The sequence below is a fragment of the Temnothorax americanus genome, unplaced genomic scaffold (assembly GCF_048541705.1).
Source record: "Temnothorax americanus isolate GAGA-0224 unplaced genomic scaffold, ASM4854170v1 Scaffold8, whole genome shotgun sequence".
In the NCBI taxonomy this organism is placed as follows: Eukaryota; Metazoa; Arthropoda; class Insecta; order Hymenoptera; family Formicidae; genus Temnothorax; species Temnothorax americanus.
This window is the reverse complement of record NW_027509802.1, coordinates 690-229,726: the sequence shown is the minus strand read 5'-3', so window position 1 is coordinate 229,726 and position 229,037 is coordinate 690. Positions and strand designations below refer to the sequence as shown.

The window sequence follows — 229,037 nt, the reverse complement described above, 5'->3', positions numbered from 1 at the left end:
TATCGCTGCAGCATTCTTATCGTTCCAATTACCTCGAATAATCGGCATTGGTATTGAGTGTTATATTTACACCTAGTGCTGTAAAATTCCACGTTTCCAAATACACACACACACACACGCACAAATGTGCAATCTTCGTGCCAAAAAATGTGTATTATTAACCATACATTTTAATATTTAATTTAATATAGCGAGCACATAAAATATTTATCTTGAGATTTTAGAATAAGTCAACTGTTGGTCCAAATCGAAGTCGCAAACTTTAGAATAAAAGATTGGATTCTTGACATTTCTTTTACTTTTCTCATACACAAAACATAACTGTGCCTTTGTATGTTTCTTTTCAATTTTTCTTCTATTACTCCATTAATATTTAAAGAGACTGTAAAAATGTAAATAAACATGCAAGTAATTAGTTTAAAGTTCTTTTATATCACACGTGCGTGGAAAGTGGCCCATATATTACGCGCGTGTTTTTTGTGCGACAAATAGCCACGTCCACACACGAGAAATTTTTCACTCGAAACAGTGCGGTAATATCTCATTCCCGCACAGTCTCATTCCCGCACAACTTATTCCCCAATCATTCTGTATGTCTTCCTTGCACAATGCTAGCCAATAGGCAATAGGAACAGGGAATAGAAATCAGAAATCATGTATAAATGCAGAATAAACAGTGACACAGGCAATAGACACAGAGTTTCCGTCACGTTGGAAATTCTGTGCCTATTACCAACCAATCATAGCATTCGAATTTTTTAGGTTATTTCCTGTTCCTATTTCCTGTTGCCTGGCATTGGGCTTTTTTCCACTAGAGTTCTTTTATTTTTCTCACATCTTCTTAACGACATCTCGCGGCGCGCGGAAACACTCCGCGATTTACCACACAGCGATACTCAGGGTGCCATTACATGGAGCGCGGAAACGCGGAAACGCGGAAGCGCGGAACAGAATAGTAACTAGATTCCGCGTTTCCGCGAGTTGAGTCCCGCACGTTTGAACGGAAAAGCGGAATCCGCTATTATCGTGTATGTATGTATGTATGGCTGCGTTTCGATATTCACTGCCAGTACTTAACGCAGCCTATGTATGTACCCTGGCTTGCATATAAGATATACTTCATAATAACCATCAACATGATGTTTGGATCTATAATATTATACTGCCACTTTTATTAAATAATAAAGTAATCGAAGAGTATGTGTAAAAGCTTTTTTTTTCAATGTGATTAAACAGCTCCGAAATTTGATTGAGTATACTGTATCCGCGTTGACAACGGATTTTGACGCGTTCGTTCCGCGAGTTTGTTTCTCCTTATATTACATGGAGCACAATTTGCGCGGAAAAGCGGAACAGTATAGTGACAAATAGACATTTGTATTCATTTCTTAAAATTGTGTTCACTTAATTCATTGCAATTTTTATTAATATGCTTATCTTTTCAGCTTATCTATTGAATACAAGCATTTTAATCGATAAATACCGTTAAAAATTAATATTTTATAATTCTCCGTTCCGCTTTTCCGCTCAAAATATGCTCCATGTAATATTAAGGCATTCAAAACAGACGGAACGGATCGACGGAAATCTAGTAAATTTTGTCTTCCGCGCTTCCGCGTTTCCGCGTTTCCGCGCTCCATGTAATGGCACCCTCAGACTCAGACATAACCTTCCATTCGTTCAACGTGTGCGGACGCTATATGGCTATATACTTATAACCCAAAGGCAGGGTTGAAGGCGCTTCTGTCCCTAACCAAAGAGACAAATAAAAAAAAAAAAAAAAAAAACGTGCACGGACCAGTTCGGACGTGTTTTGTCCGGAGGGAAAAATTTTTTTAAGTGTAACGATTGTTGCTGTCTGGCATTGATCCGCACTCAGACTTTAAGTGATTTAGTGATTTCCATTTGGACTTTGCCGCGCTAGCGGTGATTCAGAATTTGATAATCAAACAGAGGAATATCTGGCCGTATTGTCCGCCGTTGGGCGGCAAGAGCCAAAAATTTAAGAAGAAGGAGAAGAAGACATAACCTTCCCAAATAACTGAAACGTACATAGTAGTCATTATTGTGAACATACACAGTAAAGTAAAAAAAAAAAATAAAAAAGAATTCGCAACAAGTTACTAAGAAAAAATCAAAAATGAGTGGCAAAAACGTCATACCAGACGACATATCAGAAACCGATAGCGACGACCATAGCGACGACCAACCAACACCTCCAGAGATAGCACGAATTGCAAAAAACACGATAGAAAATCGCTTACCTTCAAAATCCATAGAAAAATATACAAATACATATAAAAAGTTTATGCAGTGGACAATTACTAAAGAAAAGAAACCATTCTCGGAAAACACAATATTAACGTATCTCACAGAATTATCAAAAACACATAAGCCATCCACCTTATGGGCAACTTACTCAATGCTCAAAACGACTCTAAATATCAACAACAATATTAATATTACTGAATATGGTAGACTCATTCCATTCCTGAAGAGACAGTCACAAGGATATACCCCAAAAAAATCAAAAGTATTAACATCGGAACAAATTCAAAAATTTCTCGACGAAGCTGACGACCAAAAATATTTATTTATAAAGGTAATGTATCAAATACAAACGTAAACTTTTACATTAATAAAAAATTTTATACAATGTGTACATGTATATTAAATTATTTACAGGTTGCTATGATATTTGGAATTTGTGGTGCATGCAGAAGAGTGGAACTAACCAATATGAAAGTTAACGACATCGAAGACAAAGAAACTATCTTGATCGTTAAAATTTCAACTACAAAAAATTACAGATCGAGATCTTTTATCATCACCGATGAATTCTACACTATATCTAAAAAATATATAAATTTGAGACCAAAAAACAGCCAAACCTCGAGATTTTTTCTAAATTATCAAAATGGAAAGTGCACCAACCAACCAGTTGGAATCAACAAATTCGGAAAGATTCCAACAATTATCGCGTCATATCTAAAATTAGCAAGTCCTCATTCTTATACCGGCCACACCTTTCGTCGCACTGGTCGCACGCTGCTAGCAGACTCTGGAGCGGACGTAACAACGTTAAAACGACACGGTGGCTCGAAATCCAATACAGTTGCCGAAGCATACGAGGACTCCGTCAATAACAAAAATTTTTTTTTTGTGGAGTGCGGAGTGGACGCACGAGCCGAAGGCGAGTGAAATCACCGCACGCGTGTCCAATTTTCAACTTTTAACCAATTTATATCACGCGTGCAGTCTCTTGCGGGAATGAGATATTACCGCACTGTTTCGAGTGGAAGTGGCTATTTGTCGCACAAAAAACACGCGCGTAATGGGCCACTTTCCACGCACGTGCGATATAAATTTCAACTATTCCGATTACACTATGGCTGCGGTCCACTCGACGCTACAAATACTTCGGAGCGTTCTTCTTCTCTTTCTGTCTTCATTGAAAGAAAAGAGAAGAGGAATGCTTTGAAGCATCTGTATATAGCGTCAAGTGGACCGCAGCCTATGACAAAGCATGTATCTAGATAAAAGATAAGCGCGAATAAGTCACTTATAAACCCCTCTTACAGAAGCCGCTGAAGCACAATTCAATGTCAGTTGTCAGTCGGTAGTCAGTCAGGACACGTCATTCACAGCCAGCAGGATGTCTTATGGCGCAATAAACCCGGGCATTCGCGATTATGCGAGGGAAAAGAATGTAAGTAAAGAAGAAATGGTCTCGCTCTCATTCCAAGTCTATTCGATCCTAGCATCGATCGTAGTAAATTTAAACAACGATGAGAATTCACTTAATTCATTCCTTATTTATTGTATCCCATGTAACATTAATAATAACGTGTCCACACACACGAACGCATGTAAACGTTATATCCCAGACAACACCGTGTCCAAAATCGGGACATAAAACGTCTTTTAGAGGGATGTTGTTTGTCGCTTTAATACTGGGTATAATCAGTACAGGGTGTGCGCCTGAAAAGAATCTGCGTGTTTTTTATTTTTTTGAGACAAAAATATTTTTGGAGACGGAACAGTGGAGTTTGAATGAAATTCGAGTTGCGTTACACGGGGATTGTTCTAAATGAGTTAAGTGAGTTTATGATTACTCTAGGCTATTATCGTCGATCTACGAAGCGACACGCTCACGAAGCCAACCGCGGCGATGAGGAAAGCTATGTTTGAGGCGGAAGTAGGGGATGACGTCTTCGAGGAAGATCCTACGGTAAAAGGTAGCAAAAGAAAAATTCGATTTTAAACCGAAAACATTGTGAAATATGAATGCTACTCATATCTAAAACTGTTTTTCTCTCAAAATCAATTTTATTTTCTTATAAAAATTATCTTTCTGCCAAATCACGACTTGTTGGATAATGTGTCCTACAATTTTAACAATCCCCTCTTATATTTATTAGCTGAGGCCTAAACGATTGTTTATTTAAATTTTTTAGAATTACAAAAAATGGCTGCGACTTTGCTTGGAAAGGAAGATGCACTTTTTGTTAGCTCTGGTACAATGGGAAACTTGATCGCTGGTAAGATTCTAAAAACGATCTCTGTAGGTATACGTCTCGCATCTTAACTTTTAAAATTCATTAAAAAGGACGAAATTTATTTTCATTCATTTAATGATCGAATTATGAAAGTTACGGGGAAGAATCTCTTAATACCGTTAATTAAAAAATTGACCTCTATTTATCGGGATTCTGAATGGAGTCTGTGTCACGTTAGAAAAGTGAAGATCGATTTTCTCGATTTTTTTCAAACGCATTTAAAGAAAATGTTATGCTTTCTTTCCTTCCTTTTCAGTTATGAATCATTGTGATGTGCGTGGCAGCGAAATCTACTGTGGAAACGAGTCGCATGTGTTTCTTCATGAACAGGGTGGTGCAGCGCAAATAGCCGGTGCGAGCATTTGTCCTCTGTTTAACTACGACGACGGTACGTTCGATCTGAAGAGCCTCGAGAGTGCGATTCGCGTGGACCGACTACACGAACCGATCTCAAAGCTGGTCATAGTGGAGAATACGATAAACGGAAAAGCCGTTCCTCAGTCATGGGTCGAGAAGTTGGCGATGGTGGCGAAGAAGCACAATCTTAAGATGCATTTGGACGGGGCACGACTGTGGAATGCCTCGGCCGCGTCGAAGATCTCGGCGAAGGATCTAGCCGCTCCGTTCGACTCGGTCACTTTTTGCTTGAGCAAAGGATTGGGCGCTCCCGTGGGGTCTGTGCTCTGCGGAAGCAAGAGCTTTATCGCTAACGCGAGGAGAAGGCGCAAGGTGCTGGGTGGTGCTATGCGACAGGTCGGCGTGATCGCTGCGGCCGGGCTCGTCGCCCTGGAACAGACAGTGCCACGACTGGTAGAAGATCACAGAAAAGCATTTATTATCGCGGAGGCGATCGATCAATTGGATACCAAGATATTCAGCGTAGACCTGAAAACCACGCACACCAATATGATATTCATAAACGTGAATACCGACAGCGGAGTTTCCGCCGAGACTTTCATGAAGAGGCTCCATCAAGTGAATGATTTCAATGACGATGATAAGATCATAATCAGATGCCTGGCTCTCACGGAAAGATTGGTCAGAATGGTTCTCCATTATGATATCGATGATTCGATGGTAGCTGCCGCTATTCGTAAATTAAGATACGTTATCAAGGAATTGGATCCCCAAGTAAAGATTGAAATTCTAAATTAAAAGATTAAGATTATTGTAGCATCAAATATTATCTTAATTAAATATTATCTGTATATGCTGAAACACATGTATATATTTAAATAAAGTATTTTTAATAACTAAACTGACATTAATAATAGCAATACATACTTCTTTAAAAATTTGATAAAAATGTAAAGTTACGAGATACATATGAAACCGATGAAAATCCGCTGTAAGAGATAGAATTCAGATTTTTCTTTTGTTGTATTGTTATGTATATTATAATAAAGTTGTATAATAGCTTGAGTAAATACTAAATCGTTATATCTTGAAACATAGGTCCCTCAATTAAATTCTTGTGTAACGTGTATACCTAATTAACCTAATTATCTTAATTTCTATTAGTTACATCAAGGAGTATCCGAGTAATGAAGTTCCATAAAATCAAGTATCGTATATTGAAATCTTCTCATTTATTTCCTTTATAATACTCCTCCACAAAAATTGTAAAAGCGTCAACCAATGATTAACGATGGATGTACTCAGCTGTCCTGGCTATTAACTTTGAAACGCGTCATTAACTGGCTCATCGTCGTCCTCATCTTCCTCGCCCTCGCTCTCGAAGGTATTGTCAGGAATATCGTACAATCGAATCATAGGCTTGTTTGGATCCTTCATTATCAAGTACTTGCCATCCTTCTGCTTCATGCAAATGTCGATGATGCATCTTAGAATGCCCCACGCATTATCCATGTTCAGATTTATCTGCGTCGCAAACTCATTCGGTTTGTACTGCTGTGTACCAAGAATCACGTGCTTGCTCGAGTCTCGCACAATAGCTCGCGACACGTAGCCGAATTTCAGCTGATCCGAACCGGCTAGTAGCGCCTGAACCGTCCATTTGGCAAGTTTACAGGCGTTATTGCGCAATTCGTTCGCCAAAACCGCACCGCGCTGCGTGTCCAGCTTTTGACGCCACTCGACTCCATTAGCCAGTTTCGAGTCCCACTCGTTCAATGCCTTGATCGTCAGGAATTGATTCTCGTTGTTCGGGCCTTGCATCACGGCGTCATGCTCGCATCGGGCGACAAGTACTATACCATTGTTGAGATCCCACTTGCGATAACGGTAAGCCACACTGGCCACGTCGCTCTCTTCCTCCTCTCCGATAAACGGATTGCCCTCCTCGAACTTGTATCGCGGTTCATTTGACTTGAGCACCTGCTGCGAGAAATTGTGATTGATGAAAGTCGCCTCAAGGGCCAAGTTTCTCGGCGAATTCAGCGAGTTGCCGTCGTCCTGCGGCGGCTCGACGCTGGTCTCGTTCACGGTCAAAAGATCGAACTCGGTGTTGTCACGTTTGTCGAAGAACAGCTTATCGCCAATCTTCTCAATCACGATGTCCCACGAATAATTGCTGCGCGTGCAACACATGATGGTGGCCAAGATCGCGTCAGTGGCATATACATTGCCCTCGGTCTTGGACAATTTACGAATTATCGGATCGTCGGTGGTCGTGACCGTGTGGAAAATGCGATCGATTCTCTGCAGCGGCTTCTCGCTCTTTACGTTCACGCGATCGTACGTCTTGTCGTAATACTCGAGCGAGCCGCAGCACAATATATCCTCGCCGTCTTTCACACCGGGTAACGAAAGCTTGGCCAGTCGAGGAAAGTCCATTTCCTCGATCGTCGTCCAGTCAGGTCGAACCGTCACGGAAGCGTCTCGAATCTTGATAGGCGGCTGATTCTTGTGATTACGCAGACCTTGCTGCCTACCCCAGCGCTTCGTTTGTCCCTTACGCTCTCGTTCTCGCAACTTGAGCTTCCCTAGCTGCTGCATCTGGCTCATCGCGCCACGCTGGCCACCGCGACCGCGCATATTGCGCTGATTGTGACGGAACCGACCGCGTTGGTATGGCGGCTTCTGCACGCGGGTGGTGTCCACCAAGTGGAAGGTGGTTTCATCTTCGTCGTGATAGTACGCATATTGACTGCCTGAACCAAACTGCGATGTATATTTGTCTAGAAAAATAGCAATTTATTAGTTATATATGTAACTATAAATGTATCAATGAGTTAAATTTTCCACGTGTAATATAAAAAATATGCTGAAAATATGCTTAAAAAAATCTTCCAATGTTTGAGTACTTTATATATCTAGTTTTCTTTTAAAATATAATTTTTTAAATGTAGTGTTCTAAAAATTACATGCCAATAAAACAAATGTGATTACTTAATAGCAAAGATAAATATAGCACCCAAAATATATGACTAATGACAATTAATCTATTCCATTTGCGACAGCGTTTTGAATATTAGTTTAAAAGACCAGATTACAAATTATATCAAAATGTCATTATTCAATCACATACGTATTTCGAATATAATATTAAAAAATCCATTTCCATATAAAATATAATAAAATAATTACATATAAATCAGAATTCGAAACAGAAAGAAAGCTCAAGCATTTGACATGTACACCTGTTAAACGTCGCTCCAGATTCAGTCTCAGACTTTACGCAGACCGAAGCCTGTCGTCCTCAATTAAAGGCGACATACGTAACGCGAAAGTGCCAACGAGATACCCAGCGGAGTCCCCGTGGCCCGGGTCTCTCGATCTTTGAGGTTAAACACACGTGAACGGTCGACGAAGCGAGATACGTACTTGGGAACTTTTTGTCCTGGAAGGCCGGCGTAGTCCAATCCGAGATCTACGGGAGAAAACGATAAAGCGAGAGATGAGCATGTTTCTTTTTTTTTTTTTTTTTCCAGAACGTGAGTAAAGGAAAAGCGAGTGAGCCTCGCCACGACGCTCACCTTGCCCAATCTGTCGCCCTTCGAAAATGGCTGGTAAGGGATGTCCTTAAATTGATCCGGCAGCTCGCACGGGCCCCAGCCGTCCGGATTGTGCTGGATCGCTGGCGCTTGAAAGTGCGCCGCCACCTCCTCCTTCTGGACCGTCTGGGGATCGTCCAGCACCACCACGTCTGCGTCCGTCATCCTGATGCCCGGTTGGATTTAGCACGCATCGATTCAGCGCGACGTCACTCGCGGCACCGACTGCGACTGACTCCACCGCCGGAAATCCTGCCCGCGCCATCTTGCCCGGCCGCAGTGCTGTCAACAGTTTCCCCCGTGCGGCGTGCAAGAAGGAACGGAAGAAAATATCCAGATCGCGCGAGGGCGACTGGCTTATCGGCATTCGGCAATTAGCACTTATATCAAATATATTCGGAAACAAAGAAAAAAATAAAATACAGAAAAAGCAATTAAAATAAACGAAGCTGTTATTTTGCTTCTAATAAAAATAAAAATATACATACTTGTATAAAAATTTGTTTTTATGTATACACCGCGATAATAAATTTAGATTATTATTATTTCTTATTGTTACACATTGCCTGATTCTTCACTTTTTTTTATATATTTTGCATCTGTCAATCATTATTCATTACAAAATTTATTCGGAGCTGTGCGTCGTGCGTCTTTATTGATATCTAGTTCGTGGGATTCCTTTACGTCACTTTGGGTTCTTTTCCTCCAGCGATTGTCTTGCGAAGATAATTCGGAGTTGTGCGTGGTACAGGTGATAAACATAAAAGTAAATAGATTAATTATTTATTTACACGCGTAACATGTAATATTTTTTAACCGTTACCGTCGTCGATTCATTTATAAATGGACGAACGTATGCTTGATTCGTCTTAACCTATTCCGAGTCGGTCTAGCCAACAAATATTATTGCATTAATTACGTAAGAGACGTCTGAAAGGCGATTAATTCATCTTAACAAAATTCAACGCGATATAAAAAAAAAATTCATGATTTAGAATTCGTGATTATCTTGATGTGTATAATCGAGAGGTTACTTGGAGATAATTCATGCCTGTCGTGCAAGAAAGAAAAGCTATTTGTTGACAACAAAAGACATAGAATTGGAATTCTCGCCTAAAATTGTACTTGATTTTTTTTTTTTTTAATTTCTTTTTCAGTCAACCATGCTGAGGTCGCGTCTCGTTAGTGTGCCGAAAGCTGTTAAACGTAGCATCAGTACCAACGTTCCTGCTTTGCAGAAAGCTACCGATCCCATACAGCAGCTATTCCTCGACAAACTCCGGGAATACACGTCAAAAAGCGTGTAAGTACACTTCTCCAGCTTCCAGGAATTCTAATGAGAAATATCTGCAAAGGATATTATTTTGTAAGGATCAAAACCATTTGGTATCAGTGGTATCTTTGATTGTAGCTTGTGCAGTGTATGAATATGTATAATGTATATACATAGATACATGTTTATGATATACATCTCTTATCTTACATAAATTTTATTACACTAATAAATATTTTTATTTTCATTCTTAAAACGAAATAAGAATATATCTAATTGTAAGTTTTTAATGAGGGAAAAGCTGAAAAAGCTGCTTTACTTACATTTATTAATTGTATTTGCATCAAATTGTGATACTATTGTGTTTAATTAATTGGAATAAATTTCATTTTGTTTGGATATGCTTGTCTCTGGTTAAACAAAGTTTGAAGAGAGTTAAAGATAATAGCATTTTGGATAACGATGAAATCAATAATCAGATGAAATTAATAAGTTAGATTTATGAAATATGTGCTATAACTCGTGCTTCTATTTTTGTAATTGTATATTATATTAGGAGATTGATTAAAATAAAGAGAATATTAAATATGATATTTACGAGAAATTTCTTTCAATTTTAAGAGGCGGGAAATTAGTTGATCCCAGCCCGGAGATTACGAAAGAACGGGACTCCGAATTGGAAAAACTTCAAGAGGTATATGGTGGCGGTACAGGAGTAGATATGACACAATTTCCTCAGTTCAAATTTGAAGGTACGTTACTTTTACTCATGTATTCTATACAGATATTTGTTATTTTTATATTCAAAAGTTATTATAAATTTTGCATTCGTGCAAATACATGCGTATAGGTAAAACGATTTAACGAACGTATGCCGTACTTTGTTTTAGATCCACCTGTGGACTCTGGTGTTAAAAAGTAAACACATATGTCGATATGTATCATAGAACATTCATGTATTGTTGAACTATTAAATATTAAGTAATTCATCTTAAAAATACATATATGCTATTAAATTATTTTAATCTTTTTTTATCAACCTCGTTAATCCAAAACAGTTGAAAAAATTAATTAATCTCGATATAAATTATCATGCAAGAGAAGGCAATTCTTAATTTAATTACTAACTCGTAAAGAGTTTCGTGTTGTCTACTATCTCTGCTAAAATATTCATTTTACATTTGGTGGCTATAGATTTACATATATTTACATATGTTGTGACTTCGTCCCGCGATATTAAATTATCGTAATCGCCTGAACAAGAACATAACACGTTCATGTTTTCTCGCTTGATCTCCTTACACTTCCGACATTGTAGATCTTGCAACACGTAACCCATACTTTTGCGATTCAATTTGTCGATCAAAGAAAATTCTATTTCTGTATTGTCATACGACGTATCACAGATAGGGCATTTCCACATGTGCCTATAATAATAATAATGATGATGTAAAGCATATATTATCTTCGACTTAATATTCACATTATTCGCGTATTTAACGTACCTGCTATTTTCAATTGTGTAATATTGATCTTTACAGAGATCAATATCTCTTGTATGATTGCATGCTTTGCATATAACTTCTGGTAGAATAAGAGAAATACACGGCTCTTTCCACTCGACATTGTCGCCATAGCTGCCGACTCCGATCAGTCGTAACAGATTTGACTTTAAGTCATGAACCTCGTGTTCTACTTCTTTGTCCAGAGATAAAACCTGAAATTTTCAGAGATACGCAAGAGTTTAATATCTCGAAGCTATTTTTTACATGTTTATAAAGCACATAATGATAATATATTACCTTGCATACTGCTTTGATTAATTCAAGCGCAGGATTGATCTTTATACTTTCTTTTCCACCCATATCCAGATTAGGATATTCCTCGAGAGTCAATGTCTTTTCCGGCAAATTCCGATGTATTTTTTGGGCTATTCTGTAAATAATACACACGTTAGGGCCATTAAAACTACTGACCTCCCATATCGATAAAATATCAATTTTAAATTCATTTTACTCTATATAAAAGCTTTATATTAATTTTAAAAACTACGTAATATATGTATAAATAAATATACTTGAACAATCTTTGAGACATTTCTCCCGATATCAATTTTTTCGCAAACTCGGCTGTATTTTCCAATGCACCTAGACCAAGTGGTGCTGTAAAAGATTGACTCTGGCTGTGTCTTCTTCTCGGCCTTGCAGTGTTATTGGCTTCGTTCTCAGTCATACATTGATACACTACGTTTATATATCCTGCTACTACAGCGTTAAAACTCGCTTGACATCCTGCTTCCTTAGGCAGGCATTCCATCAAACTCCAATTCATCATTATTTGAGGCTGAGTAAAAATAATTCAATCGGTATAAAAATATCGTCAAGTAAGAACCATCGGTGTAATTTCTAAAAATATCTATAAAAGAGGTTTTTTTTTTACCGCGTCATCGTCATCATTTTCAGTATTCTCATCTTCCGCGTCATCTCTAGATAGCTGCCCTTTAATGCCAGCATGATTGTGCTGTCGCGCGATAAACCAAATATATAATTAAATTAACGTTACACAAAACAGTATTAATGTTATTTCACGAATCAAATAAATGACGAATCAGCGTACCAAGTCAAGCCATATTAGATATTCCCAACATTGGTCAAACGTAATTTCAATACTGTGAAACAGCTCTTTGTTTCGTATAGTTTGAACAACAAATTCTATATAGCCTAAAGCATCGTTCACAGATCTTTTCTTCGTGCACACGATAATCTTGTTGAAGTTTGCAAAGACTATAATACAACCTAACGTTTTGAACTCTGCTATTAACTGTATATACAACTTCTTCATATAAGTGTGTAGAGTACGACGTAGAGCAGGATCGTAAAGCAAGGCAGTTGGAGACCTCAGCCACCTGGAATCATACGAATATGTACATGCATTTTTATATAACGGTAATATGTAATTAAGTAATATAATTGATAACAAATAACAGTATAACAAATAGTAATAACGTACCGATAGAAGTGGATCAGCTGATAGTCCGCGAATACATTTTTATATACGGATACCTCGAGCAACCATGCGTTTACCATGCTTCGTAATGTTTTAAACGCTGGATTGCACAGAGTGATTTCATCGTAGCTGGGAATAACTGTCGCGGAATCACCACCAACTGCCATGTCCTGTTGAATAATCCCAACTTATGTAATCATATCATTATCAATTCGGATAAATTAAGTTGTTGCAAATAAGTTTTTGAAAGGTACTATCGTTAATTAATTTAGATATAAGCATTTTTTAAAAACCAAGTTTTAGTTAGTATATAAAGACTGACCTGAACGGATGGACGCTGCTGAGCGTGAAACGCCACAAACGCGCTGGTTCCGTCTATATCGTGAATATGATGGTATTGTAACAATGCATTAACCGCCAGACTTTCTACATCCAATTGGACGCAAACGCTGGAATATGTGCCCGGATTGTTCGCAGCGCAGCTCGAACTCTCCTCGAAGTCCGTCAGTAGCCTGTTATCGTCGTTCTCGCTGCCGCCTAAGTCGGGTTTCTCCGTAGGCGAGCACCACAGGACAAAATTGTTCCTGTGCAAATGTCTGGCGTAGAATAAATCCGCGCCGAAGAGCGTGGGATCCGCGGGTACGTTGCCGATAGGAGCGTGAAAGAATCGGCATTGTTCCGCGATTAATTCGATGATCTGTTGACTCTTCAGGTAGTGTCTGATCATCATTTTCGCGCCCGTCTTCTGCCATTCTAACGTGCTGTACAGATTCTCAACATCACGCACGTGCGTGCTGACGAGAGGGAAGTCATTGAGAAGCGGCATTTCGGTAGTTAAAACCGTTCTGTCGAGAGCGGTTTGATTAATAATAATCGTTGCTCCGTGGGCTTCGTTTTTATATGTCGTCAAGGCTGCCTGCAATGTACGGCACACCTGTTGGAAGTTCGTTTCAACTTGCACGACGAATTGCATAGTTATAGGCAACCTATTTATCTTGTCTTCGCCATTTTTCTCCAATGTTGCTTTACGTTCCTGCGTGTACAATGTACTCATGTTCGGCAGTTGATTGGAAGCGACTGAATCTAAGACGAATATATGACCTCTCTTGCTGGCGCTTAAGAATAAGCCCCACAGTGCTCTTTGACGGTTCGAACTCCAATGATGATAGAGAAATATGTAGTTGATCGATCCGGTTTGCTTGAGGTAAGGTTGAAAGGCGATGCTCTTGAATTCCAATTGATCCAGAGTGAAGGTATCGGCTCCGTCTACCATTTTCCGCGCGGCACGCGGGTCGACTATACACACGCATCCCAATTGCAATATAGCCCGAAATTCTAATGACATTTGCGTCTCATAGATTCCTTCAATTTCTGGTTTACTCAAGTCCTCCAGGAGTTCCCGGCTGTGCTCTTGAAACAGAAATTCTGGTAGAGAATATTGATACAAGTTGTACACCGGTCGAGAGCGTGGTAAAGATTTGAAGCTCTTCTTCCAGAGCTCATTAGGTCCTGGATCGGGCCTTGCTTTGCGGGTGTTCACGTAAAATATACGAGGTACTACGAGACGCACTTGATGCAATTGCGTGTCAACCAGTATCCACAATCGAAACATGCCGGGTTCACCCGTTTCTGACAGCTGAATGATTTGCCACGGAGTTTCCAATAATTTCCTTTGAGCGCGTCTCAAAAAGCCGGTCATGGTAGACGTATTCGTATTTCGTATAACCCCCCAGGCGATTCTATCATTTTCGTCGGTCTTACTCCTCTTCCGTCGATGCTGATGCCTCTGTTGAGCCTGGAAGGCCCACTTTTTTTTATGAAACTCCAACCATTTAAGCAACTCTTTTCTCGTTGTTCCCTTGGGAGGAGGCGAACCCAAAGCTTCTTTCCAACTTCTGGCTCTGATTGTCTCATCCTCATCTAAATGCTGCCTTTTCCTCTTGTTAACAACCGAAATTGGAGTATTGAAGCTAGTAGACGGTCCTGCGAGATCTTCAATATCGCGGGGTTCTTCGGTGTTGTTCGTATGAGAAGTGTCCTTAGCTACAACACAAAATATATCTGTGATCTTTTTCTGACGATGGGATGTATTCTTCTCCGACACTTTCTTATGTAACCAAGGTGGATGCTGTACTCGTGGAACTGGATTCGGTAAGCCTTGCATCGCCGCTGGTATGGTGATAATTTTTTGAATAGCACTCCCGAGTCGCTCAATGTAATAATTCCAGTCCAAAATATCTCTTATATCATCGCTGTACAAAGTGGGGTCCTTCAACCACTTCTTCAAGTAATGTCTTCGCACAGCCGGTTCCGACTGAAAGATAGCCAACGGTATCGCGCGCTCGGTAACTGGCGCGCTTTGCGGTTTATTCGCTATAATATATCTGCAAGCTAAACCTGCATCTTTAACCATCTCGTCGCCCAAGAATTCAGCTAATCTTTTAGCCGTAGAAATGGACGTGGACTTCTGTGCACCGTAATCTTCCAATTTACGCGACATGGATTTGTTCTCGGATATGAGTTCGAACAATTCGGAATCGGGCATATTCGCACACTTGCTATATAATAAATCCAGCCAATAATCTGCGTCCTTCGCAACCGAAGCGTAACATTCGTCTAATGTGTTTCCTTTTAAGAAGGATTCAAAAACAGAGGCTTGAAAAATTTTTATCAGTTGCAATTCACCCCTTCTCTTTACTTCAAAGCCTTTTAGTTCGGCTAGTGAACCATCGAAATTAAAAACTGCGTATCGTTTCTTCAATTTCTTTCCTTCTTCTTTAGCAGCGGGTAATACCATCGCTAAATATGGTCCGTCAACTTCAAAAAATATCGAATTTTCACTTCTGATTTCATACGTTAAATTATCTTTATCCACAAGATCATGATAAACCTCGTTAGTAAATTTATCCTGTGAAAATTCAAAAAATAGAGTAATCAAAAGAAAGGAAAACATGTGTTTTTCTTTATTCATTCATACATACCTTCACCATAAAATTGAGAACCGCATTCGGATACGAGATCGTAAATTTCGACTTCTTTTCATGAGTAGTGTGAACTATAATAGAGTCTGGAAAAGACGCAGGTAATATGCACCATATACCATCGGTATCCAGTTCCAATGGGCGACCAATCTGTTCTATAATTTCTCTAGCTTTCATGATAATATGAGCACCTGTGTAACATACGATGCCACCCATTTCCATGCTGTGCCATCGTGCCCTGTAATTTTAAAATAAACAATAAAAAAAAACTAGGACTTTTTAAAAAATAATTTAAGAAGGGTATAAATAAAAATACTAAAAACATGATAAAAGTGTTGTACCTTAAATATCACTTAATATAATTTTCTATTTTAACACTTACCCTTTTCTCATAACGTAGCCGTAGAAAGAATTGAGAATACATTTGTGAGCAAGCTGAAGAGAATCGTACAAAACTTCTCTATTCTTAGCGGATTTTATGTCAGCTGCATCTCCTTTCGCGATTGCTGCTGCTACTTGCTGTTTAGCAACTTTAGTTAATGCTTTATATTCGTATCTTCTATCTCTAAACGCTCTCACAGTGTCTACGTAAAATGAATTCTCCTTCTGACAAATCGTTTGTGTTCTCTCTTCCATTCTGGTAATTTTGACCTTTTTGTAAGCCTTTTTGCAATACTCGGTAAGCCTGTTTTTTTGAAACGTAGCTTGCTCTTTCGTGGTCAATTCGTGAAAAGCTCTCTTGGAGCCACCAGGAAATTGTGGTGGAAATCTTTCAGTTTCTAGTTGTTGCTTTATTCTTTGATATTCACCCAAACTTGCAGCCACTAAAATTTGTTAATCATAAACGATAATTACAGTACAAGTCGAGAAGAAAGTAACCAGCTTGATAATATAGAGATAAACTTGCGATAGTATTTTCTATTTAAACTTACAATATTCGCCTCTCCACATCCATTTCATTTTTCTCTGGCAAAGAGCGTCAGGTTTGTTATAATCGCATACCGCGCAATCTATTTCATTTACTATCGCAGAAGGTTGCAATCTATTGGTTAAAATTATATTGGGATACATAGCGCCTACGTCTAAGTGATAAATTACGGGATTTTCTAATCTCAAAGGTTGGTCTTTAAGTTCCTTCAATTTTCCCTTAACTTCATCTACTATTTCATTAAAATTCGTAACCATATCGATCGATACTTTTTCTTCTTCTTGTATCGTGTGTTTCAAGGCATTTTCTACACCATTAATTAATTCGTCTACGGCGCTCGGAACAATTTTAAAACGACAAGGAATGTCAGCTCTAAAAACACCCGATTCTAAAGCTTCCACGTGTCCGCCCACATACGTTTCTTGATCTAGTAAATGACCATCCTTTGTCAGTTTATTTAGTTCGGTTTCTTGTTTGTTAGGAAATATAATATTAGCTTGGAAAGCTTGTACCATGAGAAGTGATTCGCACAGTGTACCAGATCCTTTTCTGAGTACCTAGAAATAAACGAAATAAAAAAAAAAGTAGATTGTTTAAAGAAATGCGTACGTACGTCAACTAATGTGCGCAATACAATATTTTTCTCACTTCATCAGGTTCCATAGGAATAATAGTGCATAATGCAAATATAAAGGGATGAATATATTTGTGATAAAGATAAAACGTTGCCACAGCATCAGAGACAGAATAATTCGCGAGTACTTCAGGTTCTTCCGACGCTAATCTGCACATCTCTTCTGGATCAAGTTCCACTGGATCATATCTCAACTTAGCTTTAGCAACGGCTTTCAAGTTTTGAGAACCCACTGGGAGATAAGAATCACGTCTAACCCAGCTAAGAAATATTTTGCGATAAGAATATTCGCAGGATTACATTGTTAAATAACTCACAGACTATTTACCATAAGCAATCCATGTGCATAGCAGCTCTACTGACGTAAACACCTTCGCGATTTTTAGAGAAACCAATTTTCTCTTTCATATCCATATTATGTACAGCTGCTCGAGCTTCAACAAACGGCCAGTCGAAGAAATCACCGTTATACGTTACAAATATATGCGGCTTTATTTCGTTAATATGATCGAAAAATTTCACTATAACTGCTTTTTCATTAGGCTCGTTGAATATCGTGAAAGGACCCTCGAATTCCGGTTTTGGTGTATATTCGAAATCTCGTATGTCGGCAGAGACTAATTCTCTATTCGTTATTAAGTATCCCTAAGAAAATGAAACATATCGAATGTAAACTCTCTTTAGAAGGCGATACAACGAAATATAATTTATGCAAAGCTGAATAGCGTAAGCATTATTTATGTAAAATACCTGTCCATCTATCATATATGATATCATCATAATCTGATCGAAACTGGCATCTGGAAACTTCAATGGCATCTTTGTAGTTTCAATATCATACGCTAATACAATAGGTTCAGGCGGTTCAATCATGTCTTCCTTTCGCGTGATTATAGGTGGTTCGCTTCCTCTGCTTTTTACAGAATACCACATTCCACAGAAGATGTTGGCGTCTATGGATACTCGGACATGATGAGGTACGTCATATTCCCTAAAAATTGATATTTCAAAATAAGTGTCATATAAATCAAAAAATGCTAAAGAAATCAAGAAATAACGAAGAAAATAAATATTAATACAGGAAGAAAGAAAAATTTGGAAAGAAAATGTATACAATTACCTAATATCAAGAATATTATCCATGTGATCTAAAGTTTGTCTACCGCTATCCTGTTCGTTCGGTTGCAAAGTAGTTGCCAGCATGTCTGTGTAGTAAGTATTACTTTTCTCTCGCTCTTTGTTAACTCTAACAACGCGCATAATGTCGCGCTTGACTTTTATTAAATCGACAGTATTTGCGAAGGAAAGTTTCAGGTATTTTTGTCTCAAACCAATCAAGTGATTAGGCTAAAAAATTTAAAAAAAAAAATAAATAAAATAAATAAAAAGTCACAAGAAAAAATAATCTTTCCAAACATTTTTGTAACGTAAAATATATTATTAACGGCTAATTGTATGCCGATTAGAAGCCCATCTTACCAAGTCAAGATCTTCCTTGTAAACGGTCTCGATTTTTGTCAAAATTCCCATGTACTTCTTGGACAAAAATGTCGACACTTCTTTAAACGTATCTTTACGACATAAAACGTAAAAGTATGGCGAAAATGGCAACGACGCTTTAAATCTGGTGGCATCTTCCTCAATAAAGTAATAATCCACGCCGCTCAACAGACGCTTGTCATCCTCTACGATCTCCGTCTACGCAGAAACATCAGGATCTTGTTACTTAATTGCGTTTAAGAGATCGTAGATACCTTTGTTTCTTCAGTTTTCCTTACCGCATGCATGTTAAGCAAGAATCCTATTCTTTCCTTCGAGTCGGCGACGCGACGGAACCCATATACACCGTCGATTCTGATATCCTCCTTGATCTCGAGCAATCTCTTCAGTGCATTTTCCCTGAAATATTGATCATTTAGAAAAAGAAACAAATGTACACAGCAACGACAGCAAGCATTCAAAATCATCATACCCCGGCGCACTGGTCTCTCGATTCGAATATCTTCTGTTGAACGCGTTAGGCGGATGGGCAGCTCCGGTATTTTGCAAAGTTTCCATTTCGAAGATCAGCAACAAAGCGATATTTCGTCGATTTTTTTTTTTTTGTCTTTTGTTCCTCTTTGGTTAAGAACGTAGGCGCCTTTGTACACACGCGCTAGTTAAATGTCAACAGTCAAGTAACAATATCGAGAAAATCTTCAAAGCAACAAACAAGCGCGTCAAACGCACAGACCGTCATTGTCTACCCGTAGTGCCTGTTGCACGTTGCACGTGGCACAGCTGATCGTCCGATCGAAGCCCGCCTTTTTCAGTAAATACGCTACAGCACCCAGCACCGCCATTGATGAAAATATGAAAAGTCGTCTTCTGATTGGCGGATCGAAGTTCTACGTCGCGCTGCCGGTAGATAGAGATCAGGCAAAAGCGACTAATTAGAGATAATTTTAACGATTTTTTCTCGCGCGCTAAAAGCTTTTGCTCGCCACGATCGATATCTACCCCCTTTCGAGGATTAAGTGTACGAAGCGTACTCTCGCTTCGCGTCCGAGTGCAGAAGGCGCGAGCGAGACGATTGGTTCGCGTCTCTGACCGACCGTTTCAAAAATCAATTTGGCGCCTCGATAATTTTACAGTGATGGAAGATGGAATGGAGTCGTGACTGGCAGTGTTGCCAGACGTACGACTATAGTCGTACCGGAACGACTATTTCATGTTTTCCACGACGTACGACCGTAAGGGGGTGTCGTACGCCATTTTGTACTGCTATTTAATCATGTACAACTATTTATACTACTATTGCATGCATCTATGCGGTATTTTCAGAAAATAGCGGCTAAGTAGCAATTTAATGTGATTAGCTGGATCTAAAGATAAGAACCAATCACATTTGACTGCTCCTAGATGCACCTAGAGAGGCTCTCTATATGCACCTACTGGGTGCATTATTCTGATTGGCTGTCGCATTGTTTCGCTATTGACGAGTCTGGCGACGAGATGTTTATACTTTATGAACGCATTGTAAAGTGCGGTTATTTGGCGCTAAATGCTAAATGTGCAGAATGTGCTTCGATTAAACGAATGCAATTATTTTGTAACGGATTGCATAAGTTGTATTACGTACGTGGCAATCAGCCCGGCGCTGAGCTTTTACGTGGTTTGAGGCTGACTTGAACGAGGTGCGAGTGAATTTGTAGCGGCCACGTTCTGACACTTGGATGTGGATACAGTTATATACGCAATACGCATTGTGTCGTGTAATAGTTATAATCATATAGATTAGGGGGTTTTTTCACAAGTTCCTCGGATGAGGAGGTATAGGTGCCTTATACACTCATATAGATTAGTATTTACAGGTTAATTTTATAAATATGATGGTAAGTTAAAGTTATTTTTAACATAAATGGTTTCTTCCAATTAAGTTGACAATTTTGATTAATTGATAACGTTTGTAAGTTTTAGAACCAATTAAGACATACGTGTTGTCTCAGCTGTCTGTGTGAGTTATAAGATAAGAGCAAGTTAGATGCTATTCTACCATTCTATATATGCTTTATTTTCGTTATACTTGTAATTCTTTGTTGCAAATAATGACAGGAAAATATTTTATTGATTTTATATAAATAAATTAAATAATACATGAACTCATTAATATTTTCTCTCTATTTGGTTCATTGATATAAACTTTAAAATAAAATTTATTGTAATTAAATATTATTGTTCGATTTTTTCTTTAAAAACTATGTATCTATACTTTTACATACTTATATTTATGTACAATTAGTGTGTCAAAAATTAAAACATGCAAATTTATAAATATAATAGATTAATTTAAAAATGCAAATAAAAATATTACTTATTATTACAGAGAGAGTTCAGTGATACTAGTGATGCAGATGATCCTTCACCAATACATGATGCACCTGCACAAAATAAAAGGTATATGCTTGATTCTAATGAAAAGTTAAGTAAATATTTTTTAACAAATTAATGTTAATAATTTTATACATGCTATTTGATATTATAGGCACATATCTGACATATCAAATTGCCACAATAAAGGTAAAAGAAAATGGGAGGAAAACATTGAGGAACATACAAGGTGTGTAAAAAAAATAGTATTTATAAATATTATGAATTTTTATTCGAGATTTTTTAATCCCGATCTATAATATAGGTATAATAAGCTTTAAGCTCTGTTATCATCTCGCCTATCTGGCTTTGGACTTTGGACATGACGAGATCTATGGCTGTCAGGATGCTTGTCTTTCATCCAATCTTAAAATACTTTCAGTCTCTTAAATTTTCTAGACCAAATAAGCCACAATCCTGTAATATCTCTTTTATTATATTGAAGAGATCTCTTTTTCCGATCTTCTTTCATCTCGCTGTAGTTTTGGCCACGTCGCTTCGTATCTCCAATGGCTTCTTTCTTCTTCTTCTCTTCCTCTTTTTCTTCTTTCTCTTCTTCTCTTTCTTTATCCTAAAGCCACAACCTTTTGGTTGTGTTTCTTTCAGCGCATGCTTATCATCAAGCGCGTAATCTTCTTTTTTGCTTTTACCTTTAATCCTTTTTCTTGTAAATCATTATAATACTATAATATACAAAGCAAATTTCAAAGTAAATACTTTGCAAAGATAGTAGCCGATATCTTGATCGTATCATTTTTTCTCTTGTCATTACTTGTTTGGAAAATATTCAGCTTTAACATATAAATTTAAAGCAATCGATTGAAAAAGATTCCATATATCCTTCATCAAATATTATCCATGTTTGCCTTTGTACCTCTTTGCACTTCTCTGCTATTGTTTAACAAAATTCATTTCTGTCCAATCTATGCTATGTTAAAATGTTTAATTTATTTCATTTCGCTTTATATTCTATTAAATATTTGATGTATTTTTTGCTTTTGTTCTTTTGTGCTTCAAATTCAAGAAATCTTTGTGCAACTTAACTTCTAGCAATAATCTCGTTGTATGTACTTATTTCCCTGTAAATCATTTTTTGTTATCCTTACAACTTTGATAATAATGCATTTCTAAACAAGATTGGCAAATTATGCGCACCATGTTTGATATAAAGACAAAAACGTCGAACTCTTAAGGAATCGAAGAAATCGGCTCTTCGTCATTTCGCTGTCTTTTTTACAATTTTTTAAACTGGATAAAAATCAATTTCCTTTCTCACCGCCTTGGAAGAGAACTCACGCTCGTCCCTCTTATTTTCACTCTTTCATCTCTCCTTATCTTCTGCTTCATCAACCGTGCAATCCGTACATTTCATCTGTTTCTGTCCTTAACGGCTTTCGTCGTTTACTTCATTTGCTTTTTCTTCCGACTTTCTTACCGGCCATCCGAACATAAGGCCGAGGCCTCTCACCACTCCTCCGAAGATATTCATCATAGGTGTAATAAGCTTTAATATGTCGATAGACCGACAAACCAGTAGATTTATAATAAAATCCAACGTCGAACCAAAAAGACGAGAGTCCAGTAGTAGTTCAAAAGAGCTTCTCGAGAAGATGTTGATGAACGTATCTCTTTTATTATATTGAAGGAATCTCTTGCTGTAGTTTTGGCCACGTCGCTTCGTATCTCCAATGGCTTCTTTCTTCTTCTTCTCCTCTTTTTCTCTTTTCTCTTCTTCTCTTTCTTCATCCTAAAGCCCTTTTAGTTGTGTTTCTTTCAGCGCATGCTTATCATCAAACGCGTAATCTTCGTAAAATGTAATTATTATATTATTTTTTAACTCTTATGCTATTAATTCTGATATTGATTACAGTGGATCAAAAAATAAAAATAAAAATAAACTATTAAAAATAAAACACCGAAAGCAAAAATTTACAAAAAAATGGGTTTCTGATCCAGAATTGAGTGCTTGGTTAAGTCATGATCAGAACAATGAATATAGAGCAAAATGCATATATTGCAACTATTCAATGAGTTCAGATATAATGGTTATTAAACGACATGCGAAAAGTATAAAACATAAAGAGAAAATGCAAGATGCAACAGTGAAACAACAGTCTATTTCACGCTTTACCAATAAAAACCAATCTACATCTAAGGCTACTACGTCAGTTGAAATAAAATTGGTTGGATTTTTAACGGAACATAATCTGTCATACCGTTTGACTGATTATTTTGTAGATTTTTTGAAAGATATTTGTCCTGATTATCCAGTAATACAAAAAATTGCCATGAAAAGGACAAAGGCAACTAATATTGCAGTACATGTTATTGGTGCTTCTCATAAGGAGAAACTGGCTGAGATATTAAGAAACAATAAATTTAGTCTTCTTACAGATGAATCAACTGACATATCTTGCATTAAAACTGCTTGTGTAGTAGTGAGATATAATGATACTAATAAGAAAAAAATTGTCAGTGAATTTTGGGAGCTATATAAAATTTATGATTCAAGCAATGCTGACAAAGGTGCAACAGCAGAAAATTTATTCAACGGCATAATAAAGTGTCTTGAAAAGTATTTAATACCTCTTTCAAATATAATTGGATTTGCTGCAGATGGATGCAGTACAATGATGGGTCAACATAATTCTGTAGCTAGTAGATTTAAAGAAAAATGTCCTAATATATTTATTTTAAAATGTGTATGTCATTCGGCTGCTTTATGCGCAAGTGAAGCTTGCAAAACTCTTCCCAGATCAATTGAAGATTTGGCAAGAAATATATATAATTTCTTTAAATTAAGTGCAAAAAGGCAATGTCAATTTCGCCAATTTCAAGAATTTGCTAATGTAGCACCACATAAGATATTACATCCATCTCAAACACGCTGGCTCTCTTTAATAATGGTTATAGAACGCATTATTGAACAATGGGAAGCTTTGAGATTGTTCTTCATCGATAGATGGATTATTGAACGATTACAAGCCGCAGAACAAATTTCTAATGAACTTAACAATCCAGTATCAAAATTATATTTTTTCTTCCTTGAGTGGATCTTACCAAAGTTTACGGATTTCAATCGTTTCTTTCAAACTGATTCGGTGGTCGTCACTGAACTTCATGACAAAATAATAAATATGTATCAGGAAATTCTTCTGTGCTATATGAAGAGAGATTACGTTATGAAAACTGCACTTGCTGATATCAATCCTTGTAAGGAAGATGAATTCATCCCATCTTCACAAATATATCTTGGTGTTAAAGTACTTCAAGCCATGAACGATAAAAATAATGTTATTCAACAAAACGAGAAAAAGGATTTTTTTAGGCGTTGCAGAGAATTTCTAAAGGTATTCTTTATATATCCTTTTATATAATATTTTTTTTATTTAACTTCAGCATATTTGCCATATTTGCCAATAAATCCATGAAGTGGTCTCTTCAAACCTCCTTACTTATATCTGCCTCCTTTTAAGTTTTCTTCTTCCTCTTTCTATTTATAAATCTCCAAACTTCCGTAGCATTTTTTAAACTCTTCAGTTCCACTTCTCCCTTCTCTCTGTTTCCTTTCTGCTAACTCCTTCGGATCAACTTTCTTCTTTCCTCCAGATATTTCTATCTTCCTGCCTTACCCCTCCTCCACCTCCTTTTTCTTTCTTGAGCATTGCCTGTCCCACCAAACCTTGTGTCCTAACTCATACTTCTTCGTAACCAGCTTCTTTCTTATCATTGCCTCCTGGATTATACCTTTGAGTTTATTCCATTTTTTCTCTATTCACTCTATTGTACTCTGTCCATCCTCACTCCATATAATGCTTTCCGTGTTTGCCTTATAACTTCTAATTGCATCTCCATCTCAGCAGATTTTGCATTTCGTAACTTCTCTTTCTTCTACCTCTTCATTCTCCTTTTCTTCTTTTCTTCTTCTTTCATCTATCTTCACTGTCAGGGGCATGTGGTCCGAATCCACCCTGTCCCCTACCTTAAATTCTTTCACTTTTACTATACGTTTATTCGAGCGCCACTTCTGCAGCAACCTACGACAATTCACTCGTTTACGCGAAGCAAATTATCGTAAATTACTACAAAATCCAGTTTATGCGGAGGAATTATTGTAAATTACCACAGAACAACGCTTGCGCAAACATAGTATTTGTCTCTCTCTCTCTTTCTCTCTCTCTCTTTCTCTCTCTCTCTCTCTCTCTAACGCACCTTCGCTATAAAATACAATATATCCTTTTATGTATTATTTTATATATGAACAAATGTTGTATATTTATTTTTATCTCTATTATCGATTTTATTGCATTTTATGTTTGTAATGCTTTTAGATATCAGCACAGCAAATATCAAATCGCTATGATATGCAAAATCCTGTTTTGCAAAAACTGAAGGCGTTGCATCCAAAAAATGCTTTATCTCTATCATATCGAGATACAACTCCAACACTTCTTAATTTAATGAAAGTAATTCCAAGAGTTTTGAGTTGCAATGACAGTAATAATATGATGCAAAAAATAGATGACCAATGGCGTCGTCTTCCATTTTCCACTGCCTTTTTACCCAAGAATCTTGATAAAACACACGTGGACAAATTTTGGAATGAGATTTTGGATAATAAAAATGCTGCGGGAAAGTCTGAATTTCATGAATTGGCTACATTTGCTCTTGATATTCTATGTTTGCCACATTCAAATGCAGATTGTGAAAGAATTTTTAGTCGGGTAAATATTTAAAAAAATAAAATAGATAATTTTAAATATATAATTTCAATACTTTTTATTGTGTAATAAATATACGCAATTATTTAATTTTTATTTTAATTTACAGGTCAATTTAATGAAAACAAAATTTAGAAATAAATTGAAAATTGAAACAGTCAACGGAACATTATTAGCAAAAGAGTGCGTGAAGCGATCACAAGGAGAAAACTCTAGAGGCTCTGTAGCAGCCGCATTTCAGCCAACAGATAAGATGTTCCAAAAAATGACATCAAACGTTTTATATAAAAAAAAAAGGCAAGAAAACGAGCAAATAGAACAAGAAGACAGCGAAACAGAAATTATTTTTTAAAAATATTTTAATAAACAATAATTACAAATATATGCATATATAATTATCGCAATAATAAATATATCGCAGAAATGTAAAAATTAGTGTTTAGTTCTTTCGTTTAATATATATATTTTGCATAACTTTTTATTAAAGAATTTATTAGAAAATCAATAGATTGCATCGATGTTCTGATATGTACTGCCTCCTATCCTATCCCCCAATACTGAATAACTGAATATCTATAGTATATGCAACGTATGCATGAATTATAGATTTTCAGTACGACTATTTATACTACTATTTGTCATGTTGGTACGATATAAGTACTACTATTATAGATTTTCAGCACGACTATTTGTACTACTATTTTATCATGTTGGTACGACATAAATACTACTATTTTTTTGGATTGGTACTACATTTCTTTTTCTGGGTCTGGCAACACTGGTGACTGGTCGTGAGTCGTGGCGGATTCGGAGTCGCGTCCGGATCGTCCCGGTGTTTCTCGCCGTCGCGATGGTCATCCGACATCGTCGCGTTGCACGCGGCGCCGATCTGACGATCGAGCCGCCTCCGGGTCGTCCGGCAAAATCGGCCACCCCGTCGAGGGACGAGGACTCGGTCGTCTTCTCTGCCGAGACGATGCCGATCGACGCGCGAGCATCCCCAGGTACGTACAACATGTACGATTTTGTAATTATTTGCGTCGATGTTATGTCGTATGATTTGTCGCCCAAATATTTTCGACGCGCTGAAAACTTTATTGGATTCGATTATAATTAAAGCAAATGGCGGCGCCTTTTCGCGGCTTCGTGTCCGGCCAAAATACAAGATCTTTCTCGAAGTATGAGAAAATTCTTCGATTGTTCTTTATATCATATATTTTAATTATGAGACACAATTTTAAATTTTTTTTAAATATAATGTATTAAATTCCACACGCACACACACACATTTCCGATTAATTATTATTATTATTATTATTACGGAGATAATAAAGCGCTATCAAATTTTCGTAGTTCAATGAAACTCGGAGATAATTCAAGTTCTCATTGTTCTCAATCAATTTTATCGACTGTCGATACAATTTTTTTTATCGCGTTGATATAAAGAATGCAAAAATTCAGCGCAGTGCGGTATGAATTTCACGACGTATATTACGCAGATACTTTAATGCATTTACAACGCAAGAATATTATACATTGCCGTAAAACTACATTCTCTTTTCACATAATAAGATTAATATATCATATACTACGAGAGCTAGAGATATATCATTTAGAATTCCAAAGTATCATTGCACGGCGCTACATCGATTTTTCTCGACTGATTACTTTACCGACGTCTGGAAATTACTGTAATGCCAAATACACTTTCAATCCAAAATAAATTGCTCTAATTTACAATTGCATCGTTCAAATATCATAAACGAATTTGCGCGTTCAATAATAGATGGCAGAAAGGGCAGAAATGTCTCTTCGTTCAATTTTTCCGCGGTTCGTCCGTTTCCGCGAACGTTCGTGGCGTCGGCGGCGATCGACGGCGCCATTTGCCGAGGCGCGGCGGAAACTGCCGAGAGTGCCGAGCCGCCGACCGCCGAGTCACGTGACGCCGTGATACGTTCGTTCGCAAGCCGTTGGCCGCCACACCGCCACACCGCCGCCGGCCGAAATTACGACGCCAAGTTAGTAGCGCGCTTAGTTTCATTCATGAACGTTAGGAACGCGCGGCCATAATACCCTCCTGTAATCTGTGTATCGCGTATACACCGCGTCGCTCGTTGCGTTAGTGCCGCTGCCGATGTGCGTGCGTCTCGCCGTCGTCGTCGTCGTACGCGTGATTCCCGCTTCGCCTCGCGTTTTTGCATGGTGCTACCCGTGTGCGACCGTACCACCGGCTGGAAGTTATCAACGATAGACCCGCGGGACACCAGCTAGCGACGAGACAGGTGCGTGCGAGAGAAAATGCGACGATTCTCGGCCAAGCGAGCGGAGCGGCGCAAGTCGCCGGCGCTGTTCTTCGCCGGACCGGTCGGCTCTCTCTCTCTCTCTCTCTCTCTCTCTCTCTCTCTCTCTCTCTCTCTCTCTCTCTCTCTCTCTCTCTCTCTCTCGCTCGCTCGCTCGCTCTCGCCCTCTCGTCGGCCCTGTGTGTCATTGGCGATGTTGGCGATCCGTTTGGAGCAACGTCCGTGACGTTTATCTTCGCGTCCGTGTTCGGCCCCGCTTATGAATGGATCATAAAGAATGGAATTCCTCGGCCGCCGGCGCGGCGCGGTCGAGTTTTAAAACTCGAGCGCTCCGATTAGAGCTAGTTTCAGAGCGATTATTTATGCGAGTGCGCGCCGACTTCGCCTCGGAGCCTTCGTTCCGCGAATATCGCGCGTAAATGTAACATTTTTCTTTTTTGCGATCGAAGTAGATCGCGCGCGGGTGGTTTCGCGATTTGGCGGAGCGTCGTCGAATTCGGAACGCATTCTCGCATCGCGGTACCTCGCATCGGGATTCTAAAAATAAGAGCGCCTTCCCACAATCCCCCTTTCCGTTTTTAAATATTCGTCGCGGTTATGCGCGTGGATTACAATACGCAGGGAAAATACCTAGAAAGTGTATGAGGAATACGCGGTAGAAAATGGAAATTTATCGTTTTATTAGATTCGTTACTCCGAATTGGATACCAATTGGTACCTAATTGGTATTATCAGAAACATTTTATTAATCACACTTTTCGCGTTAAAAAGAAGATACGCGTAGCTCAAATCGTTAAGAAATATATACTTAAAAAATGTAAAAAGCGTAAAAACCGTTAGATTTGTTATTCCGAGTTGATATCCAAAAATTGTCTTTAATTACACTTCTCTTGTATTGAAAAGAAAATGCACGTAGCTCGAATTGTGAAGGAAAATATTAAAATAAAATTTAAAATCATAGAAACCGAGACAATTTAATTTTGGCGAGCTGTTTTTCCCGCAGACGCAGTCTATATGTGAAATTATCGAGAAATCGATGATTGTTATAAATAACTGTCGTTATAAGGCTGCTCTATCCCTGATTTTCAGGATATTAATCTTACGTTAAGAATAGAAGAAAAATCGAACGGTGTATTCGGTTATCGTTGGTTCGTGAAAAATAGTAAAAAAAAATAAAACAAAACTTTATTTCTCAGGCGATACGTGTCATGTTTGTGTTACCTCGCGAAAAGGTTTATTTCGCCGATTTCGCGAGCCTCGTGACCATACGAAGTCGAAAAAAAAAAACAATCTCACGCTGAAATAGCCTTATCGCGAAATAACAATGAAACCGACTTTGATAACGGGAAGGCAGGCAATATGTCGCCCGCTGCGTAGCGAGGTTATATCATTAATATAAATGGTCAATTTAGAATATAGCTAAAGGCCAATTAGAGACGAGACAAACTTTTTGCCATTAGGCTCGAGAGGCCACGCGACATATAAATCGTGATAGTGAACGTAAATCGACCGCGATTTGAAATCTTTAGCAAAAGATCTGTTTTACTTCGGCTCTCTCTCACGCCCATGCGCGAATTCACTGTCAATATATTTCATAAGTCAACTTTGCAGCCATCGGGTAAATTCAATTGGGGTTCGATTGATTCTTCGGCCTTTTCGAGATTCTAAAAGTTTACTTTAGTTATTGCGATATATAGTTATCATGAATATATACATAAATATATATTTATCGCTATTTGGAAGTCCTTTTATCGCCGGTAATAAAGATGATTTGAAATAATGTAAAGTCTCGTAAAAGAAGATAAAAGAGGAATGTGCATTGTGCATCGGACGGAGGTTTTTTGCAGGATTTCTCGGGTCTCGAGATCACGGTGCGGCAACGTCGCGACTTGTCTTCTTTCATCTCACCATTCCTGTCTCACTTTCTCTCTTCTTTCTCTTCGTCTTCTTCACGTTTCCTTCCTTTTCCTTACAGTTTTCGTTTGCCGAGACGACGACGACGACGACGACGGACGGTGACAAAGAAGGAGAACGGTTCGTAAAAAGTGACATGAAGACGCGACGCTTGACTGACCCGAAACGGGAGCGATGTTCTTCGATAAAGGGCCGACCTGAGAGTTCGACCTTTTCCACAATGAATCTGAAAATGTCCAAATATCGATGTTTAACCTCTTCGGGAATGCAGACAGGTAGATTCAGACAAATAGATGCGATACAGCGATTTGCGATAATTCGACGAATAATTTTATAGAAATACGAAGCTGAAATTGACAAGCCGTTTTAGAGAATTTTTATAGGATATCTTATGTGTAACGAGAGAACTTTTCGAATAAAAACATGGTATAGGCTGGTAAAATCGAAATTTTCAATATTGACTTATGAACGTTTGGCTCGTCGAAGTTAAATTTGGACCGCGGAAGGGGCTAATTTGCGAATGGATGATAGACTACTTGCGATCCATCTAAAATCAAAAGGATGATTCATAATTTTCCTCTGGGCTGTCAAAGATGTTGAGTTTGGCATACGGGTGCGTACGCGCCAGATGTAACGTGAAAGGTTCGTCTGCCCGCATGTGGAAACCCAGTAACAGCCCCTTAAAAGATATTACGTTGCTCTCAATAAGATTGAGACGATAGACGCTCCACTTTTGCGACGGGCGGGCTACTTTGGGCACGTATTAATACAGTTCGCGTTATTTGAGCGTTCGAGGATATTGCGCCGTTAATGTTAGAACGCAATAACGTTGTCATATTCTAGAACGCACCAGCAATAATTTGATTGATAATGAATCGAACTAAATAAAAAACGCTTTCAAACGATGATAGGTATATACTTGTAAATGTAATAGCGATCGCACAAAGTGAATTTCTACGATCTAGAAAAAAAACCGAAATATCAATTAAATACCATTTAAATTTATCTGGCAGCTATAGAGTTGGCTTAGAAAATATTGACAATAAATGCCAAGCACCGTGATAAGAATTATTTAAATATTACGCGAAACATTTGTTTGATTGTAAAATTAGAATAATATATATAAGAATATATATTATATATTTATAAATATTAATAAATAGAAGCAAACGAAGTTTTGATATCAAATATTATAAAAAGTAAGAAAATTGTTAAAATAAATCAGTTATTTAGTGCTATTTTAACCATATATACATATATACAATTGAATGAAATACACACACATACATACACGGTCTATTTGAACTGCTTATACATATATTTTCTCGTGACCAAAAGTTTTAAGTATTGTAACGAATGTACCGTTATGCAGTAGCACGCAGACACAATGGACCATTAGCACCCTTCCGCATCGAGAACGAATAGACTGAGACAAAACGCCATTTTACCCTCTTTATCGAGTGATCTTTTCTCCTAACTTTTTCACCTGTTGGGGGTTTCGTCGAAGAGCAGGTAGACACAAGAATAAAAGACATTTCTATACCTGCCTTAGAAGAAAAAAATACCTATGAAAATTTACACTTTAGACCGTCCAACCATTAGACATTGCATCTAGAATCGTTTTCAAAGTTTTAATAAAAAATAAAATACGCGATTCTTTCAAAAATGTATCGAACTTGCCGAAACAGCTTGTTTGCTTACTGGTTTTGAATCCGCCTGCAACCAGTTATCTATCTGGGCACTTGATTCTCTTGATAACTGGCAAATATAATCGAATAGATCGACGATAACGCACACAAGTAGAGAAAGCAGACAAGTAAAATAAAATTCCGCAATAATATTATGTGAAAGTTAATGTCGAGTTTATCTGACAATGAGTTGTATGCGATTCAAAGATACAAAGTTTATGTATAATTTATATAATAAATATTGTGTTATTATATATGATTATAAAAATAATAAATTTATACGATACGGTGGCTCGAATTCAAGATATCAATAACGAAATAAGCAGCTTGTTTGAAAGCGTTATTGCAATAATTGACTGCTCTGATTAATCAAAATGACGTATCGTGTGACGTTCCATTTCATTAATATGCGATAGTGTTATCAGCTATCTTGAATTCATTCGGGCGATCTATTTTAGAACTTAGAAATGGCGGGGACCCCCATTGATACTTCGGTGTGATATTGTACGGCACTTTTTCCCTTTTTTTTTGTTCGCTATTCGCGATAAACAGTTTCTGGGAATACATGATATTATCTTTCGCTATGTCGCAGATAAATATCTGGATGATAATGAAATATATCCCTCCAACACACAAATTGTACCAAGTCTACTGCGTTTAAAAACACGCTATCGTAACAAACATGGCCGTACGTGCAATTGGAGAATTTCGAAGCTAATCTTGACTTTCTCGCGATAACCCGGAACATTTGCTTGGATATTCACGACATTCACGTCGCGGGGTGCCAGATACGATTTATCATTCTTTAAATCTCGGCTTAAGAGAACTCGCTACGTCTCATTTCTAAAGTTATGATTTCATCGAAGGGTGCGTTATCTTTGTGTAATAAAATTATCAATCACTGTCGCGCGATAATTACGGATCAAGATAATTATATGAGAGATCAAAAAATAAGCTAATCCACTTTAATTAGTTTTCTTTATCGCCGTCGAATTTCGCGGCAGGGGTGCCGATAATTCGCGAGATAACTTCTATCGGTCTGTGTGCAATTATTTTATATTTAGTCGAGTGCATATCACTGTACGGTGCATGAGCTGCTGAGAGTGTCGCGCATTAATCACGCTTACCATTTGCATAAGTCTTAAATAATAGAGCGCATCTATAGTCTTCAAATTAATTTTTTTTTTTTTTTGGAGCAGTATTCGCTGTAAGCCATATATAGCAAACGGTATATTACATTATTGTACAGCAAAATGAAGCTTACGAACAATGGTAGCGTATAATATTATCAAGTGTCAATTATATTAAACAATATCTTCGAAGTGTAAGTAAGCGTACCTGCGAGCCGTATCATTTTTTGGTACGAGTGATAAGCTAGATTGATAATCTAGAGTGTAGATAGAAATTATCGATGTCGCGCAAAAATCCCCTTTAAGGAATCCCCGTGTTTTATCGTCCGTATATTTTGGAACTTCTTGTAGACGCGCATTTGAGCTGCGTGTAAAGGGTCGTGAGAGTCGAGGTAGCCAACAGTTTTCCGTCTACCATCTGGCGGCTGGGGTTCCAGCCGGAGTAACCTGATCTTCGTCGCGACGGATTCGAATACCTCTTGCGCCTCGCGTCGCCCCATTCGAAACTGAACAATAAGCCTCCTTCCAATTAATATACTTCCAATTAGTTTAACTTCTTCATTAGATCGCTTGAAATAATATTGCAGATCGATTGAAATCTCTATTACACAATAAGTTCATTTAATTGGTAAAAATGGATTATCGCTTCACGCAGAAGTTTTTGAAGTGTCTTCGTGTTTCAAGGAATAGATAAAAGCTTTTCGCACTTAATTTTATGTAAGTATTATAGATTAAAGGAGTGTTTAAAGAATTCGTAAAAGTTTAAAGATTTTAGAAATTTAAAATCGGTTAAATTTTTACAACTACACTTTGTTTAATATATAAACGAAGAAACGTAATTGTTGCATCATGCTGTCTGCAATTTTAAAAATTTTTTGCACTAATCTTAATTGTTGAATAATATGCTATTTGATAGTGGTAATTTTTCGAAATTAAAAAAGAAATCGGTTTACAGATTATTTAAGAATTAGTCGTCAAAGTTAAAATTAAAACTCCTAGAACATTTTAGTGTATTAGCGGACAAATTGTGTAAGGCGAAGTGATAATATAATATACTGATTGTTAAAATACTCGCTTCATTTATATCATCACGGTTCGTTCTTTGCCGGACGGTATCGACCGCGTACCTAAAAGCGAACTATTTAGCGGTTGATAAATAAATGTATCCCGCGAACCAGAATATCATGCCAAGCCGGCGAAGTCGGTATAAAATTATAATTGGGACGTCGTGTCATGTGATCCGGGCAAAGAACCACGCAAGCCCGAAAATTTAATCCATGTTTCTCCTTGCGTGCGTTCGTTCACGCGATTATTTGCATGGATAATATTTGCATATCGGTGCTTGTTTTGCCGTCGTATATACCTTGTGATTAAGTAATTAATAAGTAATTTTCTTTACAGCCAAGATGGACATGGAATCGATGGACCTGTACGACTACGAGGAGGAACAGGACTTCTATGAAGAAAGTCCTGGAACCAGAAAGAGCGGCTATCCCATCGACCACAGATCTATAAAGGTAAGTTGATACTTTAACTAATGATATACGCAACACAGTATAAGTAGGAAATGTATCATATTTTGTGTTTTAAAACAAACAATTGCACATCCAAAAATTGCATAAACCAAGAAAGTATCTCCTGATATCGATTTTTATGCCGATTTCTCAAATATCAACAATAATAATATACGATTATCTGCAGTTTGCATTATTCGGGCCTTGTATTAAATAAAATTAATTACAATTATACGAAATTACGTACGCGTAAGGTGTACAAGTTATAATTATTCTAAATTATTACGTTAGTAAATTATATATAGGTTAACACATCTTAACATGTTCGTTTTGAATCGGAGATTCGCAACAGCTTATGAGAGATCATCTGTAAAGGTTAATTCTATATAAGAAAGACATTAAAACTGTTGAATAATTGTCCAAGCAATGGCAACATTGGCAACCGCGTGAGACGCGCCGCGGATATTCCTCGCTCTCGACGACGTTGGCAAGCGGAGAGCGCGTTGGCCGAGCCGGTGATTGTGCGAGTGCCACTAACAATTCGTTCCTTGTCGCTCTCCGCCTTCGTTTTATGAATGAACGTAGAACCGGCACTCGGTTCCCCTCCCGCGCGTTCTTCTCCTCGCTATATATTCCCCCACGCGCCTTCAGCCTTCATCTCTCTGTCACCGATTGACCCTCGTCCGTCTCGCCTCTGCCCTCTGCCTCCGTTATTTCTCTCTCTTTCTCTCTTTCTCTTTCTCTTTCTCTTTCTTCTCTTCTCTTCTCTTCTCTGTACCTCCTCCTCTTTTCTCTCCGACTTTCTGACCATCGCATCGCTCAGCGAAGCCGAACGCGTCTGGTCGCCGCTGATTCGTATGTACGTTGTGCGGCAGTGAACAACAGTCGCGTCGAGACCAGAGATTCTTGATGGTTTCTTCAATCGAGATACTGACTCTTCGAGAAGTTTGTGGCGCTCTGTAAAACGTAGCGTTTGCTGTAACTATTTGCGACTTTTTGAGATTGTTTTCTTACAACTTTATAAATATAAAATCTATCAATGAGCAAAGTTTTTTATATGGAAAATCGGAAAAAAGTACTCTAAAATTTAATTTTTTAATATTTTTAAATTTACCGAGATCTATCGGATAGATCTGTAAATAATGGATCCGAAAAATAATAGAAATAATAATGTATATCTCTCCATCTTATAGGTTTTGTTTTTAATATCTTGCAAGTTAAAGCGCGTACGATAAAGATTTTACTTTTCGATTTTTCTTTATCTTTTGATCAATTTATTTTTTGATGCACTTTTGAACACTACATTATATTAAGATTTTTTACAACGATAATCTAATAATAAAGTCTGACATTCGGTAAATGTTAAGTGTAATATATAAAAACATATTAGTAGTGTTTTATGTTTTCTATGTTTTACCAGTTGCAATTACATGAATTTTATTGTGAAATATGTCGACTAATTTTTTATGCATGCTACAATATTTTGATTCTTAACGCGATGACGCTGAAATATAACAAATACTCTGTTGAATTTTAGACGAAAAAATCAATATCAAATAACTTGATTTACGTGACCAAGATAGAAAGCAGAAAATATATTCTGCACATTTATTATACGAAATTCGTAGCGGTTAGAATTGTTTATTTTGGACGATATTTTTCAAAAGTTTATACAAAAGCCCGCTTTGAGTGGCGCTTGTATTATTACAAATATTGAAATTAACTGTTTTAAGTCACTTTTTGCTTTTTAGAGATTGAGTCGAATCAATTGAAGTTTATTTAACCAACAGTTAACTTTGACCAATATTTGCAAAAACAAATATTTGTAGGTGAAGTAAAATTATTTCGCGCGATCGCTGAACAAAGAGAAAGAAGAATGGCGAGCGTTGTTGTTCCGAAAAATGTTCGAATGGACCACGCGACTTGAATCGTTCGATCGTAGAAACGGATAAATCCTGCACGCGTACACCAGTTGAGAGAAACGAGACTTGGAGTGGCGTCGTGCGCGGGAGGAAATGCGACGCATAGGGGAGGAGAAAGGGAAACCTAAGCCGCCAGAAATAGCATCCCTTCCCGCATCGTGCAGCCAGACCTTCTGCATGCGCCTCTGGTCGTTCTAGTCGCATGCACCGTTGGTCGCCTTGCCTACGTCATACATTTGCCTGCCGCACCACGGCGATGCGGCAACTTTCGTTCTTGGGGTTTTTTTCCCCCCTTATCTTCCATGTGACGGCAAAAGCGGCAAAGTAACGTAGTTCCCAGTCGCGTCACTTTGAATCCTCTCTCTTGCTGCTACGCTTTATACTGGGATTTCACTTTTATTCCATATACAGGGAACGATGAGAGGCATGACTGATCCAATTTCCCCTATTTTGCGACGCGTCTCGCGTATTTTTACATTTTCCCCCCATGTATTAAACACCGAGCGCTATTATTGCATCGTCTTTCATCATTCGTTATAATATTTTTGTTACATGCTACCCACGTGGCTCATGCGCCTTGCAGCTAGTGCATTCGCGTCCCACGCCTTCCATTCTTGGCTTTCTATATCTTCTTTGCTTTCTGTGTGCGTAGCGACAAAGAGATATAAAGGGACAATGTAATTTTAGTTCTATTTAACGCATTATTTATAAAACGCTGCGACGCAGCACGCCACTCCTTCGACCATAGTTAACTCCTTATCCTACTTTTCGCTCCTCCTCTGTTTTGACAGAGTCATGGAATTCCTCGCTGTAAGTCGCCTCGGCGACTTTTTTACACTCGACTTTCATCTATGCGTGTGTCATTTTACGCTTTCACCTTCGAAAATCCGTATTTTCTCGGATCATCGCAACACGGGACACGAAAAGTGACGTTAAACATATTATTGATTATATAATCCGATATAATTAATATACGTTTCAGGCGGCGCCCGAAATTATCACTACTTTTTCTTTTAATTTAGTTCGGTTTTAATTTTATATTTTTCTCGTTGCGCAATCTTTTACAACGCTTGAAGTAGACAGAGTAGACTGTTACGATTGTTTTAATGACGGGTTACTTAACTGATTTAACGACTGAAAACTCAGCCATCGATCTCGAATTAAGTGTGGGCGCGGTTCATCCGCTTCCTTCGTTGCATGCACGACATATTTCTACCAATATTATGCATTCTCGACTCTTTATACAAAGTCCAAACGCAAACGTATCCATTTATAAACGTATTTTATATCGCATATCAATTATTTGAACGTATAATCTAATTGCCGAACATATTTTCTATTATTTGATTCGCGAGGTTTATGTAAAATTTATCTACATTTCCTATCGCAGTTTACATTGCCTGCAAATATCGAATTATCGACAAGGATTATTAGAGAACGCTGTAAAATATAATATAATATTGCATGCAATAATATAGAAACCACTGTCACAATCCGATGCAGATACAATTCATTTCATAATTTAAACGCATATAATTCGATTATCAGAAATTTTATACATAAATCCCGCCTTCTCGAAACGAAAATATTCGTCAGGTCTCATAAGTAATGCAATCACGGTTTTATGAACAATGCAATTATTATTTTTTAATAATAATTTAAATTTTTAACTTACGGCGACGATATAGGTATTACAAGCGACAGAAACGCTGTGGCATTGATTTTTCCGATAAGCTAATAATGTGAGTCGTGAATGGGCTGTTCTCTAATTTAATTTCGCTTGCATTCGAGGTGGATATAATCGTAGCAACGTCTGACTGATTAATTAATCAGTGTAATCGATAAGGTATCCAGGCCGGCAAATCCAACAAGAATAAACCTGCTTTTCGTAATGTCGTAACAAGCGTCGTTGTTTTCTATTTTGCATTTTTAATTTGAAGTGATATTATTATGCAATTTATATGAGTCTCTCGCGAAGCGATAATATTTATATCTGTTACACATCGCCAATAAGCTTAACGTATTATGTAATCTTTTTTTTCCATCTCACGTTATCAAAATTTCTCATAAAATAGTCCGTAAGTTCTATGAAAAAAAAATCCAGATACATATCAATTAAAAATCACTAATTGTAAAATCTAAGCGAGACTCCGCTCTTTCGTAATTCTCCATGTTTATATAAAAAAAAAAAATAAAAAAAGAAACAGAATTGCTCAAGTTTCAATGAAATTCAACTAATCCAATTAAGAAACCATTTTATAATTCCATAAATGAACCAAAAATATGTAATATTCAATTATTCGATTTCATGCGATAGATGAACAGTTCCAATAATTGATATAATCACGTGATGGAAAATCTACCAGCTGAACGTGCGCTGTCGTTTTCTCTCGAATATGTCGCGCACATTGGCAACCGTTGTCTTATTTTTACATGCGACATCCCGAAATAATAAAAGAACATCAATACCGCCACGTGTCGGACGAAAGTCTCTCGTACCTGGCTTTCCGCGTCGCGTGAGGTCCCTTTGCCTTTCCTTCTGCCTCGGGGTAGTTACCTGATCGGCTACGCGCGCACTTTGCACGTTGACTCACTCGCCGAACGCATTCTCGACATTGTCCATAGGTTCAATTTCCATATGATCGCCATTAAACGCACCTGTTCATGCGGCGTTCATTAACGAACGGAGGTTCGTTAACGGCTTCGTTAGTCAATTATTATATCGGCGCGACGACGCGATCTAAGATAAAACGTCACCGTAAAAGCCTTTCGCTACATTGTCGTCTCGTTACGTTCATAAATATTACGTATAACGAACGTGCGATATCCTTGCTGCGATATGTGAAATGTATTAGGTCAAATTACGTTGTTCGCGCTTTTCGATTAAACACCTGTTTGCGATATAGACGCGTCGCACACGTACGTGACGTAGGCATTAGCATATAGCATAAATTACGCATTCATATGACGAGCAATATTAGCATTCCAGCCGTGACATCAAATCGATATTAAATTTATGTACTATATACGTATCAATCGGGATTATTACCATCCGCTTCGACGAAATACGAGTTCGAATAAAGAGAAAAACACTTACCACCCAGATAAATCACGTATCTCGGAAAAAAACTGAAAAATCTGCATTTCCTAATACATTATGCGTATTGATCTGTTTTTATGTGTGTCTTTCTCTATTTCTTTTCATTTTATTTTATCGGGCATCTTACTAAAAGCGAAATCGTCGACAAACAACTTGCATGGCACTTTACGTCTGATGCCGATGTAAAATTTATCTTATCGCTCGGCGACTTGAAACGTCGCGCGTGCATGAGACGCGGATGACGTATGCGCTAAAATGATGTTTGATACTTCATTCATCGATAGAATTTGCTGCTGAAATATTACCGTACGTGTGGTCCGCTTACCTAGAATGCCGAGCACAGAGAAACTTTTGATCTCTCCGTAACGAAAATGTTTGCGAAAGGAATATTTGTTGGATATGAAACACGATAATTCTCTGTCATATACATGCCCCGTACTTATCATACCATTTTTATCGACAATTTCAAAGGAAAAAAAATTACCAAATGTTGCGCATATCAAAATGTAAATTGTTTGTTTTTAAAGGTATTTTATTTCATTTTATATTTTTCAGTTTTATTACGCTCTTTAATTCGTAATATTCTTTTATCACGGAATGAAAAATAATATTTATTAAGTATCGTGGAATTTGTTTTAAAAGAGCGTGGAATTTTTAGAGATATGAATCACGACGAATTTTTTCTCGGCGATAAAAATGCCGAAATATATTCCCACGATATCGGATGCCTCACGCCCCACCAATCAATATATCTGTTTTTTTAACTCACTTTGTTATGCAAGCGAAATGTTATACAGATTGTATCAAAGCTTTATCACGTATTCGCAAACAGTTTACATCCGTTGGGTCTGATGGGAATTAAAAATCTTTAACGGACGCGCGATTGTTATATAAAACTACGTAAAGTTCACGCGCTTGTGAAGGAAAAAAAAACGAATTGCAATCGCAAATTGATAATGCTACTCTTGAATGAATTCACTTTTCCAATCGCGTGTTCGATGAACGTAACTTATTATCTCGCGATATTCTCGGATCTGTCGGCGCACTGCGCACGCTGATTTGTTCTTCCTTCTCGCCGGTCGCTGCGTGGCTCGAATAGATTTACATGTCTGAAAAGACTATTATTGAGAGCACGCCTGAAATTTTATTTTTGCCGCGGCGAAAAACAATCGTGCTCTTGAAATTCCGTGATAACGGACCGCGACCTCCCTCGCAAACGTTATTGATTCGCTCTCTCTCTCTCTCTCTCTCTCTCTCTCTCTCTCTCTCTCTCTCTCTCTCTCTCTCTCTCTCTCTCTCTCTCTCTCTCTCTCTCTCTCTCTCTCTCTTTCTCTCTTTCTCTCTCTCTCTCTCTCTCTCGCCGGTATTTCTTATCTCGTAACGACGTGATATTTATACCGCGCGATTATGGCAAAGGTTGCATCGTATCTAATATACGGAATTAACAAATAAAGTCTCGAGTGCGAAAGTTCGCAAGTTCCGTTATCGATCTGTAATGATTTAATTGCACTGCGAGACATGGTAGGATCTATTAAAATTCACGATGACCGATACTCCTCGAGATAAAAATTTGCGTGAAGATTCGCAAGGAAGGTCGCGGTCAATGCTGGGTGGAGAAATAGCACGATTGCGAATTGTACACACATTAGCATTCGGCCATTTTGTCGTAGATAACCGTCTCGACTTGACTCGCTCGGTCGCATCGGAGAGATACCATCGTTATAAACGGCTCGCTCGTCAACGGTTGACTCGGTCACGCACTATTGCCTCGCGATGAATAGATCTCCATTCAGCGTCGAATACTGACGACGAAAGAGGAAGAGATAGGCAAATAGATACATAAATGTAGAAAGAGAGAAGAAGCCGAGAACGCGAAGGAAAGGCGCGGAATAGAACGTGACGGGATTCAAGATCTCCAACGGCTTTCTATTTATCTATATACACGTGTTGTGTGCTCGTTACCACTGATAACCCAACGAATAATTATCGTGCGGTATACAGAGGGATCGTTGTACGAGCTCGAACTTAATCATGCACTACTCGGATCGTTCTTCTTCCTCATCGAAACTGTATTATTTGTCTGAGTCTAAATCATAGCGCAATATAAGAAAGAGAGTGATTATTATGTGCGTATAAAATAATTTTACATTTATAAAATTATACATATATCAATTAATATGTATGATGTATAAATTATATATTAATATACACATACCTATATTATAATATAGGTATATTATATTTAAAAAATTATAAAAAAGGGAAATCTCCTACTCTCTCTATCGCTCGTTTTAATTGCCTTATCAATTTTTTTTAAATTATAGCTAGAACAGAACATTGCCAATACGGCAAAAACTAGAGAACTTTTAGACATGTTCTATTTATTTAACAATCTCGATAACATTATCCAGGTTTTTTTTATCGAGAGATTATTTTTTAATCGTTCAGTAACTAAAAGAATAATCAAGTTTAATATATGTCAATAGGCTCATACAATAAAATTTTATAATCAAGTTTAAGTTAATTTAAATTTCTTCCGTACGAATCACGTTCATTGATTCCTCGTACTACTATAGATCACGCGCCTTACACGCTGTTGCGTCATTTCATCGCGACATTTCATTCAACTTAGAGTCTTTCATACGAAGGTCAAGCGAGTCGTGACTATCGCCGGCACGAGCACTCTCTCTCTCTCCATTCTTTTTCCGCTCCAAGCTGCGTCCCCCTCCGCCCTTTTATTCCTTTCTTCCTCAACGAATAACGCATGCACGCTGCTTCCTCCTCCTTCAGCGACCAACCGGTTATCTGTCTAATTTGCTTCTCTTTATTTTTCAACATACAAACCCCTCTTTTCCAAACTTTTCATGAACTTTGTTCTTTTCATCGAACCATCGAAACTGATCGAAACTTACTTAGTGTGCTCTGGACGATTTCAGATGAAGATGCTACAATTAAAACGCTAAACAAATATGTGGCAAAAACATACCACTGCATTTTATACTGTCAAAAACTACGCAACTTATATATCGGCAAAGTTTTTTACATAGATAAGGGCGGGCGTGTCAGCGCGAGTTAAACGATACGTATATATTTTCATTTATTAGCGCGACATTCGAAGCATGGGCAGCTTCCTGGGAGCCAACGGCATCACCGATGGTAGCGGTATGTTGACGGTGATGGCGAAGTTATTGAAGCAAGAGATGACCTCCGACGTCGAAGAAGAAGATCTGGTGCCGGCTCTCCCTGGCAGAGTCACTTCGATGCGGAAGGTGCCTTCCCTGTCGGACCTCTCTGATCCGGAAAGCTCCTTGGGTGAGTCCTTCCAATCCTAATGTTTGTCTTTATACCTGAATGCATAAAAATATCGTCGTTAATTAAATTCGCCGCTTTGCGTCGTCTCGGTACATTCCCATGCAGGTGCAGGGCTTTTCCGCGGCAATTTCGCTTCTCTGTCTATCTTTCCCATTCATCTCCCTTTTTCTGACGACGCCCGAACGAATTTGGGTTCGCACGTCACGAGTTTGCTTTTCAACCTTCTTCCCATTCGTCCCACAAGTGGGACTATACCGCGCGGTGTTTGTTAAATTTAATAAGTTTGCTCTGGAATGGTCACAGAACTGACCGAGCGCAATTATTATTACGGAGAAATAAAAAATTCAAAAGATCTGAACTTCGTCGTACGATTAATGAGATGTGCTTCGATTTTAGCTTCACAATGCATATTTAAAATATCTATAAAATGTCAGCAAAATAAAATTCAAATGTTTTATTTATTTATATATCTTTTATGAGAATTTTTATATAAATCTTCTGCATTTGAGAGGTGTGTGGCAGTGTCATTGATTTACCATTAACATACAGAGGCACGAGGCAAAAAGATAGGGGCATACAGGGCGGGACCTTTTGGTAAGTCAGGGCACGTAATTTAACGAGCTTCAATCATCCGGTGTTGATTTGGCTGTGGGGGATAAATAGAAAATATATATACCTTGTACTCGTATGCTCATGACGACGTTTACACGACGACACGGATTCCTTCCCGTGTTGATAAAAAAATATTCACTGAATTTCAATAAAGAACTGCTTTTTCTGAATATTTAAATATTGAACAGATTCAAGAAAACATTTTTTCGAACTTTCACAATAATCCAACGACTGTAGTTCTAATAAGTTAGTGCACATTTTTTCATCTTGCTAATATAGCACCATATGCCAATTGCGTGAGAAAATTTCACGAGACTGCCCAGACAGCGTTAATAATCGTCCAGTTTAATATTCCCATTAAGTGGCCATTCGCGGGCGTGGAATGATTTTATCAAGTTTAAAAGTCACTGTCATGTTTAAAAGTCTATTTTTCATTGGAAAGAAGTTCGCAGCATATAGACACATTCTATATATTCTTCAATTAGAAACCGCTCGCTTATAGATTCGGGAACATCAAGTATTACGAAAAGTTTCTTACATTCTTTTATTTATTTATTTTGTGTAAAGATACCGATGCGTTTCTCGGAATGATAAAAGGGACAAAGTGATAACGCGAAGAATAGTGAAATCAGCTCTTTCGTTGCCCCTTGAAATACGATCGCGATACTGACCACGTTCCGATATAGTGTTGCGTTAACGTCAGATCCAGACACTTAAAGGTACACTTACATCCGATGACGCTTGCATAATACGAGCACTATAGCTGCGCGCGAGCCGCACTCACACGTATATGATTTGTTCAATTAGATCGCGCGAGAGTATCGTGCCTCTTGCACGATATCAAACACAAGAGCCGACGGATATTTACTATAATTCTGATACGCGAAATTTTTCTAAACGACGCTATTTTACTAGTTTAAGTATTGTCACATATATCAATTTAAAACAAAACATTTCTCTCTTCGACAACCGAAAGATTAATGCAGTAGTACGACTTCTTTTGTTACGCTCTATTACGCGCAAAAAATTAAATTAGAATTGCATGAACAAATAAAGATAAGTTTCAGGAAAAAAAACACGGAAATATTTCTCCTGAAAAAATTAGTATTTTATTCAAGATTTTATCTTTTTATTTCGCTTCTTCGTCATTCTAACGTCTCACGAGTAGCTCGCGAGTAATCGGAGTAATTAACTCGATAACGGGGCAGGAAAGTGGGTTTTGTCACGCTGAAAATCGGAATTTTCTAGGACGAATGTATATAGCGTCGAGAGTGGCAGTGCGAGTCATCCTTGTTACTCGCGGCTCGTCGTGCGCGATCAAAATGTAGCGAGAATTTACGAATTGGATAATCAGCAGCATCCTCATTAAAGCCCCCCCACTGAACGCCCCCGCGCCTTCCATTCTCTTTCGGACGCGTGTACGAGGCTATACGCGTATACGCATCGGACGCGTCGCATCGCCCCCACCCACTTAGCCGCTCTTATCCGACTTCGAGGGGCATTTTTCAGCGATCTGTGCTTTTTCTCTAAACTTGCGCAATATCGACCTATGAATCATTCCTATAAATATATTGATTTACTACCCGAGAAGCAGATAGATAATAAACTATGTTCTCTAAACAGTTGCACGATCTATATCGAGCAGCATTAATATTAATTGATAATTGTTTATGCTTATCAGCGTTACGAATCGATAGTTATAACATTTGTAGATGAAAAGAGAAACAACGAACTATTTACAGCAAAAAGAAAGGAAAAGTCGCATTTAAATAACTTGAGAACGTTCTGTTGAATTATTCAATGTTCTTTATTTTTTAAGAGTTAATAAGTATCAGTTTTACAACTAAAAAGAATATTGAAAATTTTCTGTCGAAGCACATAATATTTAAATCGTGTTTAAATCTGTACTTATATATAAAATCTCCCTCTATTTTTTGTCTGAATAAAAATATTACAAATTATCTTTTCATATAATTTTTTTATTAAATTTTATCTCGTTAAAAAACAATCTCCAATCATATATATATATATATATATATATATATAACTTCAGTTTAATTTAAATGTATATTACATAAAGTTAAATCTATCTTTAAAGAGTCTTAAAAACATCTTTAGATCTTATTCAGTATTACATTTGCGCTATTCAGTGCGCAGAAAACGGTGTAAAGATTCTTTTATCTTAATCTTTTCTCGTCTACTATTTTAAATCTATATTTAACGGAGATTGATGTTGTTTAATAATTACAAGCCGTTTAGAAACGTGTCTATAAAGTGAAAACGTATCCCACGCAATTAGCAATTAGAACGTAAGCAATACCACAGATAGGAGCGTGGGATATCAATCGGACAGTATACGCTGTATGCCGTAATAACGACCGTGTAATAACGCAACTTAAGCGCGTGTAATTAACCGGCCGATTTATCGCGTGTGTCATTTAACTTTCGGCGGGCGTGAATCACCCGCGCGATTCCGTTTATTACCGTATTGAATCTACGCGACGATACGCGCGCAAATAATTAATTGAACGGTTGCAATCGCTCGAAATGAATTCGTTGCTACTCGTCGGTCAACAATCAATATTTGATCTGTATCTCACGCGCGTTAATTTGCCTAATTTTAGACTACTTGTACACTTGGCAGCCGGTGCCACGAGACCGCATGTTATGTCGCGAATGGCTAATGACTTTAAGTATTAGTTCAATACGTATTTAACTCATGACGTAATGTCTACTCCGTGATTAAGGCTTATTAAAATAAATCACGCGATTCTTTGTATTTGCGATACTTACATAAAATGTATTTATTATTCAAGATTTACAAAAATTTTTTTACATCTGACAGCAATTAAGAGAAATATGATATACATATTTTCAAAATTGCTTTTATCAATTATTATGACAAATGTTACTATATGGAGATATAATTATATTTTTATCAATTCATTATGTGATATTAGAAAAAAAATATAATACAACCTTATTCAAATATCTTAACCACGATATTGTTCTTTGAATTTTCCATTATTTATGCGAGCATAATCTTTCCGCTTGCTTTTTTTTTCATAACAACACTATTGTCAAACGATCGAACGTTCGATCTTCGTTTACGAGACGCTGCCATCGATGGCAGTCGGTGCACAGAATGTTTTATGCAAATAGCCATTGTCTATCCTGACATTGACGCGATGGCGACAGATTTGTTATGCGCTTCTTATATGTCCGTTGTCGTTGCACACCGTAGAACGTAACGCATCCGTGTCGCGAATGTAACACCGTGATAAATTCGGCTCTCGCTCCCTCGCGTGCTCGTAAAGAAATGTTGTCTCATAAATATAAATTCGAATGGCAAATACCGTGCGCGAGACGGGCCAAAGAACTTCGCGGAAAGTTTAGTCACCGCACTGACATTGTCATTAACAATACTTTAAGTATACGCTATGGTTATAGTATGGTATAGTCTGACCAATAGCGATAAATATCTCATACATTTTTTATTTATATATTTTTAAAATTATTTGTTGCGCGGAGATGATTACAAACTTTTGTTTCTTTATTGAAAATCAGTGAATATTTTTTTATCAACACGGGAAGGAATCCGTGTCGTCGTGTAAACGTCGTCATGAGTACGAGTACAAGGTATATATTTCCTATTTATTCCCACAGCCGAATCAACACCGGATGATTGAAGCTCGTTAAATTACGTGCCCTGACTTACCAAAAGGTCCCGCCCTGTATGCCCCCTATCTTTTTGCCTCGTGCCTCTGTATGTAATCGTAAATCAATGACACTGCCACACATCTCTCAAATGCAGAAGATTTATATGAATTCTTATACAAGATATATGAATAAATAAAACGTTTGAATTTTATTTTGCTGACATTTTATAGATATTTTAAATATGCATTGTGAAGCTAAAATCGAAGCACATCTCATAAATCGTATACGACGAAGTTCAGATCTTTTGAATTTTTTATTTCCCCGTAATAATAATTGCTCGGTCAGTTCTGTGATCATTCTAGAGCAAGCTTATTAAATTTAACGAACACCGCGCGGTATAGTCCCACTTGTGGTGGGGCGAATGGGAAGAAGGTTGAAAAGCAAACTCGTGCGAACCCAAATTCGTTCGGGCGTCGTCAGAAAAAGGAAGATGAATGAGAAAGATAGACAGAGAAGCGAAATTGTCGCGGAGAAGCCCTGCACCTGCATGGGAATGTACCGAGACGACGCAAAGCGGCGAATGGAGGTGTGGGCTCTCCGAAAGGACGGAGAGGAGAGGAAAGTCGCAGGCCGGCTAGACGGTACATTAGGTGTCATAAATGCCATCACAAATTACTGATAATTTCTAAAAAAAAAAAAAAAAAAAATAACGAGATATATTACATCTAAACATATTATATAAAGTTTGTCTGTAGCAGAATTCAAAATAAATGCACGCTATATTTATTTCCTTATTTAATTCATTCAGTATGAAAAACATTAAATTATGTTACATACTTTGAGATAAAATAAAATAATTCTTTACTCATTCTTCAATCGTTTGTTTTCGTTTAAAATGTAGCATGCGCTTCAGGCACCGGCTGTCAGTTATCGTTGCCGTTTTGTCACATTTGTCTTCATCACTTCGTCACTTTATTTGAAGATGTAACGCCGTGGTGAAGCTCGATGAAATGTCCGGTACGCAAGAGAGGCATTTATGACGCCTAGTGTACATCGCGCGAAACGCGTAACCGCAGCTGTGCGTGCGGTCGAGCTCCTCATCTCCCTCCCGCTACATCCTTCATCTTCCCTCCGCGTTCGCTTTGCTTACCTACCTATCCGAGACCAGACGCAGATACGGTTCTCACGTCCTCGATCGTCGGCGACGGCGATTTGCAGTTTGAAACAAACCCTCCCCGCGGTACGCGTGCATGGCCTCGCTGAACCTGTCGAGCGCTGCCCGCCCGGTCCTGGCCTTTCTTCTTTCTTCGGCAGATGCTGCGCCCTCGAAGACGCGATTTCGAGAGTGGTCGGTCGGTCGGTCGGTCGGTTCTCATCTCGAGGAAAAAGAATCGAGGCGAACCGCATGTTTTCCCGAATATAATTTTTGGCCGGTATACGCCTTAATTTTGTTGGTGAAACGACACTTGAACATATATGTACGTAGAGCCATCTAAACATTTAATTTGATTAATTTTATTATACAATATTCAGGATATTATATATTTTTTGCTATCTATATACGCGTTCATCCTTACTTGCAAGAGCTATTTATATATATTTATGTATATAAATTTTCAATATTTTTATTATTTAATTAACCGCCGTTATGGCATTTTTAATACTAGACGTTTACGTACATATTGAGCGTTATTATAAATGAACAAAAAGCCGTTCGAGTAATTTAGAAAAATATATTATAATTACTTTTTTCACTTGTTTAACTTGTCTCCGCGAAGACTTTCAAGGACTTATGACGCATTAAAACTTTATTATGTCTTCACTTCTTTCGTTTCTACTGCTTGCGTAAAATTAACCGGTTAAATATTGATTGAGCCAATAAACGCTGCCTGGAGGGGAAAGAAGTGACAAAAATAATAGCTATCGAAACGAGATCTCATCTATTTCTCTTCTCGCAGCTCGCTCGATATTGTCCGCGTTTGTTTGCACAAATCGATGTTGACCTCACGATTGAAATGACTTGCGTTAGGTCCGTTTTATCTCTTCTCCGACCGATACTGATGTATATTGATCTTAGTGTCGCCTCTCTTTCAAAGAAAATATCAATGATACTTCGCGCGTTTCGAGTTAACAGAGAGAAAGATATCGCATAGATAATAATGTCTATTCATATAATTCTAAAACTGTGTGTACTTTAATTGTAAAACTCAAAAACATATTTTATCTGTCATTATACGTCTATTTATTATTTTTGCGGGACGAACGAGATCAATCGATTCGAAAAATTTCCCGGTTTAACTCGTTCGCTACGTCGTTATCTCTTTTTGCGATTAACAAATTTGTCTGACAAGATTAATGCGCAGATTACATTTTGAGATTAAAAAAAAAAAAAAAAACAAGACAATTACTTCAACATGAAAACGAACTTGGCGTAAAAAGATTTTTAACGCGAGTTAAAAAAACGTCGACAGTTTTTTTTTAGCTTTATCTCGAAAACACAGCTTGTAATTGCGTTGAAACTGTTTTGCTGGGTGTTGTATCGAGCGAGATTAAAGATAGCATCGCTGGTGAAGAATGAAACGCTGCCATTGACGCTCCGCGTTAATAAAGGGAGGTCTGGTCGGGGATATAAATAAAAAATGAGCTTTAGCTTTCGCTATTTTGCTCCATCTATCTCAAGCACGTATATGCGTCTGGTTTCTTGTTATTAAATTAGATTGCGTCTTGCTTCTACATCCTCAAATGTTTATTGCATTATTGCTCGCAAAAATGGCGTGTGTGGGAGTATAATATATATGATGCATAAATGTGTGGAAGTACATTAGTTCAGGTTTGAGCAAACCTAGCTAAACCCAAATGACCGCGCGGATCAGTATATTCTGTTATCCCTGCGGGAAAATCGGGTTGGCACCTCCAGCAAGCAGGTGTCTACCTCTGCTGGTTTGCTCACCGGATGTCTTTGGTGCGGCTTCCATACGTTAGTCATAGGTAGAGCCACAGATTCGCTTACGTGATCTGTCCGCCGTGGATAAAGTAGATCCCTGAGAACGTTCGCTCTACCGGGTGTGCTTGTTTAAAATCGCGATATGGAACAATTGTTTCAGAGATACAAATTCGAGCCAAATATTTCTTATCTTAACAACAGACCACTCGCGATATAACTTTCTCGATATTTTGATATTTTTTTTTATATTAAACATTGATTATGCCATTTTTCGTCACAAATTAAAATCCTCTATTTTAGGATCGCACGATAAAGTAACGTTCGTTTTTTAATTTTTATATTTGAAGTTTAATCCTCGAAGAACTACTCGATTTTCAACAATTTTATATTTCGGAAGTTCTTAAGAGTTTTTCATTTTTGCTGACAAAAATGGGCTCTAGATTCCATAGAAAGTTAACATTAGCGTCTACTTTCAATTCCGAAGCACACTATATATCTCTAGAAATTATACATGCTGTGTAATTAAAAATTTAATCCAAATTGTCGAAACCTTTATTATCGATCGAAAAAGATTGTATGATTATATATATGGATAACAGAAGACATTTTCCATGACTCGAAAAAAAAGCATCCGCTCGCGCGCGCGCGCGTCGGGGGAAGGGTAGCGAGGCGGCAGGGAGAGGGACAGAGCAGAGAGGGCAATGGATAGCAACAGGTTGTGTGACGTCACGAGGCGCCACGCGACTCCGCTTCATTCACGAGAAGCCAGAAGAGCGAAAGAGGGTGGACCAGGAACTCATAACCGGCGATTGCTTTTGCCTTTCCTGTTTTCTCACATGATTCGACAAGCCGGTTTATCTCGATCGACGCGGCCGCGCGGCACTCAGCTCGATCTGGCACTGGCAATTATTGGCCCGTAACGGTTCGTGCCCCGAAGCCCGGCAGCGAGGCTACGGAAATGGGCTCCCAATTCCGAATTGATGCGGATAAATTAATGTTCCGCCCGAACGCGTTGCGTTGTCGCGGATATTATTAAGTATCGGACTTTTAGGTATAGGTGAAACTTTTACTTACGCCGCGCTTCTCGTGGCCCAAACGAACATTACGCGCACGACTATCAGCTGATTATCAATTAAAATAAAGGTAGAAATTTACGTATTTTCGTTCGTACACTCACATTTTTTTAACTCCATGTCAATTTAATGTTAAAAGTTTAACAAGTCTAAAGGTGCAAAGTTTCGCATTGACGCTAATAATATCAAAACGAGAGTGTTATCGCTCGTTTGATCGACTTCGTGGTTATATATCTTTCAACGTTATTGTCTATATTCTTTCTAGACGAATATAATTTGTCATATTTGTTTATGTGAATCTCATGTTCATACAGATATTTTATAAACGACATTTGCTTTTTATTTATGTCGTAAATATACAAGATACATATATCTTATATATATTAACCCGCGCGACACTTGTCCGATCGAAAGCTGCTCGTTAGTGTCGTCAGTTCATTTTCAGTCAACGCGACATTTTATCTTCTCGCTACACGTTTCACTCTTTTCTTTCTCTCTCTTTCTCTCTCTCTCTCTCTCTCTCCTACAAAATCAATACTTATTTATATCGAGCGAGCGAACGCCAATTTCGCTCGTCCAGCTTCTTTCTTTTCACCGTGACCGGCATCGATCCCCCACCCGATTCGCGTTGACCCAGGGTTCTTCAACCCCGCGACATCGCGCATGTAGCCGACATTCGAATTCGAGTCTATCCGTTCACCGCGGCGGCGCGGCGCGGCGCGGCGCGGAGCGCGTCCCGTCCCTCTCGCCACGGCGAGCAGAAAGACGGCGAGCGAAGGATGAAAGACGACGGCGAGGCAAGGTGAACGCGGCGCGAGTACCCCACCACGGAGCGAGTAGCCACGCGAGTTCATTCATGAGATCGTGGGAACGTGCCTCACGGTGGGTCCGTTCTACCCCGTCCTCCCTCTCCCACCCTCCCTCCCTCCCTCCCCCTTTCCCCATCCTCCTCCCGGCACATGTTAGCCGGTCGGTTTATCTTTTCTTGTCCCGTCTCCCTCCGTCTCGCTCCGTCCCTCGCGCTCCCGCGGCGGCTCCTTCTTCCTCGCGTCTAGCACCTGTTTCTACCTCCTCCCTCTCCGAACCCCTCCCCGAGCCCCCGCTCTCTCGCTCCCGCAATTCCTCACCCTAGGCATCTCCTCTTCTTACTCTCTTTTCCCTAATCATTCCTCCTTCTTGTTGTGCCGCATGCACTCATTTCTCTGCACTTAACTTCCCTCTCGCTCCTTCCGCTCTCTTCCATTCCTCCGCTATAATTCCACCTCGTACTTGTTGTTTATCCGCCTATCTTTTTATAATTTCTATTCTTAATAATTCCTCGTCCACCGATTACGTCTGTTTCGTTGTCAAAAAATCCCTCGTTTCTTCCCATAGCTTTCTCTTTACTCCTCCGGGCAACATTGTGCCATGTGCTTGCGTCCGTGTCTCTCTCACCTGTTCTTTATTCAAGTATAACGTATTTTTTTTTCGCGATCGGTACCGATATCTCTCTCGCACCACCTTTGTCAGCCATTCTCCCTTTCTCCACCATCTGCTCGTCTCCCTCTACGAGTCTGTTCCGCACGTTGCTTCGTTTTACCTGCTCGCGGCCACTCGCCTGATCGCCCCTCTCTCTCTCCGACCCTTTCCCGGGATCTACGTTCGGTACAGTGGCTGCTACAAGCTTTGTCATTTTATCGACGAAAAAAATCGACAGAGAGAGCGAGAGAGAGAGAGAGAGAGCATGTTTGTCCGGATGGAGAACACTGGTCAGCCCGCGCTCGCGCTGACTTGAAAAATGTTTTCATAAGCTATGTAAATCTCCCGATGACATGTTTTTCCGACTCCTGAATTAGTATTGGAGAGATATAGATAGAGGAAATAAAACGAACGTAAATTTTTTATAAACGCGCGACACGTTATGTGACTTTAATATTTCTCACTTTTAACGATCGTATTTTATCTCAGAAGACTAAACAAGATCAGACGCGTGTAACGTGCTGGGAAATCTGTATACGGAAATCGAATCGAATTGTGGGAAAGAAATTTCCGTCTCCGGAGAGTATACGGTGGTTGGGCACAAGATCTATTGTTTCCTGCCGACTAGACGGGGGAATTAATAGAGGAAAATGAAATAAGGAGTTCGCAAGTTTTTAATTTAACATATTTCCGTCTCTCCTTTCAAACGCTGCATACATTTTGCTAAGAAAATGCGTGTAAATTTGAATTTTTTCTAAATAAGTATAGCTACCTAATCGAGCTATCAAACTGTGTTATATTTTTTTATATTCCTTATATTATTCTATCTTATTCCCATAATTCTTGAATCTATATACAACTCGCGAGGAGTTGTATAATTTACATTTTTTATATTAATTAATCAAAAACGCTCTAAAGAGTACGCTCTCGACGCAACATAATGAAAAATTTCTTCTTCTGTGAGGTGCTATAACGTTTCTATACATCATTGAATGATGCAAGAAGTGTTATCGCGCTATGTCGAAAATTTTTTATCGCAGTGCGAGATATACTTAAATTGTTCAGATGTTACTTCTTGCTCCTCTGATAAATAAAAAATAAGAAATAACGCTTCCAGAGATTGTCGAAGGAACTTTCATGGTCTACTGTACCCGACGACCTCTGCGTGGCCGGCAGCCGGCGGAGACATAATTGCGGCTCGTAATCATGCTGCCGAGCCCGAGGGTATTCCTCGTCCCCCCTCTTTCACCCTCGTAGCTCGTTCCCACTTCGTCTTCCTTTCGTTTCGTCGTACCCTCTCGTCTTTCTCACTCTCGCGCGCTCTTCCCCCTTATCTTCACTTTGCGTTTCTCCAGTTCGAAACGAGTAAAATGTAATAACGTTACGTCCGCGGAAGTTAAAGGCCCGAGTAGGAAGCCCGAAAGGGAAGAGATTTGATAGACATCGAGTGGAACCCCCCGGAGCAACGATGGGGATTCTAAGGACCCGTTCCGTTCCGAACGAAGCAAACGCAGAAAGCGGGATGATGTAAAAATACGCAAAAGGAGTCTTATTCCTATCAAAAATATAATTGATATTATATGATTAATTGAAAAGACCAAGTTTTTAGTTAACATTTAGTTGCTATCAGAAAGAATCGCAATTGCATTGCCATTGTGCGATAATAAGATTATCTTGAAAACAACGAGAATAATAGTAACGTGTCATTATTGTCAGATTAGTTTCGTAATCGCGAGAGACACGGGATCGTGAAGGAGATCGACGAGGGAACTTTACGTTTGATCACTATTGTTTTACATTCGTATGGCCATTCCGTAATAACAGCACGTTTCGCAAATATGCTCGGTAGCTGCTATACCGCTTAGATACAGCTATATTATCGCGAGAAACACGTCAGGCTATAGAACGAGGTACGGAAGGTGGACGAACGTAAGCCGGACTACGCGCGTTCGGTGCGCGTATCACACGCGCTATTACCCCTAGAAGATACGGCTCGCCGCGCGCCGACCGTTTTACGACCGAACGTTTATTCGCCATTTCGAGCCTCTTAACGTCCGCCGCGGAATATCGAGCTTAATATATCGAGACGCGAACCGCGTTCGCCTCTCTCCCGCCTCGTCCCTTTTCCACCACGCCCTTTTCTCGGATTATACGTATTTGCGAGTAACTAATACATCGAGAGAGTCGAGACGAGAGAGTTGCGCGAGAAGTATTGAAAGGTCGCTCTATGATTCGGCACGAAAGAAATATGCCGATAGCGATTGGATCGCGTCCTTGTTGCGGATTAATTTCCCGCAAACGGAAATATACGTTTGCCGGAGATTAAATTAGCACCGGTCTATAACGATCGTATACGATCTGCAACGATCTTAATCAGATATATATATTTTATAATTACATCTTTAGACCGCTTAATCTTTTTCGTTTTTCAAAGGAACGGCTAATCATCTTGGAGTGTTAGTATACACATAGATGGCTAATATTTGTTTTACTCTTAGAGATGTGAGCGTACATGAATAAGATTGCAATTTACAGTAACAATTTAATTCACAGAAGAAAAATCATCGTACGCGATGATATATTTCTTTTAAAATTGAAATTTTATTGAAAATGAAATATTTTTCGGGATACACACACTATGCACCTTAAATATTTTTTACTTTTTATTTTGATTCTAACATATATTTATATACATATTTATTGTATCATGAAAGAAATATAAAATCTTAAATGAATTGTATCTTTCTCTTAAAAAAAAATTCTCTTGAAAGTTGCGTGGAGTAATGTACCATATCTCATTAAAAAACAAAAAATGTAAGTGCTATTAACGAGTTAATGCGCGAAAAGTTTTGATTGGAACCGTTCGAATCTTGTCTCTCGGAAAAGTATAAAGGGAGACTCTTACGACCGGGTGTAGCCGATTAGGGATGCTATTAAATATACGCGCGCGGTTGCAACAGGTACACGACCTGAAACGGGCAACAGCCGGCCGATGTTATTGCTCTCGGGAAGACGGTAGCCGGGGTAATTGATTATCTTGCGCCCTTTATACGTTACGAGCTTGCCCTACCTCTTAAATCCAGCCTGCGCGATCTAAGAGATGCGCTCTCCTCTCGCCGCGCATTTTCTATACCCGCAAATTATACGGCGGAATCGACGTTAGTTTCAAGGGGAAAAAAGAGTTAAACCGAACGAAAGTGGTCTACTCCACCGAGATGGGGGATACGCGGTATATGCAAAGGAGAAACACTGTAAAAATGGATGAAGGCATTCATAAAAAATAATTTACATCGCCTATCCTTCATTATATTCGCGGTATTATTATTTCTAATAGCAATACGATTTGTATTAAATTATTATTATTATAACTTAGTAATCTATCCTCGTAATTGCGCCGCATGAATTCTACAACAGAGTGAAATATGAAAAATTGCAAAAGAATATATATATATATATATATATATATATATATATATATATATCCATGTCTGTTTCTTCGCTAAAGTCTAAACTAAGTCGTATCCATTTTGTAACATATTAGCAATTTGCGCGTTTAAATATCAAAGAGATACCATCAAAAATACCAACAAAGTTATGCAGGTATTTAGCACCCTTCGCGATTTTATTTCATGCTTAATCTGATATGCCGCAGAGTGCAATTTATATAATCGTTGCGTATATCAAAATCAAAATAATGAAAATATATTTTGAAATGTATGATAATAATAAAATCAACAAAATTTGCATATTGTATATATATCCTATTGAATGTTCATGTAACATGAAAAACGAGTCTCGGACGCGAAAGGGAGTTCGGGATAAAATATAAATCGATTAAATCGCTAATTCTCAGGCACGGAGGTCTCGCGTTGCTGCGGTAGATTCCAAACAAGGCTGCGCAATAAATTACGAATTAATTACAGCGCGACTTATGACGCATCTTTCAATTTCGAGCGAGAGAGAGAGAGAGAGAGAGAGAGAGAGAGAGAGCTCGACTTCGTGCGGCTGAAGCGTGATGCAGGCGCGTGCACTTCCGATGCGGCGAGGCCTGTCTTCTCAATTTTATGTGGCGTATCTGGCCTTATAGAATCCTCCTCTTTCCGTCGACGTATTACGGTTAAGCTGCCGCGGTAACTCTCCTCGGAGGCCGCTCGCCTCTGTTCGACCGCGGCTTCTGGTCTCCCGCGAGAGAGATTACAGAGATAATGGGGCCTGAGTAGCTGCAACGCGTTGCTCGGTCCCCGCTCCTAACAAATTGCTGGGTTCATTCATCCTATCTCGACGATATATACAGGAAAAAACTAGCCGCGCTATAGCTATACTCACGCGGCGGTACACGCGTGTAACTTCGTCCTTTCTCGCGTGGCTAATCGTTACGGAATACTACCTTCCCGTCTCCGCCGTCCGAGAATCCGCGTCGGCTATCGACGACGGATACTGGAAACGCGCACTTCCCACGCGTCGTTCAGCACGCAATAATAGGAAATTTCCCTAGGCCTTCGAACGAAATTCTTCTATTTGACGATTTATTTAACCGCTGAAAAAACGGTCATCTCTCCCGGAAAAGGGAAATTTCTCGTTTCCCGTGTATCGTGTGAATTTGCAAGAGGTTCTGGATTATCGCACGCGCATTAATCGCAGATAATTATATATTTTATATATTCTTGAAAGATATACACATATGCCACGTCAATAATTCTAAACAAGCACAGGGGTTACAAATCTTTATTCTTTGATTATTTAGAGCATTAGTTATCTCATTCGTATAAGACTGTTTTGTTGAAAATTATCACACTTTGTATTAACATTTTAAGCGCTATATATATTCACGTTTTGTGCTATATGCGTTCGTAGCTCATTGGGAAGTGTGATTCACGTTCTTCAAGAGGCGATAATTTCCATATTATCCAGTGACTAATACGCGTTTAAAGGCAACCGAGATTTTTCTTTCTTAAACCCGTTCTGTCTCCGCGGAGATTCTGATCTATCGATTGTATCTGCTCGCGTAGAATTAATTTTTACTTGGAATCCGCTCTACATTTCTTATAATAACAACTATATTTTCTCTTACTGATTTTTTGCAATTACGCGGTAATTCTCAAGGTATTTTTAGAGACACGTTAATACCTCCACACACCTCGTTCAATCCGTTTTATCGCCTCTGCAAAATCTCACTTAAGTAAATATTTATTCGAGCGATGTATATTTTCGCAAATTTAAAATTATTTGCGATTGGTTTTTAATATTGACGATTGTGTACGCAAATATACATAGCATTATCTCTCGAGCAGTCTCTGGTCAGACCCTCTCTGCCTGTGTCCAGCTAATTCAGAGAATCTTCGAATACTCCTGTCACGTAATACGTTAAAATAGATAGCGATCTATCGAATGAATTTCGCGATCGTCATATATCATGACGAGACTTTAACGCCATGCAAGTTATATCAGCGCCATTCGCTGAATAAATTATCTATACTTTTAGTAGCTAAATCTGAACTCGTTGCGGCAGCTTTTTACGTGACCGGTTTAATCAATGTAGCTCTTTTTCATTACGATCGAGTCGAACTATCGAAGCGTGCGTCGAACGTTCGATAAGAGAAGCGCGTGGGCACAGGACCTGATACACCAGCGCGCGGAAAGAAGCGTCGAGTCGACATACTCTTTGACGTGCTTGTCGATCCCATAAATCGATAGCGACGTCGCTACATGATTTGCATGAATTAATAAACAGGGTGTGCCCCATAACCACCGTACGATGTTTTATAATAGCGTATATTCTGGAGATTTAATTAAAATCGAAAAATTAAATTCGATTTATAAATACACTAGCATGCCCCGCGGCTTCGCTCGCGACCTCATATGCATGGCTCTCATACGCGTAGCTTTTGCTATATTGCTATTTAGTCTCTACTCAAATAGAATAAATACCGGGTCACAAAATAACATCACAGGAAGGTCAATTATTTCCCCATCGTCACTCCATGCCTTCCAACCCTCTATTTTCTATTCTAACAATAAGTTCCTTGTTGCACTCGTATAAGCCTCAAAACATAGTTAATTACAATCATGCGTATTAATCGTCACAGTATTAGAGTAACCGCCCCGTACTTTGCACGACGACTGATATTAGTCATACTCGAGACGCACACATTTTTATGACAGAATCTCATCGAAATGCGATAACAATGCGAAAAAATACGAAGTTCTATGATTCACTTGACATATAATTCGCATATTATTTCGCGTTTTTAATTCGAAAATGACGATTAAAACGAACGATATACATTCGAATCTGTCATTTAAAAAATCCATTATTGTCAACGTGTAGATACGTAAATATAGCGATAATGTTATAATATTTTATGATTTCCACCTTTTATAGTTTTGATATTTTTCTCACTTAAGTAAGACATAATATAAATCGTAAAAAATATTTATAAAATATTTATTTCAATAAAAATAGTCGATTAATTTACATGATTAATTACAATAAATATTGTTGGTCGAATTAATCGTTTACGAACAATAATCGCGTTTCGATGTATAATTCGGCGACACATGCGAAGCGGCACGCGCCGTAATTTGACGACTCATGTCTCACCGGGCGAATGACAATACAGCGCACTTGGCGACCTTATACCTAAATACGCGACATTCGACAACGCTCGGTTTTACCAAGCAAACATCAAAGCCATACTCGTTATAAATCATTTAACGGTATCTTTACGAAATAATTGTACCGAATACTTGTATTTAGTATTCCGTTATTTGTATATCTTAATTTATTTTCGCGATAAGTGAGCTATATGTGTGTTATAGTACATTCATACATAACAAAAATGATAATTTTACAATCAAATTGACATTTTTAGAAGACTTTGCAAAGATTACTTTCTTTCGTTTAGTTAATTATATTATTATAAATTAATACGCCTCGGTGACTACTTTATAAGTAGCAGCAGGCTTCCATACTTGGATTGATAAAACCATCTCATCGGTCCCCTCTCGATTTCCTTAATCTCGGTTTTGTTACCGCATCCGACTAAAATATGGCGTACTCATGCTTCGTTTTTTCGCGATTATGCGAGGATTTAGCCGCTAGTTTACGTTGGGTCTCTAAGAAAGATCCATGCATTGATATGAAACGTCTTTTCATTACGAGACTTTGCAAAAGTAATAAGTCTACTTTCGCGTATCGCACGTTTGTTCCATGTTGTTTATTACATATTTATTATATATTGTCGTTTAAAAAATATACACCGCGTGAGGATGATACTTAAAGACAGTATGTACGAAATAAAAAATACACCGAATATATGAGAAAATAATATTTAGTGCTGATAAAAACGTGCATGGTGTATAAAGATCGTCCGAATTGCGAATAGAGATATATGAGCGATAAGGATAAGGTGAGTGTCATTTTACAAAAATACTTAGAGTTGGATATATTCGGAAAATTCGATAATCCTTTATGCTTTATTGTTATCGCTGCTATATCATTATTATTATACTATATAGTCATTATCGACGTGTCGTTTTACAAAAGAATTTGGTAATCTGCAGTTGTCGATCGGATTTCAAAGTGATCGAAATTTTTTCAGATAGATATTTTTAGTTGTGTTACTTTTGAAATGCTTTGTCACGTAAATCGCTCTTTCATATCAATGCATCGAGCGATGATTTTTGCACAAATCTCGCGCGGTGTCGTCCGAACAATAGCCGATGTTGACTCGCGTCTCGCGTGCCGGTATCGATGCTAGAGTTCGGACGGATATGCGACATCTTACGTAACAGATGCGGTTTCGCGGTGATCGTCCTAGCAGCTGATGCGTAGGAGTGGCCGAGTGAACCAGTTGACAGCGCTGAACTACCGTCCATCCGTTTTCTCATCTCTTTGCTCCCGCTTCGCAACGTTTTCGCTCTATCCCTTCTCGGCCAGGTTCTTCTTCCACGAGGCTTGCTCGCCACACGACCGGCACGCACCAGTTAGCCATCGCATGCATTGAACCAGCAGCTATCTTCGTCTTTTCCTGTTCCACTGCAATATCTGTCTTCTGCTATCTAAACTTCTTTGCTAAAGCATTTTTTTATTTTTTATTTACGATGAATGCTAAAACTATCCATCACAGATTAGAGTCGTGGATAAAAAATCATGCTGTAAATAAATTCTCTTTTATATATGCTTATCAAGTGAAAACTAATAACAATTCTGCATTTTGTATATACGTTTTATCTATATTTTATTTCTAATCTAGAAATATATAAACATAATATAGTATAAACGCTTCATAGCTTTGAAAAACTGCAGAGACTTAGCTGAAGTCTCACCGCGCGAAAAAGAAACAGATAACGATACTTTCAAATAGAAATCGAAGTTGTGTTCTATATTCAGGAAATGTAATATCTTGCTATTACCATTTCAAATAATGGCGAAACTGCATGCGAGAGCAAGTTGATGCGTGCTGATGTGACGTTAATCTAAATTTTTTCTTACAAATTTTATTATCTGCGATTTACTACGCAATAGTGACCACTGCAAGTAATAATAATTACGGGGTGATTCATTTGCGTGTAGCTCATTAGTCTTGAATTTTTTCACTGAATGCCATCCTCACTCATTAAGTCGTACATGATTGCTGATACTCAAGAGATATATCTGTCACTTATGTAGTTCTTCCGCGATGAAAGCCGTGTTTCTTTCACCATTTTCTTGCTCGTCCGACGATCGGTACCACATCGGTCGGGTCTTACACCGTCCATAGACCAGTTCCTACGCTGTTTTTTTCTTCCCTTCATCTTCCTCCCCTGTTCTTCCTCGCGCCTCACTCCGCTTTCCTCTTTCTTGTCTCGCCGAGTAGCGCCTTACCTCTAGGCGCAGGGATGAGTTTTCGTTAAGGACGCGCTCGGCACAACGTCGTTAGTCTCAGATTAGCGTTTTCCTTAGCATTATATATTTATCCGTTAGATCATCTTTGGTGCGTAACTGTTACTTATAATGGAACGTGCGTGAAACATAGCATTAGCGAGCAGCCATTTCGCGTTGCCGTTACACGAATAATATAGACATATATCATTATGCGGTAGCCGATGAAGTATGAATTCATAATTCGGAATTTATCTCCGTCGTACGTTTAACGCGAGAGGCGCGCATATGCAAATTATGGAATAAATGAATTAAACACCGCGAACATTTCTCACCCCGCGCGAATATTCTGAGCTGGACACGCGCATATACAAATGGCATTATGGTAGCGGTTAATTTGAATCGTCGCGAGAAACACGGGTTTCCCAGTTAGAGATGAATTTGTTACAAGCCCGTGTCGTTACACCATCGATTCTCCGAGAGAAGTATCCCGGCCCCCTGCGCTCCGACTTCGAGCATGTCGTGGTGGTGCGCGAGCTCGCGCGTTGATCAGCGCTACATCGTTAAACAAATAAAATAATGAAATATAATTGATTCCGCCGAGAAGACATCGCCTCGGACGCATTGCAGAAGGCGAACAGGTTTCCGCCGCGTATAAGTAGTGTAAGATCATCGTGCGCGGCGCGAGGGAAACGAGACGCTCCTAGAGAACGCTGTTGGTACACCTCGAAAGAAGAAGAAGATGCATCAACGGCGGCAAACGAGTTTTCGCGGCGATCCGTTTGCGGTAATCGCCGATGCAAATAATTGTACTTACCGCGCCGAGTTATCCGACCATTCTAATATCGCGCATCGCTGATACCACTTCAAAGTTCATTATCAGTTATGAAGATCTTACACCGCTTTCGTCTCATTTATTCCGTAATTCGCGACAAAAGCGGCGACGCCAGGTTTTTGATGTATCTATTTATTTTTGTTGCAAATAGCGCGACTAATAACTTCCCTTCTGCGATGGAAAGTATGACACGGCTTTGATCTTTTCTGGAAATCCGCAGTTTCAGCTCGAAACGGTTCATTTGACAGATGAATATATAATATCGATGCATTACTAATTGCGGAACTCGTGAATTATCAACGCTTATAATTGTAGTAGCGGAAAAATGTCTGCGTAATTGAGTTCGACCGCAAAAATGCATAAAATCTTTGAATCTACTTTGATTTGATGAAAATAACATCGAAATTGCAAATTAAAAGTAATCGGAGTAAAAATAATCGGATATACATACTTCGCATCTCACGTATACATTATAAATATATGTTCATTAATTATACGTTTATCAGCCTGTATAGGGAATATGTTATCGAAGCGATTTGCTCCCATGTTACCTGCTCTCTGGTAGCTCGCGAGTTTAAGGTAAAATCGAACGGTGGAAGCAGAAGAAGAGCGCAGCAGGAGAGCCGGGATGCCGCACGCGAGCAAGGTGGGGAGAAGAGCCACGCGATCGAGATTTATTTATAAGTCGGCGAGCTCGAGTTCGCTCCTACATTCTCCCGCTTCCTCCCGGCTCCACCTGCTCACAATCTCTTCCAACGTTTCTCTCTTTCTCTACGTGACTCCTCGCTGTTGCGATACCCGCCGGTGCTGTCGGCCGTAGCGTAAGATCAGACAACGAGAATTTCTTCATCCTTGTATTATACGGAGTATTTCTCTCTCTCTCTCGTTTTTTTACAGTTAAACATTCGCTAAAAGAACTTGCGTGCGCATTTGATTAACGTTTGTTGAAATATATTATTATGGTCATGTTACGGCCGTGTTCAAACAGATTTAGATTGTCGTTATTATTTTAAGCTTCTTACACGTAAAACACTACATATCGTGAGCTGTAGAACAGGATTTCGTTTTCACGCCATTCAGTGCTAGCCCTGAATATATCGATTTGAAAAATTGTGTGCTTACGTATTGCTTGCGTCAAGATCCTGAGACCAATTGCGAAAGTGAAAAGTTGCAGGGTGGGAAATAGCGAAGTGGGTTTGCTGTCGAGAATGTTGTTGATCTTTTTCACAGCCAGCAGCACGCATACAGCAATGTGACTCAGCATTCGGTAATTGCATGCCCTTGACAAGAAGAATGCAGCCTGCATTCGGAATTGCAAGTGTTAAGATTTAACATAGCGTAAAGATGTATGCGATATCTGGTGTAAAAAAATATATACATTGTATTACTGTGTCAGATGAATTCAAAAACTGAATGCCATTTCCCAGAAAATGCGTAATCTTTCTCACCACCTAGCTGTTTATTATTTCTATTCTTTACTACCTAAATGATAATTAATACGTGCATCAAAATGCACTTTATAGGTAGCCTTCTCAACGTTATGCTCTGTTTTAATGACATAACTATAACTATCGGTATGTTAAACATTTTACAAAATAGAATTATTCAATTATTCAGTAATATAATTTTATTCTTTTGCAATTTTTTTCAATATATATTCTTATAACATTTGCATGGTTGAAAAAGGAATACAATTTTGTTTATCTAGATCCTCGAGCATCTATATCGCGCTCATATACGCGCAACAGGTTTTTCTCCTTCTGGATTTAATTTTGCCGGATCTTATCGTTAACGAGAACGTGAGTGGAAGATAATGGGCGGTTAATTAAACACGAAATAAACGTTAAGACAGCGTCTATTTACGATGTACGTCGGCGTACGAGGTGCGTGCCGGCGCGCTTGAGCGGAGCAGATGCGTGCGCGCGGCCGCGGCGAACGGTCGCGTGTCTGCCTTCCCTATATACGTCTGGCCGCGACTCGATTTCGCGAAAAGCTAATTAAAAGTCGAGGATCGGTGAGCTAAGTACTTTCGGTACTTCGGTTCTCATCAACGATTCGTCACTCCGCTCAGGCGATTATTCTCGTTCCCTTTGCTAGGTAATTAGGGTGGAGCGAAAGGAGATGCCTCGCAAAATCGGCCAGTCGACAGTCGGCCGGCGTTTCTCAAGATTGTGTGTGAAAGATCATTCGCCTTTTAATCAGCTCGTTTACCATTAAAAATGATTTAAAAAAAAGGTCGTATATACGGTTTATTTCCACGTAAATTCGAAATACCGCGATGTGAAGAATATTAACAATATTTTACGCGCCAAATTTGAAGAGTCGAAGGCGTACCAAAAAAGAATTCATATAAGATAATTTAAAATACGCGAACTTGAAATACACGCAACATAGAAAAAAATACATCATTTACAATTACATTTATATGTGCAATTTGAAGTAATGCGAATCTGAGAATTCTTATATAATGAGTTTATATTAAATGACCAATTTTATAATTTTTTTTGTCGGCGATATATTTCTTGTTCTATACATCAATATCATTGTAATAAGGAAGAGTATAAGGTAAGGGAGAAATAAGAATAATCGTGCGTTAAGAGAGAATAACTTGAGGGCCCTGGACTCTTAGTCTATGCGAAATTTACGTAAATCGCAACTGCGTAATAGGGATTATTGCGCTATGTACTCGCGAACGATGCTACGAGAAGGTATCTAGAAGCGCGCGCACAACGGGCAGGTAGAAGCACTCATGGAACAGGTTCGAAGTTACTCGGGAACTGGTCAAGCAGCGAATAGGAACAACAAGAGATATTATCCGATTGTACGGCCGATTGCCGGCAGGCGTGTGTAACGGTATACCGATCGTGTCACCGATTCGAGCTTTTAAGATTTGGCGTTTTGCACACGCGTATCGCTGAATTCAGCCGAGATTATTTCGCGATTAAAATAAAGATCTTAGCGTCATTTTTTTTATATTAAAGGCGTGCTAGACATATTCCGAGTAACTTGTGCGCAATATCTGGAAAGACCAGTCCACGTTTCCAAATAGACAAAAAAAAATAGAAATCATACGTTGCACTTTAGAAATGTAAACGTTGGAAGATCCGTAATCGATTTCTTATTTTTAAGGTAGAAATCTTTCATCTTCAAGGTGGAATCTCGATCTTTATCCTCAATCTTCTTCCAAGCGTTCTTCCAACTGTATACAACTTATAAAGCGTACGATTTATGTATACCGTCAGAAAACTTGACTTAAAATTGAACGGTCGCGATTTGTGCCGCCACGCGCGAAAATTCGAGCTGCAAGCGTGGTAGTCCGGGTTCCGCGGCATGTCCATTTAAAACGCGCGGACAAGTGCGATGCGAAATGCGATTGCGCATCATCGTCTGCCCCACTAACGTCGTCAGTTTGCGCAATGCTCCGTCAAACGGGTTGGCCGGGATGAGGTCATGGCTGCCGTCGCTTGGCAGCCCATAGTGGCATCAGTGCAGCGCGGAGATGGATGACGCGGTGCGCGGGTTATGCTGATGGAAAACTCCTCATCTCGCTTCCTCCCCTTCGGCGACGGCCGCGTTTTCCTCTTGCTCGCTCTTGCATGAGCGCGCGACCGCCGCCGCCGCCGCCGCCGGTGTCGGTGTCGGTGAATCGACGCGTGGGTGCAGGTTGGAGGCAGATAAGATACGGGAGGAGTCTCGTTTGTCCAATCCTCGATGGCTCTCCTCTCCTCTCGTTTCGTTGCCTCTTCGCGAGGATTTGGCGGTCGGGAGGAAGAGGGATCCGGCGCGTCTCGCGCATTGGATCGCGGTGGATAACTTTATCGCTTCGTGTTTTCCATCATGGCACTCGTTATCCGAGTATAATATACAGGTCCCAACTACGTGTGAAAGATGTCATTATTTTCGCGTTGTCTTCGAGCATCCTAGATCTTCATGCCTGTTTAGATTACTATATGAACTATAGAAAAATCCCAAGCAATCTAAGCGCATTTAAATGGCATCGTAAAGATATAAATATCTAAAAGACATCTCCAGGATCAATACCTTTAAGATGTTTGTATCGTTCGAGTTTTTCTGTTAAGACATCCATGCGATAAAATAATTTTATCTACTAAATTTGTATTATAGGTAAAAGACAATATACTATATAATTTGAGATATTTACTTTAGCACTCGGGTAATTTTATTTCTCACATGAACTCATTTCGGAGATCCTGTAAGTTCGTGCTGCCACCTGACGAATTTGATCTGAGAAATTATAGCTTCTTCAAGGTCTCTCGTGGTCGGTATTTTGGAATATTTTCCTGCAAATTGCCGCCCGCGACTGCAGGCTCGTGCAATTCCGCCATCGCGAATCCTCCAATTCCGGGTCCATGAATCTCTTAATTATATATAATTAGATTTCATACTTCAAACTCAAGGTTAGTCAACTCATTACGCGTTGTGAGTTTTTAATTAATTCATTTTTAAATTCTTATTTGTTTGCTTCTTTCATTTTTCTGCAAGGATGTAAGAAATTATTCTCGAAGATATTAATATATAGAACGACTTAATATTAAACATAAAACAGTCGGCGTCAACGACGAACAATTTGTCATTTTTATCGCGAGTTGTATCGATTAATTAATCCCATATGTATTCAATATACTGGCGTATGAACGCGAGATTGTTGCGCCTATTTTTTTGCATGTATTTCACGCAATACTCAATGATCGCGGCGTGGTGGCGAACAACGAGCGGCGTTGCGGCACGAGGGGACCAGTGACGTCACCCTGTCACGCCTCGGCGGGCACCTGTTCCGCCATTAACATTAGCCTGGGTGTTATCTACGAGTATAGACCCGAAGGGAACGCACTTTCGACCGAACACGAGAAGGCAATTGTCTTCGGCCGCTGGACACGGCTATCCTAGAGAGAGAGAAAGAAAGAGAGAGAGAGAGAGAGAGAGAGAGAGAGAGAGAGAGAGAGAGAGAGAGAGACATTTCGGCATATGCCGCTGCAGGCTCGGTCCGCCTTCGTCACGCTTCGTTTAATCCTGGCGTGCCTTTGTTCCTCCTGTATCAGAACAAACGCCAATTATTTTTTGGCCTTAACTCCACGGCTTTGGCTACTCGGTAGTCTCGTTCCATTTTTGTACGCTGCTCTTAATTTTGACGTTCTTAATGACGTATTTGCTGACCACTTTGGCAGCGGTTGCGCTCCCAGTTTCCTCTCGACTTCGTCTCCGCGTAGTGCTAAAGAAATATTATTAAATTTTTTTTTTATATATTTAGGACAGAGAAAAGAGAGCTCTGAGTATTCGGTTATTCAGCAGCGAGGTGGCACGTTGTATTCAATTTGATGAAGTCGTCATAGAAATGCGTATAGAACGCGAGCGCTTTCGTTCCACCATCTCGAGCTTGTTTCAATAACAATACGACCGGTATGTTAATTGCCGTATGTAATTAATGTCCGAGTGTGCAGGGGCACCGCGTTTCGGCGCCCCCTTTCTCCGGAATCCACATCGGGGCGATCCATTATTGAAAAGGCGCGGCGTGTGTGAGAAATTGGAAGGAAACGCCGAGACACACACCGGGACACGTGGTTACAGGTGTTCAAACGATGCACGCGGGAATGTGTCACAGGTGCCCGTTCACCCGACTTCTTTATTATCGTTTCGCATCGTAAATGGCTATTATCGGCCTGGGAGGGTAGTTTAGAGAAAGTCGAGGGTAAGCGGTCTTTCTTTTCACGCGCGCGTATTAAACTTTAACCGTTCTGTTGCCGGCTATGTCGTTTGCGTTCACAAAATGCAGGCTCGCACACATTAAATTTAATAGATGCGTTTAAAAAACGTGAGGAGAGTATTGATTACACAAAATAGCAGGAATTTCTTATATAGGACAGTTAAAAGATCCTCTGTTCTCCTACATTTTCCTCTATATTTATTTCTAAATCTCATTAATGAAAGACAAAAAATCAATCAATTTTTTAAAAGATTAAAAAAACTTATGGGCGTTTTTTTTCGCAAAAATTAATAAAGAATCGAAGTTTCTTGCAAAAATTATATCTCGTTCGCAAGACGGATGCCCTAATATAATACATGGCGGGCATATAAACCTGCATAGCAACTCGAGGGAATAGCATTGTTCGGCAAAGCAATCGTCGAGAGAGAAACCACCACCGTGACAGAATTACCTCTAATAAAAGCGAATTCGTAACGCAATAATTCGTTTCTTATTCCGTGAAAATTAATTATCTACCTGGTTTACCCCGCACGTCCAGCGCGCCATACCGATATTATAGAATTCGCACGCGAAAAAACAGTAGCCGCGTCAATATCAGGCATAGCGCGAATTAATAGTCACATTGTTCTCACATCAATTGAAACACGCTTAAGCGTGTTTGATTCTTAGATACATCTACAAATCGATACACCCTAGTTTAGTTGCCACGATAAGTTTACACGCGTCGAAATTACTTTCTTGTATCAAGAGAATTAAAAAAAATATATCTAATTTTTTAAATCAATTTCTACATTTTTTTAAACGATAAATCCAAAAAATGCGATCCAAGACTGCGTTGTCCGTATTTCATTTTCCGGTTGAAAGATCCTCGAGATTGAAAGGTATTTGTGAAATTACGTCGCAGGGCGACGCGATGAGAACCCTTGTAGCAGTTTTAGCGGCGACGGCGACGGGCCGGTCTGTCGAGCGTTCGGACAAAAACCGGCGTGGGAGCGAGTGCACGCAGGCTCCCACGAGTGTGCATTGTGCGTGATACACATCTATACGTCATTTACCTACCCACCTACCTGCTCGCTTAACCGACTACCTTCATTTTTCACCGGCCAATGCGCTAACCGTGCGCGATATTCGCCCAGACCTGTGCTCTAATTGACCACCATCCGTGAAAAATCAGACAAGTCAAAACAGCCGAGCCCTGAGAACCGTAACTTGGAAGTTTTACAAGTGTTTGTTCTCTAGCATATCGCGACGTGCGCGTGTATATGTAACAAATGTACGAAATTAACCCGCTTGATAATTTTTTGTCAAGCACGATCGTATGGTAAATATGACGGTAGAAGACATCGTCCTCGTTTTCTTAAAATAAGGAAAATATTGTCAATTGTACGAAGTACAGTGATGTCGGACATCTTTGAAGGCAAAATATGACAGAGATTGATAAAATAAAAGATTTACACGCGCGCTACGTGCATGTGAATACGTTACTTAAGAATTAAAAATCTTGTTGCGAACTCTCTAAATTTCTCGGAGTGGAAATTCGGCCGATAGCGTGAGATTTCACTCTTTTTGGAGTGAGATCTCACTCCAAAAGAGTGAAAAATCTCACTCTATCGGCCGAATTTCCGCTCCGAAAAATTTAGAGAGAATGTACATACATATATACACGAGTTTCCATCCTCGCGTGAAACTCGCTAAAAAAATTCCTCGACTGTTTTCAGCAATTTAATTAACGACAATTCGATCGTATTACCGTTCCCTGACAATCGTGTTTTTTTTTTTGCGAGACGTACGCAGAGCGGAGCGCTCGGTCCATTCGCGTATGATATCGGTAGAGCGTGATAAAGCACCGAAGGGATGAAAGCGAGGACTAATGATAGCTCCGGGCTACGCGCGCGCGGTAATCGCCTCTCTGCTGATTTCGAAGTGGCTGCGTCGTGGCGACGAGTCTTCTGAAGGCTTATTTGCCACGATTTAATTAATTGCCCTTCGGCTTAATCCGGTCGTCGTCGCTCCTCGCGCCGCAGGGAAGCTAATCCCTCGCGCGTCTGATATTTCGAATATCCGTTCTCTCGTGTGATTCGACGTCGCGCGACATTCGAGCGATATCAGTAAAAATATCCTGTGTAAAACGAGGAATTAATCATAAATACGAAGTGTATCTAAAAATATCACGGCTTGAAATAGTCATTTTATGTGAATATCGGGTTTAGAAAATTTCTAATTTCTCAATTATAAACATGAAATATATTCATGAATACATTTTAAATCACGTGTCGCGGACATCGATCTTGCGACGATTTAATCACTACTTTAAACAACGTATATACAAACGTGTTTCATGATAGATCCTCTTAACTGTCTCTCTAACATTGGCGCGCTAATATACTGTCTGTCGTTTACAATTTGTGCCGCGTCGATCGGTCAAGTACCTTTTTCCACATATCCGACATATATCTTATATATTAATCTAACGGAAACTTACAACACACATTATAGCTGAAAAGAGCTAATACATTTAGCGCTTGTATACAGCGACGTGGATCTGAGGGGGAAAAAGCAAGCGGCGGTGAATGAAATCACGTATGTGGTTGCTCAACGTATGTTCGCGCATAAAACCGGAATTCTCAGATAAGACCGAGATATTTAAGAATGTACGAAGCTAATGGCAATTTACATGTATGCGAGCGTTTTTCTATTCAACGAGCATTGCCAAGTAGTAAGACGGAAACGGGGCCCTGATTTCAATGTGTCGGACGTTTATACAGAACCGCATTAAATTGATTGTTGATAAAAAGAAAGATATCGCGTCATTTCGGTTACCGTAAAATTTCTCTCTTTTATAATTTCGCGCGGTTAAAATTCTCATTAATACATTATTTAAATAACTTTTTATTACTACATTAATTGTAATACAAAATTAGGTGTAAATATAACTCGATTGCGCAAGAAAAATTTACATTAATTCACGGTAAAAATATTAAACGAGGAAGCAAGCGATAAGTATATGACGCAGATAGGTACTTAAACAATTGCGGGCCGCAGAAGTTAAGATTCCGAAAAAATTCTGCACACGGCGCACAAGGGAAGGAGTAGACGCGCAATCGCGCGAGATAACGGGCGAATAAATGTAAATGATTTCTACGTCGCGGGAATACCCGATGATCGTTAATTAAGCCGCGCGAGGAGGAGTTTCTCTCACGAGGTGGGCGAGCAGAATGGCGCCTGCACATGCAGGAGGGGAAGAAGACAATGCCGGATAAACGCGGCGTGGGTACGTTGCATCGCGCTAGCGCGCGAGAACGCACGTGTTCCCTACGTGGGTCATCTCGACGGAGGCCGCACGCACCAATACGGGCAAGCGTCCCTTGTGTTTTCTCTGCTCCCATTCCGAGAATGAATCTGAATAATCCACTTGTCGTCGCAAATAAAAATTTGTTCTTGAAATTTTTTTTTATTTTAATAGAAAAATTCTAAATAAAAAAAAAATAAAATAAAAATAAAAATAAATTAAATAAAAATTTTAATAGAAAAATTCTAATCGAAAAACACAATGTCGATATAATTTGCAAGATTGTCTCTCGGATATATATAGAATTTCTAAAATATTCAGAAGAATCTTATTAACGCCAAAGTGCGCGAGAGATAAAAATTGCTTGAAAAGAAATCGGGGGCTTTTATTTCTTGGGGCCGCAGTCACTTCTGCTTTTGACGAAGATGCATCGGGAGAGAGAGACTTGTCGTGCTTTTGACCCGAACGCGACGGACAGAGTGCGTGCGTTAAGAGCATTTTAGCGCGGTCCGAGTCCCATTTCCAATTCCAAGGCTGCGCGCTGGATTACGCGCGCGTTTCGACTATATTACTCGCGGCTACTCTACTCGCTCGGCTCGGCCCTGCTCTCGGCCTCTGTCGAGTTACGATCCGACTCGTCGCACTCCGTCAGGTGCACCGAAGCGTAGTTCCACCTCTCGCCGCCGCCGCTGCCCTCTTCGTGCACGTCGCACGATGTTGACCTCTGTGCTTCGAAAACGATCCAACGCGCGCCGCGCGCAACGTGTGTTCCACGCTTGCTCTACGCCGCCGCGACACATACGTCTCGTTAACGTAATCCGGCGCGGTGACGAAACGCGCCTCGAGAACGGTCGCCGAAATTAGACGACGACGGCTAACTGCCAGCAATCGCGTTACTCTCACGGATTGCCGGTTGCCGCCACTCGTTTCGCGCGGAAATTGTCGGAGATCCCAAAAGCGCGACGAGCGATGAGGTTCGAGTATTTCTGGAACCCAAACTCCCCCCCGCAATCGCGTTAATGTAGAATTTTAACAAAAGGATTTGTGGGGTAAAAAGAATTCACTATTCATCGAACGATTCATTAAATAAAACAATGTATTTGCGTAAATATAAGGTTGTGGGATAGAACTATTACGACACTTCTATACAATTTTCGCAGCTAATTTTATTTTCTGTCAGAAGTTTCAAGCATATATCACGCACCAAACACATGATATGTCCCTCCCTTGATAAATCTATCCTATGGAATATTATATAAAGATTCCTCTGTCTATTTTATATATAAACGCGTATCACTGTCAATCACTTAGAATTTGATCCCTTTGATTCGTCTTGTTATTTCTTCGAAATAATAACAAATTGAGTGAAAATGTCGATAGCGTAAAGTAGCCATCAGGCTTCTTCAACGATGGAATTTTCAGCGGTGATATATACGAGGTACGCCACATATTATCTCTTCGGTCGGTTCCTGCACTTTGAAATCGCTGTACCCGCACGAAAGCACAATACGATCTGCTGCGTTCTTAGAGATAAAAGCTTACGTTCTTATATTATTTTATGCTGCCATTCTTACAAGATGCAGGATAAACGCACGAAATAAGAGCGGAGTACTTTTACAGCCTGCTCGCAAAGACAACAAAATTTTAAGCGCATGCAAACGTGCCTGAGACGCTCAACTTTTAATTAAAATATAAAATTTATTAAGACACGAATTTAATCACCATGAAGATTAAACTTCTGCTAATTTACTTTGCGAGCACAAATATATATAATTTTGTTTCAAATGTTACATATGAAAGAGAAATTCGTTTTCTTCAAGCGACTTTTTTTCAACCGGATCATAGGTATTTGCAATATTTGACAAGAAAAGCTAGTCATGATGTTAGAGGAGTATCGCAGATTCTTTTTGTTTAACGATTCAAACCAAATGAGGAAATGTTGATTCATATCGTTGCCACGATTATTCTGGCAAATATTGCGATATTACTGTGTAAAAACCTTTTGAATGATTTTCGCACAATTCAATTTATGACACTTTTAATAACGTGCGTGATCTCCTTTGTGTTTCAGGTAAGTCAAAGTCATGCGGTCACAGAGCGTACCGCGCGCTCTTCGCAAGTAAGTATCTCAGATCGAGGCACGGCGAAACGTTTTCTCCCGATCGAACGTCAAAATACGGCATATATAGCGCCGATTTTTTTTCCTCTTTTTTTTTTAACGAGAAAGGGGGAGGGAGAAAGAGACGCGCTTTATAAACACGACTACAATGCCGGTCGACTCTCGCTACATGCGACGAGGTTTGGTTATATTAGGTACGTTTGAGGTGTGCTCATGTAGATAAGCTCCGATAATGACCGGACGTGTGCTCACCCAGCCAGAACTCTGCGAACTCCCTCCGAGTGTCCTGCTCCTCCTCCCTCTCTCTCTCCCTCCCGCGACCCTCGCCCTCACCCTCCCGCCCCCCTCGTCTCTCGGTGTAGTCGTACCTTTCCTCGCCGCCTGTTTTTCTTCTTCTTTCCTCGAAGAGGAGTCCTTCGGTACCACCGAGGGTACCACCTATCCTATCCGAGTCTCGTGTGACGCATACGCGTCAGATTCGCACAGCGGTGGTTTTTTTCTTCTTTTTTTTTTCGTAGACCGAAAGGCGAGAACAAAGGCATCTTTCTCGCGCGCGCGCTACGATAGAGCGAGTGGAGAGGGAGAGTCGGTACACTTTCAAAGTATACGTACACACATGTGCGATATTCTCTAGGCGGCTAGGCCTAAAGAAAGAGGAGAGGCTCGCGCCGTCGAGGCTTCGCGATGTTTACGGAGGAAACGCGGACGGCAAAGAAAACGATCGCGGGAGGGTGCGACAGCTTCGAAAGTTTTGTCGATAATTCGCGGAATCGGTTTCCCGTCGCTATAACATACGCGATTGATGGGGACGAGGGCCCTCATTGAAATCTGAAGTGGCTCCTTCGTTAAAGTTCTATCAGACAAAAAATTACGCTGAAATTAACGTTAATTACTTTCATAAAATTGAATTATGTGATTAAAAGCAGAAACGAGCCTCGGCGATCGATTGTCGGTCAACTTAACTTGTACGCGTGATCCGGAAAAAGATCTATCGAGGAGAGACTGGAAGCCGGGTACAATCGAACGATTTCTCATTTGCGTTCCTGCTGTATCCGTATATATACCGAGCGATCTATTGAAATCGCGGCTAACCGGTACGCCATTGAATAATTCTTCCGCCGCGACCGGGATACGCGCAACTCCGCGGTCGACGGAAGCGATCTGTTAAAATACGAGACACGAGGGTTGGAAGCGGGAGAGGAGGGCATACGCTCGCTCGCTCTCAGGTGCGAGACCGTGTAATGTCGAGCTTCGCGATTGGCCTCGATAACGAGTAACGAGAGAATTGAAAGACGAAAAACGGTCACAGTGCCCATCAGGGTAGCACGCGGGAATACGCATACGATTTCGAAAGCGCGCAACCGAGAGAATGCATCTCGACTTTATTAGCTCCCGCAGCTATATACGATTTAATCTCGCGGGGTTCGCGCGCCGTGCTTTCTTTGTGTTCCCCGGCAATCCGGGTAGGGTAATTGTCACGTTTGCATAATACGGATGCAACGCGGCCGCTTGTGCAACGGCGGCCCCGGAATCGGCGGCGAGAGGCGCGCGGCCCTTAAGAAATGACTTTGCGATTTTGCTTAAACGTACATTGGCATCTTCGCTCGGACGCACGGAAATACGAGAATATTCCTACACAACAGCCGCTTCTCGGAACTTTCTCACATCGTATCTAATCTTATTCGATTATTCCTTTAATACACCGCGTGTTGCTTGAGGACATTACATAATAGGGGGTCGTGACTTTCCTTCGGTCTTGTAGAAAATTATTCCTGACGGCGTGATCAGATTCTCTCTAGTCGTGTAATTCTGTATTGCGTGCACATTTATTCCAATATTATTGCATAATCCTTTATTAATCCTTATTATTAATATCGTGCAGATATATCCCATATCAGACCTTTTGCAGAAATGCAAAAATACTCTCACGCTAATTTACAAACACTTTGTCGTGGAATTTCAAATAATCGCGAATATTATCACCTTTTCAAGATTTTAGAAAAACTTCTATACGTTTCAAGATCATAACTGATGTTAGCACTAAAAAGACTAGTTGTTCAAGTCTTCTAAATCAGGTTTTTAAAAACTATTCGATTAATTCTCCAAGCGATTCGGGACTATATCGTCGTTGCGTTCAAAGTTAATTCCAAACGTTTTGTTAGACCATCACTCGTAAAGCCGCGATGCTCGTCGCGCCAGTGGACGAGTGTACGTTGTTGCATTCTGATTTCGATACACGTACCAAAATAACTTCTCTCGTATCCTCCTCCCCAGCCGGGAGTTCTAACCGTATCCTATGTACGTGCGCGCTACTGCGCTACAGCTTCGGCCTCTCTCTCTCTCTCTCTCTCTCTCTCTCTCTCTCTTTCTCTCTCGTTCATTCTACCTCTCTTCTTTCTCTCTTTTTCTCTCTTCCTCTCTCGTACTCTCCTCTATCCCCGTCTTCATCGCGCTTATCTTCATTCATTAGTCCCCTCTCGCTCGACCATCGCCGCTCGCTCGCACTCGCTTCTACCTGCTTCTTTTGCAGTCATTCATTACTAACTGTCCCTGTCTCTCTTCATCTCCTTCTCGCTCCTCTGCCGTCCCTTTCCGTTCGATGCGTTCCGTGTCACTTCGCGTCGTTTCTGAGAGCTCGCTACCATAGATAGTCTTCAACAACGACTTATCTTTTCTTGCTTGTTCGAACAACGGTTTTTTCGGTTGACATTGTTTCCGGTGTTATGTAATGCATATCGTGTAGTTAATATTTTATCAATAGCGGAATACATTAAGTCCGTTTACATTGTTTGACATTTTTAAAAAATTAGTAGAACGCATAAAATTTGTCTTTTTAATTTACATTAATTTTATTAATAATACATGTCCATTAAACTATATATATTTTTGTCATCTGGAATTTTTTATCATTTACATCAAAAAGATGATGTATATAATTGCATAATAAATAAGTCTTTTATTTTATTAAGATATAGATTTATATTTATAATACATTGATCGATTATTTTTTACCTAAAGAAAATTCCAATAAACAGAGGAACATCAATTTCAAATATTAGTCAAAAAATAAAGATTCTTTTAAGATTCTCTTCTCATCCGTGAAAGCAGTAATACATATGCAAAGATTACGGTTCAGTTTCTACAATTGCGGTATCCACAAATTAGAGAATGACTTCGCATGAAAAGGAAAAAATAGGAGACACTTTTAAAGAATGATAAGAATATTTTAGAATAAAAGGCATCTCTTGACGGACGACTTCCGGTCGTGTCTCACTAACTTTACTCCATAGTGCATTCTCTTCGTTCTATCCTCTCGACCTTTTTCCCGCTTTTGTCTCCATTTCTCTCAATTTCTCGTCCGCTTCAACGTATTGAAACTCGATAAAAATCATGTAATTATTAATTTTAGTAATTACTTAGATACATTTATCATTATTTTATTATTTCATTAATGCAAATAATATTATAATTAACGTCGACCAATTAAAATTTTTTTGTTATAAAATAAAAGTTTGACAATTTATCGTAATTTCGGAATATTTAAAATGAATTGTAAGTCGAAATATAAAATCAAAAGATAGATGCTGTAATCAACGATATTTTGTTCTCTTTCATAACTTTCTATGCGCTAACGATTATAATTAAACATTATTTCATAACGCGAACGATTGCAGCCGAGTCTCTGCAACGATTTCCGGAAATTTAGCAGATGATCCCAGTCGATAAACATATTAAATGCATCCATTGTGTTTCACAGAGAGATGTTCTGATAGAGACGAAAAAAAAGCCGATAACAAATCTTTAGTAAATTACGCGTATACGACGTAAACGCACAAGAAACGCATTAATAACTTGCGTCAAATAGTGCCGATAAAGTCAATCATGCCAATTTGTCAATCTGAATAGATCGTAATTAATCGATAGACCAGGTTAATTGGACGTGGCATTTGCATCACCTGCCGCTATTCTTCACTTTCGTGTAACTTCTCGCGAATGCCTCGACTGTTTGTCCTAAATTTCTAATTGCGCCGAATCACGTGTCTAAAACGTTCAATAGATTGACACGTGGAGTATTACGTAAGTCGGGAGTAATCGAACTCGTCATCGTAATTTCGTGATGCAACCCCGTAAACTGATAACAATGTGTGTATTTTCTCTCTCGCATCAGTTGCAATCGACAAGAGACGCAACACTTAACCGTTTAACGAATATATCTCGACCTACCCCGGCGAAATGTTAATATCAACATAATAACATCAAGTAAAATAAAATTTATGAAGAAGGCATCGATGTAAAAATAGGAATGAAATATAAATAAATGTTTTCTCGGCAATTCGTGTGGAGATCGTCGACGCACGCAGCGCATAGCAAGCCGTAAATCGAGCTCTATATAAGCGTATACTTATCGTTATCCGCGAGTGCTTCTTATGCCGCACCTGCTTCAAGGTAATTACATGCGTGGGAGTTAAACCGAGAACTTGTTTCGAGGGTAATCTGCTTCCATACGTTACGCGTACGCGTGTAACAGTGTATCTATTTGCAGACTACGTGTCTCGCTCGGGGTTAGACCGCCTTCGTCATATCTCGTATTGCGCCGGGCAATCGTTTTATCACGTGTCACGTGTTAATAGCAGTATTAAGATTCGAGGAAGCATACTCGAGAAATGGAGGAAGAATTGAGAAATTAAGCGGAATAATTAAAAATTAAGAAAAGGTTTTGCCGTCTTTCCAGTTTTTTTAATTAAGGAATCAAGAAATTTCTAAAAATATAATTTGTGGTTAATATATAACATTTATATATCTCTTGTCTTATGTGATTAATGATTTTGTAAAACGCGTGGCAACATTAATATTAATCAAGTGTAATAACGTTTAAATCAAAACACGTGACCTAGCATTTTTTTTTTACAAAATGACGCACGAGTAAAATTAAAATATCGTAGAAGCGAAATTATTTGCCATTTTAACTACGAAAATTCGATACTGATTAGTATATACATATATCGATTAGTATAAATCTTGACAATTTACCCCTTTATGCAGATTTTTCGAAACATCTTGTCGGCTTGAATGTTCAGTGTCGAAGATAAAAATAGACATTGAGTTGATGTGTGTTCGGAAAGAGAGAAAGAGAGAGACCGGAAATTGTCGCCTCTTCCCTCTCTGCTTCCTACTCTTTCCTCACTCCTCCTCCTCTCTCTTCCTCCTCTCTTCTGCCGCGGCAACCGGTGGACTTTCACGCGGCAATGATCCGCGTTCCGATGTGCTGCAATAATCGTGTATTGCGAGAGAAAACTGTCGTTGGGACAATCCTTTCGAACGGCCGTTAGCCGGTCGCACAATAAATGCCGAAGTTTGACGAGAAAGTAGCGCCGGTGATTATTTAACGCGGACTCTCAAGTAGTGTGGCAAATCACGATGCGTTCTTACGCCGCGCCGTTACGTAACGAGACTCGTCATACTTTATCAGCCTCATCGTATGTCAAATATTTTCTAAAGCCTTCGTCGAGCGTCTCGCAGGTTTGCGCAACATACCTCACAGATTAATTAAACGAACACAATTAACGCGCACAATTTCTCATTTTTCACAGATGACTAACGACGAAGCAAAATAAAGTCCGACTCGCGGAGAATTTAAGTAACATAATTTTGCACTTGCTAATCAACGTTAAAATGTATACCAACTGCGTTTCCGTAAATTCCATATATATCCATTAACCGCGATCCAATCGCGTCGCATCGTAGGGCCGTTACGCGAGGAAGATCTCGCAGTCGCGTCGCGAGATCGCGAAATCACCCAGAAAAGGGGAGCGGAAGCGTTAACGAGAGAGAGAAGTCACGGTTACGTGGCCGTGGGCCATGCGCGTAGCTCGTCCGGGTTACCGGAAGTCGAGTGACCGTAACGCGGCCCAGGTGAACTCGATTGGTCAGAGAGGACGGGGATGCGGGAGAACGAAGGGGATAAAGGTGGCGGTATTATAGCTCTCGCTCGCTCGTCCTCGCAATCCTCCTTACACGCGAGGGCTACGAGGTGAGGTGAGGACTCGCTTTGTCGTACGTGCTCTCGTTTTCCTGCGTAAACGCGGGAGGAAGTGGCGTATTATGGTATATCTCGCGAGTTTTGCGATCGGAAGCCGCCTGTATCTTTGCCATTGAATTAAAAAAAATGTCAGTGAAACCATTTAATATACAATTTTTCTCGATTTTAACGGGACGTTAACAAAAATTAGCACAGTACAATCTCTCTCTCTCTTTTTTTTTAATTTAATTTAAAGCAAAACATTAATATCGAATCAGGAAAACATTTGACGTTTTAAAGCTTTAAAAATTCCATTCCATAAAATTTTATCTAAAATATTTCTTTCTTATGAAACTTTACTGGACCTAAGAATTTGTTAACATCTGTAATAACGGATGAATATGTCAAAAGAAATATCAACAGTATGCTGTATTTGCTCTATCGTATCTTATACTCTATCTATAATCTCGTCGTATCTCATGTAAAGTCGCAGCCCCGTAACAGAAGGCTAAACTCTGTTCGTTTAATTACTTCTTCGCTCTCTTTACTAACAAGCGTCGAATGAATTCGCGACTACCGGCAAGCGAGCGAGTACCTCGACTTTGTAGCGCATTATTTTCTCTTAGAATATGTCCGAGGCGAAAAAGGACATGAGAGAAGAGCGGCATAAGAGAGAGAAAGAGACGCTCGCCGTGTAAAGGAAATGACGTTGACGCGTGTGTCTTTCTGAAGTATACGAGCACCCAGTCCCAACCGCTACCACCAACACCATCACCACCTTTTCCAACACCGTGGAAAGGAGCACGGCAATATATCTCCCTTCCTCTTACGCTCTTTCGTACCTTACAAGTTTACGCGTTCTCACGCTCTCCATCCCACTTCTCTCTCTCTCTCTCTCTCTCTCTCTCTCTCTCTCTCTCTCTTTCTCTCTGTTTCTCGGCCACATCTCGCCGTTTCCAACGGTGAGCGTACGCTCCGATAAACGTTCCACACGCACACACGCGTCTCGCGCGTATACATGTGTATACCTGCCCGCGCCCAGGCGAACACACTCCGATCGCCGAGATTACGAGGTAGGGCTTCGGGGAGAGAGAGAGCACATCAGCTTCCTAGTTATAATAAGCGCCGCAAAAAATGTGGCAAAAACCTGCTCAGCCTTCGGCAAGTATATACCGCGCCGTGCGCGTCCAGCAGCGGCCGGCTTCTGCTCGGCGCTCTCTCTATCGCTATCTATTCGCGTTCCTTTTGTTCCTGCATCCTCTCTCCCTCGGCCTCCGTCGGAAAGACGTGTGCGTCTTTCTTCCTTTTCGTCCTGTTGCGCCTCGCTCTTCTTCCTCCTCCTCCTCCTTCTCCTCCTCTTCTTTGATCACCGTAGGTGTTGCCAGACAACAACCTGTACACCGGGGCCAGGCCAACTTCCTTCCTGCGGTCATCCTTTTCCGTCCTTCTCCTCCGCTCTCCTTCTGTTCCGCGCGCCGGGTTAACCCGCTCCCTTCGGGCGTACAACCTTCCCTTCTCGCTTTCTTATCCTCACGCCGTTATCTATCACCGCGCCGTCGGTTTCTTCTCCTTTTCTTCCTTCCTGACACCCGGGGCGGCGCGGCGCATCCTCCGGCTGCTCACAGCTGTCCGTCACGTTCTTCTACCGCTTCTCACAACGTCGTATTGTTATTATTTCCCGGGCTATCGTTTCTTAGCCCCTTCCTGCCTGCCCGCAATGATGCAACGCGCTTTATCAATTTCCGCGACGCTAATCGACGATAATAATTTTCTCGCGTCGCGACTTCCGGGTTTTTTAGCGCGCGAGCACGCTACTTACCTCGCCCCCTCCGCTTTCGCCGGACTTGTGAATGAGGTTCGACAACGCGCCTCGTGTAATTATATTAATTAACGCCACAACTGGACAGCTGTTCGTACACCACGCGATACTATACGATACACATTTCCAGCGGCTGGAGCTGATTCATTTATAGTGTTCAGACGTTTAATACAAACGAGCACCGCGAGCATCGTAATTATATTATTATTAATGATAATCATGTCTAAGGCAATAAAGCTTTGGATTAGTAAAAAACAAATCAAACTGGATGCATTTCTTCTAAATATTTCAACACATTAACGCGTGCGTCGTCGATAAAAGAATCTTAGTGTCTGTCTCCACAATTTTTAATCTTCCGAAATCATAAAAACATTCGGTGATATTAATGTAATTATAAAAGAATGTCCTATTATATCATTTTTGTTACTACTCTTATGTCAGTGTTTGAAATAGAACTCCATCTATATGTATAGAGATGTATGTCTTTCTTGGAAGTCAAATGAACGACCGTCAAGATTTCTGCGATGAAGTTGCTTTCTAATTTAAGTGATTTAATTATAGTTTGAGTCGCTTAACGTTTATCGAAATCTATCTGCAGCCAATAAGACGAGCATATGTTAGAGGTCCAGATTAGAATCAAGCTCGCCATACTAGTAACTGGAAGTTGGTATACCGTGTCTTGCCAAATTGTCTCTCGGCAATTCGTTTCCCAGTTAATCTATCGAAACGAATGCAGCGCGTAACCGGTTGAGAGAGAGAGAGAGAGAGAGAGAGAGAGGGGGGAGAGAGAGACACGTCCACGGAGGGAAGAAGATAGGAAGACGTACAGTCACATCGTTCGTACAGTTATACGTACGAGAAGTGGCGTAAAATATAGCTCGCGGAATCGCGAGAGGTAGCCGAGAGAGGAGTGAATGTCTCGTCGCGTTTGACGGTGTCACGCCGGGGCGAGTTTATGAATGGTCCTGCGGACGTGCCGGAAGTTGCTAGCCGCGCGAAGGAAATTTTTAGCGTTGCGCCCGCGGGCGACGAGTTTTTCATCAATCACACGCACGACATCCTCGACGATCCACCGTGCGACCGTAGGAAAGTTACTAAAACCGTGTTTGCGTTAGTAACGTATAATTACGCCTCGCTTCCTTTTTATCGTCGATTATTCCGCCGGCGAAGAAGCTGTTAAAAGTGCCTCGCGCGACATCCGCGTTTCTACCGCGCCGCTAAAAACTTATGCGTTGATGCCATTAAGCGCGCTCGTTTTCACGCGATCATGCAGATCGAAGGGTTGCCCTCAATTACGTTTACTTGCGTAGATACTATAATTAAATGAGTCGTTTTCGAAAGAATTTATGTAAATTTTATCGGCATATATTATCTATGCGAATAAAACCTCGATTCGCGTTCTCGTATTCTTCTACGCCATATTAGCGTTGATAAAACTGTACTTAAAGACGTTTCATTACTATTGCATTTTGTTAATATTCCTACACGTAGCGTAAATCTGTTTTCGACAATTTCAAGATAAAGTTCCAAATTTCCAGAACGAATTAACCAAATACTCGGCGTCCAAAGCTCAATTTAATGTCGCCGCAGTGACGTGAACTAATTATACGCCTGTTGAATTATATTAATAATTGGAGATATTGTCACAAAAATTCACACATATTGATGAATCGTTGATTGAGCAATCTCCAAATCCAACAATACCCAGAGAGAAAATATTTACGTTCTCAAGTTTCGCCCGGCAATATATATCAGAAACTGCATCACACAACCCATACTACATGCTCTTCATGCTGGTGTATATATAAGCGGCGAAGGCCACCGTGCTCGGAAAGATAGTCCAACCCTGCTATCCGGGCAGCCGATGAAAGAAGGTCACGCGAGGAACTGCAGTCATTCTCGGAAAGTGCCGACTCGTTTCTTCATCTAGCGTGACGTCAACGTCACGACGACGACGACGACGACGACGACGACGACGACGATGGTGGCGGCAGGCGGCGTTGAACGGACAAGCGGCGGAAAAGAGATCTGATCTGAGCGAGGAAGAGAGGAGAGGAGGAGATGAAGGAGGAGAAGGCGGAGGAGGGAACCTCTCGAGGGACGGTCGAGGTGAGCTACCAGTTAAAGCGTGCGGCTCGGGCATGAATGAACGAACCGGCAAACCGAATGAAGGAAGGAACGGACAGCGGCGGACCTGCGCGCCCGTGTATTAGCCAACTCAACTCGGTATTTACTCGTCGTCGCGCGGACTCCGCGTCGCGCGCGTGTATACGTGCCCGTCGCCTAGCACACCCGTGCACACCGCGATTTTACGCGCGCAGCTCGGCGGCTGAAATAGAAGGAGAGAAGGAGAAAGAGAGATAGATCGGGTGCGAGGGAGGAAGAGCGACAGAGGAAGAGAGAGAGACAGCGCGCGCCGACGCCAGTGTTAGTCCGCCGCGTGTGACGGGAGAGTATTCATTCATAAAACTCGGAGCGAGAAGAGTGAGGGCTAGAGGCCTGCGCCGCCGCCACTCCGCGCGCTGTCGCGTCGTGCGATCGTAGCGTGGTGGGGAGTCAAGTGTTTTTCGTCTCCCTCGCGCGCGTCCCTTCCAGTTCCGTCGTCGATCTCGCTCGCGCGTACGTTTCCAAAGTTCTCTCTCGTTCCCTCCGTTTCCATCGCTCCGTTAATTCCACCTGGGTATCTTCCCCACGGATGACCCACGCCTTACCTCTCCGTGATTCTACGTTTCTACCTTCGTGAAACAGCTCGGTTAGTCGTATTTTCGGATTGTATACTCCTGTATTCGCGTCTGCTTAACGTTTTTACCCTCGCCTGCTCGCCTCGGTTCCATTCAGCTGAAAATACCGCCGCTCTTACGCGTCTTCTGGCCTACGTTGTATTAAGAATCCCCTCGTCTTTCCTCGCACAATTCGGCCTCGCTCGTTCTTCTTTCCTCTCCGCTTCCGCACCCTCTAGCTCTCTTTCTTTCTCTTTCTTTCTCTCTCTCCCTCTCTTTCTCAGTCTCCGAGTTGCTATCTACGGCGCGCTTCCCCTATAATAAACCGGTGTCCCTTGCCGCCCACCTCCTTCGCGCGTCCTCATCTCCTTCCGTTCTTACGCCTCGTTCCCCTCTGGCGTCCGCGAGCGCACGTACATACACATAGCGCGACTGTCATGCGACTTAGCCATCCGTGACACCGGAGTCACGATGAGGGAACCGGCGACTCGCCGATCGTCTTACTCTCGTTCGTGCCCCCTCCCTTCCGTCCGTTCCTCGTAGCGTGCGAAGACAGCGTTCTCCGACGCCTTTACCCGCTTTTTACCGCATCGTTTTGCGACTCTTCCGAATACGATTCCCCGCAAAACTCGCGTGTTCGCCAGAGTGAGTCGTGTGAAACGAATCTTGATCGCCGCCCCCCTTTTCTCGCGTTCGTCGCTGGACCCATCGCGTCGCGTCGGGCGCCCGTGAAATCCCGGCCGGCCTCGCGAACACGTATATAAGACGCGATCGAAGACGCATCCACTTCCCCTCTCTCCGAGAGAGAGAGAGAAGCTCTCCGCGACGCTCGATCCCCCTTCTCTCGCTCTCCACCTCCCTTTCCGGACGAGTCTTCCTCTACTTTTCTCCTGCACCTTTGCTCTCCTCTGCCGCTTCTTCTTTTTCTTCTTCTTCTTCCTCGGAGTTTCTGCCCCTCGTCTCTCACTCTTCCTCTCTCGTTCTAGTTTTCTCTCTCTCTTTCTCTTCTTCTCTTCGGCGTGTACGCACTTACCTGCGGAACGCGGTCGTATACGTGCCCGACAGTGGCGCTTCGGCTTAACGAACTCTCCGGTGGCGCCGAAGGAAAGATCGTTTCGTAGCCGGGGCGGCGGATCACCTCGATCCTCGACCGAGCGATACACAACACACGGACCCGAGTGCGAGGAGCGTCCGTGACGCGCGGCGATCCCGTGCGTGCGCGCTCTCTCTCGACTTCTCTCGGCCGTTCAGTGCGCGGCGTCTCGCGTGTGCGCGTTCCCTCGAGAGCGCGTCGTCAAGTGCCGCGCTTACGCGATCATCGTCGTCTCGTCGTAGCTAGCGAGGTCTCGTCTCCGAGGAACCGCGCGCGAGGGTGGCTCGGCGCAGGGGGGAGGGTTTTTCCCCCCCCGCACGTGAATTCGGGAACAAAGCGGGAAGGAAACGCGAAGCGGAGCAGGGCATTTCCGTCTCTGACGGACCGGGCGACGTCTCATATTTTCGGACTCTCGCTCCCTCCATCGGAGCTCGCTCCATCTCGCCATCCCGCGTCCCCATTTCACCCTCTCTCCCACTCGGTCCCGGAGCAACGAGCGGTTGCGCAAGCAGGTATTCGGAAATAACCCGTGTGGGTCGCAGTTATGAATTGATAGCAAACACATGGTGGACACGCCGTGCTCCGCGACCCGCGCCCGCCCGACGACCAGTAACGCGCCTCGTCGAGGCACTCGAGGCTCCCGGATCTTCTCCCGGCCTCCTCGCAACGTGACCGCGTCGCCGAGCTCGGCCCGCCATTGACGAATCGAAACTGTCAGCGGTCAGCGGCTGATTGTGTGTATACGTTTCGTCGCGACGCTGTGACGCGGGCGAGTGGAGTGAGCAACGATTGGCGATCTCGATGGCACCGGACGATTGTTTGTCGTCTCGAGAAGCGGCGCATTGTCCTCGCGCCAGGAAAAGTGCATTCACCGAGTGAATTTCCGAAGTGACGCCGGTCGGTCTTCGGTAGAAGTTATCTTCTCGCTGTCAGGGGACGTGTTAGCAGGGGAAAAATTATGGGATAGAGAGATATAGCCTTCTCGAAGAGCCTGAACCCGGCGATAAACAGATCGGTATGTGATTATCGGCTGTGCGAAAGTTCGACGTTACAACACCGAGCGACGAGTCGGTTCCGGATCGTCTTCGATGGTGCACCTGCAACTTAGACGATTTCATCGTGGACGACGAACTTCCGTGTCCCGAGAGACATCGAAAGAAAAGGAACGACGAGAAGACGAGTTCGGTAGCGAAATACAAAATATAACCGCGGACGAATGACACTGATAATCCTGGACTACGCGTATGTGCAGTGATTACGCAAAATCGGCACTCATGTACGTTGATTACGGCGGCGACACTTATGCCGGAATGGGAATCAAGGCCATGAAGTCCTTTGGCAGGTCCAGAGGTAGGAATATCAACGACAGAACTAACTGTAGTTACCTGCGTTTATCTCGTTACAACGAGATGTAATGAAGCGTAAAACATTTAACATAATGATCTCGTGAGGGTTAGCTGATAGCCGTAAGAGTTCCACCGAAGAATATTGCGCGATTCCAAGTCATTATCTGGATGCTTATTTTTTTTTTATTTATATATATTGTGAATATGATCAATACTGCAACCAAATTGTGAAAACGACACTTATTGGCATATCGTGTAAGTTGCGCTGGATGAAACTGAATGAAAACCGCAACATTCGTTGATAAATATAATCCAAGATTTTTACGGCGTTCAGTGAATTAATTTAGACCCGTGTTTTATTCACAATTCGTGGTACTATATGCTTAGTCACAACGCGTTATCTAGAAAAAAAAAACGAGATCAGAGTGTTTCGTAAGTAGCTGAGGACAGCAAAGTGGTTGTGATCTAAGACGATAGGAAATTTGTCTCATTGAAACAAATTATGTTATGTTTCGTTCAAAGCATAGCAAGAGAAATTATGTCTCACTGAAACAGCATATCTTTTATACATCTGTAATATAACTCATGCACTAAGAAACTTTAAACATCTGCAATATAACTGCACTAAGAAACTTTAGTTGTTAAACTATTAATTAATAAATAAAATATCGATACAAAGTTTGTGTTTTTTACTAATATTTTAACACAAGTTCTTTATTAATATTTTATTTAGTGACAATTACAGAAATCGAGCTTTGCATAATAACATTTTAAATTATTATAATATTAGCGCTAATGTATAATAGGTACATTATAATGAAAGAACATCTATTAAATGTAGGACATGTTTCTCGACACTCGCATAGTCTGCGATGGTAGCTGGGGGGTGATATATAAATGTGGTCCGTGCTCGGGCGACGCGCACGCGTCCCATTTCCGGAAATGAAGACTAACCCTGACTCTGACATTGGAGACGACGCCGTGATCGTGCCAACGTGATTAACACAAACGTGACTTAGTTTCCGACAGATTGTAGCAGATGTCATCGTTGCTCGCGCGCGAACATAATCCGTACTGTTCGTATGCACTTCCTGCAGTTGGGAGGACTCGCTGCGAGGGTATTCAGATTTTGATTTATTGTAACGAGATACACCGGCTAATCAGGGTGATGGGGAGGGATAGGGCAGGGTTGAATTAGGTATAATTAAAGTTGTTAGACATAATACCTAAGTTAATTTATTTTATTGCTGTACAGTTGATGTACAATTAATTACCTTAAAATTAATAATCGTTTTCGTATATATTTCACACAATCATACGTATAATAATTAACATTCTGGTACATTAATCTTTTAGTTACAAACGTTGCATACGTTTAAAAGAAGAGGGACATTTCACAATAAAAGCAAATAACTCCTTACATATAAAGAATTGATAACAGTTTCGTGCAATTAACTTATAGCATTGCTTTGTTAGTAAAGATTAGTGTAAAAATAATAAGGCTAATATATTGTAATCGCAGTGCTTTTCCATCTGATTTGAAGGAAGCTTTTCAACTTTTAATTTTCAATTCTGGAATAAATTTTTTGCGGGCACAGGTATATTAAAATTATTGAAATACGGATATATCCCGGAAAAATCTTACTCGCTACAAGGCTCATCTAAGAGTCCGTATACAGTCGAGCAGTTTTCTAACGGCCAGCCTGTGTGCGATCCTTAAGTAGAGGATCTGTCGAGCGAGTAGCTGCTGCTATTCGACGATATTTCCTGGCAACCGGTTTCGAGGCAACTGCTTGATCCGCGTTTTCTTCTACTTGCAGATATCGCAAGTAGAGCTCTTACTATTCAAAGTATTTCTGGTATTCGTATATTGGATTAATATTGACAGTGCGGTGCAAACGGCCGCGCGGCTACGCGGGTATTCCATAATACGTTCGAAGAGCGATTCGATCAAGTTTGCAGGCGAGTATAATATACAACGCGGGTATATAATGAACGGGGATTAACCGCGCGGTATCGCGGCAAAAAAAAAATACAAAAACGGGGCAGGCTCGTTTTGTTCAACTCGAAGAGGGCATCGACTTCGCGAGCGAGACAACTTATAGGATCGTCTTCCGGAGCGAATCAGATTTTTTTCTCGATGATTTACATAACTTTTGAGTTGCAGGTAAGCGTGTTAAAAAAAGAAGCGAAACACTTGAAGTTTGAGGTGAATTTAAATGCTAATGTTTCCTATTAATCATGATGTCCTTTCACTTCCATTCGTTGTACATCGGCGTGTCTTGACTCTCGGGGTTCGCGACGCGTTTTCTTTCCAATCGACTCGACACGTAAAAATTCGAGAACGTAACGAAAGTCACGTTTACTTTTTGCCAAAACAGGAAGGAAACTGTGACGACTGTCATTTTCCATATTACTCGATTGAAATATCTATAATATCGATTGTTACTGCTTAATCATAAATTTTACGGCGCTAAATAATTGTCAGTAAAACCGTCGGCTGAAGTATTTTCCTGCTTTTAATAGCTATGATAACGACTCGCCGCACCTTTTTTATGGCAAACAGTTATTGTCATGATTTTAACGAAAACCATAAAGAGGAACGTTTCTATAACGGTTGTTTAAATCTAATGATCGAAGAAAGCTTTTGTAGCTCACTTAAGAGATATTCCAAGAATTTATAGTTGTCATTAAGCCAAATATTCTTCTGTGCTATAATTCGAAGTTTAAAAGAACTTTGAAGAAGATTTTGGGAAGATTCTCTCATCACAAAATTCCGAATGGTTCTTATTTTAAAATCTATATTTGAAAGAATTTCGTACGATATCTTAAGACAATTGCAAATTTAATATAAAAACGCATCTTATTTTAATATGGACGTATAGACGTATAGCAAATGGATATAATTTGAGGGACTAACTTGCTAAAGTTACGAAAGGTTTCGCAATTTTAAATCTCAATTCGGATTATCCGAGTAAAAATTCAAAAATTTGCACGTCGTCACTATATCGATTACAGTTGTCTGAAATATTTACAATGTTACACATTTATAAAGTTGATCCGCTTAAGCGAGCGCGCTAAATGAAATTACTGATAATTGCGCGAAATGAGAAAGTAGACACTTTGTGGCGCGGCGGCACGCCATGGCGCGACGCACCGAGGCATAATGCAGGCAACGTAGTATTTCAATAATTCATTTCGTGGAAGTAGTAAGATTACACGGACGCTATACAGACAGTGATTCTAACTTTCATTGTCAGTGCAATGACATAAGCATTGCGTTGCAGCGCGCCGTCATTGCTTTCGACTGACGCGCGTACGAATTGTACGCCGCATTACATACGCAAGAAAACAAGTCGTTTCCCGTTCGATTGTTACGTCAAGCAAATTGTTTGCTTGGAAGAATCGAGGAAATCGTTTGGCGTAACAAGACTTTTGTCAGAAATTAAGAGAATTAAAAACCATTTCGACCATTGCGATATTTTTTTTCTCGATGAATCAAACTGTTATAGTTTAATTCTAAATTCGAGCGTCGTGCTAACATAAATCAATCTCTTTGTGTACATTCCGTGCGGCACGTGAGCTAATGATCCGGCCGATTTTATTTCTTTTCATTGATTCTGTAATTGTGTGAATTATGCAACTGCGATTACGAATTGCGCAATGAAAATCCGTCGCAATAGCGCCTCGAATATTCATGGCACTGGGCGTAAAAACGTAAAACCATAAAACGAGACATTACACATCTCCCAATGCCCTTCTATTAATATCCACCCGTATTTCAAAGTCAGTCAATCATATCCCGAACTGATTACCCCGAGCAATTTCGTATCGATTCAGTTGGCGATTGTTGGCGCTATTCGTGGATTTCGGTTCTGCGAATAATTCGAATTGCTTTTGCCATGGGATACGCTTTCTTGATCTATAAATACAAGATATTACAATTCATTGTTCAAACAACACTAATTTGCATTTTATTTTGATTCGCCTCTAGAATAAAAAGAGAAAAATTAACATCGGGTTTTAGCAGTTTCCGCGCACACAGTTGCGGAGAATAATTTTCGCGTATATTGATTGTATTTTACAAAGTATTTCCGAGAGAGGATTTTGTGAGAAAATCTTTGCGAGATGAATGAAAGGCGACGCGACGCGACGCGACGCGACGCGCGTGTCTGCTCGTATGTATTTGTCCATGTCCACAGCAGTGCGAGCAGCGAATGGCTTGACCCGATTATAGCTATATATACGTCAAAAAGTCTCGCATCTGGCGAAGATGTGCCGCGAACAACTGCAGAACGTTATCTTGGTTCCGGTTTCAAAATGACGGCTGTTTAGCTCCCTCAAACACTCGTAAAATCTAATGTGTGGGGTCCAAAGTGGCGCACTTTCTCTCGCACGTAGACGTTAAATAGGCCAAACTAATTGTAAGAGGGACGCACGGTTCTCTATCAATATCGCGACATTAAGTTTAATGAATTTTTTTAAGCTTCAGATGACCGCGACGAAACGAGAAGTGACGGTAATGTGCGTGCCATGCAATTGTTCACGGCGACCGAATCCGATGTCTGATTTTCTCAACATTTGAAATTAGCTCCGTCCCCTGACAGTTACAAAACAAAAAAAAACACATACACACGTACTTATAATCTCAATTTGTAACGGAATGCTGAATATAACAAATTAGGCCAACTCTCAAATGTTGTAGAGCAACTTCTACACAATATCGGCTTCGCGCTGCTTTTACGCCAGTTTCACAACGCAATATTGATCTTACTTATTGGTTTTATATTGATTTCACAGCGCAATGGGTTTTGCATTGGTTTTATACGACTTTCACACGTAATCGGAATCACATTTGCGTAGTTATTATAGTTCACCGGCGGCTATGTCGGTCACGTTCGACGACGATGCATTTGCGAGTATACGAATAGGAACGGGCATGTAACAACGGCTCGACCACTAAAGGAGAGGGAATCGTGGCGGGGCGGTGCGGTACGGTTTTTCCAGGGAGAAAAAGCAACGATAAAACTCTGATATAAATGGATTCACAGAATCTGAGCGCGCGCGAGAGTAGCTAATCAGCCGCGGGACGATAATTGGTTCGCGGTCCACGATTACCGACGCGATGCCGACGCTGTACTATGCTGGCTGTTAACTTGTTTTATATATGCATGTGAGTCGTTAACCAAATTGTCGCCAGAGTATTGGTTACGGTGGGACTGGTGGGAGGCTACCCAGGAAGTCGACCAAGGCATGCGTCGCCGTTATCGTGGAGAACACTCTATCACGTTCGCCGTATCACGGCAAAACACGCTTCGCAGTAATCGGAGTAGTGCGGGTAACAATGCGATGGTGTTACCACGCAGAACGTTTTCTCTCATCTCAAAGAGTTAGCGAAAGATCTATCTCACCCAAACAAGCCCCAGAGACATCTATATCATTTAGGAAAAATATTTACTTAGCTTTCTCTCGTCTCTTGAGACGAGAGTCGTTACGATGTCTTTTAAATATTTTATCTGTGTTAGCTTTTCATTCTTTGCTTCTTGTTCATTTTGGAGCAGCTTAGATGCTGATGCTGCACGTAATCAAATCTCATTTCTTAATTAATCTAAAATTTATTCTATATTTTAATAGCAAAAATATACCATTAAAATCAAATAAATTAAAATAAAATTCAAAAATTTTTGCCGAGAGTTAATTATGAAAGTTTTGTCGCGAGGTTTTTATTCACCGGAGCGTAGTTGGTAGCGCGAATTAATTGGTACGGACAACGATGGCAAATTGCGCGGAGATTACTTACGACTAATTATGGAATCCTGCCCCTGTTATCTCGGCGAAACACGCGGTTTCGCGATAATCGTCGGTTAACAATGACGCTACCGCTCGTTACCATCGCGCGCTCACTATCAACTGCCGCGCGCAACAAGGACTCCTTCCTTCTCCCCCGTTCCTCGGCGCGATTTATCAACGCCGGCAACCGACCGTTCTGCGATTGCGATATCTCGTTGTGGGGGATTACCATCGCCAGTCCTAGTGCCTCTCCTTGAATTTTTCAAAACCCCAATGAGCTGATAATCTCGGTTTGTCAGCCGCCAGCTACCCCGCGCATGATAATTCGCGGTTATGATAACGTACCCTGGAATCACTGACGCGCTATCGACTTCGAGAGACACAAAGCGCTCCGTTTTCAACACGTTTGACCAACTACGCATTATGAAAGTTAATTGCTTTCGCGTTGTCGATATCTAAGTAGCTTCCGATCTCGATATAAGAGAATCAGGGGAAAAAGTCTTACTCCGGAGAGAGAGACCTCTCTTGATCGATAAATGCAACATAAGAATTGCAAAATTATATTACGAATATTATAAAATCTGTACAACTGTCATTCGAATTCTCGTGAATTTCACCAATTTTATATTCTTCCGATACCCGAAACTAATTTCTTACGAAATTGTTATCGCTGAGACTTGACTTAACCGTAAAAATCCTTTATTTACAAATATGTAGCAGCGATCTTCAATTATTTAGACACCGCATGCGGATAATATCTCCTATCTGACTCACTCGCGCGTCGTATTTGTACGCCTTAGGAGAGCATAGAGAATTCTGCTTGCTTCCCCGAGGTCTTCTTATATACGGGATGAATGGCCTTACAGCCTAGTCACGCCGATGCAAGGCGATGCGATGGATGAAACCAAACGTGCGCGGGAGAGCCACCGACCGGAGCAACAGGTGTATACCACAGAAAGGCGGGTCGGTGGCACGCCGATACTAACACGTGCTTGTACTTGCGCTCGTGCATAGTTCGGTTTCAGTGCGCGACGTACAATGGACGTTGGCGTCGTTATGTCTCCAACCGCTAATTCATCTCGCGACATGCCATTTCAATTTCTGTCAGTCTTAACGTACGTTGAGCGAAGCCAAACAAAGTTGTCGTCAAACTTCCGATTGAGTATTTTTATTACTTTATCTACGCTACGAGTAATAGATTACGACAAATATAGGTACTTGAGATATCGATATTTGATAAAAAGACACAAAAATACTTAGCTTATCACGGATTCGGTTTATCATAACCGAATTAATGCCAAAAAAACATTAATTATATTCGTAATAATATCCGCATAATATCTTGCGATTACAGTTTTCGACAGCATATAAAATAAGAGCGACAATTTGGAGACGCGTTTCTCTCGCGCAGTTTGTTCAGAGCAGCTGCCGCAGTTGTTTGGTTGCCGAGTATTCTTGAGGTGTAGAGTGTAGAGGAAAGAGGGATAAGCCAGAAGACGTTGGTAGCACGTGCCTCGTGTCGGCTGTATACTCGTGAAGGTTACGCACTCACCCTAGCATATTCCAGATGGACGGGAGAAAAAAAATTTTCCTTATAAACAACCGGAGCTTGGAGCTGCTTTCATATGACATATAGAATGTTCGTTCGACTTGATTATCCTCTTTCAAAACCGTAGGATTCGCAACAATCGTTATTATTTTAATTATTAAGTATTCTTTATTTACATATATTTTAGCATTTTATTTCTCTTTTCTTTCTTTTTTAGAACGATATCATCAGCATTAATGTTTAATAACGTAATTATCATTTATATGTATCTTTAGTACATATACAAATAAACAAGTAGTGATTACTGTAAAATTAAAAACAATTAAAATTATTAGAATCATTGAACAAATATTTCAAGCATTAATTCGCTTTTTGTAAGTGAAAGAAATTGCAGTCGCAGAAGAGCGGGAAGATTGATTGCATTCTTTCTATATCTAGGTTGCATTCCGATATCAGCAACTGTCAGTACTGAAAATATCTACAGTATACGTGACGTAAAATATAGAAAAATATAGAGTTTCAAAACTGACAGTGTGTGAATATCGGAATGCACCCCTAGTACATTCGTGGTCGGAATATGTAGTTGCAACACGTTTTTTAAATAAGTTTAGGAACGCGCATTTAGATTTGAAATGAGAACTATTGCATATAACCTTCGCATGGGTAGTAATGATATTGTCAAACTTGCACATACAAATGTGTAGCATACATTGAACTGTGAGTATTATGTGCCGCGAGAAATCTATAATAAGGAAGTAGTTCTCATTCTGAACCTAAATGCACGTTCCTATACTCATTTAAAAAAAAGTGTTGCAACTACTCTGATCACGAGTGTACGCAGAAAAAAAGAAGTATCAAATCAAGACTTATATACGCAAGATTAATTCGTAATCTTAAAATGAGGTAAGTATATATTGCGTTAAACGAAGAAAACTTGCTTGAAAGTCATTTATATATTTCTACCAAGATGCAAGAGTACCAAGAAGAAAAAAAAGTTGAAATGATAAGTTTAAATTCTTATAAGAATATTATAGATTCTTGCATACATGCAAGTATATATATAAGTCTTGATTCAACACTTCTTTTTTTCTGTGTAGACTATAATAAGAATCCTTTATATATTTCATAACGTATCCCATCTATTGCTATTCTGATATTTAGATTTTACAGTATTCTCGTAAAAAAAGTTACGAGATAAATTTTTGAGATATATCGACATTTGAAATATCTCGTCGTTTATTTGCTGAAACCCGAGACAGAAATGTTGTCTCCCAACATTGTACCGATAAGCAACGTGTATTCACAGTTATAATTTCGTTTTTTTTTTGCTACAGGTTATCTCGTTTATTCTACAGAGTGTGTCCAAATTAAGCGTGTCTAATTATTCCTAAACTACACGCGCGGAATTTAAGGTTTGACTGAGGTTAGATGTCGGATAAAGAAAATATTTTTCTCGGTTGGCATTAATTGCTCGGAGAACGCGGCGTATATAACTTGGTCATTGCGCCGATCGTCCGCAAGTAACGTAAGCCTATATGCAAATTTATGTTGAACGTGTCGGGGGTCAAATGCCATCTGGGTCGCGGGCCTCGGGTATTTTAAATTTCCATTCGATTAAGTAAAAGATCGCGCTCCGTCTAACCCGGCGTCGATCGATCCGATCGGTAAGCCAAATACGTTTTATAAAGAAACAAGAAGAAGATGGGGAAAAAAAAAGGAAAACTTGTTAATCCGCGATGCATCAACTTGCAGCACCTGCCAGCGAACGTATCGCGATATCTCGATCTCTTCGTTATATTCAGGCTACAAATGATATACTACGGATACGACCGTTCTGATTTATAACGCAATGTGCCCATATAAAGCTTTCTAGAATAGTCGCGGAATCCAACGAACGCGATACCTAAAAACTCGATATATAAGCTCGGACTTTTATGCGCTTAAATCGCAGACTTATACTTCTTTACTTTGCATATGCGTTGTACAATCTGGGATAAATTTTTCCTTGACGCCTTAAGATGTAATGATTTTGAAACTAGCCAAATAAAGTCTTATACAAGTAGGTGTCTCACATGTTTATTTTGAAACTAGAATTTCTATGTTCAAAGAACGATGCAAAAACGATGTGAATGTCGTAATTATTAGTGTATAACTCGTATATTTATAAAATTAATATAAAAGTGAGAAACTATTTAGAATATTTATCAAGAGAAATTCGGAAAGAGAAATTTTTTTATATTATTGCATCAATATCAAATCGTTAAATTCATATTTTTTTAATTGAATATCTTTGAAAAGAAGAGGAGAATCTTCTCACGCAATATATTTTTACAGCAAGAAATCACCTGGTCATCATTTATGGAAACGGTTGAATAATTTTTTTTTTGTTAATAATAAATCGGCGTGACGGATCGAAATGCATAATCCTGAGCGTGCAATAATATCGTGAACCGCGAGTCGAGATTGTACGCGGCGTCCTCGCACGAGCGACGTAGCGTAGAGTTGCAGACGTCGTTCCTATGCTAAACTTCGTCCCTTTGAAATTCCACTCGCGTGGCCGCGCCGCGGTTGCGCCGTTGGCACGTGAATTTTCAATAGATCTCCTCGCACCCGAGACGCACCGCTCGCTACGCATTTGAACGGCGTCGGCGGGACGGGGCCTATCTTTGGGCTACGCGACCGCGGGCGCAATTTCGGACGCGTCTTACATTCGACGATGCTCACAAATACAAGCTCTTTCCATTAAAATCTTCTATATAATATACGTTTACAGACTTTAAAAGAATAATTCCCTAAGCATTTCGAGCATTCTATTAACGTTATCCGTTATCAATGCGGCGTATCTTGAAATAAATTGAAATTTCTAACTAAAATTCCTCGTGCTACAATCGCGTAGCTACTAATGGACGAAGCGTCCCGATATATCGTTGTATCTCGCCGCGGAGATCGCGAGAACGATTGAGCGTGCCGTAGAGTGCCGTCTTTCGTTCTACGCCGTAGAACAAGCGCAGCAACGACGACGACGACGACGACGACGACGGCGACGGCGATGCACCTGCCTGCGCTGGCGGCAGTTGCACCCCTCTTTATGACGATGCCTATCTAAGATGGCTGTGTGTGCCCCCTTCGTTTCGCTTTTGCTCGCCTCGCCGTTGCTCCGTGCCCCGTTGCTGGTAGCCGTGCGCGCGACACCTGACGCACGTACGCGCTCCGGCGCTCGTAAAACGCGCCGGAGCGCTCGCGCACACGTGGGGCATACACGCGGCTTGCACGCGAGCGCGCGCACCTCGCCTCGCCTGTGAGAAGCGACATTAACCCGCCTTCTCACACATACGGAAAGCGCTACGCGCGCTTAAGCTCGTCCATCCTCTTCCCCGTTTTACTTCGTCGCCGCCTCTCGACTCTCGTTCGACCGGCCGACCCGGCCGAATCCGTTTCAATGTGCCTTTATTTTAAATAAAGGCGCGCTACTATTAGCTCATCTCTGTCGCGGGAATCAACACATTGGCGTATCGCTAACTCTCGTTTATTGAACACTGGCCGCACAATTTGTACCAGATTCGTATATATGCGCGGAATTTTTCTCGGTCGTTTCGAGAAATTCAGATATTTTGTCCCGCGCATATATGTATAGATTGTATATTTTTTTTACGAAATATTAAAACTAGGCCAAAGAATGTTGTACGATTGTTAACAGTTGCATTATATAAAGAAGATTAATATCTTTGTTTAAGTATATTTCTTTAAAAAAGAAAAAGTGAGAGAAAATTAATTTATATCAATCGATCAAAAGGAAAGTTGCAATATGTCTGTAAAATGTGAAAGAATAAAAAGAGAGAAAGAATGGTCTAAATGCACAATCACGAGTACATTTATATTTAAGTATATTCTTTCAGTTTAAGTCATTTAAGTGTATTTATATTCAGTGTCTTTTTATATTTTTTTATAGATATACCGGCGCAAGTGCCGCCGTTAACACCTGGGACCAACAAGAAAATGACCGAGGCTCTGGAGGCCTCCTTCGCATCTTGGGAAAAGGAGCGACTCCGCCTGAATATAACTAAAGGTCAGCTTTTATTCTCACTACTCTTGATTATACTTCTTCGTGATTACTCTTATAATCGTATCACTTTTTTTTCTCGTAAAATAAAGCGTGCTTTTACATCGAACGAATGTGTCGATATGCATCCAGTTGCGAAAATCTCTTTATTATAAAATTGTAAAATCTAGATAGTTAGACTATTGTTAATTGAAATCCGCGTGACGGTCGTCGTGATTTCAAGTAAATCAAATTTTTTGACTCGTAACAATATAGATAACTTATGAACGCAAACAATGTTTTCTGACTTTTTCACACTGGTTTATATGATCCGGAATTTATGATCCTTGTACCGCCTCACCGCGCAAGTTGTTAAAAAATCGCTGCGGGCGCACAGAAGGGGAGAAAACACACGCGCACACGCACGCACGCTCGCACATTCGTACGTTCGTATTTGCTTGCGTGCGTGCGTGCATGCGTGCGTGTGCGAGAGGCGAGAGGCGCGCGTAGACGCGGGTGCGCGCGATGTGACGCGATGTGCGACGAGGCGGCCGGCGATGTGCGGGAATTGTGAATGTGATGTTGATGGTTCTGATGGGGAGCCGATGCCACACATCCGGTATGCGCATTCAGAGCCACGCGGGTGTGACGTTACTTCCGGTCTACATGCCCCGGGTTCGTACCCTCCAGGCCAGATCACCTACAGTCTGACCTCCGTGAACCGAACGAGCAACCTCCACTGCTCCTCTTGCCATTTCACTTCGAGCCTGAGACCGCCGCGTCGCGGTCCCTGAATCTTTTATTTTTCAGAAAACATTTAAAGCATCATTAATAGCACGTATTAATGAAAAAAAAGTTTACAAAGGTTTACTTGACTCTGGCGAAATTAGCTCCTCTTCGCGAAAAATGATAAAAAATTTTTTAGTAGATAATTAATTAAAAAATTAGAAGTTAAAGCTAGAGGACTTTGAGTGTCCTTCGTAGACATAATTAATAGATTGCGCTAAAAAATCGATCTATGCGTCTAAAATCTGTCAATATCTATTGTGGCGTCGAAGAATATGTACGAATATATACGAGAACGCGTACGCTTACTACAAAGAGGACGCAACTTGCATTCACAATTACGTTTTGACGCGTCATATCGCATTCGCTATTATGATTTATTCAGAATCTATCTCTCTTTTGAATAATAAATACCATCGTAAGGATGCTTCGACAGTATAAAGATGATGCGATGGATACTTTTAATCCTCGTGAGTCTCAATATCTTTCATACGTTATGATAGACTTTAGTTGCAATCAAGATATATCTAAATCGATCGATCGGTCGATTTAGATACACCGCTATCTCGAAATCACAGACGTAATGTTGGATTTAAAGCGCGTCATCTGCTCGTTATCTATAAAGATCGTATATCCAGATGCACTTGATAAGTTTTACTATTTACATTATCCAATATCGTAGCGGCAATCTCAAATATACAATTGGCGAATATCAACATTGTCTAACTCAGCCGTTTAGTGTTTAATTGATGAAAACGGAAAGAAAAAAAGGGGAATATAAAATAATATATTGATAATGAGGATCTATTATGCATGCAGCGATCGACCAGTAACAGAGAATATATATACGTGTGCAGCGCGCGAGCGTGGACTTGTGTTCGAATGCGAGGCGAGAAAGAGAGTGTAAAGTCTGCTAACAACGCTTACGAGAAATAAGTTGGGCAAATATCGGTACGATCCTCAAACATCGGCGGTCGCTTTGAACGTGCCGTGCCATTGCCGTTAGACACTCTTGTTGCCTTGGTACTCGCTCAACTTTTTCTTCCTATATTTATATTCTATCCCACGCGAAAGACGTCAATTCATTTCGTACTTTATCGATTCCGCGAATAACGTCGCCCACTCCGTCGTGCAGTCCTATATATCTATTTTTGAATTTGCATTTGTGTCACGTATTAAAAATCTTATATATTTATATGTGGATGCCAGGAAAACCTCTACCGTCGCGTCGAATTCATTATCGTTCATTTGCATTGCACCCTTATACACAAAGCGATTTTATTCGGGGAGGGGACAGGACGAAAAATTAATTTCTATTAGAAATATTATTTTTATGAAAAAATTAGAGAGAGTTGTCGTTATCATTTCTCGAAGATAATATAACCATCGTGCAATGTGACAAAACTATTTTTATCGTGTCTTCTGTCGTATCTTGGAGTATCTTCTTTTAGATTATCTTTTATCTCCTGCTTGATATTGATTTTTTCTGAAACAAAATTTTTGGAAATACTGCAACACTTTAATAATGTGTGTGTATAGCATATATTTTTAATATATATATATATATATATATATATATATATATATTAAAAAAAAATATATATATATATATATATATATAAAACGGTGTTCTATTTTCTTTTTATTTCTTTTTGTATTATAAAAGAAACGTATATTTTCAAATATTATTGCGCTTAACTTATTACAATAATGTAGAAACGTATAAAGACAAGTGTATATGTAGGGTGTTCTGAAAAAAAAATAGAAGAATTAAATTTTGACTTTTACGCCCACTCGACATTTTTTTCGGAACACTCTGTATTTCGGCCTCTCTCTTCGGGAACTTTACGAGGCTAGACTTCGGATTCGAAAACCTCTTGCTCGCATCATTAGTGTTAAAGGACGTGGTAAAGGCTACGAGATTGTGCGAGCAAAGCTATATACATTAGCGAGTCGCTACGTTGGCAACTCCTGTTTGCATTATGAGCCCAACTGTACTTTTACGCAGCGAGATACCACGAAACAATGCAAGACACGCGTGCAAATATGGGCGCGCACCTCAAATGGGACATTCCGATGTTTCTCGGTATTGCTTCCACCAAAGATGGTCGGCCTGGGCTCCGACTATTAACGATCGCGCCGTCACAAACGTCGACGTATGTGTTCGACGTTTCTTCGATATATCTTTTGGCCGTCCGAACGAGCTCGCTCTCAGATGACCACGGATAAGTAAAAATCTTCGTTTTGGAAGTTTAGAGTAAAGTCCAAATGTCACCCTTCCTGATAATTTGAGAAATTAGAAGCAATCGCTGTCTAAACAATGACGATAACTCAAGCGATAACTCGTTTTCTGGTTCTGCATTCAATAAAGATGAAGGGATAATCGATTTTCTGGCATTCCGATATCGATGAAAAGATTTGTTATCGCGCCAGGATCGCAGAGCCTGGCGATAAACGGTCATCGGTTCGGGAATACGACTCGCCGAGATTGTTGCTAGAGGGCAATCCGGTCCTTATTTTTGTTTTCTTTTCTTTTTTCTTCCAGACCCGAGGCAATGGTCTGAAGCAGCTGTTGCCCACTGGTTGCACTGGGCTATTAGGGAATTCTCGCTGGAGGGTGTGGCGATGCAGCCGTGGCAGCACATGACTGGGAAACAGATTTGTGCCATGGGGAAGGAATCCTTTCTAGCACGTGCCCCCGCTTTCATGGGCGACATCCTGTGGGAGCATCTCGAGATCCTGCAAAAAGGTGCGTGTTCCTCATATACGAACGGGGCTATCGGGTCCATCAGTCTACCTCGAACATCCCCTACCTCGAGTATCCGATGAATCTGATGAGCGATTATTTTATATCAATCCTCAAGATATTTTTAATAAGCTTAATATATGAAATCTTTCTTAAAGAGAATTTGTGCGAGGAAGCCTGATGAGACAGATTATAATACTTACAATAATAATAATGCGCTACTCGACCGGACATATGACGCCTCGATTAAACACTGCCATGAGTCACATACTGTCAACTATTAGTGACATTACGTGATAATTATGTGATGATTATATTATTAGGAGTGGCTACTGATAATCTATTATATCGTATGCGTAAAACAATTCCGGTAATTATTATTCTAAACTATTATTCTACCGCGAACATTTTTCTAGTCACCTTATCTCCGGACCGTCAACGTGAAGGAGTTTCTATAACACAGACATTACAGTGCATGACAAAATTAAAAAAATTGAGTAACGATTAACAATTAACATTATTTAATTTTATTAGCATGGAGAGAATGATTAACAATTCTTATATCGTGCAATATTTTTGGTGTACGAAAAAAGATTCTTTTCTGTTAAAAATAAAATATTGCGACAAAAATTAAACATCGCGTTGCGTTTCTTACACGCCGGATGCTCACCGATAACCCCGGTGTCGCGAATCCGGGGTTAATCGCGCAAGAAACGCTCGTACGCGCTACGAACTTTTTACGACGGACACCATCCGTCGCTGTCGACAAAACCGATCGAATTTCCGTAAAATCGCGATGTCACGGCGCAGCGTACGAGCAAAAGGACTCCGGCGAACAATGACGGGGGCGATGGGGCGGTGCGCGCGGGTGGTGGCCATCTCTCTCTTCTCCTCCACCTCCTCCCGTGTCACTCTCCCGTTTCGTAGCGTTGAATCGAAACCCCCCGTTTTTACCTCGCACGCGGCGCGAAGAGAATGAAGCGGAGGAGAAGAAAGACAGAGCACCATAGAAACTCTCATCCCGGATATCCGCCGAAAACGGTGCAGCGCCATTGCCGCGGCCACTTAGACGCTTTTTCGGGGGGGGGGGGCTGTACTCGCGTGCACCAAAGAATTCACTCGAATTTCGATCTCGCGTACCGTCAATGGCCGAGCCTCGATTCGGCTGGTCCCTCCTATTAGATTCCCCGTGCCCTTTTATGGTACGCGCGCTCAAAACAGCAAGTCAAGTTCGCCATAAATGCGCCGTTCGATCGTTTTTAGATTTAACAAAAAGCAGAGAAAATTCAAAGGAAAGGTACATCTATCCGTCCTTGTGTAGGACGGACTGGAGCAGCAAGTGGAGAAACGCGGTGCAAGTGGAAAAATATGTAATAGGAGTTTCGCTGTAGATAAATTTAGGTATCTAGAATTTACATGTATACTCCTGGCAGGGCCAATATTTCAATTAAAACCAACTTGCCACTTACAACCATTTCTATTAATGTGGATTAACTTTAATCTCGGTTTAACTCACTTTTTATCTTTTTCTAATTTCGAAACTAGAAAAAGATAAAATGTAAGTTAAACCGAGATTGAAGTTAATCTGCATTGATAGAAATGGATATTATTCAGACTTCTATTTTTTTCATTATTGTTTAATTTCTTTCATTCTTTCATAAATTAGTCAACATTAATTTTATATTTACATTACGGTTGTGATTTTTAGAAAGATGCAAGGATATTAATTGTCTCCCGAATAATTTGACAGATAATAAAAATAAAATTAGAATGTCTATATTTTTTGTCGAATATCTACATCGGTTGTATCAGTATCAGTATATTAAACTCGAGCAACACAATTTAATATAATTTTCTTTTATACATTTGTGTATGTCGCTATAAAGTAAGTGATAAGAATATCTAACCAAAATCATATATATTGTCTCATTAATTGTTAAATATATTAAAAACCATATCTACTGCGTGACGAAAAAACAATAAAACAATTGAGGTGGAAAAAGGAAAAAAGGAAAGATAGAGACTGGGAAGGGGGGTGAGTAAAGGGGGAGACTTAAGAAGAGATAGGAATACAGATGGAGGAACAAGGAGCTGAATAGATCGAGATAGATAAAAGCAGATCGTACGAAATGATGCGGCAGGAAGCGGAGGTTCGCTCGTGATTTAACTCCCGTTAAGTAAAACCCCGTACTTCCTTATCGATTATTCATGTCGCCTCATCATTGGCACTGAAATCTCGGCTTAATCGACTAGCGCGATCTAAGGACGACTACTAACGGTAACTCACCACAAAACTCGAGATTCGTCTCGAATACGTAATCTCTCTCCCTCGTATCGAAAGGGAGCGCGTAAATAAGCGCGAGCGAAGTAGAATTCTTAACGTTAAGCTCGGCGTTACGACATAGTTTCCCGATGAAGAATGATTCACACATTATGTGTGATTAACAACAAAACGAGTTTTATATCAATTATAATAAAACATAAATCACGAATAAAAGCGTTAACGCAGAATTTTGTAGGAAATTATCGAAAATTGTCTAAATTTAAAAAAATTAATATTCTTTAAGTTTTTTATTTCCGACTTAAATTTTCGCGAGCGGCCAGGCTGCTTTTGTAAAACTACTATATTACGCTTTGTTTTATTATTATCCACGCGTGTTGGAAATGAAGGAGAGCTACGTACATATAGCTGTGTGATTTTGCGGATAGCAGGCGCGGCGGGGAAAGAGTCAAATAAAAGCGTCATCGTCGTCGTCGTACTTTCCACATTCCAGCCGTGCAATTTATTATTGTGCTACGATTGTGAACGATGTAGCCGGCCGCGCCGCGTGATCCCTCTGACCGAGGCGACGGTAATTTAACTGAAGCCTAGCGTGCTGCACCCGACGCTCGCAGTCGCGACACGACGTGGGTAATCGCTTTGATTCCGCGAATGAGAACGGATGTTAGGAAACGCTCTTGCGTTGTATAAAAAAGTAGAAACTAAAAAGTTGTATCTTCCTGTCGCGGCGATACCGATCGGATTCACGGTGAAATTCATTAATGCGATTGCGTTTCGCTATCGTCGAGACGAATGATCGATCTCTTTTGTACGTCGGTATCGAATGGAAGCTTGGATTAATCGACAAATTTTCCCATAATCGTGGTTAAATAATTACTTGATTAAATAAAATGTCTTGCTGCGCACGCAATTCACTTTGCGCGTTTCGACATTATCTCGCTGTAAACAATAAAGGCGCGATTTTTATTTCTCGCTTAAATCGTCGCTTAGAGAAATCTTGGGAAAATTTAATTTTTTACTCAATCCACACGAATAAATTTTTCAGCGATCTCTATTTACATTGATTTACAACAAACGCGGGCTGCGTCTTAAATATTTTTTTCTAATATAAATCAATTTTTATTTCTAGTAATTCAAGAATTATTTGATATTTGAAAAATCAGCGGGTATACAGGAAGTTTATTTCAATTTTCTCCCCCACTGCATAAGTAATTAATAGAGCCGACAGTGTGTAAACGTGAAACCGAAGAGAGAACAGTGCATAGTGACTGTAGTAAAGATTATTTGCATATTAAAAGCGAAAAAAATGTAACAGAGTGTAGGGACATGGAAAAATAAGGAAATATTCATGGCACGTACGTCGTTTTACATTTCGAGTCTACGATTGTTTCCACGAGAGTTCCTAGAAGCGTATAGAAATAACACCGACGATGAATCACAGCAATGTGGCGAACATCTCCTTCGCAATACGGTCGCGATAATGATAGTGCTACTCCAGATCGTTAATTACGATTGCGATCCGCGATGCGCGAAACAATCGTACTTACGGGGAATCACTTGATGACAAATAACGCAATATTTTATTCCTGTCATAATCACCGCGCGCTGAAAAACTACCAGGGCACACATGCCGCCGCGATAACTGTTATCACGTGAAGATAAGGGCCTTAATTATTACGATTAACATGTTCACTGTCCATGAGGTATACGTGACCATTCGTGTGTGCACGCGCACATGCACGAGGCGTACGCGCCCCCGTGGACAGGGAACAAAGCACACTAGAATACAGTTCCTTTTCTATTTTATCGCTAATGTTCTTGTTTAGTTAACGGCTTAATCAAGACTTTGATATACGAGACGTATTTTTTTTTTTGAAGAAAATATTTAATCTAATTTTGCGACATTGTCAAATAAATAATTCTGTATCGTTGACGCGCGATTTAACTTATAAAACTCTTATGAAGAATAAAATTATAGATAATAATCGCGGTCGAGGAAACGGTTATGTAGTAAGACAAATATCTTCTTTTGCGTTAAAACAAAATGCAAAAATGTTACTAGAGATCTTTCTTAGTCAACGCACATTATTAACGTTAGTAACGTGTCATTATGTTTTTATTTTACAGTTTTTATAAAATCGCGAATGGGGTAACGTTTATAATTCCAAGACTGGTTCAAGTAACTCGGTGACAGATAGGAACGGGGGATGACGCGAGCCTATAACTGCTTAACTCGCGAAGGCACACAAACAGACGTGCAGCTCGGTTGAGGATTTATCTCCGTTTTACATTTAGATGTCGACGCAGCGAAGGCCTCTCTGGAGAACGTGCCGGCGAACTTGTATGAAAGCGTATGCGTGCCAGATTTAGGTGATTTTTTGGGATACCAGGGTGGCGGCCATCAGGTGGCAACACCAGAACATAAAAACCCGTCGACGCCCGCCAATTCGGCCACCTCCAACTCCTCCGGTCCTCCTCAGAGCGGTACGCAACAACAACCCCCGATACAACCCTCTTCGGGCGCGGTGTCCCTGCCATCGAGACAGTATCATAACGATGGTAAGTCCATTTTTACTATTCCTCTCCGCCTTCCTCCGCCGCGAACAACTATTCTCGGACTTACGGGTATAGGAAATCCCATTTAGGCAACAGTGACGTCTTGCGCCAGTATAGCCTGTGGAATAATTCCAAATTTGGGGGGGGGGATTCCTCTTCGTTGCAAAGTATCGAAGACTGGGTTTCTCTAAAAAGTACGAGATGAGAAGTCACGTTATTAATCTCTGTCTAAAAACGCGCGCGCGCGCGCGCGCGTGCGCGTAATTAGCGTTATCATTGACGATAGTGCCAGATGATTGCAACGAATCTCGCTTCCTACAGCACTCTTTCCTTTCCGATGCTGATAATTACTCGCGCGCATATGCAAGGGACCGCTAAGTTGCGCGACAAGACGGTTTTATTTATTTCCCCGATTGCAAGTACAAACGAAAGCGTGGAGGAGTTTCTCATTGTTACGTCAGGACGGCGCTGATAACATCTCTCAGGTTGGTGCGTTTGCACGTGTTGCAAACACAAACCTCTCATTATCGTCACTGTTCGTTCCTCATTTAGCATTTCTTCGTCGTCGTGCCGCGGGGTACCGCGTCGACGACAGCTCGCGATTTCACCGGCGCGTATATATATACATAGGAATCGAATCGTCAAACGCCCGGCCTCTCTCAGGGCTGATTGCGATACGGCTCGTTACAGCGCGCGGCACGAGTGAGAGGGTGGGCCCGGCCGTTTCGTCGGCCGAAACAAAAGTCCGAAACCCGAGAAACTCGGAGACTCTTTTTATTAGGACTCCCATTAGTCGACCGCATCTTCGGCCTTTATGTGTAACACTTTGTTTTGTCCATTATATTCTTCACGTAGCGCGGTATAATCACGAGAGAATATTGTTGAACCTGAAAAACTTATTCTTTATTGCGGCTCGCGCACACTCTTGAATTCTCGGTGAATATACGCGCCACATACATAATATCTGAATAACAAACGAACTATCCCACAATCATGTATGATAGTTCGGAGATAACATCGGAGATGATGTAAGCCGCCGGCATATTCAAACTCATTTTTTTTTCTCTTCCATTTTTCTGCGGAATTCCCTGCGGAATAGCTCTCTCGCGGTGCTATTCTATTCATTCAGAAGTTTTGTTACAATCTCTTGAATCGCGACGTCTCTCGATCGCGGCCGCGAAGCCGCGAGGACGGTGCGTCAAGTTTTGCTGAATCTTTTTGTTGAATGGACGAGCATCTATTGCGTAATAATTTTGTTATTGTACAACGCGTTGCGCAATGCGGTCGACGAGAGATTTCGCTAGCTCGTGTGCTCGAACTAAGAATCGTATTATTCACTGGTCACGAACCTAGTTTCAATTTCTTTACGGCGCGCGCGGCGAACGAATTGCCGAGTGAAAATATCAACGCTAACGCTGGCGCAACGCGGTCGTATAAAATTTCTCTGTTTCGCCCGTTATGACGTGGAGAATTTTTTGCACAAGCGCGTGCGACCCAGTTTTTCTTTAACTATTAACGTTTGATCATTTATCTCTGGCTTTGACCGAGTTACTTTCGCCATATGCGTCTTATCCATTGTAAAATCAAATTCATCATTACGTGACGAATCAACTCTCCCCAAGTGCGTTTTGCACAACATATATTAACGTGCCGCTGACGAAAGACCAAATAGCAACGTTCAACGTGCGTTTGACGAAACGTTTGTAGCTTTTATGAATTATGCTTGAATGTATTTTAACATATCACAATAGTCGGCAAAATCTGCTGTTGCATTTGTGGAATTATAATGTTCGGATATTTGATGTCCGCGAAATTTAAATCGTAAAATACCTACGGAGGAGTGCTAAAGTGCGTTTTTTAAATACAATATGTGTTTCAATTAATTTTATCTTTTCCCGACTTTATTGACTTTCTTAAACCATTCAGATGATCACACGGAACGCGACAGAAAATTTTAAAAGAAATTATTAATTCGATTATCAGTAATTTACTGTAATTAAAAATATGTAATTAGCAATTTTGAAGTCATTAACACGCGGAATTGTGATTGATAAGCACGTGGCGCAACATCTTGCATTTTCATTTCATCGTTCGGGACGTTACGAAATGGAAAGGAAAAAAGATTCGCGTCAGAGAGGTGACTCGCAATCGCTCAACTGCGGTAGCTGAAACTGCGATTTTGCACGCGTACTATAACTCGCGGCATTTATCAATGGGAGATAATCCCGGTCGCGCGACGTGTGTCGCTCCGTAATCCGTGCATCGCGTATACACTCCGCTCGCAATCGCAAGTGCGTTGATGTCGGGAGACTCGGGGAGGCACGGCACGCGCAATAGGACGACGGATGGAATGGAATAGAATGGAACGGAGAGCGGAGAGTGGAGAACATTATAAAGCGAATCTTCGTACGTATGGCGCACGGGTAACAATTACCCTGGCGAGGGGCCTTACGTCACTGCAGCAGTGACCGTGGGTGAACGAGGGAAAGTCGGGTCCTCTACACGCTCCGCCGCGTACAATAGAGACGATTCGCCCGCGCGCGCTGCCCCGCGCCGCCCCGCGCCGTGCCGCGCCGCGCGTGTGTCTACCACGATATAACGCGCACGCACATACATACCTATACGCATACGTGGACGTTAATGAATGCGCTCGTATATCTCTCTCATCTCGATTTCAATCGTTCTCGTCTACGTGGAAGGCAGAATGAAACCACTACCATTAGACTCGACTGACTGAATTAGCCGCTGAAAATTCTCACCGAAGGAGGAATTTTAATAACTATTTTAATTAATTTTACTTTCTCAAAAAGCAACTTAGCAAATTATAACTTTATGACGGAACAGCTCTATTCGGTCCTTTTTGAAAATAAAACGCGTCGAATTGTGCACTGCCTCGAAAGAAGCTATACAAATAATAAATTTATTTTTATTGACACACTATATTTATTTTTATTAATATACCATATGTAAAATCAATTTAGAAGAATAATGTATTTTTATACGTATGCACTGTTATTTCTTTGAGGCGCAAATAGGAAGTGCAAGAGATTGGAGAAAATCTGCCTTTGATACCTTACACTGGTACTGGCGGATTGCCAAAACATCGTGTAAAATATCAAAGGCCGATTTTTCAGGCTGCAAAAATTTGGCAAGCGCCGACTGATATTCGTTCGTGCGACGCGACGCCAAAGTGCTCCGGCTTGGCTGGTACCGTATGTACGCGTCTTACGAACGGTCGTCGTTACAAAGCGACCAACACAGACGTCTGTATAATAGACTCATTATTTCTGCTTGCTAAAGCACTGTTACGTTATGTATCACAGCTCTTCGAGGTCTCTGGTTCGACTCTCGCTTATCCTCGCTTTCGACCTCCTCGTATCGGAACCGATGTATCGCTCTGTTATTTAGAACCGAGTCGACTCGGTACGCTCTTTAATTGCACTATTAGAAACCTATAGATAAGCTCTAAGATTCTTCGACGATGTTGATATACAATATTTAACTGCGCTAATTGGACCGTTCCGCATCAAACTCGCAAATTTATTTCAATTTCAAATTTAAATATAATATCACAATTATCGCAAATTTTATATCTTTCCTTAAGTTGATTTCTCAAAGGCAAAAAGTGCTTTCTGAATTCGCGTCTCTTTCTTCGATACTACAACTCAGATTATTATCGCGAGTTTGATAACAATACCGTAACATTGTATATACTATTGTAATATTTAATAAGATACAATTCGGCTGTATTCGATTATGGCTCTCTTACCGTTTGAATCCACGAAACCAGGTAGTAGGCCTTTAGGATGAATTTCGTGAACGTGTCGACGATGATATAGCGCGTGCTGTCCATGAAGACAAGCGCCAAGCTTGTCGCTTGTCGCTTCGTGTCACGTATCGCGCGCACGTGCACGGATCCACAAACACGCGTAACGTATATGTGCGCGTGCATATTATGCATAAATTAGCAGTAGCGAGCGCGGGGACGAGAGATCGAGAGAGGGTCGAATCCCCGCGCGCGAAAGCGACGCTCGTGTGGTTTTACCAAGCATACACGGTGTCCAAAAAAGGATCCGTGACGTCCATCGGTAGCGTTTATGGGAGAGAGGAGCGACTGGTCGGTCGTGCCAGCGAAATACAATGATTATTTGTCAAGCAACCCCCGCGTAGTAACTAATGCCGACGAATTATGCGATATCCCGTCACTTTGATTGTACTTTGTAAGCAATTTTGATTGTGCTCGAAGTTTTCTATACATTAGAAAATCGTGCGATAAAGAAAGTTAATCTAAATTTTTGTTATTTTTTTGCGTAATTGACAAAGATCTGTAACTTCATCAAGAACTTCCCTCGAAGTAACATATAACTCTCACAATTAAAGAAGAATGTTCTTTTCTATAAATCATAGTCAATTGTATACAAATGATGGACATCTAGATTTCATAAATCGAAATTTTATCTATTCTTGAAATTTGTGCGCAAATTTCAGGATAAGAATTAATGCCCTTACTTCATTTCTGCGTTTTTATGTCGAGCGCCAGAGGCCAGAGCAAATTGCACGCAGTTCCTCAAACCGCTATACTTGATATGCGATTACAGCTATACGGGAAGCTTAATAGGCGCGATAATAAAATCGTATTAAAACCGCGGTAGCGCGCACTCTCGAATGGCACTTAGGGCGAACGAGAGCCACGCAATCTCCCGCGTCGCGGAAGAATCTGATAAATACGCGGTGTTGCGTTGCGCGAACATGCGTTACCAGCGGCGTCATATGGTGCCACCGCGAATAACCCGAGGAGAAAGATATAAAGAGCGACTGCGTATAGCGGGGGCTAGAAGTAGAGGCTCGCCTAGGGGTGAAGCGAATAGAAGAAGGAAGAAAGGGGCGCGCCTGCGGGGAACGCGGAGGGCCGGGGGGAGGACGGGAGGGGTAGTTGGCACAGGTTGTATTCATTCGCTCGTTCATTCATAGTTCGTACACCGCCTCGAGGGTCTACAAAGCCTCTTGCTCATTCAGAACTCGTGACACGACCGTGTGGCATACGCACGCACGTGTGCGTGGACGTACGCATGCACGTACATACGTATGTGTACGTTCTTTTTTTTTTCGTCCTTTCTTTCCCGTTCGTGCGTATCGTCCTCCTTCTCGTCGCCGCCGCCGCCGCCGCCGCCGTCGTCGTAGTCGTCGTCGTCGTCGTCATCGTGGTTATCGTCAAGGTTTTCGTACACATACGCCGTGATGAACGGCGTAAGGTAAATATACGAACCGCGGCCGGAAATAGAAAAGTACGTTCCTTCTCTGGTATAAATGTCTCGCACCGCAGAGTTTCTATTTCTTCTGTAAGAATTTTAACGTTATTTTAGTCAGATCCGTATCGAGAACAATCATCACGCAAGTGATTATCAGTGGTTAATGCGGAACGGTTAATTTATTCTTATGCTTGATTGTTACTTACTTCCTCTCGAAGATAATTGAAAAGAAAGGAAACAGAAGGACGTTCGTTCTCTTCGTTATTTATTCAGTAATGCATTTTCTTCAGGTTAAGACACGCGAATTGTTACAAAATAGCTGCATGTATCTTCTCAAGATTGATTATTGTTGTCTTCAAAATAAAATAAATATGCATATATAATTTTTCTCTTTCTATATACAAATAGCTGATGGCAGATATTGCTTTGTATGTTATTTTGGAATTTTTATTAATTACACCATAAATAAAATAAAATCGCGTACTTTCAATTGACGACCGTAATATATTCAGTCATATATTGGTACATTTAGCATAATCGCGAACGTAAAAAATATCGTGATAGGTATAGAAGTAAACAAAAGGAGCAAGGAACGAGCGGGAAAGCGAGCAGGGAGCTAGAGGGAGAAAGAAGGGGCGAGTGAAAAAAGCAGGAGCGATATTCGGAGCTCACGTTACAACCGGAAGTCGCTGGGCAGGACTGGTAGTAAAAGGAAAGGGAGGGGGACCTACCCCAATACCACTCCGGGACGGCAAGATAGTTTTATAATGTCCTCGAGTACTCCTCCCTTAATGCACTCGTAAATGCACCCTCCTCAGAACCCGCTTCACCGCAGCATTGTTGCTCACTTCGAGAGCGTGTCTCGATTGAGTGGAAGAATCGCACAGATGTGAAGAAGAGAACCAGATCGTCTTGTGTGACTAGTTCGGTCGAGAATATACGTTATAATAGCGATTCTCTTGGCGGCAGATTTACTAAGATTTCGCATGAACGGGAATTAAATATGGGAATTAACGAACGTTAAATATACCTCGATTAAAACCTTCCCAATTTGATATTGAACATTATTTCGTTGTAAAATTATATATATATTTTTTTTTTTATTTATATCGAATAATCACAAATAATATTTTTGAAGCAACGTTGCAAGATATCTAAAATTTTTGTACCTAATTGTGTAATATATAAATGTACATTTTTGAATCTAAATGTAGATCAATTTAATCTATAAAAAGAATAATGATTTATTATTGAATTGGTTATTAAAGACCTGATTAAATTCGATCGATAATTTGCGATTTTTCGATTGGTTATCTTTCTTTAGATTATAATTATATTTAAAGTATATTATATATATATATATATATAAATTTATATTAAAAAATGCTCATTTTCTTTTTAAAAAAAAATCCATTTTTTTCAAGTAATGAAATTATATCAGACGCCGAATCGCAGAAGGCAGAACGAAAATGCAACCTATTGGTACGTTCGACGATCGATTACTCCTCAATCTCAAATAGAAAATAGAGACGGCCGACGCGCGTCGGACAGGTCCGAACGCGAGCGGTTAACGAAGCGCGCGCGTTCTTATTGTGCGGCCCTCGTAAGTCCCATTACTATTGCCGCCGAGGCTATACGAACCCGAGAGAGGCACGAGGCGTAGGGGAGTGAGCGCTTCCGGTCCCCTCTGCATCACGTGCGAGACCGCCGCCGAACAGAGAAACCCCCGTTGCCTCGCCTCTCAACATCCGGTCTGTTGCGCGCCTTCACCTCCCCTCCGGTCACAGCCCCCTCTCAAAAATAGGCTAGGTCCTTCTCGACTCGCGTCGAACGCGTTCACCACCGCACCGCCGTGCGCGCGACGGTGACGATCTAACGATCTGACGCGGCGAAATACGCGTAATCGGCGTCGAAATATTTTGGCCGGTTTCTCTTGTCTAGCACGCGTAAAAGAAATGAACGAAAATACGTTACGCAAAATTATAGAGGTTTTTTTTCTACAAAATCGCGAATGCTTTAGAAATTGTCTCCAGCGTTTTTTATTACCTTTTATTTATTTTAATTTCACGAAAGAAGATAATTTTGAAGACTGTACTGAGAGGAGCATTTATATATATATAGATGAGAATGTCACATTGCATGTACGTTTGGTATAATTATTTTATTAAATTACATAAAAAAATACATAATATTTAAATTTTGTACGAAAGTGATGGAGATATAATAACAATATCATTATACGTTTTAGCAGTGATGCCTAATTAATTAAAGTACGTTATAAAATAATTATTTCACGTCGACCTTTGTGCAAGTAGACGAGATGCATTACGTTTCGTAATTGTGGCACTCGCCATTATAAATTAGTACGCCATTGCTAATTAGCCAATTATTAACTTGTTATTGGCCTACTATTTACCGTTTCCCAATTGACAATATCAACGTAACAATCAAATCCCGCACGAGATATGAGGGAACTCCGCTTTAGACTTTTATTGCGATATCTTATCATCGCAAGCGTTTTTCTCATTTGCGAATTTTCTCATTAAGTGACGTCACATACGCGAAATTGCCCACATTGCCATTCTTGTTATGAGATAATAACGAACAAGAATTATAAAAGTTCGGACTGTGCGATAAAACAAATGTGTCATTCCTTTATTATTATTATCAATATCGTTGTTATTGTAATTTTATCTCACTTTCACGTTATCGCAGTGCTTCTCTAGCAGAGATTTTGAAAATTTTTACGTGCATAATTATATTTTGTAATAAAAGGATAAACAAAAGGATATTTTAAACAGAAGCTCGACGTAACGAATATGAATGAACGAATAAGTTATATACATATATGATAAGCTGAATATAATAAATATTCAACGCAAAATTTCTAACGTGACAATTTCGAGGTGTCCCACAGTTCAAACCGAATATAATACAATCTGCATTTTTCTTATTTAACGCATAAGTAAAACATTGCAGATCGCGAATTAGACGTCGTCCATCATCGACGATTACAGAATCTGAGGATCGCGTCAATCGAAAGGAATTAGGGTGTCCGAGTACAAACGTACATATACGACGGAATACCGGCAACGATGACGACGTCGATGATGATGACGGCAACGGTGGCAGCAGGTGGTTGAAGCTCCGAGGGGGCGTTTTGCGATCTCCCTTTCTCTCGCTGCGAGATCGCTCCCCTCGCACCCACCCCCCGTTTTCTCCCTTCCCCCCTCCTCGTTCACCCCCCTGAGCAAGCGCGCGGCCGGGTTTCCTATCTCGTGCCCCTCCACTCAACGGCAGCCCCACTCGGCGGGCTCGTGAACTCCCACCTTCCACCTCCACCGTGCGGCACCAATGCGACACCGGGATAGCCGTGCGAGACGGTAGAGCCGCCGGCCGGGGCCCCACGGGCAGAGGGGGAGGAAAATGCGATGGAGGATGAAAGAGACGGGGCGGCCGGCGCGGCGGGAGCAGCACCGCGGAGAGCACCGTAGAGCGGAAACGGCGCGGCGCTTCGTCACAGTGACACGCGCGCTCGCGTCAAGTGGAGGAGTGTGCGCGAGAAGAGTGCACGCGAGAGAGAACGATCTCCTGCGACGCGTCTGCTCGACGTCTCTCTGCCGACCGACTGTTCGGCCTACGTTCCGTGGGGACGCCCGCGCGCCGTGTCCGTACCGGAGTGACCAGGCGTAAATCACGCGGTAGTGACACCTCGCCATTGACATCGAAGGATCAGCCGCAAGTTGATTCGCGTGTCACGCTCGTAGGGGGCAATCGTGGTCGTACGAGGAGCACTCGCGAGAGCGAATCCGCGATTGCGAACTCGAGCGCGGCGGATATCTCTCGAGAGGTCCGATTCGAGTCTCCTCGTGGGAACTAAACGCGCGGTGTGCGATTAAAGGGTATACCTTTAAGAGTTTCAATCCGTAGTTCGTAGAGCAGAACGCGATGGGGATATAAACCGGGGGATTAATTCGATCTTGATTGTGATGGAACTGAATGCAGTGAGTAATTAGTAATCAGTGAGGAGTACCTGGAGTACCTGGAGAATCAAACTCAGTTCCGCGAGCGGAACTGAACGTGGTGAATGATTGAGGGAATTATCCGGGAGGTATATTAATCTCGGTTTCCGTGGAGAAACTGATGAGCGTGGTGAATAATTAGGAGGACGTCTTGAAAATTGAAGCCGATTGTGGAACTGTGAACGCGGTCAACTGCCAACCGCGGAGAATACGACTTTATTGTGGGCGACCGAGCGTCGTGAGCGAAGACGGGATACCTGAGGACTACTAAACTCAGCTGCGTGCAGCTGAGTCAACGAAAAAGGAGAGAGAACCGATGCGGCCGGCCGGGGAGACACCTGTTGCGTCGTTCCGCGGCTAAGCGGCAAAATTCCCCGCGCGAGAGGGAACTCGAATTTTTCTGCCCGGAGTAATATCGGAGAGAGAAAGAGATAAGGAGAAAAAGATACTGTCAATCGATCATCGAAGTCTCTCGCCGAGGATTCTCAACGACACACGTCGCTTCGGAGAGTCTATGCCGTCCACGAGTGGAGTGCTGCTGAAGGAACTCGCACGAGGCGATCGCGAGAAAGACCGTGGAGATCGCCGTCGTCGTCGTCGCCGTCGTTGTTGTTGTCGTCGTCACAATTGCGACGGCCACTTTGCAACATCGCGCGATGCGCAACGTCCCGGCAACGAACGGCATCAACGGCGTGTCGTAAGGCCGCGCGCGAAATAATCGGATCATCGTCGCACGGATGCTCGCGCGCTCGTCGCCGAGGAGTGACCAACGTCGTCGTCGCGCGGAACAATCGAAAGCGACGTCACGGCGGGCGTCGTGAGCGTCGGGACGTCGCGGCCTTCGGGGCAGGCGCCGGGCATAATAGTCGACGCGTACGCGAACGGCGGCGACATCGGCGGCGCGTTAACGACCGGCAGCGGCAGCAACAGCAGCAGCAGCGGCGGTAGCGGTAACGGCAGCGGCAGCGGCAGCGGCAACGTTAACGCCGTCGCGTCTTCGGAAATGGTGCTCCAAATGCTGGAGCTGATGACAGGCCACGAACCGTTCTACGCCGATTATCCCGCGTACCAGGAGGCGGAGCCTCTCACCGGCCATCATCCGCATCATCAACATTCCCATCAGCACGCGATCAGCCGCAGCAACACCAGCGTGGTGCCGCCGGTCTCCTTGGACGCGACCACCCACACGCCAGGTATCTACCTCGCGGATTTTGACTCCAAGTTCAAGCGTAAGAGTGCCGCGGAAGTTCACAGAGTATCACAGATTTCGATTTTGGATCGCGATAAGATACTCTTTGAAGAAAATGCAATATTTTATTTTAAAAACGACGGTCAAGATATTTATATGAATGTACTTCGAAAACAACAATACGTTATCTATACACGTCAAACATTCAATGGCAGATTTCGATTCTGATTTTTCACGTCCGGAGTATATGAAAAAGTCTCGACGGTTTATTTAAACAGGGTTATCGATTGCAAAGGAAAAGGAAGATTAGTACGCGTAAATACCATCTTACTTTTTTCTTAAAACGATTAATTTTTAAGTATAATTTCATATCATCCTCTGCGCGTGTAATAAGTTTTACGTAACGTATAATTATCTTTTGCAATCACTTCTCGAATGTTTTGAACTCAAGTGAGATCCAACAATGAAAATTATATATCGACGTCTGGCGTAGACATTATCGCGCCCTACATTTGGACGTCGCAGCAAATCCAGCCAAAATGTCAATCGATATCTATTATTTAAGCGGCTTTGTGCGGTTTCTGTCTGACGATGTTATCGAACGACTGCCCATAGAGTGTGAGGTCAAGTGTCGGGATATGCATATGAGGAGAATTATTTGCAAATTACGCGATAACCCAGACGATAATAATAGAACAATTTTCAATCGGAACCTTCTTAGCGATAAAATATTAACCGTTTTTACTCAGACAGTATGACAAAAAAGATAACTTTCTAATAAACAGCTTTAGGATTTAAAAGAAATTGCATTCGAGAATTCGCTGAACCCTACGCAATTTTGTGAATATCATTTTAGCTGTAATTATTAAAAACTAAATAAGTGAAATAATTTCTCACTATCGTATTATTAAAAGAAATTTACCGGATCGATTCAAAGACTGTCATTGCATTGAAAATAAATTCACTGCTCGTGTAGCGGATTAAAATCGGATAGAACGATAGAAGTAACTTTTTACACAGCAAATGATATTTATAAATTCATACTGACATTGTCTGACGGATCAAACCTTATTGGGTCAAGGCCGATTTATGCTCTAATTCGGAATTCATTATCGATACAACAAGAATATACTTTTTTTTAACGCATTATTTCTGCGAAAGAATTTTTCCATGGAGACCAATTAAAATCAATCGAAATCTAATCGATTCTTTATTTTCAAAAAAGGAGGAACTGTGAAATTTTGATTGTCCATCATAGCAGAGCGCAGTTTAATTAGGCAAGTCTCTTCTTTTGGTCGCGAGTCTCTCAGAAAACAATCTCGACAGAATCGATCTCGCGATTTGCGCGATTTGTTCGACGACGGGCTGATACGTCACAATTATAACATTCGGCTATCTGCATAATGGCCCGTAACTATATCGTTACTTCGAACATAAGGATCTTTTGTTCGCGATGCACGTCCCTCGTCCTTCTCCGTTAAGGTGTGGCCCTCGTTAAGCCGGCAATAAAGCGTATCGCGCAAGGTCTCGGCGGCATGGCACACGCTTGGGAGCTCGAGTTACACGCTTCGGATGCGTCGAATTGCAGCGGGCCTGAAGATAAAAGTTGCATCAATGTTGTACGCGTTTTAAGACGGTACGAAGATATATATCGGTGCCATACGGTTCATAAAGTTAATTAACTCAACCTCGCTGTCGTTCGGTCATGCCAATTTCTCCTACTCGCGTGATAAGTATATATAGGGTCTTAAAAAATGCACAATTTACATTCGAATCTTTCAACAATTACAGATTTGTTATACATATATCTCCAACAATTATAAGTCTACAGTTTATATTATTTTTAATTATTCAGATTAAGCATTGTCTTTTCAGTCATTAATTATTAAAACTATTAAAATTTCTTTAACGATATATTTATATATTATTTATACATTTGTTTAACCGTGGAAAAAAATTACGTATTCAAGATTGATCGTATATTACGTCTAAAGGCTGTCAAAATCTACGCACGCGTTCAGAAATCGTAACGTCATGATTTTTCGGTCATTCAGAGTCTAAGCACATCCAAACGTTCGTTCGCCGATATCGTTGTAATATGATTTCTAGATCATTAATCACTGACGACGAGGAGAACGACTCCCATTTGTGACGACAGCTGGAAGAAGGGCGGAATATTCCTTTGAAAAGATCTAATTAAGTATAGCGTTCTGCGTTACAGTACATTGCCATTAACCATAGAAGTGGCCAGAAGGCCACTGGTGAATTTTTGCCTAACCGACAACTTTGAAAATTATTTTAGATGCGAGATAAATTTGAAAATGTCGGTTTTTTATGGCCTGAAAGTAAAGTTTGAACTCTCAACAATATATTTATGTGGTCAAAAAGTAGCAAAATTGATTTCGCACCTGTGCGTGATGGCCAGGTGAAAAACAGGTTCAAAAGTGGACCTTTTTAATAACAGGTATTATAAGTGTTTGAAATAATAATTAAGAAATATATGCCTGTAAAAATATTGTCAGAGGACTAAACTAACATAAATCATACCAAATCGATCGGTCAGGTCAGGTAGATTTATCGGCAAGAAATTTTGCCGATGGTATATTTTTGCATCAGCATTGCCGAAGAACCGGAAAATCGGAAAACTTTTTCTTTGCACGGTAAACATTATTGGAGGTCCAAATAGCAAGCCCTATGAACAGGGTCTCGAATAATTCCATCAATTTCCGGTATAGTGGCCAGAAATGGGTTAAATGTAACATTAGCGTTGACAAAAGTCGAATCTTTAAGTAAATTTTTTCTGCAACGTGGCTTTTTCCCGACTGTTTTTGTCGGTTTACTTGGTCTTTGTTAACAGTAACTAGCTTTTTTTTATCCCATCCGATCTTTCGATCTGATTATTCTGCTCAGTGCCGATAATGATCCAGAAACGGTTGGAGTGAGCGACGCTTCTCTTCTTGTAACACGCGCGATTGTGTAGATGCCTCCGTCTGACGTGCGTATGCGTGTCACGCACACGCGCATACACACATAGACGCACGCGCGTAGGTAGGTAGAGTGTGGGAGAGTTCGCAGGTCAATCCCTGCTTCGAACAATGCGCGATTTCGTTGTGCCGTCGTCGTGGACGACTTTTTTACGAGCTGTGCTCATCACGCGCTCGCCGCGTCTCCCTGTATATGTATTCCGCGTGTCTGCGCGATTACTTATACGTACCTGGTATACGTATGCGTGCGCGTGTGTATATGTATATGCGTGCGCGCGTTTCGAATAAAAGGAACGATTCAGGACCACGACAGGTATAAAACTCGTAGACTCGGAACGCCGCGCCGGGGAGAAAGAGTGGCGTTCGTTTCGCCGCGGTCTTTATGTATTGTTGTGCATACGCGATAGATAGATGGAGATAAAGCGAATACGGTCGTTACTTTCGTTTTAACGCGATTGTGAGTTCGTTAACATTTTTCCCGGTGGCGTATTGTTCCAACGGCGGCGTATTTTTATAAGAAAGGCCGTCGGGGTCTCTTCGTTAAGTTGTGTACGTGACAAAATTACGTTACGAAATCCATTACACACGTGCCATTAGCTATTATAAATGAGAGTCGCGTTTTTGTTGAATACGTTATCATTTGGATTTTTTCGCGCGAATCAGTAAATAATTTCCCCTTACACGATCAACGGTTTCTAACAAATCTATCGCGCTTTTTCTAAGGAAAAAAACCTAAAAACGTTAATTTTTTTTTAATTAAGAGAATAATATTCATTGATACTTTGAAACGTGCTGTTTCTAACGTATCGAGTTCGTCAAAAGGCACTGATGTCAGACGTACAAAAATAGATGACAATCCTATGTGACTCATCACATTATTGTTTATCATCGAAACGTTAAATTATTTTTTCCCGGAAGGCCCGATATCATTTCTCTGATGCAACGTCGACACGAAATATCCTTCAACGTGAACGATCCGAGTAAAATCGGGGACCTTCTAAAACGATCCCAAGATCTCGGATAGTTCGGGTCCAAGTGACGAACTATCGATTTCGCCTAACGAGAGTCCCGGATCCTGATGTAGATCGCGGGCTTCGAGTACTCCGGCCGAAGATATAATGACCTTCCGGCGCGGCGGCGAGTCGAGAACATTCGTGAAGCAGGTTTTAATTTTCAAGAGGCCGCCGGGCTGCGCCGGGTTTCTCTCTCTCTCTCTCTCTCTCTCATCTCTCTCTTTCTCCGGTACCTTGCCTCGGCAGACAGCAGCTGTGCGCGCCGACCGGGCGTTTCATTCGATTTGGCACGTGCCACGAGGCTGCCGCCGTCGCCGTCGCCGTCGCTGCTCCTGTTACTGGCCGCCGCGCCGCCGCCTTCATTGCTCACCGTTACTGCCATGCCGCCTAAGCGGCCGGCGCGGCGGTTCTCGCTGGCAGTCTTCGGCACCTGTTTCACAGCTGATACGCGGCTGCTGCTACTTTTGCTCGCCCGATATACCATAGCCCGACTGTGCGTCGTCCCCGCTTTCTCGCGCGCGCGACGGCTCTTCCCCCTGTGCTCCGAGATACACTTCTCGGCTCGGGACGTCGGCGTCGTAGCTGCCGAAATTTCCTCGTCTGTTGATCTATTAATTAACGAACGCTCAGCTTGTGCCATTGGGTTGGATAGAAGGAACTATGTTTAGATATAGGAGAACATTTTGAAAAGAAAATACTTGGATGATTTTAGAGCTGAAATTTTGTCTATTTTTTGTTTAATGTAGAATTTTTATCTATAATTTAGTAGTTGATCGGTGCATTTTTTGATTTGATAGAAAAAATTCTGAGAGATATGCTGCGCTAACGCGAAGAAACGTTTCAAAAATTTATAAGAATATTAAAATTTTTTTTTTCATAATGTCATTTTTAAATAATTTTGATTGAACTGTTCATTAATGAGCAATTCAAGTTCTAAGGATTATATTTAAATATAGAACTTTGAGAACACCGACTCGTCATTATGCGGCCTTTTTGTTATTGCAAGGAAAATAAGTTGAACGTACGTGTAATTACGTTAACAATTTGTAACCGCTCTTATCGGTTTTAGCTTATGAAAATAGCGCTAGTCATAATGGATTATACGCTTTTAAAAATAGATACAACATTATGCCAATCGGTCGCGAAACTATATGCTAATTATAATGTAATTGCGTGCGCGTTTGTAGTGTCAAAATAATAATAGTAACGGCAACTCGTAGTTTGCAATAGCGATCTTTCGATAAGGATGGTTAAACTTTTTACGATATAGAAGCCAGTTTTCTTCAACGCACTCCGTTTTTAATTCAAGAACACATTTTTAGCCGCATTATGCCTGAAATTCTAAACGATGACTGGCTTTAGCAGAGAGAGAGAGAGAGAGAGAGAGAGAGAGAGAGAGAGAGAGAGAGAGTGCCATGCGTCTGTGTGTGCAGCGTGAGGGCCAGCTCCAGGCTGCACTCCCACGCTCATCGTCCATGAAACACGGGGTGCAAGGTGCAGCTACTACACGCGAGCCTTGCAGGTGTACTTAGAATATGCAGGGTCTCTCTCTCTCTCTCTCTCTCTCTCTCTCTCTCTCTCTCTCTCTCTCTCTCTCTGTCCCTACGGCCCTATTAACAACGCCACGGTCACCACATGGACACGGGAGTTATGGGAAAGCACAGGAGGGGCTTCGCGAGTAATTATTTCTACGGGAAAGCGCGCTTAAGACGCTCGGCTCTGATGTCGTTGAACGAATTCTCGGTATATCTTTGGGTAATTACATGTTCGTCAGCTGTCCAATTTAAACGTAGTTGCGTAACCAAAAGCAACGACTATATTTTGGATTTTTGGTACCAAGTCGCGAGATTTACTCCAGCGATCGAAATCAGAGGAAAAAAATCAGCTATTTTGAAACGATCTGTAACGATCTCAGGAGGTACCATATGGAGTCCTTTAGATTCTTTCTAGAATCTTTTAGATCATAAAAGCTTGAAGGACCATTGCTGTAGGATAATAAAGCTTCACTCATAAAGCGATGCGATTAAAAAATAAATCTTTTATAAATCTGTCAGTTGCAATGAATTTGTTTACATGGAATAATACATTCATATCTCTCATAATTTTTATACAATTTTCATAATTCTTCACGACACCAAAAATCTACCAAGATTTATTATTATTAGGTTTTTAATCTCTTTCTGAGAACAGATGATATTCTAATTATTTATCTGTTTTTTTTTATTACTACTATATATTTGTTTAAATTTGATTTATCTATAATGTATTTTTCTTAAACTGTAATTCACGGTGAAACCTGATCTTTAAAGCTGGTTCTGTATTCCCTACCCCCGTCTGTAATTACGCCCAATTAAAGACGGCTAAGCGAAATTAACGATACGTGGTCGGTGCGACACTTGCGCGGCGGGGCCCACCTGTTTTTTTTTTCCTTCGTTATTAAAACGTAAGTGTGGGAATGTGGGGTGGCGGCGCGTCACATGCGCGCCTGTCGTTTCGAAAAGGTCGGTGGATTATGGTAATTCGCCGATGTCTCTATCGCCCGCATTTCATCGCGTTTCACGTATTACTAAACAAAAGATCAATTCTAATAGCGGACGCGTTAATCGCGTCGGCTAAACTATTTATACCGTGTAAATGAGGTGGAGAGGGAGAGATGTGCATTAAGCACGGCGCGGAGGCCCAACGATAATCCTGGCAAGCCACCTGGTTTCGCCTTAACAGATAAAAACGTATACGTGGTGTCACCTGCTTTTTATTGGCGCTCCATAAATCCTTAGATAAATTGAAGTTAATGGCTCGGTCTCGCCGTTTAAATTACAGTATCGAAAAGAATTTGAAGCAACTTTGCGTTTTATTCAAATTTAATTTAAGTTTGATATTTAATAGTGGTGGGATTACATGGAACATAGATTTTCAATTAAAGATTTACTTTAACTGATCCACGTTTCCGCTTATCTCAACTTATTTTTAATGAATAATATATTTACAAACTATTCTTAATTAACAGTTTGTAAGAGTGAATGTTCGTCTTAAGAACTGGATTGTTCGCCAAAGTGACGGTCGAATTTAATCACAATTTGCTATTATTTTATGACTTTACATTTATATTCTTCTTGTTACCATCGTTTTCTTTTATTTTTCAATTGACTTTTATTTAGGACGGCATTAAAACAATTGGCGTGAAACGTTAAGGTAGCTGTAAGTTCAAGTAGCGAACATGAGTTTCGAGAGATAAGATATGTGACTCCACCAACTTCCGACTCATCCACTATCCTTTCTTCGTGTAACTAAACCTCAGATTGTTCTTATCTGTCTTATTTGTTAGTTCTTTCTTGAAGATATTTAGAAAACTCTAAAGCGCTTCATAAAGTATAAGATAGTAATAGATAATCTCAGGACGTTTTAATCAAAAGCGATTTGTTCAAAATTACATGAATTAAAAGACCTGGAACTATACTTCTCTTCGTGTATAGATAAGTTTTACGGTATTTTTCATGTGAGAGATATGGTAATGTATAACGTAACGTTTTCACGCGTGTGCCCAGTCACCTCTATATTATAAATCTATATTTATATAATTCATTATTTACGATCGCGGCTGCAGTGACGTATAAATAAAGCAATAATAAGTATAAGCAGCCGATCGATATACGGAGCGGCCGGCAAATGTAAAAAAGAAGATCGTTGTCAAGACAGCGCGTAATTTAACGAGTTGTCCTCGAGTTTTCTCCGAGCTTTCACTGACGTTGTTTGTCCGAAATTTTAGCTATACAAATAACGGAAACTCCTCAGAAAATTTGCCTACGTCTACATTGGCATTTACTTTGAACTGTACTGCCACTTTCTCCCCATAGTGGGATATTTCAAATCACTGCAATTTTCAACCGGATACCGTTGGGAAATAATCCCGGACGAGCCCCCAAAATGTTACGCCCTCGCGCGGACTCAGCACTCGCGGAAATAAAGAACTCGGGTTGAAAGTTTAAAAGATTTAATTCGGACACAGGGACGAACCGAAGGACGTAAGACGTATAACAAGACAATATCATTTTTATTCAGCTTGTAATAATTATTAAACTTAACGTAGAATCAAATCCTTGATTTTGTAAGAATAAAAAATCATTTTCTTGGACATTCGCAAAAAGAAAACGAATTCCGCACAGAAAATCTCATGAACAGCTTAAGAACTGTGCAGCTGCGTGCTTCCAGTAGAAACGCAATTTACTTAAAAAGAAAACTTATAAATGACTTGAAACTTGAAGCTTAAATTTTTCGAGCGCCACACTGTATCGTGAAGATCTCATTCCGAGGCTGACACTCGTCACAGCAGAATTTGCTAATTCGACAATCGCAATCCTGAGCGACGCGACGGCGGCGATTCGAACGCCGCTTCGAGCGCGCGGAGCCTCAGCTTCAGCCTCGCGCGATACCCGGGCTCTCTCTCGCGCGATCGTAGAACGGAAGTCGAGAATAGGCGGAGTTCGTTCGGACCAATCATCGAGATACGCGCCGCCCACGTGTCAACGGTGGTTCCTCCCTGCGGACGTGCCGGAGTGCCGCAACGAGAGATGCGCGGCGACGCAGCATATATCGTCTCTTCTTCCTTATTCGTGGACGCCTCTGTAACGATTTCGATAACAATTTAAAGAAAAGAGAGATAATTGTAAAGGGGTGTATTATATTGTATACAGGAGATTAGAAAGATTCGAAGATATGTTGATGAGAAAAGAGAATGTTATTATGATAGGATACTGATAAGATGAGGATATCATTCACTTTGGGAGAGAAACAGACGCATTGAAATAATAGGAAACATATTATTATCTTAAGAAAAGTAGAGCTTTTTAAAACCATAATCTGATTTAAAAATCTAATTGTGTAATCAGCGTGACATGTTCGTGATGAGTTAATTCTTGACTTTTCAGGAATGTGATAAACGGACAAACTAGCGATTGTGTATTTTTTCATATGCTTTTTACAGGTGGACACATATATTGATATATCCATTTTCTTTTTTTCCTGTTCATATAATTTAAGTAAATGACATGTTTAATTAATTTTATACTTATTATAAGATATTGTATAATGCAACGCGAATTGTTCCTTTCAATTTGCAGGCGGCTACAATCACCTTCGCAGTCCCGTGTGCCAAGACGAAAGTCAAAGAGACGAAACGTCGCCACCACCCCACAGCCATAGCACCCAACCACCGACCTCTCACTCTAGTACCCCTAACAGTAATAACAACAATAACAACAACAACAATGCCAACAACGCGTACATTCATCTACGGAATTTAAATCAGCTCAAAACGGAATGTAAGTTTCTCATTACATTATTCAATATTATGCGTGTTAGAGACATTTCGCTTTCTAAGCTTCTGTAGAATTTATTGCAAGTATTTTTACAATCTTTATTCGCGAAACACATTTATTTTGAATGATTCATGAGGCAAAGATACGATATCAAATGCTACGAGTCTCTTTTCTCGTTTAAGAGATAACATAATCGCGAGGAACTTTTTTTTCCTCCCAGAAAATTCGTCCATTGATATTCTGTGTATCATACATGACAAAAATTCTATATCTTCGATTGTTCTAAACACGATGATTATTGATTACATCGAAACTACTTTTAAATAATATGTAAATTATCTTCGTTCATTCTTACGTTTAATTCGTATTAAAATATCATACAATTTCAATTATTTCAATTTTGTCGGATAAAAACTAACTATCGAAGAGAAAATTAATTTGCAAAAATGAAAAAATTCTAGCGAACTACAGCAATCATCACATAGCCGAGCATCTCCAAGGCAGTGGGGGTGGCCTGGGCAGCGGGGGTGAACTCGCGGGTGCAGGCAGCAACGAGAGCGACTTGAGAGTCAGCGCGACCGCCACGGAGAGTTATATGACGCCGGCGCATTATTCGGGATATGACGAGGCGTCCGAATATCATAGCTTGTCGCAAGATCACCAGGCGCCGCATCCGTACAATTTGGACAGCTCGTCGGACTTCTACGGCGCCAGTGGGATTCACATCGAGCCCAAATACCAGCCGTCACCGTTCAAGAACTACCCTCGAGGTTCGTAGCCAGAAACTGGAATTAATTAGAAAGGAGGAAAATTGTCAAAAAAACTATAGTTTATATATTTTTATTACATCTATATATATCTATCTGTATCTATACTATATACATATCTAATCTTTTTTATTATATTAAAATTTAAAAAAGTATATAACTAATCTGTATTAGGCATTAGGTATATTAGGTATATTAAAAGTGACAAATTTGTTCTTTATTCGAGATGTTCTAAAGTGCCTCTTTTTCCCCTACATATATAATCTAGCTAATAAAATAAATTGGTTTCCTGCTTTGTTCGTAGCACGTTCAAAATTTGATTGAGATCAGTTAATATCAAAATGACATTTTTTGTCGCTTCACAGGACGCTATCACGAGGGTTACAGCGAGAGCGGTGCATACGGGCAGTACGATGCAACGCCGTTCCAAACGGTTCCCGGAAGCGGGAGCGGTGCTGGAGGCGGCGGCGGCGGCGTCGGTGGTGACCAGTGGGGTGTCGGGCTTGGGGATCATCTCTCTCATCATCCCGCGTTTCTTGCGAGTCTCGGACCACGAGATTCCTCCAATCCTCATCATCCCACATCTATCGCCAATAATGCGGACCAAAAGCCGTTACTGCAGAGCTCAATGCTCACCGGTTATCCAGGTAGATTCACGATTCAATAATATATTTCATAAATCACTGATAAATTTTTTCCTAAATTTTTTATCCAATTTATTTGTTAATATTTGGAAATTTTCTGTTTTCCAAAGGATTTCGCAATACCGTAATTTGTCTATACTCGGTTACTTTGGAATTAAATTCGTGTTTCGGATTTGTTTTTATCACAGTGAAATAAATATTTATTATGAATTATTGATAGGCATAGAGAAATAACAAAAAACCAAATAATATTAGATTTTGAAATTACGGTAAATATTTTACTAATTACTGTTTAATGTATATTTTAATATTAAGCTTTAAACATATAAAATGACATATTTTTTTTAGGTGGCGGTCCACCATGCTTCACTGGATCAGGTCCGATTCAACTGTGGCAATTTCTGCTGGAGCTCCTAACTGACAAAGCGTGCCAGGGTTTCATCTCGTGGACCGGCGACGGCTGGGAATTCAAACTGACCGATCCAGACGAGGTTGCACGCCGTTGGGGTATTCGCAAGAACAAGCCCAAAATGAATTATGAAAAGCTGAGCCGAGGCTTACGCTACTATTACGACAAGAATATTATACACAAAACTGCTGGCAAGCGATACGTATATCGCTTTGTATGCGACTTACAAACTCTACTAGGGTAAATATAAATGTATACATATAATTACAATTATTTAACAATTTTTAATAATATTAATATTATTTTAACAAATTCTTACTTTTTATATTGTTACACAAGTTGTAAATAATATTTAATACAAATATTATTGTTGAAAATTGAAGATATAATAATGTCAATGATTGCATTATTTTTCTTCTACCTTTGCAGATACAGTCCTGACGAGATACATGCAATGGTAGACTTGAAGCCCGAGAAGAAGGAAGAAGACTGAGTTTTTTGTTAATGAACACGTGCTTTAGGACTGTATCACACAGATAAGCGAAATGTAATAATACAAACTCTTTGCATTGAACATGCAAAAATAGAGGAAAACGGAAGGACGAAGTATCCATACGATGAAATCGCTATGAAATAACTATATTCAGATGCAGAAGACTGTGATAGTCCGTCTTCTTTATTCAAATATAAACAAAAATCGAATCGGTAGTATGTACCAAAGACAGGGTCTGCATACCATTGGTGCCTAAAGTTGAATAAATCGCGAATTTGTTTCTAAGTGATTTTGATTTATCACAGCAGATTTTAGAGGATATTTATAGGAATAACTCGTCAATTTATACATATACATATAAATATATATATATATATTTTTAATGTTACATGATTTTTCAACGCTATAATAGCGTCAAGATACTTGGTGATGCCGCTAAATTATTTATGTCTCATCATTTTAATATGTGTGTTATATCTCGTTGATAGATGACTCGATATGTGATTGTTATTACAATAATTTTACAATAAACTCATTACACAATATGCTATATAGCGAGCTTCTCAATTTGATACTTTCATGCTTTTTTTTCTATATATGTATAGATTTTAATTTAGAAATTAAATTTAAACTATACTCTTCTTTCAAGCTCGCTTCTCTAAAAAAGGAAATACGTATTTTATATTATTTTTTAATTATTGAACATATCTAGTATGTGCTCGCGATATATTAAATATATTTAATATGTCCACTCGTAATATAAGAACTCTCTGTTGTTGATGTAATTCGAAGAAAAAACGCAAATTGACAAAAACATTGCTGATGAAAAGAGTATGCTGTTAATTTATATAACTTTTCGTAAAAATTCTGTTTATGAGTAAACTTTTGCTCTTTCGTTGTAAGATATTTTTATTTAGAGATTGTACATTTACATCTTTAAACACAATGCGCAAGTAATTTATCTGATGACGAGAAGGAAAGGGCTACGTGCAACCAGTGTTCCATAATAATTAATACAGAAGATAAATTTTATTTACTTTTTTTTTTAATTTTGCGTACATATTACTAAAGGAATGTAACGAATTTTGTATAACAAATTACAATTGTCATGTTTAAAGTATAAATTTCTTATTTTAGAACATACCCAATAATTATTTAGTAAATTTGAGTTAAACTTAAATTGATTTCTTTTTCAACTCGTGGAACGCTAGGTAATGCAATTGTATCAAATTTATAACGATGTATATGTATAATAACGATATATATATATATATATATATATATATATATATATATATATATATAATTATTTTACATAATTTTTGCGTAATGATTAATGTTTTTATCAGTGAAAATGTTACAGCGATGTAAATGATGCGCAGATATATTAATAGCACAAAGATTAACGAATTAAAATACAAGCAATATACTTCGTATTTTCCACGTGTCTTATTACAAATATGTATCCATATATGTATATATATATATATATACACACATTTGTATCTACATATATGTATATGTGTATACATATATGTACGTATATATATGTACAACTTGAACTATTTTTATATCCGCTGTGTTTGTTAAGTTTCCATGTACCAAAATAATTTAAACTATATGATAATAAGAAACACCGTAGGGTTTCTTCAGGCATAATTAACAGTATACTAATTTCAAAGATCGTTTGCGAGTTTATTATGTTCATGCGGATTGTTAAGGAAAGAAATCGGTAGCGACTTTATCGAGATCTCCCACATTGAAGCTACCAGGATCCTTCTAAAGCGATAATCGTTACGATTAAAGTTTCTCCTAGTTGTGTCTCGTCTCGCCCGAATGTTAAATAAATTATATTAAATACTCTTAGAGCACTCCCGAACGCGGGGCGGATGAACCGTGTAAAGCTACTCGAATGTTAATATTAAGTTATCGCGGTTTTGGCACTTGTTATTGAAAAAAAAAGAGAGAGAGAGAGCCATACTTCTTTTCCAGGATTATATATAGCATTTTGAAAGAGATACGAATGCAGGAACTTTTTAGTAGATGCAATAAGAAAAAAAAAGAATAAAGAGATTTTTATAAATACATCCGCGACGGACCGCCGCTTATTCTCCTCCCCTTCTCCCCCCATTTTGTTCTTTACGTTGAATTAGAAACGCGATCATCACTTTCGCGTCGCTTTTTAATCGCCGGAAATCGAAGATTCCTTACACTGCAAATCGCAACAACAGACTTGTTGTTTGTTGCACCTTTATTAATACACCTTTATCACGTACATACATTTTGCACATTATACACTCTTTTTACGTAAAGAATTTTTATTTATTGTACATATATTAGTTTAATGTACATGTTATTTATATGCGTTTTTATTCTCTTTACCTTTTTGTCGTTTTAAGGGTGGAAGATGTAAAAAGTGTAGATAACGTGATTCTGGGCGCCATGATAAAAAGTCTCCCTCGAGAGAAGAGCGACGCGTTATCGGTGTCCGCTTTCTGGTTTCGTTATAGAACTCGAAGAACGATGCAGGATGATGCAGAACAATCGACCGGGCGAACGTTGACGATGTCAAATATCGCGTCTTTCGAACGATGCGTCTTGGAACTGGTACGCATCACATAATTTCCATCATTCCCGAGTTGTTCGTTGTGTATGTACCAGCGCGAGGAACGTAAAGTGTCGTTTTCTATCATGGTTAAATGCTTTAAAAAAATAAGTTACATCAAATATAAATTTTTTTTCTTGGCATTGAGCATAATCTTAAATTTTACGCGTTTTTAAATATGACTACTGTGCTCAAAAAAATATTAGGCTCTAAACGCGTTTATTATACTAGCTTGATAATCAATTATTTATTAGAACGTTAACCGCATTCTTAAGTCAATTATCGAATTGTATTTTCTAATTTGTGTATCGTGTCGATTTTTCATCCATCAATCTACCGGCGTATATTTTATTTTACATTTTAGTTCAATCAATAAAAGGGGATCGAATGATGGCGTATACTAATAAATTAACATTGCAGGTAGCGAATTCTTTGAACGCACACGCCGCAGCAATCGCGGTAAGAATTCATGCGGGAAAACGAGAAATTCAGGTTATCGACAATGGCGTCGGGATACCAAAAGACATGCTAAAACATATCGCGGAATACGATTCAGAAACTGTGAATCAGCAACGGGTATATGAACCGCCTGAATTGAACTATCTGGCGGAAATCCGCCGTCTGTCCGACCGTCTTACGGTTTCTTCGAGGCTTCAATATTCTAAGGAGACCTTTACGAAGGTATTACTCGTCATCGTTAACTTGTTGTTAAATTATTTGGCAATATAGATGAAAATAGTTAGTGCAAAAGATATAGGTACATTTCTGCTATTTATTGCTCTTGGTGTTAGGTATATACGTCTTTAAATTAAATTTTGAAATCAAAGTAAATTAATTTCAAATCAGTAGTGCATTGAATTCAATATTAAATTTGATGATAAATCTTATTATTTACATAAATTCAATATTAACAATAAATAATATTTAATTAAATTAAATTATATTAAATTTAATTTTAAATTTACTCAAGATCTTGAAAAATGGATGTTATTTGAGATTTTTTTAAGACAGTTGTTTTTCGTATTATTTTTCTCAAAGGCGTTCGAGGTGGGATTTGCGCCTAATTTAAAGCAAATAGAGCAGAGACCTTCGTGCGGCACGACGGTGTCCATCTACGGCTTCCACGAAATACCGCCGCTTAAAAAGTGGGATATATCTACCATTTGTTCTCTTATTGCGGCTGTAGCTGTTACAAAGTTAGAAGTACGACTTAATTTATCGTAGCGATCACATCAGTCGGGATATAATTTGTCTCATAATGTTCTCTTTATATTGATGCAATCAGGTGTCCTTTTCGATTAGAGACGACAACCGGAAGAAGGTTGTTCTGAGAATTGCAAAGCCGCACAGCCCGATCGAAGTCCTAAGAACATTGTTTGGGAAAGATCTGCCATCGAATCGTGTATGGTCGGTACAATGCAGTCCCGAATTCAGCGCGAATTATCACGGTTACGTGGGATTGTCCGATAAAAACGCGATGCAATGGATATTTTTAAATCACAGGCCGATCTGTTGCCCACTTATCCTGAGGTTGATTAAAATCGCCTTCAAAGAAAGGCTCAACTTGTTCTCCGACCAGGAATCCAATGCGCGCGATCCATACGATAAAAATATGTTTATCCTGTTCTTTCTTACATTCTCGCAGAAAGAATTCACGTTTGTTACCGAAAGTGGGGAAAGATACATCATGTTTTACGATATGCAGAAGATATTAAATACCATTAAGAACTGCGCCTTCAAATGTCTCGCAGAAGAAGCTGCGGTTTCTGCAGTTACTCCTTATTCATGTAAAACGCAGCTGTTGAAACAGATATACTTGAAGTCAGAAAGATCGGTTTTCAGCCGCAATATCAACGGGCGTAAAAATGTTTCGTCTTTGGTGATAAGAAACAAAATCGTTATGACTGGCTTTAAAAGAAAAAAAATTTCATCAACAATTATAACCGATTCTTTCAACAAACAGCATAGAGATGATAATGTTGAAAGTAGGAGAAATAACGTATTAAATAGCATTCATTGCCGAATTGCTTCTATAACGAATTTGTGTGAAGTTGCAGAAAAGGTGGATAATGACGTTGACAAAATGCAAGGAAGTTCCATGAATTTAACAGATAATTCTACTAAATCTGATAAAACTTACAATTATTACGATGACAATAACAATAATTCTATAAACATGATTTCTCCTCTTTCCGAATGGTCGAACTGGACTTATTATACGAATAACAAGAAACACGATTCTGCGAGAAATATGAATAATACATTTTCTAAAAATGATGTACGTTCCCGAGAGTTTATCGAACCTAACAATCAGTTTGATTTTTTGCCACGAAAGTTGTATGGTCTTCAACGTTATAATGTTAAATTGACAAACGTAAAATGCTTTAACAGTCCTAATGATACGATTCCGTGTAAGTAATTTCCAGACGGAGTAATAAAATAGCACGCTATATGTATATAATTAATTTATTATTATATAAATAGTTATATAAGTAAATATTTACTTATTGACTTATCTAGTTACAGAAAACTGGCAACATAAACAAACAGCTGTACATCCTTGCAAGTTAAAGCAAAAATTATGCGAATTTAGATTGTCGCGAGCGTCATTAAAGTGCATAAAAGTACGTGCGTAAATTATCAAAGCTATAAATTATCTGAGAGCTATCTTGATGAATATATTTTTTCTGTAGATCATTAATCAAGTTAATAACGAATTTATCGCCGCGTGGATGGAGTACGATGAAATGAAGATTCTGTTAATGGTCGATCAACATGCCATCCATGAAAGAATACGTTACGAAAATTTACTTCTTAGTAAATAATTATAATATTTTCTTAGAAGATAAGAAATAATGTTTCTTTTTAGCTGAATAGTTTATTCAAAAATTATAGAAATGATATATTAAATTAAATTAATTTTTTAATTAATTGAATACGGAAATTGTATATGTGAGATACGTAATAATTGTAGATCTTCTTCTAAGTATTTAGTTATAATTATTATTTTTATTATTTAGAATACAACGTGCAGAACGAGAGCGAGTTGGTCTCTGTTAACTTGCGTGATCCTCTACCCATGGAATTTCCTACAGAAATGTGCAATTTACTTCAATGCAATAAAATGTTGTTGAGCAAATACGGCATAAGTTTGGGATCGTCAAAAGAAAACACACTATTGATACGCGCAATACCGCAATGCTTAGTTACGAATAGTGATCCCTGCAACAGCGAGAAAATATTGTCAAGAATCCGTAGTTTGTTAAACGAAGTGCTAAAGACTCGCAGTATAACAAGTCGAGCAAACGCATTACCGTTAACTATTCATAATGCTATAGCATCAGAGGCTTGCCATGGTATTTGTCAGATTGCTTTACAAAATATATATGATTGTTACGTATGATTACATATGCGTACAGATAATATAATAATTATTATTATATTATATCAATTATATTAAAGACGATTGCTATATTTCGAAACGTTGCAGATTTTCCTGCAACAAACCTACCTTTTCTTTTATTATATATTTGAAACTTTTTTTTCAGGTGCCATTAAATTCGGCGACAAGCTAACTTTGGAGCAGTGTACGAATCTTGTAAAATTATTGAAGCACACGAAATTTCCCAATCGATGCGCACACGGACGACCGACCATAATACCTGTGATGGAATTTTCGGAATTAGGAAAAAGGAGCGCCAGGATACCTCAGGTATGCATAAGGGCTTTGTCCCTTTCGTTTGTATTACAATAAAGATAAGTTTATACGTGATTCGTGAGAAAGAGAGAAATACATGGAGATCATGCATGGTATATCTTTCTCGCTAACAAGTTTGTACATATTCGATGCACAGATGGATAAAAGAATTAAATTTGCCTTAAATATCATGCTGGATAAATATGTATATTAAATTAAAAGCAATATGTATATAAGCATAAAAATTTTGTTCGAAAAATTATTTTGATTTAAGATTTGTCCGAGCGTTCTTCTTAGGTCTACTTAAATCACGCAACTTATGAAGTATCTCAAAAGGGCTTTAGCTCTATTCCAGATTTCACCCCGCGATAAAGCCGGCGATCAAAATATCTTTGCCGAAGTAGTTGAATCTGGTAGAAACCAGATTGACGTCCTTTCCGCCCAATGAAATCGGACAAACGTCGTTCGGACGCAGGTAGAAGCACACTGTGTAAAGAGCCATCTCCAATTCGGGTGAGAGACCGACGAGAAGGGTTGTGACCGAATGTTTCGTGTCAGGTACATTGAACGCTGTGCGTACCTTGATAGCTTCTCCCTTCTGCAAGGATAAGAAAATCGTAATAATAAATACACATAAGCTAAATTGTCAAATACGTGAGCGTGGCGTTGCTTACGTCCGCTAATTTGACATCGTTTATGTATCCGCGATAGTCGAGATTCTTCTGCGCCTCCTGTTTGGCGAAGTAAATCCAATTCTGCGGTCCGATCATGTAGGAATCGAGCTTCTCCGCGACGAACACCGCCTCGAAGCCGGAACTGGACGGCTCTCCCTCCACTCGCTGGAACTGCGAGAACCAGATACGTTTCAGGGTGTCCTTGAACTCGTACTCGTCGTTCGGAATAAATGCCTCGTCGGCCAGGTACTTCATCGTCGCTTTAAACACGTCGGTCTCCAAGAACCTGTCGAGCAGCTCCGCTTCCTCCTTTCGCTCATCGGGCGTGACGGTCTCCTTCGTCTTAACGTCCATCTCGTAATTATCGTGCAACGCCAACAGGCTTTTAATCGTGGGGATTTCATACGCTTCCGGTTTTACGTCCAGTAGGCTGAAATTATATCAGATTAAGGTCATTGAAACTCTCGATGCGCGGAATTATTATTCCATCCAATTATTTCATTCAAGGTGAAGACAGCACGAGCCAATCGAACTGACGGTTCTAACTAACGATAAGTGCTTACGGCAGAGAAGCGTCATCCCCGGTGCCGTCTTCCTTCGTCTGTCCCTGCAGGTTCATGGTGACGTACTTGTACGCGTTGTTCTTATCCGCATCGAAGAGTCTCTCCGACAACTTCTTCACCTCCTCGTTAGAACCCTCGTCAGGACATCCCAAAATGGTCTGGATATCCGGTGGAATTGGAAATCCAGCAGTTACACAAATGTCCCTCATGATATCCTTTATTGTGCGGGTCGCCGGAGCCGCGGGCGCTTCCCCGTTAGCAGGACTCCACCCATCGTTGTAATAATTATTATATGTGATCTCGGTGCCGGCGTCGCCGCCGTTGCCGTATCCCGGACTGTGCCCGTAGATGCCACCCGGTAGCAATCTGTTGACGGCCGCGCTCACGCCTGCGCTCACGCTGGAGTAAACCAGCGCTTCCTTGGCCAGCTGGCCGATGCCAGGTCGGCTCGGTTGCAAAACGGTGAGCGCCGGCGCCTGTTGAATAGCAGGTTGCACGTAGGACGGTTGCTGCCCACCGTAACCGCCGGGGGAATGCCCGTCGTAGGACGGATTGTAAGCCTGACCGTACGGCGAGTAGCCACCGTAGCGGGGGGAAGGATTGTTGTAGGACGGGTACCCCTGGTTAGGCTGGTTGTAACCGCCGTAGGGGTTGTTAGCTGTCTGCCTAGGATATCCGCCTAAGAACCGTCATCAGAAAAATTGGGATTATAAACTTCAAGTATACTTGAAAATTGCAATCCTCATGGAGTTACATAAAAAAGTTTAGATTTTTAGATTTTAAATTGAGATTTGAAAGAAGATACAAAGAGAGAGCGAGAGATTAGATGATAAATTAAGATTTTATAGGGAAACACACAATAATGATTGCAACTTTAACTTGAAAAAAAAAAAATTTCACAACTGGATATAATTTTAGCAACTTTGATCTCCTGTGTCGCAAATGCGAAGATGTATCTCACTCTTGAGTGCATCGAGATTCAAACTCGCTGGTGTTACGCCGGTTTTGTTCTCCGCTCTAAAATACAAAAGAATTAATTTGATATACCCGATGGACTGTACGGTGGCGGATTCCCTGACGGATATCCTGATTGTCCATTTGACCGCCCAGAGGTAGAGGAAGAACCCCCTCCTGACCTTCGAGAGGTTCCTGTGCTGGTTCTACGACCGTCTGTGTCTGCTGTAAGCACGATATTACATCTGCAATTTATCATGTGCAATAACTTTTCGGCATTTAGCTAGACGTCTTTTAAAATTGTGAATTTGCATATGTCTTAGTTAATACAACTGATAATTATAATGATTAATCTTACTGTACGTAATTAAGAGCGTTGATTTATTTATTTTTGTTCTTAAATATTACAGATAAAATTATATTGAGATGGCATTTGTGTCACATCGCAAAGGGAAGCTTTTGCGAGTATTGCAGAGAGTTATAACTTATTGTTAGAGTTAGTGTAACTTCGGAGACAAACCCTAACTATAAAGATAATAGTTGAAATACAAAATCTATGCACAAATGTGCAAAAGAATTCGTATCCCTGATAAAAATACAGAATATTCCGAATTTTTTTATCTACTGTAAAAATAATGTGTACGAATAATATGAATTTGTCTTAAAGGTAGGAATTGTGTTAGGATGAATCGAGATATCACATCCTGTCACAAAATACATTGTGATTAAGTGACTATCAATCTATCTATGCAAACTATATATATATCTCTTTTATTTTTCGCGATTCGACACCGGTGCAAATTGTTCGCAGGTCAATTGTTCTTCAACATATTATTATATAATGTAGCAGCAATTGTACGTGTCCATTCATTGAATCAATATCATATATTGCGCTGAACATGTTCGTGTCCTCTATGTTATACAAGAGATACAGGAATAATCTAAAAATCAAGTCCTGTATATTTTAAATTTTTCTTCATAATTCGAGAAAGGCATTTTTCATTAAATTATGCACGAGATTTTTTATATTGATAAAGTTCTGTAATATAATTTTTAGTAAACCTTGCAATCTTTCTGAAAGAGCTGCGAAAGTCCATGCACACGAACTTTTTTTAATTATTTGTGCAACGTAAAACTTGTACGCATTTGAAACGGATTTGACGAACACATTTTGAAACAGTTTCGATTTACGTGACTTTCGATGAGAATTCTAATTTAGTATCATGGACGCAGTAATACAATTATGGTAAACACCGTCAAGTGAATAATATATACGAGGAGCTTATATACATTGATGGTATATGACGTATAAGTAATATGAAGAGCAATTTGCTCCGCTGATTTCACTTATTACGCAGTCTATATTTATTAGACGATTCATCAAAGTTTTACGTAAATCTTACGTGATTTTAGTACATTTCCTCCATTTCTCTGACTGTCTAATTAAATAGCTGATTGCGTCCATTTTATTTTTATGCGCAATCTAACTAAAAGATGCTTCGAAAGACCTTTAAATATAGCATAAATAGATTAAAAATGATAAATTTTACGCGTGTAAAAATCCGACATAGGTACAGTTCGTCATTGCACCGCATTTATTAACTCGTTGTGGTCACACCTCATAAAAATAACGTAGTGGTCACACGGGGTCCAATGGACCCTACAACAGTTGCCATTTGGTGTTTTTTTTTTTTTTTCCCGACTCAAACCTTGAACTGGAATTTAGTTTATGTGTGACTTCCTTTTTATAATCCAATAATTTTTTTAATTTTTTTATGTTGAAAAAAAACGCGAGAAAAAAAATCTTTTTTCGAAAAATTTGACTTTTTTCACAAAAATATTCATCAAAATTTTTTTAGATAGAGCAAAAAAACTGCATTCTACTCTCAAAATAGTATACTTTTAAGAAGAAAAAAAAATCCTGGGGTCCACTGGGCCCCATATATATGTGACCACAACGGATTAATAAATTAAACATGTTTCAGTACTTTTTTTAAATTTTTTAACGGATACAATAACCGGTTTTTAAAATCACAATACCTGTATTAAGCACAGCAAGATTTTCTGACTAATCTGAAAACTGTTCCGTAATTGCTAGTAATTCTTACAAAATTAGCTCAGGTAATTCGTGACTTACAGATAGTTATAGAAGCGAATGCGTTTCCGCGAACTGTGCTTCCGTATCAACACGTAACACATATACTTGATTCAGGAAACTTTGCTTAAACAGAATTTTAATTTAAAGTTAAGTCACTGATTAATATCGAATTTTCTGTAAAATTTGAACAAAATTTCTTACCAGAAATCGATTCTTGATTAATGAAAGTATTATTTTATTATTAAAGCACTTTGCACTTTTGGGAGCATCCTAAAATCCGCTTAAACAGAATTTGAAGCATTAAGATAATTAATGTTGAAAATTTTGTAAAATTCAACAGTTATTTTAATAAAAACTGATTTCTACTTAAGCGAAGCATTTCATTGTTAATGAATTTCGTGCAAATTTAAGAGTCGTCAAAAGTCGTGTAAATTTGACAATTCTCGTGCACAATTCTCACCCACTATATAATCGAATAACGCATTATAATCTACAATAATATTTGCTTAGAAATAACGTATGCAATTACTAAAAATAAATAAAATCACAATCACGGTGACCAGGCACGCCCTGATTCTCATATTCGTTGTTGCTCGCTTCGCTTCCATCGAATTGTCGTCGTGATCTGTTGAAAAATCGAAGAAATCTCTAACACGCACTGTTTGCTCATACAGTCGACGTGCTACTACCACCGTCCGACCTTATACTGAACGGCCTAGACGTCGCGTCGGTGACCATTGTCCGTAACATTGCTAATGATTCATGCTCTGTAGGATTTTACCGCTGATTCCCCGTGCCAACAGAGCTGCAATTGGTCGAGTTATTCAATTAAAGCAGTTCTGAGTTCAAAATTAATTTAACAATATTTTGATTTTTTTCACCCAATCTCTTTGACAATTGTTAAAACCTCATAAAAGCTAAAGTTTTAAGTAAAGAATATTCACGAATGCTATGCTATGTTCTTCAGATTTCTCACACTTTCTCTACAGATTTACGTCTACGATTCTTTTAGTCAATTTCAAGCTGTCCTCTCCTTAGTAAAAACTTATGACTAAACATCTTTTTTTATTTTTTCAAGATTTACTTATTAAATTTTATTATTATAATTAATATAAAATTAAAATAATTTACCTTTAAAATTAAATCTGTTAAATTTAAAATACTTGGAAAAAATAATACATTGTAGGAAAATAATTATATATTTAATATTTTACTCACTAATATATATATTATATTACAAATTTTTCAGGAAAAATTGAACTTTGCATCCTTGAAAAAGACTACATCGCTGAAATAAAAAAAAAACAATAATTTATCTTTAATATAAAATTACATTTGCCGTTCTTAAATGCTGTAATAACAGATATAGCTTAATTGTAAAAATTAAGATATTTTTCATGTTACACAAGAGAAGTACTATGTTTGTTATAAGACCGTATAAATTTTCCAAATAAATTACAATACATTTTTCTCATTATTGTAACAAAATTTGTCGTCTTACAAGAATAAAAATCGAAAGAAGTTAATTCATAAGTACATTTTATCATTCTTACATTAACATTTAATATCTTCTATTAAAATTGTACTCACATTATGTATTCGGTAACTTATATTATCGCATCCGAGAATTTATTCAATACAGAATTAGAAAATAGGAAGCGCAAGATCTATGAGATCTTTCCCGTAATATCTAAACGAATGTGTGAAAATATTAAACTTGCTTCCACCAAGGGAAACGGGACATAGATCATTCGGCCTGGCGTAAAAGCATATCGTGTACAGGGACATCTCAAGCTCGGGAAGTGTGCCCACGAATATCGTTGCGTTCGGTCTAATAACACCATCCATTTGGAAGTTCAATTTTACCAACGAGGCTCTCTGCGAAAAGCAAATGAAGTAAGTTATTAACTAATCTTACAAACATACAGTATATTATACTATTCTTATATTGTATGTGACATTAAGAACATACAGTATATCTCAGTACACATATACATATTGCATTTATATCATATAATATGACTACTCACATCGCCAAGTTTCATGGTATCAATATACCCCATGTAATTAATGCGGTTTTTCGATTCTTGATAATTAAAGTAGATCCAGTCCTGCACTCCAAGAAGCTCCGTACCATATCTTTCGGACGTGAACACTCGCTCGAACCCTGAGGTGGCACCGTTGAATGTGTTAAACCACATATGCCGCAAAGTGTCCTTTTTCTCGAAATCATCGGGATCGATGAAACCTCGATCCGACAACCATCGCATAGCTCTGGACATCACGTTCGTGTTCAGGAGCACATCTAATAGAAGGTCCTCTTTCTTTCGCTTTTCCGGCGTAGGAATCTCCTTCACGGTGGAATTGTGTTCGTAATTGTCGTAGAGCTGTCGAATAGCTAAGATCGTTGGGTAATCGTACACCTCTTCTTGCACGTAAATCAATCTAGAAGCGAAAAGTGTGTATAAATAAAACAAATGTATAAAAACAAGATACATATTGAATAATCATTTTGGCTGATTTAAATGCTTACGGTCCTTTAGCTGCATCGGTTACGTTCACAGATTTACTCTGAAGATGTAACGTCAAATACTTGGATATATTAACTTCTTGTTTCATGAATAACTCTTCGGTCAACATCGATAAATCATTGTCTGATATTTTATACCGCGGAGAAGAAATAGTTGTTTCTTTATTAGACGTTCCTTGATTGGACGGTCCTTGATTATTTACTGCATTGCCAGCCGGAAATCCAGGATTAGGAGGCACAACTGGAGGAGCTCCCTGATTATTGGCTATACTCATTGCGTTTACAGAAGAACCGCCAACTGGATATGTTGTGCTACCGTTGTTGACTATTGTAGGGATTGATACACCCGGAGTAATAACCGGATTGTTCACCGGACCTGGATTGGCGGGATATGCAACGGGAACATTTCCCTGAGGTGCATTTGGCGAAGCCGGAGAACCATTACCCGTAGGAGCAGTGTTGTAATAATTATTGTAAGTTATATGTGATTCGCCAGGACTGCTGCTACTACTTGTCGCCGGACTGCTGTAATCATGCACGTAATGATGGTGCGGGTTTAACAGCCTATTTACCCCGGCGTTGACTGTGGAGAACACGAGTGCCTCCTTTACCATTTGACCGAGGCCTCTGCCGCTGTCTTGTTTACCGGGAACCATTATGACCGTTTGTCCAGGTATATACGGTTGTGCTGCTGGCTGCGCCAGGACGTGTTGTTGAGGATAATAGCTGTGTCCAGCTGCGCCGTATGTTCCGCCAACAGGGTGCGTGGAATAAGGATTTCCGAATGTACCAGGTACGGGTGGTGGAATGTGCGCTGGGTAACTGGAAGGATGTCCAATCTGACCAGGAACGGGATTGTAACTAGGATTGTACGTGGAATGAGGTTGATTCGAATGACCGAAGGGATGGCCGGGATAAGGGAGAGGATGTGGATTAGAACCAGAAATAGGGTAAGGAGGACGTGGATAAGGTGCGGAAGGAACGGGCATCGAAGTTGGAGGGCGCAGATGATCTTTGAAGCCAATGTTAGTAGAAATGGGTCCTGGTGGGTGAGATTGACTTGGATTGAAATATGGATTGCTCCATGAAGGATTGTTAGGTGCAGTTCCTTGTGACGGGTTGTAAGGCGCGCTTGGTTGGCCGAAGGAAGTCGAAGCTGCAAGAAAATTGTATATAATTTTTAATTGTGTTTTAAATTTATATTTGCTACAAAACATTTATTCCTTTAATTTGATTAATTTTCTGTTATAATCAATAATTATAATTGACGATTATTATTTCTTGAATATCAAGAACTTAAAAGCATAAATTATCTTGTTGAATATATTAAAAAGTATTTACCATGACTTTGCGAAGGCACCACAGTAGCTTTCGGCACATGATTAGCAGATGATGCTGATGGACTGTACGGGTTGTATGGTGCTGATGGATTGTACGGTGCTGATGGATTACGCGGTGCTGATGGATTGTACGGTACTGACGGATTACGCGGTGCTGATGGATTGTACGGTGCTGATGGATTATGCGGTGCTGATGGATTGTACGGTGCAGATGGATTGTACGGTGCTGACGGATTACGCGGTGCTGATGGATTATATGGTGCCGATGGATTGGCAGAGTTTTGTTTACTCTCTGTTGTAACACCTGATGTTCCACGATTCCCTGGATGAGTTCCTAATAGAAAAATGGTGAACAGAAAGGAATATATCATTTTTTTATGCTAGAGAGAGAGAGAGAGAGAGAGAATGAACAAATGGAAATAGACGCAAAATAAAAAAAATATTAAAAATAATATCTAAATTAACATTTAAAAATAATTCTTTCTATTTCATAATGTATTCTAAGTGTAAATAATAAGATAATCAGTACTAATAATACCTGTATTGCCAAATGATACTGATGGCCGGCCGGATTGTGCGGAATTAGTTTGAGCTTTATACAAACAAAAATATTCATATTAAATTTAATGAGAAATAAATACTTCGCGCAATTGCTGTTTGCTGTTTATTGCACTTACAGGGTCGCGTAGCACCTCCTCCTTCAGCTTGTAAAAAAGTCGTGGATGCATCTTTATTTTGCTGATGCGAAGTTTGACCTACAAGAAAAGTAACATATAATTATGAATATAATGCTGTAAAAGATCAAAATAATATCCTCTCTTTCATTATCATATTATAATCGTATCGTATACTGACTCGATGAAGTTCTAGTTGGGCTTGATCCTGTTGCACGTCCACCAGAGGAACTTCCATATCCAGTAGAACTTGAGCCTGTCACGTGGCCACCTGATGTACTTCCATATCCAGTTGAGCCTGGCGTGTGTTTACTTGATGAACTTCCATAACCGTTATTTTTTGAGCTCGTTGTGTGGCTGCCCGATGAACTTCTATGTCCGTATGAGCTTGAACTAGATCCAGATCTAGACGAAGAAGAATACGAACCCCGTGATGACGAACCTCGTGATGACGAGCCTCGCGAGGATCCGAATCTTCCTGCTTTTACATCGTCTGAAAATAAGATAGATTTATATCTAATAAATCTACGCAATATTTTTTTCACCGATATATTAAAAATTAATTTAAGATAAACACGCGTGGGTGAAAAAAGTTATTAGAAAATAAAAATTACTTAAAATAATATAGAAAATTATCACCTCGATGTAATAACGCTATTTGTAAAAGTTTATTTACCCGTTATAAGAAGTGTTAGGAAAAAGAGAAGTAGCAAAATTCGGATGTTCATCTCTGTTATATGAAAACGACGATAGTCTTACACTGATTTGAGGAAACTGGTGTGCTCGATGGTTACGGGATGACAAATATGCGTATGTTCAATGTTTTTCTTACGTTTATCAGCATCTCTTCTCAGTAAATTGCGTCTTTCTCAGTAACATATAGGCACATTGAAAGATTACGTTATTGACCTGTTGACCACTCACTAATACAATTAAATGCTTTCAATATAATTATGGTTGATAAACGCTATCACAAAACGAGAATTGCCGTTTCATATCTAAGCGTCAGCATCTGTTATTTCTATGAAAATGATACAAAAAATTAGGTTTTCTAATCATACAAGTCTTCCAACCGAATTGAAAACTTTAACGTTAAACTGTTGTGTAATAAAATTTAATTGAATTTGACGATAAATATACATATAAGTATTTAATCTCATGCAGTTTGATACAAGAAATAAAGTTTGTTTTTACGAAACAATGAGAACATTTTTTATTTGTATATATTTTTACTTTGATGTCTTCAACATTGTTTAAGTATTAATCTTTTTACAATTAACATTCCACCACCATTAATGTCTACACTTGATATTATTAAATTGCAAATAATATTTCAATAATAGATCAAATAGAACAGTGATCCCTCTGCAACAGCGAAAAAATATTGTCAAGAATCCGTAGTTTGTTAAACAAAGTGCTACTCGCAGTATAACAAGTCAAGCAAACGCATTACCGTTAACTATTCATAATGCTATAGCATCAGAGGCTTGCCATGGTATTTGTCAGATTGCTTTACAAAATATATATGATTGTTACGTATGATTACATATGCGTACAGATAATATAATAATTATTATTATATTATATATCAATTATATTAAAGACGATTGCTATATTTCGAAACGTTGCAGATTTTCCTGCAACAAACCTACCTTTTCTTTTATTATATATTTGGAACTTTTTTCAGGTGCCATTAAATTCGGCGACAAGCTAACTTTGGAGCAGTGTACGAATCTTGTAAAATTATTGAAGCACATGAAATTTCCCAATTGATGCGCACACGGACGACCGACCATAATACCTGTGATGGAATTTTCAGAATTAGGAAAAAGGAGCGCCAGAATACCTCAGGTATGCATCGTAGTTGTGTCCCTTTCGTTTTTATTACAATAAAGATAAGTTTATACGTGATTCGTGAGAAAGAGAGAAATACATGGAGATCATGCATGGTACATCTTCCTTGCTAAAAAGTTTGTACATATTCGATGCACAGATGGATAAAAGAATGAAATTTGTTTTAAAATATCATGCTGGATAAATATGTATATTAAACTAAAAGCAATATGTATATAAGCATAAAAATTCCGTTCGAAAAATTATTTTGATTTAAGATTTGTCCGAACGTTCTTCTTAGGTCTACTTAAATCACGCAACTTATGAAGTATCTCAAAAGGGCTTTAGCTCTATTCCAGATTTCACCCCGCGATAAAGCCGGCGATCAAAATATCTTTGCCGAAGTAGTTGAATCTGGTAGAAACCAGATTGACGTCCTTTCCGCCCAATGAAATCGGACAAACGTCGTTCGGACGCAGGTAGAAGCACACTGTGTAAAGAGCCATCTCCAATTCGGGTGAGAGACCGACGAGAAGGGTCGTGACCGAATGTTTCGTGTCAGGTACATTGAACGCTGAGCGTACCTTGATAGCTTCTCCCTTCTGCAAGGATAAGAAAATCGTAATAATAAATACACATAAGCTAAATTGTCAAATACGTGAGCGTGGCGTTGCTTACGTCCGCTAATTTGACATCGTTTATGTATCCGCGATAGTCGAGATTCTTCTGCGCCTCCTGTTTGGCGAAGTAAATCCAATTCTGCGGTCCGATCATGTAGGAATCGAGCTTCTCCGCGACGAACACCGCCTCGAAGCCGGAACTGGACGGCTCTCCCTCCACTCGCTGGAACTGCGAGAACCAGATACGTTTCAGGGTGTCCTTGAACTCGTACTCGTCGTTCGGAATGAATGCCTCGTCGGCCAGGTACTTCATCGTCGCTTTAAACACGTCTGTCTCCAAGAACCTGTCGAGCAGCTCCGCTTCCTCCTTTCGCTCATCGGGCGTGACGGTCTCCTTCGTCTTAACGTCCATCTCGTAATTATCGTGCAACGCCAACAGGCTTTTAATCGTGGGGATTTCATACGCTTCTGGTTTTACGTCCAATAGGCTGAAATTATATCAGAATAAGGTCATTGAAACTCTCGATGCGCGGAATTATTATTCCATCCAATTATTTCATTCAAGGTGAAGATAGCACGAGCCAGTCGAACTGACGGTTCTAACTAACGATAAGTACTTACGGCAGAGAAGCGTCATCCCCGGTGCCGTCTTCCTTCGTCTGTCCCTGCAGGTTCACGGTGACGTACTTGTACGCGTTGTTCTTATCCGCCTCGAAGAGTCTCTCCGACAACTTCTTCACCTCCTCGTTAGAAATCGGATACTTCGGCGGGCTCGGTTTGCCGTCTTCCTGAGGGCTGGGTGCGTTGGCATTGCTGGGCGCTTCAGCTTTCTTCTCCGCTTCCGGTGGCGGCTGAACCGCTGACGTTGCCGAGCTGGGCGCGTTCAAATTAGCGGGCGCAGCCGCGTTATTATTTGCCGGAGCCGCGGGCGCTTCCCCGTTAGCTGGACTCGACCCATTGTTGTAATAATTATTATATGTGATCTCGGTGCGGCTACCGCCCGCGCCCGCGGCGCCGGCGCCGCCGCCGTTGCCGTATCCCGGACTGTGCCCGTAGATGCCACCCGGTAGCAATCTGTTGACGGCCGCGCTCACGCCTGCGCTCACGCTGGAGTAGACCAGCGCTTCCTTGGCCAGCTGGCCGATGCCAGGTCGGCTCGGTTGCAGGACGGTGAGCGCCGGCGCCTGTTGAATAGCAGGTTGAACGTAGGACGGTTGCTGCCCACCGTAACCGCCGGAGGGATGCCCACCGTAACCACCGGGATGCCCACCGTAACCGCCGGGATGCCCGCCGTAACCGCCGGGGGAATGCCCGCCGTAAGACGGATTGTAAGCCTGTCCGTACGGCGAGTGGCCACCGTAGCCGAGGGAAGGATTGTTGTAGGACGGGTAGCCCTGGCTAGGCTGATGGTTGTAACCGCCGGCGCCGTAGGGGTTGTTAGCTGGCTGCCTAGGATATCCGCCTAAGAACCGTCATCAGAAAAGTTGGGATTATAAACTCCTTGAAAATTACAATCCTCATGAAGTTACATAAAAAAGTTTAGATTTTTAGATTTTAAATTGAGATTTGAAAGAAGATACAAAGAGAGAGAGCGAGATTAGATGGTCAATTAAGATTTTACAGGAAAACACACAATAAATATTGTAACTTTAACTTGAAAAAAAAAATATTTCATAACTGGATATAATTTTAGCAACTTTGATCTCCTGTATCGCAAATGCGGGTCATAGAGGTATCTCACTCTTGGAGCGCATCGAGATCCAAACTCGCTGGTGTTACGCCGGTTTTGTTCTCCGCTTTAAAATACGAAAGAATTAATTTAATATACCCGATGGACTGTATGGCGGCGGATTCCCTGACGGATATCCTGATTGTACATTCGTCGCGCTAGTCTTGGAAACGTGGTCGGATACCGGAGCCGACGGCTTGACATTGCTGGTCCCGGAGGGTGCTTTATTGTTGCTGCCCGGTGGTACGTTCCATCCTATTTTACCTGGGTTTGAGCCTTGCGAACGTAACGGGATTCGTGTTGTTATTAGAGACGAGCGAAACACACATATGTGAAGCCGTAGAAGGCTATTGTCAGATGCGAGGCGGTGACTCATCGAATTTGTAAGAAATCTAACGCGCAGATACATATAAATATTTGCAAACCACTGCGCAATTCCGTGTAGGATAATTATGAAAGGGAGCTCTTAATTCGATGATCTTTCACGATTGGCTCTTACAATATATGTAACTGATGATGCAGATTTTTTTCTTTATTGCCAACGATACAGATTGTTCAACATGATGCATTATTGTCTAAAAGACGTTGTAAAGACATCTTTACGACATCTTTTAGACATGTGTGCTATCTGGGATAATATATAGAGATATATATAGGTATAATAGTAAAATGTAAAGATAATAGTAATAGAATAATACTAGAATAGAAATAAATAATGTATTGTAGTAAATTGTAGTAACGTAATGTAAATAAATAATAGAATTTATAGAATAGAAATAACGTGTACATTTTTATACCCATATTTTCCATTGTTAGACTTAAAACACAGTTTATTGTTGGAACATTAAAATCCCCCATCTAATTAAATCGAATTGATTTAATTAGGGGAAAGAAGATTTTTAGTCTGACAAAAAATCGGCGCGCAGTTTACTAAGTTGGAAAATATATGTATAAAAATATACACAGAAAGTAGTATTAGGCTACCAAAATTCGAGCTCTGACCGCATATGAGAATAGAAATATGTAGTGATAAAACATGTGTAAACGTAATGTTACGTACCAGACTGTGGGGGCCGTTGAGTTGTTCTCATATGAGAACCTCCATTTGACCGCCGAGAGGAAGAGGAAGAACCCCATCCTGACCTTCGAGAGGTTCCTGCGCTGGTTCTACGACCGTCTGTGTCTGCTGTAAGCACGATATCACATCTGCAATTTATCGTGTGCAATAACTTTTCAGCATTTAGCTAGACGTCTTTTAAAATTGTGAATTTGCATACGTCTCAGTTAATACAACTGATAATAATAATGATTGATCTTACTGTACGTAATTAAGAGCGTTGATTTTTTTATTTTTGTTCTTAAGTATTACAGATATAAAATTAAATCGAGATGGTATTTGTGTCACATTGCAAAGGGAAGCTTTTGCGAGTATTGAATTAATAGAGAGTTATAACTTATTGTTAGAGTTAGTGTAACTTTGGAGACAAAGCATAACTATAAAGATATAGTTTAAATACAAAATCTATGCACGAATGTGCAAAAAAATTCTTATCCCTGATAAAAATACAGAATATTCCGAATTTTTTTATCTACTGTAAAAATAATCTGTACGAATAATCTGAATTTGTATTAAAGGTAGGATTATGTCAGGATGAATCGAGATATCCTGTCACAATTAAAATACATTGTGATTGAGTGACTATCAATCTATCTATGCAACCTATATTGATCTCTTTTATTTCTCGCGATTCGACACCGGTGCAAATTGTTCGCAGGTCAATTGTTCTTCAACAGATTATTATATAATGTAGCAGCAATTGTACACGTGTCCATTCATTGATTCAATATCATATATTGCGCTGAACATGTTCGTGTCCTCTATATTATACAAGAGATACAGGGATAATCTAAAAATCAAGTCCTGTATATTTTAAATTTTTCTTCATAATGAGAAAGGCAATTTTTATTAAATTATGCACAAAATTTTTTATATTGATAAAGTTCTGTAATATAATTTTTAGTAAACCTTGCAATCTTTCTGAAAGAGCTGCAAAAGTCCATGCACACGAACTTTTTTGAATTATTTGTGCAACGTAAAACTTGTACGCATTTGAAACGCATTTGAAAAACACATTTTGAAACAGTTTCGATTTACGTGACTTTCGATGAGAATCTAATTTAGTATCATGGACGCAGTAATACAATTATGGTAAACGCCGTCAAGTGAATAATGCCATACGAGGAGCTTGCATTGATGGTATGACGTATGAGTAACATGAAAGAGCAATTTGCTCCGCTGATTTCACTTATTACGCAGTCTATATTTATTAGTCTATTCGTCAAAGTTCTACGTCAATCTTACGTGATTTTAGTACATTTCCTCCATTTTTCTTACTGTCTAATTAAATAGCTGATTGCGTCCATTTTATTTTTATGCGCAATCTAACTAAATGATGCTTCGAAAGACCTTTAAATATAGCATGAATAGATTAAAAATGATAAATTTTACGCGTGTAAAAATCCGACATATGTTCAGTTTACGTCATTGCACCGCATTTATTAATAAATTAAACATGTTCCTGTACTTTTTAAAAATTTTTTTATGGATACAATAACCGGTTTTTAAAATCACAATATCTGTATTACGCACAGCAAGATTTTCTGACTAATCTAAAAACTGCTCCGTAATTGCTAGTAATTCTTACAAAATTAGCTCAGCCAATTCGTGACTTATAGATAGTTATAAAAGCGAATGCGTTTCCGCGAACTGTGCTTCCGTATCAACACGTAACACATATACTTGATTCAGGAAAGTTCGCTTAAACAGAATTTTAATTTAAAGTTTAGTCACTGATTAATATCGAATTTTCTGTAAAATTTGAACAAAATTTTTTATCAAAAATCGATTCTTGATTAATTAAAGTATTATTTTATTGTTAAAGCATTTTGCACAAATTTTGGGAGCACCCTAAAATCCGCTTAAAGAGAATTTGAAGCATTAAGATAATTAACGTCGAATATTTTGTAAAATTCAATAAAGTTATTTTAATAAAAACCGATTCCTAATTAAGCGAAGCATTTCATTGTTAATGAACTTCGTGCAAATTTAAGAGTCGTCAAAAGTCGCTTAAATTTGATAATTCTCGTGCACAATTCTCACCCACTATAATCGAATAACGCCTTATAATCTACAATAATATTTGCTTAGGAATAACGTATGCAATTACCAAAAATAAATAAAATCACAATCACGGTGACCAGACACGCCCTGATTCTCATATTCGTTGTTGTCCGCTTCGCTTCTATTGAATCGTCGTCGTGATCCGTTGAAAACTTGAAAAAATCTCTAACACGCACTGTTTGCTCACGCAGTCGACGTGCTACTACTACCGTTCGACCTTATACTGAACGGCCTAGACGTCGCGTCGGTGACCATCGTCCGTAACATTGAATGATTCATGCTCTGTAGACTTTCTCTTACCGCTGATTCTCCGCACCCACAGAGCTGCAATTGGTCGAGTTATTCAATTAAGCAGTTCTGAGTTCGAAATTAATTTAACAATATTTCGAATTTTTTCACCCACTCTCTTTGACAATTGTTAAAACCTCAAAAAAGCTAAAGTTTTAGGTAAAGAATATTCGCGAATGCTATGCTATGTTGTTCAGATTTCTCACACTTTCTCTACGGATTTACGTCTACGACTTCTTTAGTCAATTTCAAGCTGATCTCTCCTTAGTAAAAACTTATGACTAGACATCTTTTTTTCATTTTTTTCAAAATTTACTTATTAAATTTTATTATTATATAATTAATATAAAATTGAAATAATTTACCTTTAAAATTAAATCTGTTAAATTCAATATACTTGGAAAAAATAATACATTGTACGAAAATAATTATATATTTAATATTTTACTCACTAAAATATTATATTACAAATTTCAGGAAAAATTGAACTTTGCATCCTTGAAAAGGACTACATCGCTGAAATAAAAAAAACAATGGTTATTCTTTAATATAAAATTACAATTGTCGTTCTTAAATCCTGTAATAACAGATATAGCTCAATTGTAAAAATTAACATATTATTTTTTAGTAGTAGTACTATGTTATAGTAGAAGTACATAGTAGAAGTACTATGTTATAAGACCGTATAAATTTTCCAAATAAATTACAATACATTTTTCTCATTATTGTAACAAAATTTGTCGTCTTACAAGAATAAAAATCGAAAGAAGTTAATTCATATATTTTATCATGCTTACATTAACATTTAATATCTTCTATTAAAATTATACTCACATTTTGTGTATTCGGTAACTTATATTATCGCATCCAAAAATTTATTCAATACAGAATTAGAAAATATAGGAAGCGCAAGATCTATGAGATCTTTCCCGTAATATCTAAACGAATGTGTGAAAATATTAAACTTGCTTCCACCAAGAGAAACGGGACATAGATCATTCGGCCTGGCGTAAAAGCATATCGTGTACAGGGACATCTCAAGCTCGGGAAGTGTGCCCACGAATATCGTGGCGTTCGGTCTAATAACACCATCCATTTGGAAGTTCAATTTTACCAACGAGACTCTCTGCGAAAAGCAAATGAAGTAAGTTATTAACTAATCTTACAAACATACAGTATATTATACTATTCTTATATCGTACGTGACATTAAGAACATACAGTATATCTCAGTACACACTTATACATATTGCATCTATATCATATAATATATATGACTCACATCGCCAAGCTTCATGGTATCAATATACTCCATGTAATCAATGCGGTTTTTCGATTCTTGATAATTAAAGTAGATCCAGTCCTGCACTCCAAGAAGCTCCGTACCATATCTTTCGGACGTGAACACTCGCTCGAACCCTGAGGTGGCACCGTCGAATGTGTTAAACCACATATGCCGCAAAGTGTCCTTCCTTTCGAAATCATCGGGATCGATGAAACCTCGATCCGACAACCATCGCATAGCTCTGGACATCACGTTCGTGTTCAGGAGCACATCTAATAGAAGATCCTCTTTCTTTCGCTTTTCCGGCGTATGAATCTCCTTCACGGTGGAATTGTGTTCGTAATTGTCGTAGAGCTGTCGAATAGCTAAGATCGTTAATCGTACACCTCTTCTTGCACGTAAATCAATCTAGAAGCGAAAAGTGTGTATAAATAAAACAAATGTATAAAAACGAGATACATATTGAATAATCATTTTGGCTGATTTAAATGCTTACGGTCCTTTAGCTGCATCGGTTACGTTCACAGATTTACTCTGAAGATGTAACGTCAAATAGTGTTAGGAAAAAGTGTTAGGAAAAAGAGAAGTAGCAAAATTCGGATGTTCATCTCTGTTATATGAAAACGACGATAGTGTAAGGATGTCCGAATAATTCGAAGAGATGACTCTTAGGTAATATTGTATATTTAATAAACTTTCGTATAAAGTCTTTCGGAACGAATGTAACTGGCTACTGGCGAAGCTCTGACTCGACTCTCCTCAAGACTAGACAAAACTAAACTTGCACGGATCTGTACGACGACCGTTGAAGCACGCCTCGTGCTCCAAGATCCCTCGTTGGCCTCGTTACTAAGCGCCTAGCGCCCTCCGTTATACACTGATTTGAGGAAACTGGTGTGCTTGATGGCTACGAGATGACAAATATGCGTATGTTAAATGTTTTTCTTACGTTTATCAGCATCTCTTCTCGGTAAATTGCGTCTTTCTCAGTAACATAGGCACATTAAAAAATTACGTTATCGACCTGTTGACCACTCACTAATACAATTAAATGCTTTCGATATACTTAATTATGGTTGATAAACGCTTTCACAAAACGAGAATTGCCGTTTCACGTCTAAGCGTCAGCATCTGTTATTTCTATGGAAATGATACAAAAAATCAGGTTTTCTAATCATACAAGACTTCCAACTGAATTGAAAACTTTTAACGTTAAACTGTTGTGTAATAAAATTTAATTAAATTTGACGATAAATATACATATAAGTATCTACACAATATTTAATCTCATATGCAATTTGATACAAGAAATAAAGTTTGTTTTTGCGAAACAATGAGAACATTTTTTATTTGTATATTTACATATTTTTACTTTGAGTCTTCAACATTGTTTAAGTATTAATCTTTTTACAAATAGCATTCCACCACCATTAATATGTCTACACTTGATATTATTAAATTGCAAATAATACTTCAATAACAGATCAAGTAGAACAGATCAAAAGACACGGTAGTGTCTCGCGAAGCGAGACCGCACCGTGGTAAATTTTCACGGCAATTTATCTGCTGCTTCCTTTTTAATATATTTATCTAAAATTGCTTCACTTGGATAATCTGGAACGGAGAGTTGTCTAAATCCTTCATCATCCACGAAACAGATCTCGTGCCCATCCTAGAAAACAGGCAATACAATATATAAATTCCGACTATACGATGTCTCGTTTTAGGTATCGCAAGTACTTACTGGATCGGCAAGAATGATAACTCTTACAGAAGCTTTTCCCGGTGTATCCAAAGTTATCAGATCAGTCAAAATTTTATTTCCACTTTCTTTAATAGCTTTTTGGATTGTGGGTTGCTCCGAAAACGGTATCGAGAAAGCGATACGTCCATATGCTTTTGCGTGATTAACTTCAGTGCCTGATACACCAAAAATTCATAATAATTTAATAATAAATGATATTAAATACTTAATCAGTAGTTATAATTTAACAAAAATTTAAAATAAAAAAATATATATATATACTCACCAATATCTTCAAATTCTAGTTTGGCTTGATCTTTGCCATAGCCCATCAGCACGCTTTTGTCTTTCCTGTCGAATATCTTTAATCCCAAAATATCTTTCCAATAGGCAATGGTACGTTCAAGATTGGAGCTAGATAAAGTAACTTTCTCAACTGGATCTGTTCACACACACACAAAGCAGCCAACATATTTAAAAAATAATAATTTTGCTAAAAATATGTGATATATTATAATTTTTATTTTCTTTTTCATATATTTACTATAATTTTACAACTGTGTGTGTATCTGTAAATTATTGGTAGAATTATTCACAAAGAGATTTATATTATTATATAACTTCATAGTGGCAAAGATATTTACCGCTGTTAGCAGGAGGTTGTTCGTTAACAATGCGATATTTATATCCACCAGGTGCCTGCATCACAAATTTTCCATCTTCTTCGTGCATCGGCCAGCCTTTCGCGCGTGCTCTTTCAATCACGTCTTTCGAATGTATGGTGACAGCTTTAAAGTCGTTTCCAGTTTCATACTCTTTAATCCCATAGTTATACGTCAACTCAATCACAAAATGTGTGTCTTCTGGGCCATACCCTATCATCGTTTTGCTCCAACGATTCGCGTATGGTCTGTAAGAATTTAAAAAAAAAATAAAAGAACCACATTTACAATACAGCATGGTAGCTTCAAAAATGTTTTACACGAATAAGCAATGCGATGCATTTTATTATGCCAGTAAAGAAAAAGACAGATATAAACAAAATTTGTACTGTAACATCGTAGATTACGATAATTATAAGTGTGCAGGTATAAACAAAGGTTTGTAAGCAGTCTTGACGTGTGTCATTATATCCTGGAAGAGGAAATTAGAAACAAAGACCTCACAAAAGATATAAAAGATACACACGTCAATAAATATATTTATATTTATTGTGTATACACAAAAATGATTTTTACTCGACTCAACTGGCTGCATTGTAGTAATCACTGATGACAGTGATGATTATTGCAATTAATAAATGTGGCCAGTTGGTCAAGTAAAAATCATTTTTGCTAATTATTTACTGGCGAAGATATATAAGTTTCTAATTTGTTTAATAAATATATACATTTATTGTGTCGTATTTCGATTTTCTTTTTCTTTGGTTTCGAGTACGTAAAAAAAATTAAATGACAAGTCGCGAGGGCGATTACTCACCCGTTACACGCGGCCTCGCATCCGTCCGTGAATTCTTCGTGCCTGAGCACCTGCGACAACAATCAACAAGTTGAATCACGTGGAAGGAAGGGAGAAAAGGTATATATTAATGAGAATAATATCTCTTACCTTCATCCCGAGAATCTCACGGTAAAACTTGGCTGTTAATCCGCGATCCGGTATCTTGAATACAAAATGCAACGCACGTCCGGCGACCATTTTTTACCACAAGCACCGTATTTCTTCGATGCAATTAATCGAGAGAATCACGATCGACTAAGCAGATCGGGAAAAAATGCGTTGTAGCCGGTTGTAACTTGTAGATTGTAGGTCCCCGAAGTAGGGAGGACAGAGGAGGGAGTGAGGGAGTAAATATATGCGTCTGTCAGGGCCGGCTCGGAGTCGGATCTCGGATCTCTGCACGATTTCCAACTCAGACTCTTTTTGTCCGCTTCAGATCGGACCGCGACGTGGAAAGAAGTGACGAAGTTATCAAAAGTTAAAATGATTAAATCAAATAATAATGATTAGATTCAATCTGGTGTTGATTCGGCGATCGCTTTCGGAATCGGAAGGCGAGTTCTCGATTTCTCGCGAATCTCGTTTCGGCATCGCTCGGCTTCGTTCGGCGAGCAGCAGACGACAAGGAAGCCTCGGAGCGGACGGGGCAGGACGGGGAGCATCGAGGAGAGGAGCATTGGACAGCATTGGAACATATGTATTTTGCTGAAACGCGTCGGACAATCGAGGGAACGTGAATTATTCGGGAACTCTGCTGCCTCCGATAGATATGATAGAGAACCTCGCAGCGAAATTATGCTTGCTCTTGTCGGAAAACGCCAGCGCAGGTAACTGTCGAGAGACTGGTTAATTTGTCAAATGGAACATATAATGACATTGGAATAGCTCTTATCTGTATGAAAATATCTTGCACATCCGCGTATGTGTGTGCGCAAACAATGGCAGATTATGTAAGATATTTATAGTGCGACAGATAATTTTAAGATCAACATAAATTGCAATATCAAGACCGTTTGTCAGGAGGAGAGATAATTAAATCTACTCTTTGCTTCCTCAGCCGAGCAATGGAAACTACTTGGGCAGGAGAAAGACGGCTCGATACTTATTGGATGGATGGAGGAATCGGAGAGGAACGGTGTACGTACGTTGTGTACCGTGGTCGGCCTTTACGACCAGACTGACAATAAATTACAGGTGGGAACCACAAGGGAAAGAGATCTTTCTCTCGCCACACGAATATCTATAGCGTCGATTGAATTTATAGGTGCTGCGCCGTTTCCCGGAGGTGCTGAACATCGTTCAAGCCACGGTCAACCAAAGTCACACTCTAATGGGATACGTGACGAAACGGAAGACTTGCCTAGAGATGTCGAATCCCCTGGAAGATCGCTGTTCGGAGCACGAGCCCCACGGCGAATTCTATAGAGTGTTTATTGCGGAATTAACGACCGACGATACCAAAGTGCACGACCTGGAGATAGAGAGGTCCAAGCAAGTGCGGATACAATTTCTATACAGAGAAAAGAAGCTGGGTGTGGATAAGTTTCTGGTACTGATACATCACGAATGTAAGCAGAGCTTGATTGTAAGCAATTCATGCAAGCGTAATGGCTCATGTCGCGTTCATATCAACGTAATTCTTTGCTACCGTTTGTAAAAATAACATTTTATAATGTATGTGTGGTTGAGTAAATATATAATTAATTTACAATTATCCGCATGTCTTTGCAATTTGTGTGTTATTTTAAGGTATTCTGATATATACCGCTCAACTTGACACGTCCGTAAGCCACTCGAGACCGATAAAGGAATTGAAGTCCGAAACACTTGTAGAAACGTTCATATGGGCCCAATGGGATATGATTAATCAGGTCCTTTACCATATACATCATCGACGAATTCCCACGAGCGTGGTCACCGAGGGTGACGACGAGAATAATTCCAGGTCTTCGAAACCGACCCTCAGCGGTCTTCAATTTCACGACGATTTGCCTCACGAAACAGTGGTGAGTATATATACGTTGATAAGAACGATAGGAATATGTATCATTTATCCTAACTACGAATCTGTGTACCTGTGATTGTTACTAACGGTCTGTATAGAGCTGATTAATATGCTGAATAATATTAATAGATTTCACGTGCTTGCTGATTAAACTTTGTAGCGAAACGCATGACGTTGTATTAGCGTAAAACTTCTTGTATCTTTTTAGCTGAATATCCCACTAAACTTACCGCTACTGTCGCCGTCCTCTAATTGCGGGACTTACGAAGATGACGTGATACCCTTGCGAGTCCACGATTGTTCCCTTGATCTCATAGTGGTGTCGGACACCAAGGGGATGGTCTGCGTTTGTCACTACTATCTTTACCGGCCTGTACAGCCGCCGCAGCATGTACTTAATTCCCTGAACGAATCCAACACGGTGCATTTCGCGTACTCGGTGACGCTGCTGCATCACAGCTGCGTGATCCATTGCGTTATACCGGGTATATCGTGGTCGCGCGCCAAGCTGATGAGGCCGACTTTCGCGATCTACGAAGGCCATCATATGATCGTGTTCGTCCCGGGACTGTTCGCGCATCTTCTCGAGATCGGCGTGAACCACGAGCCCTGCTGCCACATATTGTGCGGTCCGCCATCGTCGATTCCATCCCGTGTGTCTTATCTGGTGCCGTTACTCGACTTGGACAGTCCTAATAAAGGAACGAGAAGAAATTCCCATCACAATTTAGACGGCAAGAGCGGTAGTTCGGAAGGAAATAATCCACTCGCAAATTCCAACACGAGTATACTGACGATAGATTTGCCTACCTTGGACCTCGTGCAGTTGACGATTCCTTCAGACTTTCTCATTGAAATTTTTCGCAAAGAGACCTCGGCGGAAGTCCGCTTGGGGATACTTCATTATTTTCTCTGCCATAAAAACGACATGGAAATAATCGCGGAGTTAATGTCCATCGTCGCGGAAAAGCCGCGCTCATTAGATATCCCGCGCTTTATGCAGGAAATTCTTATAGGCAACTCTTACGCTTTAGTGCAAAAGAATCTCCTCGCGGATAGCGTCCCCTTACTATCTCTGTTGCCCGTCACGACCATAGGGGATTACATGACGTTCGATATAAAGATGAACGATTTAGATATCACGTTGAGTCACGAGAAACTCTGGAACACATCAGTAATGTTGCTTTCGCCCCAGCAAAGGCTCGTTCCTTATCGTAGTGATTTATGGACTAGATTGTGGGATCAATTGAGTAAAAATGGTAGTGACAAGCTGAGATTCAGACCTAGTCATATTGCGGAGAAACTGTTGGTTTCTTTAGCTTGTTACCAACCAGAAGCATTGTCCAGATGCAGTACTCCAATGTCTCCAAGTGGAGGGTAATAACATTTCTCATCCTAATTTCCGTGTAACTAATTGCATGCACATACTAACGTGAAAGTAATGCAAATTCAAAACGTGCTATTAGTTTTTTTTTAGATAAAGAATCAAAAATATATATTTATCTTTTTCAATTTGTATATAATTTACATATGTCTATTACTTATACGATGATTTCAAATTGACATTAGATTTTCTTTATTGTGTGTTTCATACAGAAATGCTCATTTTTATAATAACCAGATTCATAAATAATTTGACATAATAATTATTCGATACATTTATCATCATTATGACATGTTACAGATTTGTCGCAATGCCACTTGGAGACTTCATGGGAAATCGAAACATCAAGTTGGACTCAGGTTTACTGTTTAATGAAACGGAAAGTTGCACCGCCTCGAAGCAGGAGCACGTTGTCTCTGTTAATTTGCGGGAACTTTCAATGTATCTTCTAAAGAACGGCACGCACGCGTCGATATACACGCGAGGTTCTTGTACCCCGTTGCACGTTCATGCCATAGCTACGAGATACGTGGGTGCGCAATTGGAAGCTTCGCGTATACTGTGTCAAATACTTTGCAGAGCAGCCGGTGTCGATCCGAGAATTGAGCAGGAACGTGGCTTCAATCTCATGTAAGACAATCCCCTATTTTGCCGCAATTCTATATATCGCTTGTAAATGAATGTAAATAATTTGTAGAGGTCATTTTAAAGTATTAATCGTAATTAAAATAAAATCGAGTATTTATTTGTTTCATTGCTGTATCGAATAATAATTCGTATAATGTTAACTTTTTCAGAGACCAATTGGACGAAGCAAGACGATGGTTATTGTTTATGCTCTTACAGCGATATAGGTACGCCATAGAAAGCGTCGCTTTCCCAGCACCACCGGGATTCGCGTCGTTTTTTACTTATCTCGGCTACCGTACTCTCAAATACTCAATGTTTCTGCAATACGTTGAACGCTCGGTGTTTGAACTTCAAGTTGACGTCACCAAGATTATTTTAGCTGGTACATATGCGACAAAAAATTATTGTATCTTTGCGTGCAATTCTTCAAGCATAATCTAGGTAGAAGATATACAGACATTCTAACAAAGACTGACTTTACTTCTTTCACCTTTCATTTAGATATCAGCGATACGAAAGAAAATGTCGTTCAGAAGTTGAAGTTGTTGTCCCTATTGCCAAGGTCTCGCGCAAAGAGACTCTTGAATCAATGGCTGCATCCAGTTAGTTTAATGTTGCGAGCCAGGGAGCACGCTGCTAATATTCTGTGCGGTGAAATATCTCAGAGTCGAACCGGCAGTCGGACTTTACAACACCGTAATCATCATAACAGTGAGTAGAATATATACACGAATAATATTTCAATAAATACAATCTGTATGGATAACATGCATAAATTGTTTTCAGGTTTGGCGGCGTTTCCTTCGGCAGATCGTTTGTCACCATTAGACACCTTTTTGGATTTACTTACCGCAAAAGGTGAGGTTTAATTAATTGATTCTCAACACATTCTCGACACAATTGATTATATTATCGAGTACTTACAAAATGTAACTTTCATTTTGCAGCTAGTCTTACAGAATTGGATTTCGGGCTATTGATAGAAGCGACAGTAACATCTACCGAGGACTTTCTTTAATGGAAATTAAGTTTAGTGCGTGCAATAATCGAAAGATGTCTTTTAACTACGTAGATTGATTCAATAATTACTGAATCAATTAGGTGGCAATTTTACATAGGATTTCTATGTATCTGAGATCCTATCTTAAACTTTTATAATTTTTAAATCTTCTATATCTATTAAATTAGTTCTTAATTAAAGGAGGATAACTGCAAGAGATTTAGAATTATAAATAATTTTTATTTCAAGAAGAATCTCCAAAGTAGCAAGTGCCATTGTAGTTACCATTAAGCAATTACAACATTTAGTGTCGATAAGTGAAAGAAATAGGAAATCTAGTTACTTGGCAAGTTTTTGCCTTTCATGCGAATAATTTTTTGGCGTGGACTCTCAGTTCGAAAATGAGAAATAGCGATTGTAAGCATATAAATAGTGATTATTATCACCTATCAGAAAGCATTCGTGCTATCGTTACTCTGTGCTTTTTATATTTTTATCAGTAATTACGTTTCTGCGCGAGTGTAACAAGCGTGGGAGAGAAGAACTTAGATAATCGAGTAAATTGTAATATTGAGTCAATATTTTGTTGATGCACATCTTTTATATGTGGTTTGATATTGTCGATTTAGTATCTCTACAAGACATGTGATATAGCGAATTATACATATTTGCGACTAGCACCCGCACGATATATGTCTATTATTGGTGTATATGTGTATTATACATTAATACATGTTATTTTATTACATACACTCATTGTTAAATTTAACATTTTAGGATTAATTGTTTAATACAATAAAATATTTACATTATGTATCGATGGACAAGATGGTAAAATGTGAATTTTAAAGATGAATGCTGAACACAGAATTTATTAATAAATAAAAGTCAAATTACGGTAAGAAAAATGTTTTCATTATTATTTTAGATTTAACTTAGAATTTAACTTAGAACTAAATAAAATATGTAAAAAAAGAAAAAAAGACTGTTATTAAAATAATTTGCTTAAATTATAATAAAATAATCAAAATAATTTATTATTATAACAAAAATGTTGAATCACTGTGATATATTTCGCATATTTTTTCTCTTTTTCTCTATTTCATTTCGGGTGCAGAAAGCGCAGTTAAAAAGAGCAGACTTAACGCCTGTCCTTTATGCCGATGAGAACATTTACCGAACATAACCTCCACTTGTAGCTCGAGCGAAAGGTATTTAGCGATTGTTTAGCGAATTGCGGCGAATAATAAGAGGCTAAATCGAGCGAGAGCGTGAAATGTTTCAAATTGTAAGTTCTCTTTTATCATAACTTGCTCACAAACATTTATAATATCTTAATAATATCTTCATTAATGATTTTTTTTAATCTATCGTTCTCTTCTACCTGCAAACCACAGGTACGCCAATCATGACGGACAGTACTTTGACAAGCGAGCAAGCGAAGTTTATAGAGGAATGCGAGGAGGAGTTCAAGGACCGTTATACGGAGAACGACAGCGATTTCATGAAGATCAAGACGCAGGAGCCGAAAAGGCCGCCAATCGTCGATCCTTGGTACAACAAGCCACGCAGGCACGACTGGTCACGTCAGAATCAAAATCAAAACCGCGATAAGCGCAATCATCACTGGGATCGTCGTAACAATGACAGAAATGAGAAGCTGGAGCGGCACGCTGGCAGACACTTCATGCATCATCGGCAAAGAATGTATTAATTATACAGCGACACAAGCAGGGATGAGGACTCTTAATGACTGAGCGTGTGGAAACTTTTGTTTAACTTGATCATTGTCCCTGCGTATATTGTTTCATTAATAGGCGATATTTATAAGATATTTACACGTATAACACGTTTGTTTACATATTTTTAATCGTAAGGATGACTGTCTAAACGAATCTAAAGTATTCATTTTTAGATATAAAATATTTGTTTATATATATATTTTCTTATTAATAGATAATGTGTGTATGACGTAGCGTAAAGCATACTTAATAATATAAATAGCATGAATGCAAGGAATAATAATTTTAAATTCAAACGTCCTCGGCATTATATCCAGCGGAGTCGGTTTATAATTTGCTTCATTTGCGCACCGAAATTGTGAAGTCACAGGAGCATACTTTCCATAACAAAGATACAACGTTTTCTTTTTTGTACAAGGTCGCACAAAATGGATGGAAGAATTTCCAATTGTGCAAGATTTGATCTTGCTGTACAATAGAGAAGACAATATTTTATTTATGTACGTAGCATATTCTCTCTAATTATAATGAGCTGAAGGATGTTGAAATATAGGATTCGTGGCTTACGCCATCAATAAATGGACGGTTATACTTAATTCAAATATTCAAAATAAAAATATGAATAAAACATGCAATTTAGCATTTCATTTAAATATTCTCACGTCCCTTTGCGCTTCTTGTGTTCGGAAATAAAATGAGTAAAAGCTTAAATTTTACATATTATATATAAGAAAATGAAAAAGAAACGGGTGTAGAGAGTGTAATTGAAAGACAAGTCGGCCTTATAAAAGCTTTATGTATTTATTTACTTATTTATGTCATATTTTATTATTGTAATTTCAACAACTATTTAAAAAAAACAATTGTATCACATTTATCGGGAAGATACATTCTAATGAGCGATAAGAATAGGCAGAGGCCGACCAATGAGATCATCGGACGCAATACCGATGCGTTTCGGAACTTCTCGCAGAGACCACGTTTTCTACCTGCTGACGCTGACAGTGCTGACGCTGACTCCGCAAGTTCAGCAAGTTGCTCACGATGTCTACAATTTGACGCGTCCATCCTCGTGCTTTCACGTTCCTCGCCGACTAGTAGTGAAAATACGGTTCATTGAGTGGGAAATCAATCTTTCTGGATCGCGCAATTCTTTATTATGAGGAGCGACAGTGTCGGACTGTGCAACGTGTCGTGAACAAAGGAAAATTCGACCTCGCAAAAATGTGGGCAGACACCATCCTGATTTTGTTTATCAGCATATGCACGGCGTTGCTGGGTGAAGGTAATAATAGGCGCTGTAATGTATTAATAAACTCGGCGGAAGAGATAGAGATGCAAAACGGGTCATTTATGTTTATCAGTTTACGCTCCGATGTACGGATAACTAATATGTAATGCTCCGCCTCAGCAATTTAAATAAACTCAAATTTTAACGAATTGTTGCTGGTGCTTACAGAAATACGTCTTTTGTACTCCTTACGCTGATTCTGAAAATTTAATATGCCTAGGATTGACGTGGTTGATGGTATACCGAACCGAGAAGTATCAGAAACTGAAGGCCGAAGTCGAGAAGCAGAGTAAAAAACGTGAGTTTGCCATACCGTAACCGTAACATCCTCACCCCAGAATTTAAAAAAAAAACATGTATCGACGCCCCCTCCCCCTTCTATCTTTTTCAGTGGAGAAGAGAAAAGAGGCGCATGGCGATTCTTTAGACAGGCAGCAGAAGAAGAAGATCGAACGGGAGGAGGAGAGATTGAAGAACAACAATCGAGACCTGTCCCTGGTGAAGATGAAGTCAATGTTCGCGATCGGGTTCGCGTTTACCGCGCTGTTAAGCATGTTCAATAATATATTCGACGGGCGAGTGGTCGCCAGATTGCCGTTCGTCCCGATCAGCTGGATACAAGGCTTGTCGCACAGAAATCTCCCGGGCGACGATTACACGGAGTGCTCGTTCATATTTTTGTACATATTGTGCACGATGAGCATCAGACAGGTAAGCGAGTCCCGATCGGTCTCTCGATCGCGGTGGGCGAGCGTAAAATTTCTTTCGTACAACGTCTCGTTTTTAGAACATCCAGAAAATGCTTGGCTTCGCGCCATCCAGAACGGCGAGCAAGCAGAGCGGCAGTATCTTCGGGCCTCCGCCTCAGCAATTTAAGTGAAAAATCAAATTTAACGAATTGTTACTGGCGTTTACAGAGAACTCTTTTGTACACCTTCCTGTGTGATTCTGAAAATTTATTTATTTCCAGTTAATCTTAATAATCTGTACACACCACTTTGTACATCTTGAATTATATTTAAATAATTGTCCTCAGATTTTTTTTCTCACAGTCTCTATCATCTTTAAATATAAAATAATGTAATTATTCTTGTGCTTATTGAAATATATGTTACAGTCTGTTTGTTAAATGGCGAGTTTAATAGGTAAGAGAAATAGACGGAACATGAACCTTATTAGTACAAAATATCTTGGGTATTTTTAAGTGATTATATGCCGTACATAATAAAAGGATATTTTATAGTTCACAAAATTATTGGGCGATTTTAGAAAATAATTATGACTGGTGTATTTTCATCAAGCAACGCTTATACAATATGTTATATACAAACATAACGATCAACCATATACAAAAAGGTGTAATCAAACATCTTGCGCGGTAAAAAACTTGCGGCGCAACTACCACGACGGTTCAAATTACATAGAATCATTACATGATTTTGTACATCAAACTCGGAAAAAATTAGTTCAAATGATATCAGATTATATAACTTGTTCTACCTTAATGGACATGTACATATGATTCCAATTAAATATTACCTGCTCTTTTTATCGTTATAGAATTAAATCTAACAGTCTATCATTATATAGAGAATAATCTATTTATATATATGTATATATTATGCAAACATATTTACAAAGAATCTACACAAAAATTATGCTGATAAAAAGTACGAATTTGTCTTCATCTTTGTTTTGTTAGAGTGTTTCGCGTTTAGCGGGACGCAGCACCATGCTCCAAAATGTTGAGCTTGTTATATTGAAACTCCTGTTCCATCAGGAATCACAATCGAATATTATTGTTGATATCATCTCTATCCTAGAATTCTGTTATTTCAAGCACGAAGCAGCGGTAATATACAGCATAAGTCTCGATAAAATTTCAAGAATGTGTACATGTGTGTGCGTGTATGTACATGGAACGCTTTAGCTGTCGCGTCAGTATATAATCCGACTTTCTCTGCGATATTTTAAATCGCACTCTTTTGAAAATTATACATAGAATCATAATTTCTCGGCAATGGGCTCATATAGAAAATATAAACCCATAATAGATGACGAAAAGAAAGAGGAATCTTGTACTCAAATGTATAATTCTAAAGACGTATCATAATAGAAGATAGAATTTATTTACTTTCAGCTAAAGACGTATCATAATAAGAATTCAAGGAACCGAAAAGAAGATTACGTTAGCAACCTCCGTAGATTTTTGAGCCACCTGGTAAAATGCTCTGCTGTCCAGCAGCCGATATGAACCTAGCACGGTTACAATTCAATTTTACAAGGCGCTTATAATCGACCATATCGGATGCTGTGACAACTGTATGTGGCATTCACTGAAATGTCATTATATTTACATTTTACATTTGAATGTATCGAGTATTATCAAATCGAAATTCTACTCATATCTATGTATAGTCATGCCCGTGTAAAAAAAATTGCACATTAAACTTAATCACTCTGCGTTATTGCGCATTGTACGTGCGCGCACTTGGATCTGTTTTCCAAGTGAACTGATCATCGACGCGATAGTCGATATCGCCATATCATCAAAACGCTGCCAAGTAATCGCACTTTTTTTCACCTTCATTTTTTAGGTCCTTCAATTGAAGACATTCTTGCGACATCATTCGATCAGTATTCAATCCCACTGGTATCCAATTTGATCGGTATCACTGTATCAGTTCCTTACTTAAAACGGCGGACAGTTCACACCAGGATGAAGATACTGACATTTGTCACCGACTCGGCAATAACCATTTTTCGAAAACTGTCTGCACACAGGTGGTTGTTTGCCGCTTCCTCGCCACCCACCACCGACACCTCTCCAACCCCCTCTAACTGGTCCACGATATCCCCAGCCGGGACCACCTCTGCCTCTGTTGTGCAAATGGGCGCCTCTCGGACCCGGAAAGTTAGGTCCAGGGCCATACATCGGCCCGGGCGGACCTTGGAAGTTATTGTATCCCATGTCATCCGGACACATCATGCCGTAGCCTTCTTGATTGTACATGGGCGGTGGTCCCATCATTCCCGGCGGTACCATGGGCGCGCCCTCCATATTCTGATTAAAACCACCCGACATGTTTGCCATCGGGTTCATACCAACGTCCGGCACGAGGACTTTGCCGTCGCCCGTTCTCCAACCGCCGCCACCAGCGGTTGGCATCGGTCCTGTCATCTCCGGAGACATGGGAGCCATGTGCGGGGGAGCCATCATTTGTTGGGGCATCTGCGGCATGGGGCCCATTGTTGTTTGGGGTCCCATAGGTGCCATCATACTTGGTTGGTTGTGCGGGTACGTCGTCGGATAATGGAACGTCGTTACGGTCGACGGTTGCGGAGGTTGCGGCTTAGGTTCCGGCCATGCTACCGCTGTGAAGTCTTTTTCACTCTCTTTATTGCCCGTGAGATCGTCTAACGGTATTATTTTCGGATCGGTCATCACATGGTGCCGTTCTTCATCGGGTTCAGCTGCAGAGTCCGGAATCCTAAAATACAAAAGTAATCAGAATTGAAAACTCCCAACTGATCGATTAAAAATTTGAATATAATGGCACACTCTACACAACAAGATCTGCAACGGTTTTACAAAAACTTATACGATATATATATAGAGAGAAGATGTATTTTCATAGATATATCTTTCTCTCCTACGTAAAATGCATTACTTCATTTTTATGTACGATATTTGATCTTGTTGTCACGGAATGTATAAATAGTTATATCAAAATTATTACGTACATGCTTCGATTAAAGTAAAGGGCTTGGAGAATGCCCTTCTCGCGAGCATACTGGATATCTTTCTCTTTGCTATCTTTGCCAGGCTCCACTAACGGAGGCGGTAGATCAACTGGAATTAAGGGTTTCCATCTCGTTCTTTCTTCCATTAAATCTTCAGTATCTAATGACAAGAAAGATCATTTTATATATATTATATTCACTATATACTTGTGTCACACATAGAATGTAAATAATTGAAACAAATAAGTACAAAATAATTTGCAAGTATATCACTGCTTCATATGAGTAGGTATAATGTTAATTGTAACACAAAATTAATATAGTTATTTAAGTTATTTCGTACGTACTTAATTTTCTGGCCATCTGGAATGCTTCCCTCTCGTTTTGCTTTTCCATTTGCTTCATGTCGGTAAACGTCTTCGTCACGTTAACCCTTTCCGTCTCGTCCAATTCGAAGTAGCGTATAGATTCTAGATCCGTCTTCCACTTCAAAACCTTTTTCGGTCCTTTACGTTTCTGCAGTAGCAGAACGCTTTTAAGTCCGTCTACGTATCGTATTTCGGGATAGGAGCTGTCCTTCTTCGTCAAATCGGTAATCATCGCACATTCATCTTCCGGCGATTCCACATCTTTTACATCTTCCACGTCTTCCTCGGGCGTCGGTGCTACGAAACAAAAAAATATATATGTAATTTATTGTTTAGATAAAATTAATTTTATTTAACACGATGATGTAAAATATTTGTAATATTAAAATGCATTAATAATAATTATAACATACTTTAGTTTTTAAAATATAAAAATATTAACGTATTATGTAAACGAAATAAATGAGCGAAAGTAATTTCATGATTATTCATAAAATGTAATTTTTTTAACGGAGGTGTTTTTAAAGAATTCATCTCTGTTACTTGAGTATAATAAGTTAAGATGATAATAAAATACTTACTATTACTTCCAATATCATCATCGTCTCTGTTGTCTCTTTCCTCATCAAACGCCTGATCTTTGTCCTTCCTTAATTCTTCTTCGCCACTTTCCTTTTCCCTTTGATCTTTGTCTTCTTCTATTTCCAGCGTGTCCTGATAGAACTAAAAAAAAAAAATTCCACAATTAATTTATATAAATAAATAAATAGCGTATTATATTCGATCCTACATCCAGGATACTTACTTTGAAATTAGGTTTGAGTGCGACCGGTGATTTCTCTTCGACGTTTGACGGCGAAGTAGGTGGCGGCGTGCTCTCGCGATTATCGGCGTTGGCGGTTTCTTGTTTCTTAGCTTCCGAGGATCCGTCCTTCGTGATAGAAGCCCTCCGTTTACGCTTCCTCGGTTCCTTACTTTTGGTAGACGCAGTGAGGGCATCCATAAACATGTCGCTTTCTTGCAGCACCATCGCTAAAAACGAAAAAAAAAAAAGGATTTTATTTAAATTTGAGAATTATAATGAGCGACGAGAACCAAATTATCGAATCTGCAACTTTTCTGTTAATAAAATTTCTAGCAAACATTTTGCAAAATTTAGTCTCGACTCGGCTATCTCGGCATGCGCCTGAAATTGAAAGCAATTGAGGAACGTTAGTATGGAAATCCTGTAGTGTGTTCGACATTAAAGTTGAATAATAAATCTTTAAGATTTAAAGATTTTCTCACAATAACAGTAGTACTGGAGCACGTCTTGATAATTCTGCATAAAATGACGATTTTGTAAAGCAGCGATACGTTCTATAAAAACAGTGTTGCAAAAATTTATAGATATACAGCGTTTCTCCTAACGTAGGCATAACTCCGCAAAAAGATCTTCGCGCGAAGATAAAACATTTTGTCTATCTCGTTTCCGAATTAGAATTCCGTTTATTCTTGTTATTAAGTAAAATTCTTGTGCTTCGGTAATTTTAATAATGGTAATTTCAGAAATATACATTTGTATAAATTACTTTTGTCCTATTTGAATTCATCTCTAAAATTATGCCTAAACACATCAGGAAATACCTGTATATAATTATTAAATATATTTTCAAACTGTGTAATCGTATTTCATCCTTGATGTAAATGAACGATGTAAATGAATACAGCTTGTAAAGATTATGTAAAAGTATGCCGATAGTCGCAAAGTTGTAGTGATTCGTTGGTTGCTTTAACGGTATTCGGCATGAATCTGGAAAAAAAAAGAAATATTTCCCATTTTTCAATAGCTGCAAGTAAAATATCAGTTCTTTAATATCAGCGAACAATGTTTATAATAGAAATTAACGATAAATTGTTTGCCGAAATGAATTTGTCTTCGATTTTGTACATCCTGTAAAAAAAGAGATGTGGAAGATTTAAACTAATATATTTTTAAAAAAGATTTCTCATATTGTGTATATGATTCTTCATATATGTATATTAGTCATATAAATAATACAAAAATAATTGAGAAACAATAAATTAGACAATGATAATTAGTGTTGTTTCTAGTTTATAAGTGATATACGAGCCGTAAGAAATAGAATGTGGGTGCAACATAAATGTAAATCAGAATATAAGGATTTTTAAGAAAAAGTAAGTACGCGTCCAATATAATTATTGTATATTATTAATTATCAATATTCACACATTGAGAATGAATACTTTGTAACTTTTTAATAAACTATGTCTCCTTAATAAAACTATTTAATAAACTCCACGTCATCTCTTTATCAACATGTAATATTTTCATATCTACTTTTGAAACGTAATGAACAAGTATTCCTTTTAGACAGAAAATTTTATTTTTATTAAATCGAATAAAATATATTCAAGACTGTTTTTTTATGTTGCATATAATAATAAAAGAAAAACCAAGGAATGAGAATATCAATTACGTGAACAAATATTTTTGATATATCGAATATGAATCAGCGATACACTCTCACCGTGTTATAAATATGCTTAAATTTTATAATGAATTTCTATAGTCTAATCTAACATCGTTACGTAAAAGTTTCAAAATTAAAACTAACGATTTAAAAAATATATATATATATTTCTTTGAATCGTATTACAATTACAGCGCTGAAAGATAAATATTAGGTATTATTTCAAAATGATTATATTCCTTTATGGAATAAATTGATTTTTACATTTATTCTATTACTGCACAAAAATTATACAAAATAGATCTATAACAATTGCGATTATGTGTATTCACAATAAAAAGAATTCATAAGCAAAACGATGAAAATAATTTATAACAATTGTATATAAATCACAATTGTTTTTACAATACAAATCTGTTTATTATGAAAACACAAAATTAATTTGAATCGCTTCAATAAAGAATCTTGATTTTTACAAAAATTGTAGAAATAAGACTCATACATACTTTTCATATATATATATATATATATATATATAGAAAAGTGCTATTAAATACATAAATATCATATTAACATGATAATTAAGACAAATATATATATTGTTCATTTATCTTTTTTTTTTTTTTTTGAAATCACGATTTAAATCAGAAATCAGAAATCAATTTTAGCATACAATAAAGCATACAATTTTATCATCATAATAATTTTTATCATCACTGTCCCATATTACAAATACAAAAATATGCTAATTTATATCAATTTTATATCCATAACACTACAAACGAAATACGATTCATGTTAAAACTAGCTATTCTTCAAGAGTTTAAAGGATACAATATAGTTGTGCTGTCAATATTTGGATACTATCTTCGGATATTCCAATTTATATTCACAAATTCGAATAATGGGTAGTTATGTCGCATATATTAAAAATAACCCTAGTAGAAAAAAATCTAGTACCCCCAGTGACAGCACTGACATGATAAGCACGACAGAAATTAATAGAAAAATTAAGGAAGAGTACAGGTTGTATTATATGGGTTTTTTTTTATTTCCACACAGAAATAGTTTATGATAAAAAAAGAAAAAACATGACATTTAGGAACATCACTGTTCTCTAGGCAGATATAGTCTCTTGCAACTTCGAATAGTGTCGTACGAAGGTGCTCTTGACGCGATCTTTGGTCTTTAAATGCCTTCGCATCGCGCCACATTGATCGGAAATCGTATGACGATGCGACACGCAAAGTCCACAACCTTGCAACAATTAAAATTCATTGAATATAAATTGATCTCGTTAATGGTATGGAAAAACGTTTGAAGCTACGTTTCGGCTTGTATACACGTATACATTTCTATGCAGATAACAAAAATATAAACAATTCTGAACGTTCGTCTAGAGAACCTATACATCTATACGTTAGAGATAAATCATTACAATTGTCTTCCGATTAATTAAATCGATATCACGAAAATTGTACAAACACTTCTCGCGCTTGTCCCGTCTTAGTCATCGTTTGTTTTATAATATAAATGTATTGCATTTTCTTACATTTTTAACGGTTCGAAATAGTTTATAATAAATAGTTTAACAAGTAAATGCCTGCTATATTGTGACTGAAACCGAAACTTTGCTGTATCTAAAAATAAATTCGAACGTATATTTGAAACAGTATCATTTGTGTACAACAATACAGGAATACAGCAATTGATTGCATTATTAAGTGGTAACGAACAGAACAGAATTTTTCTATTTGACGGGTGTTTTATCGTATTTCAAAGAACAAATTTAGTAGCGCGACAAGCGCAGCACCGTTAGACTTTAATCCATAATTCGATACATTACTAATTAAATCGTCGTATGCCAATTGAAGCAACAATTTGGAAAGACTCTGTCTTATTCGAGACACTGTCCTATATTTATATATTTAATAGGACACTCTCTCTCTCTCTCTCTCTCTCTCTCTCGTTATGTTCATTTAACGTTTATTGTAGTCTGTATTTTGTTTTTCGAATTATTTAGTCCAAATACATAACTGGATATTTGTATCTGATGGAAAATGAGCTTTTCGATATTATTGAGAAGGCACAAGATTTCAACACATCGTTCGTTTCCATTCCAAAAAGTTTTTAAACGCGCAGGGGACAACGAAGACCGCGCGTTAACTGATTAAAAACATAGCGACCGTCTAAATATTTCCTTTCATGTTTTATTCAATCAAAAATAGCATATCATCTGTCCACGTGCATGTTATAAATATATCGCAACAATTAAATGTATATGCATACAGACACGCGTGGAGAAGAAAACACGTGCGCGCGCTCTCTCTCTCTCTCTCTCTCATACGATTTCCGATGCTGTATAATGGCCACGTTAACAGTCGTGAATTGCGTATTAATAATTCAAGGATTTAACGTACGGTGCCGAGCGCATTATGCATATATTTGCACGCGGTCGGATAGGAACGGTCTTCCATCCCCGCGACGAGCGGAGGGATGACGCGCCGCCCGACGAAGCACCAAGTCCGTCGTGTCGTCCGTCGCCGTGCTCGGCGCGGCGCGGGTCGATGTGCGTCGGACGGATAGTATGCGTGGGTCCCGTATAGCGCGCGGTATACGTATACGCCGGCCGGTCCGGCACACACACACACACACACACACACACACACGGACGGACGGCCGCCACGTGCGCGTCGGCGTGGAGACGGTCGCAAAAACATCGGTTAGGTTCCCCTGCGACGATACACACCTTCGCGTTTCGAACTCCCCCCCGGCTATCGCGTGCATGAGTCAGCCCCCCAGCGACCCCGGAAGGGAGCCGAATTTGGACTCCGAAATCGTCGCGATGCAAGAAAAAAAAAAAAAAAAAAAAAGAGAGAATTGTCGTCGGCGCCGCCACGTGGGCGACGGGTTCGTTCCACGGGCCTCGCACCCCGTTCTCGCGATGCGGAATGAGTTTCCGAGACGACAAATTGCCGTCGCAATTTCCAAAATCTGCGATCGAGCGTGAAGATCTGACGAATCGTCATCTTTTTTTGACGCGTTTTCTGAACAGAAATATCGCGCGAGCCGCGTTACAGATTTTTTTTTCCCTTTCGTTGTGCACACGCTGTCGCGCGTCTATCCGCCAAAGCGAACGCGATTATCGCCGAAACGTTATACGAGCAATTCGATAAGAATATACGGTCCGGCCAATTTTGTGGGATTGTACAAATAATTATATAGTATCAAATAATTCGTTTATATAGTACCATTTTCCATCAGATTCAAATAAAGCATGCAAAAAAGAATTCTGAATTACACGCCGAGTATACGGTATACACTGCAAATTTTGAAGCGCGCGATCCGTCTCGCCCTTCTATCTGTTCGTTTTTTTCTCTCTCTCTCTCTCTCTCTCTTTCTCTCTCTGCGTATCTCTCTTTTCGTTCAGTAACGAACATTGGCAAAGAAGAAAACTCTCTTCACCATGCCGACGATGTCGGATGTTGTAAACCGGAGGGCCTCCTGCCGGTCCGAGAGGCCTTCTCGCTCGAAGACGTCGAATATGCAGCTTCGGAATTCGTGCACTTTCAGTGCTACTTAAAATCCATAGGGTCCACCGCATTATTCAACGTTGCTTCAGTATATCGTCTCTTCCTCACCACAGTCTTCCCCATCTTTTTCTCAACCACTCTCAACCGTCCTTTCTTGCACGCTTTCTTTCTCTCCCTCTCTTTCTCTCTCAGTTTTGCGTATCTATCAAAGGTGTTCGAAATCACTTGCCCGACACAAATTTCAATTCTCTCTGATAAATTCACAAATATCTCATTTGTCATGAAAAGTTAATGATAACTCCATATTATCTGTCGATACGTTTTGACCAAGGTACTCATATTTCGTTGGCAACAAATATATATGTATGCGACGATTAACGGAGCTTCGTATAAACTAAAAAAAAAAAAAAAGACCTATTTAAATAATAAATCTGATTCGAGGGAAGCCAATTTTTCTCCCAATCGCTGAATCGATTGAAACATTGACGGCAATATTTTACGTTACCATTTCGCGCGTTTAACGTTAAGAATCAACGAGAGGATGGAAATCTGGATGGGCTCGCGATACATACTTTGCGTAGTATTTAACGTCGGCCGTTTAATAGCGAGCAAGATGTGTATAAGTATAGCAGAAACCCAAGAGTTAAATATTCCAGATTTCTGATAAATTTATTTGAATTAATTAAGTAGGGTGTACATTTACAAGGGAAGAAATATGAATAGACAAGTTTTTGTTGCCTTACCTAGTAAAAGATTAGAACTATTCCTGAGCGATGGCTTCGTATCGTTGCGTCACTGATATCGGAGATTTAAAAAACACATTTCCCGCTAATCCGTAAATATTGATATAGAACACTTTTTTTTCATTTATATTCTCTATTGCTCTCAACGGAGAAACTATACGTTTTACTTCGAAATAATTAAATGTGTATATATATATATATACTCTTCCTCAGTCGCGCGAATATTGATTGGAGAAATCGCGTTTTAATGAATAGCTTATCGAGGATTACCTGCTGAATCGAAGATTCTTAATATACGAAAAAGTTTCGTAGTCGAGTGTCGATCCTAATGGGCCTCGTTCTTCTAACGAGAGACGTTAATTTTCTCGTAGGTGTGATCCGCACGAGCAAGAGCTGTTAAATCTTCGTGCAGCACGATGAATAAATCGTTACGGCTTATTATATCTTCTATGAAACGCTAATAATAATTTTTTGGGAAAGTAGAGGATGTACTATTAAGAAATATTACGCTACGATATGCCTGGAAGAAACAATAAGTTAAAGGTACATAGGCAAATAAATGTCTGATGTAACACCAAAAGTCAAGAGAAAAATTGTCAATAACATTCGCGATATGTAAAAATATCGCGGTAAATACCGGATCTCGTTGTATTTCTTGTTGGAACCATCCACCTGCAAACTCAATATTACAGAGTTAGTAAGTCATATATAACGTAGCATGCCAATGTACAAAGCTTAAGCAGTCATTATTCATTTATCATCATCGTTCCACCGAAATAGAACTTGGATCTTGTATAATGCGTGATATAGAAAAACATTTATAACGTCTTATTGCAAAAAAATAGATAACAATAATAGACATTTACTATAAATAACAATAAAATATTTCCGAGAATAGAATATAACAATGCTACAAAACCAATATTTATATATTTAATTATTGCTTCGATTTCATTAAGAATATATTTTAATATAAATGAAAGATAAAAAGTATGTGCGTACAGTTAACAAATATTATATTTATTTTAAAATATATAAAAATAAAATTATGAAAATAGAATATATAAAAATACATTAGTAAGTTACTAATTTGTAAAATAAAACAAGATTTATATAATATGATTTGTAATGTTCAAATATATATATATAAATTCAGATTATTTTTCTAAAATCAACTATAATATATTGAATCTATATGTTAAATTCTATACTTTTTTGTTATTCTTATGCTGTTAATAAATTTAAGATATTTTATAAGATATCTGCTCTTTTAGTAAACACATTTTTTTCTATACTTCCCATTTCGTAAGATTGTATTTAGTATAAGAATATTTCTAAGGTTTTCTATTATTGATTATTTCTATTAATATATCGAATAAAAATTAAAGAAGTTATATGGTATAGAGTAACTTCAAGATAATTAAAATTTCAATTCATGGACCGCTTTATCTGAGGACATTAGCAATACGTTTACATTTAGATTATGATAAAAATATCAGTATTCTAAAAGAAAATTATGATAAAGATCGTGTATTAATAAAGAAATTTTATACATAATTTTTAATAGGATACCAGTATACTTACGTTTAGGTTTTGGCGGAATCAGCTTAATCCCTCCCTTCTTCTCATCACTTGGTGAGGTTGTCGTTGGTGAGTCCAGGGATAGCTTCACACGTTTCTCCACCAATGGAACATCCCTCAACGGCGATGGCCTCTTCAAGGGTAATTTTGGAGGTAGAACCTTCTTATCGGCAGCAGGAGCCGCCTTCTTCGATCTGGGTGGTGGTGGTTTTACTTCTTCCTCTAGGCCCGTGGATCTGAATTTCGAGTTAAACGTCTTCACCGTCTTCGGTCGCGTTCCCGAGTCCTGGCTATTTTTTCTGTTCTCAATGGAAATCGATATATTCTTCTTTTCGGTAACGAGCTTCGTCGCAACGGCGTCCTTCTTCGAATCCGCTTTCTCCTTGTTTTCTTTCGAGCTGTCGCGCGACTCGGTCGAAGACTTTCTTCCATTTGCATCGCTCGACTTCTCATCTTCCGTTCGCTTCTTCGGTATTTTGCCCAACTTAGAACTCAACGCTTGACCCTGCACCTTCTCCAGAGTCGCCTTATCCTTCTCCGCCTGATCCTTCTTCTGCTTCTCCTTCTCCTTTTCCCGTTCCTTGTCTCGCTCGGATTTACTCCTACTTGAGCTGTGTTTGCTAGATGAGCTGGAGTGATGCTTATCTTTATCCTTGGAAGACCTATCTTTGCTAGAATTTTTAGAACTACTATTATTACTAGAACCCGAACGGTGACTACTAGATTTATGGGATGTAGAGCTGCTGCGATGTGCACTGGAACTCGTGCCATGCTTAGAGCTCTTCGACGATGACGATGACAACGAAGACGAAGATGAGCCATGATGATGGCCGCTACTACTTTTCTTCTCGGAACTGCTACTGGACTTTTTATCATCTTTTTTATGAGAGTCCCTATTTTCTTTATCACTAGATTTACCGCTATCACTACTGGCAATGTCCTTAGAGTCTTTGCTTTTAACACCTTCAATATCCTGATTGTCTTTAGAACTAACTACAGTTTGTTTCACTTCACTAGGAACGTGTCCCGAATCGTCTGACTGTACAACATCTACTACGTCATCTCGACCACCGGCCGCACTGCCATTTTCTTCCGCCTCGTCAAACTCCTCCTCCCCTTCTGGCTTCGCTTCCTGCGTAGCATTTGGGGGGTGTCCACTGTCCGTACTCGTACTAGCTGTATTTAGAACGTTACTTATATTCGCGGCGTCCGTCTCTACTTTCGCGAGGACTTGATTGCCGTCGCGAATAGTAATCTTGTAAACAGGCAGTGATGAAGACGTCGAAACAACAACGAAAGATTGCTTTTTAGATTGTTGTTGCGTTACTTGCTGTTGTACTTCCACCGTTTGTGGCTGTAACCTCTCCTGCAATTGTTGCTGCTTCTCATGATCTTGCTGATTTATCGAAATACTCGCGGTAGATTGTTGCGCGAGCTTGAAGTCCTGCACGTGAACGGTTGCATTTTCGGTATCATCTGCGGTTTGCTGAGTGTTCGCACACTGCTGTTGTTGCGACGAAGGTACAATCGCAGTTTGGCCCGCAATAACGTTTGACTGCACTGAAACCGTCATGATTTGAGCCGGCACCGAGTTCGGCGCCGCTTCTCCCTTTACAATTTTCAGCCACTGCTCGACAAGTCGACTGGCCAATGTTCGAACACCCTGATGACTACCTTCTTTCGACAATCCCTTGATCAACTTTGGACAATTATTACTCTTCAACCGCTCGATGTCTACTGGACAGAGCAGCAGAAGCTTGAGAAGTTCTTGAATGAGAGCCCAGTTCTTGGCAAGGATGCCATCAGTGAGCCACGTGTGAATAAGATTCCATCCTCCAGCGGTCATAAATCTGCAAAAAAAAAAAAGAAATTATAAAACGTAAAATAATACATTAGCTTGTACTATTGTACAGATAATATGTTATTTCAAATTATATACTCCATTTCAAATTCTAATTTCACAAAATTGTTTAGAGAGAGAGAAGTACAGTATTATAAAGAATAAGTAAAGATTAATTCCACAAACACGAAAAATAGTAATAGTCAATTTCTACAAGTGAAAAAAACTGTACAATTATACTTTTAGAATTTTTTTAAATCATTGTAGTTTTTTTAATCATTGCTCTTCTATATATATAGAGAGATTCAACAATCACATACAAATCTGACAAAATAAATCATAAAATTCTACTAAGTTTTGGAACTGAGATGTAAGACTCGTATCAGTAAAAACGGCACACAATAAGCACCGCCTAATGGTTCTGAGTCTCTTATAATTTTCTCTTGCATGTTTATACTTTTTTTTCACACAAACATACAAATAACATATACTTGTGTATCTCAACATGCTGAATAACAAATGTCTTTTATTTTAATTACTAAATTATTTTAATTAATATCATAAAAAACGATGGAATGAAGTGTATAAAGTTAAATGGTGTTAATATTACGTAGAGTTCGTATATTTAAGTACTTACTGACTAAGCAAGTCCGTATTAGTGGTTTTCAATATTTGTATATAAATGCATTTTGAAACAAGCTTCTTAGAAAATTTTGTCATTAAATTAGCTAATCGGTGAACTTCTTCTTTACTCTTAATACCTCCTGTTGGACCCAATAAAACGCTAAGGCATTTGAGCAACGATAGAGGATCTATACGTGGCTGAAAATACAATTTAAGAAGAAAAACATTATTGATACATTCATTTACATAAGGATATAAAATGCTTACAACTTTAAAGTTCAAAACAATTTCAAAGGAAATTGAAAATGATTAAAAAATAGAAAATATACACAAGGTACCTAATTTATAAACTTTCGAGAAAAACTTAAAAAAAACTCAGGCATGGAGACCATTAGATAATTTTTAAGTAAAAATTTAAAATAAATAAATTTCTATTTTTCATTCATAGATTTAATCCATAAAATAATTTTTTAAATTTAAGATCAAAGATAATTGAAGGCTACAGACATTTTAGATTAGATCTCGACATCTACATGGATGATCAAATATAAATAATAAAAATATGCAGTTTCAAATAAAAATCAAATGTAATCATTATAGATGTCTATGAAAAATCAAGATAATAATAAATCATAAAATCAATATAATTATGTTACAAATTAACCATTCAAATTTTGGCAATCCGTTCAAAACAATCAGTTTAATCCTACTATAAGATAGAAGATAGTCTTCAATACTTTGTATTATAAATTATAAAGAAAGAAAAGTCGCCTCGCAAAGCATTATAAAAAGCGTTAAAACTTCACAAACATAAAATTTAAAAAATTATTCAAAAAAAGTGGAAAATATTGCACAGAGAAAACGCACAAAAATTTGAAATTTATATAAAATTCTTTCTTTTCTTTCCGAGACATATAACAAATTGAAAATTACGTGTTCGACACTTACCGAAGCATAAAGAGGGAAAAATATATCGAGGAAATATATTCTCATAAAAATGTTTTAAATCTGCTAAATAAAAATATGTTATTAATTTAATTTGATTAGCCGATACACAGTCAGCTGTTTGCAAGATACAATTCTCAAAAAAAAAAAAAAAAAAGAATTTCTTAAAATAGAATTTTCTTTCTATAGATCTTTTAAAAAATTCTCCGATTTTTTTCCAACAGAAATATTCCAGGCATTCCAAATATAACAGACACCTTGTATATAACTTATTCACTATGATAAAACTATATATTAATTAATTACAAATAGCTTTCAGTAAATCAATATTAATATATCGGTATTGGTACTCAATAAAATATCTTTGTACTTAGATTTGCACGCTACCAGCAAAGGGTTCTTCTCTAATACTTGAGTATCCAAAGACTACGATAAATTTTAGAAAAATGGAGATTATTTGATTCATATATTGGCACAAAGAAAATATTAAAGAATATTTGTCAACGAATAAAATTAAAAAATCGGTCATTTTTATATTTTTTAAATATAAATTCAAATATGAATTTTTTTAAATACTTTTCAAATTCTCTTCAGTTTCTCTTTTATTTCAAAATAATTTTCATCTCTTTTATTAAATTTATTAAATTTAAAAACAATTATCTCGTGGATGAAATCAATCTTCTCGTCGCGTATTTTACATTATTCGACACAAACGAATAAAGCAATTTTATTTATCATTATTTGATTCGAATGCAAATACGAAAATTTGTCTAGCGCCATTGTTACACCCACGGGCAATAATGGCAAATTGAACAATCTACATTGTGTAATTGAGAAAGGGGGGGGGGTAACGGCAAAAGTGGAGTACGAGGTCGAGAGGGGGACAAAGGTTATTGATCTTCGGCCCCTGGACGAAGTCCGTGGCGCCATCTCTCCCGAATTATGCGCTCGTCAGAAATTCGCCACGTTCATACCGATATAAATAATAAAAAAAAAAAAAAAAAGGAAAAAATTTATGCCACTCACCATTTTGCTGATATTCAGGACGTTTTAGCGTATTTCCATCACACCGAACGTGGACCAGGGCTCGAATACGGGATCGTCCGCGCGTGTCTGCAACGAAACGTAAAAAATGCTCGATAATTGTCGTCGGGCGGCGCGAACGGGAACAAGCGACGCACACATCACGCCATATTGCCGAACGCGCGCGTTCTCGTTCTCACGCGGTCGCCCGAGACCCGCGAGACGTGGGCCGGAAACGGCGACGCAGAGGCAAAACGGAATCGCGGAATTTCACGGACTTTCGATCCGATTTTCGTCGCCCGACCGTCAGAATCCCATTCGAGATCGCCCCTGCCCCGGCTCGGCTCGGCTCGCCTACGTAAATCGTAACCGTGCGCCGCACGCGATTATCATCGCAACGTCGTAACGAGGACGTCGGACATTTTCGGGGCGATTCCCCGCGGACGGAATTCTCGCGCGTCTGACCTCCCTGCCGGTGGACTACGTTTTTTTTTTACGCAATTATTACCATGATATCATTCCCTATCGCTCTAGAATAGCTACGTTAGCTGCGAAGCGGGATTCGCAACCGGCCGCTCGTTAAAAATGCTCAGATAACGCAAGCGAGGATACGAGGTGCGCTCCGCCGCAACGGTAATTCTCACACGACTAGCCCGGACGCGCAGTGCGCAGTCGCCGAGCCGCACGCTCCCCACCCGGTCCGTTCGCGCGCGGCCGACCAATCGGAACGGAGGACGCCTCTCCCCGCCGGCCAATGACGGCCGTCACCCGGTCACGCTTTTGTTACCCGACAATTGCGACGCTTTCCCCCTCCCCTCTCCCCCTCCACCACCGCTTTCAACCGTTCTATTCTATAGTTCTATTTACGTAACACACCCAGAGACGTTCGCGAGGCCATACGTTTCTCCTATTTGCGTCTAAAAAAAAAAACCTCCCAACACTTTTTTTTTCTCTTGCTTTTTCGGCACTACTTAAAAACTTGCTCGCGTATCATTTTTCTCGGCACCAATTAGATCATGGCACTTTCAAGGATGACCCCTCTCTCTCTCTCTCTCTCTCTCTTTCGCGAACCCGCTTATTCAGCTCGCGCGATACCTGATTCACGAACGCGGGATTACGTCACCAACAGTCCCCGACATTGTTCACCTTCGATCGGAACGATGACGCTGTTTTTCATCACCGTTTCGAATAGCTTTACGACGTATGCGATTACGCGATTTACGCATCGGAGCAAGAGCGTCGAGATCTCTCTCGGGGGTCGTTCCCGATGGGAATTGTACGTGCTGCCGACCTTCGGACTATTTTTTTTTTCTTTTTCGTTCGTGCCAATCTGTCGGTTGGATAATACGTTGGAGAATATAGGAATAGCCACTCACGGTAGATAAAAATTAAGTCCTTTTTATGGAAAATAAATGTTCACGATCTGGTGAGAAACTGAACATGTCCTTATGGATTAACGAGTAACGTCAGCAACACGGGTAGCGTGTTCAGGCGCGTTGCCGAATGGTCTCTCTGCTCGCCCGGCCTCGCTGGACTCTCTCTCTCTCGCTCTTCCTGTCCCATCCGAGATGCGCGCTACGTGACCCTCATCCGCGTACGCTCGGCCCGTCTATTTGCCATCTGCAATTAAACGTCGTCTAGAATCCGTCGCCGCCACCGGACGCCCGTAGCCCGTTCAATATTTCGCTTCCGCGAATCCGCGCCGGCAATTATCCCTTGACAACGTTGTGCGGAACAATCCTCACCTGACTGCGTAAGACCCTGCCTGCTAAACCAATGAACAAGCCGGAAGTGCCCGGTCTCTACGTCCCGCTCCCGTCACCGCGCGAGTCAAAAGCGCGACCGCCGCGCCAGACGCGCCCCGTTGAACTCTCGAACCTAACCCTAACTTTCGTGCCTTTGCGCGACGATTGATGATCCGCGATTTTTATCGAGCCAACGAGCGAGAGAGCAAATGCCGTTCGAACCGCGATACGTTGCTCCCGAGACTCAAATCGATGCGACGTAAATGCTGTTTAAAACTTGTGTTGACTCGATTGCTCATAGTCACGTGTTTCCGGTCATCCGGAAAAATATAACGGCATTATGGCTCGCGCGCATGAAGCGAGAACGGAGCAAGCTCATTGGCTGTCGCGGTAGCAAATCCATGCTTATGACATTATGGCTCGCGCGCATGAAGCGAGAATGGAGCAAGCTCATTGGCCGTCGCGGTAGCCTTCGATTGGCCTTCGGGTCTGTTCGGGTCTTTATATTTGCCAAATTTTACTTTCTGAAAGTACACCAATTTTTTATAAGAAACAGCGCTATATAATTAGTGGTTTTTTTTCTTTTTTTTTTTTATATCCTACATATTGTAATTGTGTAAGTACGATAGGTTTGTTTTTTTTGTGGTTGAAGTTTTTACATCCTTCAGCTTCTTTCTTTCTTTCTCCAAAATCTGATCATCGTCTGTTTCGTTTTCATTGCAGAAAGTGTAACATAGTGCAACTACAAGGAACAGACTTTACAACACAATCAGGTGCAAACTGCAATTGTAAATTTTCGACGATAAATCATGCAACCTCTTTTTCTTTTGCATTAATTACATTTCCATGAAATTATTTTAATAATATGCTTAATATATTTAATTCGTATTACTTGCACTGCGGGATTTAAAAATTCGAGATTGTCTCTGACACGTGCGTCATCAATCACTCCGGAGTACTGTGCGCGATTGTTCGTACGTAATAATTAAACAGACACTTTTATTTTCGCAGTTATCTTGCCGAGCATGTCGATTCTAAACACGTTACACCGAGTAGGAGCGTTGGCGCGGGCGAGTTTAACACGTAAAGTGAGTTTTTGGAGCAATAAACAGCGTATAAACCAATAACCCTTTAGGATAACCGGCCGGACTCCAACTGATCGGTGATTAACCTATCGAGTAATACCCACCTACGCTATTTTGTTATCATAGAATTATTAATTCTTTATTGTTTAACAAGGCGATTGAATCAGGAGCAACAGATTGTATTACAGTTGGAAATGTTGCTTCAAGCAACTCCACTTAATTGATCACCGATTAACTTAATCAGTGATTAATTGGAATTGCCGCAAGATTTCTAATTACGCAATTTGCTGTCCCTAATCTAATCTTTTTCTGCATATGTATTTAACGACGAAATATTAATTGTTCTGCCTACGTTAATAAAATAGCACGGGTATTGCTTGACAAGTTAGTCGCCGATTAAGTTGATCGAAGTTTGATCAAAGTTGTTTTTATAGATGTAAATTGCTTGCAGCTTGATTCGGCGAGAGCCATCACGTTTTCGCTTACGCGTTGCTCCGAAGAAGGAAATGCAACCGGGAGTGATGTAACTGAGAGTTCATCCGCGGAGACTCCCAAGATTGCACGTAGACCAGTTATATCCGTAGAGACCAGCATTCGGTATATGAATAGCGACGGTAAGAAATTGTTGATAAGTTTTAAGTGTCCAGATAGTCAGGCAAGCGTGTCTTGCTCTGACAGTCTTACTAATTTACGCGACGCAATTATCATGTGACTGCAACTATTGCGAAATCCTGCAGCTTACAAGCAGACTTACGGAGATGAGCCGGTATGGAAACCGTACAGAAGAAATCACAAAGGAATGTTTCCAACTAGAAAAACTCGAAAAACTTGTATAGTACGTATTCGCAGCTTTTTATCCTGTTGCGATACAATTAATATGATGCCTTTTAATAATGCCTAATATATTCAATTAGAGAAAAGGCCAGATCTCCACTGGAAATCCGTGTCCTATATGTAGGGACGAGTATCTTGTACTCGATCATAGAAACGTCAAGCTGCTTGAACAGTTCATCAACGAGTATAACGGAGACGTCCTGAGTTACTCGTAAGCGTCTAAGTTTCATTGTCAATATTACTTTACGTGTTTTTGTTGCATTAGCCCTTGTGTCTTTTGATACATCTTTATGGACTTCTTATTTATTCGTAGGAAGACAAATATCTGCCAAAGAAGGCACAAACAGCTTCTAGTTGCGTTAACCAGGGCCAAAGATTACGGGACTATCACATACGACGTTCCTTTAAGGCAGTACGATTATTCAGAGTGGAAACCGTCGAATAATTAATCTTTAGTTTATCTATATCATCATATTACGACGTTTATGTAGTCCTTCATTAAATATGGATGAATCCAAGGAAAATATGGTAAAGATGGAGTCAACGTTTGTTATAATAGGAGGCGGTATAGCTGGAGTATCTTGCGCGGAGGGATTGAGCTTCCTCGCTCCGGAGGAAAGCGTATGTTTGATTACCGCTAGTCCCCTGATAAAAGCTGTGACAAATGTAGTTCCACTAGGCAGAACATTAATGCGTTTTGATGTAGAAGAAAAAAGCGCGACAGTCTTAAGCGAGAAGCATAAAATGTTACGAGTTATTCGTGATACCGCAGTTAAAATTGACACGGCTAAGAAGCTGGTAGAAATCGGCGGTGGAAAAGTCATGAGCTTCAAAATGTTGTGCCTTTGTACCGGCGCGAAACCCAAACTGATCGCCGAAAACAATGATTTCGTTATAGGTATTCGTGACACGGAATCCGTATTGCAATTTTCTCAGAAACTTGGAGACGCCAGGAGGGTCATAATCATTGGCAATGGCGGAATCGCTACTGAGATAGCGCACGAAGTTAAAGGCGTCGAAATGATCTGGGTAATTAAAGACAAGCACATTTCCGCAACTTTTGTCGATCCTGGAGCCGCAGAATTCTTTTTAGATAAGATTTCTTCTAAATCCGGCATTTCGGAAAACCTTAATAAAGATTCGCCGACCAAAAGAATGAGGTATGTTGTGTCGGATAGCGTGCCAGTTAAAAACGGGGCCGCTCTTGGCCCGGATTGGCACAATAATTTGGATATGGGCGGTACACGTTTTACGCCTACAAATGTTCAGGTTGAATATGAGTGCGAGATATCAAAGTTACTCACTTCCGACGAGCGAGAACAGTTTGATTCTACAGAAGAGTGGCCAGTTTACGCGCAACTAACGAACGGCAAGATTATTGGGTGCGATCTTATTGTCTCAGCAACAGGTGTCGTTCCAAATTCCGACATTAGTGGATTGGAAGATCTCGAAAGAGGGGAGGATGCTGGATTGTTGGTTGATTGGAAGTTGGAAACTTCGAAGAAGGATATCTACGCCGCTGGAGACGTGTGTACTGTCGGCTGGCCGAAAGCGAAACATTGGTTTCAAATGAGACTATGGACGCAGGCTCATCAGATGGGTCGTTACGCCGCCAAGTCGATGGCCTCGAATTTAAGATGCGAAGATTTCTTGCAAGACTTTTGCTTCGAACTTTTCACTCATGTGACCAAATTTTTTTCCTACAAAGTTGTTTTACTCGGATTGTATAACGGGCAGACGTTGGGGAAGAATTATGAAATACTTTTGCGAATTACCAAGGATCAGGAGTATATTAAAATCATTCTACAGGACGGCAAAATGCAGGGTGCAGTGCTCATTGGGGAAACAGACCTGGAAGAGATGTGTGAAAATTTGATACTTAATCAGTTAGATTTAAGTATGTATGGCGAAGATTTGTTAAATCCTAATATCGATATTGAAGATTACTTTGATTGATACATCATTAACTCTTTAATAAATACACCTATTAATGTTATCAATTCCACTTTTTACTGAGTCCATATTATAATAAAACTTGATACTGTAACGTCACTTTTGATTGTTTGATTTATAAAGATTTATTGTCACTTATGGCGCATGAATATGAATACTTAGCTATACAAAATATTTTCGCAATCCTTTTTATACATACAGTCTTACAAGCTCATGAATTTTAATTTATTTCTGTAGAAAAAGTAACTTATAGGTTTTAAATTAAAACAAGTCTTAAAAATTTAAATATAAGTATTAAATAAGTATAAATAAGTATTAAAAACTTATTTTTTAATCATTGACATATAAGTTATATTATAATCTCTCATTAATCTAAAAAGTCTATCGTTAGATTACTCTTAAGTTCATATGCATATTATACAATTTGCAATATAATATTCTTAAGTTACAGATACTACTTTCTTAGAAATTACGAAAAAAGTAGAGTTTGCAATTTACAAATTATACTTACACCTAACATACGTTTAAAATAAAATCTTGTGTGTACATTCTTTATTATACTTTAGTAGTTCGCTACTGTCTTTTTTAGTTCGGTTACGTAAAATAAAGTCTTGTTTTAATACAAGCTAAATTAAAGTCTTATAAACCAATAATAATCAAAATAATAATGAAAATTCATAAAGGCACGGTTCCAATAAATGATTTATAAAATATGTTAAAATATAAAATTTAATGAAACGTTGCACAAATCTAAATCTGTAATGCAATATGTATTATTAATATAATAATATATACGTTTCTCAGATTTTTAAAACGGCAATAGTGAAAGTGTTAAAAAATAATTAATATTTTAAACGACTATCGTTCTTATTTTATCAAGTCTTAATTTTCGGTTTTATTAGTAAACCTTACGTTCTTTTGAACATTTCCATCTTTCGTATCTAGCATGTTATTCCGCATGCTAGATTTCTTTGGCGATATGTGACTTGAGCAATTTTCAGCATTATCCTTTGTTGCTAACTTATCTATGTCATTATTGATGCAATTTTCAGCATTATCCTTTGTTGCTAACTTATCTATGTCATTATTGATGCTATCTACAGATATAGTATCTTTTTCTTTGCATTCATTTGTTTCTTTACTATGGAACCGTGAAAGGTTCTTTACATCGTTCAACATGTCGATAACAGTATCGTTATTACTATTTATCGAACTTGCACTCACATCCTCGCACTCACTCGGATCTTTACTCTGGAAGATATTTTTTAAACACTCTATAATATCTTGCATCTTAGCTAACGATTCGACGATTGGTTTAGTGTCGTTCTGATACCGACGACACAGCTTGTTCAACGTTTTCGCGGCGACTTCGATTTGAGTGAGACACGCATTTACATCTTCTTGTTGATCGTGCATCATGGATGTATCGTTCAGCGTCGTTTCCAATATCAACTTGTCCAGGTGGATACTTTTGTTCAGTTGTTTCTTCACAGGAGTCATATTTATCGAGATCCTACTGTTGTTTAAAGAATCCTCAAATACTTCCGTCTCGCAAGACTCCCACTTGTAGCTGGAATGCCACAGTTCCTTCATCGAGTCTTGTATATCGTCACAGTTTCTCAAACGATAAATCCAATTCAGAAAGTCTGTCGCTGGCAACAGTGTTTCCATCGCAATCGTTTTATCACGAACACGAATCACTGGCTGCAAATTATTTTCCACTACTGTTTGTTGTTGGTCAAATTCCTAAAATTCGGAGAAAAATTTAAAGAAATTGTGCACAAAATCAGTAGATATACAATGAATAACGTTACAACCGATAATTTCTCGTTAAAAAAAAATTATAATGTTACAGATAAAAAAAATGGTTTTTATATAAAAATAACATGAATGCGTCTATTTGCTTATGATATTAAAATTGTACGTCAAATCAGATACAACTTTTTTTATAACGATTTGTTGCGGTTGAAGTGTTTTCGCCATGAGCTTTTAATGCTATAAAAAACATATCAGTATTCGCGATTGCTGTATCTTACGTTTCGAAATAGTTCAACTAACAACGATATCAGTACCTCGTATCATCACCGTATCGTAGTTGCAAAAACAAAATCTAATACACATGACATGTATAGAATTCACTTATATGCGCTACAATATTCAAAATCATTTTTGACTACACAAGCAATTGAAAAAGATTTTGTTTCTTATTCATTTTTTGTACAAAAAATTATCGGCTATACGACACTCTGTGTAATAATTTATATACGTGTTACAAAATAACTTACAAAATCAAATCCAGCTTCTTTACATCGCTGAGTCGCTTCCTTAACGAGTATTTGCATTTCGTGTAGACTGATACCACCGGCGGTTATCGTTTCCCCATTAAGTTTCGTCTTTAACGCGTTCTCAATGTCCGCAGCCTTCTCGTTCAAAATACTCTCGAGTTCTTGCAGGAAGTTTGATTTGTACGGCGTTAGTCTCGCGTGACTTTGCTCCAGCTGCATTTTCTTAATCTTATTATTGATTTCCACCTCCTTGCTGAGCAACTCCCTTTCCAATTCCAGTTCCTTTTTTCTGTGATCAATTTGTTCGAGGGTGTGCTGTTGTTCTTTCAGAGTGGTATCAAGAAATTTGATCTTCTGCTCGTATTTCGATTTTTGCGAACCGAGTTGCAATTCTACCTCGCGCTTGGCATTTTCAAGTTCCTTTATCGCTTTCTGTTTCGATTCCTCCAGTTCTGCTCTTAATCTATGGATAAACTTGTGATAAGTGCCGATAATACTTATCGAAAAAAATTTGCATGCCAGAACGCAGTTATGTTAAACTTGTAAGTATTTATGCTAATGATCATCTCGATAACGGTCATCGAAATTATTTGTATCACTAATGATAGTAGAGATAGTAGTGCAAAACGTAAAATATTACGATTAGATTCTTCTCAATGACATATAAATTTGCTATCATTATCACTAGCGATAATATCAATATTTTTGTACAAATAACTGCATTTTGGTTCTAAAAAGATTGGCCTTCTTGAGAGTTTACATCGAGGAGTCTTTCTCTAACTACATTTGTTCTCATTAAGTATACATACTTTTCTTCCTGTATTCGAAGAATTTCCTGGTGCGCAAATTCAAAATCTATCGCTTGTGTGGAAAGCTTGACATTGCAGGATTCGTCGTACGGATTTAGGACTTTAAAATAATGATTACCGCCGATGACTAAGCGATCGCCGTGTCTGAGCATAACTTTCCCAGTTACCATCTACAAATAAGTAGAAATATTTTTATCTAGTGTTTCAATCTCTTATATATTACATATTAGCAATTAATCCGTTATCATTTACCTGTCCGTTAACATATGTGTCTCCACCCATCTCGGGCGTCAAGCTTAATTTTCCCTCGTTGTTTTCAATAGAGCTAGGAAAAAAGAAAAAAGTTTATAGCAAACAATTGTATACAATATTTATATAAGAGAGAAAAATTCAAAACGTTAGTCGTTTATTTTAATTTATATAGAACTGATATATAGAATTCAAGTATTCAGTAGAAAGTTAAAACAAGCACTTCAGTGAGTACTTAGTTTTTATCAAGTAGCACATACGTAAATGCATACATTTGGCAGACAAGCTGCAAATTTATGTTTATTAGCAACAAGTAGAATTTAAATATTGCGTCGTAAGTCCCAGACTTGTTCAAATTCCAATTTATTCAGTGACTTCATGAATCCTTAATGAAGACCTGTATAATGAGGCATGAATAGGATAAAGGGCCGGTATCACAGTCTCCGATTAACGTGATTCTCCCTAGATTCTCCGATTAAACTCACTCTTCGTCTCTTTCTAGGGGGATAGTTAGAAAGAGATGCAGAGTGAGTTTAATCGGAGAATCACGTTAATCGAAGACTGTGATACCGGCCCAAAGTTTAAGTATAAATAGAATGTGAATATTATGCAGGAAATCGACAAGGTTTATAAAAAGCAACGATAAATAGAACAACTTATAAAATTATAAGAAAAACATTGAATCCATTTCACGCCTGCCAGAATCCATCTAATTGATAAAATAAGTTATATAGATCAATAATTGCAATTTACTGATTTGTTGTGTAACGATAACAACATGCATTAAGATTAGAAATAATTAGTCGGCTCGTTATAAGAAACAAATGATGCAAGGCGTGTTGATAAGTGGAAATGGTTAACTTCGAAAAGTTCCGGAATTGCTGCTATAATTTACAGAAATTGCGGGAAACGAGAAAAAGTCTTATTTCACAAGCTCTAATTAAGTAACAAGAGATGTTTATTTTTTTTAACGAGCGTGATATTTAACGCACGTCGAGTTGAAAATATTTATAGTCCAAAGAATGTATAAACATTAAATTTTGTATTTTGTTAGCAAAAATCGCTAACAAAGATATTAATCACATTACCAGAAGCGAGGAAGTAAAACGATAAAAAAATCTCGGGTTTATGACTGACCTTCCTGTGAAAGGACAGCGCACCTTTATGATGCCGCGATGCCGCTGACCTTCAAATATTTTTCAAGAAGGCGACCAACAGTTTTACAATCGCTGGCAGCATCGCTCAAAAATATTGGTTTGTAGGAACCTGAATTATTTACAACGTTTTATATTTCTCAGAAATATATAGCGATTCCGGGGAATTTTTGAAGCTGTTAGTACGAGACAGGAAACATTCATAGCACATTCAAAATATATATTTGACACAAAAGAGAAAACAGTTTCAATATTTTAGAAGAATATCTCTCCTCTCACAGTCACCGATCCATTCACTTTTTTCCCCTCATCCTCTATACTTTGCACTAAACGGCCTAAACATAAAAAACAAACGCACACACAATCCATAACTAACCAGTGCAGTGCCCTAACAAGAGGTCCGTCCAACATGATATCCAGATTATCGGTTTCGGATCCGCTATTCTTCCCGATACGAACCAAACCTGGAGGTATGAGATACAAAAGTGTACCGGATAACAGAGGATCGGCCGCAAGATTTACGAGACAAGGCTGCTTATCTCGCTCCTGGAAATCAATCTCGATGGCAATTCCGCAACGGCGCAAATATTTGAGCTCCGAACTTTTCCTCTCTTCGGCTCTTTGGAACTTTTCGTGCGGACTCCTGTAATTACATGTGGCTAACGATTAAATCTTACCGATTCAATGTAAATCGAAAAAGTCGCTGGTCAGATTTGCGAAACTCTTAATGACACCGCGTACGCACTCGCGACAGCTAGCTTCACTTGCGAGGACAAGTGTTAATCCTTTGATAAGTTTTACTAAAAGATTAAATTAAAAGATTATAAGATTAAATTATAGCTTCCAGCCCTTAAACATAGCAAGGCTAGTGTGTAACGGCTAAGAATAAAACACATCACATTTAAAAATCACATCTCATGATTGCATTATCTTCAGTTCCGAAATTTACAAAATTATCACTGCTGATAATTGTTCTTGCCTTGGAATTGTTCTTTCCAAGGACGAATGAGAAAGATAATCGATGACTTAAAAATTAATTAAAGATACAACATGATTATATACAGAATTTAAATATTATCGTCTAGATTAATATTTTATCGTACGTATACGGGACCAATTTATCTCACTTACATCTGAGTAACAACCAACTGCTCTTCCGTTTTTTTCAACTGATCTTTCAGTTTGTCAATTTCCTTTTGCTTTTGCACGACTTCCTTATCGAACTGGTGGGATGGACTCCACGCATAAGACTTGATGCGATCGAGCAACTGATAAGGCATAACTCCAAACTGTTTCTCGTATCCCTTGCGCACTCCGCGTAGACGTAGTACTTCGGCCTTTAATTCGCTATAGAAGAGATAAGTTGTTAAATTACATTTTTATTAAAATCTGTTAGGATAATGAGATTTCAGCTTTTTTGTTATAATTTGCCTTCGACATATTCATGGCAATTTTTTACTATATAATTCGCTAATAAAATGAGAACGTAGAGCTGTTATTTAATTAAAAGTTAAATCTCGGGAGACGTTTTACCGAATCAGCCGGTCGTGCGAGTCTTCGTTGATGCGGATTCGATTGACTATAGCCCGAGCCTGGCACGCATACCGAAGGGTCGCCAAGGTCTCCTCCACGTGGATATTGGCCGGTGACACCGTTCCCAGCATCGCCGTTCGTGAATTTCCCCCTAGGCTCTCCTGCAAAGACGTTCGCTCATCGTTACATAATATTTTGATTTGCTCTACATAATTCGTCCGCGATAAAAGATACAGCCCCTATCGCATGTTGCATTTGAAAAACTTCGAAAGCGATTGCAAATCTAATCAATTGCATTCAATCGCCGGATATCGTTATCGGCCAATACTGTCATCCGTTAACGGCGCATTCTCCTTAAGTATCAATAAATAAAGGATAAGATTTCCAAAGGTAAATCCCCCTTTCCTTTTGTTTTCGCGATTCTTAAGATAATCTTACGCGGGCACTCGATTTTTTAACTCTAATCTTTCGGATTTCCTGTCTTCTACTTCGCAATTCGCAGTTCTGTCCTCACAACTCTCAGCTTGCAAATAAATAAAGATTTAAATAACCCGAAAAGCATAAATTAAATCAGAATTTTGTAGCATGTATGAAAAATGAGCAATTTTGAAGTACAATATTTTATGGCAAATATTTTATATAATAATTACAAATTACAGCACGGGAATTATCGAAACAAATAATGTCGCAAAACTGATATTTTATAATGCGGTGAATTTACCTAATTTAGCTAATTTACTGATAGTCTTGAAAATTCCATAGTGCAATAAAAAAATTATATCATTAACGCAAATTTGAGGGAAAGCCACAGAGAACATCGTTTCCGAGTTCAAATAAATTTGAAAAATATTCTATGTATTATTCATCACTGATGTTTATTTTATTACTATTAATTATTAATTAACGATCCATATCAGAGATCAAGGACGGAGATATTGAAGTGGAAAAACATATGTGCAAGATAAAATATTTTAGTTTATTAACAAAAGCATTGAAGAAAGTTCTATAAAGCATGAGGAGAAAGCAGCAAGAGAGAATATATAGCAAAAGGATGTTAAATAAGAACGCGAGAAAAATTAGGCCAGAAGAGGGAAAGGTAATGAAACGTAACACGGAAGAAATAGATACGGTAAGCTGGAAGCGAAGGAATCACAAGAAACAAAGGCATCAGAAATAGTACGTCACGCAGTTTTCTACTATTACCGTTTCGCTAATCTGACCGTGATCTTCGATCGTATAAATGTCGGTGAAAAACATCACGAGACCGAGAGTAAGACTCGATTGGCGACAAGATATGTTAATCTTAAAGCTCGATCATTATTGCGACTTTGAGACAATGTACAAGTATAATACAATCTGTCGCACGTCGACGTCGCACTATCTGCATATCTACGTATCTCTATAACTGTTTTTACACGCGGCGAAGAGATTTGACGAAACATTAAAAAGAACAACGTACTGTGACGCTATGATTATTTGCGATTGTAACTCATGTCCATGTGAATCAGTCACAGAAAGACGTAATGCAAAGTCAGCAACGATGATGAATATTCTTTTTTTCTTCGCGTTGAAAAATTTTTAAATATTTAAAAACTCATTAATAAAATTGCAAGTTCACCACTTTATCTTATCTACGTTGTCTCTCATTTATAATTATATTTTGTTGAAAATAGACGTATAGCGGAACGTCAAATGGAAAAACGCACCGAGGATTATCCTTCCAGATAAAGAAAATGAGGAATAACTGAATCTCATCAGAAGAAACTATTTCCATTAATATATTTGGACGAAAGATCTTTATTATATAATAATAACACACTTGTTAATTTTTTAATCATTATAATTTTAATAATAATATTAATCTATTAATATATTAATATATCGTGTACTATTATTACATTACGTTTACATTAATGTCATATGTGATAATAATAATGATAAAAAAAAGTAAGAAGATAACGATAATATTTTCTATCTTCATCGGTGCCTTTGAAAATATCGCGATAATTATAGCAGCAAGTCAAAAACATGATCTTATCGACTTGCTCCCGTTGCCAAAAAAGCAACGTTATTCTTTCTTTTTTCAAAAGTAAAACGCAGAAAACAAGGGCGAGGCGTTATTTCCGGCGCCAAGGCGCACGCGCCGGTACGCACGTACGCGCGCACGCGTGCGCATACACGTGCACGCACGCACGCACGCACGCACGCACGCATGCCGCTCCCCTCGACGCGCGCGCGCGTGTCGTTACCTTTTGCGCGTCGCACAATTCTTGAATTCTATGCGAAGCGGGCGAAGGTGATTGGCGGAGTGGAAGGTGGGGCACACCGAGGAACGCGTAAACGCTTACGTACGCGTTCCGAAGGACAGGAGGGGAGAGGGAGGGGGGTGGGGAGATAGAGGAAGATGTGTCGGAGTGTCGGGTGCGGGACGGAAGAAGCGGGAAGAGGGAGAGGACGGACGGGAGAACCGGTGAGGCGGAGTGGGGTAAGGCCCCAACAGATAAACATTACGCGCGTCAGCGTCCACGCTTCGTTTAGTTCAAAGCGAGAAAGCCACCGAAAGTCACGAAGGAGACGAGGGTCGGATCCCGGAACGCTTCTATTTTTTTTTTTTTTCCCCCAACTCTCTTTCCCCGCGGAAGAAGAAACTGCGTTTTTACGTAGTACCGGACGTAACCGCACGCCTGACGCACGTCTTTATCAAGCGATAATCCGACACGAGAGCGGCTTCGCGGAGCAGCTTGGAAGAGCCGTCCGTGAAAGAAAAAGACGCACGCTTCGGCGCGGGAGGCGCTAATTCGAGAGCCCGACGATATACAGTCCCGATTTGAACGTCGACGTCGACCAACGCGGGGGATCGCCACGAGGGGATCATGGACCTGATTTACATACCGGAGGTGCTCACCTACGGGTACTCGCGGAATCCGCAGTACCGCGACTACGAGCAGCCCTGGAACGAGGACTATTTCAAGTGCGGCAACAGCACCAGTAAGCACACGGAACCCTCTCCTTCGTCTCGTCCAGTTGTTGCGGTTCAATTAATTAATTTACACTTGACCCCTCGATACTTCACGGTGCAGTGGAGTAATTCGTGTTTGCGAAAACCGACGCGTTTTTCTTGCGTCCTTTAGTTTATTTAATTAGAGTTACAGCTTTGACAACGAATTGTTACATTGATAACGAACTGTGAACACGCTCTAGTTATTAAGTAGTATTAGCAGTAAGCGATAAGCGTCTTCGCAGTTATACAATCGTCGCGAATGCGCTTCTCTGAATAGACACGCGGGAGGCCGGGTCATGAATTTTTTCCTCGACTCAGTTGATCGGCTTTTAAAAATATCGTTTTTCAAGTTCGAAGAGACTGAAAAATGAACGATTTTTCAACGTCGAAGTTGCGTCAATAGATTTAAAATCCTTAATTTTAAAAATTTGGGAAGAAACAATCTTCTTTTTAATTCACGACAAAATTTCAATTAAGGATCCCGAGATATCTAATAGAAATTAACGAATCAATTAAAATCTGATAATTTTCACCGTGAAAAGTTCTGCTGCGCGCCATTTAAAAAGCGTCCACGGATAACACTCATTTAAATCTCGCTGGATAAGATCCCTCTTTTCTTTCGACGCAATGATGCAGCATAAATTCGTGAAAACGTGTGGCGGGTTCTCACGCGTCGCGAATATATAATTAGCAATGTTTACTTGACGCGATCTCTTCACAAGTAGCACGCAAAACAACTTTCCAACGTAAACAAAAGTATCGATTTCACGAGCAATTAATGTTAATTCGATTAAATCGACAAACGAAACTTGCCGTTTCCAGTGTTTTTCCCTTTATGCACCTTCAAACGCGAGATTGCGAAAACTAATCGCGTACGAGGTAAACATCGTATTTTCGCGGCCAGACAAAATTACGAGGTTGGCAAATTATCTCAAAAGACAATATTTCTTCGCGCCACTCGGTGCAAGAAGACGTATCTTATCTCTTATTAAGCCTTATTTTAATTCTGTTGATCTGGATCAGTAAGTACTCATCCGTTATCCGAATTCACAGATATACCCTAAGTGTGCAATTTTTTTCATTTGTTTACCCGAGTTCTCGAAGATCGCTGATAAGTACCGCGATACTCCGATATTTCAAATAGCAGATAATTACGTTGAGACATTTCTCCGTTATCCGATACTTGCTATTCTCGATATCCATCTCGACTCTTCGAGTATTTTCTCGTTAAATCGTCCACGTGAACAGGGGAAAGTGCCTGAAAAGACTGCACCGACGCGCGTTACCTTACGTGAGGAAGAAAAGCGAGAGGGAGAGAGCGAGTCTTATTTTATTTTGAAATATTTTTCAGGTAGAACCTGATGATAAATTTCCTATCTAGTTTCTCCTTGCCTTGAAATACACGAGAAACACATAGGTATTAAATACTAAGATAATCTGAAAATCCACATATTGATAATGCAATAATAAAACGAGCTAATAAAGCGAGGCAATAAAGCAACTCGAATAAAACAGTCAAGGTGAGATAAGCTGAGGGAAGCGACTGAGGCCCAGTTTCACAAGTGTCGGTTAACTTTTAATCTTAGATTAACTCACTCTTCGTCTCCTTCTAACGTCCCCCTTAGAAAGAGACGAAGAGTGAGCTAATCTAAGATTAAAAGTTAACCGACACTTGTGCGTTAGAAAGAGACGAAGAGTAAGTTAATCTAAGGTTAAAAGTTAACCGACACTTGTGAAACTGGACCTGAGGGAACCGCGGGAAAACTGTGACGGCTGCAATCGGAAGTTCCAGGCGGAAATTGCGAATACTTTCATCGGACGTTGCGTGGAAATTGCAGGAATAATCATTTGTTGGTTCTTCGCGGTTGTTAGCCGTGCAAACTAGTTATATTCGTCCGTAATGTGGTATAGGTAGACTGTTCGTTACTCGGATGAGAAAGCGGTCGACATAAATGCATTCATAGCAATAAAAAAAAAATTGCAATTTTTCAGAGTTACTTATGCTCATAAATGTGTATTAGTTGCAAAGTTCACAGCTTTTTCTTTCCTTTTCGAGATAATTCTTATTCTAGAAAGAATTTATTTTGTCACTTCGCTTACAATAATAAATTGGAATTTATACAATACTATAGCAATTGACTATGCGCCGTAAGTACGGCGTACTGAGATCTTAAATACCGAATTGTTGGGATATCTCGCTACAGTTCGAGAGTCTTTTTCTTCTAAGGCCTAAAAAGGATTTATCGCTTTTCCGGGAAGTTCTAGTTCGTTTAAATTAGTCATTCTGAGAGTTTTTATAGAGTTATCATAAAGGTATGCATTCCTAACATTCCTTAGGTAGGTACATGGACGATAGGCACTTTCTATTGTGACTATAAAAGAAAAATTTCAGGGCCACTTTTTTCCAACGCCTGTTAAATTCTAACCGACCGTTAACCTTTTAACCAATAAAATAGAATTTAACTATTGTGAAAAGTTAACGGTCAGTTAGAGTTTAATGGATGTTGGAAAAAATGGCCCTAAATAAATATAAAACTACTCGGGGGGGGGGGGGGAAGGAGGAGGTACGACACTTCCGCGATACAAATGTACGACTGGAAATTATTGCAACCGAAAAAAATGCGATGACAACACTTTTCGTTACCGAGTGTTATCGATTCATATATTCGCGCGCAAAATAGCAGCGGAGTAATTATCGTGAAAAATTCGCGGACAATAGCTGTCTTTGTGTGTCACATTTACGTCGCAGAATATACCTGTTACACGTGGCGTATATGGATAAAAATTATAGGTAAATGTTTCAGATTAAAGCAATAATTTCACAATAAATGCGTGCGTGTAATTTTTAAGTAGATTTAAAAAAAAAGATACTTTGAATTTATAAAAATATTACGAGTAAATCACACAATTTTCAATACGTATTTTAATAGAAAGGGTTTCCGGGAAGAGAGATTACTCTATTATTAATAACTGCACAAAACAATGGATGGTAAATTGCGAGGAAAACTTTGTGAGTTTATATTTTTTGTTGCTATATAGATATATGGGCATTTTATACCAGCCGTATCTGTCACGTGGATTAAAAAATGTTGAAATATATATCGGCTATATCGCACATCGTATTTTGCGCATTCCTTCTGCAACATGCAATTTCAAAATACTACCTGCGTCAGCGGCTCGCTAATGCATTTCCTTTTACAAAAAAAATAAAATGCCAAATATGCGGCGACAGCAGCATGAATAATCAACACACGCAACGATTCTCTTTATCATACATTATCATATATTAAAACCGCTCCAATCTAAATATACTCGTATCGCGTCGTTGCAGGGGAATTAATTACGTTATCACGAATCCATTCTCCTGTGGAACGCGTTTATTCAGTAATATCTCTGTGACATTTGTAACTGTAATTATTCTCTTTCTCGAACGAACGACTTCGAGATGCCGTAATTTATTGCTAAATATCAATATCGATCTGCTAACGATAGGCTTTTCGACTTTTCCACCAAAAAAAAAAAAAAAAAGACGTTACCCATATATTTCTCATGGAAATCGGGTCTCTTCCGTTTACGTCGCTTCATAACGAGATAAAAAGTTACATAATTATACAAATTACTGGCACGGAATGTTTACTCGCGAACTCGCGTATCTCGATATTCCTCACGCGCGGTCGCATATCTATCCCTCGTTTTCTGTCATCGAGCGATTGCTGTAATAGCAATAATACTCTTGATACGCGCGCTGTTTATTGCGCCTGGTATTGCCGGCCCCGATTCTAAACGCGCGGATAAAAACACGCAAAAAAAAAAAACTACATGTTATCGCGCATTTGGAAGATAAGTTGCAATTTTATCAGATAAAAAATCGAACATTTTATTGTTACGATCGTTGTTACGTACTTATTTAAAAAAGTGCATTGATTAAAGATTAATGTTCACGTTGCGAGGACGATTGGTTACTATCGTATTGCGTTTTATCGGCGCTACTATACCGATTGCGTAACATCTGACATTGACATTTTGAAAAAACGACAGATTCTTCAGTGAAATTGAAATAAAAATTCTCTTGTAAGAACTTAGACTCGATTTAATATTATTTAAGAAGAAAAAAAATCTGTCTCGAGATAGGACGAGACAGAGGCAATCAAATGATCCGCAGCTATCCTATTTTCCAGTTATTTCAAGCCGTCCGTCCGTCAGGCGTATATACGTTTCTACGATACACACGTGTCTATTTTTAGACGGTTCCCTTAGGCGGCCACGCGTTACACGGCCCGAATCGACGTTTCAAGCGCCGCAGCATCTCTTTTTATTAATCAGCGGATTCGAAATGCGGAAGGACACTCGAGATGGATTTCAATTTTTTTCAGACCCCGGATTAATCATATTTCTGTCGGATTAATCATCCGTTTAAATATAATTGCTTGTGTTTGCGATGTATTCCGGAGATTATTGCGTCCCCGGGTATGTGTCGATAGCCACGAGGTGGAACGCCAGATCTCCGTGACTCACGAGCGAAGGTATATAATCATCTGGCGCTACAGGTGAACGCGTTCAAGATCGTACGTTGGAATTGTATATTTTTTTTTGCGGTTTTTTTTTATTACCACGTTGAATGCCGTGACGGTCACCGGCGCTACGATACTAATAGCACCGTTTCGCACGTGGACGCAAAAATATAGGAACTAAAATTACAGTTACCGCCAAATAAAAGAACGCATTAAACGGAATGATTAATGCGCTCGCTAAAAATCCCGTTGATTCACTTCCATTCATTCGTTAGTCATATCAGATGTGTAGCGAGTAATTGATTGCTTTGGAAGTTTGTAAACGTACGCATATGGCACGACTGAGCGAAGTAGAACTGACTTTTGTCTTGAATAAATAACCGAGGAATTTTCCATCGTTCGGTAACAAATTCATATTAATATTTTATAGTCGCCATATCTTGTCTGCAGATATAAAGTATCATGCGTAAAATACAAGTATCTACCGCGGAGGTCTATTCTTTATTCATTTAGACATCATTTAGTTAGTATATTTGCATAATTATTTCAATGAGAGGTCGATATTTGAAAATACCCGCACCTGCACATCGATCACATTCGGCGCGGGGAAAATGTCGATGGTTCTATTATACTTTCGATATTTTCCTCGTAATTTTCTTTGGTTCGCGGAATATCAGACAGACTTTTCCCGAAAAATATTTGGAATCTTTATACCACTCGTGAACTGGCACCGTATATCTCGGTATGTCTGCTTGGAACCGGTATACCAAAGAATAAATAAACCGGTTTGACCGGCATGTTTTATGTAAGTTGTAAAATGCGACATAGAATTTCTATCGACGGAACGAAAACGTTTTCAATTCCTACCGAGTACGCGTATTGAATATTTCATAAAATTTCTGTTTACCACGAGATAATAAATAGGCACAGAAATATTTATTCTAATCATTAAAAAAGTTGGATTCTTCTTCTCTTCTCTCAGCAGTCAATTTCGTGTTTATTGTTTAAGGAAAATCAGCGGAAAATCAACGAACCGTGCAGCCACAATCCAAAGAAAGCTGTTATTTATGCAAAGAGATGAAAAGGAGAAACTTGGCAGCTTACATAAGAAGTAAATCACGGAGCGATTCCTGTCACGAAGGGATCAACGAGGAAGAAGAAGAGACTGACGCGACATGCAACGAGAGGAAAGTCGCAGATGCCAACCGAAATAAATCGGCGAAGTAGTTACGCGGTGCAGACAATCCTAGCCTATATTGCGAACAATGGACGAATCGTAGTCTTTTAGGTACAACGGTCACGACAATAATAATTTTATAATTGCTTTTAATGAAGATAATATTAAGCTTACATTTATGACAATTGAATTCACACGTATCTGTTTCTGGAAATACGTTACAGAACGATAAAACAGAATCGAGTCTTGAAACTCTTTTGTATTTTGCATTATGCACATGCGCAACGTTATTTTTTTCCCCTCCAAATTAATTAGACGCATGAATTAGATATTAAATTGGAATAACTAGATGTTATATCTTATACCCCCAGGCAGGTATGAGTCAAATGAATTTCCAGGAATTAGATTAAGATTTCTATCGAAGTGTACGTGGTAAACAGAAATATTTTATCATTACTCCATTCATTCTTTCAGTTATACATTATGGTTAATTGCACGCTAATCGTTTAACGAATATCCATGTAAATATAAATGTAAATACGCTCCCAAATGTCAATTCTCGCTAAGACCGTTTATTACGGCCGTTAAATTTTGGAAATTATATCCATGCTTGCACAAATTAAATTCATACAATTGAAAAAGAGAAAGAAAGAAAATATCGCTGCAATCGTAATTTTAGAATCAGTTGCTATCTCGCTTCAGATATAATAACTGCAAATATATCTAGAATGAAAAATGCAGCAAAATCGATTTGGGACTTCAATAAAGTTAATTACAATAAAACAACCTCACAGATTAACTGCTTGATATATGAGACTGAATACACGATTATGTATTTTATAAGCACAGCGAAATAAGTTTTAGTTTAAGTATATGTAATATTGTCATGACACTACATATAGCACAATAACATACAATGTACTTAGTTCTGAAAAAATAAGATATCAATCTCTTTTTATCGTGAAGATGAAGAAACATGGTAGATGCTAAGTTAAAATTAAATCGATATATTTCATCAGTTATTTTACTTGTAACAATTATTTCTTAAGGTATGTATTTAAGTTATTGTACGATCGGATATAACAATCCACAAGCATTTTTATTTTACATACTGGCATAATTTGAATAATGTTACAATTACTTGTAAATATTAAGTAAAAAAGGATTATAAGGTATAATAATAATAATCTGAAGCATATGTCTTTTTTCTAAATTATTGTGTTTTTAATAAAATCCTGATAAATCTTTTTCTTTTTCCTTTCCAATAGAAAAATATCTGTCATATCTCAAAACTATGTAAATTTATCTGTACTGACAGTCATGCAGAATGCTATTTCAGGCAATTATAAAGCAGGCACGAAGTAGAAAAGTATTGGTAATAATGTTCTATAAGAGAGACTAGAAACATGTGAAGATTGTCACACGAAGTAAGTCTATTTATATTTAAAGATATTTTTGGGCCCTCAATTTGTAAAAGAATGCGTTTATTGAACTTGTAATAATTTCCGCATTTTCGTTAATCCAAAACATGCACAGATAAAATAGTACTTACCTTTAACAGCCATGTCAACACTGATTCACGGTACGGCACAAAACCCTGTTTACGATTGTTTGTGTTCTCCGTAAGTGATGAAATTACCTTCCCCAAGGTAAGTAAAGATTTGTTAATAGACACACCTTCCTGTTGAACGAACCAATATACATTGTACAACGTTATCAGTTATTCGACGCATGTGGGATAAAATTACTATGTCAGAAACTGACTCTTAATCTGTCACCAGTTGCAGAAGTTTGGCTCAATCTCTCGCTACCAGCTAAGTCGACCAAGTTAATTTTGCTGCGACGATTAGCATCGAGTGGCTTGCAATCCAACTGATTATCCGCATGCGCCTGAGTTAGTATAATACTGAAAATGCTGTGAGATCGTGAGCTCTTCTCGTTCATACCAGTCGCGGCTGTGGCTCTCTGCGAGTTTCCCACTTTAAGCCAAGTCTAAAAAAAAATTACATTCACAAAGAGATGAATATATATTAAGAAAACTAGTCGTAATCGCGTTCTTATGAATCGTTATTGTGAAATTATAAAAGTACCTGTAGGTCTTTGTAATTTTGCACACAATGCTGGCTCAAATCGACGACATAGGGGCCGAAGGCAGGATGCTCCCTTACTTTAAGGGGAGCTTTCTTCGACGCGTTATTTGTATTTGCTAAGAGATCGTGTATCTTTTCATTATATATCTCGAAGTAGCTGATTTCTACGGTGGTCTCGACCTGTGGATTGTCACGCGCTCGTGTAAATATTTCCTGGCAAAATCTTGGTACGATACCGACTCTTTCGTCGAATGGCGTCGCGCTTAACTGCGCGGATTCTGTGCCCATTAAACTGTAACTTTTTCCAGATCCCGTTTGTCCGTACGCGAACAAGCAGACGTTGTAACCCTCGAAAGCATTTTGCACTAAAGGTAACACCATATTGCGAAAGACAACCTCTTGACTGGCGTGACCAGGCGTAAGCGGATCATCGTGCGAAACAAAGCAATGATCATACATGAAAGTGTGATGCGCAGATTCGCATTCCACGATAACGTTCTGACCGTTTCCCTGCACGACTGTTGTGACCTTTGGATCGTTTGATTCCCTGAAATTACAAATATTGTGAGTAATAAAATACCACTTATCAATGTGTAACATAGAATAGAAATAGAAAATAGAAAAAATTAGAAATCTTAATGTACATACAAGTATATTGGTTTAAAAAATATATATAAATTTAATACCTAAATATTTTCATCTCAATTATAAGTGACAAAAAGAAAAGTAATATAAGCATGTAGTAAATATGAAAATATCTTGCAGGATGATTAGTCTAATCTCACTTACTTGCCAGTCAAGGGTCTAATACGTATTCCAACTGTAAGATTGCTGCTTTCACCCTCGTACATTGTCTGTTCCCCCATTACTACGTCGTCAGTTTTGTGGGATGGAGTTTCCAAGTGGACTGCGTTAAAACAGTCCGGGGTGCTCTGCGACAGAGCACGATCGCTGAAGTAACGTTTCACAGGCGTTCTCGCATTGGGTAAAATATTGAACTTGGCATCGGCACTGGGCGTATTTGTCACTCTTGTATGCTTGGGCGTGTAAAACTGTATGGCAGACGTCTTATCGTTGAACAATCCACCAGCAAATCTTCTCTTGACCGGAGTCTTTAGATTTCTGTCATTGGGCGTGGCGTTGGAGACTGTGTTTTCCTGCTGTGGGTTCGTAGATTTTGGACACGGTTCTGCGTGTTCGGACAACTTGCTCGGAGATCCCAAGATCTCTGCTATCTCGAGTTTCGACGATACCTTTTGCAGAGGACATTGCGTCAACTTGCTTGTACTCTGACTCTTTGTTAAAACGGCTTTGGCTGGTTCATTGGACAAGGCAGGATACAAATTCTTCCTTCTGCAACAGAAAATTGTCGTTATTTTATTTTGGCAGGTTTCTTTAATTTAACGAGCGTCGTAAAATGTAAAAAAGTAAGAACGTTAAACTTCTACGGCTCGAAAATGAAAACATTTAATTTTTATTTATATTGTATAATATAATATGTACATATAAAGTATATACGTAATATGTATTTTACTTGTGTAAATGAAAAGGGAACATATTCGTCTTATTTTCGGTAATGACGCACGATTTATGCAACGTTTATCTCCGTTTATCTCCGTTGACACGCAATAATTTTCAATCATCGCTGATCATCACGCGTCGCGCGTTAACGGTTAAAAACAATGTCAACCGAGCTTGGCCTTACGTTTTTATCGCGGGGACGATGTCCTGCTTGGTGGTGCTCCTCGGCGAGGTCGAGAAGATAGCCTCGCAGTAGCCGCGACTCGTGGATTTCTGATTTTGAGACATTTTTCGGTGGAAAAATCACGGAGAGAAGAGCCACCCGACAACACAATGGGAATTTAAACGGATTTGAGTTTCACGACCTAACTTTACGAAGCCCGGCACTCACGGCCGTGGTGTACGAAGTGGTACGAAGTGTACACAGACCACAGACGTGATGGACGACAACACGAGGGATTCGCCTTCACGGTCTGCCATTTTCGGGCCAATTATGACGCGCTTTTAAAAAACGTCATGTTAATTTATCAAATATCTATGCAGTTTATTGGTTAAAAATTAATTTAACTCAATAGAGAGAGAGAGAGAGAAAAAAAGAAAGAGAGTTCATATAAGTATTGTTATTATAAATAAATCTGTGAAATTAGTATAATAATAATAAAATATAAATCCTTTCGAGATGCGGATCAATCAAGAATGTTGTCCAACGATGTCCAAACTCTTGCCTGACGAACTTTAAACTTTTAACCAATACCCAATACCTCGTTGTCGGAGTCCTCGACGAGAGTTGTACGCATGACGCCACCTGCGAGGTCTTCGGAGTCCGGGTCCGGGCACAGTATATATGTGATCCGGGGGTTGGTGACCTACAAAGTGGAGACTCAGTGGAGTAGTGGGTAGTGGAGCAGTAGTGGAGAGACTAGGAAGCGGCAGCAAAGACAGCGAGTGAGGTTAGTCGGGCATACATGGTTTAGGCCAGCTATTTCCATTATTTCCAACGTAACTTCTAACCGACTAACTATATCGAAATAGCCAACTTCTATTTTGAAAAGTTAACGGTCAGAAGTTAACAGACGTTTGGAAATAGTGGCCCTTATTTGACGTCTTCTGGCAGGGTGGCATCTGTACGTTACTTTCGTGCTTCCGCAGACACGCATGTCCACGTCACATCGGCGGGCGAACGCATCTCGATAGTGCCAGCGAAATCGCGGAGGGGACCACAATGACGGAGGACAACGGGCGGGCTCTCGCGAGAAGATGGATCTCGAGGATGATACTCGCTACGTTTCTCGCGCTCATCATTTTGAGTCTGCCGGCGATGTGCCAGCGGCACGAGTCGCCGAGCTTCAAGTATTCCAAGGAAGCCAACGAGATCTACTCGGATGAACGACATCAGCATCAGCCTTATGATCACGATCACGATCACGTTCACGTTCACGATCATGAACATGAAGAACACGATCCAATACGGTATGATCTACGTGGCCACGAGTACCCTCCTCCGAAAGCTTCGACAAAACCAAGCCTTCCGCATATTAGGAATTACAAAGATATTGTTGTAAGAGCCATTGGGTCGACCTTGATCATATCTGCCGCACCTTTCCTCATATTATTCTTCGTGCCGCTCGACAACACCGAGCAAAGCGAGTGGCTGCTCAAGATCCTGCTGAGCTTCGCGTCCGGTGGCCTGCTAGGCGATGCGTTTCTTCATTTGATTCCACACGCGATGATCCCTCACTCACACGGCTCTTCAGAAACACACTCACACTCGCATTCCAATTCTCATGACGAACCAGGACATCACAAACATGATATATCCGTCGGTTTGTCCATATTGTTAGGGCTAATAGTATTTCTAATGGTGGAGAAGGCGGTACGTATCGTTAAGGGCGATCATGGCCATTCACACGAGAAAAAAAATGTTTTGGTAGAGAAGAGAGAAGGGAAGAAAGAAGAGAAGAAAGAGGAGAAAAAAGAGGAGAAGAAAGAAGGGAAAAAACAGGAGAAAAAAGAGGAGAAGAAAAACAGCGGTAAAGCAGTTTCCAAGGCGCGCAAGACGGAAAGCGATATCAAGATCGCTGGCTATCTGAACTTGGCGGCGGACTTCCTGCATAACTTTACAGATGGTCTGGCTATAGGAGCCAGTTACATGGCTGGAGATAGTATCGGTTACGTAACGACATTCATGATATTGTTACATGAAATTCCTCATGAAATTGGCGATTTTGCCATCCTGATACAAAGTGGATACAGTAAAAGTAAGGTGAGATAAACGGATATGCAGATATAAATATATTACATTTAAGAACGGATTAAACTATACGAAATATTATAAAATACAATGAAAGATTTCATTTGCAATCTATTTTGTTGACTTTCCTAATTATATTTTCTCGTAAAATTCAACATAAAAAAATTTTGCAGTTTTAAATGGTTTGTAATCTTACAGGCTATGAAGATGCAGTTGGTCACTGCTATAGGAGCTCTATTAGGAACTTTTATTTCTTTGTTGGCAGAAGGAATGGGTAAGAAATATATAATGGCAACATTTAAATAAACATGCTAGATTTTAGTTTGTACCTCGTCTAATTTTATCTTGTGCGTTCTAGGTGATTTTGCAACAAAGTGGATTCTTCCTTTTACAGCAGGAGGCTTTATTTACATTGCAACCGTTTCTGTAATACCAGAACTTTTAACCGCCACCAAACTTTGGCAATCAGTTCAGGAGATATCTGCGCTTCTTGTCGGAGTATCTCTGATGGTTTTTATGTCAAACATCGAATAAGAAATACTTTTGTTCAAATTTATTTTGTTATTTTCATTCTCAGTTTATTTCGTTCTTGCTCATTAGCTCTGAAAGCATTTCCAATAGATAAATAATAGGATAGACGAGAAATTTGCCCTTTGCAAGCAACAGGAATTGTCGAATTCAATTGTAAATAAAACAATTGTTGCGTTCGTCTTGATGAAGAACAGGATTGTGAAAATAGAAAAGAACTTTTACGGCAACCGTTATTTTTACATTGAAAAACAAACTCGGTGATTTTGTGAAATATAAAACATTTAAAGATATAAAAACATCATGATGTATAATTACAAGATAATGTTACGATATTAATTTATTCAATATAGCTAAAAATATTAACTATACAGTGTGTTTGATAATCTATATATTTTGTCATAAAGAAATTCAATATTCACACATTTGTTCCTATATACAGGGTGTTCCCTAACATGTGGGAGCTACTTCAGTAGAGAATAGGAGACACCCTGTATTTTTTGAATTATTACTTCAAGATATTTTTTATCCACATATTACTATAATTGATATATTTGATATATATGGCTATATATATATATTTGATAAATAATTTATTTAAAATTATATTTTAATTTTTTATAATTCTGTATGATTATTATCAATATAAGTCTGAAAAATATATAATTATATTCATTAAGATTATTATAAATTTTATATATATATATATATATATATATATATATATGTATTCAGGGAAAGTACTTAATTTACTTGTCTTCATATTTGGTATGCCTAAAACAAAAAATACTATCTGATACTACTGAGCCAAATATTTAGATGAAATAACGAGTACTTTTAAAATTATAGATAAGTATAACTTGAATGATGGCATATATTTGATGCGTGCATAGATTTAAGTAAGAGTGATTAGTTTAATTCGTTATTACTCTTGTTGTAATCTATTCTTATGATTTTATAATGAATCTTTTTGCTCGTAACTGAGCCTAATTGTAATCTCTGCGTGATTATTTTTCATAATGAAGAGAGAGAGAGAGAGAGAAAATGTTTCTTATATCAAAGAAAATATAGCTATTGTACTAAGTACTTCTTCAATTATTTACCAGTGTCAATATAACTTGATATACTTGCAAACGGATATGAATGGCACATGATCAATGATAAATAGCCATTATTTAATTCAATGCTTTTGAGTTTACAATAAAATGTAGATAATATATATAAAATTGTTATAAAAATCGCATCTAAAATGTTAAAAAAAAAATAAATTTACTTTAACAAATATATATTAGTGCTATCAGATTGCTATTCTTTATTGTTATAAAATATTTTGTGAAGATAATAGATCACTGTACATAAATACACAGTCTATAATGTATCGAAGTGGCAATCATGTTGTTTAGCAGATGGCAAAAGCTTTCAACAATGTTCCTTCAGAAAATTCTAAATCTGCGCACAAAATTTGTATTATACAAATATGAAGTGTGTAGGCGTATGTACATGCTCTACATCGCTATTATTTGTATCATACATATAAATATTATCTAATATTTTATATTGCAGCTTTCTATCTAATAATGGAATAAATTACAAATGAGGTTTTAATGTGCTCACGTGACAAAGAATATAACAAATCTAATGTAAAAACTGAAGATACACAAGTGATATCAAAGAGACTGCATATACAATGTATCGTTAACATTCCAGAGGTCAAACGTGCGGTTCTTATATCAATAGCGACTAGTCCGTCGAATACCAAATAATAAGTAGCTCATTTTATATATAAAAAAAAAAATTGTATTTCGCTACATTCAGCCCTTTGTTACAATCGTTAAAATTCTTGAAATGATTGATTTTAAATTTTTCTGTAGTACATATTTACAGATGCCAATCTCACATAAATTCTCACCTATTTTTAACAATCAACGATTTACAACGACAGTAATCTCTTTACTTCCTTGAGACATTCAACGGCTTCTAAGAAAGAATTATTGTCGTCTCTGCTTTTAGCTAGTTTTCTTCCTCGTTGACAGGATTTTTTTGCTTCGTCGTACAAACCTTTTTTTAGGAGCACATTTCCTAGATTCACGTGAATCGAACCCAAGTCAACCATATCGGGTAGGTTTTCCCCTATAAACATATATACGTAGCATATTATGCGTTGCGATCGATCATTAGACAAATTATATATCATTACCTATTTTTGCTGCAGCAGACAAATATTTAATAGCTTCGTCATATTCTCCTCGTATACAACTAATCGTGCCCAAGTCATTAAGCAGAACTACGGTCTGTTCGTGCTTTTCACCGTTCATCTTTTTACATATGTCATAAGCCTGAAGAAAACAGTTAAAAGCCTCGGTATGTCGAGACTGTGAAAGTAAAAATCGCCCGTACCAGTCGACGGCCATACCCTGTAGCAGTACGGCGTCTTCGTTGTCAGGATCTTTTTCAACGCGCGATTTTAAGTGCTCCAAACAAAATTTATAGCCCTGCTCCGCTTTCCTGAATAAACAAAATAAATATACCTCTTATATATATATATATATATATATATATATATATATATATGTATAATATAGTGTACGCGTGAGAGAGAGATAAAAAGGAGATGTAATGAACTTTTAGTAGAAGTATAATGGTGCGTCTCCACCTAAGAGTAAGAACTCTCGAGAGCAAAAAGAAAGAGAGAGAGAGAGATACTCTCGAGAGTCTCTTTCTCTTTCTCTCTTTTTGCTCTCGAGAGTTCTTACTTGCAGGTGGACACGCACCTTTACGAGAGAGAGCACGAGGCTTGGTCGTCACATTTTTAAACGTATCTTTCTGTACGTAATCTTTAAGGATATAACTCTTTATTTATGTTAAACGTAGCGCTTTAAAAATCAAAAGCAAAGCAATTCACGGCAGATGACGTCGCTTACTTTGCCTCGTTTAAATGTTCAAATATTTTGGCCATCTTCAGGCTTATATGGACGACTCGTATGTCATCCTCCGTGGCTCCATTCGACATCAGCCTTTGCAAAACTGATACGAACAAGTTTTCCGCTTTGCGATAATTTCCAGTGTCGAAAGCAAGATTAGCCATTACGTCATAGATATAGGTGACAGCGTCGTAATGCTGTACGGTTTGCGCTTGACGCAACGCCACGTGCAGCATTTGCTCCGCCTTGTCACATTCCCCCTTCTACAAAGGGAAAGCAAACGTTGCTGAAACTGTACGAGATTCAAATAAAGATTCGGCATCTCGTAGTTCGTAATGGCAAAAAATATATATTTAACGTTTATACGAGTATTTATTCTTGCATAAACATCAAACACATTTATGATATGCAGATCTCAAAATACTTAACCTGTATCAACAGTACGGCTCGTTTGATCGTCACAATGACTTCCGGGACTTCCTCGTCGGTATTCTCGATATCATAAATATAATTTAAAATTAAAGTAGGCAAGGACACGGCGAGAAGCATCCCGGACCTTCTCCCCTGCGGCCTGTGCCCATCGTTGAATCGGCATCTATCCATCCTCGCGCAGAGTCGCGGCGGTTTTACAGAAATATTTTTATAGACGCGCAGTACATCGCGTCGCGCATTCGTCGCCGAGCGAATAAAACTGACATTTGTCGATAACGCGCATCTCGACACGCGAGACACCGAATTCAGGCGATACATTTTGACAATCGGACTGTCACGTGTCAAGTGTTCGACACATCACAGCTGTAAGCGAAGAATTCTGCACTTCCGAGCTGCACTTTGTTCGTTATTCTGCTCTCTCCCTTCAAGGATCTTTAAAGTTTCAAACGCTGAAAGTTCAGCTGGGAAAGACTTTCGACAAATTCTGATTAATAATTAATAAACTTGTCATATGGATAGATATATTGATTTTTTTGTTGCTTATCATATAAAAAGGCAATCTAGATTAAAGACAACTAGAAATTTCGTTTCCATAGCTAGCAACCTTATTGTCTCTTAATTGAATTAATTATACCGATTAGTTAATCGTAACAATTTCGTTAAAATCACTCACGTGACAAATGTGTTCATTTCTACGTATATACAACACCTTCGCGCACTTTAGCGCACATCTAGCATTAAATGATTAAATGGACGTGAATAACGATATGTATGCGAATAAAAATAAAACTGTATTGTAACATTGTACTGTCTCTTGATTTTTTTAATTGCAATTAAAAAAAACATTCAATGTAAAAAGCCATCAACGTTTAAGTGTAGGTACCCTCGTAATAGTAATAATCGTCCGTCGCCTTAATTCCTCTCCATTGTCTTTTCGCTTTCCTCGGATATCCTCTTTGGTGGTGCATTATTTTTTCTGGAAATCTGAGTCTTCTATCTCGTGTTGACTAAAATTATAATAAATATTTCGCCTAAATAAAATTTATTGTGTCCAACGCGAAAAATTCAATTATTAGGGAAACGAAATGCATACATATATCAGCAGCGACAAGTTCATACGCATCAACTATTGATAGACGCGTTATTGAATTGTTTAAAGGGGGTCTTTTGAATATCTCTCTATACATTGTATGTACACTATTGTAATTTCGAGGCGCATAATCAGATGCAAATATAATCCTGTTATGTATAGATACGTAACGAGTGTAATCGGAATGCAAATCTAGCTGCAATCGCCGACACACAGGTGCGACGATAATAAACAGACGTGCCCCCGGCGAGAGCCTTTTTCATTCGGATTCATCCGCTGACGGTCGCGCGGAAGGGCTCGAGGGCGGTAAAATTCGTCACGTTTCGGATTCGTAAGTAGATTTAATTTAAGCGGAATTTTTTCGCGCGGTGCGCGGATCTCGCGCAGGTGTGCGTGCACACGCAGCACGGGCCGCACGCGTATAGGCACGTTGTTGTGTGCGCTGCCGCGTTTCGTGTCGCGCCTCCTTCTCCCTACCTGCCGCCCCCCCCCCGGCCGACGTCCGACGTCACTCTCTCCCCCTCCCCCGCCCGCCCACCCGCTCCCTCCTCCCCCAGCCGTCCATCGCGGCATCGCGCCCATCAGCCGTCGTCCCCGTACCCCGATGTCGCGCACCTTGATTTCGTGATTCGTCGCGCACCTCTACGGCTCGCACGGGCACGGGCATGTGAGACAGGCCGCATCGCAGCAGGTACGTTATACGTTATATCCGCGTGCGTGGCGTGGATGGACGCGCACCGGATTTCGTTCGTTTCTCTCCTCTTTCGTCGTTCCGCGAATTCCGCGCGCTCTCTCCCTCCGTATCTCGTTCGCGTCGAAGACGCGGCGGACGGAGGTCCGTCGCGAGTCTCGCGCGCGGAACGTCCGGTCCGGGGCGATCCGCCCCCCCCCCCCGCGCCCGTGAGGACGACGCCCGATCGAGCCGGGACTTCCGGGAGTGAGGATCCGCCGCCGCCGCCGCGCGACCGGATTCCTCGTCGTCGTTCCCGCCCGCGGCCTGAACGCTCCACGTGAGAATGACAGTCTCGAGTCTCGCGCTTCCATGTTCACGTTCCGGGGACACTCCCTTTTTAGTCGAACGAAATCGGCGGTGCGCGCGTGCCGACGAGCGCCGATGAGTGCCGATTAAGCGCGCCGCTGTATAACGAGCTGACGAGCCTGAAAATTAATCGAGAGTACTTTACGAAACGTCGGACCTTTATCAGACCGTATCTACGATCGCGATTCATCTCCGTCAATATTTTTGCGCCGTTTATACACGCTTGCTGTTCTTACATTCTATTTAATCCTTAAATGTGCAATTTTTCGTTCTTTTAAATGAATCAGGACTGTGATCGAGGAATCCTAAGAAATATTTAAAAGATTCTTCTTTACTAATTTGAACCTTTTTAACTCTTTCAGCCCTTTTTTCATCCTTTTTGTCCTAGCGGACGATCGATCAAGTACATGCCGAGAAGGCCCTTTACGTGCAAAGCCGCGTGGTTTCAATTCGAACGGAGTACACGGAGCATCGAAAAGTCGCTTTGCATGTATACTAAAAATTGCGCGTTTAAGGATTAAAATTGATAAATCTATTCTCTAACGTAATATAAGCAAATAATTATCCTTGAAATTCTTATACGCACATTATTTTCCGCAGTCATGAGTTCCGAAGATACAACTGACGATGCGTCGGCACTGGCGGCAGCAAATTCCTCTGGCGTGGCCGCGGAGACGAGGAACTGGGTCCAATTTGAGGAAGAGGTGGCAGATTCGAAAGTGGCTACCGGGGCCGAGAGAAAAGCCACCAACATTAGCGCGCCCGCCGTGATAAAGCCCGAGTCAGTTACCGTGCAGGTCGACAAAATCGGCAAGAGCATCGACCCGCCTGATGTTAACGATAAGAGAACCAATGAGTATAGAGGTGCTGTGATAGCAACCGAATCCGTCCAGATTAACTTAGATAGATCGGGTTTAAGTCGTTCCGTCACGTCCGAGACGCCGGATCTCAAGTTGCCGTCCGACGTTCGAGCGTCGACGGAGGCCAAGAGCGCCTCTCTGAAGACCATCGATCTGCGGGACGTGTCCAACGGGAGAAACGCGCCGAGCAACGTTATCGGTACGTCGATCGGAAACATCAGACAGGGTTTCGCCAACGGCGACGCCATCGTTACTCTCCTGCCGGTAAATACTAGGTGGCCGTGGATCACCCCGGCCAGATTCAGGCCGGAATTGGTGCCGGAGGAATTGATGGCGCAGGGATTAACCGTACGTATAATTTATCATATCTATATTTTCCCCCTTCGATGGCGCTACGGCCCGAGTCGGGGCTTGACCTCGTAATCTCGGTGTATAATTGTGATTTTTATGAGAAGGGTTGTGAGCTTCTTATCCTCTACGGAGCATCGAACTTTGATTTGGAGCAATTTATTGTTGTTTTCCTTCTTGGGATTAATTTTATGTTTCGGATATTTTGTTTTCGTCACGGTGGATTCGAATGTTTTTTCACTCGAAATTCTTAGTGCCGTGTGTATTTTCTGATGGGTATGCGGGGCGACATTTTCGAGAATCAAACTCCAGAACTTTTGTTTGACGAGCGACTGCTTCAGCATCGATGTATTTAGCAACTTATTATATGATATTACTTTAATATATGTGTCATAATTTTATTTTTATTAATATAAAATTCTCTCACTTATCATATTTAAGCGTATAATAACATTTCCATGTACATATTTATGAATTTGACGAGATAGATTTAGCAGATCTTCGATCCACTTTTATCATACTCTACGTGTGTACAAATTATAAGATGCAATTTGAAATATTAAAATATTTAATGTAGAAATACTAGCTCGCACTTTCTTTTATGCTTTCTAAAACAATAAAGTGATCGGCAGTTTAATGAAATAGATGTATTGCAGCTTACAGTGGAAGATTACGTTCACATAATGGAGTTACTTGTGAACGATGTACGCTTCAATATGTATAACATTTGCTACAAGAGGATTCTCGTCCTTTGGATATTTACCGCCTTCGTTGTGCTGCTTGGTCTATTGTTCTCCGGTGTGACTGGCCTCACTTTGTTCGGGCTCGGTGTTATGTGGTTAGTCCTGAATGCAGCCGCAATATTCTTCTGCATGTTCATCAAGATAAAGCTCAATCACAACCTTGAGAAATGTATGGCTCAAGTTAACAAACATTTATTAAGGCATAAAATATTGCTGGGATTGGACGACAGAGGAAAGATATCCTGCCATAAAGTCAACCTGTGTTTCATATACTTTGATACTACAGATTGCGTTGTAAGTGAAGCTTTTATCGGGGGTATAATTCAATATAGTTCATTTTTTAATATAAAATTTGACATAAAAGAATATTTGAGTTAAATAAATATTCACGCGAACGCGAAGTGAGACGCTATTTTCCTGTATTGTAATTTTTAACTATTTACACATGTGTGTATCCGTAAGAGACTAATATATAATGGCTTATTTTGTGACTACAGAAAAAGCTACGGGAAGTAATAGAACGGGAAGAACGCGAAGGTAGAGTAATTGGTGGCGATGATGCGAGCGATTTAAGTCGGCAACGAGAATTACAACAGCGTATGGACATCGATGACGGTGACATTGTCATACAAGGCAGCACCACTACAAGAATCTCTCGTAAACAGGTAAATCGCATGATCTTATTAATCTTTTTGGCTAAATTACTTTTTATATTTCATATATGCTTTTGATTTTATTTCAATTAACAAATTTTTTTTATCAAATTATTTTGTTGTGCGTTAATATTTTGAATATTTTATTAATTGGGCTAAATATTGAAGAGCTAAATATAAATGCGCTATTCCATCATTATAAATCAATGTGACAATGTGTGAAATAAGGCAAAAAGTTGCAGCTTTACTTCCGTTCTTTTTAGTTTGCTTGCTACATTGGTGTTTTTCTGTTTTCTTCCAAAGAGTGTAGACATATACTTGTTTTGTTTTAAATATAAGTACGGAATGTAGATAAAAAGAATTTTTATTCGTGACGTTGGAACACCCTTAGCTCTTCAATATATGAGCCTTAATTGCTATATAAATTCGGCTTACGCGCGAGATTCGACGTTACTGACTGCAATAAGTTATATTAAATGTTTTTATTGTGCATTGCGTTAAACCACCAGGGTAAAAATGAACAAGTATTCTGCCGTTACGTACAACGTTGGGCGAAGGATTACTTGCGTCGACGTTTGGATTGGACAGTTGACGAGGAGGGTGGAAATCCTTCTTCGCCGCGTCATTTAGCGTCTGCTCTGTGTCCTTGTCAATATATAGAGGAATGGTTACGTAATAAGCCACGCGTTCAGGGCAGAGACTTTTGTCCTAGATGGAGTAGCTTTCTTAGAGACAGAGGCATTTGAGAGATACGATTGTTCAATGCTGCTTATAAAAAAGATATACATGCGGTTTCACACAATCGCTCGTGCACGGAGGTTTCATTGAATTCTTGGGATTCAAGGAGAGGAATTGAATTCTCTCGAATGCGCATCACTATAAATATAAATAGCTTCCAAAGAAAACTGCTATATACTTTTATCGATTTGCAAATAACTTCAGTCGTAATCTTTTGTTTAAGATTAATTTTGTGTTTAACATAAAAGTGGCCATCTTTTTATTGATATAAAAATAAGCTAAAACGCACAATATATGGGCAGCTTTTTAATTTAAATTAGACATTTGTTGCGTGCTATAAAAATTTTGAAAAAATTTTATTAAATTTTATTGAAACTAATTTTTAATATGCTTACGAGCATAGTGATGTAGTTATTCTACATATCTTGATCATTGTTTCTTATTATTGTATTTGTTATATTATTTTAGGATTTACGTTTATTGATTTTATATCATTTATATGCGTTTAATTTTAAAATATTTTGAATGTACTTAACATTTTATCCAGAAATATCAAAACTAACTAATACCTACGTGATAAGTAGCAATCTGACTCAAAGATTGAGATTAATATAATTATGGAGCTATATGGAGAATATATAAAGCAAAATCGTTTTTCGTTTTCAGATCAAGACTCGTATTTACATTCCGTTTAACGCTAAATGTGGTGTTTATACACACGTTTTACTTATACAAGATAAAAATTTATGTAAAGATCACATGCCACCACATTTAACGTTAAAATTAAAGATAGATCTGTGGCTTAATATAATCCATAGAGATAGAAAGCAATGTGGATATATTTTCTATTTTATTTCGATATATTTCAGCATTCCAGCAAATTGTTTCCTTTGAGAAGCAAACAGTATTCAGAAAACTTTTTAGGGCTGTTTATCAAGCCTTCTCATTTATTCTGACAAATGTTTTAGCAGTAGTCTCCTCTTTTTATCAGTACTTTTTAGCCCTAATTATATTTAACGATCTTCATCTTGATGGAATATATTATTATTATATATGTATATATGATATTATGAAAGACAAATATACCTGTAAAATGGTGGACAAATAATTTGGTAACACGCATTTTATATACAACAAAACACTTATGACAAAAATTTATTATCAAGCATAATGTCAGAGACATATCGTTAGACAATTATTTACGCGAACTATACTATTAAAGGATATTATTTATGCATATCAGTTCTCAATAAATTATATATATGATAAAGATATACAATTTAATATGTACTTAAACTTTGACTTAAACAAATTTGAGAATTTCTTGACAGAAAATTGAAAGAGAAAAAGGTGTGTGAATGATGATGGTGTGTGTTGACAGGAACGGGCGGAGTTGCTGTTGCTGAGGTATGCGTCTCGATGGGCACGTCACTTCGTGCGACGCAGACTTGATCTGGTTATAGACTCGCAGGAACGTGATAGAGGCGTTACGGGTCTGTCTGTTTCACCGCGCCATTGTGTCTCCGCCCGTTGTCCTTGTCAATTCATTGAGGACCATCTTAAACACAAGCCGAGAGGCAAGTTGACGTTACGTAAATTGTTTCTAATGTCAGACTTTACTAGATGACTGCCAATGGAGACTGATATCATTTTTTTAAAAAAGGCACTTTAGAATTATATGATAAAAATCTTGGAGAAAGAAACTACGCTAATGTGTCTCTGACACTTTAAACGATTTAATGTTGTACAGTTATTTGTTACGCAATGACTAATTCAATCATACTTGTGAAAGTACGATAATAGATTATAAGCGCAACGTAATGAATGATTACGTTATTGATATAGTATTGCAGTATAATTACTTATTTGTGGTTTTGTTTAAATTGTACTATTTTATCGTTACATAGCAGTAATGGAATGCAATTTAATGGGATGGGAAATTTATGCACCGAACAATTAATTATCATACCGTAAAAATACGAGATAATCGTGCAATATTTTTATTATAATATAAAATATATATTCTATTCGAGTAAAATTTGTTGAAACGATCGTTGAGACTATCTATCTTTATTATGTCACATTCCACGTGCTGGTAATTTATTGAAAAATTAATGCATTCACAATGCATTTAAAGATAGATATTAATGTATCGTGAAAAATGTTTCTTACACTATATCTGTTATTATTTAGAATTTCATTATATGTGTGCTTTCTATATATTTTATTTTATATATATATATATATTCACATATCATGGTCTTTATATCTAGCTTTGCTTTTACTTGCACTACAATTTTTGTTAAATTTTTTACGATATTGGTAGATATCAATATCGATTTTTTTTTTAATTTCACACGCAATTAGCAATTACGCTTGATCGCGTTATTAAATAACATGTCAAATCATATATATATTGTGTACATCGTATCATATGTGTTATATGATAATACGTGATAATACTTCGCAGCTTCCAAAATATAATTTTAAGGAATACTGAAAATAAAGAAGAAATTGTGTCTCGATCATACTTTTCAGATCTTAAATCGCATAGCGTTGAAACAATGAGCTAAGTTGAGCTAAGAGTAAACGAAATTGTTCACCATTTTAGAAGGTAAAATTTGTTTTCCACAATTTGAAAGTTAACGTTATTATTTGTCTTTTTCCTAAGGCGCGCATAACTTGCGTTTGTTTATTTCTGACTAATATAATTTAATTAAAGATTTTGTCATTACTTAAGATTGGGAGTTCCCTCTTCACAGGGAGTAATAGTATGATAAGAACTAAACACTGTCGAACTGCACTATCGTACTCGATATACTGTTCGTCGTGTTTATCTCGTTTCTGTTTCCGCATTAAAAGAAAATTTTTTCGAGTCCATTACATTTGCCATAGGTCTGAGGTAAAGCACCGATTCTTTTAAAAGTATTTATACTAAAAACAGGGTATATTGCAGATATACAGATATTATCGGAGCGAGCTCTACAAATGTGTATTGTTTGATCATAAAAATGATCAATCCCACAAGACAATAAAATCTAACAATTATTTAATGTTAAATGTTTTTAAGAATATTTTGGGATTTCTTTAGGCTAAGCATTATACATATTCGGTCTATTTTCTTTAGTGCAATCGTACATGTACTATTGTAAAGAGCAGCTAATCACGATGAAATTATTAATCAATAATAGTCAACGAAGTGATTCACTCAGTTATGTTATAAGTACTGCTACACAAATTAGTGATACATTGTAGACGTCACACTGTCGTGCGCGCGCGCGCGCGCGCACGCGATTTTAAATGTATTAGATATACACGAGACATCAAATTTGTTATATCACTTATATCCGTCCTAAAATCTGCATAGCTGTAAGTCGTAGTTAAGATGTAATATATACTTTTATATTGTGTTTACAGAGTACTTATTGCAGAATCCACTACAAAATTATAATTGTACAGAACCGCCGATTCCTATATATAAACTGTAAAGCACTTTTATATGATTGTTAAAAATGTTGTGGAATAAAAATATATACATACGTCTATTCTTTAACATGCCGTGTATTTTTATGAGAAAACAGTAAAGCGATGATTAAACATTAATCTTCGATTACGTTTACATCGATGTTATAACTTTGGCGTAAATCGGGCTGTGTAAACGTAGTCTCTATCTTCGCAATCTTGGAGCTCGTATTAACTTTTGTGTAATATGTATTAATATGTAACTAACATACTAATCTTGAGGGATTCCTTGCATGCAGCCGGACGGAAGATGATGAATCTCAGTATATTACCTCATCCGCATATCATCAGCACGTAATAATAATCTCTAATATTATGTAAGTACAATAATTAAGTTTTAAAAAACACATTCACTAATGAATACAGTTTTAATTGAATAAAACCCAAGAAATTTTATATTAATATCAGACCATGAAACACGATTGTAAATATATAGTACGCTTTTTCAAATTCTAACACAACTAAATTGTTTGTTAAACTCGGTTGCACTTAACATACCAGGGGAAAAATTTTCTAAATTTAGATGCACTTTGACTAGATGGATAATTTTTTTCTTGCACAACGATATCCAATTTGCTGAAAGGTTTGTGCGTGTCGCGTGATTATCAAGAAGAACTCTATTGCTATTGTTACTTCATTAATTTTATGTCCAATTATTTTCTGCCTTGCATGTCTGATCACAGTGATCACTTGGGAGTTTGCGTGCACATGTAATAATACTTTGAAATAATAAAAAAGGGAAAAAATACTTAAAACACTACAAAACACTCCTATTTAGCTGCCTTATCCTGATAGAGTTTCAGGATTCAGTTCTTCTACACACGTCTATTTTATTTTTTTCGAGTCTTTTAAGTATAGATAAAAAAAATACTACCAACATATTAAAAATTGATTTTTTTTTAATTTGAAAATATCCTTTATTGACCGTTATGTTACGACTCTATATTTTAAACGTTATATGCGTATCCTGATGTCTAGAAAATCAAATTTAAGTACCGTCATATATTTGACTATAAATTGACGTTTTTGTCGTCTGACTGATACATTTTGTATATAATAAGCCTATGTGTAATACGTATAAATTTAATGAAGAAAGCCGTATGTCAGGATACGTATTGCGTTTGCATATTTGTTATTATTAATACATATTAATCTATCGACGTGACTTTTCCAGGGTATCCACCAGGATTTACGTGGTGTGCCTACCTTAGTGAACCTGTGAACCGATTTGATATGGTACCAAGTTTCTCCCATTAGTTTCCCTTACAGATCGTGTTGATATATAATATCGTTTCCTTTACATTTATAGAGAGCTATATATCATAAAACAAGACATACCGTTACATGTACAAAGCTATTTGCGCGTTAATTTTAATTGTATACCTTCGTCGCGCATTTTTCTTTAGAATAGCTATTTAAGCGAAAGTTTATATTGTTGTCAGATTTTATAAACCTATATATTTTTTATAACTATATTCTTTTTGATGAAAACTATATTCTTTGATATCAGCAATAACTAATCTGTTTTTGAGCTTCTGATAATTTTTTAATTATTATCCTTAATACATTGCTCAATGGCATACAGTGTTTTAGTGGTTTAAATTATCCGTTAAAGCTGCTTGATCTCTTATTCGGAAACTATTCGCAGAAATAATGAAATAATTTTCTGAAATAGTTTTGCGCACGATACAGTATTATGAGGTATAAATATCGTTAATCGTAACGATATATTTTTTGTTGTATATAATTAAGAATTAATATATAATTATATGTAAAGATAGCCACACACTCTTAACAGGCAACACTCGATAATCTCTCTCATTCAAAGAGTTATAAAAAAAATTTCAAACGAAGTGTGCCGTTTTGTAAAAAAACTATAATACGCGAGTTATAGAAAACATTTAAAAATATACAATAAAAATATATAATTCTCATCTTTTTTATCATGTTACTCGATCAAGTAAAACACACAGTGCAATTTTTATCTAAAACAATTATTGATAACTCTTTGAATAACCGAGGACTATCGTACGGTTCCTTTTAAGTGGGCTATTTCGCATATCTTTAATACATAAAGATACAATGTAAGAGTAACCCGTAAGTTTTTACACGCAGGAGGCGAGAGCAAATCATAAATTTTTATAAATGTTATCCATAAATGTGACAGATTATAATTATCGTAGCATCGTGCTACAAGTAGTGCTAGACGTTAAGTTGTTATTGTGCCTTGTCATAAATCTCATTGGAATTGTTCTATGAAATACGAACCATTAAATAGCGTATCAATCTGTGTAGCCATATACTGTTCAGTGTACCAATAATACGTATGAGCGTACGTAAGCGCTTATCAGTGTTAAGAACATGAGAAGATTATTGACAAAGATTTTATCATTAAATATTTATTATACACGACATTACGGATATATTTATTTAATGTACTTTATACAAGAGAGAGAGAGAGATATTGGTGAATGTTTTTTTTTTTAAATCACAGACATGAATCTTTACATTGAATTATTAATTCAAAAATATTTTCTATGTAACAGATGAATTCGTCTACTTACTTTAAATAAGCAGAAGCTCTAAGGAGCTCCAGATAAAGATACAAATAGAAACATTATTGGCTAAAGATTGACAATGGCCAAAATATTGTAGAATAAATTATATAATCATTTTAGTGTAGTTTCTCGATTCGAGATGACAAATTAATTGTTGAAACTCAATACCGCCATATGACTAATATACCCTCGCAAATATGAATTTATTTCTCCTATTATGTTACCAGAGCGGCTTGTGCCTGCTTCCTAATATCGTCCGCAAGCCTCTTTATCTCTTCATTGTCCGCGAGCATTTGTTGTCCCTCTTTCTTCAGAGTACATTCCAGCTGCTTCAATTGCTGTTTGGTATTCAAATAAGTTTTCACTTTTTTGTATATATCGTCAGAGTTGTCAGTACCCGTCGGACCGTAGGTTTCCTTTTTGCACAAATCACCTGAAATTACATTTGTAAGAATGTTGAACGAATGAACGAATGATTCGGCTATCAAATGTGAAATATAAAGAGAAATTAAACGCGACAGTTTTTCCGCAGGTTCCTAAGTCGAGTGTTCACGAGAGAAGACTTTAAAATGAGCAACGTTGTACACAGTGTTTTTACACAGCTAACCCAACATGAATATCGCAAATGTTTACTTATGATTTTGAACGCTACGTCGTCCACCACGGCTCTGTCCAGGTCCTCCAGCATGTGTTTATGATCTGGAATGTGGGGCCTCGGTGGTAAGCTGTTTTTCTTGTTGGTGAACATCATCGTGTCAATAATGACACAAGGATTAAAATGCCAGTTTTATCCTTTACTTTTAATCCCGTACTATTTAACGAAGATGATTGTAGGTTCGTTCCTAACTGTTCCTGCTGTATCACTATGGAAAATATCCACTAAACTGATTGAACTACTGAAGCAAAATCAATCAGACAGACAGACGTTAGACATCGTTGATCTTCGTGGTGTAGAAACAGTGGCCTGTGGCCTAGTTTACACCGTGCGACCTGATCGCGACCTGACCTATGCCCTGACCTAAAATAGGCTGCTAACAGCTGCTAAACAAAACGTTTACACCGTTTACACCATGCTGCGTAGACCGTAGACATATACTGTGCTACTGCGCTACTGCCTACACTCCTACAGTCGTCCACAATTTAGCTATATCCAGAGAGAAACCTGAAAAAGGCCAGAGGCCATCCCGGCCTTTTTCGTCAATTATCGTGTGTTGCATTTTCCGACGCGCCGCCTGAGAAAGTGCAACGTGCAACTCAACTACGTCGTTTCGCTCGGTAAAGCGGGGAGCACACACTTCTGCATAACGCATAATGTGTAAGCATAAGAAAATTGATTGGTCCATACACATGTGCATAAGGAAATAGACTAATCAGTTTTCTTTCTTATGCTTACGTATTATGCGTTATGCAAAAGTGTGTGCTCCCCGCTTAACCGCACATGGTTTGCGTCCGTGCTAATGGTTCGTGTCCGAACTGGCCAGCTGGAGGAGATATTCTGGCCGCCGCGGCCGCGCTCGGCCAGCCCGGCCCGGCGCTCGGCAAGCTTCGAGCGAGGAGAGATAAATATATATACACACAAATTGCAAATATAATTAAATAAATATTAATAAACATAAAATTTAAAAAATTTGTAAGGATAATATATAAATATTCAAGTAGCACCTATATGCGTTTCAAATGTCCACTCGAGAAACGTTAAAGTAAATGTTTAATTATTTTCGGGTTCGGAGAATCTATAATAGATTCTCAAATGTGAAATTTGACCAGAGACAGTACATAAAGTCTTACGGCAAAAATTTGTCACTCGCTGTTCTATACATCATTGCAAGCCACATAAAAAATAAATAAATAAATGAATAATAAATATTGAAGTGAAATGAACTTTTAGTGAAGTAAACTAATTATTTAGTCGAAGAGCTGACGACACTTTTGGCCAAGTGATTTTGTAAAATATCCTGAGTGACCAATTAATTATTATCAATATCCGATAAAAATTGAAACTTATACTATGACTTGAAAATCTGTTTTTTTTTTCACCTGCGTACTTCAAATGAACGATTCGATTAAGTAAAGACAGAAGAGTTGTCTAACGAGTGACAACAGGATTTCTTACACGCTTAGCCCTCTAAGGGCGGTATTCATAGTCGGATCTTAATTTAAGATCGTCTCAAGTACGATTTTAAGATGTTATGAACCAATCACAGAGCTGTATTAGCATCTTAAGATATTACTTAAGACGGTCTTGAAATAAGATCTGATTATGAATACCGGCCTAAGCGTGGCCTTTTTTTTTTTTTTTTTTTTTTTTTTTAGGAAAAACTCATCATGAGTACCGCCGCCCCCCAGGAGGTGCAGACGGGTATGCCGGACTCCTACCGGCTAAAAAACCTACACGGTCTAACGAGTGACCGAAGGATTTATGGTTACACGACAGTTTCCCGAAAAGTAGAGGGGATAATGTTGGTACCAACGAAAATCTCTAAGGGCGTCGTAATAATTTCTACGGGTTAGCAACACTGTTGAAGTAGTATAGCTGTCAGTTTGCGTAACTTTTTTGACATTTTGACATATAATGTGCACGCGTGTATAATAAATATGTTACGACTGTAATAGTTTATAAATGTAAATGTAAAATACATTGTGGCACTTAAATAAAATAAAATTAAATAAAAATAACAAAAAACAAAGTGCATAGAGGATAAAAACGAGGTAAAAAATTATAAATAAATTATTATTATTATTATTATTAGTAATTAATATTTTTTAATTTTTTCAATGTTTTTCGATAAATATCACTCATATAGTTGTAGCATCGTTCTTCGCACTCTGGAATCAGTTTGCCATTATCTTCAACTGCCGAATCAGCCCCCACTAAGCGTGATGTCTGACAAATGACAGGCAAATTTATTACACGCTTGACCCCCATCAAGCGTGGTGTCTGACGAATGACAAGTCGATTTATTACACGTTTAGCCCCCACTAAGCGTGATGTCTGACGAGTGACAGGTAAATTTATTACACGCTTGACCCCCATCAAGCGTGGTGTCTGACGAATGACAAGTCGATTTATTACACGTTTAGCCCCCACTAAGCGTGATGTCTGACGAGTGACAGGTAGATTTATTACACGCTTGGCCCCCACCAAGCGTGATGTCTGACGAGTGACAGGTAGATTTATTACACGCTTGGCCATTCGGCAGTTGAAGATAATGGCAAACTGATTCCAGAGTGCGAAGAACGATGCTACAACTATATGAGTGATATATTTATCGAAAAACATTGAAAAAATTAAAAAATATTAATTATTAATAATAATAATAATAATAATAATTTGGTTATAATTTTTTACCTCGTTTATGCTCTATGCACTTTGTTTTTTGTTATTTTTATTTAATTTTATTTTATTTAAGTGCCACAATGTATTTTACATTTACATTTATAAACTATTACAGTCGTAACATATTTATTATACACGCGTGCACATTATATGTCAAAATGTCAAAAAAGTTACGCAAACTGACAGCTATACTGTTTCAACAGTGTTGCTAACCCAAAGAATTATTACGACGCCCTTAGGGATTTTCGTTGGTACCAACATTATCCCCTTTACTTTTCGGGAAAACTGTCGTGTAACCGGATTTATTACACGCTTGGCCCTCACCAAGCGTGATGTCTGACAAATGACAGGCAGATTTATTACACGCTTGGCCCCCACCAAGCGTGATGTCTGACGAGTGACAGGTAGATTTATTACACGCTTAGCCCCCACTAAGCGTGGTGTCTGACGAATGACAAGTCGATTTATTACACGCTTAGCCCCCACTAAGCGTGATGTCTGACGAGTGACAGGTAGATTTATTACACGCTTGGCCCCCACCAAGCGTGATGTCTGACGAGTGACAGGTAGATTTATTACACGCTTAGCCCCCACTAAGCGTGATGTCTGACGAGTGACAGGCAGACGCGATTTCTTTAACGCCTAACTTTTTTTCTATCGCGGTGCGGTGTGCCCCGTTCCGAAGAGACAACGCGACGCGATTTCTTTAACGCCTAACTTTTTTTCTATCGCGGTGCGGTGTGTCCCGTTCCGAAGAGACAACGCGACGCGATTTTTTAAACGCCTAACTTTTTTATTAAAAAAAAAAGAAGGTATTCCCGAAAACACTACGATTTTGAACGGCACTTTCGAAAGCGCGACGCGACAAGCCGTTTTTATACGATCGGCAGCGAAGTGCAATGGGTTCCCTTTGGCTTCCCCGTCGTCAGAGTGCAGAGTTCTTATTATGAAACTTTTCGGAATGAATTCCGATCGGAATTCATTTTGAAAAGTTCCATAACATGTACCCTTAACACCTCGAGGTACTGAACCTTTCCACCATCGGCAAGGTCATACCCAGTGGGAGAGGATTTTATATCATGGCAAAGGCCGTGTATTTTTCGGTAATCAAAAAATGATTACCGAATGCACGTACATGAGGCGCCGCTGTTATAAGACAATTATCGTTCGAAAATTATACATCGCTACGGAAAGACAATTTCCGCGCGATATTTAATACGACAAGCGTGTAAAAAGTTTGTAAAAAAATTTTATTTCGCGTTCTATGAATATTGCGTTACACATATAAATATCTCAATTATATCTCGCGAAAAAGTAAAATTTATAATGTAGACGAATTAAAAAATGAATAATGACAAATTTCTCAAAAAACCGACCGCGAAAACACAAAGATGCGTTATTATGCATGTTGTTCATGCGGTACGCATCTCGAAAATATATCAAGTAAGATACAGAATAAAATGACGTGAGATCCGAGAAAAAGAAACTTCCCGTACAATTTATATTATAATTAAATATTATAATTAATCAATAACCGCATTGTTATAATTAAATAATATATGCAGATCTTTATTTTACTATTATCGATATAAATGTATCTCGTTATATTTTTCACTTTCTATCAAAATTATTTTGATACATTATATATATTAATAATATATAATGTAGTCATATATTATTGCAAAACTGAATAAGTGTACTATATCATATCAATTCTAAAATAATTTAAAAATTTTTAACGTTTCTCGACAGAATATTTAGAATCTCACGTCATGCTACTTGACTTTATCTAGCATAAATTTTTCAATAAAAAATAGATGGATAGGCTACAAAAAATTAAGGTATAATCGATGTTACGTTCAAGTAAATTTTAGTAATAAATAATTGTCACATTTTCTACTCTCTAAATTTCTTGGAGTAGGAATACTGCCACTCCAGTGAGATTTCACTCTTTTGGAGTGAAATCTTACTCCAAAAGAGTGAAATCTCACTGGAGTGGCAGTATTCCCACTCCAAGAAATTTAGAGAGTATCAAATAAATACTAAAGATATCTATATATTGCTTCTTTGCATCGATTTACATAATATTTGATCTTGGTTAAATATATAGGTATGGAAAGGAATATATATTATATATATATATATATATATATATATATATATATATATATAAATGGATATAAAAATAAAACACATCCTAAAACTATAACTCGTAATTTGTTCCTATCTACAAATATTTCTTTCTTGTAACATCTAACACAATATTTTACTTATTTTTATCTCTTTTATATGAAAAAGTGTTACGAAAATAATTCTTTAAAAAAATCTAAAAAAAATTTTGTATTTAAAAAATCATTACTTTTATATTATTAGAATATTATTTTACTTTTTCTTTTGTGTCTAAAATATTACTATAACTCTAGTTTTAAGTAAAATTGATATCAATATACTAAAATTTCCAAAATTTAATTTATTATGTAAATTTTATTTGAACAATTTTATTTAAAAGTCATTTATATAGAAAACAGTTTTGTTAACATAATTTGACGAGCTCTTCGCGAGCTCGATGCGCGCAAAGTGTGCGAGTATTTCCGCAAGAACACTGGCACAATAAATCAATAACAATCAGTAATACAACGATAAACAAAAATGATACCAAGATTAAATATATGCCATAATCAGTTTTAGCCCGTCCATTTTATAGGCAATGAATCTACGAAATGTAATATTTTCACACTATAAATTATTGTATGTACGTTGACACGTACCGAGATATATTTTTGCTCTATATTAATTATTCGTAGATTCGTTACCTCAATAAAAAAAATGTCTCATTGAACTCACCGATTCGATGCGCAACGGGCGGAGTTATGCAGCCACGTAGCTACGGCAATACTATAACATACAAACGAAAGATTTAAATTAAAAAGCGCTCAAAATTATTAACATTTGAAAAGTTTAATTCTCACGCGTCTCTAAATCGTCTTTCAATAAAATATTAGCAATACAATTATCTGTTTATCGAAACAGATCTTTACGGGAATAAAATTTTAGATAACAAATTCTCTTTCTTTAATTACTTTTTAACTTAAATACTTTTAACATTAAATTAAACACGTCGATTAAATGGAAACACACTTATTAATTTATGTAGCTAAAAAATGATACTTACCCCAAGTTGCTCCGCCGGTGCCCGATGCCTCTCTCAGGCTTCTCCTCCTCTCAGGACCGTAAGGCTTTCTCTTTCCTTCCTCCTTCTCCTCTCGACCGCCAGGACACCGCGAGAAACCCCTCCCGATTATAAACTACACGCGCGGCGGGGACTAAGTATTTCAAAAAAGCCTTTCCGCGCGATACTTTACGGCCTCCCCGTTTTTTGAAAACCTTTAGTCCGCGACCGTTCGGCACTCCCGAAGCAAACTTCACGAAACCCGGCTGCGGTTCGTTTATTCCAATCCAAACGGCGGACGGGGAGGACGTTAGCTTCCCGTCTTTAATTTTTTCCAAGCGGAACAAAGGTTTTGCTTGGGGGAAAATCCTCCGTAAAATGGGTATAGCATTCCCCCCCCCCGCCCCAA

General features: G+C 38.9%; 24 protein-coding genes across 50 annotated transcripts; 13 read left to right on the top strand and 11 right to left on the bottom strand.

Annotated features, from left to right (window-relative positions):
* Positions 1 to 1,657: 1,657 nt before the first annotated feature.
* LOC143907210 (uncharacterized) lies at positions 1,658 to 6,299 on the top strand. Its single transcript, XM_077423838.1, has 6 exons — positions 1,658 to 2,602; positions 2,686 to 3,193; positions 3,582 to 3,709; positions 4,121 to 4,238; positions 4,458 to 4,541; positions 4,816 to 6,299. The coding sequence occupies exons 1-6, from the start codon at positions 2,141 to 2,143 to the stop codon at positions 5,712 to 5,714; spliced, it is 2,199 nt and encodes a 732-aa protein (XP_077279964.1). The 5' UTR covers positions 1,658 to 2,140; the 3' UTR covers positions 5,715 to 6,299.
* Positions 6,125 to 8,766, bottom strand: Eif3d1 (eukaryotic translation initiation factor 3 subunit d1). The gene is made up of 3 exons (XM_077423844.1): positions 8,498 to 8,766; positions 8,346 to 8,391; positions 6,125 to 7,699 (listed from the first exon to the last, which is right to left on the bottom strand). Exons 1-3 carry the CDS (start codon positions 8,678 to 8,680, stop codon positions 6,234 to 6,236), a joined length of 1,695 nt encoding a protein of 564 aa, XP_077279970.1. The 5' UTR covers positions 8,681 to 8,766; the 3' UTR covers positions 6,125 to 6,233.
* A 357-nt stretch (positions 8,767 to 9,123) lies between these two features.
* LOC143907224 (ATP synthase-coupling factor 6, mitochondrial) lies at positions 9,124 to 10,807 on the top strand. Its single transcript, XM_077423858.1, has 4 exons — positions 9,124 to 9,281; positions 9,673 to 9,818; positions 10,410 to 10,540; positions 10,679 to 10,807. The coding sequence occupies exons 2-4, from the start codon at positions 9,679 to 9,681 to the stop codon at positions 10,708 to 10,710; spliced, it is 303 nt and encodes a 100-aa protein (XP_077279984.1). The 5' UTR covers positions 9,124 to 9,281; positions 9,673 to 9,678; the 3' UTR covers positions 10,711 to 10,807.
* On the bottom strand, positions 10,574 to 19,809 carry Dnapol-epsilon255 (DNA polymerase epsilon catalytic subunit 1). 2 transcript variants are annotated; one of them, XM_077423809.1, is made up of 18 exons: positions 19,310 to 19,809; positions 19,116 to 19,236; positions 18,817 to 19,035; positions 18,458 to 18,684; positions 18,088 to 18,328; positions 17,666 to 17,982; positions 17,352 to 17,598; positions 16,708 to 17,260; positions 16,158 to 16,599; positions 15,776 to 16,013; positions 13,117 to 15,702; positions 12,798 to 12,964; positions 12,405 to 12,693; positions 12,228 to 12,308; positions 11,866 to 12,131; positions 11,591 to 11,723; positions 11,294 to 11,505; positions 10,574 to 11,215 (listed from the first exon to the last, which is right to left on the bottom strand). In XM_077423809.1, the coding sequence occupies exons 1-18, from the start codon at positions 19,393 to 19,395 to the stop codon at positions 10,912 to 10,914; spliced, it is 6,729 nt and encodes a 2,242-aa protein (XP_077279935.1). In that variant the 5' UTR covers positions 19,396 to 19,809; the 3' UTR covers positions 10,574 to 10,911. The 2 variants fall into 2 exon arrangements, with proteins under 2 accessions (XP_077279935.1, XP_077279936.1); XM_077423810.1 differs by lacking the exons at positions 18,458 to 18,684; positions 19,116 to 19,236; positions 19,310 to 19,809 and having other exon boundaries at positions 18,817 to 18,956.
* A 189-nt stretch (positions 19,810 to 19,998) lies between these two features.
* On the top strand, positions 19,999 to 25,705 carry LOC143907208 (uncharacterized). Of its 5 annotated transcripts, XR_013259769.1 has the most exons (5): positions 19,999 to 20,711; positions 20,791 to 20,833; positions 21,203 to 21,273; positions 21,362 to 21,436; positions 25,578 to 25,705. XR_013259769.1 is itself a non-coding variant. In XM_077423829.1 (4 exons), exons 1-4 carry the CDS (start codon positions 20,706 to 20,708, stop codon positions 25,636 to 25,638), a joined length of 213 nt encoding a protein of 70 aa, XP_077279955.1. In that variant the 5' UTR covers positions 19,999 to 20,705; the 3' UTR covers positions 25,639 to 25,705. The 5 variants fall into 5 exon arrangements, 1 of the variants encoding a protein (XP_077279955.1); XR_013259768.1 differs by having other exon boundaries at positions 20,797 to 21,273; XR_013259766.1 differs by having other exon boundaries at positions 20,791 to 21,273.
* A 1,064-nt stretch (positions 25,706 to 26,769) lies between these two features.
* Positions 26,770 to 130,336, top strand: Pnt (ETS transcription factor pointed). Of its 7 annotated transcripts, XM_077423833.1 has the most exons (12): positions 27,992 to 28,249; positions 33,587 to 33,716; positions 34,401 to 34,516; positions 42,640 to 42,847; positions 97,708 to 97,824; positions 101,129 to 101,332; positions 105,906 to 106,169; positions 125,741 to 125,941; positions 126,400 to 126,708; positions 127,071 to 127,352; positions 127,698 to 127,998; positions 128,188 to 130,336. In XM_077423833.1, exons 3-12 carry the CDS (start codon positions 34,406 to 34,408, stop codon positions 128,249 to 128,251), a joined length of 2,061 nt encoding a protein of 686 aa, XP_077279959.1. In that variant the 5' UTR covers positions 27,992 to 28,249; positions 33,587 to 33,716; positions 34,401 to 34,405; the 3' UTR covers positions 128,252 to 130,336. The 7 variants fall into 7 exon arrangements, with proteins under 7 accessions (XP_077279956.1, XP_077279961.1, XP_077279959.1 ...); XM_077423830.1 differs by lacking the exons at positions 27,992 to 28,249; positions 33,587 to 33,716 and adding an exon at positions 26,770 to 26,971; XM_077423835.1 differs by lacking the exons at positions 27,992 to 28,249; positions 33,587 to 33,716 and adding an exon at positions 27,950 to 27,985.
* A 343-nt stretch (positions 130,337 to 130,679) lies between these two features.
* LOC143907306 (uncharacterized) lies at positions 130,680 to 134,610 on the top strand. The gene is made up of 8 exons (XM_077423990.1): positions 130,680 to 130,858; positions 131,277 to 131,537; positions 131,895 to 132,059; positions 132,142 to 133,267; positions 133,377 to 133,480; positions 133,550 to 133,673; positions 133,877 to 134,212; positions 134,405 to 134,610. The coding sequence occupies exons 1-8, from the start codon at positions 130,694 to 130,696 to the stop codon at positions 134,608 to 134,610; spliced, it is 2,487 nt and encodes an 828-aa protein (XP_077280116.1). The 5' UTR covers positions 130,680 to 130,693.
* On the bottom strand, positions 134,585 to 139,558 carry LOC143907214 (uncharacterized). Of its 2 annotated transcripts, none has more exons than XM_077423846.1 (5): positions 139,372 to 139,558; positions 136,838 to 136,966; positions 135,791 to 136,469; positions 135,228 to 135,657; positions 134,585 to 135,151 (listed from the first exon to the last, which is right to left on the bottom strand). In XM_077423846.1, exons 1-5 carry the CDS (start codon positions 139,448 to 139,450, stop codon positions 134,912 to 134,914), a joined length of 1,557 nt encoding a protein of 518 aa, XP_077279972.1. In that variant the 5' UTR covers positions 139,451 to 139,558; the 3' UTR covers positions 134,585 to 134,911. The 2 variants fall into 2 exon arrangements, with proteins under 2 accessions (XP_077279972.1, XP_077279971.1); XM_077423845.1 differs by having other exon boundaries at positions 136,838 to 136,969; positions 139,372 to 139,557.
* Positions 139,559 to 140,022: 464 nt separating this feature from the next.
* Positions 140,023 to 144,197, bottom strand: LOC143907207 (uncharacterized). 3 transcript variants are annotated; one of them, XR_013259765.1, is made up of 9 exons: positions 144,063 to 144,197; positions 143,568 to 143,879; positions 143,390 to 143,467; positions 143,251 to 143,304; positions 142,714 to 143,046; positions 141,376 to 142,528; positions 140,873 to 141,287; positions 140,433 to 140,720; positions 140,023 to 140,130 (listed from the first exon to the last, which is right to left on the bottom strand). XR_013259765.1 is itself a non-coding variant. In XM_077423828.1 (9 exons), the coding sequence occupies exons 1-9, from the start codon at positions 144,112 to 144,114 to the stop codon at positions 140,487 to 140,489; spliced, it is 2,523 nt and encodes an 840-aa protein (XP_077279954.1). In that variant the 5' UTR covers positions 144,115 to 144,197; the 3' UTR covers positions 140,158 to 140,486. The 3 variants fall into 3 exon arrangements, 2 of the variants coding, with proteins under 2 accessions (XP_077279954.1, XP_077279953.1); XM_077423828.1 differs by lacking the exon at positions 140,023 to 140,130 and having other exon boundaries at positions 140,158 to 140,720; positions 142,714 to 142,813; positions 142,922 to 143,046; XM_077423827.1 differs by lacking the exon at positions 140,023 to 140,130 and having other exon boundaries at positions 140,158 to 140,720.
* A 1,053-nt stretch (positions 144,198 to 145,250) lies between these two features.
* Positions 145,251 to 150,982, bottom strand: LOC143907211 (uncharacterized). 2 transcript variants are annotated; one of them, XM_077423839.1, is made up of 6 exons: positions 150,796 to 150,982; positions 148,629 to 148,754; positions 147,668 to 147,844; positions 146,461 to 147,301; positions 145,898 to 146,327; positions 145,251 to 145,821 (listed from the first exon to the last, which is right to left on the bottom strand). In XM_077423839.1, exons 1-6 carry the CDS (start codon positions 150,845 to 150,847, stop codon positions 145,582 to 145,584), a joined length of 1,866 nt encoding a protein of 621 aa, XP_077279965.1. In that variant the 5' UTR covers positions 150,848 to 150,982; the 3' UTR covers positions 145,251 to 145,581. The 2 variants fall into 2 exon arrangements, with proteins under 2 accessions (XP_077279965.1, XP_077279966.1); XM_077423840.1 differs by having other exon boundaries at positions 148,629 to 148,751.
* Positions 150,983 to 151,710: 728 nt separating this feature from the next.
* On the bottom strand, positions 151,711 to 152,876 carry LOC143907305 (endoribonuclease Arlr; the record flags this gene model as incomplete). Its single annotated transcript, XM_077423988.1, is given in 4 exon segments — positions 151,711 to 152,163; positions 152,319 to 152,698; positions 152,701 to 152,729; positions 152,818 to 152,876. Coding segments are annotated over 4 exon segments (741 nt in total), but the record flags the coding sequence as incomplete, so codon positions are not given.
* Positions 152,877 to 153,659: 783 nt separating this feature from the next.
* LOC143907218 (glyoxalase domain-containing protein 4) lies at positions 153,660 to 155,905 on the bottom strand. The gene is made up of 6 exons (XM_077423850.1): positions 155,674 to 155,905; positions 155,545 to 155,594; positions 154,710 to 154,975; positions 154,352 to 154,507; positions 154,066 to 154,241; positions 153,660 to 153,993 (listed from the first exon to the last, which is right to left on the bottom strand). Exons 1-6 carry the CDS (start codon positions 155,761 to 155,763, stop codon positions 153,871 to 153,873), a joined length of 861 nt encoding a protein of 286 aa, XP_077279976.1. The 5' UTR covers positions 155,764 to 155,905; the 3' UTR covers positions 153,660 to 153,870.
* A 36-nt stretch (positions 155,906 to 155,941) lies between these two features.
* Pigeon (gamma-secretase activating protein pigeon) lies at positions 155,942 to 161,465 on the top strand. The gene is made up of 10 exons (XM_077423825.1): positions 155,942 to 156,392; positions 156,623 to 156,759; positions 156,830 to 157,133; positions 157,315 to 157,571; positions 157,779 to 158,947; positions 159,255 to 159,584; positions 159,752 to 159,966; positions 160,086 to 160,295; positions 160,371 to 160,442; positions 160,532 to 161,465. Exons 1-10 carry the CDS (start codon positions 156,335 to 156,337, stop codon positions 160,600 to 160,602), a joined length of 2,823 nt encoding a protein of 940 aa, XP_077279951.1. The 5' UTR covers positions 155,942 to 156,334; the 3' UTR covers positions 160,603 to 161,465.
* Positions 161,466 to 161,723: 258 nt separating this feature from the next.
* LOC143907223 (uncharacterized) lies at positions 161,724 to 162,959 on the top strand. The gene is made up of 2 exons (XM_077423857.1): positions 161,724 to 161,872; positions 161,982 to 162,959. The coding sequence occupies exon 2, from the start codon at positions 161,993 to 161,995 to the stop codon at positions 162,296 to 162,298; it is 306 nt and encodes a 101-aa protein (XP_077279983.1). The 5' UTR covers positions 161,724 to 161,872; positions 161,982 to 161,992; the 3' UTR covers positions 162,299 to 162,959.
* A 373-nt stretch (positions 162,960 to 163,332) lies between these two features.
* On the top strand, positions 163,333 to 164,654 carry LOC143907221 (calcium load-activated calcium channel). Its single transcript, XM_077423855.1, has 4 exons — positions 163,333 to 163,611; positions 163,838 to 163,915; positions 164,009 to 164,328; positions 164,405 to 164,654. The coding sequence occupies exons 1-4, from the start codon at positions 163,551 to 163,553 to the stop codon at positions 164,495 to 164,497; spliced, it is 552 nt and encodes a 183-aa protein (XP_077279981.1). The 5' UTR covers positions 163,333 to 163,550; the 3' UTR covers positions 164,498 to 164,654.
* A 226-nt stretch (positions 164,655 to 164,880) lies between these two features.
* Pnuts (Phosphatase 1 nuclear targeting subunit) lies at positions 164,881 to 182,393 on the bottom strand. Of its 4 annotated transcripts, XM_077423819.1 has the most exons (10): positions 182,238 to 182,393; positions 181,869 to 182,112; positions 180,496 to 180,582; positions 178,538 to 178,722; positions 176,064 to 177,910; positions 168,535 to 168,761; positions 168,311 to 168,452; positions 167,709 to 168,026; positions 167,362 to 167,521; positions 164,881 to 167,108 (listed from the first exon to the last, which is right to left on the bottom strand). In XM_077423819.1, exons 3-10 carry the CDS (start codon positions 180,496 to 180,498, stop codon positions 166,310 to 166,312), a joined length of 3,681 nt encoding a protein of 1,226 aa, XP_077279945.1. In that variant the 5' UTR covers positions 180,499 to 180,582; positions 181,869 to 182,112; positions 182,238 to 182,393; the 3' UTR covers positions 164,881 to 166,309. The 4 variants fall into 4 exon arrangements, with proteins under 4 accessions (XP_077279945.1, XP_077279947.1, XP_077279946.1 ...); XM_077423821.1 differs by lacking the exon at positions 178,538 to 178,722; XM_077423820.1 differs by lacking the exons at positions 181,869 to 182,112; positions 182,238 to 182,393 and adding an exon at positions 181,001 to 181,280.
* Positions 182,394 to 182,991: 598 nt separating this feature from the next.
* Positions 182,992 to 184,611, top strand: Mrps18b (mitochondrial ribosomal protein S18B). 2 transcript variants are annotated; one of them, XM_077423854.1, is made up of 6 exons: positions 182,992 to 183,010; positions 183,249 to 183,325; positions 183,774 to 183,936; positions 184,060 to 184,157; positions 184,237 to 184,367; positions 184,470 to 184,611. In XM_077423854.1, the coding sequence occupies exons 2-6, from the start codon at positions 183,263 to 183,265 to the stop codon at positions 184,603 to 184,605; spliced, it is 591 nt and encodes a 196-aa protein (XP_077279980.1). In that variant the 5' UTR covers positions 182,992 to 183,010; positions 183,249 to 183,262; the 3' UTR covers positions 184,606 to 184,611. The 2 variants fall into 2 exon arrangements, with proteins under 2 accessions (XP_077279980.1, XP_077279979.1); XM_077423853.1 differs by lacking the exon at positions 182,992 to 183,010 and adding an exon at positions 183,037 to 183,170.
* A 49-nt stretch (positions 184,612 to 184,660) lies between these two features.
* On the top strand, positions 184,661 to 186,208 carry Pyroxd1 (pyridine nucleotide-disulfide oxidoreductase domain 1). The gene has a single exon (XM_077423847.1). It carries the CDS (start codon positions 184,661 to 184,663, stop codon positions 186,110 to 186,112), a length of 1,452 nt encoding a protein of 483 aa, XP_077279973.1. The 3' UTR covers positions 186,113 to 186,208.
* A 724-nt stretch (positions 186,209 to 186,932) lies between these two features.
* Neb (kinesin family member nebbish) lies at positions 186,933 to 205,083 on the bottom strand. Of its 2 annotated transcripts, XM_077423816.1 has the most exons (12): positions 204,624 to 205,083; positions 203,708 to 204,271; positions 202,919 to 203,465; positions 202,593 to 202,820; positions 202,381 to 202,509; positions 192,140 to 192,300; positions 191,738 to 191,953; positions 190,983 to 191,249; positions 189,456 to 189,528; positions 189,204 to 189,373; positions 188,395 to 188,857; positions 186,933 to 187,855 (listed from the first exon to the last, which is right to left on the bottom strand). In XM_077423816.1, the coding sequence occupies exons 1-12, from the start codon at positions 204,725 to 204,727 to the stop codon at positions 186,992 to 186,994; spliced, it is 3,786 nt and encodes a 1,261-aa protein (XP_077279942.1). In that variant the 5' UTR covers positions 204,728 to 205,083; the 3' UTR covers positions 186,933 to 186,991. The 2 variants fall into 2 exon arrangements, with proteins under 2 accessions (XP_077279942.1, XP_077279944.1); XM_077423818.1 differs by lacking the exon at positions 190,983 to 191,249.
* On the top strand, positions 194,666 to 202,041 carry LOC143907222 (uncharacterized). The gene is made up of 2 exons (XM_077423856.1): positions 194,666 to 195,127; positions 200,661 to 202,041. Exons 1-2 carry the CDS (start codon positions 195,013 to 195,015, stop codon positions 200,876 to 200,878), a joined length of 333 nt encoding a protein of 110 aa, XP_077279982.1. The 5' UTR covers positions 194,666 to 195,012; the 3' UTR covers positions 200,879 to 202,041.
* A 156-nt stretch (positions 205,084 to 205,239) lies between the features above and the next one.
* On the top strand, positions 205,240 to 207,246 carry Catsup (zinc transporter catecholamines up). Its single transcript, XM_077423848.1, has 4 exons — positions 205,240 to 205,389; positions 205,589 to 206,702; positions 206,889 to 206,964; positions 207,049 to 207,246. The coding sequence occupies exons 2-4, from the start codon at positions 205,662 to 205,664 to the stop codon at positions 207,222 to 207,224; spliced, it is 1,293 nt and encodes a 430-aa protein (XP_077279974.1). The 5' UTR covers positions 205,240 to 205,389; positions 205,589 to 205,661; the 3' UTR covers positions 207,225 to 207,246.
* A 1,258-nt stretch (positions 207,247 to 208,504) lies between these two features.
* Positions 208,505 to 211,193, bottom strand: Ttc19 (tetratricopeptide repeat domain 19). The gene is made up of 4 exons (XM_077423849.1): positions 210,569 to 211,193; positions 210,140 to 210,402; positions 209,416 to 209,723; positions 208,505 to 209,348 (listed from the first exon to the last, which is right to left on the bottom strand). The coding sequence occupies exons 1-4, from the start codon at positions 210,887 to 210,889 to the stop codon at positions 209,149 to 209,151; spliced, it is 1,092 nt and encodes a 363-aa protein (XP_077279975.1). The 5' UTR covers positions 210,890 to 211,193; the 3' UTR covers positions 208,505 to 209,148.
* Positions 211,194 to 212,207: 1,014 nt separating this feature from the next.
* On the top strand, positions 212,208 to 221,976 carry LOC143907016 (uncharacterized). 7 transcript variants are annotated; one of them, XM_077423483.1, is made up of 7 exons: positions 212,208 to 212,352; positions 213,301 to 213,908; positions 214,565 to 214,945; positions 215,149 to 215,316; positions 217,424 to 217,619; positions 219,804 to 219,881; positions 220,739 to 221,976. In XM_077423483.1, exons 2-6 carry the CDS (start codon positions 213,303 to 213,305, stop codon positions 219,860 to 219,862), a joined length of 1,410 nt encoding a protein of 469 aa, XP_077279609.1. In that variant the 5' UTR covers positions 212,208 to 212,352; positions 213,301 to 213,302; the 3' UTR covers positions 219,863 to 219,881; positions 220,739 to 221,976. The 7 variants fall into 7 exon arrangements, with proteins under 7 accessions (XP_077279609.1, XP_077279603.1, XP_077279608.1 ...); XM_077423477.1 differs by lacking the exon at positions 219,804 to 219,881; XM_077423482.1 differs by having other exon boundaries at positions 219,804 to 221,976.
* Positions 221,089 to 223,340, bottom strand: LOC143907018 (uncharacterized). The gene is made up of 2 exons (XM_077423484.1): positions 222,756 to 223,340; positions 221,089 to 222,555 (listed from the first exon to the last, which is right to left on the bottom strand). The coding sequence occupies exons 1-2, from the start codon at positions 222,871 to 222,873 to the stop codon at positions 222,338 to 222,340; spliced, it is 336 nt and encodes a 111-aa protein (XP_077279610.1). The 5' UTR covers positions 222,874 to 223,340; the 3' UTR covers positions 221,089 to 222,337.
* Between the last annotated feature and the right edge of the window lie 5,697 nt (positions 223,341 to 229,037).

Coding starts and splice junctions, on each gene's coding strand:
- LOC143907210 (XM_077423838.1), top strand. CDS start 2,141: ATGAGTGGCAAAAACGTCATACCAGACGACATATCAGAAACCGATAGC. Junction 3,194..3,581: donor AGTGGACGCACGAGCCGAAG/GCGAGTGAAATC, acceptor CCCCTCTTACAG/AAGCCGCTGAAGCACAATTC. Junction 4,239..4,457: donor GGAAGATCCTACGGTAAAAG/GTAGCAAAAGAA, acceptor TAAATTTTTTAG/AATTACAAAAAATGGCTGCG.
- Eif3d1 (XM_077423844.1), bottom strand. CDS start 8,680: ATGACGGACGCAGACGTGGTGGTGCTGGACGATCCCCAGACGGTCCAG. Junction 8,392..8,497: donor AGGGCGACAGATTGGGCAAG/GTGAGCGTCGTG, acceptor TTTCTCCCGTAG/ATCTCGGATTGGACTACGCC. Junction 7,700..8,345: donor CCAGGACAAAAAGTTCCCAA/GTACGTATCTCG, acceptor CTATTTTTCTAG/ACAAATATACATCGCAGTTT.
- LOC143907224 (XM_077423858.1), top strand. CDS start 9,679: ATGCTGAGGTCGCGTCTCGTTAGTGTGCCGAAAGCTGTTAAACGTAGC. Junction 9,819..10,409: donor GAATACACGTCAAAAAGCGT/GTAAGTACACTT, acceptor TTCAATTTTAAG/AGGCGGGAAATTAGTTGATC. Junction 10,541..10,678: donor TCCTCAGTTCAAATTTGAAG/GTACGTTACTTT, acceptor ACTTTGTTTTAG/ATCCACCTGTGGACTCTGGT.
- Dnapol-epsilon255 (XM_077423809.1), bottom strand. CDS start 19,395: ATGGAAACTTTGCAAAATACCGGAGCTGCCCATCCGCCTAACGCGTTC. Junction 12,309..12,404: donor ATCTAATATGGCTTGACTTG/GTACGCTGATTC, acceptor ATCGCGCGACAG/CACAATCATGCTGGCATTAA. Junction 11,724..11,865: donor ATGTCTCAAAGATTGTTCAA/GTATATTTATTT, acceptor TATTATTTACAG/AATAGCCCAAAAAATACATC.
- LOC143907208 (XM_077423829.1), top strand. Junction 21,274..21,361: donor GCACCTGCACAAAATAAAAG/GTATATGCTTGA, acceptor TTGATATTATAG/GCACATATCTGACATATCAA. Junction 21,437..25,577: donor AACATTGAGGAACATACAAG/GTGTGTAAAAAA, acceptor TAATGCTTTTAG/ATATCAGCACAGCAAATATC.
- Pnt (XM_077423830.1), top strand. CDS start 26,818: ATGGTCATCCGACATCGTCGCGTTGCACGCGGCGCCGATCTGACGATC. Junction 125,942..126,399: donor AAATCAGCTCAAAACGGAAT/GTAAGTTTCTCA, acceptor AAAAAATTCTAG/CGAACTACAGCAATCATCAC. Junction 127,999..128,187: donor GACTTACAAACTCTACTAGG/GTAAATATAAAT, acceptor CTACCTTTGCAG/ATACAGTCCTGACGAGATAC.
- LOC143907306 (XM_077423990.1), top strand. CDS start 130,694: ATGATAAAAAGTCTCCCTCGAGAGAAGAGCGACGCGTTATCGGTGTCC. Junction 133,481..133,549: donor CGTCATTAAAGTGCATAAAA/GTACGTGCGTAA, acceptor TTTTTTCTGTAG/ATCATTAATCAAGTTAATAA. Junction 134,213..134,404: donor AGCATCAGAGGCTTGCCATG/GTATTTGTCAGA, acceptor CTTTTTTTTCAG/GTGCCATTAAATTCGGCGAC.
- LOC143907214 (XM_077423845.1), bottom strand. CDS start 139,450: ATGGAAGCGAAGCGAGCAACAACGAATATGAGAATCAGGGCGTGCCTG. Junction 136,470..136,837: donor GCCACCGTACAGTCCATCGG/GTATATCAAATT, acceptor GACGGTTCTTAG/GCGGATATCCTAGGCAGACA. Junction 135,658..135,790: donor GGGGATGACGCTTCTCTGCC/GTAAGCACTTAT, acceptor ATATAATTTCAG/CCTACTGGACGTAAAACCGG.
- LOC143907207 (XM_077423827.1), bottom strand. CDS start 144,114: ATGAACATCCGAATTTTGCTACTTCTCTTTTTCCTAACACTTCTTATA. Junction 143,880..144,062: donor CCTAACACTTCTTATAACGG/GTAAATAAACTT, acceptor TCTTATTTTCAG/ACGATGTAAAAGCAGGAAGA. Junction 142,529..142,713: donor GGTGCCTTCGCAAAGTCATG/GTAAATACTTTT, acceptor ATTTTCTTGCAG/CTTCGACTTCCTTCGGCCAA.
- LOC143907211 (XM_077423839.1), bottom strand. CDS start 150,847: ATGAGAATCAGGGCGTGTCTGGTCACCGTGATTGTGATTTTATTTATT. Junction 147,302..147,667: donor GCCGCCATACAGTCCATCGG/GTATATTAAATT, acceptor GACGGTTCTTAG/GCGGATATCCTAGGCAGCCA. Junction 145,822..145,897: donor ACGATGTCAAATTAGCGGAC/GTAAGCAACGCC, acceptor TTATCCTTGCAG/AAGGGAGAAGCTATCAAGGT.
- LOC143907218 (XM_077423850.1), bottom strand. CDS start 155,763: ATGGTCGCCGGACGTGCGTTGCATTTTGTATTCAAGATACCGGATCGC. Junction 155,595..155,673: donor GTGAGATTCTCGGGATGAAG/GTAAGAGATATT, acceptor TTGTTGTCGCAG/GTGCTCAGGCACGAAGAATT. Junction 154,508..154,709: donor ACAACCTCCTGCTAACAGCG/GTAAATATCTTT, acceptor GTGTGTGAACAG/ATCCAGTTGAGAAAGTTACT.
- Pigeon (XM_077423825.1), top strand. CDS start 156,335: ATGATAGAGAACCTCGCAGCGAAATTATGCTTGCTCTTGTCGGAAAAC. Junction 159,967..160,085: donor CACCAAGATTATTTTAGCTG/GTACATATGCGA, acceptor CCTTTCATTTAG/ATATCAGCGATACGAAAGAA. Junction 160,443..160,531: donor GGATTTACTTACCGCAAAAG/GTGAGGTTTAAT, acceptor TTCATTTTGCAG/CTAGTCTTACAGAATTGGAT.
- LOC143907223 (XM_077423857.1), top strand. CDS start 161,993: ATGACGGACAGTACTTTGACAAGCGAGCAAGCGAAGTTTATAGAGGAA.
- LOC143907221 (XM_077423855.1), top strand. CDS start 163,551: ATGTGGGCAGACACCATCCTGATTTTGTTTATCAGCATATGCACGGCG. Junction 163,612..163,837: donor CACGGCGTTGCTGGGTGAAG/GTAATAATAGGC, acceptor TAATATGCCTAG/GATTGACGTGGTTGATGGTA. Junction 164,329..164,404: donor GCACGATGAGCATCAGACAG/GTAAGCGAGTCC, acceptor TCTCGTTTTTAG/AACATCCAGAAAATGCTTGG.
- Pnuts (XM_077423819.1), bottom strand. Junction 168,027..168,310: donor TGATGATATTGGAAGTAATA/GTAAGTATTTTA, acceptor TTTGTTTCGTAG/CACCGACGCCCGAGGAAGAC. Junction 167,109..167,361: donor CTTTACTTTAATCGAAGCAT/GTACGTAATAAT, acceptor TTTGTATTTTAG/GATTCCGGACTCTGCAGCTG.
- Mrps18b (XM_077423854.1), top strand. CDS start 183,263: ATGTCGATTCTAAACACGTTACACCGAGTAGGAGCGTTGGCGCGGGCG. Junction 183,326..183,773: donor GGGCGAGTTTAACACGTAAA/GTGAGTTTTTGG, acceptor AATTGCTTGCAG/CTTGATTCGGCGAGAGCCAT. Junction 183,937..184,059: donor TCGGTATATGAATAGCGACG/GTAAGAAATTGT, acceptor GAAATCCTGCAG/CTTACAAGCAGACTTACGGA.
- Pyroxd1 (XM_077423847.1), top strand. CDS start 184,661: ATGGATGAATCCAAGGAAAATATGGTAAAGATGGAGTCAACGTTTGTT.
- LOC143907222 (XM_077423856.1), top strand. CDS start 195,013: ATGGACCTGATTTACATACCGGAGGTGCTCACCTACGGGTACTCGCGG. Junction 195,128..200,660: donor CAAGTGCGGCAACAGCACCA/GTAAGCACACGG, acceptor TTATTGTTTAAG/GAAAATCAGCGGAAAATCAA.
- Neb (XM_077423816.1), bottom strand. CDS start 204,727: ATGTCTCAAAATCAGAAATCCACGAGTCGCGGCTACTGCGAGGCTATC. Junction 202,821..202,918: donor AAAATTACAAAGACCTACAG/GTACTTTTATAA, acceptor ATTTTTTTTTAG/ACTTGGCTTAAAGTGGGAAA. Junction 187,856..188,394: donor AAGAAGCTGGATTTGATTTT/GTAAGTTATTTT, acceptor TCCGAATTTTAG/GAATTTGACCAACAACAAAC.
- Catsup (XM_077423848.1), top strand. CDS start 205,662: ATGACGGAGGACAACGGGCGGGCTCTCGCGAGAAGATGGATCTCGAGG. Junction 206,703..206,888: donor GTGGATACAGTAAAAGTAAG/GTGAGATAAACG, acceptor GTAATCTTACAG/GCTATGAAGATGCAGTTGGT. Junction 206,965..207,048: donor TTTGTTGGCAGAAGGAATGG/GTAAGAAATATA, acceptor TGTGCGTTCTAG/GTGATTTTGCAACAAAGTGG.
- Ttc19 (XM_077423849.1), bottom strand. CDS start 210,889: ATGTATCGCCTGAATTCGGTGTCTCGCGTGTCGAGATGCGCGTTATCG. Junction 210,403..210,568: donor GAGCCGTACTGTTGATACAG/GTTAAGTATTTT, acceptor TTCCCTTTGTAG/AAGGGGGAATGTGACAAGGC. Junction 209,724..210,139: donor GAACATTTAAACGAGGCAAA/GTAAGCGACGTC, acceptor TTGTTTATTCAG/GAAAGCGGAGCAGGGCTATA.
- LOC143907016 (XM_077423477.1), top strand. CDS start 213,303: ATGAGTTCCGAAGATACAACTGACGATGCGTCGGCACTGGCGGCAGCA. Junction 215,317..217,423: donor CAAGAATCTCTCGTAAACAG/GTAAATCGCATG, acceptor GTGTGTTGACAG/GAACGGGCGGAGTTGCTGTT. Junction 217,620..220,738: donor TCTTAAACACAAGCCGAGAG/GCAAGTTGACGT, acceptor TGACTTTTCCAG/GGTATCCACCAGGATTTACG.
- LOC143907018 (XM_077423484.1), bottom strand. CDS start 222,873: ATGATGTTCACCAACAAGAAAAACAGCTTACCACCGAGGCCCCACATT. Junction 222,556..222,755: donor CGTAGCGTTCAAAATCATAA/GTAAACATTTGC, acceptor ATGTAATTTCAG/GTGATTTGTGCAAAAAGGAA.